The sequence below is a fragment of the Dreissena polymorpha genome, chromosome 9, assembly GCF_020536995.1.
Source record: "Dreissena polymorpha isolate Duluth1 chromosome 9, UMN_Dpol_1.0, whole genome shotgun sequence".
NCBI classification, from domain to species: Eukaryota; Metazoa; Mollusca; class Bivalvia; order Myida; family Dreissenidae; genus Dreissena; species Dreissena polymorpha.
The window spans coordinates 824,265-1,097,595 of record NC_068363.1 but is presented as its reverse complement, the minus strand read 5'-3'; the positions used below and the strand labels follow the sequence as shown (position 1 = coordinate 1,097,595).

At 36.5% G+C, this 273,331-nt stretch overlaps 4 protein-coding genes, 3 long non-coding RNA genes and 1 pseudogene across 15 annotated transcripts; 3 read left to right on the top strand and 5 right to left on the bottom strand.

The window, feature by feature from the left end:
• The first annotated feature begins 3,929 nt into the window (after window positions 1–3,929).
• LOC127844606 (transmembrane protein 70, mitochondrial-like) lies at window positions 3,930–8,134 on the top strand. 2 transcript variants are annotated; one of them, XM_052375004.1, is made up of 2 exons: window positions 3,930–4,062; window positions 6,836–8,134. In XM_052375004.1, exon 2 carries the CDS (start codon window positions 6,839–6,841, stop codon window positions 7,826–7,828), a length of 990 nt encoding a protein of 329 aa, XP_052230964.1. In that variant the 5' UTR covers window positions 3,930–4,062; window positions 6,836–6,838; the 3' UTR covers window positions 7,829–8,134. The 2 variants fall into 2 exon arrangements, with proteins under 2 accessions (XP_052230964.1, XP_052230965.1); XM_052375005.1 differs by having other exon boundaries at window positions 3,939–4,062; window positions 6,839–8,134.
• Window positions 8,135–25,941: 17,807 nt separating this feature from the next.
• On the bottom strand, window positions 25,942–39,753 carry LOC127844635 (uncharacterized; annotated as a pseudogene).
• A 3,610-nt stretch (window positions 39,754–43,363) lies between these two features.
• LOC127844613 (uncharacterized) lies at window positions 43,364–44,517 on the bottom strand. Its single transcript, XR_008032837.1, has 3 exons — window positions 44,373–44,517; window positions 43,758–43,862; window positions 43,364–43,378 (listed from the first exon to the last, which is right to left on the bottom strand). It is a non-coding gene; the product is annotated as an uncharacterized LOC127844613 (long non-coding RNA).
• Window positions 44,518–61,960: 17,443 nt separating this feature from the next.
• Window positions 61,961–257,225, bottom strand: LOC127844602 (neural-cadherin-like). 3 transcript variants are annotated; one of them, XR_008032834.1, is made up of 38 exons: window positions 257,081–257,225; window positions 254,031–255,156; window positions 199,902–200,087; window positions 198,088–198,361; window positions 197,045–197,285; window positions 195,531–195,648; window positions 194,317–194,440; window positions 193,403–193,659; window positions 189,363–189,634; window positions 188,108–188,569; window positions 187,182–187,556; window positions 186,355–186,558; window positions 185,369–185,561; window positions 184,663–184,809; window positions 181,903–182,018; window positions 180,741–180,914; window positions 178,867–179,188; window positions 176,953–177,254; window positions 176,331–176,510; window positions 175,641–175,876; window positions 174,485–174,648; window positions 173,814–174,071; window positions 163,852–164,079; window positions 161,386–161,500; window positions 152,245–152,429; window positions 148,517–148,749; window positions 145,674–145,945; window positions 144,937–145,303; window positions 144,439–144,672; window positions 141,962–142,172; window positions 140,433–140,611; window positions 139,589–139,883; window positions 138,769–138,970; window positions 137,329–137,573; window positions 136,736–136,864; window positions 134,081–134,176; window positions 131,681–133,529; window positions 61,961–61,989 (listed from the first exon to the last, which is right to left on the bottom strand). XR_008032834.1 is itself a non-coding variant. In XM_052374993.1 (38 exons), the coding sequence occupies exons 2-38, from the start codon at window positions 255,154–255,156 to the stop codon at window positions 63,584–63,586; spliced, it is 8,976 nt and encodes a 2,991-aa protein (XP_052230953.1). In that variant the 5' UTR covers window positions 257,081–257,225; the 3' UTR covers window positions 61,961–63,583. The 3 variants fall into 3 exon arrangements, 2 of the variants coding, with proteins under 2 accessions (XP_052230953.1, XP_052230952.1); XM_052374993.1 differs by lacking the exons at window positions 131,681–133,529; window positions 134,081–134,176; window positions 136,736–136,864; ... (7 more) ...; window positions 145,674–145,945; window positions 148,517–148,749 and adding exons at window positions 64,412–64,507; window positions 66,283–66,411; window positions 66,791–67,035; ... (7 more) ...; window positions 78,373–78,605; window positions 82,395–82,506 and having other exon boundaries at window positions 61,961–63,837; window positions 152,357–152,429; XM_052374992.1 differs by lacking the exon at window positions 131,681–133,529 and having other exon boundaries at window positions 61,961–63,837.
• On the top strand, window positions 92,657–160,468 carry LOC127844604 (uncharacterized). Of its 5 annotated transcripts, none has more exons than XM_052374998.1 (4): window positions 92,657–93,226; window positions 94,178–95,166; window positions 95,999–96,117; window positions 159,624–160,468. In XM_052374998.1, the coding sequence occupies exons 1-4, from the start codon at window positions 92,892–92,894 to the stop codon at window positions 159,855–159,857; spliced, it is 1,677 nt and encodes a 558-aa protein (XP_052230958.1). In that variant the 5' UTR covers window positions 92,657–92,891; the 3' UTR covers window positions 159,858–160,468. The 5 variants fall into 5 exon arrangements, with proteins under 5 accessions (XP_052230958.1, XP_052230959.1, XP_052230961.1 ...); XM_052375000.1 differs by lacking the exons at window positions 92,657–93,226; window positions 94,178–95,166; window positions 95,999–96,117 and adding exons at window positions 152,715–152,942; window positions 155,163–155,445; window positions 157,694–158,682 and having other exon boundaries at window positions 159,505–160,468; XM_052374999.1 differs by lacking the exons at window positions 94,178–95,166; window positions 95,999–96,117 and adding an exon at window positions 157,694–158,682 and having other exon boundaries at window positions 92,661–93,226; window positions 159,505–160,468.
• Window positions 142,316–143,987, bottom strand: LOC127844617 (uncharacterized). Its single transcript, XR_008032841.1, has 3 exons — window positions 143,501–143,987; window positions 143,108–143,164; window positions 142,316–142,438 (listed from the first exon to the last, which is right to left on the bottom strand). It is a non-coding gene; the product is annotated as an uncharacterized LOC127844617 (long non-coding RNA).
• Window positions 168,222–172,457, bottom strand: LOC127844615 (uncharacterized). The gene is made up of 3 exons (XR_008032839.1): window positions 172,306–172,457; window positions 171,851–172,160; window positions 168,222–168,481 (listed from the first exon to the last, which is right to left on the bottom strand). It is a non-coding gene; the product is annotated as an uncharacterized LOC127844615 (long non-coding RNA).
• Window positions 257,226–259,693: 2,468 nt separating the features above from the next.
• LOC127844612 (retinitis pigmentosa 9 protein homolog) lies at window positions 259,694–267,253 on the top strand. Of its 2 annotated transcripts, none has more exons than XM_052375014.1 (4): window positions 259,694–259,744; window positions 263,593–263,672; window positions 264,230–264,291; window positions 266,251–267,253. In XM_052375014.1, the coding sequence occupies exons 1-4, from the start codon at window positions 259,729–259,731 to the stop codon at window positions 266,549–266,551; spliced, it is 459 nt and encodes a 152-aa protein (XP_052230974.1). In that variant the 5' UTR covers window positions 259,694–259,728; the 3' UTR covers window positions 266,552–267,253. The 2 variants fall into 2 exon arrangements, with proteins under 2 accessions (XP_052230974.1, XP_052230975.1); XM_052375015.1 differs by having other exon boundaries at window positions 264,230–264,382.
• The last annotated feature ends 6,078 nt before the right edge of the window (window positions 267,254–273,331 follow it).

Sequence of the window (273,331 nt, the reverse complement as noted above, 5' to 3'; positions counted from 1 at the left end):
ACTGTGCAATTATAAAAAATGTGTTCCACGGGGCTCGATACTTGGCCTCATTTTGTTTAATGTTTTTTATCAATGATATTTTTTATTTTATTGAACAAGTCACTCTGTACAACTATGACAATACACTGTCTGTTAATACACCAGACTTTGATTTATTGATAAGTACTCTACAAAGTGAAAGCAAAATTCTTATTGACTAGTTTTCTTTTAATTGTATGAAAGCAAATCCTCACAAATTTCAGGCAATAGCCGTTGGAAAGAAAACGCATGATAAAAATCCTAAGTTTGAAATAGATAATAATATTATTTCTTGTGATAATGTTGTTAAATTGTTAGGTGTTTATATTGATTTCAATCTATCTTTCAATACTCACATCCAGATTATTTGTAAAAAAGCTGATCAACATTGTTACTTAATGTTCTAAAGAGAATAGGTCGTAATCTAAATAGACCTAGTAGACTTACAATATTTCATACTTTCATCTTGTCAAATTTTAATTGTTTTCCTCTGTCATTGCACTTCTGTACAAAGAGTAACACTCAGAAAATAAAGAAAATTCAAGCGAGAGCTTTGAGATTTGTTTGTGATGATTATGCTTGTAACTATGAAGATCTGTTAAAAAGAGCAATTTACCATCTCTACACATTCGAAGATTGAGAAACATGGCAAATGAAACTATCAAAATTGTTAATAAAATGTCCACCTGTTTTGCATGACTTAGTTGAAAAAAGAAATAATACTTATAACTTAAGATATTCAAATATATTGCAGATTCCATCCGTAAAGACAGAACATTATGCTAAGAGAAGTTTCAGGTATGCAGCCCCAGTCCTGTGGAACTGGCTACGTGATGAGTTTAGAAAAGCAGGCTCCTTCAGCCAATTTAAAACCTTGATCTCAAGTTGGAATGGAAAGATATGTAATTGTTCAGTGTGCAATCAGACATATCTGCCCATATCTGGCTTTGCTTATATATATATATATATATATATATATATATATATATATATATATATATATATATGTGTATGTATATATATATATATATATATATATATATATATATATATATATATATATATATATATATATATATATATATATATATATATATATATATGCTTATTTTATTTCTTAAATTGTCTTCATTTATCTGTAGACCTATGGTCTAGATTAGCACAAATCTCTGTTTTTATTTATTACTATTAGTTGTTGCTTATTATTTTGCTTTATCTTTTGTTTTGTGTTGCTTATTTGGCTAGACTAGTCTTGGTTACTGCTCTATCTCATAAATATATATATATATATACCACTATGTGCATATAAGCCTATTTGCCATGCTTATTTTATTATTTTAAATTGTCTTAATTTACTTGTAGTCCTATGGTATAGATTAGCACAAATCTCTCGGTTTTTATGTTTTATTCCTAGTTACTTCCTTTATTGTGACAAATGCTTTGATATTTATACCAAAATGTACTTTAGTATTATGTTTGTCTTAACCATGTTTAAATTACTTTACTGTCTCTCTTAACAGCTGCTTTTAATATGTTATTATTGTACAATTGTAAATAATGTCGGTCCAAAAGCTAATTATAGCTTATGTTTATATGTTATGCACTCTTGCCGACTTTAAATAAAATTTATTTGACTTGACTTGAAGAACATTGGACTGAAAAATTGGATTCGTTTCCCGACCCATACACATAAAATATGGAATGGTCATAGTCGTGACGCTGCGGTGCGATGGTGCGCGCGCATGTTCTTTTTTCTCTCACATCATACAGCATTATTAATTTCAATTACACCTAGTTTAGTTTGCTTGTCTCCACAGTTAATCACAAAAAGTATGGTACGCAATCACCATCAAAATCTGGTCAGAAAATTTGTAAAATCAAACAGTCAAACGAAACGTAAACTTTTTGAACGCCCCTTATACTCAAACCGCGTTCTGAAAATATCATTTGTATTAACGATTACGAATTTTGAAGGCATATTCCATGATGGCCGACCCCGGAATTACCATTTTATTGCTGGAATCAGTAGTAATCATGACCAGACTATATACAGAGATGCCATAGCACGGCTAGTCGGATAGTGGTATGATACACACAGTTCTAGGTCAATGCCCTCAAGATCGGGTTCTGCAACCTTGTCGCTTTTGTGCCACCTTATTATTGCAGAACTGTAGGTTAAAAAGAATACTGGATTCAAAGCTGGGCGGAGCAAAGTGGAACAGATCTTCAACTGCAGAATCATCATTGAGAAACAACTGCCACACCAACGCGAGCTCTTCCACAACTTCATTGACTTTAAGAAAACTTTCGACCGCATGTGGCATGATGACCTATCGCATATTATGAGAGAATTCAAAATTGACGAATGGCTGATGAAATCATTCAAGAACCCTACGGAAACGACAGCAGCGCAGTACTTCTCAACTGACAGCAGGGGGACTTCTTCTGGACATCAGCGGGCGTCCGTCAGGCATGTCAGCTCTCCCGTCCTGTTAAACCTTTTCCTTGAGAAGATAATGCAGGAGACTCTCCATGACCACCACACTGTTTGTCTTACGTTTTGTGTTTAGACCTGTTTAGAATCATATCCACGTCGAGTTAGTTTATATTTAAAGGTTGTTTTTGGCAGGATGATTTTTGTCTTTAAAATTAGCAACGGTATTTGTATATTATGTTAGCGTATAATGAAAAGTACATGTTTAAAAAGCATTCCTTATTTAAACTTTTGGAGCGAGTGAAAAACATAACAACCATATTATTTTAGTCAGTTATTTGCTATGTACACTTCATTTGAAAAAATCATATTATAATGGAAGTATATATGAATTTTACCACTGCATTCATTTTGTGTTGGTTCCTTTCCATAAAATAAGATCGCATTGTATAATAAGGTCTTTCTCCTGTTGATGCAGCTGAAGTTTCCCTTTATGTGTAAGCAATTAAGTAATAAATTACTCAAATGTATTCAAATTAAAGCACCATTTAAAACTCACATGTTACCCAGTTTTTGAAAAAGAGGACGGGTATCTTAACTACTTTGAAATTCTGATTTGTTAGTTGGGCTTGATTGGTCATTGTCGGCTCGGGTACTACTTACATCTACCCCGGGTACTCTTAAGTATAATAACATGTTATACACGCAACTGAATACTTAAAACCAGCAAGGGTTTAAAGACATATTAAGGCAAAACAATATAGTCACTGTGTAGCATCAAATATAATAGACAAACACGTGATAAATAACGATAGAGGCTTTGTGATCAAAAACACTAACAGTATACAAATGAAAAACTCGTTCTTCGTGAAAACAATCATAGAGTGGAACCACCTGGATGATAGAGTGGTTCACGCAGAGACAGTTGATGGATTTAGGTCTGCCCTCCATTTTGACTAAGCGCACTCTCCGGTGTACCACGCCGTAACTGGCCCTTCACCGTACCAAGCGGAAGCAGAATGTACACCGGGCAAGGTAAATATACTAAAACTTACCCGGAATATGTTCACATTTATGTCAAATTTTCTGTAAAATGGCCTCTATATTATCTTAACTCATACTCAAAAAGCATGTTGATGAACTTTTTTTTTACAAGAAGTTTGTTTAAGATGAATAATATCGGTATACGGTAATCAGTAGCGCGTTTTACGACATCGGATTTTGGGCGTAAATTCAACTCTGTTTGCAGCAGGTACATTTGCTGTAATATGTGCCGGCTCATTTATTTTTAAAATAAAAAAAATACGTAGGACAAAATTCCATCCGCAATATAATATTTGTACTAAGTCTTTTGAAGTATAATGCCTTATCATTTTAATTGCATTTATTCTTTTTTTTTCAGCTTCACTGCGAATTAAACAATTAATATATATAAAATCTGCGCCTATGATTCTATAAATGTTTGTCTGCCGGGTCACAGTCAACAACGAGACCGTATTGACGGTCGTAAACGGTGCTCGGTCGATATATGCCCTTTTGATTTATCCATAGAATGTCAAACAATGTTGTCGAATAAATATTTTCCGCATTGATAAATATTGGGCTAACAGGTATACAAGTATTACAGCGAAATATATATTCTGTGTTTTAGGGATTTTAATTTATACAATAATTTCTAGTATGATGTTTATTAGCTATTACACTTTTAACACTTCAAAACAACTCGCCCCTGAGCAAATTCGAACCAATGACATTATCCCTTTTAAAAACGTTACCAGGTGCTAGAGTTTTAAACAGCATTTTGTATTACACACATTCAAAACAAAATCTTTGTTATATTACACTTCAGTGATACATACTTATTTTGGTCAATATTTGTTATATAAAGTAAAGTTACAGTAATCCAACTCCCAGCTATTGACCCTGCTGGTTGCTGGAAGTTGCAACTGATTACACGTTTAATCATGTTAAGATGACACCCAGAATCTGGATGGCACTTTTATCGAAACCATTAGCCAAATGAAGTATTTTCTGGCATAGATAAACATAGATTGTAAATATATCCATAATGTGCAAATTAAAACAAATTACATGATGGGGTACGCTTGCATAATATTGATATTAATCCAAATTTTCAAACATGTCAACTGTTCATTTAAATTTTGCAATGGACAATGCCAAGTATTCCGAATTCTAATTTCCACTATTGACTATCTCTGGAATCCTCAGCCAGATAGGTCTTGTGTAATCTACTTATCACAATATACCGACTATCTCCTGAACATCTGTTAGATAGATCCAATTGTCAATTCAAAACTTTGGCTCACGGTTTGATGACGGTTTTTGTATAAAGTTTTTGTTTTGAGTATTTCTCCACAAATCACTCCCAAATTGATGTCAGTGATAACAGGTGTTTGTTACGATGTATTAGGTTGATTGAACTCAATTTTATTGACATGCGTGAGACATAATTTTTTGACATTTAAAAATCAGTTAACACGAAGAACTCGGAGCTGTACGATACATACTTATAAAAGCTCCGTGCATTCAAGAAGAACTAATATTAAGTTTTATTTTGTTGACAGTTTTATAGTTACAAATAATTTTATCAACAATGCTGTTGAAAACAAAGAATAGATTAACAATTCTTAAAAAATTTACTTAATTTTATTACCTGTGAATCACATATGAATTAAATGGAAATCTCAAACTGACTGCAGCCTTCTTAACAAGTTCATCTAAGTGACGGAATAAGATTGATATTTTAAAAAATATGGGCTTATGTGATCAGTTTTATTGTGTTTTGGAAATTCCTGGTTGAAGTGAAATACTAGCATCAATGTTTTATCCTTCCCCCCTTTGACTCCCAACACGCCCTTGTTGATCTAATCACAATCTTATGGATGCAACCTTGAAGTAAGCGACCTTTGTCTTATGCTTCCACTTTCAATCCCCCCAAGTGTTTTTCACTCTATTTTGATATGATATTGTATTAGGCAATTTTTGTCTTATGCGAAGAGCGACCGCTGATATTGTTGAGTAATTTTATGTCCCAATCTTGGATTAAGTGACCACTTACGGGTACCATTGGAAAATCTGTTGATTGTTAAGGGACAAACTTGATCACCATTTTATTGTAAGTTTGACGTAATCACAGGAAAGCCACATCCTGTCAAGAAACCATAAAAGAACGCTTTCTCGCTAAAATTGGTTTCCTTTGTCTAGCAATCAATATGCAAAACCAATCTTGTAATAGCACGCACAAAGCTCCGTCCATTGAATCTTTTACAGAGAACTCAGGGGGAGTTAACAGTTAAGAGCTCTACCTGATGTGCTAATATTGAACACCTGATTCTGTCATTCAATAATCTGCAATCATAATTACTTGGCATTACTTTGCAAACAAAGAATACATTTTTCTCCTTTCCACGAAAGGCAGAGTAGTTCTGATATACCAACTTCCTGTACATTTCCTAAAAATGGCAAACACGTGTGTTAACGAAATGCTTAAAAAAACATAAATTTTTGTGGTCTAAAAACAGCAACAGTGTTTTGTTGGACTATTACTAGTTATACAAATTCTATTTGTAACTACACAAATATCTGGATTATTTTATATAATTTAAATGTTAAACAAGACAGTTATGTCACAGAATCGGTCTATGAATTTAATACTGACGATGATTTTACTCTTTTTTTTTTCAGAATGGTCTTTATTTTAAAGACAATTTTATTAACAGACCACGTTTGGTTACTCTCTTATGTGGTCTCTTAATACAAGATTGACTGTAGTTTTATTAATAATTATTTTATACATGTAGCAGCGTTTAAATCAAAATACATGAAATATGAAATATTGACCTGTATAACTAATGTTATGTTGAAAATATGCCACAGGGATAGTATGTCTTACTCTATGATGTGCGTGCATGAAAGTGCCATTTTGACAAATTAGCACCCTGCCTTTTTTAAATCTAAGCTGATGCACTGAAAGATTTATTGAGTATATATTATGATTGACAACTGACCTTAAATGTTACCTTAATGTTTCACCATTAACAATTTGATATCAAACAAAATAGTTAATGAAAAATACCCACTCTGCAAAAAGAAAAATAATTTCTTTTGTAAAGATTTCAAATGATTTTCCATATGCCAAACAATTGAACTGTATAAACTTTATCAACAAAAATATATTATGCAATAGGAACTCGTGTGTCATTTAAGACTCCCTGAGTCTTGACATCTCATTCTTGGGGCATGATCAAAGTACAGGAAAAATGTGTGGACCTCGGCTGGTAAATCTCAGCTGGTAAATGTCCCATAATTGCAATTATTTTATTCTGTAAAAAAATAATACTACTTCAAATTATCTTGTTTCAGAAGATGACTGCTGTCAGCAAGCTAGGGCGTCCTCTGTGCCATGGCGTCAGAGTGGTTCTGTCAGGGCCCCGTACCCTGACCCAGCATCTCCCCATGCAACAACTTGAGACTTGGTCACCTCTCCCATCCAGTTCAGGACTCTCATTGAACCTTCAGGCAGTCGACAGATGTCCCACATTTGTTCAGAAACGTTACCTTCACAAAGATGATATCAGGACAAAAGACCCGGAATCTGGCCTACCTATTATTCATCCCAAAAAGGGCTTACTGGTCTACACGGGATCATTAAGCAGTAATCTGACCAGGGTGAAAATGGTGTCTATGAGTACGAGCATGATTTCTGTGTTTGTGCAGCCTTTTGTCATCTCAGCTGCCAAGGATGACATGATGATGAAGGCTGGTATACTTGGCACTATCAGCACTCTGGTGTTCTGTACCCCTGCTCTGCTTCACTTCGTGGCAAAGAAGTATATCACCGACATCTATTACAATGAGGACACTAAGGTGTTCACGTTGGCCAGAAAAACGTTTTTCTTACGGAGAAAAGAGGTTGAATACAAAGCTGAAGACGTCAAGATTCCATTCCATGGTGGATTCTTGGTTAATCATGTCATCAAAGGTACAAATTATTTCATCGATGTTGCAAGTTTTCGCAGCAAAGACATTTACAAGCACATGGTCGGGTATGACTCTCCCATGACAGAGGAAATAAAGATTTTATCAAGCGATGTAACAGCCCCTAAGAAAGAAATGAGCAAGAAGAAGTTTGGTCTGTTTGAAGACGAAGATGAAACTGTGAAAAACCAACATTTAGAGCCAGATGCCAATAAAAAGATTGCACTCATGCGAGATGAGCCCCAGAAAACTCGCGTTCAAACAGCCATGCCCCCAAAGCCATCCATGCTTGGGAACCCAGTCCTGTTAGATGATGACGATGACGACTGTGGAACAACTAAAGCAGCTGAAAAACAGAAGACAAAAATTAAACAATGAAATGATTGATCTTTGATCATTTAATTTTTCGATAACACATTTTTTTTGGCACTACAGTTTTGTATATTGGATTTGCCTCATTAATGAGTTTAAAGTTGAAATACAGTAAGACGTTCACAAAAATTATGTTGAAATGACATTATGATTTACACTTTTAATTTTTTAGGATGATAGTCTTTCTAAAGAGATTGCTGATGTTGTGTAAAGACAAAATTTGTTGCTTTGTTGGAAATATTTTATTTGAAACAAGTTTATGATTTCAGTTGACAAATCATTGTTTCTAGAAAATAAATAAAATATATTTGATATGTATCTTTATTTTAGTGGAATGACGTTACGAAAACGATTACATTCAACATCCATTAAGAACAAAGTTACCAAAAATCGCAGTAAATGTGACGAGTTTTCATTTCAAATATTTAATTAAAAGTCAGTAATATAACTTTTAAGGCAATATATTTCTATCAATAACAAATAGATTAACACTAAAAGCAACATATTTTTATGCCCCCTTTCAAAGAAGAGGGGGTATATTGTTTTGCACATGTCGGTCGGTCCGTCCACCAGATGGTTTCCAGATGATAACTCAAGAACGCTTAGGCCTAGGATCATGAAACTTCATAGGTACATTGATCATGACTGGCAGATGACCCCTATTGATTTTCAGGTCACTAGGTCAAAGGTCAAGGTCACAGTGACTCGAAATAGTAAAATGGTTTCCGGATGATAACTCAAGAATGCTTAGGCCTAGGATCATGAAACTTCATAGGTACATTGATCATGACTGGCAGATGACCCCTATTGATTTTCAGGTCACTAGGTCAAAGGTCAAGTTCACAGTGACTCGAAATAGTAAAATGGTTTCCGGATGATAACTCAAGAATGCTTACGCCTAGGATCATGAAACTTCATAGGAACATTGATCATGACTGGCAGATGACCCTTATTGATTTTCAGGTCACTAGGTCAAAGGTCAAGGTCACAGTGACTCGAAATAGTAAAATGGTTTCCGGAAAATAACTAAAGAATGCTTACACCTAGGATCATGAAACTACATAGGAACATTGATCATGACTGGCAGATGACCCCTATTGATTTTCAGGTTACTAGGTCAAAGGTCAAGGTCACAGTGACTCGAAACAGTAAAATGGTTTCTGGATGATAACTCAAGAATGCTTACGCCTTTGATCATGAAACTTCATAGGAACATTGATCATGACTGGCAGATGACCCCTATTGATTTTCAGGTCACTAGGTCAAAGGTCAAGGTCACAGAGACTCGAAACAGTAAAATGGTTTCAGGATGATAACTCAAGAATGCTTACGCCTAAGATCATGAAACTTCATAGGTACATTGATCGTGACTGGCAGATGACCCCTATTAATTTTCAGGTCACTCGGTCAAAGGTCAAGGTCACAGTGACTCGAACCAGTAAAATGGTTTCCTGATGATAACTCAAGAATAATTAGGCCTAGGATCATGAAACTTCATAGGTACATTGATCATGATTTTCAGGTCACTAGGTCAAGGTCACAAAAAACGTATTCAAACAATGGATGCCACTACAACTGACAGCCCATATGGGGTCATGCATGTTATACAAACAGCCCTTGTTTTTTTTAAACAAGTTAATAAATGTCTCTGTGGATTATCTGAATCATCTGAAAAGTGGGTCATATAGGGCCAAAAACTTAGGTAATAAGTAAAACTGACAACCAGTCTGTGAGTGCTAGAATACTTCTTTCGACAATGGTTCTATTCCTTTCATACTGTTTCCTTATATGGGTGGGAAAAGAAAGCATGTGAACACTGTAAATTCACATTTTTGCGATATCAATTTGAAACAGTTTTCTCAATATTTTGAAAACGGCTTTGCTTTCTTGGAAAACATGGGAGCTTGTGCATGGATTAACTTTCTTTATGTCACGGTGTAGATGTAGATGCATATCGGTGGCCTTTCTGTCAAAATGCTGCCTCTCTGTTCATTCTTGGCTGCCTATCTGTCAAAAACAAGAAAATGGATGATGGACATTCACAAAACTGGTAAGAAAATCTAAAATTAAAACCCGTCAACACATTTGTGCATAAAAAGAGGTGGTCCATGAGTTGAAGCATATATCCAGCTACAGGTTCACAGTATTCTGCAGGTCCAAACACTTATCACAAACTCTATCGAAGATGGAATGATGACGAGGGTGGTGAAACAATCGTGCATACATGCCACTTTGATGACTTTTTAACATAGCTTTTCTATAATATGTCAAATATCTAGTGTCATTGATATCATCTTTATGATCAAAACTTTATGTTCATTGTACGCTATATAGTAATTTTCATCAATTTTACCTAAAAAATGCCTTCTTTCGCTTTCGTTGTGTCACAGAAAGCCTCTCGATCGGCTCACTTTTCTGGCACGGGAAGCCTAGTCGTCGCACTAAACCGCTTGATATATCAAATTTGGTCAATTTGAAACATTTTGCCTAATCATCTCTTGTCTGAGTTTGAAACTGAGTTAATCAAGTCATATGTCACTAGGTCAAGATGAGAAATCAACAACAACATGGTGAACACTTTGAAAATCTCAAATTGGCCAAGAAGACATTTCAACATTTGTTTCAATGATATCTCAAACGAGTTTTAAATGGTTCTGCTTTATAAACTCCATTAGGAGGTGGGGCATTTCAGTCCTATTGCTAAAGAAAAAAGCTAACAAACATTCTAAACAAATTATAATTTTGCCCAATATACTTGAAAATTGGTTGAAATATTTTTCTCAGTGATATATCAACTGAGTGTGAAAACGTGTCTGCTAGGGGGAGTTGTGTGTACAATTTTTAGCTCAATGAGCTCATGGTGAGCTTTTGTGATCGCCTTTTGTCCTTCGAGTGTTGTGGGGCGTAAACATTTGCCTTATTAAAACTCTAGTTTTTGTATGGCTTTATTGAATACTTGACAAGCTATAGCTAGAGCCAATATTTATTATTCAATATTGATGGAACTTTGCAGAACATTTGTCCCAATGATATCTTTGCATAGTAGGTCAAGTGAAGTATAATTTAATTAGGTCACTGGGTCAAGATGAAGAACAGGACGCTTGTTTAAATTTTTTGCTCTATCTTGGACTATTGAGTTTTCACATGCAAGTTACATACATAAGCAGAGTCGCAGTGGTGTAGCGGATATGGTGTCCGCCTAGCAATCGGGAGGTCACGGGTTCGATCCCCTCTGTGGGAGCATTATTTCCCCCATAGACACCAAGTACTAGTTCTAGTCTCAATTCAGCTCAAATGAATAGATTTAAACTAAGTAACAATAACACATATGAGAAACTTCAAGGTCAATATTATTTTGAACTTTTTATGAAACTAACTCAACCTTAAGTAGAGGTGCCATTAACTTAATATAGCTAGATGCCTGTAGACCAGATGTTTAGCCCCTTTGGTAATAATGCTTTTGATTGTTAACAAGTCGTGCAACGCAAATATTTAACCTTTTACCTTTATTGTGATCTTTACTCAGGTGTGATACAACCACTCCACATGGATAACATTTTGGTAAATTATTATTATCATAAGTTGACACAAAAGGTAATTTGCCAAAGTTGGACATTCAATTTCAACAGTTATTTACAGTTTGACTTTTTACCTTTAAATGTGACTTACCTTTGAGACAGCGAGAATCAGATGGTCATTACACATGACTCTCAGTAATCACAAAGTGAACATTTGTGGTAAATAAATATAAAATTTTATGATGAATGAGTTACAATCTAGACAAGCTGTTGAATGACTAAGTTTAAATTTAGTATTGCTTTAAGTGTTACCTTGACATTTTAGGCAGCACGACTGGTGGTACATTATGCTACACACCATCTTCTCACTGTGAACATTTGTGATAAATTATTTTAGAATCAAATGAAGAATGATGATGTTACAGTCTGGCGAAGCTTTTTTAAAGGCAAATTTAACATATGACCTCTACATGTTACCTTAACATTCAAGGTAAGGAGATGAATGTTGAACGCTAAATGCTTTTCTCACGGTGGTCATTATGGCAAGTTATTTCAAAATTGCATGATAAATGACAAAGATTCAGTCCGGAAAAGATGTTTCATAGTTTAATTTGACTTTTGACCTGCATTCTTGACCTTTGAGGTATTGAGATGGATGTTACATGCAACATTCCTTCTCAATATGGTGGTCATTTGTGGTAAGCTTTAAAGAAATTTTACGAAGGTTACAGTTTTATTTTACCATGTTTACCTCTTAAGTGTGGCTTTTACTGTAGAGCGAGACAATTGTTACACTCCTCAAGTCATCATATGACGGTGAACTTTTTATGCCCCCCTTCGAAGAAGAGGGGGTATATTGCTTTGCTCATGTCGGTCGGTCCGTCCGTCCGTCCACCAGGTGGTTGTCAGACAATAACTCAAGAACGCTTGGGCCTAGGATCATGAAACTTCATAGGTACATTGATCATGACTTGCAGATGACCCCTATTGATTTTGAGGTCACTAGGTCAAAGGTCGAGGTCACGGTGACCCGAAATAGTAAAATGGTTTCCGGGTGGTAACTCAAGAACGCATACGCCTAGGATCATGAAACTTGATGGGTAGATTGATCATGACTCGCAGATGATCCCTATTGATTTTGAGGTCACTAGGTCAAAGGTCACGGTGACCCGAAATAGTAAAATGGTTTCCGGATGATAACTCAAGAACGCATACGCCTAGGATCATGAAACTTGATGGGTAGATTGATCATGACTCGCAGATGATCCCTATTGATTTTGAGGTCACTAGGTCAAAGGTCACGGTGACCCGAAATAGTAAAATGATTTTCGGATGATAAATCAAGAACGCATATGCCTAGGATCATGAAACTTTGTAGGTAGATTGATCATGACTTGCAGATGACCCCTATTGATTTTCAGGTCACTAGGTCAAAGGTCAAGGTCACGGTGACCCGAAATAATAAAATGATTTTCGGATGATAACTCAAGAACGCATATGCCTAGGATCATGAAACTTCATAGGTAGATTGATCATGACTCGCAGATGACCCCTATTGATTTTGAGGTCACAAGGTCAAAGGTCAAGGTCACGGTGACCCGAAATAGTAAAATGATTTTCGGATGATAACTCAAGAACGCTTTTGCCTAGGATCATGACACTTCATAGGTACATTGATCGTGACTTGCAGATGACCCCTATTGATTTTCAGGTCACTAGGTCAAAGGTCAAGGTCACAGTGACAAAAGTCGCATTCACACAATGGCTGCCAGTACAACGGACAGCCCATATGGGGGGCATGCATGTTTTACAAACAGCCCTTGTTTGAATTGTGGTTATATATTTTGGACTTATATTTTCAATGACAAAATTACAGCCACGACAAGCTTGGACCCACAACCAAAATGCAATACAATCCCCCATCACATGTAGCTATATGGGGCTTTTTGTAAGCTGGCTCAACAAAATACGTCCTTTAAATCGAATGTGTTCTCTAACCGAAAAACAACACCCCTTGTACTTGGGTATAATAGGCCTACTTTTATTTTGCTTTCTAGACTTCGGTGGTTACTGTTCGATGTTTGCTTTTGTCATTATACGTTTCTTACATTACTAATCTTTGAAGGCATATTCAGTCAATAAATGTTAATTGTTAAAGAGTCAAAAGGCCCTGGTGTTCTTACCTGATCCCTTAAAAAATTAGAAGATCTGAATCTGCTTTGGTATTATTTTTGTAATAAATTTGTCTTCGACCAAGCTCTCCTACCGTTGATTCATACTCTATGTGGACAGTAACAGTATTGAATCAAATGTTATGCCATAGTTTGAAAATTTGCCTAATATGAAGGCTGGTTGGCTCTATTGAAATAAAAAAAAAATTAAGTATGAAACACATAATTACGATTATCATTTCATACCAGGAAAACTGCACGACCTCGTGGCAGGCAGGTATTGAATAGTACAATTTTCAAAATCTCCTAACAAATTGTCTGATATTGGGTAAAACATGATTCATTGCTTGTCCACTACATTTGTATGTTTCAATAAAGTTACATACGAAAAACTAATCCACCCTCTAGAAGTTATGATTCAATGGACTGGAACCAATTTTGAACTTGACATAGACATCAGCAAAATAAAATAATCTCTTTAGGAGGTTTCATAGTGATTGAGCATAGAAATCTCCCAAAGCATTCTCGAGCTATTTCAGGTACCAACCTAGTTTACGACCACACACTACAGTGTATAGAATTCAGCAAGGATATCATAAAATAGACCACATTTAATATGAATATTCTGGCCAAAGTTACCAGAAAATTGACCAATAATGTGGCCTTAAGAGACTTCACAATGTTAAATATTCACGACTGACATGCCACGGCATACTATAGACAATCTTAACAGCTTGCTTTAACTATTTTTATTTATTGAGTAATAACATGACTCAGACAAAATACAGACATTCAAGCGGATTTTGTTAATTCTGTCATCTGAGAATAAAAGTTATGAGAATAAAAATTCAAATGAAAATACTTATTAAAACATGAATATGACATTTCTAGGCACATTGTTACGTCAAACTTTTGGTTATTGAAATATTTTCTACACAGAACCATTTATATGAACATATTTAAACCTTAGATTACTGGATGGGGACAATTTACTTTAAGGTATGTTGTCTCTCCAGCAAAAATAGGCCGTCTAGTCAAAGTCGTATTTGAATTGCATATGGCGATCACAAACAGCTGCTAACATGTAAAATGTTATGGGATACAGGTCAAATGTGATTCAAATGAAAAAGTTCTGTCTGTTGTAAACTGGGTTTATCAACTTATTTATTACTATGCTTTCATTATCAGTATCATTATTTAAACATAATACTATCATAGATATCACTTCTATACTTTTAATTTTCTTCAAAAAGAAACAACATCAACTTATGTTAAAAAGTTGCTCTTTAGCAAAAATTATAAGCTAACCGCTAATTTGCATTGCAGCCATATTATTTATTAAGTCCAAAAGGAAACATTATTGTTTTGAGTAAGTAGTGTTGACAATGGAAATAAAAAGAACACTACCCAAATACCCGACTGTACGGTACCGTTTTTAAACAAACATCTTTTTTTTTTAACTCAGCCCAGAAATATGATTTTTTTAATTGTTCGCTCGCTTGTGGTTAAAGGGGCCGTCCAACAAATTTTGGCATGTATTGAAGCATGTCATTAAATGCTTTATATTGATAAATTTAAACATTTGACCTAAAACTCTCCAGTAAAAAACAAGAATACATTTTTTTAAAGGAAAAAAGTAACCCTCAATAGGACTCGAACAACTGACTCCTGGAGTAAAAAGTCTCCCGCCTAGACCACTCGACAATCCATGCTCATGCTTAGAGCGGATTACCTATATAAGCAATCCTCGTAGTTTCCCAAAATATAACTACAACAACAAAACTTTCCAAATTATTCAATCGTTTCGCGTCGCACAACGCTTTATAATTTTCATGTTTACAAATCGTCAGAAGATGCATGATAATAATGGATATTTAAGAGCATGGTAAATGGTCAGTATTACTTTTTCCTCAAAAATATCATAAAATATCATAACAAAAACAAAAATTTGCGAATTTGAAACAACTTTTTATAATTTGGTCAATTTACCAATCTGTTGGACGGCCCCTTTAATATTACAATTATGTCAAACTTTTCCAATATAACGGAAAGATTACGAAACTCTGTGAACAAGACTCTTTAAGAGACGTGTGTTTGAAATGGCTGAACTATTGAGTACTGCCATTAAATAAGAAAGTAAGGATAATTATGCATCGGAAAAAGAACATTAAATTATAACACAACTCGCACACAAAAAACTTAAAACACTATTGGTGCGCTTCACGAAATTCAAATCGAAAGATTATAAGCTGGCAAAGGCAATCTTTTTTACTTTCTGTAATTTCTCATTTTGCTTTCTATAAGTATCAGTGACTTTAAAGTGAGTTTATACTAGAACTTGAGCTGCATTATGAATTTATGACCCTGCTCACCCCAAGGGGTAATTTTCAAGGTTATGTTTACCTTAACCCTCTAGGTAGTTGGCATTTCCTGGCAACAGTTTGCAAAATTCTGTTGGGGCTTTACAGTGGTATGGGACTTTGAAACGCATACCCCTTATTTTGCAGTTTTTCTCTTTTCAATTTGCAATACTGCTGCTATTTTTTTTCTTTTAAAGCAATATTGTTGCTAAATAACTGGTGCCCCAGCCAATTCTTTCGAATTTAGACTTTGTGAATGACAAATCTACCTACATTATAACATAGTGTATCTTTGATACACACACATTGGAAATATAAACTATTTTTACAAAAAGTTACGTCCCTTTGTTTGGTTCCGTTCATTTTAATTAATTTCTACAGACGAGACCAACGTTTTGACTTTCAATATGTCATGATAAGGTAAGTGGATTTTATTTCTTAATTATTTGATCAGTTTTGGTAAATCAGAAATACATCTTAATGTATTTTTCAATAAGTTATAATTTAGCCGAAATATGATGTTTTATCAACTGTAATGTTTTCATACTGCATGGTTTGTACTGCTGGGAATGCAAGTTATTTAATCACACCTCAGGCACAGGTGGTTAGCGTGTGGCTATGATATTAAATACATGTAGTGAAAACATCATTTTGAATGATAAATAATCATATTATAACGAAAAATATACTTTCTGAATAAAAATCACTATCAAATATATATACATAAGGTATTCAACTCGAAATCACCCGAAAACAGTGTGCATCGATTTGAATAGCCCTTTCTTCATCAATTTTGCAGCGATTTTCACGATCTCGGTCTTATTCAACGCAGAAATAAATTTCCTTTCTGGAACTGTACATGTCTTGCATTATTTTTACAAATACTGGGTCAACTTTTAAGAAATAACACGATAAACAACTCAGGTAACCCACTTAACATCGATCAGACAGGATTCATGAATGAAATCTCCAGGTGTAAAGATACACCTTCGCATTTGACCAAATCACTGGTGTGTTTAAAATGTCAGTTAGTTGAAATGTATGTTTTATTGAATTATGGTGTCGAGGTCCGTGAACTTTGCAGGGAAAATGCCCTTTACTCCGTGAAGATTTCAGTCTTAGATCCTGTCTAATCGATGTTAAGTGGGTCACGCGAGTTGTGTATCGTGTCATTTCTTAAAAATTTGCGAACCTGAAACATTTTTTTAATTTTGTCAATGTACAAAAACGTGAAATGGCCCCTTCAATGTATACGACTAACTGTTGTGGATAAATTGAAATACTTGTTTAGATAGAAGTTGAACTAAAGATAAATCATGTTATCACATACATTGAAGAATTGATCATATTTATGAACAATTTTAATGATGTCTGTTATAACCGGAATGACATATTCATCCACAGAAACAAATTATTAGTTTATTTAGCCTTCAAAAAGCGAAACACGATTATAGTAATTTTAATGCTGTAATTCGAGGGTTGAAAAGTAGGTTAATTTTTTGTTTCCGAGCTTTGCTCCATGTCAACGGAGCTAAATGCATTTGCGTAAAGCGAAGTTCGTACAGTCTAATCAGGGGCAACATTTTCCACCATAACTATATGTTCGTTTAGACGAAACTTCCTTCAATCGAATAATATCATAAACGCGGAAAATGACGAGACTAAACTCAAATGCAGGAAGTGAAGCTTTCCCTGAAAGAGGATCATACCACTGTATGATGAATAATATAAGCGAGTTATAAACGCCGCTATCATCGTTATATGAACACGTCCGACTTTTTGGAAATAATTTTGATTAACCTTTGGCGTAATATTTATATAAATGGAGACCATATTTTTGAAGAACACGATTTTAGTATTCTCTTGTTTTGTAAAGGTATGTTGGGGATTAACGAACTGTGTAAGCAGTTACTATCAATGCAGATATTAAGAATGTGTGTATTTCCGCGCCTGAGACTGCATTTTGTGTTATCCGGAGTGTGTACTAACACTCCTACGTAATTGAATTACTAGATTCACGATTTTTTTACAATTATGTCGGCAATATCAAGCTATTGATTTGTAAATAAAATATTGTCAAATTTGATGTTGTCTTGTTGTGTTGTGAGGTAAAAAGCCGGAGTACCGGAGAGAACCACATCTGTCTGGTATGGTAACCACCAAACAAAACTCACATGCTTCCGGACACGGGAATGACCCCGGGTCGTTTAGGTGAGAAGCGCGTGTACCAACCACTGTGATAACCGAACAACATACCGATGTTAAGGTATTCCCGAAGATAATTTTGTATACGTGCACGTATATGACCGTTTACTGCAATAACACTCGACAGTTTCATGTGACCCTGAAGACATATATTTCTTTTTTGTTGTTCATAGGCCAATGAATAATTTTTGCTAAGTGGCAAAGTTTGGACAAAACAACAGGACATTTGACGGATTAGCAATCGCTTTAAACATCAAAATTGTAGAGTTGTACGTACTTTACATTCACCAATCAACGTGGACTAAATGTAATGGTGGTGTTTCAGTGGCGAATGTCCACTTAAGTAAACAAACATAGGTCTACGTCCTTGTTCAATCTATATCAAGTTAATCAGGAAGTTTGAATGACTTTAAACGTGCATGTATAGGTCTTAGTTTTCGTAATATCAATATCAACTATTTGCAGTCCGTATACCAGAAATTATATGGGTTATTCGGGTGCCAGACTGGCAATATAACTGCGTTTGCAAAATTGAGTCCTTCTCGTCCTAAACTATTCTTGGTTGTAGATCGTTCCAACTTTGGAGAGCGAGTTATTAATCGCCAAACCCATCGTTTTTGTTTCGATTTGCAACTTTATCAGGAGGTAAAAGAAATTCATATATTAGGAAAGTTGTTGACTAGAATGTATATTAAAAACTTACAAATACGTATTTAGATTTCACCCGCTCTGTTCGCGTTCGCCTTTATAATATATAATATATACTAGTATATATGTACAGCCTTTATATCTTATAAACGCGTTTTGTTGACTGATTAAGACGATGATTTTGCTTGACACCTATTAATATGCTATTTATTATAGTTTAGAAAATTGTTTTGCACTATATATTACATGTATAAGTTTGTGTTTTCCTTTTGGGCTGGAAATGACTTTAGTGTTTCGGTTTAATAAATTTTCCAAACATGCTCGTAGTTGAACATGTCGGAACACTCTGCCAAAAATCACGATTTTTTTCTCTCTAAAAAATAAACTTTTTAAATAGGATTGTTTATACAATGTATAATCTATTTTTTTTTCCGATCCCATTCGTGTATTATGAATCAATGCAACAAACCCCTATACTTGTTCATGTATTGTTTCGTAAAAAAAAATCCACAAAATATTTTGATGAAATATGTCGTTTGGTGGTTTTGATATCGCTGTATCAATAAACCTAGCAGAGTTTTAGTACTTCGCAATATCTAATTTACATACACGAAACTAAATTGAGATGTCTCATTTGCAAGTTTCTACTTCTGTGACCCATTCTGATTCAAACCACTTCATTTGCGTTCAATTTAATTGTAACGTAAATCTGGAAGTTTATAATATGAACAATGGACTTCGGCGTTGTAAGAGCTCCATCGCATGAAGATGTGGTGAATGAAAACAGTTACGTTTATATCAAATTAACATGTTAGATGGTATGCGTGTTCTAATTAGAAGATACTAACCACTAATTTTCATAATTATAGTATGCTATTTGCAAATAAGGACTTAGCGTTCAAAATAATATGGCGGGATATGTTTTTATTTGCACTTAACATTGACTAATTATGTATAAAAAATGCAATCAAATCTACCAAAAAGTATACTTACATTTACAAGAAAGTCTACCGTCAATTGTAAGGCCGTTCAAAATGCAAGTGTAGGTCTCGGTTGGGTAAGAGCTATATCACATTATGTGCATGCCGTAAACAAGAAATATAGACGGGTTATTCGGTGGCCAGATGGGCATTTTAAGCGCGTTTGTAAAAAGTGCGTAACTTTCTTAGCTAAACATTTTCTTGGTTGTTGATGGCATGCAGAATGCACTCGTTTGAATTTCTGAGAGTGGGTTATTAATCGTTAAATCCACTGAATTAGGTTTGATAAAGTTACTTTTTCTGGAGGTTACTGTGATTAATCCATATACATGTGTATTAGGCGTGTCGTTGGAAAGACCGTGTTTTAAGCAACTCTATCAATTATTGATAAGGGACGGCACATGCCCGCTGCAGTTTATTTTTTGTGATTCAACGGAGACTTAATTAAAACAGAGAATACAGAACAGTACTGAACAGTTTAGTTTATTTTGCCTTAAGCATATATACAGCTGATCGTCATAAACATACATATGCAATAACAGCAGGCGTTTCAATTAAATACACAACATACATCATTTCGAAGAAACATCGATTTGAAAAGGAATTAAATACAACATGTTTTAGTGAGAATGTCACAGTAAAGTCGGCACATGATTAACCAGACCAGCATATGCTTCCGGTAATACGGGAAAACCGGAAATGCTTGAACCATGTGCTATTTAAGTTATCACGTGCTGTTGACATAAACAAAACAACATTTAGTATAAATTTCACAATGTGTTCAACACGCCTGTTATAAGGACTTTGCATGCTTTAAACGTAGATGACTGCATAAATGAGGGACTGATTACAAGGAAACACGTAAACTTGTTAAGTGTTTATTTTTGTGCGCAAAAAAAATGGTAAACTTGTTTTATTTTTTCAGCAGATAATACGTATGTAAAAGCTTCCATGTTTTTTGTTTTCTACAATATAACATGACTTTTAAATAATTCAGTTGTAGGATCATGTCTATTTAAATTGTTTTGATCACCTTAATTTTGCGGTTCTGATTGTTGGACATGTAATAACTATAAACAAATACAATAGCATCTATAGTACATGCAGTGTTATATTATTCACACAAGGGCTTATTTTATTTCAGCGTTTTTGTTTGAAAGAAACAATTATAAATATTCCTTTATGTAATGATATAAAGTTTAAGACAATAAGTTTTAAAAATTTTCAGTGTGTTGTTTACTGTCTGAATTAAGTATTGATTTCAAAAACCGGATGGGAAACCAAAGCATTACGATTATGCATACATGTTTTATTTCACGTTGTTAAACGCATGGGGGAATTAATTGTTGAAAACTATATTCAAACAATATATCCGTCACACGAGGAGTCAATTGTTGACTCGCTATGTTTAGTAGTGGTATATTATTTCATTGCATTTATAATTTAAAAGAAGTCGTTTTGTATATTTACTTTTAATGAAAGTTCACGCGAGTGCAAATAGGTAATGTATAAAAACGCATAATGTATATTGCAAAACGTAATGCTTTCATGATGTACACCGTCAAAATGAGACTCCTTAATCTAATTATGCGGAATAGTCTTAGTAGGTAACATTAAAATAGAGAACAATAATAAAGTTTGAACTTTGTTTCGCAATATTAAATTTCCGCATTTTGCGCAAAAAAGATTTGAGTTGCTAGGGTAATCTCTAAGCGCATCTTTTTCTAAACTTGATTTGTTTTCTGCAATTGTTATTGGTATTCATACGCAAACCACTGGTGCTTGACATATATTTTACAATTTTACCTCCCACAAAGTTTTGTTCTTTCTCTATATGAACGGTCCAGGTAATCAGAATACAATACAGAGTTTCCTGACTGGTCACTAGTTTCCTGCTAAATAAGGACCGCACGCGCTAAATATTGACCGAATAACGTCACCAACGAGCGGTACATGCAGATTATTCCCTTCCGTTCATTGACATTTTGGGGCTTCCTAGATGGTCACTATTAAGTCCTAACTCCATTTTAATGTGTGTTTTTTTTATTTCTTAAGGAACACGCACTTTTTTACTAAGTGAATGTACAATGGCAAAACAAAGATTGAAACACAGATACCGTTTCCATTGAACAAGTTATTTAGTTGTAGAGGCATTAGGAGCAATGCGACGCGAATCACCCGAGCGTTGTTTTACGTGTGTTGCTGGATTTGCAATACTAGTATTTAATATTTGATTATGATCCAAGCGAAATTTAATATTTCCTGACAGTCCTAGCAATATTTGTATTTTTTATGGTGCATACGGCATGTTATAAGACATATTTATCCTTAGAACTATCGTTAACTTATATTTAATCACTGTGTAAGATCATTGCGAAATTTAATTTAGTATTTCATTTTAGTGCATACAAATTTAGCAAGAAAGCTTTATACCAACAACTGCCTCAAACTGATATTTAATATTTGCTTATGGTCCTGGCGGTGTTTTCCGATGTCTTTGCAAAAACTTCATCATCGTCCATTCTTATTAAATGACTGTGAACTTTCCATTAGATTCTAACAAAAAAGGGAAATACTAAGGCGCGTGTAAATAAATACACAATATCTGTCCATTTCCTTTGCTCCAGACGCACACCATATATGTGTCTTGTTCTGTAAAAGCTGGTCATAATGCATGTGCGTAAAGTGTCGTCCCAGATAAGCCTGTGCAGTCCGCACAGGCTAATCAGGGACGACACTTTCCGCTTTTATGGTATTTTCAGTTTCAAGGAAGTCCCTTCTTACCGAAAATCAAGTTTAGGCGGAAAGTGTTGTCCCTGATTAGCCTGTGCGGACTGCACCTAATGGGGACGGACTGTGCGTCCACCAAAGCCGTCGCTTTCCAGAAATATGTCTGGGTCTTTAACGGAACCCACTTTGTTCTGTTTGTCGGGTAATCGGTGGTTTTGATAGTGCTGTACAGCATGCTCGGACACACAATTTTCAGCCACAAGAAAAGATTAATGATGTACAACCCGAGAAAAAACAGAGCCCCGTCGTCGACTGAAGTTGACACGTCTTTTACTGACTGAAGTTATACGGTGGACGACACAATGCAAGGGAATGACAAAAGAGTAATCAAAACGCTAATCGCAACAAAATCTCTTTTTCCAAACAATAATCGGCATTTAACAGTATCTAAGAAATCGACGAACGCACAGAAAGAGTCAGGCATTGACAGCGAGGCAGTAAAAATTACCGTCGTCATGGTTATCGTTAACATAGTTTTCATCGTCAGTTGTTTACCGTACTTCTTATTGGTTGTTTGGCGCGTTTTTAAGCGCCAACACGAGGCAGAGTTTCTGTCCGATGCCGGCCTCGTTTGGTTTAAAATTGGGTCACGGTCAGGTCTTCTCTCAACAGTGGTCTCAATCCGTGGATTTACGGAATTTTCAACAGCAATTTTAGACATTTTTTCTTTGGTTGGATGTGTAGGAAGCGATGAATATATTGAAACGCATAATTATTATACAAATATTTGGTTCCCTTCATTATCGTGAATGACACAAGAATGGATTTCTTCCCTGTAATAGAGCGACTATTTGTCGCCAATAGCTTACGTTGTGCGTTTGATTGACTGATAATTAAATCTCACCTGTATGTGTATGTACCATTTAAAACGATGCGTTTGCATGCAACCTATTTATGCTAGTAATTAGGGATAAGAATAGTGTTTTGCCCTATATATGGCATTTAAATGTTTTTGTATTCTTTTTTGTTTAAATGCCGACTGGAAATGATATAGTTCAGCACTTTATTTTAAAATACGCAAGGCTTTTAGTACATATATAACACATATATTAACCAACATATTTCATGTTTTTGACCTTTTGGCAAATTAACAGTAAGTAAGTAAATCAAGCTCACGCCATTTGCCTAACTTGTTTTCTCCAAAAATAATATTTTAAATCAATATTTTCAAAAATTATCTGTCAATTTTTACAAATTTAATCGTTAATTTTAAATCAAGGCAACAAGCATTAATACTTGTTTGTATTGGGTTCGTTTACAAAATCACACTAGCAATTTACTGAAAATGAGACGTTTGGCAGTTTCGAAATCGCTTTGATAAAACTAGCTGAGTTTAAGAACTAAACAACATCTAATCAACACATACTGAATTTAATCGTGGTGTGTCATTTGCAAATTTCAACTTCACCAACCCCTTTCAAAGTACTTCATCTGCGTTTAATTGATATGTATTGTACCCTAAATGAGGATTTGGGAAAGCGGTTTATTTATCGTTCTTGGCTTTTATTGGATTTTGTTACTGTCTCAGGGGTTTTTTGTTATTGAAACTATATCAAGCTGATGAAGATGTTTTGTTTTATCAGGCCCGGTACTGGGGAATTAAATATAATTTTTAGTGAGTTAAATGTAGCATTTACTGATCCAGAAATTATAAGTGCTTGTAAGCAAATACATAATGGTAAATCAGGTGGCCCTGATTATCAGCTAAATGAGTTGTTTTTTTTTATTTGTAAATAGTAGTTAAAGTTTCTTAAAAGTTGTACTTTGTTTAATAAATTATTTGAATATGGACGTTTTCCTGATGGGTGGTGTGTGGGTTTTATTGTTCCGTTACATAAAAAAGGTGATAAACAGGTTGTGAATATTTACAGACGGATAACATTATTGAGTACTTTTGCGAAAGTATTCACTACGGTCATTAACAATAGGCTGAACAATTGGGCTGCATACTATCATGTCTAGATTGAGGCACAGGCAGGATTCAGGCAACATATGGGAACTGTTGATAACAAATTTGTATTACACGGTGTCATTAATTATTTACTAAGTGAAAAAAAAAGATTGTATGCCATATTTGTTGATTATACCAAAGCGTTCGATTATTTGGTGAGGGATATCATCTGTTATAAACTGTTGAAGCTAGGCGTTACATAAAAATGTTTGATATCATAAAATCTATGTAAATATACAAGTGTGAAATCAAGAATAAAACTAGGTAACTTAATAAGTAATGAAGATTTTGTCTGTTTTTTAGGAGTAAGACAAGGAGAATCATCTTTCTTACTTTCTAGTTATTTGAATGACTTAGATGAACATTATATGTTAAACGGCTATAAAGGAATATATATTGGTATGCTAAAATTATTTTTGTTGTTATATGCAGATGACACTGTAATTATGGCAGAAACTGAGGAAGAATTAATTAAAGGTTTGTCTTTGTTAGAGGAATATTGCGATAGGTGGAAAGTATGTGTTAACACAAATAAAACATGTTATGGTATTCAAAAAAGGGGGACACATTAGGAGGGATATTCTATTTTTGTACAAAAACACAAGCACTAGAAATTGTGAAATCATTTACATACTTAGGGATTGTATTCACTACATGATAATCTTTTGCACATACTTTTGAAACACTTGCAGAACAAGCCTCAAAGGCTGTTTTAAAGCTTAACTCATATTTAATAAATTATCCAACAATTTCAATACTTACCAAATTAGAGTTGTTTGATCAGCTTGTTTTTCCCATTTTAAATTATGGGTCAGAAATCTGGGGCTTAACTGATTCAATGGCAATTGAAAGAGTTCACTTAAATTTTTGCAAAAAAACTACTAGGCGATAAAATTAAAACACAGAATAATTGTGTATATGAGGAACTTGGAAGAAAACCCTTGATAACTATAAGAGCAATTAATGTTATACGGTATTTGTTGACAATTATTAAGTTAGACGATCATAAGTATGTAAAGTGTTTTATAGAAACATATGTGAGAATTTAATAAATAAACCAAATAAACATTCTTGGGCAAAATATGTTTGTAATCTGTTGCTTAGGTTTTCAATATGCATGGCTAAACCAAGGTGTAGGTGATGAAAAGTGTTTTTTATCATTGGTTAAGTCTAGATTAAATGATACATTTATTAAAATTGGATGTCAGAGCTTAATGAATCTTCAAGAGCAATAAGTTACAGTCAGTTTAGTAATTTGATTTGCAACCTTATTTTAAAATGTTAGTGTAAATAAGTTTAGATCTGATCTCTACAGATTAAGAGTATCATTAGAAATCGAATAAGGCAGATGGCATAAACCTGAAGCTTTACCTTTCCAAGATAGAAAATGTAAACATTGCAATGTCCTTGAGGATGAATATCATTTCTTTTTTAAATGCTCCGTATATAATGATATTAGGAAATTGTAAACAAATAAATATTATTGGCAAAGAACAAACATGATAACATTTATTGAATTAATGCAATCGAATAATACAAATAACAACAGAAACTAAGCTATGTATGTGCACAAAGCATTTAGTCAAAGAAACATGTTTACATATTATTATGATTAATTGTATATAATTCATTACTCAAACTTGACTTTTCGCTCTTTTGTAGATTCGTTTTTGTTGTTTTGATGTCCTCTTTATAGCATTAATTGTTAACTAGATTCTAAATGCTTTAATAAAAAACACACTATTTTTTGTCCAGGACCTTTTCATGTATTGATACTTTATAAAACAACTTATGAAATTCAATACCGATCACATGTCATGCCTTTATAAATGATAATATGTTTTGATCATGTATACTCAGGGGCTGTATGTCTAAATAACATATTCGGATATATAATTAACGAATTAACATAAACATTCATATTAAATGGGAAAAAACATACTGCTCAATAGTCGTATTAAAACATTTAAACCTTTTTAAAGAGAATTAGTTTAGTATCAATGCCATTGTCACATACATATACATATATTTAAGGATTAGGAAATGTGTTTTGGTGGTAATTATTAGTAATAACCTTGTGCAAGAACCCAAATTATGTTAATATTAAATATTAACATTATTTGGGTTATTGCACAAGGTTTTTAGAAACGTGTGCTTTGGTATGGTTAAATATTGTATTAGAACTTGTATTACTGCTTTTAAATGGTAGATCAACCGATAGTTCAATTCTCAAGTTTGTGTGCATAATTGTGCGAAAAAAACAAAAAGAAAAAAACAACAGTGTTTTCCAGAAATAATAAAAATTTAAAAATGCAAGCCAATTTCAAAATGACATACCCTACCAAACATTTTGTTTTATAATTATTATTGTTAAACAACGGTCAGTCGTTAATAGAAATATGGAAGATTGCTGAATGTTTTATTCAGGGGGCTGGATTCACCAGCTGCAACGAATGCACGTGTCGCAAGTTGGTCACTTCAGAGAAGCGCACTTCACATGTGTTGGGGTTAATGCCCACTATAAAGTCCGCCTAACTGTACATCACTCGCATCACGTGGTAGAGAAACCCGTCCGGATTACTGGAGCCCTGAAACACCGAGCCGCCGTAGTAGCGCTGGAATATGCCTGGAAACAGATACGCGCATGCGTAGATATTTTTCACTGCACACAAACCTTGTACGTGTGTCACTTTTAAAAACGTTTAAAATTAATTGTACACAAATAGTTTTAGTGTTGGTATCAATACAAACTTGCAAGTGTTTGTATACAAGAACGTGATAAACAATTACAGATGGCTAAATAATTCAATTAAAATGCCTCAAATGTTTACACAAACAATATTAGACATACAGAAATAAATAGCCTTTTACGATGATTTCATTTATCATTTTTAAAGTGTAACAACAACATTTTTTTCAACTGTCAACAACATGTTTGCCACCTACACTTGATGATTGATGAAGCAACACTAATATTGCCCATAACATGTAGGTAAGAGCGTAATATAACACAATTCCGCGTCCTACCCTTCGGTGCGATGTCACACTGCTTTGCAACTGCCCCATACATGGTGTCCACGGCAACCAATGACCACGCCCACTCGTTACCGGAGTCCGCCCACAGGCCAGGGGAGAAGGCGTACATGGCCTCTGAAAGGATGTGAAAACCTTATAGTGAAAGTATATCAGTCGTGTTCTTAGAAAACTGGGCATAATACTTGTGCGTAAAGTGTCGTCCCAGATTAGCCTGTGCAGTCCGCACAGGCTAATCAGGGACGACAATTTCCGCTTTTATGGTATTTTTAGTTTCAAAAAAGTCCCTCATACCGCAAATCAAGTTTAGGCGGAAAGCGTCGTCCCTGATTAGCCTGTGCGGACTGTGCAATGCATTATGCCCAGTTTTATCAGAACACGACTCATATAACGCCATCGCGGATAGTATTGAAACAAGAATTGTTATTAAACTAAACTTGTTACTACCCTCCCTCCTTTTACTTGGTCATGATATAAATAGTGTTGAAATGATAAAGGATACACATTTTGTTATAAATGACCGTATTAGCATTAAATTATTACTATTGCAATCAACTTGGACTATTACATTATGTATTGCAATTTCTACTGTGTTCTTTTCTTTGTTGATTTGGACAGACTTAAAATAGTCATTAAAGAACATGTAATAAATATACGAGACCTTATATCTAAGAAATGCAATCATTTTGTGTTCATCTTACCGCCGCTATTTCGGTAAGAATGCATTGACATGAACGTGAATTCACGGACATCGACCTCAGCTGCCTGAACAAACCATCTGCACATTAACAGAAAAAAGAATTTAAATAATGTATTAAGAACTGTGTTCCAAAAGGTACCGTATTACTTATGCAGTTTACTCAAACCTCGCGTAAAAATGAGTTTGCACCACCGGGTATGTTATAATAAAACATGTTAAAAAATATATTATAAATCTTTGCAATAGGATATTTACGCATCCTTTAATGAACTTAATATAATGTACCTGGTATGTGTACCAACATTTCAAAATCACTTAATAAAGCATACTTTCGAATTTGTTACCAATTGATATTACTTATATATATCAACAAATGCGTTTAGCAATTTATGTATGTTGTCCGTAAATCGCCGCTTAAATGATCAATTATGTAACTCATTTTGAGGCTGTCGTTAAGTTAATGTCAGAGCCTTAACCCTTTGCATGCTGGGAAATTTGTCGTCTGCTAAAATGTCGTCTGCTGAATTTCTAAAATTAGCATTTTCTTCGATTTTTTTTCAAAGAATACTATCAGAAAAGCAAACAGTTTGGATCCTGATGAGACGCCACGTTTTGTGGCGTCTCATCTGGATCCAAACTGTTTGCAAAGGCCTTCAAAATTCGGTTCCAGCACTGAAAGAGTTAACAACCTCTTGCAATGCGTTAGTGTAGCTTACTAACTAACTAATCTTGCCCCTTAGTTATATCAAACATGTAGCCGCGCTAACACATTACGTTCTCATCACCAGCTCAATATACAAACATATTTAAGTTTAGATGCCATGCGTACCATCCATATTGCTCAACAATTAAACAGAAAAGACATGTAAACCCGTGTGAAAGGCTTATGTCGCCACATTAACCGCAGACAATCCCAAACCTTACAATTTTTGTTTGAAATCGAAGTCCTCCACTACCCCGTTGACGATATTGAACCTTTGCAAGCAGTTCGTTTCTTTAACTCGCATCCAATTGCAATTATTCAATATCCTTAACTAGCTCCGACGGCGTTTAACACATTATGTTAGCGAATCCTGGTGACGGGTTGAATTTTCTTAAATAGATCTATAACCAAAGTTAAGGTTGGTATATTTGTTGACGTCCTGGACTCACCCGTTAATCAGGTCAAACTCGTAGATACGGGCTCTTAGCTCATTGGGCTCATTCTCGTTACCCATGAGCGCGAATACGTGCTGAAAGCTGTTCACGTCTGTCTCAAGCCACTGAAAGTTCACGTACAGGTCCTCGGCGGTCGGCATGCTGGCGCGTTTCGTGTACAAGCCGCCGGTGTCCAGCGTCCCGATCTCGTAGAAAAAGTCTGAAACAAATATTAGCCTTGTTGTGGGAAAACTGGGCTACATGCATGTGCGTCAAGTGTCGTCCCGGATAAGTCTGTGCAGTCCGCACGGGCTTATCAGGTACGAAAATTTCCGCTTTTATTTAATTTTTCGTCTCAACGAAAATCCAATGTAGGCGGAAAGTGTCGTCCCTGTACCTACTGCACAGGCTTATCTAGGATGACACTTTACGCACATGCATTCAGTCTAGATTTCCCACAGCAATCCTCATATGAACACAGTAAAGCTTGAGTTGCAACCGCCGGAGATCATTCTTATCATTCCTATAAGGTCCCTTGTTTAAGGCAAGTGACCATAGGTAAGAAGACGAAATCATACGTGTCTTGTTCTGAGAAAATTGGGCTTAATGCATGTGCGTAAAGCGACGCCCCATATAAGCCTGTGCAGTTCGCACAGGCTAATCAAGGACGACACTTTCCGCTTATATGGTATTTTTAGTTTCAAGGAAGTCCCTCTTTACCGAAAATCAAGTTTAGGCGGAAAGTGTCGTCCCTGATTAGCCTGTGCGGACTGCACATGCTAATCTGGGACCACACTTTACGCACATGCATTATGCCCAGTTTTCTCAGAACGCGACTCATACTATACAAAGAAAACAGTCACGATCCGTATGTTGTTGTTCTGTGTTTGTTTTTTGCAGATAAGCAGATTTTTGTAAGAGGAAAAATCGTTTGAATGCCATCGCAAGCTGTAAATACTACATCCATGATAAATCGCGATGGAGTGACTTTAATGTAAATTTTACCTGTTATAAACCTGGCAGTTTTTCATTTAAAACTACACAGTCAGCTTAGGTAACTAATAGTGTAAGAATCTAGAGGGCCACATGCTTATAGTAAAATTGTTTTACAAAATTAGCATGTTTTAATAATTAAAAGTATTTTGTTATTGAAAGGATTATATTACCATTATTATTAGGCACAATTCTGAATGCAGCATACAATTTGTCGTGGTACCACGACAGCCCGTTAATGGGGACCCCATCGTACTGAAAGATGTCTGACGTCTGTACAAGGGATCCGTTCTGGGAGCCAATGCTATAGACGACCTTTGCAGCCACCTCGCGTGACGAAGCAGCGTCGTGGAGCAGAATCGTCGTCGTGTTTCTTCCGTTGTCAATGGCAACTACTTCGTCAACCATGAATATACTGTCTCTACCACCAGATGGGTCATCAATACCGAAGGCAAAGCTGTTCAACATCTGAGTTGCTCCGGTTACCACGGAGACCGAGATATAATGGCTGCTATGGGGCTGGAAGGGATTGTAGGCAAACCCGTACAATTTTGTGTCCTCCATTTTTAGATTGGATTTGTACCTTTGTTCGTAATATTTCTTCAGTTTCAACGCTCTTTTAAGAGGTACAAGCTTCTGCTGGTCTGTCTTGCTCTCGGCGGACAAAAGTTTCAGAGTGTCTGATTTCTTCGCCCCTTTGGAGATTTTAATGTCCGCGCACTGTAGGAATGGGGACTCCCCCGGTTTGTGGGCGTCGTAACGAGCCCGTATGACGCAGTGGTCGCATTCCATATCAGGCAGTTTCTACAATTAACATTATTTGTTTATTTCTTAGCTGACGAGCTTGACCAAAATCGTGAAGTTATGTAACAAGCCATTTCAAAATTAAAAACTTCTGGTTCGCAATGTAATTGCAAAAATTATTTTAAGGTCCATTCGCAATTTTACGAATTTTCGGTTTATTGCTGTTTATTTGCAGAAGACACTACCAGACAATAATACAGCATGCTTTCTTAATCAAAAACTGATTATCAGTAATTATAAGAAGTTTAACAATGATAATAATTCGACTGAAATGCACGATTATAAGCTAAAGGATTCACAAGGCCACTCACTCACAAAGACAGTCGTGTAATTGTGTTAACCCTTTGCATGCTGGGATATTTGTCGTCTACTAAATTGGTGTCTGCTGAATTTCTAAAATCATCATTTTCTTCACCTTTTTTCAAAGACCACTATCAGAATAGCAAACAATTTGGATCAAGATCAGACGCCACGTTTTGTGGCGCCTGATCTTGATCCAAACTGTTTGCAAAGGCCTTTAAAATTCAGTTCCAGCGCTAAAAGGGTTAAAACTCAAAAAAAACAGCCGTGTAGTTGTGATCATACTCAAATTTACAGTTTAGATCGTACTCACAAAGAAAGTTTGCTGAAATTCACAAGGACGGTCGGATATTTTTACTCATACTCACAACGTCAGCGGTGCAGTTGTGTCCATTTTAACAAAAACAGTCATGCAGTTTTGCGCATGCTCACAAAGACAGCCATGTAGGTTTGCTACATTTGCGGTGTACTTTTGCTAACCTCACGCTCACACAGACAGTCGGTTGTTGTGCTCATACTCAAACATACAGTCGTGCAGGTTTTGACATATTCACAAAGACAGCCCTGGAAGTGTGCTCATACTCACAAAGACAATATTGCATTTTGCTCATATTCACTATGTCAACTGCGCAGTTAAGTATGGCGTACCCTTTATGTCAAAAGTACATATACGCCAACTGCCAAAAATAGATATCACCGCGGTGACAAAATTGTTACCGCAGTGAAAAAATGTCACCGTGATATCTATTTTTAGCTGTTGGCGTATTTGTTCTTTTGACCCAAATGGTACGGTTACCGCGGAATTGTTCTCATTCTCACAAGCACAGCGGTGGAATTGAGCTTTATAATCATAAAAGTCATACCTGTTGTTTTGCTTATACATGTACTCACGAAGACAGCCCTGCAGTTATGCTCATACTAAAAAAAAGCCTTGCAATTTTTATCATAATCACACAGGCAGTCTTGCATTGTTTGCTCACATTCGCGAAGGAACCCTTGCATGTGTGCTCATACTTAAAAAGACAGTCGTGTAGTTTTGCTCATACCCACAAACCAAGTCTTACATTTGGGCTTATTTTCACAATGACAGTCGTTTAAGTATTTTTATACTCACAATAACAGCCGTGAAGTTTTGCTTAAACTCAAAATAACAGCCGTGAAAATTTGCTTATACTCACAATAACAGTCGTGAAGTTTTGCTTATACTCACAATAACAGTCGTGAAGTTTTGCATATACTCACAATAACAGCCGTGAAGTTTTGCAATAACAGTCGTGAAGTTTTGCATATACTCACAATAACAGCCGTGAAGTTTTGCATATACTCACAATGACAGTCTTGACGTTTTGCTTATACTCACAATAACAGCCGTGACGTTTTGCATATACTCACAATGAAAGTCTTGAAGTTTTGCTTTTACTCACAATGACAGCGGTGACGTTTTGCTTATACTCACAATAACATTAAGTTAGTTATGCGTATACTCACATTGACAGTCTTGTAGTTTTGCGTATACTCACCAGGAAGCCGTGTTCATGTGCTTATGCTCACAATGACAGTCGTGTATTTTTGCTTATGCTCACAATGAAAGTCGTGTATTTTTGCTTATACACACAATGACGGCCGCGTAGTTTTACTTATACTCTTTATGGCAGTAGCGTAGTTTTACGTTTACTCACAATCGCAACAGTGTTCTTTGGCATATACTCAAAATTACAGCCGTGTACTTTTGCTTGCACTCACAATGACAGTCGTGTAGTTTACCAATGACAGCCGTGTGTGTTTACGTTTACTCGCAATGACAGACTTGAAGCTTTGCTTAAACTCACAATAACAGCCGCCTAGTTCAACGTTGACTCACAATGACAGCCGTGTACGTTTCCTCTGACAGTCGTGTAGTTTACAATGACAGCCGGGTACTTTGCGTATAAAGTACTCAAAATGACAGCCGTGTACTTTTCCAATGACAGTCGTGTAGTTTACGTTTACTCACAATGGCAGTCGTGTAATTTTGCTTATACTTACAATGACAGCCATGAAGGTTTACGTTTTGCTCACAATTATAGCAGAGTAATTTTGCTTATACTCACAATGACAGTCGTCTAGTTAAGCAAGTACTCACTGTGAAGGCCGTCTTGTTTACGCACAATGACGGTCGTGTCGTTTTGCTTATACTCAAAATGAAACAAAATGACTGTTGTGTTTATAGTATACTCACAATGACAGCCGTGCATTTTTGCATATACTTACAAAGACGGCAGTGTAGTTATGCGTATATTCACAATGACGGCCGTGTCGTTTTGCTTATACTCACAATGACAGCTATGCGTACACTCACAAAGACAGCCGTGTAGTCTTGCATATACTCACAATGGCAGTTGTGTAGTTTTGTGTGAACTCACAATGACAGCCGTGTAGTTGTGTATACAAACAATGACAGTCGTGTAGTTATGTATACTCACAATGACAGCCGTGTAGTTTTGTTGGTAGTCCTGTGCGTGTACATACGGGTCCGTGACCACAGTCAGTGTGGCGAAATCCATGCTTTCTGGGCTGGAGGCGATTGACAGATCCATGTAGCCTGCAGCAGAAATGGTGGCTTTAAAAGTTTAGAAGTTGAAGTTTTTGCCATTTTGTCAGCTCGATTTCATGGCAGGCCTTTTGACTGAGACAATGTCAAGTACGATTGATGGTTAGAATCAGTACATGGTGTCTGTGGAGAAGATAATGAGAACGCTTCCAGAGTGGTGATTGAACCCAAACCTCCAAATCGTTAGGCGGACATCAAATCTACTACTCCACCACGGCCTTTTTAATTTTAGTTTCGTTAAATGTCAAACATATAAGAAAAGAACGCACTGATAGGAATTTAAAAATACTGGTTAAATGATGACGTAGTCGATCGACGAAGCGGTTACAAGATGATCGATAACATGCTTGCGATCAAAACAATTTTCAGTCAAATTATATTAACGTCTTTTGTTTAACTATAATTCATGTCATTAAAAAATGGATTGTATTGTCTTCGATGGATTGTGACTGTAAAGGGGCCTTTTAATGTTTTGGTAAATTGACAAAATTGATAAAAAATGTTTAAGATTCGCAAATTTTCGTTGTAGTTATGATATTTGTAAGGACACAGTCATACTGCTCAGGCCTGTACCCAGGCACTGGGCCCAGCTGTCGAGTTATGATTGTTTAATAACGGGCCTACTGCAAATTTTTCTCACATGAAATGGCCCACACTACCCTTCCCCGCAAATGCGCAGATGTGTTTTATTGCCCCTGATACACAAGGGTATTAGCGCTAATTTACTCGCCAGTGGAGATAAGCCCCTAGGCTATGTTTTCTTATCACCTTGTACACACATCCCCGATCTGTCAATTGACATGACGCCTTATCTAATATCGCTCCGCCCACTAGAATTGATCCACCAATCAGCGATCGATTAATCGGGCGCACTCGTTAGCAACGACCTGTCCGCCATTTTCTAGACAAGCTACATGTTTAGGTTCACTTTTATTCCAACGAGTTTCTTTTGTTTTCCTCTTTAAAAAAAACGATTAAAAATGGTTAAACGGTGTCAATGGGGATTATGTAACTCGGACAATCGATATCCTGAAAGATTAGTTGGTGACATTGAATTTATATCGTTTCCAAAGCCGAAAAGATATCTTGAGAAGTGTAAGAGATGTATAAATGCATGCGGTTGTCACATCGAACAACTGAACGTCAACACTGTCAAAGACAATTATAATATATTTTTATCGGATATACTAGCAGGTTTAAATAGTTTATGTTATCGATCTGATTATCACATAATGTTTCACGTTTAAAAAAAATAGTTTGATCAGTTACTAGGTCATTAATATACAGAAGCGAGGTTCATCTGCATTTAATTACTTAAAGAGAAATAAAACCCAGCATGAAGCCTAATTTGTGCTGTGTTTTATTACTCTGATAGTAATGCACTTAATTGACATCATACATGTTATTTGAAGGTGACATGTGATATATTATCTTATTAACGGTATCTACACATTTGCAGTCATGTGGTGTCACCAATAAACGCTTTTAATCCACGCTAGGAGCTCGAATGCCTAGATCTCATTTTTTAAACGAGTTTCGTTTATTTTGTTCGGATTAAAAAACGGAAATGAAATATGGCAAAAACGGTGTAAAAAGGTTAATGCAACTCTGACATTTGGTATCCAGAATGATAAGTTAGATGAATTAAATTTATACCATTTCCAACGCGGCAATGCGGTCTTGACAACAGCGAGTGGAAGCTTCAAGAATTACCGAGATCCCCTTTATAGAACATTAATTTATTTCACAAACTTGAAATGTCATATAAGCAATAACTTAGCATTATTAAGTATGTATTATGTCACGTGTGCATGTAAAATAATTGAGAATTTTGGTACCCAATTCGTGTAACTTTACGAATTCCCCGTTAAAAATCGCGTTTCTGTGTGTGTCAGAAACAAGTGAAAACCATTTTGTTATTATTTTAATAAAGACGTATCGATAAATGCTATTGTAAAAGAGTTATTATTACTGATATTAGTTAACCAATAAATGCGGTAACTTCGGGGAAGTCGGTACCTGCGCGAGCGTCTGATATTGGTAGCCTTATTAATTTATAATAGCCTGACCGTATTCCATTTCGTACAACGCTAATTTACATCAGACAATGTCAGAAGAAACAAGTGAAAACCATTTTGTTATTATTTTAATAAAGACGTATCGATAAATGCTATTGTAAAAGAGTTATTATTACTGATATTAGTTAACCAATAAATGCGGTAACTTCGGGGAAGTCGGTACCTGCGCGGGCGTCTGATATTGGTAGCCTTATTAATTTATAATAGCCTGACCGTATTCCATTTCGTACAACGCTAATTTACATCAGACAATGTCCAAACTTACTATGTTGTTTTTGCGCTTTAAATTATAGTGATTGATAAATGTCCCATAAGCAATGTTTAATATGATTAATATCACTTTTATACGCAATAACATGTGGGATTGAGGTACCCATCCGGCGTCAGAAAGCGCGTAAAACTTCACCGAATTCCCAGTTATAAAGCGCTATTTCGTGTCAAATACACGGGTAGGGGGGAATGTTGCGGTAATAATTTTGTTAATAACACGGGTAAATACCGGTGAAGTGTTAATTTAGTGCAAATACCACCATAACACGTAATAACGGGTTCGATTTCGGTTAGCGCGCAAGCGTTTGAGAGCGTGTTTAATGTACCGATTTACCCGTTATAAATAGCTGATGTTCTCTTTAATCGTATATTGTTTCCATTTGCAGAATAACTAAATGGCATCAACCCCTTTACAAGTGTAATATGGTGTTAAACAAGTCCATAAAATCATCCGGAATATCGCGTAAATCTATATGCAGTCTATAGGCAAAGAAGCCATTTGGGTGTTAGCTTGTCTAGGTTTTCTTCCCGCTGAGCCACGTGATTAAGTGGGCGGAGCGATCACTGATAAGGCGTCATGTCAATTACCCATTGTGCTCAATGCTTCATCTTTCGATGGTTGGTGTAACACGTCTTTTGATTGGGCAAGGAAAGAGAAACAGCGAATGGATGGAACTGATACAGAAGGTCGTAGGTCTGAACGATAATAGTGTTTTCTCTTTTGAATTCAAACCTCCTCTAGAGTCATACCTTATTATACATTTCTGTGAAAACTGTGTTGTAGATAATCAACATTTTATTATGAATTTAGTTTGAAACTTTAGAGGAGGTTTGATTTCAAAATCAATATACTTGTATTATTACATAATAGTATTTTCTCTTTGAAATCAAACCTCCTCTACAGTCATACTTTATGTTACATTTCATAATAAAGGTTTTTAAGTTTCAAAGGTTGCTTTTCCTTCTTCATAAAATGTCATACATTTTTGAAATCTAAAGCTTTAAACATGTTTTTTAGAATATCACACCAAGGGGCCGTCGATACAGCGTGTCACGCTTTCTTGACCATTTTTACCCCCCCCCCCCCCCTTCCCCCATGTCACAAACTGTTACAAAATGTTGGACCCCCCAATAAAGTACGTCACAAACTCACACTTTGGAACATTTTTAAAATAAATACCTAATTCAAATTTAATCTAAAACACAAATCACTATTAAACCGTATTAAAATTTCACTTACTGGTAAAAGAACTTTCATATTACAGGCTTTTATGACCGTATGGTTGTTACGATGCGCAGTGTGAATATTTATCCACGTGTTAACCTCTAATAAAAACGAAATTATTATTAAGATTCTCTTTTAACCCTTTACTAACTAAAAATTGAACAGGCCAATAAATTATTTCGTCATTGAAATCTGCGTGGAGGTTGTGCCTATTAAATAAGCCACCCAGCCAAGTTGCCTATTAAACATTCGAACAACACATTCAGGAGATACGCAATTCGTCTTGTTTTGACATAAAACTTATTCAAATGTTTCACAAATTTTTGAAAATTATTAATAAATTCTTCTTAAGAAATAATAAACAAATTATACATAATTTTTTTTAAATAAATGTGTGACATCACACATGGCCTGACCCACCTCCCCCATGTCACAAACTATCACACGTTCTTACTCACCCTCCCCCCACCTGGAGCGTGACATTCTTTACGGACGGCCCCTAATGGTTAAAGCTTTTGACTTCAGAAAGGTGCTGATTTACTTGTTATATATCCATAAATTTTTAGCACAAAATAATGTTTCTATGCGCATTAAAATTCACCTTGAACAGTGCCTAATAAAAAAAAAAAAATCTATTCGGGAGGGGCAACCCCTCCCGCACTCTACCCGTTTGGGCCCCCCCCCCCCCCAGTCACAATTTCCTGGGTACGGCCCTGCTGCTCTAAAATATCCGTTATATGCATCTTTTGACGATTTAACATCCGGAAAATAAAGCGTTGCAACGCGAAACGATTGAATAATTTGGAGAGTTCAGTTGCTGTCGTTATATTATGTGACACTACGAGGATTGCTTTTATGAGCACGGATGGCCGAGTGGTCTAAGTGCCAATATCTGTTAAAGTTTGAATTAAACAAACCAACAAACAGACAGGACAAAAACAATATGTCCCCCAGTATAGATTGGGGGAAATAAAAAGGAAATTCTAAACTGTAAGATATGGACTAATATATAAATTATATGTTTTTTTTTTTTAATTTCAATATATTATTAATATTTGCATCCAATGCGCATGCCTGAAGCCACGTGCCTGGAAACCTAGGCTCATAGTGGTTGAAGTTTTGCTGCCACCGGAAGAACACGTTCTGGCCGGGCGCGTACACCTCTATCGGGTCCTGAATAGGCTGGCCTCCGCACGGCAGCGCGTGCCGGAAACACGTCGGATTACCCGACTAAAATGTAATTTAAAAATGTTGTGTTTTACTCTAGCAACTCAAAAAGTAAGGAAGATGGTCGGCATTTCTTTTTTTCGTTTACCATATTGTTTACGATATATTAAAAAACAAAAATCTTTCAACGTTAATTTACCAAATATATTCGAATACAGCAAAATGATAATACTGGAATACAACAAAGTAAACATAACGAAGTAGGGTCACTTGCGTTATTGAAAAACAACCATGTGTACGCCTTACTTAAGAAATTATAATCCATGTATTTTTCTCTATCGGCTAATCAAATACGGTATCGAGTTTGAAGGGTTAACATTTAATTTCTACGACGTACGCATAAAATTTATTAAGCAACATAGCATCGAAAGTGTTACATGCGTGTCATTTTAAAATAACAAAAATGCCGTGTACAATGTGAATGAAGTAGAACCATTAATCGAAAAGTCAATAATTGACACATGGATTGATAGTGGAAGGAATGGTATGATAAAGACAAAAACAGGAACAATGCGTTTTTCTCTTCCGTTCAATAGTACCCGAGCTATATTCTATACAAAATCACGCTTCTTGTTCTAAAGACGTTTTTGCCTCTTGTATTGCAGAATCAAATTTAATTGTATTCTTGATGTTTAAAAAATAAAATCGGAGATATTTCAGACGTTGAAACTTACCGAAAATACATCTAAATCCCCTCTTTGCCTTGGAGATATAAGGCACAAGTGACCAGAAGTCTGCGCCACACACAAGGCTACAATCCAGGCTTGCACCCAAGACATGCTGAGAGAATTAAGTAAACATATATTAGGAAACACTTCAGTCTTTCGACGAGATATTTATACTTAGGCCATGCTTGTTAAAATGTTCGATGTTCTGAAAATTTAAATTTATCAGTTATATTTAACCGTTTTCATGTTTGCCTTCATCTATTAAAGGGACATACGAATAACGTATGAATAAATGTTCATGGGAATGTTATGTTAGGATTATGGTAACATAATATGTAGAATATATATTCAAAAAGTCTTGTTAAGCAATTAAAGCGATCGTTTTGACATATGTAATGTATAAATTAGAATAGCGTATGGAAATGTGAATTGACATAAAACCAAATTAAGATGTAATAGTGTTGTGGGAGACCAATAGTTTACTTTCTAGAATTATTATTTATTATTTCCGATAAATCCGGTTATCCGCTGCTGATTTTATATAGCGAAATTTTCTCTACTTTAATGTATGCATAATTGGAGAGAGCGTGTCGCGCAAAATATCGAGTATCGCATCGTGTGTCTAGTTCCGCAATCTGAAATGAGACCGCAATACACGAGATTCTGATAATATGGGCGATATTTGAATAATAAAATATCGTGCATCGCCGCGACTGTCGCGCAAAATATCGTGTATCGCTTCGTGTGTCTAGTGTCGCCCTTTGAACACGAGACACGACACACGAAGCGATACACGATATTTCACGCGACAGTCGCGGCGACGCACGATATTTTCGCGACGGTCGCGGCGACGTACGACAGTTTGCGCGACAGTCGCGGCGACACACGATATATTTAACACAATATATCGCCTTTTGGGCTACCTACACAATGGCGATATATCGTGTTAAATATATCGTACGTCGCCGCGACTGTCGCGAAAAATATCGTGCGTCGAGGCGACTGTCGCGAAAAATATCGTGTATCGCTTCGTGTGTCTAGTGTCGCCCTTGATGAAAGAAGGGCGAGATTATAGATGGCTCTATCCGTATTCCGTACAAATCCCTTAATCATTACATACTGATGTATCAAACAGTTATCAATGAAATCTTGATCATTCGAACTGAGGCAAGATTGCATGACCCCACTGTCACAAGATCATTGCGGAAACAAAAGTAAGAACACTGTGAGGTACAGAGATGTCCTATTATCAGTTAAGATCTTAAGGCCCAGTCTCACTATCACATTTTGCGATGCCGGTGGAGCCCCATCGGGAACGTCCGAAATAAACCGGGGACAACACGGGACAGCCGGGGCTCCATCTGCAAATATTAAAATGTTTAATACCTCCGGGATGAACCGGGAGTCACCGGGACATACCGGGAACAACCGGCGCGGCACCGGGAACAACCGGGGCAGCACCGTAGCTCCACCGGCATGAACCGGGACTCATCCGGGATGCAATTGACCCCGGTAGAGCTACGGCAACTCCCTGGTGTGACGCCGGTATAGCCCCGGTGAATGCCGGCAGAGTCCCGGTGTAGCTACGGTTCACCAATTAATGCCGGTAGAGCTACGGTTCGTGCCGGTGGAGCCCCGATGGAGTCCCGGTTGTAGCCGGTTCATCACGGCAGAGCTATGGTTATTGCCGGTGGTGTTACTGCATATGTCATGTCAATAGTACTTCACAAATGTTAAACACGCGAAAATCATTTATACATGTAGTTTTATCTGAAAGGTTGAGGTAGTGTTTACGATATCTAAGAGTAAAATGAATTATTTTAGAAATCGGAATTGAAATCATTTATTATTAATAACTATCAGCTACAATTAAGTTATCAACAAACAAAGTGCAACCTTGCCATGAAAAGGGCGCGACAACAGGCACCTAGAAGGAGAAAAGACAAAACCGTGTGGGTTAGACCTTGGTTGCGTCGAAGATTAGAATTTGGACAATATACTACGCTTTTAGAAGAATTAAGGGTAGAAGATGAACCAGCCTGTCGAAACTTCGTGAGAATGGATCCACGAATGTTCCATGAATTACTCCCGAGAATTGAGCCTCATATTACTAAAGAGGACACCTGTTTCAGAAAGGCTCTTGAACCTGGTCTTAAGTTGGCAATGACGTTACGCCACCTAGCCAGTGGAAACCATTACCACTTGTGGATGTACGGCTTTAGGGTAGCTCACAACACTATCTCAAATTTTATTCCTAAGGTGAGTTAATAGCACCATGCAAAGCCATGTTTTTGTTGTAATATTTTATATTATATTGACGACAGTTAACAACAATAGGCGTGTTATTGTAATATTATGCTTTTCGCGTCTTCGTTCTGTTTTTCTACAACAATACGTATTACCAAAGGCAGTAAGTAAGTTCTTGCATCATCTAATCTTTTTTATTGCAGCTAGAAATCATAAACTAATTTAAGGAAACACAATCTGAAAATTACAAACATTCAGATACAGGTATTGCACCAAAATGAGCTGAGATCCTATGATTATATTGAATGAATAAATGTGATTTGAGGTGAATCTCACAAATACTGACACTAAAATAACACAAAATTGAATACTTTCAAATATAATTTAGATTATTTCAATACTCTTTATTTCTGATTACCGGTTTTTCATGGAGCGGAAACACTTGCATCTAACAATTGTTGAACTGTTACGTTCAGATGTCCATGTGAGGAATACATAACCGTCATGAAAAAACACATAGCCTCGTTGAATAGGCTTTTCAACACCCAGTTTTGAACCTTTACCAGAACTTTTGGTCCATTCCAGAATGTTCATGTACGAAAAGTCTTTGAAGATCGGTCTGGTGCTTTGGGTCCATGTGCATTCTTCCAAATTAAGATGTTCTTCCGCTGTTGACACTGTTGATTGTCCTTGACAGTTCATACAGGACGACTTCTGCTTAGCTGCAAATGGCTGGTCTGGATAAGGATCCACAATTAGGATGTTATCCTGGTTGTCACTGAATTTCTTTACCCTGGAAAATATATAAAAGTAAAGATTTAAACTTTGTAACAGAACATTAAGATTTAAGGTGTTACAAAAAAAGCACTACTCCAGAGTCTGTTTCAGATACTTGTTTTCCACCTTATAAACGCCACCCCTACCTTCTTTGTGACCAAAAAATGTATAAAGACAATTTAACTAGTGGCAACCAATTTCTAATGCAGACTTAAGAGAGTAATGTAACTTATTATGTCAGGGATTTTAATTGAAGCAGAAAGCTGTGTGCCACTATGCATGTTATATACATTGTAAAGTACTATATGCTGTGTGGTCGAGTCAGGCTGACTAAACAGATAAAACTTATTTTTAACAGACTGGTTGACAGAAACATAGAAAAAAATTCACAACATGAATGTGCGTTTTTAATATAAAAAGCAGGCTTTTTCTGGCCATTTTGGGAAAAAAGCAATTGCAGGATTGTGAATTTTTCGTGCCAAAAATCAACTGATTTGGGAAAAACTAATATAAAATAACCCTTCACAATCATTCAAATTAGATGAAAAATCATATTATTCATGGTAATGTACTTTGTTAGATGTCATTTACATATAATTGAGTTAAAATAATCATAACCTCTTCTTTCTTTTTTTATTGGGAATTATTTTTTTCAAATTACAATTTAGGTTAGGGAATGGGTCCGTTTAACTGACCCGTAGATACACCAGGAAAAGGCCTGAAAAGGCGATATAAAATAAGTACCTCAAGCAAAGTTCGGCTTTTGTCTCATTCGATTTCACAGCTTGTCCCCGGCATTTCAACCATATTCGCAACTCTGTAACTTTGCATCTTTCTGGTTGAAGTTGCCGTAAAACAGCGCCAGGGAAATCCTTGGCATACAGCTACAAAAAATAAAAAGGCAGGTTTTAAGCATTATTGCTTCTTTAGAAAAAAAAATCATGTTACTTATACAACATACAAAATTCATCATATTATTTTTTTAGAAAATAGTTTGAAATAAATATGATCGATACTGAATGTAGTGTAAGTTACATGTTTTTTTTTAAAGTGGCAATAATGCTTAAAACCTGACAGCTGAACTTGTATGCTTTCATGTTGGGTCTCTGTACCGAGTCAATATTTATTAGAGTGTATTTATGGTACATGACTATGTCCGGATATATTCATGCCACCAATGTGTATGTATTTGCATAATTATATTAATAATAAACTTAGGAGTATTTATTATAGTGAATTCACATTTTAAACAAAAAAACAAACCTTATGACAATCACAGTCGTGTACTGTTGTACTTTCTTTTCTGTTACAGGATCTGGTTCAGCCATGGTACTTCACTGTTTCTGAACATAGCATTTGGGATGATTCCTGAAAAAAACCCACATGTAATGCTTTTTTTGCAGCTGATTTTTATATTATTTCAACACTTCAGTCAACCACTCAAAGAAACAAAGGATAGTTTCGGTTTTGAAAGTTTATAAATATAGAGATTTTGGTGTAAAAAACATGAAAGTTAAATGACCCGTTCTCCAGATTGGTTTTCATTCACATTCTTCTACTTTCTAGTTCTATTTAAGAATAAAAAAAGCCCCGAAATCATATAATTCCTATGATAAAATCATGATAACAAATATAAACTTTCTGAAAATAACTCGTAATACGCTTTGCTTTCAAAATTTGGCATTTTTATACAATATTTACTTTTAGGTTCCAATCCAGGTGTAATGGTATATGTACGAACATGAAATGTGTCTTGACAAAACGGAATGTTTAATGCATTTTTTCTCACTTCATCGTACTTAAAAGTAAATATACAACAAGCGATAGCTTTAATATGCGTCAATAAAATAATAAAAATAAAACATGTGTGCAACTTACGCATATATTGTGCTAAAGACGTTGATTTCTTCAGCGACACAGTAAAATTTTATTTTCTCTGGCGAATTTCTATCCCCCGTTGACGTCACATCCGGCTAAGGGACACAACTCTAACACTAGTAAAAGCGAATAACTGAAAGGGTGTATAACGTAAACTCTGACCTTTTGTTGCAAATGGACGTATCTTAATTTTTCTATATATGCTAATACGTGTTTATTTTATTTACATGTTTTCTTCTTTTATTGGTTATTCGTGTATGGTTTTGTTTAGCTGTGTACTTGACCTTATCTTGTCATCGCTTGAAACATGTTAATAATGTAAACACATAAAGACCACAATAATGTTGGGAGAACTCTAAATCCTACATTTTTTTCAGTTGAGTGGATTCTATATATAGACCGTTCCATAATCGATAAATTGACCGCCGCCATATTGTCAGTCACGTGACTGTCCGCCATTACACTGCTGCTAACTGGTGCGAGTCTGCGATTCCAAAAGCCAAAGACGTAGAGAATACCCGCTTAACCGTTGTCGGATAAATAAATTACTTAATGAATTAATGTGAGGCGATCATCACATTTTTGTTGTTTAAATGATTGTTTGAAGTTGAGATGGATTGTTACAAATAAAATGTTTAAAATGCTTTCGTGTATTTGCTTTTTTTATATCTGTAATCAAGTGGTAATCATCGGCGAAAATTTGCCGGTTCAGTCGCTCATACTATGTCTTTGATTAGACTTGTTACTTTTAACGTTTCACAAACAATTCACGCATGTATTGTTGTGTTGATGTTAATAGCCGCAACATCAAGCAATTTATATTTTAATTAATACTTATTAAAGTTTCTCGCGCAATTAATTACCGCTAATTGTTTGTAATTGGTCTCATTTGGTAAAAATCTACATTCCAAAATCATAACATATTATATTAAGTACGGTATGATATTTTTGATACGCCTTCCATTATTTTTCTTGTTCTAACTGATATCAAAGATAAAAAATTGTGGTTTGGATTTATATTTAATTTTTTTTTATATAAAATTTTGTCACGTTAAAAAACGAGCTTTTTATCATGAGAGAGTGATATTGATCTTGACGATATTTTATGTGATTATTCGGAAGATGAAGAGAATGTGATCTATGTGATATATCTATATTTGCATCTGTGAATCATTTAACAGCTATAAAGCTAAAAAATACAAAAAAATGTATTTTATAGGTCTTTGAAATAACGCAAAACATATGGATAACGACACCAAATGTTTAGTCAATTAATCCACACACAAAAACACCTAAATAATATTTCAAAAATATATTATTAAGCGCCAAACGAATTTATTAAAACATTTATTTGCAACTTTAAAAACGCGGCATAAGCATCAAAGTAAAGATTATCTGAAGACTGAAAGGCCAACAATTTGGCACAACAAAGAGCTCTATGCATAAGCCGTAATATTTTTTGCAGAAAAGCTTCAATAAATTACAATAGTAATACATCTAATTATAAAAATATAATTATGAATGGCATGAGTACGTTAGTGTGATAAACACGTGAGTAATAGAAAGTGTAAGGGGTGCATTGATAATAAACGTACTACAAAGCCCTATTAAAAGCGAAGTGCATGACAGTATTTACATGTAATTTTAATTTGATGGGTTTTGTACAGAGAATGACGCTATTGAGGAATATTAACATACAACTGAAAAACACAACTTTACATGATGCAATTTGAACTGTGTATTCATGTATATTGAAAACTCGTTACTAGTGAGTATGAGTGGCAAATATCTAACATTTTAACACATATATATCTATATTAATATATTTTTTTAAACATTATTTACCCCCGTTCGTGTCAAATGTAATTTCTTGTTTTTATGATGTCGTTCGTGCATTGCCGTAACATTAAATCTTCATACGAAATGACGTAGTTTTAATTAACCGATACCCGCTAAATACGTTAAATGTTATGTTTTTAGGTAAATTTTATAATTATCAAATACTTTTTTTCATAAATTAAACCAGGGATTAAACGGGCTAGTATCTTTGCGGTGTACAATTTCTGATATTCTATATTGGACATAACTTTTAATTTGTACAATATGTAACATATCTAATGAACGCAACTGTTAAGTATGTCGGGGGTAAAATATTAAACCAAATGACTGCTTAATACTACCAGAAAGAGAAGACATGGTGGCATCATCAATTGTGTTTAATGACCAGACTGTCATCTGCCACCCAGTGTGGTTTATGACACCCCGGGATGACGCCATGTTGTTAGTTAAGTCTGGATAATATCTGATCAAAACGAGATAATCGGATTATGCAGAACAAACGGGCAATTCAACACTGGAATGCAAAGGATTACGCGATTTTAAGATTGATGCATATAATCAAATGATAAATATTGCATTTAGTTTAATTAAATGTTTTTTTTTTAATGTGTCAACGTGTTTACTTTCCTAGACAAATACCTAAAAAATGCACGTTTTTCAAACATTTTTCTGTTATAACACTAGCTTAACATCTCCTCTAGCAGAAAAACTTTATTTCATACAATTTGCATGACAAACAAAAACGTTTTACAAAAAGAAAGAAATTCACCCGTTGAATAATCGGTGCTCTCTTATATATGTTACCGGTTGTTTGGCAGTAGTGTAATGGCGGACGCGGAGAGTATTCAGGGGAGATAATTGGGTAATTACTAAATTATGGAACGGTCTATAGCTGTGACATGTATATATGTCATTTGTACATGCACATCAGTACAAAACAATGTGTTTAAAGTAATACATTTATCCTAATATTGCATAAATAAAATTTTAAAAAATCTTAACAAGTCTTCAAATGCGTAAGGAAATACAGGACCTTATGCTTTGAAGGGCATATTCAATAATTGACAGCAAATGCAGCATCGTGTTTTCAAATGATCTTTTAGTTGGCATTTATCTTAAGTAATTGATTAAATCATATATCTCGTTTTATATTAATGAGAAAACATATTTACTTTCATAATAGTTAGACTTCGTTCACCCTGACACTTTGTGGGAATGGGAAATATATTGTTTGTATTGTTCATGTATTAAGAAGAGAAAGGACTGTAATGGTTTTGCGCGTAAAATGCGCGCGTTTCTAGTTTTTGCATTTATATGTGGTGTTAATACATTGATCTGCTTTTCAATGTGTGTATTCGGCGGGGGTCACTTAATGTGGAGAAGGAGAAAAAGCGCTAATTGTTGATTTTCAATAAATAATCTTTTAATTTATTTTTAGGTCAGTTTCCATTTCGTCAATGGTACCCTGACATGATCCGGTTCCACTTCTGGAGAAGTGGAGGCAGAACTTCGCTGTATATTAAAGAAATTGGAGCAACTGAATAATATTTAGTTTATTTATGTGTAAGAATCCCAGTTAAATGCAAACGAAAATGCATAAATTGTCCATGTACAATTACTATTTATAAGGTACGTTTTGTTAGATTAACAAGGAACATAATGATGATTTGCAAGGTGATGGTGAAGGTGGATGTGGAAATGGTGATGGTGCTGGTGATTGTGGTTATTGTGGTTGTGGTGGTGATGGTTGTGTTGAATGTGTTGGTGATGATTGCGGTGGTGATGGTGGTGAATGTGATGGTGGTGGTGTTGATGGTGTTAATTGTGTTTGTGATTATGATAGTGAGTTTTGTGGTCATAGTTGTGACGGTGGTGGTGATGGTTGTGATGGTGGTGGTGATAGTGGTTACAGTGGTGGTAATGGTGCTGTTGGTGATTGTGTGTTTGTGATGGTGTTGATGATGGTGGTTATGATGATGGTGATGATGTTGGTAATTGTGAAGGTGATGGTTGAGGTGTGATAGTGGTGATGGTTATGATGGTGTTTGTGATGATGATGGTGGTGGTGATGGTGGTAGTGAGTGTGATGGAGGTGGTGATGTTGTCGGTGAAGGTGATGGTGGTGGTGATGATGGGGAAGATGGTGATGGTGGTGGTTATGGTGGTGGTGGTGATGATGATGGTGTTGGTGATGGTTATGGTGGTGATGGTGATGGAAGTGGTGAGGGATGATAGTGGTGGTGATGGCGGTAGTGATGGCTAAAGTGATTGTGGTCGTGATAATGCTGGTTATGGTGGTGATTGCGGTGAATGAGGCGATGGTGGTGGTGATGGTGGTGATGGTGGTGATGGTGGTGATGGTGGTGATGGTGGTGATGGTGATGGAAGTGGTGAGGGATGATAGTGGTGGTGATGGTGGTAATGGTGGTGTTGGTGGTGGTGCTTGTGATGGTGGTGGTGTTGGTGGTGGTGGAAATGGTATTGGTGGTGATGGTGGAGGTTATTTCTTATGCTGTTGCTGATTGTTGCGGTAGCTCTGGTGGTGGTGATGGTGATGGAATTGGTGGTGGTGATGGTGGTGTTGATGGAGATATAGTTGGTGATGGTGGTGATTGTGATGGTGATGGTGTTGGTGATGATGGAAATTTTGGGGTGATGGTGGTTGTGATGGTGGTGATGGTGATTAAAATGATTGTAATGTTGGTGGTGATGGTCGTGGAGATGGTGATGAAAGTGTTGCTGGTGGTGATGGTTTTGTCGGTGATTGTGGAGGTGATGGTGGTGGTGATGGAGCTTGTTGCGATCGTGATGTTGGAGTTGAAGGTGGTGGTGGTGGGGATACGGTGGTGATGGTCATTGAAGTGGTGGTATTGGTGATGGTGGTGGTAGTGGTGGTAGTTTGGTTGGTGGTTATGGTGGTGACAATTGTAATGATGTTGTTGGTGGTGCTGGTGGTGATGGTGCTTGTGGTGATGATGCTTGTGATAATAGTGGTGGTGGTGGCGATGGCGATGGTGGTGGTGGTAATGGTGGTGGTATTGATTATGTTGATGATGGTTGGGTGGTGGTAGTGATTGTGATTGAAATCGTAGTGGTGCTGATGATGGTGTTAATGGAGGTGCTGATGGTAATGGCAAAAGTGGTGATGATGGTGTTGGTGATAGTGAGTTTGTTGATGGTGGTGATGATGGCTATGGTGATGGTATTATTAGTGATGGTGGTGTTAGTATTGCTGGAGATGATCCTTGTGATGATGGTGATTTTGGTGGTGGTGGTGATGATGGTGGCGATGATGGTGGTGATGGTGATATTGGTGGTGATTGTGGTGGTCGTTATAGCGGTTAATTGGTGACGGTGGTGGTGATTGTAATGTTTTAGCAACGGTTGTGATGATTGTGATGCTGATGGTGAAGGTGTTAGCTAAAGTGATGTTGATAATCGTTTTTGTGGTAGTGATGGTGGCGGTGATGTTGGTGGGGATGGTAGTGGTGATGTTGGAGATGGTTGTTGTGATGGTGGTGCTGATGGTGATGGTGAAATTATGGTCGTTTTGATGGTAGTGGTGCTCATGGTTGCTTTGGTGGTGATGATGGTGATGGTTATGGTGGTTGTTGTAGTGATGGTGGTGGTGATGGTAATGGTGACATATATGGTGGTAATGGTGGTGATGATTGTGGTCGTTTTGGTGGTAGCGGTGTTGGTGATAGTGGTTGTGATGGTGGCTGTGGAGGTGGTGATGATGGTGAAGGTAATGTTGGTGGTGATGGTGTTGATGATGTTGATATTGGTGGGGATGGTGATGGGTTAGTGACAGTGTCGGTGATTATGATGGTGGAGGTGATGGTGTTGGTGATATTGATAGTGATAAGGTTGATGGTGGTGATTTGGTGACGGTGGTGATGATAGTGATGGTAATGGTTGTAGTGTTAGTTATAGTGATGTTGATAATGGTAATTGTGGTGGTGATGGTGGTGGTAATGGTGGTGGTGATGGTGGTGATGATCCTTATCGTTTTGATGGTAGTGGTGATATTGGTTGTGGTGGCGATGATTGTTGTAGAAATGGTGATGGAAATGGTGGTGATGGTGGTGTTGGCGGTGAATGCGGCGGTGGTGGTGGTAATGGTGATAGAAGTGGTGTTGGTTGTGATGGTTGTGTTGGTGATGATGGTTGTGTTGGTGATGGTGGTGGTGATGTAGATTGTTGTGATGGTGATGGTGTTGAAGGTGATGGTGGTGGTGGTTATGGTGATGGAAGTGGTGGTGTTGGTGATGGTGGTGGTTATTGTAATGATGGTGATGGTGGTAATGGTGATGTAAGTGGTGTTGGTGGGGATTTTTGGTGACGGTTGTGATGGTGTTGTTAATGGTGATAGTGGAACTTGTGATGGTGGTGGCGATGTTGATGGTGGCGTTGGAAATGTTGGCGGTGATTATTTTGATGATATTTGGTTGATGGTGATGGTGGTGGTAAAGGTGATGGAAGTCGTGGAGGTGGTGATGATGGTTTTGTGGGAGATGGTGGTGGTGGGAATGGTGGTGTTGATAGTTGTGGTGATGATGATGGTGATAGTAGTGGTGGTGATGGTGTTGGAGATGATGGTGGTGGTGATGGTGGTGGTGATGGTGATAGTGGTGGTATTGGTGATGTTGGTGATGTTGTTTGTTGTATTGGTTGTGATGGGCCTTGTGATGGTGGTGGTGATGATGATGATGGTGGTGGTTGTGATGGTGGTAAGGATGGTAATGATGATGATGGCGGTGATGGTGGTGGTGGTCGTGATGGAGGTTGTTTGATGACGTTGATGGTGATTGTGATAGTGGCAATTTGGTGACGGTTATGATTATTGTGATACTGTTGGTAGTGGTGTTAGTTGTAGTGATGTTCTCAGGTTACTTTCTGGTCGCCAAACTGTTATTGTCGCCGTCCAATCGGTTCCGAGAATGCTTATGAGGGCGGGGTTATCCGGCAACTATTATTTTTGATTGAAGTTGGTCAATAAAGGCAGCGTTTGCAGCAGATTATTTAACAAATAATACAAGTTTTACCAATTACGTAATATAAAACGGTTATTAATACAGTACATTCAAGGCAATGTCAGGCATCATCCTCACACCTTTAAACTGTAGTTACTTATGAACATGGTGAGCAATGTAATCCTTATGGCGAGTAAGTTTTGAAAACAACAACCTTTAAATAATCTACGCGGTAGCAATTTATTTCAGTACATGTTTATTTGGATTTTCTATAGCCATTTGTAAATATTTGCTGATTAAAGTCCGTTCGTACGCATCTAAAAAATCCCGTGTTTTTAGTTGTTCGCTTGCGATCAACAAAAGTTAGTACTACGCGTGGTAAGTCGGTCTGCTCTTAACTAAGCCTAAAACGATAACCACCGCATCTGCCGCATCTGAGGCTATTAATAGATGCGGGAAAATAACACTTTTGCTGATAAACACGTATAGTGGGATGTTTTGTACACTCGTTTATAGTGCATGCTACATGTACTACAACAGGGTTAAATTTGATATTTTTGGAAAATGTTCATTTGTTCTCAAAGGATAGCGGCGATCTTTTGTATTTACGGATGCTAACAACGCAATAGTAGAAGGTTAAGCTTGTTTACATTCACAGTTCTCAATTGATAAAACGTTAAAGATGAGTTCACCAATTACTGCAGGTATACTATAGACAACCACAAAAATGCTTTATATTCGCTAAAACCGAATGTAAAAAACACCTTAATATCAAGAAATATCTTGCAAAAAGGTAGTCGGCGTAAATTGTTACTTTGAAATAAAGTTTGCAATTTACGTTTCTAAATAATTAAATTGAAGACAAAAGTTTAACTATTGTGTGTGTTTTTTTCACTTGTAAGTCGCATATTCACCGCATGAAATGTGTGTTATCATTGTCAAACCACACACAGTGTAAGTAGATAAATGTGTCCTCACATGCCTTATGATGAGAACATTTCTTAACCATCGAAATATATCGTATGTTAATATTTGATTTACACGCAGTTATCTTTCGACACATTATATAACACTTTCGCCGCCGCGTCATGCGAAAAATGGGTCTTATGTGTTTCGGCCAGCGTATCTTAAACCCAACATGTGCATTTGCGCAGTCGGGTCAGAGGCGATGCTGTTCGCTATAAAATAACTCAATGTGTTATGGTCTCATTATGAATCTCCTGACCGGACTGAGAGATGCGCAGGCTGAGTGAGCTATATATATGATGGGCGCATATTGAATAAAACCCATTTTCGCATGACGAGGGTCATTAAAATCTCAATGCGAATTGTAAACAGCACATTTTAGCACAATGCTTTTCGATACAAAATTGAATTCAAAATAGCAAATTTGTTTATAAGGGCAGCCTATCCAGGCGTTCAGGAATTCAAGACTTGCTGACCGAGTACGGCAAACATTTGTGGTTGGATAATTAAACGATTTTTTCTCTTATCGTGATACTATACTATTTCGGTAATGTTTGTTTTCTCATCTTGAAAGCAAAACTGTGTTTATCGATAGTCAATTATATATTTCCCGGACAATTTAGTGAACGAGTACTGACCTTGAAATTCTGCGAGATGGATTTGAACGCGTAATTGTAACTGGGCCACAATTTGTGTCGTGTGAACATACGGAGAGTATTCCGGAATTCCTTACACTGAACAGTGCTACTTCTTTTGCGCTGAGCACAGACACAGTGATGTTGCCAAAGTTCAGAGGTTTTATCTCGAATCAGCATATGAACTATTCGAAAATATTAATGCGTGTCTGCTGGCGTTATGTAAAAGTCATTTAAGGTGAAAAGCTTGGTAAAACAGCTATGCCGAAAAAGCGCATTAGTGCTCTATACCTATGTTTAGGTTAGAGTGTTGACACCGTGTGAACTGCAAGGGTAACAAGTTATGCATAAACAACAAAGTACGGGTCAACAGGGCTGTCTGTATGACTACCTAATTCGTGAGTAAAAAGTACTAGTATTGCTTTTTTATTTATTTTCATAAATTATCTTATTGCATATTTTGAATGTGTGTATGGTGTCAATAATCAAAATTGTGTACATGGAATTTCCTTCATGAAATTATAGTCTTAGTGAGATAGATATTCGATATTCCAACAAAATTAATTTAATATGATGGTGATTGCAAATTGTCTTTATATTCAGTTCTCATTACCATTTTCAACATACTTTCTGTGCATTCATTATGTAAAAAAAGGGCCAAGTTCCACGCATGAAAAGAGTGCGTGTTGCAACAGACCAGGTGCTATAATTAAATATAGAAGTGTAATGCAGTTCAGTAGTATTTTATGATAAAAAATGTAAATCGGAATATATGCACACGATGAAAAAGCACTGGCCCATTTAAACAAAAGAAAAAATGTTAATTTACGACTTAAACATTGCATTAGATGGTACGTTCATAGCAATATTTGTAACTGGTGGGAGAGTAGAGGAGTTACACGTTTAATAATGTTGGTACATGAAAATGAATAAACTATTAAATGGAAATACATTAACTGAAGCATTTAATTTAAGGCGAAAAATATTAAAGATTTGTTAATGTGGTTTGATTGGGAAATTAATACAATGCTCGTTGATACCAATACATTTATTATTGTACATCTATTTTTAAGAATTATGGTGTAGTTCATTCTTTGTTAGACTCACTGACTTTTCTGTAGCGCAAACTTAGATAAACGTTGATTTTTTTCATCTTTTTAATCATAAATGGAGTTCGTATGAATCATGTAAATCAATGGCATTTTCCTCCTTGATGTTTTGTTTTCAAAATCTCACCACCTGTAGACAATTACATGTAAATTACATGGGTGTTTGCAGTTTTCGTGGCCGGTCGATTGGCTTACGTTAAAAAGTCGAACTTAATGTCCTGTGGCTGTAAGTAATATTTAATAAGTTCAAAGAGCCAACAACTGAAGTGCCTTCAGCGCTTTGATTGTAAAATATTTTGAGCAAGATTAACTGAGGCCTAAGACCCTATGGTGCTGAATCCAATAAACTTAACTATATGAGCAGATAGTGTTCACTAGGTTTCACAAAAAAATGCCCTTACTTCTGGAAGCCATGTTTTTAAACAAACCACGATCAATTTCGGTTCACAACTCATTAAAAAATAATTTTAAATATTGTTAGCAAGTTTATAATTTTCTTTTTTCCAAAGACCTATAGAATATTCTGTATTCTATCGGTCTTCGTTTTTTCTCTTGATATAGAAAAAACAGCCCGACACCCCGACGGACATGCGTTCCAACAGATTGGAACCATTTTGATAAATCTGCAGAGATAAGAGCTATTGTTCCAAGAAAGGAGATTTGGCCTCGCGAGTGTTCAAAAGCCTTTTTTATTTTATGTAGTGACCTTGTTTTTGATCCCAAATGACCCAATTTCAATCTCAGCCAATAATTGGGAAAAATGATTTAAACAGGTTTCAATGTGGCTTCTAGAGACTTCACAAGGCGAATGTTGACAAATGACGACGCACAACCAACAATCAGCTCGGTGTTCTCAGGCAAACTATAAACATGCCTTCTTTAGTGTTTTAATGTTTGTCAGTGGACCTTTAGTGTTTAAATGGTTCCCAATGGACCTTTAGTGTTTTAATGGTTCTCATTGAACCTTTTGAGTTTAAATGATTTTAAATGAACCTTTAGTATTTAAATGGTTCTCAATGAACCTCAAGTGTTAAAATGGTTCTCAATGGACCTTTAGTGTTTAAACGGTTCTCAATGGACCTTTAGTGTTTAAATGGTTCTCAATGGACCTTTAGTGTTTAAATGGTTTTCAATGGACCTTTAGTGTTTAAATGGTTATCAATGGACCTTTAGTGTTTAAATGGACCTTTAGTGTTTAAATGGTTCTCAATGGACCTTTAGTGTTTAAATGGTTTTCAATGGACCTTTAGTGTTTAAATGGTTCTCAATGGACCTTTAGTGTTTAAATGGACCTTTTGTTTAAATGGTTCTCAATGGACCTTTAGTGTTTAACGTGTTCTTAATGGATCTTAGTGTTTAAATGCTTCCCAATGGACCTTTAGTGTTTAACTGATTCTTAATGGACCTTTAGTGTTTAAATGGTTCTCAATGGACCTTTAGTGTTTAAATGGTTCTTAATGGACCTTTAGTGTTTAAATGGTTCTTAATGAACCCTTAGTGTTTAAATGGTTCTTAATGGACCTTAAGTGTTTAAATGGTTCTCAATGGACCCTTAGTGTTTAAATGGTTCTTAATGGACCTTTAGTGTTTAAATGGTTTTCAATGGACCTTTAGTGTTTAAATGGTTCTTAATGCACCTTAAGTGTTGAAATGGTTCTTAATAGACCTTTATTGTTTAAATGGTTCTCAACGGACCTTTAGTGTTTAACTGGTTATCAATGGATCTTAGTGTTTGAATGGTTCTCAAGCTCACCATGAGCAAAATGTGCTCTGACGAGTTAAAAAGAAAAAAATACAGCACAAAGAACAAAAGAGTTTATTAAACCTTTTATTTTTCAAAATTTATATAAAAATGATACAAATGATGAAACACAAATGGAAAATATTTTTTAATGACAAGAAATTATGCAATCTAAATTAAATTATATCTATAATGAACTGGAACATGCATTATACAACAATGGAATGATTCTGCACCATGTGTTTGTGATCAACTGGGATACAATTCTAGAATAGTAAGGACGTGAATAGGTAATCTTAAACAATAGAACTTGTGTCAATATCAACTGAGCATACATTTTCTTAGTAAACAAATTAAAAAGTGCTGTTGCTCTAAAGTAAAGTCTATTGATGTGGTGGCCATGCCACACATGGAAAACTGCTAAGCTCTTCCATTTTCTATGATAAAGGATTCAAATAACAAACATATTCTAAACACATAATCTAACAGTTAACATCAAACTTTCCATGGATCAAACAGTCAAACATCAATCTTAGACATGATGCTTTATTAATTACAACTCTAAATGAAACTTCAGATATATATATACACAAATATCTACCGCTATTTAGTTTATTAAGCTGGGAATACACAAGTAGAAGTTCTGCTCTTCGAAATGATGAATACAGCAAATGTTTTTAATATTGATGCACCAGTGGACTGAAGATCGGACATATCTGTGGTTACTTTGTATGCACAGAAGTGTCATTAAAACTCTACTTACAAATGCAACTATATATGAGCCCCTCCCTGCAAAAACAGTGCTTAATGTATGTGCAAAAAGTGTCTTCCCAGATTAACCCTTTCCCCCATAAGAATCAAAGTGAAAATGACAATGTGCAAACAGCATAAAACCAGAACAGCCTGCAAGTAACTCGCAGTCTGTTCAGGTTTTATGCTGTTTGCTGCTCATCAGTATCTAATGGTTGGAAATGAAGCCTTGAAAACTTGAATCTAGCAAGAAAGTTGTATAATTAAATGTTACTACCTAAGGGACTACAGATGTGTCAAAGTACATATCTAAGTGGTAAAGGGTTAATGTATGTGCATAAAGTGTCTTCCCAAATTAATAGTCCACTACTCTGGGACCTCACTTTCCACTTGTACAGAATTGTTAAGCATGTCTGTTCTGTGAGGGCTACAGAAGCTAATCTGGGAGGACACTTTCAAAACATCCATAAATCTGGGAGGACACTTACAAAACATCCATAAATCTGGGAGGACACTTTGAAAACATCCATAAATCTGGGAGGACACTTACAAAACATCCAAAAATCTGGGAGGACACTTTGAAAACATCCATAAATCTGGGAGGACACTTTGAAAACATCCATAAAGCTGGGAGGACACTTTCAAAACATCCACACAGCGGGTTGTCCCAGAGCAAGGCTCATATATTAATTTATAAAGGATTCAGCCTAAAACATTATCTTTTATAGAGATGCTATCTAGATATATATAAAGGATTCAGCCTAAAACATTATCTTTTACAGAGATGCTATCTAGATATATCAGCTTCACAGTTAACACGCATATTATGTCTTACTCTACACAGTACATATCTAATGTATTATGATACACAAGTATTTTGATTATTTTTAAGAATCAGGTATGAAAGGTAATTACAACATAAACAAACAACCGTGAGACAGACATGTATATTTCGGCAAATATATCTACCCATGATATGGTAGCAGGGACAACATGTATATTTACCACAATAAAAACTTGTGAGTTTTTTTTTAAACACTACAGAAAGTTTAGTTGAGCTGGTATTACAACTAAGTGTTTTCATACCTGTGAATTTCCTGAGGGTATTCACAAAAGGTGACTCACTTTTTTAATATAGACAAAACTATGAACTCTTGAATGTCATCACATTATAAACAAAATTAAATAAAAAATAGGGGCACAACCTTTTAGTGAAATGGTTCAAATAAACATGTATAATTTTACTGATAATTCAAAAATGTTGTAAAAAAACAATTCGTATTTGAAAGTTATCTTGAACAAGTTAACACAAAAAACATTTCGCATTGATTAAAAAATCAAATAAATTAAACTACAATGTAACACAAAAGTTTAAATTAACAAAAGGGCCTGAAAGGCCCAAAGTCGCTCACCTGAGATAACAAGATATTATTGGGACAAATCTTCTGACCAAGTTTCATAATCGAAGATCAAAAAATAAATGTAACCTCTAGAGTGTTAACAAGGTTTTACTATAGCCATATAAGGAAAAATGCCGCGCCCCCTGGCAGCCATGTTTTTCAACCAACCAGCATCATTTTTGAACACTTCCAAGATATTATCGCGATGAATCTTATGACCAAGTTTCATGAAGATCGGACCGTAAATGTGGCCTCTAGAGTGTTAACAAGATTTTACTATAGCCGTATAAGGAAAAATGCCCCGCCCCTTGGAAGCCATGTTTTTCAAGCAAACAATTATTTTCGAACTCATCCAAGATATCATTGAGACCAATCTTCTGACCAAATTTCATGAAGATTGGAAATAAATGTTGCCTCTAGAGTGTTAACAAGGTTTTACTAAAGCCATATATAGCCATATAAGGAAAAATGCCCCATCCCTGGTGGCCATGTTTTTAAAGCAACAAAAACCATTTTCGAACTCATCAAAAAATATCATTGGGACAAATCTTCAGACCAAGTTTCATGATGATCGGAAAATAAATGTGACCTCTAGAGTGTTAACAAGGTCATACATTTCAATATAAATTAAAATAAAAGTTAAGAACAACATCTGTCGGGAAATAAGCCAGATATTTAATTCTGAAATCGAAAATGTCTGTACAGTCAAAGTCACCAGAATGCATATCATGCATGTACGATGTGAATCTTAATTTAGTTGAATGGTTGTTTTTAAATTCCTGCAGCGATGTCTATTCATACGACACACGAACACTAACTCTGATCCTAATCAAAAGACGAATTCTTCAGTTATTGTAGGAAAATATGTACGAAATATCTTCGTCACCATCAGCTCCGGGCTCTAATTTGTCTCTGCTGCATTTTATGAAATTTGTCTTCAATGTCTTGCCAATTTTGTGTTATTGTAACATGTATTTATCAATATATTACAATTTAACACATATAAAAATCGTATTGTCTCGCTTTAATCGTTTGACAAAAGAATGCCATATTGTACAGAATAATCAAACAATAAAAAACATATTCAAAAGTTTGCTATCTTCCAGAATGTAAAACTATCATTTATAATTAATTCCGCTTAATCTTCTTGTGCTTAAAAAAAAACATTTTCGAACTCAACCGTCATATCCAGAAAACACATGTTCTGACCAAATTTCATGAAGATTGGACCAAAAATGTGACTTCTAGAGTGTTCTCATGTTTTCACTATAAATATAGAGAGAGAAAACTGCCCCGCCCCCTGGCGGCCATGTTTTTTCACCGATCTGGCCCATTTTTGAACTCGTCCGAGATATCAATAAAACCAATGTTTTGAACAAGTTTCATGATAATTGGGCAAAAATTGTGACTTCTAGAGTGTTCACAAGGTTTCTCTATAGCTATAAAAAGAATACTGCCCCGCCCCTCGTGGCCATGTTTTTCAACTGACGGGAACCATTTTTGAACTCAACCAACATATCATTCAGACAAACATTTTGACAAAGTTACATGAAGATTGGGCATCAAATGTGACTTCTACAGTGTTCACAAGGTTTTTCTTTTTTTGACCTAGTTTTTGATTCAGCATGACCCAGTTTCGAACTCAGGCGAGGTATCAATCAGACAAATGTTTTGACCAAGTTTCATGAAGATTGGATAATAAATGTGGCCTCTAGAGTGTTCACAAGGCAAAATGTTGACGACGGACGACTGACGACAGACGACGCATGACGGACAAAAGGCGATCACAAAAGCTCACCATGAGCACATTGTGCTCAGGTGAGCTAAAAATGTAAAGTAACTAATGTAAGTTAAACAAGAAAACGAAATTTGAACAACAAATGCAAGATCAGATACATACATATCACCATGTAACAAAATAGGGACGTTTGTCTTCAATATTGGGTAACTTAATTTTACTTTTTTTAATTAGTTAATATAATAAATGTGTATAATTTAATTGTTTAATTATCTCTGTTGTTGCATATCTCAGATGGAATCGTGTATTAACAACAAATTAATTTAATTGACATTAAGTACCACTTCCATAATTGTGTTATTTTTCATTTTTGTTTCAACAAAGTTAACACAAACTTCGATAACTATTTTAAATATTAAACTCATGATTTAAAAATTACAACAAAAAAATGTATCCTCCTTTGTCCAATTAAGTATATACACCTATCATTAACTCTTAACCAGATAGAAGTAAATTGAAAATTGCTATGTGCAAACAGCATAAAACTAAAACAGCCTGCGAGTAACTCGCAGTCAGTTCAGGTTTTATGATGTTTGCAGCTCATCAGTATTTAAGGTTTGGACATGTAGCCTTAAAAACTTGAATCAAGTAAGAATGGCCTTAAACTAAATATAACTTTGTAAGGGACTAAAATCTAAGTCGGAAAGGGTTAAATGTCTGAAGCATTATACAGGAAAAGCTGAGTACACAAATAAATATGTAATACTGAATAAAGAGACACAACCATCGAGAACAAACAGCATGTCACTAGAAGCCATGACATTGAATTGCACAAACTAAAACTGAATAAACACTAAACTGGACAACAAATACATATATTTAAATAATCTAAAGCTTAGAGCAATCCAAAATGCACAAATCTTTGGAGAGTACACAACAAAATATTACATGAATCGTTTTGTAAATCTACATGTTATATAAATATTAACAAATTTAATATTCAGTGGAACAAGTAGCAGAGAAATTGTTAAGATCTTAAATACATTTTTGGTCAACTTAAAAATATGAACACATTAATATTGTATACAAAATTAATGGCTTGAATAAACCTTACGGAAAAACAAGACTAGATCGGTTACTAATATGCCTGAAATATCCAAAGCATAACAGTGTCAAAGGGAATAGAAAGGGTAGTTTAAGAAACTAGATTTGAAACAATTGAAGATTCATACCTATGAATTTTGCCCTGACATCTTATGTTGTGGTTGAGTTATGCTCTTGACAAAATCTGTACAAAAAGTCACAAGGGCGATTGGTGTGACATTATTGAGCAAGAGTAATGGTTCAGGTGCAGCGAACTTCTGATTATAAAGAAATATCTACTTATTAAATAATAAATGTCAAGATGATATCTCCAATTATTTGCCATATATGCCAAATTCAAAGCTTACATGTCACAAAATCACAGGTCTCCTTATTATGATCTACTTGCCCGTTACGTTTCAAGTCGATACCTCTGATAGAAGTACAAAATTATGAGAATATTAACAAAGGGCAATAACTTCTTTATCACTGAACACCCCAATTAAAGCTACTTGCCTATAATGTTCCAAGAACAAAAATTTATACAGCAATAACTCTAACAAATAATTTGATATAGGACGAACAACAGACGCATGGCTACTGGTTCTCACATGCTTTCTAACAAAGGCTGAATTGAATTTTTCCTTATTGCATGACTAATAATTAATTACAATAAAGGTATCTGCTTGAAAAGGCAAATTGCAAAGCTCCAGATTAAAACTCCACCACCATTCTTTCAGCACAATCTACCTGTGAATGCACACTACAACTAAAGGCAATGGAATTTATTCCTAAACAGGTTTATCAGATTTAACACAAGTGCTTTGCGGCCCTTTGGGTTGTCTATGGATGTACTATGTGAGACATGAATGTTAAGAGTACAATCTGATGTTTTGAAATGTGATAAATGTCATTTTTTCATACACAATCATATCTAAGATATGCAAGGATAATTTTAAACTTAAATGGTTGCCTCCATTGAATCGACTTCAATAAAATTACTATATATTTATCCTGTGTTGTATTAAAGTGCTTCTTACGGAATATATAATGACAATATGAGTTGTATATGATTTTTATGAAAAAAAGATTTCTGCTCAGACCTTGTTTTAAGATAATTGACTAGAACAGGTAGTGCAAACATTGGATAAACACACATTTGGATTCAAGAAACATCGTGCAAAAATGGGTCTTAGAAAATATGCAGGCAAGCCTCTGCATTTTGTATTGTCCGCTATTAAGTCACACAAGCTTACGTGGTCTGAATAGCCTACATTATGACTCTTCATCACAGTATAGCAGTGTTTTTTTTCTCATTAAAAATCGGGTATTGGGCCCCATTCCCAATGGAAACAAGTATATATTTTTCCCAAATGGGACCTAAAAATTACCAATTAAAGAATTTTTTGCCAACAATTTTATTTTTTTTTTAGATTTCAACATTTTGTTTATCTCCCATCCATCCATATAAGTTTCACCTTAGTGAATAAAATAAGACTAAAAACACTTCTATTTGCAATTTTAAGCATTTTTTAAGCAACAAGCAACAACACTAATTTCCCAATTTTAGTCCAAACGCTGCAAAATATCCCAAAATGTTGAAAAATAACACAGTATAGGATGCAGCGTCATATCTGGAGATACATTGCTCAAATATATCATAAGAACCATTTTTGCAATAGATGCTGCTAATTAATTTACATGCTTGTAACAGAAGAATAATTAAGATAGAAATGCAAAGAGGATTTAAAAAAAAGATTTACTACACAATAAATAGTTTTTCTTAAACACATATAAACATCCATAATTTTAAAGTAGACCATTCACTAACAATAGATATTCTTTCTTCTGCAAACACATGTTGCAAAAATGTTTTTACAAAAATAAATAGTAATGATACCTTTTTAAACACAACCTTCGATGTTATGAAGTTACAAATACATGAAAAACAAACACTTGTGATTATCTTCAATACATTTGAAATTTTATAATAATTGACTGTAAATGGAAAATATAACACAAATGGTTTGCCGAATACAGGTATTCAAACTTGAACTTGTACTCATGGCATAGTAATTCTCTAGAAGCAAAATTCCACTAAAACTTAAAATAACTGTAAAATGTTCATTACCAATATTAGAAAACTATTTTCAATTATAAAACTGAACGATATTTTTTTCGTTAGTTGTTTTTATACAAGACACTGAAATAACAGCTGTCATAAATATAGCAACATTATTGCTTCAAATTATGCCAAGTTCTCACTGGATGGTAACTTAAAGCTCACAACCTCATTGCAAACACTAAACATAAGCTTGATTTGAAAACAATTATGAACACATTATTACTGTAATTACTCTAAGTTTTCGGACACTAAAATATTTTTAATTCACGTCTTGAAAATAAGAATTTTAGCTCAAAAGGAAGGTGTCCAAAATTAAGAGTAACTATGGTTTATGCATGTTCATAGGACTGACCAGTGCAAACACTGATACCATCTTTTAACTACTAGTTCAACTTCAGTAAATATAAAATATTGATTTATATTTCACAATAAAAATCTCAATACAATAATCACCACTATCTAAACATGAATTCACATTTCACATTGAACGGTGGGTTGGTCTTTTAATGAGCAACAACAGCGTGATTATAAAAACACACATTCATAATCTCAATTGTTCACATTGTTTCCGACTCAGCAACACATGAATAATTCGTAAGTTTGGAGGTCATACATTTTCTTATACTGAGCCCATAATACACACTTGGTCACACTTAACTCTCGTGTTTTATAGAGATCCACCATACAAAGTCATGAAAACACCACCAATTTAGATCAGAATTTTTATCCTGCACATCACTTTCACTAGTAAAAACATAAAAATGCCTTATAAAAGATAAAAATGCTGGACCCGTTAAAAAACTATTTAGCACTCGATAATGAAACACAAACCAAAACAATGCACAATCATCATTGTTGGTCTTCGTCGCCCCCATACATATTTGCCAGTTTAGAAAACTTTGGTCCCCAGTCATTGAGATAGTCATAATCCTGGTCATCAGACCCGGAGGAGGTCTGTAGGGAGCTCAGTGACCCTGCGTCGCTTCCCCCGCCCTCATACACAAACTCACGCACGCTGTCGTGAGGCGGCGCACCGGGGTCGTTGTCGACGTCGTCGAGACGTTGTTCAATGAAGTCACCGACGTCTGGTCTCTCACCAGAGCCTGGAATGTACATGAGATGTATTGTTTCATACTTTTTAGTTTAACTTTATTATGACACGGTTTGAGTACGTTCCATTGTTGGAATAAGGGAATTTAAGTCTTTTGGTTTGGAATAAGGGAATTTAAGTCTTTTGGTTTGGACCATGTGAGCCTTGCTCTGGTAAAACAGGGCTAAATTCATGTGGGTAAAGATTCTTCCCAGATTAGCCTGTGCAGTCTGCACAAGCTTATCAGAAAAAGAACTTCCTCTTAACCAAAAATACCATAAATATGTCATACCTTACACCATTTGGATACATTTCCTTGGCAGAATAAGTAATTAGAAGTATTTTGATACAAAATCGTATTTAAACATTCACTTTAGCATTTCAGAATGCCTGAATCCTATTTATTGACACAGATATCTTATAAAAAACATTATAATTCACTGCCCAAAGCATTTGTTCTGGCTTGACCCATGCATGCATGGTTATGAATCCATAATAATTTTGTATATTTTGGAGATAATTTGTGCACATTTTATACCATCCCATAGATAATATCGGTATATTAATATTACACTACAACCACCCACCTTTCTTCAAGAAAAGAGGGTTATAAGCGTGGAATGTGTCCATGTGCCCTGGTTTCCGTAGACGGCTGATGTCATACCCGTCCTCATCCTCCTCACCTGTAACACAACAAGAGCATATAGGCCTCAGACAATGGGAACATGTGATGATATTGTTTAAGCTAGGAACATGTGATGATATTGTTAAAGCTGGCAACATGTGATGATATTGTTAAAGCTGGGAACATGTGATGATATTGTTGAAGCTGGGAACATGTGATGGTATTGTTAAAGCTGGGAACATGTGATGATATTGTTAAAACTGGGAACATGTGATGATATTGTTAAAGCTGGGAACATGTGATGATATTGTTAAAGCTGGGAACATGTGATGATATTGTTAAAGCTGGGAACATGTGATGATATTGTTGAAGCTGGGAACATGTGATGGTATTGTTAAAGCTGGGAACATGTGATGATATTGTTAAAGCTGGGAACATGTGATGGTATTGTTAAAGCTGGGAACATGTGATGATATTGTTAAAGCTGGGAACATGTGATGGTATTGTTAAAGCTGGGAACATGTGATGATATTGTTAAAGCCGGGAACATGTGATGATATTGTTAAAGCTGGGAACATGTGATGATATTGTTGAAGCTGGGAACATGTGATGGTATTGTTAAAGCTGGGAACATGTGATGATATTGTTAAAGCTGGGAACATGTGATGGTATTGTTAAAGCTGGGAACATGTGATGATATTGTTAAAGCCGGGAACATGTGATGATATTGTTAAAGCTGGGAACATGTGATGATATTGTTAAAGCTGGGAACATGTGATGATATTGTTAAAGTTTGGAACATGTGATGATATCGTTAAAGCCTGGAACATGTGATGATATTGTTAAAACTGGAACATGGGATGATATTGTTAAAGCTGGGAACGTGTGATGATATTGTTAAAGCTGGGAACATGTGATGATATTGTTAAAGCTGGGAACATGTGATGATATTGTTAAAGCTGGGAACATGTGATGATATTGTTAAAGCTAGGAACATGTGATAATATTGTTAAAGCTGGGAACATGTGATGATATTGTTAAAGCCTGGAACATGTGATGATATCGTTAAAGCTGGGAACATGTGATGATATTGTTAAAGCTGGGAACATGTGATAATATTGTTAAAGCCTGGAACATGTGATGATATTGTTAAAGCCTGGAACATGTGATGATATCGTTAAAGCTGGGAACATGTGATGATATTGTTAAGCCTGGAACATGTGATGATATCGTTAAAGCTGGGAACATGTGATGATATTGTTAAAGCTGGGAACATGTGATGATATTGTTAAAGCTGGGGACATGTGATGATATTGTTAAAGCTGGGAACATGTGATGGTATCGTTAAAGCTGGGAACATGTGATGATATTGTTAAAGCCACGCTCTGAGAATATGCGGTTGAATGCATGAGCGTAAAATGTTCTCCCAGATTAGCCTATGCAGTCATCACACTCAGGCTAATCAGGGATGATACTTTTTGCCTAAACTAGATTTTGTTTTGAGAATAGATTTCCTTTAAAGGAAAACATTCAGGAAAAGTAGAAAATGTCCCTGATTAGCCTGCGCACCCTGCAAACACTATTCTAGGACAACGCTTTCCACACATGCATTTTACCCCTTTCAATGCGGGGATAAGGTTTAATACTTAAATATGGGTTGGAGAATGCAGACAATGAAAATTTGGATGTTACAGAACAGAAAAAGTATTCTTCTGATACAAACAAGCCATGTTTGTAAAATATGTATGCCCTACACGCATTACAGTGAAACATGAGCAAGACAATACAGAACAAGTACGGGTAAGAAATCTCACCCTCATATTGGAGTCTTACCTGCCCCTTCCTCATTGTAGTTCATCACATTCTCTCGAATGTCATCCTCAGGGTCCACATCAAGGATGTATTTCTCCGGGTCCGTCCTCTTCTTGTAGCGAATCAGCAGGAACACCATCAGCGCAACCACTGTAAGGACGCCGTGCAGTGAATTGATGATTTACCAACTTTAAAATATAATAAATTAATTGTAAATTTGCAATGGTTGTGATTTGACACGGGAATGATAATACCCCACCTCCCTTAAATGTCACTCAAACAAAGTTGTCATCATCCTGTACATTTGAGCATTTCTTGCGAGTCAGCATTCAAAAGGTTAAAACCTACTGATGCAACTATTAGTCAACCACTCTGAACAGTGAAACCTACTGATGCAACTGTTAGTCAACCACTCTGAACAGGGAAACCTACTGATGCAACTGTAAGTAAACCATCTGAACATTGAAATCTACTGATGCAACTGTTAGTCCACCACTCTGAACAACACCCGCTTGTGCACTTAACTCACCAAGCACAACAAAAATGCTGACAATGATGATGATGATGAAGCTAGTAGTTAGTCCAGCCATCACCACAGGGCCAGGTCCCTGGACATCGCACAGTCGCCCGGTCCAGCGCGGGGGGCAGACACATGTGAAGTTCTCAGGGTGAGGTTTGGTGATGCATGTGGCTCCGTCAAAACAGGGCGTGTCTCGGGCGCAGTAGTCGATAGGGAGGCAGTTGTAGCCATTTGGGTAGGTGCCAGCAGGGCATCTGGAGGAGTAGAGAAAGACTTTTTGATTTACATGTTTACGGAACATGGAAATCTCAACATGTGATAAACTATTAACTTCATTACATTCAGTTCAAGGTCTTACAGTGTCCTGACAAGGTAACAAAAGAGGTGGACATTTTCCATACTTGAACTTATGAACTTTAAACTAATATATTTCATCTTAAATAACTGATACTCTTGTGTTATTAAACAAAGAAGAAACAGAAAACAACTCTACAATATAAAACATAATATTCGAGCCAACTTAATTCTCCTGGCTTATAATTTAATATGGGAAAATTCTTGTTCAGTTCTTTTTATGGGTGCAATTTGGGACTATTTTCTGTCAAGGAACTTCCTTAATCATCACCGATTTATTTTAAGTTTAAATATGGAATACAGCTAACTAATTTTTATAATAAACCAATATCTTTTTTAAGTTTTGATCTTTAATGAGGAGATACAAGTATCATGGATGACTGTAAATTGGCAAACCACACTATTCCATGAAGAATACAACGCCATCTTGAAAAACAAATAAAAAAAACTCTTCAATGGGAAAATATAACTCTAGCATTATTTCATCAATTGGCTAATATATAAGCATCAAATTGGATTCAACCAATCGGAAAGAAGATCTAAAACTGAAGTTTGATTTGTCCCTGATTATTTTTCACATTATTGACAATTTGTGTCACGCAATGTGTGTGCAACATCTTATTAAAACATGACCAGTTTTATTGTGACATTTGTGAAAATTATGTGATGAATTGCAATTTTACAGACCAGGCACAAGACTGAGATCTTGTATGTGTAAACAAACCTTTGTAAGCTCTCCCAATAGACACTATTTAGTGCTCACAATGTAAACAAACCTTTGTAAGCTCTCCCAATAGACACTATTTAGTGCTCACAAACCTTTGTAAGCTCTCCCAATAGACACTATTTAGTGCTCACAAACCTTTGTAAGCTCTCCCAATAGACACTATTAAGTGCTCACAAACCTTTGTAAGCTCTCCCAATAGACACTATTTAGTGCTCACAAACCTTTGTAAGCTCTCCCAATAGACAATATTTAGTGCTCACAAACCTTTGTAAGCTCTCCCAATAGACACTATTTAGTGCTTACAAACCTTTGTAAGCTCTCCCAATAGACACTATTTAGTGCTCACAAACCTTTGTAAGCTCTCCCAATAGACACTATTTAGTGCTCACAAACCTTTGTAAGCTCTCCCAATAGACACTATTTAGTGCTCACAAACCTTCGTAAGCTCTCCCAATAGACACTATTTAGTGCTCACAAACCTTTGTAAGCTCTCCCAATAGACACTATTTAGTGCTCACAAACCTTTGTAAGCTCTCCCAATAGACACTATTTAGTTCTCACAAACCTTTGAAAGCTCTCCCAATAGACACTATTTAGTGCTCACAAACCTTTGTAAGCTCTCCCAATAGACACTATTTAGTGCTCACAAACCTTTGTAAGCTCTCCCAATAGACACTATTTAGTGCTCACAAACCTTTGTAAGCTCTCCCAATAGACACTATTTAGTGCTCACAAACCTTTGTAAGCTCTCCCAATAGACACTATTTAGTGCTCACAAACCTTTGTAAGCTCTCCCAATAGACACTATTTGGTGCTCACAAACCTTTGTAAGCTCTCCCAATAGACACTATTTAGTGCTCACAAACCTTTGTAAGCTCTCCCAATAGACACTATTTAGTGCTCACATACCTTTGTAAGCTCTCCCAATAGACACTACTTAGTGCTCACAAACCTTTGTAAGCTCTCCCAATAGACACTATTTAGTGCTCACAAACCTTTGTAAGCTCTCCCAATAGACACTATTTAGTGCTCACAAACCTTTGTAAGCTCTCCCAATAGACACTATTTAGTGCTCACAAACCTTTGTAAGCTCTCCCAATAGACACTATTTAGTGCTCACAATATTTTGTTTGCAAAGTGGAGGATCATTAACCCTTTGCATGCTGGGAATTTTGTCGTCTGCTAAAATGTCGTCTGCAGAATTTCTAAAATTAGCATTTTCTTCTATTTTTTTCAAAGAATACTATCAGAATAGCAAACAGTTTGGATCCTGATGAGACGCCACGTTCTGTGGCATCTCATCTGGATCCAAACTGTTTGCAAAGGCCTTTAAAATTCGGTTCCCACACTGAAAGGGTTAAAAACACAAAGCTTAATCATTCTAACAATCGATAATGCCTTTCCCGCAAAAGTGAAAATGGCTAAATGCAACCATCATAAAACCAGAACAGCCTGCGATTAACATGCAGGCTGTTGAGGTTTAATGCTGTAAGCTTTTTACCAGTATCTTATATGAGTGGTAAAGGGTTAGAAGCGACTAGGATTAAAGCCTTAAGGGTTAGAAGCGACTAGGATTAATGGTAAAGTGAACCCAGCACACCCACCTGCACTCATGTTTCCCCCAAAGAGGCACACAGACAGGGGCGTACGGGACACCAGTGGGGCAGACAACCCCCACACAGTCCTCCCGTACACAGTCCATCTCCACGCGGTGATCATACTCCAGGGTTGCTGCCTCGCTCTGAGTGTTCTCAGACTGAACCATCGGCAGCCATTTACCGTTCAGACGAATGTCAGTGATACACGCTGAAAATGACGTCAGCACAAGTTGTTTATTGGGAAAATTATATTGAAAAAAATTGCTCATTTTTTATTATAGTGTAAGGAACAAAATTGGGAAAAGGTAAAAATTAAGAAACATATATTATTTTTTAAATAATTCACGTATTTATAATTTAAATGATATTTTTCTTGAACGGAATAGCTCTTTTCCCCATTTTTAGGTCATGAATGCTTCATTCTTTAATTTGTTAAGATGGAAATATACAATTATTTATGCAATAAATTAGAAAATCATTAAGGCAATTTATTTAACACATACGATAATTTTGTTAAGTTCCACCCTAGCTAACATACATACAATATTTTTGAATAATTAAGACTTCAGTTGCAACCAATGGCATAAGTCTATTGGAGATCCACACAACTAAGACAGAGGATTGACAAACAGCTGGCCAAAATGAATATCAGAAAGAAAGTTTCTAATTTTCAGATTCAGTTTTGTTAACTTTTACATTTTCATTTATATGTGTTTACAAATATATAGTATAAAACCTTAAATCAACTGTACTGACATGGGTACAAGAAATGCGTCACTCAAGGAGCAGGCAACATCTGAAAGAAGAAAGAAACCCTTCAGAAATAAAAGCAAACTCACTCTGATTGAGATCCAAGCTGTCCACGATTGGGTTGTTACTGAACACCACATGTGCCCCGCTCACAATGCCGTACATATCGATAGTGATCAGCTCCCGCCCACCAATGGGTCCCCAGGTCGTGTTCCTGTACCGGCCCTCCCCGTCGTCCATCTTCAGCTCAAACCAGCGACCAATGCGGCGCAGGCTGACCGTGTGCCACTGACCGTTGCTGGCTGGGGCTCGTGCCAGGGTCAGCGCTGACTCACCGTCCTGACCCCCCAGGTTGTACAGAACCTGCACTCGTCCCTTCACCAGCTGTGAACACAGAGACAGGTTAAACATGAATGAATCTTGCTATGACAAAAAGGGGTTTCATGCACGAGTGAAGTGTCGTCAAGCATTTTTTTAAAACATTAGCAGAGATTTACATTTTGCAAAAACTTAATACTAAAATTACTTATTGCTTAATATGTGGTCTTTGCCATTTTTATGTTTTTCAGTACGCTAAAAGAGTATTTGTCAACTTCCATCTACTTTTTGGAAACAAAAATCCTATCAAAGATAATGCAAACACACTGTAGACACAAGATGACCACCACCCTGCCACAACAGGCCTTACCTCAAGGGTTATAAACTCCTGCATGTTGGACGGCAGGTGCAGGAGTATGCCCTCTGGGTCCCGGGTTCTAAACCGCACCTGAAGCTCTGTAGTGCGGGACTGAAGGTCAATGTTCACGAAGCTGTACTTCAGGGTCCAACCCAGGAAGCTGTTGAGTTTGAGGTCACGAATTGTGGTTGCTAGAAATGAAATGCCATTGATAAAATTTTGTGTAATCTGTTTACTTACACATTAGAAGACAACCCATAATTTTGGAATTACATTGCCAATTCCAAGTGTGTCCCAAAAGTTGATGTGTCAAAAATATTTAGTTTGAGCATGGTCCATATTTCTTATGTCTTTTGAATTACTTTTGCAGTTTATTGGCATTTGTTGATTTTACATCTATTATAACCTAGTTATTTTTACAGAAAAAACAACAAATTATGTTTAAAACTATGCATTTTGATTGGTTTGGAACTCTTTCAAAGAAATGAAAGTTAAAAAAAACGTTTAGTATGGCATGCACACAATTATCTCGCCTACCTGTTCTGCAGGGTTTCCTCCCCAACCTGTGCTACAGGTTTGGCTCCCCTAACTGTACTGCTTGGGTTCACTCCTCTACCTGTACTACAAGGTTTTCTCCACTACCTGTACTACAGGATTTGCCAAACCTGTACTACAGGAATTGCCCTAACCTGTCCTGCAGGGTTTGAACCCCATACCTGTAATGCAGTTTTCTCCCCTAACTTACCTACAGGGTTTACTATCCTACCTGTGCTGCAGGGTTTCCTCCCCTACCTCATGGTTTGCTCCCCTACCTGTGATACAGGGTTAGCTCCCCTACCTTTAGTGCAGTGTTTGATCCCCTACCTGTACTACATGGTTTACTCCCCTACCTGTACTACAGGCTTTGCTCCCCTACCTGTACTACAGGATTTGCTCCCCTACCTGTACTACGGGGTTTGCTTCCCTACCTGTACTACAGGGTTTGCTCCCCTTCCTGTACTACAGGGTTTGCTCCCCTACCTGTACTGCAGGGTTCGCTCCCCTACCTGTACTACAGGGTTTGCTTCTCTACCTGTACTACGTGGTTTGATCCCCTACCTGTGCTACATGGTTTGCTCCCCTACCTGTACTACGTGATTTGTTCCCCTACATGTACTACGTGGTTTCTTTCCCTACCTGTACTACATGGTTTGCTCCCCTACCTGTACTACAGGGTTTGCTCCCCTACCTGTACTAGAAGGTTTGCTCCCGTACATGTACTAGAAGGTTTGCCCTCCTACCTGTACTACGTGGTTTGTCATTTTGATCCCCTACCTGTACTACAGGGTTTGCCCCCCTACCTGTACTACAGGGTTTACTCCCCTACCTGTACTACAGGGTTTGCTCCCCTACCTGTACTTCATGGTTCGCTCCCTTACCTATACTGCAGGGTTTGCTCCCCTACCTGTATTACAGGGTGTGCTTCCCTACCTGTACTACAGGATTTGCTCCCCTACCTGTACTACAGGGTTTGCTCACCTACCTGTACTACAGGGTTTGCTTCCCTGGTCCCTGTAGCCAGGCCTGCAGGTACATTTGTACTGGGAGTTGGTGAGGTCAGTCAGTGCACAGGAGCCATAGGGGCCACATTTGGGGCTGTCAAGGGAGTTCACTCCACACACCTCCTCCTCCTCAGCACAGCCATTGGCATGGTTCTCTCCCTTAGAGTATGGGCCAGTGTAGAGATCATAGAGCTGGAGGAATGTAAGCAATTCGTTAAAAAAAACAATATTATAAAAAACAAGATGTGTTTGTGAAACACAATGTCCCCCTATATGACGTTTGACCTTGAAAGATGACCTTGACCTTGACCCTTCACTACTCAAAATGTGCAGCTCCTTGAGATACACACGCATTTCAAATTTAAAATTGCTAGCTTCAATATTGCAGAAGTGACATTACATGAGCAATTTTGACCCATATATTTGACCTTGAAGGATGACCTTGACCTTTCACCACTCAAAATGTGCAGCTCCATGAGATACACATGCATGCCAAATATCAAGTTGCTATCTTCAATATTGCAAAAGAATTCATAAAATAAGCGATTTGGGCTACATATATTTGACCTCTGACCTTGAAGGATGACCTTGACCTTTCACCACTCAAAATGTGCAGCTCCGTGAAATACACATGCATGCCAAATATCAAGTTGCTATCTTCAATATTGCAAAAGTATTCATAAAATAAGTGATTTGGGCCACATATATTTGACCTCTGACCTTGAAGAATGACCTTGACCTTTCACCACTCAAAATGTGCAGCTCCATGAGATACACATGCATGCCAAATATGAAGTTGCTATCTTCAATATTGCAAAAGTATTCATAAAATGAGCGATTTTGGCCACATATATTTGACCTCTGACCTTGAAGGATGACCTTGACCTTGACCTTTCACCACTAAAAATGTGCAATTTATGAGATACACATGCATGCCAAATATGAAGTTGCTATCTTCAATATAGCAAAAGTTATTGCAAAATGTTAAAGTTGGCGCAAACCAACCAACCAACAGACCAACAGACCAACCAACAGACAGGGCAAAAACAATATGTTCCCCACTACTATAGTGGGGGACATGAAAAAAACGATTTCCACCTTAAAAGTGTACAATGTTATAAAAGAGTACAATGTTCATTATCAATTTTTATTTCTTATTACAATGTGTCTTGATATCCAAAATGATTTTTCTTACTGAAACTGCTGATATATTTTGTATACTCTTATTTTGACCCATCAATATGGCTTATTATACAATTTCATTCTAAGAAAGCCAGACAAGGCCCTAGACATTTGTGTACACCCCCTAGCTTTCCCTTTGACTGATTGATTGTGTGTGCTCCTTACGATACATTACATGGTGACTGATTGATTGTGTGTCCTCCTTACGATACATTACATGGTGAAGACTTTCCCTTTGACTGATTGATAGTGTGTCTTCCTTACGATACATTACATGGTGAAGACTTTCCCTTTGACTGATTGATTGTGTGTCCTCCTTACGAGACATTACATGGTGAAGACTTTCCCTATGACTGATTGATAGTGTGTCCTCCATACGATACATTACATGGTGAAGACTTTCCCTTTGACTGATTGATTGTGTGTCCTCCTTACGATACATTTCATGGTGAAGACTTTCCATTTGACTGATTGATTGTGTGTCCTCCTTACGATACATAACATGGTGAAGACTTTCCCTTTGACTGATTGATTGTGTGTCCTCCTTACGATACATTACATGGTGAAGTAGCTTTCCCTTTGACTGATTGATTGTGTGTCCTCCTTACGATATATTACATGGTGAAGTAGCTTTCCCATTGACTGATTGATTGTGTGTCCTCCTTACAATACATTACATGGTGAAGACTTTTCCTTTGACTGATTGATTGTGTGTCCTCCTTATGATACATTACATGGTGACTGATTGATTGTGTGTCCTCCTTATGATACATTACATGGTGACTGATTGATTGTGTGTCCTCCTTACGATACATTACATGGTGAAGACATAATGTGTGTCCTCCTTACGATACATTACATGGTGAAGACATAATGTGTGTCCTCCTTACAATACATTACATGGTGAAGACATAATGTGTGTCCTCCTTACGATACATTACATGGTGAAGACATAATTATGTCAAGTTTCAATTTAACCCTTTACCACTTGAGATACATATTTTGAGCATTTGTAGTCCCATGAAAAAATAAATTTAATTAAAGACTTGTCTTACTAGATTCGAATTATAAAGGCTTCATTTCCAACCCTTAAATACTGATAAGCAGCAAACAGCATAAAACCTGAACAGACTGCGAGTTATTCACAGGCTGTTCTGGTTTAATGATGTTCGCACATGGCCATTTTTCACTTAGCTTCTGATGGGTTATGTGTAATGTGTAAATGCTTTTGAAATATGTAAAACGTTTGCACCACAAAGTCATGACATTTTATAAGGATTGTGTTTTCGTCAACAACTCAAGAAGGTGTGATAACAGGATGAACAAGCAAATTCCTTGAAATGATATCTTTGAGGGGGACATTTAAAAAAAAGCAATATCATTAACGATTTGTAATATAGGATAAATTTTGTTTGCTGATTCACATTTCCACTTCATTAAATTAGGTACAATTTATGCAAGTTTGATTGTCAGGTGTTGCAAAATGTAGGCGTACTAAATTGGACAAGTCAAATGGACAAAAGCTTATGGTGAATCCAGTTTACCGCACTCTACTTTGTTGTGGGGAGGTATAATACCCATGTCATACCAAGCATGCTCCTACCTTGCCATTGTGTATCAGGTTCCTCATACAGCCCTGAAAGCGGCTGGAGGTGACAGAGGTCGGGTACCGGGGCTCCACATATCGACCCCCCAGCTGCAGCAGGTTGTTCACATTGAGGTACATGTTGTCCCCGGGGGTCACACCCGTCACCTCGCAGGGAGTGCGGTCCATAGCCGTGTCCATCACCAGTTCAACATCAAGCATGTCACACCGATCAACAATCAGACTCACAGTCTGGAGTGAAATGTGTGGAAAATGTGTGTCAAATAAAGGTATTAATTTCAAAGACTGTTTGTAAAATACATGTCCAGAGTGGTACTTCAAAAGAACTTCAGTGAAGGGAACTAGCCGATCCTGCTAAATAGCATATAATGAAATATATGCTGTTTGATAAACAAGTAAATAAACAACAAATAAATTTACAAAAGTAAATCAACAATAAATAAATTAACAACAGGCAGAGTAAAACACTTTTCAACAACCCCATTCTCTGCCCACCTTTCCTTTCCTGACGATGTCAATCACGTGCCATTGTCCATCATCCAGCTTCTGCAGATAACGCTGACCTCTCTGGTCGCGCCCATCCAGGGTTAAGGTCATAACCCCTGACCCATGGTTGACCTGCAGCTCTGGGTACCCGTCCACCAGGGAAAGGGCGATGAAGTCTAGGGGCTCGTTAGGGCCCAGGTCAGCCACTGGGCCGTTGTAAAAGATCAGACCGTTAGGGGACTTGGAGATGAACTCTATGCTGGTGTGGCTCTCCTCACATCGTTCGAAGGCAGCGTAGAGCGCATAGCCCTTGAAGAAGCTGTGACTGGTCATCTGGCAGCGAGGCCCGTCAAAGCCTTTGGGGCAGTCTAAGCATCTGCAGTGAAACATAGTTTGGGTTAAAGGGTTGTAATGCCATCTTTGTAATACATATGAATATCAAATTCATCAGTGTAAATGATCACTTAATGCCAATTAAATTTATTGTTGAAATAGATCGCCAATTGCCAATCAAATTCATCGTTGAAATAAATAAACATATACCAATCAAATTCATCTTTGTAAAAAATCACCAAAAGCCAATCAAATTCATAATTTAAAATTGTTTGAAAATCTTTTGCTGACTTGGGTTTTTGTATAGAAAATTTTAAATTGAAATAAATAATAACATAAAATTCATGCTTGATCTTTGGCATTCACATTGAATCAAGACATTCTAAGAGTTATATCACAACAAATAGACGTACCTTACATCCCCCCATTCATCCTTAACACATCGTCCCCCGTTCAGACAGTGAGTAGGTGAGCAATCAACTGGCTTAGAGAATTCCGTGGCAGCACACACACACTCAGCCACCACAGACGTCCCCACACCAACAAATGACGTGCCGTTGGCGTTGATGTAGTTCGGGAGGTCGGATACGTGTAGGATGTTGGAACATCCGCCCGACTCGCACGTCTCCAGCAGGCACATGTCCACAGTAACCATGGTGATCTCTATGCCAACAGCATCCTCAAACTGATGACAAAATGAAATATTAAGTTTGTAGTAAACTTGGTAACAGACATCCAATGTTTAATTATGTGTGCGCAGTGTTTGTTTTATGTGCTTAAGGAAAGATATTTTGCAACAAGATAGACTAAAAATCCAAGATTTTCTCATCTGAGATATACAGGAACTAAACTGAAGAATGTCAAAATAAAGTTTTCACTTTGAAGATATATGGGAAACAAGTAACTGCCAGATGTGGCCAATTTTAAGCCCACAATTTGAAAAAACTTGATAAAGAAATACCATGTTATTTCATGCCATGTTAAGTTTTAAATATAGACATATTAAAACAAGTAAAACCAAGGCACATGGTCCAAACAAACTTGGTTTTATAGAGCAACCATGCTTTGTTTAATGCTTAATATTTCACTATGGGCCTTGTCGTTTTATAGAAGAAGATTTTTTAAGTTATTTTGATAAACCAGTCCATATAAATCACACGAACCCTGGGGCAATCAATGATTTGAAGAAACTTAGTAAAGGGCCACTAGACCATGTTACAAATAATTGTTAAACTCTGGACTCTTCTTGTGTCAGAGAAGATGATTTTTCTAGTTTTCATATTTTATTTCTAGTTCTGGTGACATACATATGCAACAGTCTGGAATGAGTTTAACAAATTTTAAATTCCTGTGAAGCTTCATTAAAGTATGTCAAGAGTTCAGGAGGTGAAGTTGTTTGAAGAAAACAATAAACACACACATGCACCTCACATCCCATGTGCACAAAAACATCAAACCTAAGTCAATGAAAGCGATGTTAAAATAATATTCAGATAATACAAATAATTTTGCATTTCTAAATAGGAGTCCAATAACATTCATCATGGAATCACTTTTAATTTAAGCCAGCAAAAAAATCTTTGTTTGTTGTTCAAATTGAATTCGCACATACCTCTAGACAACAGATCACACCATTATAATCACAAAATTCTACAGCAGAGAAAACAACAACATCAAAGACTCACTGTAAGAAAATGGGGTGTAATGCATGTATGTTAAGTGTCTTGCCATATTAGCCTGTGAAGTCAGAAAATGGGATGTAATGCATGTATGTAAAGTGTCTTGCCATATTAGCCAGTGAAGTCAGAAAATGGGGTGTAATGCATGTATGTAAAGTGTCTTGCCATATTAGCCTGTGAAGTCAGCTCTTACCCTATTTTTTTGTTCAAAGGAAGTGTATTCTTCGCTGAACATCTTGTTTAAACAGAAAGTGTTTCTCTGATCAGCCTGCGCAGACACAGGCTTGTTGGGACGCACTTCATGCACAGGCATTTAGCTCCGTATTCCCAGAGCAAGGCTCATCAATATAAAAACAAGAAATGTGTTTGTCAGAAACACTATGTCCCCTTCTGCGCCGCTTTGAATTTTTGTTGTCCTTTGACCTTGAAGGATGACCTTGACCTTTCACCGCTCAAAATGTGCAGCTCCATGAGATACACATGCATGCCAAATATGAAGTTGCCATCTTTAATATCGCAAAAGTTATGGCAAAATGTTAAAGTTGGAGGAAACAAACCAACAGACAGACAGACCAACAGACAGACAGGGCAAAAACAATATGTCCCCCACTATAGTGGTGGGGGACATAAAAAGTTGATAACTAAGTACCAATGCTCACCTCTTGTTTATCCAAGGCCACGATGGCGTCCATCTTACTAGCCTGGTACCAGGGGGAGCCATGTGCTGCATACCGGATCTCCACATACCGGTTCCCTGGACCATTCATGACACTGAATATGGCCACATTCCTGCGAACCACACGCAGTTTGTCAGCAAGAAGGGTCTGGAATTTCTCGTAAGGACTCTTCCCTCCCCTGCTTGGCTGACTTACAAACTCCTCTGCTGTCATGCCTGCAAAAACGCATCAGTAGAACTTAAGGAGAACAGAACAGACTGGGCTAACATTAATAGGAGAACAGAACAGACTGGGCTTACATTAAAATAGGAGAACAGAACAGACTGGACTTACATTAAAATAGGAGAACAGAACAGACTGGGCTAACATCAGTAGAACTTAAGGAGAACAGAACAGACTGGGCTAACATAAGTAGAACTTTAAGAGAACAGAACAGACTGGGCTAACATTAAACATCAGTAGAACTTTAGGAGAACAGAACAGACTAGGCTAACATTAAACATCAGTAGAACTTTAGGAGAACAGAACAGACTGGTCTAACATCAGTAGAACTTTAGGAGAACAGAACAGACTGGGCTAACATTAAACATCAGTAGAACTTAAGGAGAACAGAACAGACTGGGCTAACATTAAACATCAGTAGAACTTTAGGAGATCAGAACAGACTGGGCTAACATCAGTAGAACTTTAGGAGAACAGAACAGACTGGGCTAACATTAAACATCAGTAGAACTTTAGGAGAACAGAACAGACTGGGCTAACATCAGTAGAACTTTAGGAGAACAGAACAGACTGGGCTAACATCAGTAGTACTTTAGGAGAATAGAACAGACTGGGCTAACATTAATAGGAGAACAGAACAGACTGGGCTAACATTAAAATAGGAGAACACAACAGACTGGGCTAACATTAGGAGAACAGAACAGACTGGGCTAACATTAGGAGAACAGAACAGACTGGGCTAACATTAGGAGAACAGAACAGACTGGGCTAACATTAGGAGAACAGAACAGACTGGGCTAACATAAGAAGAACAGAACAGACTGGGCTAACATTAGGAGAACAGAACAGACTGGGCTACAGAACAGACTGGGCTACAGAACAGACTGGGCTAACATTAAAATAAGATTTTAACCCTTTACTGCACAGATATGTATTTTTCCTGTTTGTAGTCCATTAGAAAATCAAATTAAATTACAGACTTTTCTTTATAGATTAAAGTTTGAAAGGCTTTATTTCCATCACTTTGATGAGCAGCAAACAGCATAAATGTTTGTTGCATATAGCCATTTTCACTTTGTTTCTGAGTGAGAAAGGTTTTAGATGCCCATTTTACACTGCAAAACAACATAATCCATTTCCTGAAACAAAGTGTCTTGTACTAAAAGCAACAAGAAATGTGTCAAACATATAATGATGCCCCCAACTAATTGCCAAAATACAAGTGTTGGTTGGACAGTTTTTATGTGTATTTACTTCATGTTTAATAACAGCAGTACAAATATTTACAAAGGCTAATAACTCAATAAAGGGGAGTGAGAGTATCAGTTCTTGTAATTCCCTATATGAGAACAACCTCCCTAAAAAATTTCACCTTGATTCCTTTTTAAGTTTTCCAGATATACTCCAGACAACATTAAAGAAGACAATTAACAAAGAGCAAGAATTAACAGATCATATTTAAAAAGTGCCATGTTAGATTTGGCTGTTTATTTAACATGGACTGGATTTTAAGATTATTAATACTTTCTGAAAGTTTGGTGACTATCAGATGAAAACCGGTTTAGTTATCAAGCAGAAATGCTAAAATGCAGACACACAGAATCAAGGAGTGACGGACAGTTTAGAAACAATATAAATCAAAACATTTGACAACATTTTCCATTAATCCTTTTGTATTGTAAACACAGTACACAATGTTTTTCCTTCACGTGTGAAATTACAAGTAACGTCCAGGAAATCGTACTCTCATTAGAGTACTTCTGTTCAAAATAAATAACAATCACAGTTAGTAAGAAACTATGAACCATTGAAGTTTTGTCAACAGTATACAACCAAACACTTCAGTCAAGCCCTAAAAAAAGGGGTCAACGAATGTGTTGTCCCAGATTAGCCTGTGCATGTGTTGTCCCAGATTAGCCTGTGCAGCCCAAACTTGTTTTTGTTAAGAAGAGACTATCTTTAAACGAAAACCAACATAAAAGCAGAAAGTGTTGTCCCTCATTATGTGTAGAGCATGGGCTATTCTAGGAAGACAATACGCACATGCATTAAAACCTGTCTTATGTGGAGAGCATGGGCTATTCTAGGAAGACAATTAGCACATGCATTAAAACCTGTCTTATGTGGAGAGCATTGGCTATTCTAGGAAGACAATAAGCACATGCATTAAAACCTGTCTTATGTGGAGAGCATGGGCTATTCTAGGAAGACAATTAGCACATGCATTAAAACCTGTCTTATGTGGAGAGCATTGGCTATTCTAGGAAGACAATAAGCACATGCATTAAAACCTGTCTTATGTGGAGAGCATGGGCTATTCTAGGAAGACAATTAGCACATGCATTAAAACCTGTCTTATGTGGAGAGCATGGGCTATTCTAGGAAGACAATTAGCACATGCATTAAAACCTGTCTTATGTGGAGAGCATGGGCTATTCTAGGAAGACAATTAGCACATGCATTAAAACCTGTCTTATGTGGAGAGCATGGGCTATTCTAGTAAGACAATTATCACATGCATTAAAACCTGTCTTATGTGGAGAGCATTGGCTATTCTAGGAAGACAATTAGCACATGCATTAAAACCTGTCTTATGTGGAGAGCATGGGCTATTCTAGGAAGACAATTAGCACATGCATTAAAACCTGTCTTATGTGGAGAGCATGGGCTATTCTAGGAAGACAATTAGCACATGCATTAAAACCTGTCTTATGTGGAGAGCATGGGCTATTCTAAGAAGACAATTAGCACATGCATTAAAACCTGTCTTATGTGGAAAGCATGGGCTATTCTAGGAAGACAATTAGCACATGCATTAAAACCTGTCTTATGTGGAGAGCATGGGCTATTCTAGGAAGACAATTAGCACATGCATTAAAACCTGTCTTATGTGGAGAGCATGGGCTATTATAGGAAGACAATTAGCACATGCATTAAAACCTGTCTTATGTGGAGAGCATGGGCTATTCTAGGAAGACAATTAGCACATGCATTAAAACCTGTCTTATGTGGAGAGCATGGGCTATTCTAGGAAGACAATTAGCACATGCATTAAAACCTGTCTTATGTGGAGAGCATGGGCTATTCTAGGAAGACAATTAGCACATGCATTAAAACCTGTCTTATGTGGAGAGCATGGGCTATTCTAGGAAGACAATTAGCACATGCATTAAAACCTGTCTTATGTGGAGAGCATGGGCTATTCAAGGAAGACAATTAGCACATGCATTAAAACCTGTCTTATGTGGAGAGCATGGGCTATTCTAGGAAGACAATTAGCACATGCATTGAAACCTGTCTTATGTGGAGAGCATGGGCTATTCTAGGAAGACAATTAGCACATGCATTAAAACCTGTCCTATGTGGAGAGCATGGGCTATTCTAAGAAGACAATTAGCACATGCATTAAAACCTGTCTTATGTGGAGAGCATGGGCTATTCTAGGAAGACAATTAGCACATGCATTAAAACCTGTTTTCCCAGAGCAAGGCTCAATTTATTGTACACTTTAAAAATTGAGTCATGTTCTGAGAAAACTGGGCATAATGCATGTGCGTAAAGTGTCGTCCTAGATTAGCCTGTGCAATCCGCACAGGCTAATCTGGGATGACATTTTCTGCTTTTATAACATTTTTAGTTAGTCTCTTCTTAGCAAAAATCCTATTCAGGCGGAAAGTGTCGTCCCTGATTAGCCTGTGCGGACTGCACAGGCTAATCTGGGACGACACTTTACGCAGGTACTTTATGCCCAGTTTTCTTAGAACGCAACTCAGTTGATTTACCCGTGAATCGAAGGGATCCCGAGCTATACACAGCCTCATCTGTGATCTCCTGGACTACCACTCTCACTGTAGCCGTGGCATTGATGTGCGTGAACACGACAAAGTCATGCACCTTGGACGAGAAATCAAAGATGCCAGCTGGGGTATCCTTGTTCATTCTGATCAGCCCGTTGTTGTAGTCAACACTGTCAAAAAGATATAAAATTGGATTATATAACATATCTTAAGTGTTTGTAAACATTTTTTTATAAGATTGCGACTTATCATCATTGGTACTTATCACACAGCGTGATAATTAAGAATAATCTTTGAACACATAAAGTGGATTTATTTACTTAAAAAAGAAGTATTAAAATAAATCAGTTATGTACTTTTTTTTTTACTGATATTTACATTAAAATGAATTTGATTCTTCAAGGAATGACCAATATATTTAACTGTCTTTCTCACTATTAATCGATTAGCTAAGAGCACTGACATCTAAGAAACAAGCGCAGCCGATTTTGAGCATTATTTTTACTGTGCCTGTGACGTCATTTACATTGTCAAAACAAAAGTGCAGTTTCTTTGTGTACTAAACCTATCTTTTGTTCGTTCGAAAAATAGTTTGCCATTTATATCGATGTGGCAGGAGTTCTGGAACTGAAATTATATTTCTCAACTGGAAAAACAGCACTTGCCCAGTCGGTCAAGTATTTAACAAACTTTACTCGCCCGACCGTCAACTTCACTCGCAAATTTGAGCGGTCCAGTGGATTTTTCAAGGCCTGTTAATTATTAAGTTTCTGGTGAGGTATCATAAAAGGTGGGATAAATATCTTATAGTTCTTGAAAACTTATGGAATTTTCTATCTATATTGATACACAAACTGATCCACTTAAAACAAAATTTCCACAAATAATGTTACTCTTTAGAGGGCCCTTCACATAAGAGATAGCACAAAATGTAGTACAATCAGCAAGCAAACTCTTTTAGTTCAAAAATGTTAACTAAGAATTTAATAAATTTTTATTCAGTTTTCATCGAATTTGTGGCACTGTAACTTTTTTTATTTGTATCAAAGAACTTTCTAAATTGTCACCAATAGTATAAATCAAAGTACTGAAAGTACTGGTTTGACGATGCTTTTGAAGAGGATGGATATATAGACGATATTTGTTGGATTCGGTGGAACATCGATTTTCCCAGAAAAACTGGGAAAAATATCGATATTTTCACTGTTATTTTTCACTGTTTAAAACAGTGAAATACCAGTTTACTTCACTGATATTTCTGTATAAATCACCGGAATGCAAAAAATAAATAAGCATCCATTTAAGTTATTCTACATCACCGCAATTGTGTAATTTTTATTGCTTGTCATTTATCCGCAGGTCAACAGTTAATGGTTGTGGTGCAATCGTTTTCGTTCTTGGACACTGCACTCCCTTCAATGAAATTTATTTACCTAAATATCTCATATTTGAACTTACAATTCTTTTGGGAGTAATGGTCCAGACAACTGGATAAAACAGCAACAATATGCTAACCCATTATTTTTCGAGGAACATAATTGAGAATTCCTGTGCTAGCCCCCAATCACAGTATGTTGGGGTATAATAATAGTCAAATTTTGTTTTTCTTCTCAAAAGATTGTAGTAGATTATAGGTTCAGGAATATATCATCCAAGACTACAACTTTTAGAAAGCCATTTTTTCATTTATTTTTATTGATAAACAAGGTTTTGTAACAATCTATACTATACATAGATAACTTTAACAGCACAATGTGGCTCAACTAAAACTGATTGTTTCCTAGTGGTGTTAACTAATTTTTCATGAAGATCCAGAAAATAAAGGCATTGTGAGTATGAACAAACTATTTGCGTCTATCCGATCTAGTTGAGCCTTGTTACCGAGTTCCTACTTTTATTTATTTGAACATTCTGATCAACTGCCATGAAAATCGGGTAAAAAATGTAAGTGTTAACATAGATTTTAATGATTTTAGTTATTGATTAAAGGCTGGGAAGCGCATCACCCACTTTGGAACGTGACCTGTTAATAACTGAGACTAGACCTTGTGACCTAAATGTTGAATATGCTACTTTCAAGCTTGACTTTGAAATCATTTAAAATAATGTTCTAACCAATTTACAAGTGGATCAGAGAGAGAATGTGACCACTAAAGTATTAACAGACCTTTTCTTATACCTATTTGACCTAGTGCCCTAATTTTGATAGAATATGAAACCCAAAATGACATAGAGGTGACTAGTTTCATAAGAATCTGGCAAAGAGGTGACACCCAAATTTAAACATTGTAAAAGGATATCTTATGTGTTCACAATAAACTTTGGATAAAATACAACAGATAAAGAGTGATAACAATAGCTCATCTTGTCACATCAAATCAAGTGAGCAAAAAAACCAAAACTATGACATCATATAATTGCTCAGTTACTTCCAATAACAATAAAATGTTACTTGTGAAACAAATACTGAATGTAATAAGTTATGTAACTGACATTTTTATACATTTTTACTTTTTTCCATTTTTGTGTTTATTAAGGTGACATACATCAACTGTTAAAATATTAAGTCAACCTTTTTGGTAAAAATAATGTTTTTATCAAATGTTCGAAATTGACATAACAAACACATTTCATTTTCTGAATGTAAAAAGAAGCGTAACTGACATTTTGTTAAATTTTCAGAAGAAGCTAAAAAATGTTTTATTAAAATAATAAACATTTTTCCTTATTCAAATTTTCTGATTAGTATTATAATAACACTTGAAAAACGAAACAAAACTCCAAATTGATATGTCTATTTTAAAACAATAAAAAATTAAGAAAGAAGCAGTCACCATAATTTCAACACTGAAATATTTTGAGCGCAAAAAATAACGTAAGTGCTCTTACTGTATTTTGGAAAATGTCTGAAAATATGCTGTCCTGAACAATTCACAAAAGTCAGTTACCCTAGTTATTACATTCAGTAGACGATTTTTACTGTCCTTCCCTTTCTTACTACAGGCTGTTTTAAAACAAGATAGCCCTGTATCTCTCACCAAAAACTCCTTCATTAGTGTCAAAAACTTGTGTATGATTTGACTAAGTTGTAACCTAGCTTTAACCTGCCAGGACCAACTTGCAAATTCGGCTTTTGATTTGATTAAGATGGACATTGTAAGCAATTTTCATGAAAATCAGGAAGATAATGTGACCTGTAGAAAGGTAAAGGAAGTTTTCTATATTTTGACCTAATGACCTAGTTTTTGACAAACTACAAACTTTCAAACTGAAACTTTATTTCATCGAGATAACATTCTGTCCAATTTTCATGAAGATCTGGAAGAAAATGTGACCTCTGGAGTGTTCACTAACCTTTTCTGTGATTTGGTTTGTTGATCTAGTTTGAACCACATATGACCTACTTTCAAACTTAACCTAGAATTGACCGAGATGAACATTTACCAAAATAAGACAAACAAGGGCTGTTTGTAAAACATGCATGCCCCCCATATGGGCTGTCAGTTGTAGTGGTAGCCATTGTGTGAATACATTTTTTGTCACTGTGATCTTGACCTTTGACCTAGTGACCTGAAAATCAATAGGGATCATCTGCCAGTCATGATCAATTTACCTATGAAGTTTCATGATCATAGGCCTTACTATTCTTGAGTTATCATCAGGAAACCTTTTTACTGTTATGAGTCACTGTGACCTTGACCTTTGACCAAGTGACCTGAAAATCAATAAGGGTTATATACCAGTCATGATCAATGTACCTATGAAGTTTAATGGTCCTAGGTGTAAGCATTTTTGAGTTATCATCCGGATTCTATTTTACTGTTTTGAGTCACTTAACCTTGACCTTTGACCTAGTGACCTAAACATCAATAGGGGTAATCTGCAAGTCATGATCAATGTACCTATGAAGTTTCATGATCCTAGACGAAACCGTTTTACTATTTTGCCATGACCTTGACCTTTGAACTAGTGACCTCAAAATCAATAGTGGTCATCTGCGAGTCAAGATCAATGTACACATGAAGTTTCATGATCCTAGGCATAAGCGTTCTTGAGTTATCATCAGGAAACCATTTTACTATTTCGGGTACCGGTGACCTTGCTCTTTGACCTAGTGACCTCAAAATCAATATGGATCGTCTGCGAGTCATGATCAATGTACCTATGAAGTTTCATGATCCTAAGCATAAGCATTCTTGAGTTATCATCTGGAAACCATCTGGTGGACGGACATACCGACAGACATGTGCAAAACAATAAACCCTCTCTTCTTCGAAGGGGGGCATAATAATACAGTAGCATGAACCAACAAAAGAAGGCAACATTTTATGTCACAATTTTGCAGTGTATAAAAAGTGGTACTTAATTATCTCGCTAAACATGGGTCTAAATTACGTTTAAAAGCTATTTTCTGATTGGATGAAACAGTCCGAAATCATCCAATAAATAAAGTCGAGATATTTATCTTGCGGAACATGCAATGCCATGCCGCATGCAAGCTATTTATAAAGTAAATATCGTAAATCAAAAAGTTTATTTTTTTTTCGCGGTCATAGACAGTGTTCCTGGCTGAAAACGATGCAATATTACTTTTAAATCATTCATGCATTAGTTTTTAGCAAGAGAGAGGTAGAATATTAGTGTAAAACATATTTTTTTTATTTAAACTTGTGTCTGGTACAATTTAACGAGTGGTTACGGAAATTACCGATTGTACAGATGTATCGACAGACATATGCAAAACGAAAGAATAGCTTGCATATTTCAAGTTTATCAGCCTTGAAATTACCTATTAATCAAATGAGAATCGAAATTATTAAATATATAAACCAGTAATGTTCATTAACACCAAAATCTTTGGGCACAACCATCATATTTTTGGAAACCGTGACGTATTGTTTTTTGGAAACTGACGATCGGTAATTTCCATAACCATATGGAAAATTTCATCACTGACAAGTTTCGTTTCTAATGTTTTTCTTAAATATTCTACCATAAAATTATTTTATACCATTACACAAATGAATGACAAGTAATAATTCCTTGATTTTGGGGAGGAACACTGTCTATAAATGCTTATAAAAACGCATTAATGCTAAACTTAAGTGCATTATATAATGAAAAATAAATCATAATTCAAGTGTAGACAAGTGTTCGTTTTATCCGATATATTCATTCATTGCTCAGACACTCAATTATATTGGAATTTATTACGAATATCTGATAAAACTTGCATTATTTATTTTTATTTTTAAACTTCCATTTCATAAATGTGTTTTTTATAATCTTCGTCAATTATTAATTGTATATAGATTTCTCTATAGTTTGAAAAACATTTAGGCAAATATTTCTCATGTAAGATAAAATGCAAATAATTAATAAAATATACCATTTTAATCAGTATGTTGGTTTATCGGTCAATAACAATATCACTTTGAACATTGAATTGTTTAAAAGTTATAACAAACATTAAATGTTCTCAGAACAAATGATTCATACCACATATAACAGATTGATAGGAAGATATGAACAAATCAAGGTTGCTAGGTTTCCCGCCTAGAATGGTCCTGTTAGTATGGAAGTACTTGATATATAAATTTATTAGCCTGTCGGTGTTGTAAAGACATAAAATATTTTATGAATGTCTCGAAGTGTAGAATTATTTTGCATTTAGTAAAAGAAAGGCAACATATAACCTTTAAGTGGCTGACAAGAACTTGTGACTAAATACAACTTAAAAGAGGCATTATGATTCTTCAAAATAAAAGTAAACATCATTATATATGAATTTTCTGATCAAAAGTGTTATTTTTAGTGAATAGGGGAAATACATTTTCAAGAATAAACAATATAATTATAAATGTTTTGGCGAAGTGCATCATAGTATTATCATAGTACAGTTTTGGTCTAAAAATCCAGTAACATTTTTTAAATTTCATAACCCCTTGTTGCAAAAAAAAAATCATGAAAAATAGAATTTTCAGAGTAACCTATTAAAATAAAATAAAAAATGCTTTATTAGACCCTAGATATTATTTTTGCAATCATTTTTCATCAATTACAAATGTTTAAAAATATTATTGTTTCATGCAAAAATCATTGGTTTATGCTAAATACTGTTTGATATACTGTAAATAATGTAACTACACATCCAAGTAGTGAGTCCATCAAACTATTGCAACCAAAACACCTGGTGTGCCAAGGCACCAGCCGAAGTCAAATGCCTTCTGACTTAGTGCATTTAACTATTTATATTTGTATGCATTTGTATGTGTTTGAAAAAATGTATAATCTTAAATGACATCTTCTGACCATGTATGTCCTAGATTTCAAAATCCAGGCCCTGGTCTGACACATTGTTAACATTATAAATGTAACTATTTATTCTGTTCTAAGAAATATTTAGTTACATAGAGTAACTCTTATGAATTGAACATATTTCTTCCATCATTGTTTTTTATGCCTCCAACAGGCGGCATATAGATTTCGCACTGTCCGTCAGTCGGTTGGTTTGTCTGTCCGTCACACTTTTTGTGTCAGCTCTTTTATTAGAGTAGTTTTCATCCATCCAATCTTCCGCAAACTTGGTCAGAAGTTGTATTTAGATAATGTCTTCTCCAAATTCGATCATGGGCCATTACCAAAAACTAGGTCACAGGGTCACTTAGTGCGTTTTAAAAATTAAGCATGGTGTCCGCTCTCTAATTCAAGTAGTTTTCATCCGATCTTCACCAATCTTGGTCACCAGTTTTATCTAGATGATCTCTAGGCCAAGTTCAAACATGGGCCATGCCGGGCCAAAAACTAGGTCACTGGGTCACTTAGTGCATTTTAAACATATATACATGTAATCACATAACAATACACCAGTGTCCACTTGCTTAAATGTGCTATGTGTCATAAAATGACTGCCATCGAAACAAGTACCATGTATTCAACACTTTGCTTCAGTAAGTATAAGAAAAATGTTTTTTTTTTCTACAGTTGACAACAAGATATGTGCATTCCTGTTATTTGCATGCAAACAATTGGCAGAAAGAATCATTTACAAACTGCAGCAGATGACATGTGTAACAAACAACAAAATTTAAATATTGAACACCTGTTATGCAGCAAACTAATAGTTTAATAAAATAAAGGCGATGTTTATCTCAAAAACATTTACACAGTTATGCTTTTATGTAGTGACAAAGTTACAGTTGGGGGCATCCGTGTCGTGTGGACACATTTCTTGTTTAGATTTTATTTTTGCTAATGATATGAAAACCTGTATTAATTTAAGTCATATGTGTTATTTGCCTACTATTTCACTATGTTTTTCTCAATATATTAATTTATAATTTCCAACAATGTATGATATGTTTGTGCATTTAAAATTACTGCTTTCTTAATATTAAATCACCATGTAATAAACCAGCTGTTGAAGTCTACAAAACATTCAAGAATAACTGATATTATGTTAATTTTTTGGGTGAGGATGAGCATCTTTATATGTGGAAAACGTTACTACGGTGTTAACTAAACAGACTAAAAAGCCCGGGAATTGTCGCACAGGTCCGTTGTTTATAATGTAGGTCCATTTAACTCTCCAAAAGATATTGACTTTCTATCTATTTCACATATTTTTAGATGCTGAAGATCAAATCTACACATTTGATTTGAAACAGATTCACAAGACCCATTGGAATCAAAATGCCTTAACCCTTTACCAAGCGACACATTTTGGACTGTCCCAATTTTAAAGAGGTTGCAGACGACAATTAAATTGTAATGGAATATGAAGGAAATGATCAGAAATAATTGAGCAATTTCTCCTTTTATCACAATTATTTATAAAGTCGTCAGCTACAAACCTATAAAATCCTGTTAGTGTTTCGTAAAGGGTTAATAATCTCTGGTTCCTTCTTAGAGCCTTTCACACATTTATAACAAATACAATAGTAGCATCTTTCTTTGTAAACAATCATCTAAACATAAAATTAACAACCCACACATCCCTGAGACCAACAGGCCTGAGAATATTATGATAATCTTAAGATTATTTCTTTATATTTATAAATGTATTTAATTAAGTTATATATTTGACTTATATGATCAATTCATAACTTATATTAAGAAAATTATAAAATGGTTAGAAATATATAATATATGGAACGTTTAGCAATGGACAATCATATCCACAATTCATGAGTCACGATTCACAAATGGAACAAAAAATCATTAGTAATCAAAAAGCAGCATATACAATAGTTAAGAACATTGCACTTAATTAATTCCAACACCTTCTCTTGGATACAAAGTTTGAGTTTACCATGCAGTATCATATATTGACTTTTCTTGAAATAATTATGTTCATGGAAGTTGTGTTTTTAAAATCAATAAGATATTATTAAACTGGTTTAAACACTACAAAAAAGACATGAAATTAACATGTCATCCGAAATATTTGTATCCGGATATATGGTCACTTTCAACATATTTAAATAAAACCCGTGTTTTTTCAGTTAATAAGAAAAACATGCATAACACATGTTCTTACTTCAATTCCTTTGTAAGCAGTCACCATCTGATCTAAAATGGCACTAAAGGACAGGTTTTTATCTCATGTTTACAAGATGTTGTTGTTGTTGTTGGTCACAGCCACACGGCCGCAGTAATCTCCCCTGGTAAACGTCATCTGTTCAGTTTTGTGAACCCCGGGGCAGGGTCAAATTTGAGCCCAGGGCAATAATTTGAACAAATTTGGTAGAGGACTATTAGATGTCAAATTTAGTAGCCCTAGGCTCTATAATTATGAACAAGAAGATTTGTAAAGTTTGCACAAAATAGGCCTTATTTAAGCATATGTTTATTTTTGTGACCACCGGGGCAAGGTCAAATTTAACCCAAGGGGCATAATTTGAAGAAACTAAGTAGAGAAGTATTAGATGTCACTACATACTAAATTTGGTAGAAATAGGCCCAATGGTTATGGACAAGAAGATTTTTAAAGTTTGCACAAAATAGGCCCAATATAAGCATATGTTCAATTTTGTGACCCCTGGGGAATGGTCAAATTTGATCCCAGGGGCTTAATTTGAACAAACTTAGTAAAGGACTATTAGATGTCACTACATACCAAATTTGGTAGCTCTATGCCATATGGTTATGGACAAGTAGATATTTAAAGTTTGCACAAAATAGGTCTTATTTAAGCATATGTTCATTTTTGTGACCCCCGGGGCAGGGTCAAATTTGACCCCAGGCGCATAATTTGAAGAAAATAAGTAGAGAACTATTAGATGTCACTACATACCGAATTTGGTAGCCCTAGGCCCTACGGTTATGGACAAGAAGATTTTTTAAGTTTGCACAAAATAGGCTTTATATAAGCATATGTTTATTTTTGGGAGATCCGGGGCAAATTTGACACCAGGGGCATAATTTGAACAAATTTGGTAGAGGACTATTAGATGTCTCAACATACCAAATTTGATAGCCCTAGGCCCAATGGTTACAAACGAGAAGATTTTGAAGGTTTTAACAAAATAGGCCTTATATAAGCAATTTTTCAATTTTGTGACCCCCGGGGCAGGGTCAAATTTGACCCCAGGTGCATAATTTGAACAAATTTGAAAGAGGTTCACCCTAGGAACATTCCTGAGAAATTTCATGAGAATTGGACCAGTAGTTTAGGAGAAGAAGATGTTTAAAGGAAAAGTTAACGCACGCACGGACGCACAAACGACGGACACAGGACCATGACATAAGCCCCGCCGGCCTTTGGCCAGTGGAGCTAACAATATACCACCTCTTCTTCAAAGGGGGGCATAATAAAAAGCATTTAATGAAAAACTTCAATACATGCCAAAATCTGTGAAAAGGTCCCTTTAATACATAAAGATAACACAATGTTAGGTGTATAGTTTAACAATTGTAACAAACATACTGTTCTTTACTTGTATGACATTTCAAACAGAAACATGTACATTCAAATTACTGTGTTATCTGTTATAAGGCAACTTTATCAGCTTAATGATTGTAGATATATTTTTAAGAAGCATAAACCTCTCATTTACAAATGCAACGTTTCAAGTTTCCTTTATTTGAATGGTACCGTTCTTAAACTTTTCACAAAATACATGTAGTCTGTTTTCTGAGGATCGATAAGTTATGACATGGAGTATTTCATAGCATTTGTCTACCTCTTAAACCGAAATACAAACTTGCTGTATGATTATTGATTTGGTGAAACCTTATACTCACATGACAGATTGGCTTAGTTACTTCTGTTTGCAGGTTTGATCAGAATAACTGAAACTGCGGAAGTTATCTAAAGTTTATCTTGTTAGGGTTAAACAATTTTTTAGTAGCTTGAAATCTGACATAAGTATTTAATGTGTTTTTGACAATATTTCTGTGGTACTGGAAAATATAAAATAGTGAAGTTATAATTAAATTGAGGTCTAACAGTATTCTTTTTTCTTATACTAAATATTCAAGATGGCGACCTTTTCTCAGTCAACTGTGGATAAAGGCTCTGATTCATTTACAGACTTTTGTTGTTCGCCATGTTTAGAACAAAACATTGACCAGTGGGCAGAATTCTACTGCAATAACTGTCTAAAATTTTATTGTGCAAAATGTATAAACCTGCATGGTCAGTTGTTTGGAAAACATGTGACATATGGAAGGGGAGACACAAGTAAGTGGCCAGTGTTAAAGGAAGTGGAGGATTTCCTTCAGAAATGTGACCTTCATGAAGACAAACGTCTAGAAATGTTCTGCAATGACCACAGTCAGCTGTGCTGCACTAATTGTGCTTTCCTCAATCACAGGTAATTGAGTCTTGTATTTGCTTTCAATTATGTTATAAATAGACCATTTATTGTTCAGAACAATCATATAGAGGATATTTGTTGGACTATCGATTTTAATTCAGGAGTGATAATAGATAATGATATTTTAAACAAGAGAGCAGCCACGAGTAAATTAAAATCGATATTCCACCAAATCCAACCAATTTTCTTTTAATTTTTTGCTTTCAAATATTTATTTTTGTATTTTTTCCATTCCATTCAATATAAATCCCCGTTGGGTGCCCCAAAATGTTCTTACATGTATGTTCAAGGGAAGCTTATGCATATGTTTTTATAAACATTCAATGCAGAGTAAATATCCGTATGTTTTTATAAACATTAAATGCAGAGTAAATATACGTATGTTTTTATAATTTTTTAATTATTTTTGATAATTTTCACTGTTATTTTTCACAGTTTTAAACAGTGAAATATCAGTTTTAATTCACTGATATTTCTCTATAAACCATCTGAAAGCATAAAATAATAACAAATAATTATTAACTTTGTGTGTGAATGTGAATAATTCGAATAAAAGTACAAATTCAACTTGCCAGGTTCAGTATCCTCATAATAGTAAAAAAGTATTTACCTAAACACAAAACTTAACCAAATTTTTTCTGTTTTTAAGTATAAAAGGGCACATAATTCTGTCAAAATGACAGCCAGAGTTATCTAACTTTGCCTGCCCAGTCCCCTTATGATAGTAAGTAAATGTGCCATGTTTGAATGCAATAGCTTTGATACTTTATGAGAAAACACAAAACTTAACCAGACGCCGACGCAGACGCTCAGGTGATGACAATATCTTTTTTTTTCCAAAAAATAGATGAGCTAAAAACAAAAGACACCTGATAAACCAAAGCTCATATTTTTGCATTATGGCTGTATAAACTACTTACAACTATTTAAGTATTTTTTTCCTTTCAGACAATGTACCAACGTAACCCTGATATCAGAGTCAGTCAAAGGACCACCACCTGACTTGCAGAAAGTATCAAAAAGGATTCAAATTATTCTGGAAACACTAAAGAAACTTGAAAACGATTGGAACACCAACATGCAGTCTTTGCAGGTCTCATACAACACACAATTACATGAAATACGTCAAACACGCCAGAAAATAAATACAATTTTAGACAAGATTGAAAAGAACACCATAAAAGAGCTAGAAGATAAGATGACCACTCTGAAAGCTTCTCTCAAGACTGACTTGGACAATTGCAGCAAGCTTAAAAATGAACTGAAACATCTCAGTGACGCAATTCATGATATTGTTGATAAGGGCAAAGCAGAACTTTCATTTATTGCAAGTAAGAAATGTCTGGAAAAAAATAGGCAGTCTGAAACCTATCTGAAGGTGAATTCAGTTCAGACAGAAAGGTTAGTGACATTCCAGGCTGACATTGATATTGAACAGTTTGTCTCTACACTGTCAGGCCTGGGGAAGATTGTAATCAGTTACCCAGATCAGGTATTCACTGTGCAAGGAAAGTCAGAGTATAATGTGAGAATACCAAGTGATTCATGGAACTGTAATAGCAATGCCATCTGTGTTCTCTCCAGTGATCAGATCCTTTTAGCAGATAATTATAATAAATGTGTTAAGCTACTAGATCAGCAATACAAGGTGGTGGCACACTGTGATTTAAATGCTCATCCAAGTGACATTTGTCAAATCACACCAAGTGAAGTAGCTGTTGCTGTATATGACGTGGAGACACATGAGGTCCAGTTTGTCTCAGTGAATGGTGGGCACCTGGTTATGGGCAGGGAGTTACAATTTAAACATTCATGCTGGGGTATCGCTCATGATCAGAAGGACCTGTATCTCACCTCTGGCACTGCACTTTACAAGTATTCTATGAGAGGAGACTTAATGAAAAAACTGTATGAGGATACATCAGGCAGGAGTACAGGTAATGCAATGGTGGATATATCCAGATATTTTTTGAAAGTTATTAACTATTTCCCAAATGTATAGTTAACATGACAATTTCATTTCATTAAATTAAGTATTCCTGATATAATTTTGTTTGCAAATCATGAACTTTATTACTTGATTTTGGCACTATATGTAAATGAAAACTGCCATACATTTAAGTCTTTCTGTCGCTAAGTATCATTACATGTATAAGGACTTGTTTCTTTATTGTATAAAAGTTGAGGCTATAAAAAATACAATTTAAAATAATGCCATGATCATAATTATTTCAGCACGCTGCATATCTCAGTAACCTCATGTATTATTGTGAAAATGTTATACATTTTTACATCATGGGGTTTCAGCATAATTATGCATTCATACATGTTTAATTGTAGCTGAATAGTTAAACAATAGCACTGCATAACGGGTGCCAACGCTTGGCTGCGGGTGCATCTTTTAATAAATGAAAGCTTGTCAGAATATGTTTTTTTTTTAGAGGTCACAGTGACCTTGACCTTCGACCTGGTGACCCAAAAATGGGTGTGGCGTGTAGAACTCATCAAGGTGCATCTACATATGAAGTTTCAAAGTTGTAGGACTGGTAGAAGCACTTTGATTTTAGAGCAAAATGTCAAAATTTTAGCACGATGCCGGTGGACGGCGAGCTGGCTATGACAATACCTCGGGCTTTCTCTGAAAACAGCCGAGCTTAAAAAAATCATACTCTATAAATTTGAAATAAAATGTGAATAAAACGTATGTGTCTTTATGAACATAATTGTTATGAAATGAATTAACTACATTGATACTATTCTTCTTTGCAGTATGGAAGTGTGCACTGAATCCAACAGGTGACAAGATATTTGTCACCAACGGTGACCATCACAAGGTCCTCACCCTGGCCAGAGATGGTAGTGTACTCTGCACCTTCACAGACCCAGACCTAAAATGGCCACGTGGTATCCATGTGACGGCTCAGGGACAGGTGCTGGTGTGTGGATGGGAATCTAACAATATCCTACAGCTTGATTGTGAAGGCAGGAAGAAGCTGGCAACTCTCGCTACCAGCAGAGATGAACTTAATTACCCAACGTCAGTCTGCTACAACAGGAGCACAGCCTCAATCATTGTGGGAATATATTTCAACATAATCCTGGTGTTTAAAGTACAATAGCTTAATTTGTCTCACAAGTTTCATTACATATTTTTGGAACATGTACTTTGAACATGAATTCATGGCAACACCAAACTCATATTCAGTGTAAGGTGTCATCACATAACTCATATAGATGATTTATCTTGTTGCTACAGAATCTTTCATCATGAATTTGTTTATAAAAGTAGTTTCACAATAAAAATTTTGGCAACATGGATTTATTTTAATTGTTTTATTGCATTGTTCTCACAGGATGTAATGTTTTGCCACACAATTTAAAAACATGTTATCATCAGTTTTAAGTAATCAACTCTTATTGATTGTATGATTATTTTTTATTTGAATTGCATATAAAAGGTGTATTATTTTAAACATGATCTTTATCTTGAAATTTTCTGGCATGTACATACATGATTTACTTGCAGTGATTTGTTATACTCTCTGATATTTTTAGCGTAGTTCTTTTGCAAAGTAAAACGAACTGCAGAGTGCAGTTTAGGAGAGATTTTATATTTTCATTTCATGTTTTAACTGTAACTGTTCTGTTCTGAGAAATATTTAGTTACATAGAGTAACTATTATGTATTGAACATATTTTTTCCATCATTGACTTTTATGCCCCCAACGGGCGGCATATAATTTTCGCACTGTCTGTCGGTCGGATGGTCGGTTGGTCAGTCTGTCTGTCCGCTCTCTAATTCAAGTAGTTTTCCTCCAATCTTCTCCAAACTGGTTCACAAGTTTTATCTAGATGATCTCTAGGCCAAGTTCGAACATGGGCCATGGCGGGCAAAAAACTAGGTCACGGGGTCACTTAGTGTGTTTTAAATATATATAAACACATAACAATACACCAGTATCCACCTGCTCACATGTGCTACATGTGATGTAAAAGACTGCCATAGAAACAAATACAATGTATTCAAGGCTTTGCTTTAGCAAGTATAAGAAAATGTGTTTTTTTCTACAGTTGACAAGAAGATGCGTGCATTCCTGTTATTTGCATGCAAATACTTGGCAGAAAAAAACATCTACAAACTGCAGCAGATAACATATGTAACAAACAACACAATTTCAATATTGAACACCTGTTATGCAAGCAACTTATAGTTTAACAACGTCTGTTTGTAAAACATGCATGCCCCCCATATGGGCTGTCATTTGTAGTGGCAGCCATTGTGTGAATACATTTTTTTCACTGTGACCTTGACCTTTGACCTAGTGACCTGAAAATCAATAGGAGTCATCTGCCAGTAATGATCAATGTACCTATAAAGTTTCATGAACCTAGGCCTAATTATTCTTGAGTTATCATCAGGAAACCATTTAGCTGTTTTGAGTCACTGTGACCTTGACCTTTGACCTAGTGACCTGAAAATCAACAGGGGTCATCTGCCAGTCATGATCAATGTACCTATGAAGTTTCATGATCCTAGGCCTAAGCATTCTTGAGTTATCATCCGGAAACCATTTAACTGTTTCTAGTCACTGTGACCTTGACCTTTGACCTAGTGACCTGATAATCAATAGGGGTCATCTGCCAGTCATGATCAATGTACCTATGAAGTTTTATGATCTTAGGCGTAAGCATTCTTGAGTTATCATCCGAAAACCATTTTACTGTTTCGAGTCACTGTGACCTTGACCTTTGGCCTAGTGACTTGAAAATCAATAGGGGTCATCTGCCAGTCATGATCAATGTACCTATAAAGTTTCATGATCATAGGTGTAAGCACTCTTGAGTTATCATCCGGAAACCATTTTACTGTTTCGAGTCACTGTGACCTTGACCTTTGACCTAGTGACCTGAAAATCAATAGGGGTCATTTGCCAGTCATGATCAATGTACCTTTGAAGTTTCATGATCCTAGGCATAAACATTCTTGAGTTATCATCCGGAAACCATTTTACTATTTCGAGTCACTGTGACCTTGACCTTTGATCTAGTGACCTGAAAATCAATAGGGGTCATCTGCCAGTCATGATCAATGTACCTATGAAGTTTCATGATCCTAGGCATAAGCATTCTTGAGTTATCATCCGGAAACCATTTTACTGTTTCGAGTCACTGTGACCTTGACCTTTGATCTAGTGACCTGAAAATCAATAGGGGTCATCTGCCAGTCATGATCAATGTACCTATGAAGTTTCATAATCCTAGGCCTATGCGTTCTTGAGTTATCATCCGGAAACCATCTGGTGGACGGACTGACAGACGGACTGACATGTACAAAACAATAAACCCCCTCTTCTTCCAATGGGGGCATAATAAAATAAAGGCGATGTATAACTCAAAAACATTTACACAGTTATGCTTTTATGTAGTGACAAAGTTACAGTTGGGGGCATCCGTGTCGTGTGGACACATTTCTTGTTTAGATTTTATTTTTGCTTATGATAGGAATACCTGTATTTATTCAAGTCATATGTGTTATTTGCCTTAACATTTCACTATGTTTTTCTTAATAAATTAACTGTTAATTTCCAACAATGTTGTATGATATGTTTATGCATTTAAAAATTGTGCTTTTTATTAATAAATCACCAGCTGTTGAGGTCTACAAAACATTCAAGAATAACTGATATTATGTTTAATTTAACAAGGGCTGTTTGTAAAACATGCATGCCCCCCAAATGGGCTGTCAGTTGTAGTAGCAACCATTGTGTGAATACATTATCATCCGGAAACCATTTTACTGTTTTGAGTCACTGTGACCTTGAACTTTGACCTAGTGACCTGAAAGTCAATAGGGGTCATCTGCCGGTAATTACCAATGTCCCTATGAACTTTCCTGATACCAGGCCTAAGCGTTCTTGAGTTATAATCTGGAAACCATTTTACTGTTTCGAGTCACTGTGCCCTTGACCTTTGACCAAGTAACCTTAAAATCAATAGGGGTCATGACCACTGTCCCTATTAACTTTTCTGATCCCAGGCTTAAGCTTTCTTGAGTTATCATCCTGAAATCATTATAATGCTTAGAGTCACTGTGACCTTGAACTTTGACCTAGTGACCCGAAAATCAAAAGGGGTCATCTGCCGGTAATTACCAATGTCCCTATGGACTTTCCTGATACCAGGCCTATGCGTTCTTGAGTTATAATCTGGAAACCATTTTACTGTTTCGAGTCACTGTGCCCTTGACCTTTGACCAAGTAACCTTAAAATCAATAGGGTTCATCTGTCAGTCATGACCAATGTCCCCATGAACTTTCCTGATCCCAGGCTTAAGCGTTCTTGAGTAATCATCCGGCAACCATTTTACTGTTTCAAGTCACTGTGACCTTGACCTTTGACCTACTGACCTGAAAATCAATAGGGGTCATCTGCCAGCCATGATCAATGTACATATGAACTTTCCTGATCCCAGGCTTAAGCGTTTTTGAGTTATCATCGAAGGAGGGGGGGGGGGGGCATAATAAAAGTTGAGCAGCTCAATCCATTTTTATGTATTTGATGATATAAGCTGTTCATTCAACCTTCACAAACATTTACAGACGCCAACCTGAAATATTTGGCCATGTCTGGTGGCCCCTTGAAGAAATAGTGTTTGTCCACCACGTCCCAATCATCCAGGTCTGGTGCGTACACGATGCCAATCACGATGTCATCCTTCACACCTGAATAGCAAACATAAATGTCAAGACAAGCACTGAACTAGTTCACAAATATTTATATAAAAGTGGCGTTTGCTCTGGGAAAAAGGGTTTAATAAGGTCTATAGTTGGACGACAATTTTTGCCTGGAATGTTCAATTACAAAAACAATATTCTAGGCAGCACTCCTGTTTAGGAAGAAGTGCTGTCCCAGTTTAGCCTATGTAGACTCCACAGGCTCATCTGGCTAGACACTTTCAGCACAGGCATTTAGCCCCTTTTTTCCCACAGCAAGGTTCTCTGGCAAGACACTTTCAGCACAGGCATTTAGCCCCTTTTTCCCACAGCAAGGCTCTCTGGTAAGACACTTTCAGCACAGGCATTTAGCCCCTTTTTCCCACAGCAAGGCTCTCTGGCAAGACACTTTCAGCACAGGCATTTAGCCCCTTTTTCCCACAGCAAGGCTCTCTGGTAAGACACTTTCAGCACAGGCATTTAGCCCCTTTTTCCCACAGCAAGGCTCTCTGGCAAGACACTTTCAGCACAGGCATTTAGCCCCTTTATCCCACAGCAAGGCTCTCTGGCAAGACACTTTCAGCACAGGCATTTAGCCCCTTTTTCCCACAGCAAGGCCCTCTGGCAAGACACTTTCAGCACAGGCATTTAGCCCCTTTTTCCCACAGCAAGGCTCTCTGGCAAGACACTTTCAGCACAGGCATTTAGCCCCTTTATCCCACAGCAAGGCTCAGACACTTTCAGCACAGGCATTTAGCCCATTTTTCCCACAGCAAGGCTCAAGACACTTTCAGCACAGGCATTTAGCCCCTTTTTCCCACAGCATGGCTCATATATTTGAGCAAAACAAGTATTCTTGTAGTAGGAAAGATACACATTCAACTTTTTATTCCTGACATGAAAACTTAAGTGAGCTTGTCATAGCACCTTAAGTTTCACAATTGCATTGTATATACTTTATTTAATATAGATATAAAGAGTATTTAATTAAAAAAATATATATTCCTTTTTTGTTATAAATACATGTTTTGTCCTGGAATGACTAAAGACACATGTCCTAGAAAAAAAATCTCATTTCATGTCCTAGGCAGCACTACGATTCCTATCTTTTTTTCCTGAATGACAGAAAATCATTTCTGAACAGGGTTTGAACTTTTTTATGGAAGCATTCTCAAGATCTTCTCTTTACACAAGCAGTACTGGGTCAAACCAAGAAATCACAATATGGGTCATAATAAACTGCTAAATTTCATGACTGCCATTATCTAATAGACAGGTCGTCTTTAAAGTCATATTTATAAAATAGACATAAACATCTCCTTCATCTAAACTGCTAATTTTCCTTACTGACATAATATAGACGCCTACCTTTGAAGTCGTATTTATATATGAAGATGTCCTTGTGCCCGTCAGCGTGTGGATGGTTGTTCATGTCTCCAATCTCGATGGTCAGGGTGCTGGTTCCCGTTTTACTCAGGGGACTGTTGGTTCCCCGCATGTCAGACGTGATAATGGGCAGGTAGTGGTACTTTTGCTGGTCTCTGTGGAACTTCTTCATGGCCGTCACCATGCCAACGCCACGCCCATGGTCACCGTCTGCAACCAGTGAGTTTAACAGTTTTGCTGTTTTTTTACCCGTGCTATGAGAAATAACATGGACGACACTTTCCACTTTTATTGATTTTTTTCTTTTAATTTAACCCATTACCACTTAGATACTTATTTTGACGCATTTGTAGTCCCATAGAAAGGAAAATTTAATTAAAGACTTTTCATACAAGATTCAAGTTTAAAAGGCTTCATTTCCAACATTTGGATGAAAACTGTGACCTCTACTGTCTACAAAGGCTTTTCTATTATTTGACCTAGTTTTTGACCTAGTGACCAAGTTTTTGACCCCAGATGACCCAAGTACAATCCAAACCCAGATTTAATCAAGATAAACATTCTGACCCAATTTCATAAAGATTGAATAAAAACTGCAACCTCTATTGTCTACACAAGGTTTTTCTATTATATGACCTAAATTTTGATCGAGTGACCTAGTTTTTGACCCCAGATGACCCAAATACAATCCCAACCCAGATTTCATCAAGATAAACATTCTGGCCAAATTTCATAAAGATTGGATGAAAACTGTGACCTCTGCTGTCTACAAAGGTTTTTCTATTATTTGACCTAGTTTTGACCTAGTGACCAAGTTTTTGACCCCAGATGACCCAAATACAATCCAAACCCAGATTTAATCAAGATAAACATTCTGATCCAATTTCATAAAGATTGGATAAAAACTGCAACCTCTATTGTCTACTTAAGGTTTTTCTATTATTTGACCTAAATTTTGATAGAGTGACCTAGTTTTTGACCCCAGATGACCCAAATACAATCCCAACCCAGATTTCATCCTGATAAACATTCTGACCCAATTTCATAAAAATTGGATGAAAACTGTGACCTCTACTGTCTACACAAGGTTTTTCTATTATTTGACCTAATTTTTGACATAGTGACCTAGTTTTTGACCCCAGTTGACCCAAATACAATCGCAACCCAGATTGTATCAAGATAAACATTCTGACCCAATTTCATAAAGATTGGATGAAAACTGTGACCTCTACTGTCTACACAAACAAATTGTTGACGGACGCACGCACACACGCATGTACGCACCCACGCACAACGGACGCCGGACATCACACGGTTACATAAGCTCACCATGTCACTTCGTGACAGGTGAGCTAATAAAATGTAGGCTGAGAATGTGGTGCCAGATTAACCTATCTGCACATGCAAGTATGGATGACACCTTAGGCACATGCATTAAGCCCAGTTTTCCTAGAACAAGGCTAAAACCGTTATACAGTTTATTTTAATGTTGCTAAAAACAAATGACAGCACACTATGATATAAAGGACCTATTTAGATCACTCTGAATGAAATTGTTACCTGATTTGATTTGTTTGAGACAATTTCATCAAACAATTATATGTAAGACTGAACACTTTGTCAGCCACATTTGAAAACAGTATATGGCAAATGAACATTTAACATAATGTAATTAGTCTTGTTAAAATCTGTTGATGAGAATTAAATAGATTGTTTAATAGGAAATAGCCCTAAGCAGACAGAACATATACAAGTTTCTTGTATATACAGGGTAAAAGAGTATTATTTTTATATACATTAGTATAATTTCCATTCTTGACGCATTTTCAAAATATTTAACTTTACAATTAAAGGCATTTATTATTAATAATAATAATTATATATTACATATGTATACCACTTAACATAAAAATAAATATACTTCAACAAATGATAAGGAAGTAGTATTGGTAATTTCTTTTTTTGCAGCCTTCCAGAATATTACAAATGCAAACACCACCAGATGCCTACCCTCGTCAAACTGCATGGTGAAGTCTAGAACACCGCCATGACACGTTGGATTCTCCTCACAAGGGGGCAGTGCAAACCTGAAGGGGGCGCCAAATTGTGGTGTGTCCCGGTCGATAGCGCTGAACAAGATCACAAACTTAGGCGGGTCTTCCAGCTCCATCACCATGGGTACACCTTTGTACACGAGCTCGGGGGCATTGTCGTTAACGTCGTCAACAAAAATGATAAGAGTAGCTGTGCCTGTCTAAGGGGGGTAGCCTGCACAAGGGTGGAAGAAGGGAATCTTGGCATAATGTTATTTGGAATCTTAGCATAAGGCTTTTGGCTGAATGAAGGTGTAACATAACAAGAAATCTACCAATTTATGCAAATTAAATTCTTAAACTTAGTACAAGATGATTACTTGCAATTCCATTATTTTTTTCCCCAGTTTTAACTAAGAAAACTGAGTATTGACTTTAAAGGCATTTCCTAACTCTAACAGCAAGCCATTTGGACTATTCTTTAAAGTGTGTCATTCTCATGAAATTCTGAGATCAAATACAGCATTCCTTCAAAAACATATTTGTTCTTAATATTCAGTTTTTCATTTCAACTACCGACAAAGCATATAACAAAATATTCAAATTGATCAAATCATAATTTCTACAAAATATTTAAAATCAAAACCTTTATCTGTAGCCAGCACATGTACTTCATATTTTTGGTCTGGTTTCCCGGCAAGGGCTTCTCGATCAAGAGTCTCCCCGTCCAAGCCTCGTTTGACCTTGACCTCACACTCAGAGGACACTGTGAACCTCTGACCAGGATCTGTCTTACGGTCTATCTTGTACCTGAAACAGTGAACATATCACTCTTGCAACATGTTGAACAATATTTATAAAAAAAATCTTTTCACAAGTAGAACATTTTGCAATAACTTATGTGACACATATTTTAATTTGTGGATTTTTTTAAATTTTAAATTAGAATATCAACAAGAGATGTGTTTGTCAGAAACACAATGCCCCCTACTGCGCCGCTTTGATACATGTTTTTTTACCTTTGACCTTGAAGGATGACCTCGACCTTTCACCACTCAAAATGTGCAGCTTCATGAGATACACATGCATGCCAAATATCAAGTTGCTATGTGAAAGGACATAAAAGTTATGAGCATTTTTTGAAACCTAAATGTGAAACCTAAATGCAAAGTGTGACGGAAGGACGGACAGTCCGATCACTATATGCCCTCCTTTGGGGGCATAAAAAAATCTTTTCACAAGTAGAACATTTTGCAATAACTTATGTGACACATATTTTAATTTGTGGATTTTTTTAAATTTTAAATTAGAATATCAACAAGAGATGTGTTTGTCAGAAACACAATGCCCCCTACTGCGCCGCTTTGATACATGTTTTTTTACCTTTGACCTTGAAGGATGACCTCGACCTTTCACCACTCAAAATGTGCAGCTTCATGAGATACACATGCATGCCAAATATCAAGTTGCTATGTGAAGGGACATAAAAGTTATGAGCATTTTTTGAAACCTAAATGTGAAACCTAAATGCAAAGTGTGACGGAAGGACGGACAGTCCGATCACTATATGCCCTCCTTTGGGGGCATAAAAAAAATACATGTGTCGAGTTATAAAAATGCATTGACATGATTATACATAATTTATATTCCAAAACCTGGCAATCAAATGCAACTCAATCTAGTTTTCCATCAAATAGATGTACCGGTATTAACCCTTTCCCACTCAGAGGCAAAGTGAAAATGGCTATGTTCAAATAACATAAAACCAGAACAGCCAGCAAGTAATTTGCAGTCTGTTTAGGTTTTATGCTGTGTGCTTTATTCAGTATCTAAGAGTTGGAAATTACGACTTTAAAATTTGAATCTAGCAAGAAAGGTCTTTAATAAAAGTTAACTTTCTGAGGGACTACAAATGTGTGAAAATACGTATCTTAGTGGTAAAGGGTTTACCCTTTCAGCGCTGGAACCAAATTTTTAAGTCTTTTGCAAACAGTTTGGATCCAGATGAGATGCCACAGAATGTGGCGTCTCATCAGGATCCAAACTGTTTGATATTCTGATAGCATTCTTTGATAAAAAAAATCAAAGAATATTTTAGAAATTCAGCAGACTGCATTTTAGCAGAAAACAAATTTCCCAGCATGCAAAGGGTTAAACCTCACTCACTCAAACAGTTTGTTGATCCCATCATCCTTGTCGGTGGCCGAGCAGTTCCACAGACTGGTCCCAGCTGGTATGTTCTCTGGGTGGCGAATGTTGTGCACCTTGGGGCTGAATTGTGGGGCGTTGTCGTTGTAATCCTCCACAGTGACCTCGATGTAGGCCTCGTCCCTGTGGGCCGGATTGTTGTCCTGTACATACACTGTCAGGTTGAACCTGCGCACACGTTCGTAGTCCACTTCCTGGCAGCGAGGAATAGAGCACCATTAGTGAATTACAGGGTGTAAATATACTTAAACATCTTATATTCTTGTTAGAATTTAGAAAGGATATACAGTTAAAACTGACCTGGCGGTCAACTGAGAACAGCAGTCAACAGCAGACAACAGTCAGTTTGGTTTCCCCAAATGACAATTATTTTATATTAAAATTGAGAGCGGTCAAAGGTCTATAATGGTAAATGGCCAGTATATTTCAATCCGAAAGTTATTTTTGAACTGAAAACATCCGTCCTAAGTCAGACATTTGCAGTTCCAACAAGATGTGTTTGTGAAACACAATGTCCTCCTAAATGACGTTTGACTTTGAAGGATGACCTTGACCTTGTGAAGGATGACCTTGACCTTGACCTTTCACCACTCAAAATTTCCAGCTCCATGAGATACACATGCATGCCAAATATCAAGTTGCTATCTTCAATATTGCAAAAGTATTCATAAAATAAGCGATTTGGGCCACATATATTTGACCTCTGACCTTGAAGGATGACCTTGACCTTTCACCACTCAAAATGTGCAGCTCCATGAGATGCACATGCATGCCTAATATCAAGTTGCTATCTTCAATATAACAAAAGTATTTATAAAATTAGCGATTTGGGCCACATATATTTGACCTTTGACCTTGAAGGATGACCTTGACCTTTCACCACTCAAAATGTGCAGCTTCATGAGATGCACATGCATGCCAAATATGAAGTTGCTATCTTCAATATAGCAAAAGTTATTGCAAAATGTTAAAGTTGGCGCAAACAGACCAACAGACCAACAGACAGACAGGGCAAAAACAATATGTCCCCCACTACTATAGTGGGGGACATAAAAAGTAAAGGCACAAATCAATCTGCGTTGTTGTCTTTTACCTCTGACAACATAACGTCATTGAGTTAACTTATCCGATAATTTGCACCTTCAAACCAGGACTGCATATACTTTTGGAACATTAAATCACTTTAAAAAAACAACACTTAAATCCACCTACATTGAACACTTTCAGCACGCCAGCATTTGGTGGGATGGTCTCAATGGAGAAGTATGTTCGGTCACTGTCCTTCAGAGTGTAAGTCAGGCGCGCATTCTCGTCAATATCCTTGTCAATGGCTGTCACTGTGATCACTGGCCCGGCCTTCTGGTTCTCTGACATCGTCACACGGTAGATTTTCTACAGGATAACGTTTTCAGAGATTTTTTTTATTTTTATTAATATAACATGTCTTTGTATTGAATAAGAATATTTTCATAGGCTGTTTAATATAAAAACATGTTTGTATTATGGAATATTTCATAATACAATGTCATGTCTAATATCAAGATTGGTAAATAATGCAAAACAATTTTTCTACATAAAAAAAAATCAGTTGATAGGATAAAAAAGTTTGTTGATCTTTAATTTTGAACACAAAACAATATGGCAAAAATCATTTCAAGCACCGTTAAACACTTCCTCAATTCCGCTTTAGCTCTTGTTAGAGCAATACTGTTCACTCATCAATCAGGACGAACATAACTCACCTTTGCATAAAATTATTTAACCACAGCTTTCTGATTTCAAACCAAATAATTGCATCATTTTGACAAGGTTGTCATTTACACTACTTACATCAATGAACTGTGGTCGCTGGTCGTTTATGTCTGAGATGCTGATGGTGGCCGTTGTTGTGGTTTTCCGCTGCTCATCCCCACGGTCCTTAGCAACAATCGGCAGGAAATACTGAGACGTCTTTTCACGGTCCAGTGAATTCCTCAAGCTGGTTTGAATCAGTCCCGTGTTCACGTTGATCTTGAACAACAGCTTCCCGTTAGCAGACGCAGGTGGGTTGCCGTAGCTGTCTATCTCGTAGAACACTGTGCCGTTGAGTCCAGCGTCATAGTCAGTAGCACGCACGGTCATCACTGAGTGATCTGTACAACAGCATGTCAGAAAAATGAAGGCATTTGTATAGGTGAGTGTGCATGTTTCATTGGTTTGCATATTTTTTCAACAATATTTTAGTAAAGTCAATCTTGTGGAGGCGATCACTTAAAAAAAGCAACCTTTGTCTTATGCAACTCCTTTGAATAGTTCTATAAATTAGATATTGACGATAATTTTACTTTTATTCCAGAGAAGTCATTTTTAAGAAGACCATTTTAATAAGAGACCACTTTTGGTTACTCCCTTTTGTGGTCTCTTAAAACAAGATTGACTGTATTATTAGGTCCGCCAATAGTGGTCTCTTATTACAAGATTGACTGTAATATCAAGACGCTCTCACTTTTCCTTAGATAGCTGTTGCATGTATACCAGCACTTTGTGCACACACTTGTCAGTAACTGACAACTTCCGTACTTAACCCTTTCCCTCTCAGAAGCAAAGTGAAAATGGCTTTTGCAACCAGCATAAAACCAGAACAGCCTGCGAGTAACTCGCAGTCTGTTCAGGTTTTATGCTGTTTGCTCTTATCAGTAACTCATGGTTGGAAATGAAGCCTTGAAAACTTGAATCTAGTAAGAAAAGTATTTAAGAAAATGTAACTTTCTAAGGGAAACAAATGTGTCAAAATAAGCATCTAAGTGTTATAAGGGTTAACTCTTTCAGTGCTGGAACCGAATTTCGAAGGCCTTTGCAAACAGTTTGGATCCAGATGAGACGCCTCATCAGAATCCAAACTGTTTGCTATTCTGATGGTATTCTTTGAAAAAGAAATGAAGAAAATGCTTATTTTAGAAATTCAGCAGACAACATTTTGGCAGACGACAAATTTCCCAGCATGCAAAGGGTTAATCATAGTTATGGTTAGAGTGGCCATATAAAGGATTGCATGACCAATCACCACACAAGATATATGCAGCCAAAGATGGAACCCTGTTCAGATTTGAAGTCCAGCTGAGCTAGCCTGACTGACTGTCAAGGTGAGTGCAATGAAAGCTTAGTAAGTAGCCTAAAAACTATATTTTGCAAGAATATGTGTTACTTATAATATTTGATAGAAACATGTTAAAAACTACCAGTGGTATCATTGTCAGCTCTTCTGAGAAACTTAAGATTGCAAAATTGGTTATTAAGCATCCACTTTCTATTTTGATTCTGATTACACCAGCTTTTAGATGATCTTAGATTTCAATAATGCTCCAAAACTATTATTTTAGCAATTAACAAGCATTTATTTATCTATGTATTACGTACTCCTTTAATAAAATTAATGGAAGAATTTACAATTTGTTAGTTGATTTTATCTGATAAAATTACCACACTTCACAAGAAATACAGTCCTTAAGTCATTCTGAGTAAACATTCATATCATAACCTTTACATTCCAGCCTACCTTCATTGCAGTGTTCCGCAACAGATCCATGGAGATCACTCGTCACAAACACGGGAGCGTTGTCGTTAATATCGAGGGGTTTCACCTTCACATATGAGAATCCAGTCAGCGAGTGAGGTGTATCAGGCTCATCCTCGGCCTCTACGTTGAACTGGTACACTTCCCGACCATGCGGCAGGTCACGGTCCAATGGTTTCCGCAGAAATATCCGGCCTGTGGTACGCTCGATGGTGAATGTTGGGTCATTTGGGTCAGTGCCGTCGCCAGATATTGAGTATCGGAAGTAACTGCGCCGGCTGATGTCTTTGTCTGTGGCAGACACCTGGAACATGAATTGATTTATAGATAGCGTATACATAACACTTTACATTTAACTTTAAAAAAGAAAAGAGCTGTGTTTGTCAGAAACACAACGCCCTACTGCGCCGCTTTAAAGCGATATATTAGACATTTGCTTTGAAGGATGACCGTGACCTTTCACCACTCAAAATGTGCAGCTCCATGAGATACACATGCATGCCAAATATCAAGTTGCTATCTTCAATATTGCAAAAGTTATGGGCAATGTTAAAGTTTACGGACAAACGGACAGACTGACTCAACGGACAGACAGACTGACGGACAGTTCAACTGCTATATGCCACCATACCGGGAGCATAAAAAGAGCCAAGCTATGAGAAAGTGGGGCTAAATGCTTGTATGTAAAGTGTCGTCCCAGACTAGCCTGTGCCGTCTACACAAGCTATAGATCAGGGACAAAACTTTCTGTGTTTATTAGATTTTAATTAAGAAGCGACTTCATTTAAACAAAAAATTCCATAAAAGCAAAAATGGTCCATGATTATCCTATGCAGACTGCATACCGTAATTACTCTATGTTTTCAGACACTTAAAAATAATAATTTTTGTTCGTGTCCAAAAAATATTCACAAAATACAGGTGTCCGAAAACTTAAAGAGTCGAAAATTGACATGTCTGAAAATAGCGTCAATTGTATCAACAACTACCGGTAATAGCATGCACTGGTAAATTACCATGCCGTATAGTATAAATTACAGTTATATATGTTTGCACTGCATTTTAAATAATTTTAAATGCTTAATTTATCTGACAAAAATTACTACAAGGTTGTACTTTGACCAACGAGTTCAAAGATGAGCATGTGATGTACCAATACTCACTAGTATGAACCTGTAATTAACGCAATTAAAAAAAACAAACTATGAACTATTTGTTTGTTCATTTCCGATAGTTATTGTCTAACACTTTCCATTGTTCGTAAAACTTGCAATAGGGTGCATCACACTTTGAAGCATTTAATATTTGTCACAGTAATTTTACTGAGAAGGGGTAGTACTATTGCGGTAGATAATTGAACTGTTAATTGGCACTACCCCTGGTAATTGTAATAACGCTTATGCTATCTGGAAAAATCATTGTTTAATACCGGTTTACAAGGTTATTTACCCATTAACGCAAATGTAATGATCCGTTGCCCTCAAGCATGCACCTGCCATGTTTTATGATGTTAAACTGGTTGTAAAACCCCATGATCGAAGTGTCATTAGATATCGGAAACATGACGGAAATTCGGTAAAATAGCGCCGTAAAATATACCGTTCAAAAACTTAGAGACATTAATTATGGACGAAAACTTGTGTGTCCCAAAATTAAGAGTCACGAAAAATAATTATTTGTGCTAAAAAAGGGGGTGTCCGAAAACATAGAGTAATTACGGTAGGTCAATCTGAGATGACATTTTAGACACATGCATTAAGCCCAGGTTTCTGAAGAGTAACTCGCAGACTGTTCATGTTTTTTGCTGTTATCTGCTCATCAGTGTCTTAAGGTTGGAAATGAAGCCTTTAAAAAGTAGAATCCATTAAGAAAAGTCTTTAATTTATTTAGATTTTCTAAAGGGCCACACACAGGTCAAACTGCATATCTGAGAAATAAAATTCTAAATAAGTCACAGGTTGCTCACCTGTACAAGGAACTGCCCGCCAGCAGGGGGGTTGGTCTCCTCCACCACTGTGTCAACCTCGTAGACCTTCTGCGAGAACTCTGGGGGATTGTCGTTAACATCTGTTACCGTGACTACCACCTCTGTCGAGTTCTCATAGCGGCCATCTTGGACGATCACGCGCAGCCTGTATTCCTAAAGTTATACAAGTACTGTAACAAAATCTTATTACAACAATGACCATTGAAATAACATTTAAACAAGAGATGTGTTTGTCAGAAACACAATGCCTCCTATTGCACCGCTTTGAAGCCATATAATAGACCTTTGACCTTGAAGGATGACCTTGATCTTTCACCACTCAAAATGTGCAGTTCCATGAGAAACACATGCATGCAAAATATCAAGTTGTTATCTTCAATATTGCAAAAGTAATGGGAAATGTTAAAGTTTTCAGACGGACACACAGACTGATAGACGGACAATTCAACTGCTATATGCCACCCTACCAGGGGCATAAAAATCTTAATGCGAAATTGCCCTGGATAAAGAACCTTGACCGAATCTGAAAAGAAATTGTCCAGGATGACGAGGCCATTGCAGTAAAATAAATTATTTTGAGGATTTTTTCTCCTTAGTCTCATTATTATGGTCATTTAACATGAACATTCCATTATTCAACTGTTGGACTTAAGAAAGCAGAAAAGCATAAGTAGTGACTGACAAAAACTGTGAATATTTAATAGGCGTTTATGTTCAAAACAAGAAATCATTAGCCAATGTATTCAACATTGATTTTTTGTCTAGTATTAAAAAGCCGATATCATCAGTTTGGGTATTTTTGACAATTGCGCCTTATGCAATATCAAAACTCTTGTTGTGCATGCTTGATGGAAGTCATACATTTATTTAATTTGCATACACATATTTCATTAACCCTTTCCCACTCAGAAGCAAAGTAAAAATGGCTTTTGCAACCAGCATAAAACAAAAACAGCCTGCGAGTAACTCGTAGTCTGTTCAGGTTTTATGCTGTTTGCTGCTCATCAGAATATAAAGGTAGAAATGAAGCCTTTAAAACTTGAATTTAGTAAGAAGGGCTTTAAATTAAATGAAACTTTCTATGGGACCACACAAGTGTCAAAATACGTATCTAAGGGGTAAAGAGTTCACTAAATGTCAGTCTTACAGTGGGTGGAGTCTCATAGTCAAGCATCTTGGCCACATAGATGTCTCCAGTCTTTTGCTTGATGCCAAACACGTTGTTGATGTTGCCCTCTGTGATCCTGTACATGAGCTGATCAGCTGAAAACATCAACAAACATGTCTTAGTAAGCTAGGAATACACGAGCTGATCAGCTGAAAACATCAACAAACATGTCTTAGTAAGCTAGGAATACATGAGCTGATCAGCTGAAAACATCATCAAACATGTCTTAGTATGCTAGGAATACATGAGCTGATCAGCTGGAAACATCATCAAACATGTCTTAGTAAGCTAGGAATACATGAGCTGATCAGCTGAAAACATCAACAAACATGTCTTAGTAAGCTAGGAATACATGAGCTGATCAGCTGGAAACATCATCAAACATGTCTTAGTAAGCTAGGAATACATGAGCTGATCAGCTGGAAACATCATCAAACATGTCTTAGTAAGCTAGGAATACATGAGCTGATCAGCTGAAAACATCAACAAACATGACTTAGTAAGCTAGGAATACATGAGCTGATCAGCTGAAAACAACAACAAACATGTCTTAGTAAGCTAGGAATACATGAGCTGATCAGCTGAAAACATCATCAAACATGTCTTAGTAAGCTAGGAATACATGAGCTGATCAGCTGAAAACATCAACAAACATGTCTTAGTAAGCTAGGAATACATGAGCTGATCAGCTGAAAACATCAACAAACATGACTTAGTAAGCTAGGAATACATGAGCTGATCAGCTGAAAACATCAACAAACATGTCTCAGTAAGCTAGGAATGCTTTTAAAATGATTAAGAAGCAAAAAGGGTGATACCATTAACAATTTTGACGATAATTCATAAATTAAGGTGCATTTAAAAAGGTATTGGAAAGATCATTTTAATATCATTCTAGTCATTGACAATTATTAAATAATTCATCATAATTAAGCTGAGAAGAGAATTACAGAAACATTTTATGACCACATGGACAACGGCAGTGCATGTTGTAATCGAGACTGTGACTTTAAATACACAAAAACAAGGGCAACAAAAAAGACTGCATTTAAGCTTAGCTCTAGACCACCGTCACAAATGTCAGGTTTTACCCTTGCCACTTTAAAGCCATGCAAATGCGCAGGCTGTTCTGGAGCTAAACTGACCACATATGGCATAAGGCGGATTTGGCAATATAATCAGGAAACCATCATATTAAAGTCAAGTCCATTATATTTCTGAAGAAGCAAAGAAATCTGAACATTCATGTTAAATATTAAAAACAGAATATTTAGCCATCTCCTGTGCAATACATTAAACATTAATACCAAAGAATGTTAAATAAAATATATTAAAGCTTTTAAATCAAGCACTATCAAATGAGGAAAATTTAAACGTAAACATGTATTTTCAAATCAAATATTTATTTTCAAATCAAATATTAACTTAATAAACTTTCAATCTAGAAAAGTCTTACAACATTTTGTATGTCATTTAAAACAATAAAAATGGTATATAAAATTAATAACATGTATGAAAGGGTTTCAAACAAAAGGTCCATTCAATTACTGAAGTCTAACTTTAACCCATTTATGCCTAGCGTCTAGAAAAAAGGCCTTGGCAAACAGCGTAAACCCAGATGAGACGATGCATGATGCGGCGTCTCATCAGGATCTGCGCTGTTTGCTTAAAGGAATTTCTGTAAGAAATATTCTAAATATAAAAACAAATATACTAGACATCCCTAATTTTGGAAATAAATTGATCCAATTTAGAAGGATAGGAGAGTCCACTAGGCATAAATGGGTTAAGCATGCAAGCAGAAGAGAATCATGTACAAGCAATGAAACATATCCAGTATGATATGAACGGAAATGTGAACATAAAACAAGCACTGGCCAGCACACTTACCGGAGCCTGATGCAGACAATGAATGCAAGAGAAATGATCACATGATGAAGGGAAAACAAGCAGAACAAAACACACAATCATTGGCAATGCGCTAAGAGGTGGAACATGTTTATGCATTCAGAAGTGAAAAATATAACAATGCCTTTGTTATAATCAATGATTCCACAAAACAGCAATGACCCTAATGCAACCATTCAGACAGAAAAAGTCCTGAGAAGAGCACCTGCAGCTATCCGACAAGAAAAATGTCACTGTTGTCAACCCTCAATATTTAAGCTCAATGATGTGTAAAGCCTACAGCTTATAAAGACACTATTAAGTCTGCTTCATGGGTAAAAACAGTGCTTCTTGTCTTTTATGTTAGAATACTGCTAAGTTCCTCTCTTGTTCAACTCGCAATTTGCTGCTCACATGGTGGATTCCATGTCCATTTCAAAAATGAATGTTAATGAAATTTAAAATTACTGTTAAATATTATCAATTCATGATTTAAATGCACTTTGTAGCCTGATAAATATTTATATTTAAGTTCAAATAAGGTATAAATGCTAGGCCATAACATACAGAATCATATTGTTATTACAAATGTTAACCTTAGACGGGGCATAACTGTAACCCGATGCAAACTTCTGGGATTTTTTTTTACATTGTTGACGGAGGGACAGCGCCAATTCTTTATCCCACCGCCTTTGGCGTGGAATAACTAGGAGGAAACATTTGTTGACACCACTGGAGACGTACCATCATCCTTATCCCGAGCAACCACTGTCAGTATGGGGCTGTTGCTGTCCGGCTGTCGCTCAGGCACAGTCACCTTGTAGGAGCTCTCCAGGAAGAACGGGGCATTGTCGTTCTTGTCAGATATCATGATCTGCACCGAGGCAGTGGCTGAAATGATGGGATACTGACAAGATATGTTGTGCTTTTTTTACGGAGTCTTAATCTTGGCAGATTTTTTAGACAACATAGATTTTTGGTGACAAGTCAGTTTGTATTATTAAACAAGCCTATAAAGCCTTAAAAGGTTTAAGTTTGATGATATGTCAATGATAATTAAAAACTAAATCTTGCCCCCCCCCCCCCTCTCCTTAATATGGGACAGCTGTAACTGTAACAATTGTAAACTCAGAATAATAAAAAGTGTGTGTGTACAAATTCATATCACAATGAAAAATTTAAGGAAGTTTCATGTGCTACACTGAAAACTGTGAGTGTATATTGTCAGTAGAGTTTGTGTTTATGGAAAGACAGACAAACACAAGTTCATGCAATAAACCCCTCTCTACATTTTAGAACAGGGATAGTAATAAAACGAGTACATAAATTATTCACTTAAATTAATACGCATTTGCTGAAAGGATGTAAATAAAAAAACGAAAAAAAAACAGCAAATCAACCTATAATTGTGTCTCAGAGGTGGCAACCAAACAGACAGACATACCACTGTTGGGCGTGTTCTCTGGGAAATGTCCCGGGGCATCAGAAGCCTTGCCGTCCTCGGCCTTGACCTTGATGTAGTAGACAGCCTGCTGCTCTCGGTCAAACTGACTACGGGTCGTGATGACCCCCGTGACCTCGTCAATGTTGAAGTGCATGTAGGCGTCGTTTGAGTCTGGCATCAGGCTGTACCGCACCTGCAGGCATGTCGGTACGACGTAAGAAACAAACATATTTGTTTAAATCCATTGTTTTCCAATTTTGTTTGTTTAATACTTCTTGTAAACAGGACATAATGAGCCTTGTTATGATTGTTTTTTGTTATTAACCGTTTAAAGGAATGCCAGAGTAGGCAAAAAGTGTTGTCCCTGATTAGCCTGCATGGACTGATCTGGTACACTTTATGAACATAAATTAAGCCCAGTTTTCCTGTAATAAGCTTTCTCAGAAAATCTATGGGTCCACTACTAACTAAAGGTGTCATTATATATTCTTCTTATTTGTCAATTTGTCTGAGCAACCATTGGTAATATACAATGATGCAGTTTTGTATATTTGCTCAATCATGTTTTTAAATACAGAGAATGAAAAAAAACACATACTTATCAACAAAACACATTTATCTCATATGCTAACAATAAATAAACAATAGACAAGGGACAAAATTGTCACAAAACCATGTTTTCATTGTGAAAGAAAATCTGATAAAGGGAGAAAACTGAACTGAACTTTTGAAATGAACAAACAAAATTAACCCCCTTTGTAAGTTTGTTTTTAAAAAAAATCTATTTTTAGTCGTGGCGACCTTGACATTTGAGATATTGACGTGATTCTTTCGTGCGACACACCGTCCCATGATGGTGAATAAATGTGCCAAATGATTTTAAAATCTCACAATGAATGACATAGTTATGGCCAGGACAAGCTCATTTAAGGCCATTTTTGACCTTTGAACTCAAAGTGTGACCTTGACCTTGGAGATATCGACGTAATTATTTCGCGCGACACACCGTCCAATGATGGTGAACAAATGTGCCAAATGATTTTAAAATCTGACAATGAACGACATAGATATGGCCCGGACAAGCTTGTTCCGCCCGCCCGCCAGCCCGCCAGCCAGCCCGCCCGCATTCGCCAATCTAATAACCAGTTTTTTCCTTCGGAAAACCTGGTTAAAAACTGCATACCTAATTAAACAACCTGGCCCTTGCTAAATCCAATTCTTGCCTTACCTAATTAAACAACCTAGGCCTTGCTAAATCCAATTCTTGCCTTACCGTTGTTGAAACTTCAATGCGTATTAACAAGCTACTAATTTCAATGACTGTCAAGAACAATTTTGATGATAATACTGGCCGGTAAATGTTGGAAAGTCGAAATTCAAAACAAACTTAAACACAATATGCATATAATTATTTGACTCATATAAACACTGCTTATGTAAAGTTTTGGCTCTTTTTTAAAACACAGAAATTGCAACCCACCACATTATTTGGGGGATCATGATCGGGATCCACAGCCTTGATCTGTATGACCGTCTGCCCCGGGAGCTCGTTCTCTGGCACAGTGCCCTTGTACGAGTTACTCTGGGTCATATCAAGGCCCTCAAACTGTGGTGGCTCATTGTTCATGTCCTTCACTACGATCACCGGGCGGTCTTCTGCAGACAGCGGGTTCTGACCTTGGTTCTGAAATAATGATTGATTTTAAATATTTAGTTACTTTGAAACTAACATTATTTAATATATATCTGTCACTCATATTTGCGTATTTGTGTGGGTCCACTCAACCACAAAATCAGATGTTCAACAAATGTTTGTATCAAAAGTCTGAAATAATCCACAACTTCAAGTTCCGATGTAATTTAAGAAAAACAAATATCCATGAAAGTTCATGTCAACAAAATAAAATGATTCCATGGTATTGAGCACCATATATTTTGGTTAAAAATATGCTTGAAAATGTGCATGCATGAGCTAACAACATAAATATAGGCATTAATACAAATGACCAAATAAAAATTGATATATTTTTTGTATCCATTATTTTTATTGTTAAGTTGTGAAAAGAAGAGAGATAATAAAAACAGCTCCCAACATCATAGGCAAACACAACAAGTTTCAGCTCACATGAGTCTCCACAACCCCCAACAATAACAACAAGAGACAAGGGACAAAATTGTCACAAAACCAGGTTTTCATTGTGAAAAAAAATCTGATAAAGGGAGAAAACTCAAACTGAACTTTTGAAATGAACAAACAAAATTAACCCCCTTTGTAAGTTTGTTTTTTAAAAAAATCTATTTTTAGTCGTGGCGACCTTGACATTGGAGATATTGACGTGATTCTCTCGTGCGACACACCGTCCCATGATGGTGAACAAATGTGCCAAATGATTTTAAAATCTCACAATGAATGACATAGTTATGGCCAGGACAAGCTCATTTATGGCCATTTTTGACCTTTGAACTCAAAGTGTGACCTTGACCTTGGAGATATCGAAGTAATTATTTCGCGCCACACACCGTCCAATGATGGTGAACAAATGTGCCAAATGATTTTAAAATCTGACAATGAACGACATAGTTATGGCCCGGACAAGCTTGTTCTGCCCGCCCGCCAGCCCGCCAGCCAGCCAGCCCGCCCGCCCGCATTCGCCAATCTAATAACCAGTTTTTTCCTTCGGAAAACCTGGTTAAAAACCTGGTTAAAAAGTCCTACTGTGAGCTTAAAAAAAGATAGGTGGGCATTGTCATTTTGAATAATTTTTCTTAACATCCTCATAATGTAAATGGTCAGCCTGAAGTTTCTAAGACTTGTTTATGCGCGTCAGGTAAGTTAACACACATCATACCGTAACTCTGAGTCTCAGCTCGTATCTGTTCTTCACGTTGAAGTCAAGCACGCCCCTGAGCATCAAGGTCACCCTGTTGCCCTGCTGCTGAATCCTAAATGGGCCCAACTGCTGCTCTGTGTTCTCAAACTCGTCTATCAAACCAAACGACACTCCGTCTAACGTCGCAGGGGTGTTTGACTGAGCCGTCATCGAGGTGATCACATGAGCTATCGGCGCAGTTTCTTTCACTTCATATTCCCGCTCATACGTGTTGCTGTCCCAGGTGGGTGGGTTGCTGTTGCGGTCAGTGATGCTGATAGTCACAGTCACAAAGGCACTGAGTTTAGGAGTTCCCTGGTCCTCTGCCTTTACTCTCAGGACAACTGTGTCTTTCTACAATCACAGATTGTTTTTAATTATATTTAACAGCCTGTTGCTTTTGGATTGGGGAAAAGGATTTTGATAAAACATGAAAGGCGGAAGCCAAATATAATAAATTTCACCTAAAATCGCATTAAAAAATTTAAAACTCCTCATACGGAAACCCCCCTTTTTCATCGTTATTCTAAGCAGAAAAATTACTGGAAATTTAAATATGACTGGAGCTTTCTTACAAACATGATTAACAGACTAAAACCCCTGCTTTGAAAACTATGCTAATAGCCCTGCTTTGTAAGCTATGTTCAACCGTAAATAACTCAGGAATGTGTTGATCAATGGGTACAACAAGTTTCTTGCACATCTACACTTTGTGGTGATGAGACATTTCAAGTTTCTTTCTAATTGCCTAAGCCATTTGAAAGAAATTTGCATAACTTAATTATAACATTTTAAGCTGCATGACAGACTGACTTACCAACCCCCTCCTGATGCACGGTGTCTCCATGAGCTTTTTTAATTCAATGTCTTTTCATTTTACAGCCTAAGAATTAGCATAACTCACCCCGGAGATCATCTTCTGAACGTAAATAATGCCTGTGTCCAGTTCAATATTGCAGAAAATTCCCGGGTTGTCAACCAGCGAATACACAATGTTAGCGTTCTGTTCATGATCTGCATCAGACGCACGCACCGCAATCACCCGTCGACCCACCGTCGCTGAAGACTCACTAAGTGAAGTAGAATACGATGGTGAATCAAATTTTGGCAAGTTGTTGTTCATGTCTCCAATGGTAACCCAGAAAGTGCAGTGAGATTCCAGGCTCTGAGGAAGGCCTTGATCTGCAGCTTTCACTGTGACCGGCACTATACCGTTGCCTGGTATGGACTTTCGATCAAACTGTACCGCTGTTACTACCCGCCCATTGACAGAGTCCACTGCAAACTGTTCCTGTTGTCTTGGGGTCCTCACTATGGAGTAGGTGATGTTGCCATTGGAGCCAAGGTCGTTATCAACGGCATTTACCTATAGAAATGTAAAATACATTATGTTCTGAACATTCATTTTAACTGAAAAGTTCGGCTGTAAAACATAATGATAGTAATAACAAGAGATGTGTTTGTCAGAAACACAATGCCCCCCTTCTGCACTGCTTTGAAGCCATATAATTGACCTTTGACCTTGAAGGATGACCTTGACCTTTCACCACTCAAAATGTGCAGCTCCATGAGATACACATGCATGCCAAATATCAAGTTGCTATCTTCAATATTGCAAAAGTTATGAGCAATGTTAAAGTTTTCTGAAGGAAAAACGCACAGACTGACAAACAGACGGACTGACGGACAGTTCAACTGCTATATGCCGCCCCACCTGGGGCATAAAAATATGTTTGATTTAAAAAAAGTGACTGGCCAATATTTAAAACAACTTAAATCTGTGCTTGACAAACACACATAACTTTTGCAGAATAGAAAAATATTACAGTGGTCAACATTAGGAAATGCCTGTAACCATGCCCAAGCAGATGTAACATTTTAAATTGTATTTAGAACTGTCCGGCTTGAAAGTGTTTCTTGCCTGTAGAAATAATATAAGAATTAGTGCTTTCTTAGCAAAACTGCAAAAATCCCATGATTAGTTTAACCCTTTCAGCGCTGGAATCAAATTTTAAAGGCCTTTGCAAACAGTTTGGATCCAGATGATTCGCCACAGAACGTAACGTCTCATCAGGATCCAAACTGTTTGCTATTCTGATAGTATTCTTTGAAAAAAAATCAAAGAAAATGCTAATTTTAGAAATTCAGCGACGACATTTTAGCAGACGACAAATATCCCAGCATGCAAAGGGTTAAAATTGTCAACATCTGCGCCCTCACCTGCACAACCGCTGTGCCAATATCCTGGTTCTCCAGCACATGAGGTGCGTACGTACAGCTGGGGAACTGAGGCTGGTTGTTGTTGGTGTCCTTGACCTCCACCACGATGTACGAGTCACTGGACAGGACCGGGGACCCGCCGCAGCAGGAGCCGTCATCATAGGCCGTGATGTTCAGAGTGTAGTACGGGATTGAGTCTGGCAGCGAGCCAATGAGCTTGATGAGGCCGGACGTCGGGTCAACGGGTAGCTGTCCGTCTTCCGAGCTGAAAAGGATTATTGGGTGACGTGATTATCATTGTAAGGATGGGTTTATACTTTAAGAGCTCATTGTAATCAGCGTATCTTACACTCAAATGTTTAACAAAAAATATAATGTCATGCTCCACCTTTGTCAACAGTTTTTTTTTATTTAGCACAGATTACAATTTTTTGTTTTTATGTTTGGCCTGTTATAAATTATTGAATTTACTACATTCATAACAAATACAAAACCTTTTTTGCTGTCATTTTTGGTAATGTTACGTTGTTTTAAATATTTTTCCTACAATAATTTGCATATAAATTCCACATTATTAAATTGTTTTCACTTTAAATTTATTGTTTAAGGTCTCACATTTGTTGCTTGTATTACTTCAACAGTCCCTAAATGCTAGAGAACTTCCTGTCTGGAGTATTTCAAGGTGATAAAGCAGTGACATTTAATATACTGATAAAATAGACAGCTAATAAAAGTTAACCATGGGAAGCAAATTAAAAGAGCCACTAAGCAAAGTTTATCAAAACAGCAACATTAACAGTCCTACATTACTGCATTTGGAGACATTCACTTAGGAAATTTAGCATGGAAATAAGTTCACAACAATTGCACACAGGTTGGTACACAGAGACTACATTACATCAGATTTGTTTTAATAACATCTTGAGCTGAATTCGTTCAGTCAGCTAAACTCACAACAAATTATTAAAAGATTAATACACTGACTGTCTAACATCCAAATTCAAACAAATATCGGAACTCCATCAAACTGTTGTCATTATTACACTACCACTAAGCAAGAGGGCCAAGATGGCCCAAGTTCCCTCACCTGAGAGGAGTCGGTTCATTCAATCTTTACCAAATGTAAAACTTGACCTAGATATTGTCCAGACAAACATCCTGGTCAAGTTTCATCATTATTTCAACTGTGAGTCATGATCAATATACCTATGAAGTTTCATGATCCTAGGCGTAAGCATTCTTGAGTCATCATCCAGAAACCATTTTTCTAAGTTGAGTCACCGTGACCTTAACAGCAATTGTGTGAATACGTTATTTGGCACTGTGACCTTGACCTTTGACCTAGTGACCTGAAAATCAATAGGGGTCATCTACGAGTCTTGATCAATGTACCTATGAAGTTTCATGATCCTAGGCATAAGCGTTCTTGAGTTATCATCCGGAAACCATTTTACTGCTTTGGGTCACTGTGACCTTGACCTTTGCCTTGAAAATCAATAGGGGTCATCTGCGAGTCATGATCAATGTATCTATGAAGTTTCCGGATCCTAGGCATTAGTGTTCTTGAGTTATCATCCAGAAACCATTTTACTATTTCGGGTCATCGTGACCTTGACCTTTGACCTAGTGAATTAAAAATAAATAGGAGTCATCTGCGAGTCATGATCAATGTACCTATGACGTTTCATGATCCTTGGCATAAGCGCTCTTGAGTTATCATCCGGAAACCATCTGGTGGAAGGACAGGACTGACATGAGCAAAACAATATACCCCCTCTTCTTCGAAAGGGGGGGGGGGGGCATAATGAGAAAACTGCCGCTCTCCCAGCAGCCATGTTATTCAACTGACCGGAACCATTTTTGAACTCAACTCTCGTATCAAGGAAACAAATGTTCTGAGCAAATTTCATGAAAATTGGGCCAAAAATGTGACTTCTATTGTGTTCACAGTTTTCACTATATACATATAGAGAAAAATTCCCCGCCCACTGGCGGTCATGTTTCTTCACCAATCCCGACCTTTTCAAACTCGTCCGAGATATCAATAAAACCAATGTTTTGACCAACTTTCATGATGATTGGGCAAAAATTGTGACTTCTAGAGTGTTTAAGAGGTTTCTCTATAGCCAAATAGGGAAAACTGCCACTATATACATATAGCAGGCTTTCCACTGCCTCTCCACAAAAAACTAGGGCAAAAGTAGGGGAAGATTTTAGCAAAAAGAAGGGCAAAGTAAGGATTTTTACTGTTAAAAAGTAGGGCTAAAAAAGAAAATAATTACCATTTTTCAGCTGGAATTACCGTTAAATTGATACATATCCTAGTCCATCTGATGCTGTGAGAATGCCTTGTTCTGCCCATCCTTGAAATACAGGCACCTGAAATTTTTATTTCTCATTTAGCATCAATTTACACAATGGAATAGAATAATGAACATAACATTCAAAACATACACTGTTAGTCGTATAAAGCAAAGTACAAAAGCCCTTAGTATTAACCCTTTCCTCCATGAATATGTACCAAACTTCACCCACTATGAATATATAAGTATTCTTGCACTAGTACTAAAACAAGAATTTTCTAACCAGAGACAATATTGAAGAATTATATATTATTATAATTGTATAAGCAGACAGAGACTAAGGTCTTTTCTGTTTGCAAAGGTGTTAAAATGAGAATAGTAAAATGTAAGATGTCAACATATACTGTACTGCTTAAGTGCAACATAATTATATGAAGGTATGATTGTCAAAATTTACAATCACAAGAAAAATTGCAGCAAGTTCATAAGTACATGGGTGAAAGTTGAAAATTCCCAAAGTACTGAAAATAAAATCTGGTGGCCTGGGGGTCGATAGGGGCCCCGGTGGGTCCAGGCCAAGTGCCCTGGCCAGGGGTCCAGAGGCCCCCGGAAGCTCCTGCAATTGAGCTTATTTGAAACAAACTACAAATGCCATGGTGTTAATCAAATTCTTATAAATTTATTAATTTTAAAGTAGATGTGTGTCCATAGGTCACAGATGCCCCCACAATTTGGCTCTGTCACAAAGATTCCTATCGTTTGCTAAATTAGGGGCCATAACTCCATATTTAGATATCTAATGCACTTGCATCAAAATACTCAGGTATACAAGTTCTCATGCCGACAACTATTCACAGAAAGATGGCTCTTGCAAGTTATGCTTTTGAGTTATGTGCGACACAAACTTTGGGCTATGGACAGCCAGATGGACGGACAGACAATGGCAAATCACCCACTCCCATTTTGTGGGTTCATACAAAACTTATTTACGATTAATATGATAGTTAGGAAAAGCAAGCGTTACATATAAACTTAAATGTATTGTGTAAGAAAGGAAAGCAGCATCTGCAATTAGGAATTTAACCCATAAGGTTTAAAACACAGCATGGCATTTGTGGGTTCCCTCAGCTAGTAGCATCATTGGGAAAAAAAGAAACTTGACAGAGTAAAGTCTAGATGAAGCGTGCATATCTGTCACCTCTATTTCAAGAAGCACATATGTCATGATTAAATATAACATACTTTATTTTCACAGTGTAAAAAGATATTATCTTACCTAAAGACCAGTATGTCTGTACTGACTAGCCAAGGAACCATGGTGCTTTCAAGGATTGACATCACAAGGTGATCCCCCAAACACATCTGAACTGTACTCATTACAAAAGATTCATAATGAATGGAAAATCCTGCAAAATATCTAAAAAAGAATCATGTAAGCCTTCATTTTACATTTTATTTATTTTACTTGCAAAATGAAAAAGTAGGGATAATAGGGCTATTTTTGAAAAAAGTAGGGAAAAGTAGGGTTAAGAAAAAAAAGTAGGGAAAAGTAGGGGCCAGTAGAAAGCCTGCTTAGTGTTTAAATGGTTCTCAATGTGAATTATAGTTTCAAAACCTTATATTTTATTTGACCTAATGAATTAATTTTGGATGCCACATGACCCAGAATGAGAGCATCTGAGATAAATTTTTGACAATTGTTCTGACCAAGTTTCTTCAAATTGGGCAGCAAATGTGGCTTCTTTTTAAATTTAGCTAATGAACTAGCGTTTGACCCCCACATTACGTAGAATCGAACTCAGCTAGTACACCATAAGGAAATAAGTTTAAGGAGATTTGACTATAAATGTGTCCTCAAGAGCGTTCACAAGCTTTTTAATTTTTTTACCATGTGTTCTTTACTACTCATGAAAACTCGGCTGAGATTTCGTTGAGACAAATTTTCTGAAAAAAATTGCATGAAGATTACGCAGTAAATGTGTACTATAGTATTCGCAAGCTTTGTCTTTAATTTGACCTAATGACCTTTTTAATACCCACTTAACCCAATTTGAAACTCTGTGGAGATATCATTAGGACACATTTTCTGACCATGTTTCGTGAAGACATTGCAAAACATATGGCCTCTAAGAGTGTTCACAAGGTGAATGTTGAAAAAAGGACAACAACGTACAGACAAAAGATGATCACAAAGCTCACCATGAGCAAAATGTGCTCTGATGAGTTAAAAAGACAAAAAAATACAGCACAAAGAACAAAAGAGTTTATTAAACCTTTTATTTTTCAAAATTTATATAAAAATGATACAAATGATGAAACACAAATGGAAAATATTTTTAAATGACAAGAAATTATGCAATCTAAATTAAATTATATCTATAATGAACTGGAACATGCATTATACAACAATGGAATGATTCTGCACCATGTGATCAACTGGGATACAATTCTAGAATAGTAAGGACGTGAATAGGTTATCTTAAACAATAGAACTTGTGTCAATATCAACTGAGCATACATTTTCTTAGTAAACAAATTAAAAAGTGCTGTTGCTCTAAAGTAAAGTCTATTGATGTGGTGGCCATGCCACACATGGAAAACTGCTAAGCTCTTTCATTTTCTATGATAAAGGCTTCAAATAACAAACATATTCTAAACACATATTCTAACAAACAGTTAACATCAAACTTTTCATGGATCAAACAGTCAAACATCAATCTTAGACATGATGCTTTATTTATTACAACTCTAAATGAAACTTCAGATATATATATACAAATATCTACCGCTATTTAGTTTATTAAGCTGGGAATACACAAGTAGAAAATCTGCTCTTCGAAATGCTGAATACAGCAAATGTCTAGAATATTGATGCACCAGTGGACTGAAGATCGGACAAATATGTGGTTACTTTGTATTCACAGAAGTGTCATTAAAACTCTACTTACAAATGCAACTATATATGAGCCCCTCCCTGCAAAAACAGTGCTTAATGTATGTGCAAAAAGTGTCTACCCAGATTAACCCTTTCCCCCATAAGAAGCAAAGTGAAAATGACAATGTGCAAACAGCATAAAACCAGAACAGCCTGCAAGTAACTCGCAGTCTGTTCAGGTTTTATGCTGTTTGCTGCTCATCAGTATCTAATGGTTGGAAATGAAGCCTTGAAAACTTGAATCTAGCAAGAAAGTTGTATAATTAAATGTTACTACCTAAGGGACTACAGATGTGTCAAAGTACATATCTAAGTGTTAAAGGGTTAATATATGTGCATAAAGTAAAGTGTCTTCCCAAATTGATAGTCCACTACTCAAGGACCACACTTTCCACTTGTACAGAATTGTTAAGCATGTCTGTTCTGTGAGGGCTACAGAAGCTAATCTGGGAGGACACTTTCAAAACATCCATAAATCTGGGAGGACACTTACAAAACATCCATAAATCTGGGAGGACACTTTGAAAACATCCATAAATCTGGGAGGACACTTTGAAAACATCCATAAAGCTGGGAGGACACTTTCAAAACATCCATACAGCGGGTTGTCCCAGAGCAAGGCTCATATATTAATTTATAAAGGATTCAGCCTAAAACATTATCTTTTATAGAGATGCTATCTAGATATATATAAAGGATTCAGCCTAAAACATTATCTTTTACAGAGATGCTATCTAGATATATCAGCTTCACAGTTAACACGCATATTATGTCTTACTCTACACAGTACATATCTAATGTATTATGATACACAAGTATTTTGATTATTTTTAAGAATCAGGTATGAAAGGTAATTACAACATAAACAAACAACCGTGAGACAGACATGTATATTTCGGCAAATATATCTACCCATGATATGGTAGCAGGGACAACATGTATATTTACCACAATAAAAACTTGTGAGTTTTTTTTTAAACACTACAGAAAGTTTAGTTGAGCTGGTATTACAACTAAGTGTTTTCATACCTGTGAATTTCCTGAGGGTATTCACAAAAGGTGACTCACTTTTTTAATATAGACAAAACTATGAACTCTTGAATGTCATCACATTATAAACAAAATTAAATAAAAAATAGGGGCACAACCTTTTAGTGAAATGGTTCAAATAAACATGTATAATTTTACTGATAATTCAAAAATGTTGTAAAAAAACAATTCGTATTTGAAAGTTATCTTGAACAAGTTAACACAAAAAACATTTCGCATTGATTAAAAAATCAAATAAATTAAACTACAATGTAACACAAAAGTTTAAATTAACAAAAGGGCCTGAAAGGCCCAAAGTCGCTCACCTGAGATAACAAGATATTATTGGGACAAATCTTCTGACCAAGTTTCATAATCGAAGATCAAAAAATAAATGTAACCTCTAGAGTGTTAACAAGGTTTTACTATAGCCATATAAGGAAAAATGCCGCGCCCCCTGGCAGCCATGTTTTTCAACCAACCAGCATCATTTTTGAACACTTCCAAGATATTATCGCGATGAATCTTATGACCAAGTTTCATGAAGATCGGACCGTAAATGTGGCCTCTAGAGTGTTAACAAGATTTTACTATAGCCGTATAAGGAAAAATGCCCCGCCCCTTGGAAGCCATGTTTTTCAAGCAAACAATTATTTTCGAACTCATCCAAGATATCATTGAGACCAATCTTCTGACCAAATTTCATGAAGATTGGAAATAAATGTTGCCTCTAGAGTGTTAACAAGGTTTTACTAAAGCCATATATAGCCATATAAGGAAAAATGCCCCATCCCTGGTGGCCATGTTTTTAAAGCAACAAAAACCATTTTCGAACTCATCAAAAAATATCATTGGGACAAATCTTCAGACCAAGTTTCATGATGATCGGAAAATAAATGTGACCTCTAGAGTGTTAACAAGGTCATACATTTCAATATAAATTAAAATAAAAGTTAAGAACAACATCTGTCGGGAAATAAGCCAGATATTTAATTCTGAAATCGAAAATGTCTGTACAGTCAAAGTCACCAGAATGCATATCATGCATGTACGATGTGAATCTTAATTTAGTTGAATGGTTGTTTTTAAATTCCTGCAGCGATGTCTATTCATACGACACACGAACACTAACTCTGATCCTAATCAAAAGACGAATTCTTCAGTTATTGTAGGAAAATATGTACGAAATATCTTCGTCACCATCAGCTCCGGGCTCTAATTTGTCTCTGCTGCATTTTATGAAATTTGTCTTCAATGTCTTGCCAATTTTGTGTTATTGTAACATGTATTTATCAATATATTACAATTTAACACATATAAAAATCGTATTGTCTCGCTTTAATCGTTTGACAAAAGAATGCCATATTGTACAGAATAATCAAACAATAAAAAACATATTCAAAAGTTTGCTATCTTCCAGAATGTAAAACTATCATTTATAATTAATTCCGCTTAATCTTCTTGTGCTTAAAAAAAAACATTTTCGAACTCAACCGTCATATCCAGAAAACACATGTTCTGACCAAATTTCATGAAGATTGGACCAAAAATGTGACTTCTAGAGTGTTCTCATGTTTTCACTATAAATATAGAGAGAGAAAACTGCCCCGCCCCCTGGCGGCCATGTTTTTTCACCGATCTGGCCCATTTTTGAACTCGTCCGAGATATCAATAAAACCAATGTTTTGAACAAGTTTCATGATAATTGGGCAAAAATTGTGACTTCTAGAGTGTTCACAAGGTTTCTCTATAGCTATAAAAAGAATACTGCCCCGCCCCTCGTGGCCATGTTTTTCAACTGACGGGAACCATTTTTGAACTCAACCAACATATCATTCAGACAAACATTTTGACAAAGTTACATGAAGATTGGGCATCAAATGTGACTTCTACAGTGTTCACAAGGTTTTTCTTTTTTTTGACCTAGTGACCTAGTTTTTGATTCAGCATGACCCAGTTTCGAACTCAGGCGAGGTATCAATCAGACAAATGTTTTGACCAAGTTTCATGAAGATTGGATAATAAATGTGGCCTCTAGAGTGTTCACAAGGCAAAATGTTGACGACGGACGACTGACGACAGACGACGCATGACGGACAAAAGGCGATCACAAAAGCTCACCATGAGCACATTGTGCTCAGGTGAGCTAAAAATGTAAAGTAACTAATGTAAGTTAAACAAGAAAACGAAATTTGAACAACAAATGCAAGATCAGATACATACATATCACCATGTAACAAAATAGGGACGTTTGTCTTCAATATTGGGTAACTTAATTTTACTTTTTTTAATTAGTTAATATAATAAATGTGTATAATTTAATTGTTTAATTATCTCTGTTGTTGCATATCTCAGATGGAATCGTGTATTAACAACAAATTAATTTAATTGACATTAAGTACCACTTCCATAATTGTGTTATTTTTCATTTTTGTTTCAACAAAGTTAACACAAACTTCGATAACTATTTTAAATATTAAACTCATGATTTAAAAATTACAACAAAAAAATGTATCCTCCTTTGTCCAATTAAGTATATACACCTATCATTAACCCTTAACCAGATAGAAGTAAATTGAAAATTGCTATGTGCAAACAGCATAAAACTAAAACAGCCTGCGAGTAACTCGCAGTCAGTTCAGGTTTTATGATGTTTGCAGCTCATCAGTATTTAAGGTTTGGACATGTAGCCTTAAAAACTTGAATCAAGTAAGAATGGCCTTAAACTAAAAATAACTTTGTAAGGGACTAAAATCTAAGTCGGAAAGGGTTAAATGTCTGAAGCATTATACAGGAAAAGCTGAGTACACAAATAAATATGTAATACTGAATAAAGAGACACAACCATCGAGAACAAACAGCATGTCACTAGAAGCCATGACATTGAATTGCACAAACTAAAACTGAATAAACACTAAACTGGACAACAAATACATATATTTAAATAATCTAAAGCTTAGAGCAATCCAAAATGCACAAATCTTTGGAGAGTACACAACAAAATATTACATGAATCGTTTTGTAAATCTACATGTTATATAAATATTAACAAATTTAATATTCAGTGGAACAAGTAGCAGAGAAATTGTTAAGATCTTAAATACATTTTTGGTCAACTTAAAAATATGAACACATTAATATTGTATACAAAATTAATGGCTTGAATAAACCTTACGGAAAAACAAGACTAGATCGGTTACTAATATGCCTGAAATATCCTAAGCATAACAGTGTCAAAGGGAATAGAAAGGGTAGTTTAAGAAACTAGATTTGAAACAATTGAAGATTCATACCTATGAATTTTGCCCTGACATCTTATGTTGTGGTTGAGTTATGCTCTTGACAAAATCTGTACAAAAAGTCACAAGGGCGATTGGTGTGACATTATTGAGCAAGAGTAATGGTTCAGGTGCAGCGAACTTCTGATTATAAAGAAATATCTACTTATTAAATAATAAATGTCAAGATGATATCTCCAATTATTTGCCATATATGCCAAATTCAGAGCTTACATGTCACAAAATCACAGGTCTCCTTATTATGATCTACTTGCCCGTTACGTTTCAAGTCGATACCTCTGATAGAAGTACAAAATTATGAGAATATTAACAAAGGGCAATAACTTCTTTATCACTGAACACCCCAATTAAAGCTACTTGCCTATAATGTTCCAAGAACAAAAATTTATACAGCAATAACTCTAACAAATAATTTGATATAGGACGAACAACAGACGCATGGCTACTGGTTCTCACATGCTTTCTAACAAAGGCTGAATTGAATTTTTCCTTATTGCATGACTAATAATTAATTACAATAAAGGTATCTGCTTGAAAAGGCAAATTGCAAAGCTCCAGATTAAAACTCCACCACCATTCTTTCAGCACAATCTACCTGTGAATGCACACTACAACTAAAGGCAATGGAATTTATTCCTAAACAGGTTTATCAGATTTAACACAAGTGCTTTGCGGCCCTTTGGGTTGTCTATGGATGTACTATGTGAGACATGAATGTTAAGAGTACAATCTGATGTTTTGAAATGTGATAAATGTCATTTTTTCATACACAATCATATCTAAGATATGCAAGGATAATTTTAAACTTAAATGGTTGCCTCCATTGAATCGACTTCAATAAAATTACTATATATTTATCCTGTGTTGTCTTAAAGTGCTTCTTACGGAATATATAATGACAATATGAGTTGTATATGATTTTTATGAAAAAAAGATTTCTGCTCAGACCTTGTTTTAAGATAATTGACTAGAACAGGTAGTGCAAACATTGGATAAACACACATTTGGATAAGAGAAACATCGTGCAAAAATGGGTCTTAGAAAATATGCACCAAGCTTAGCTCCAGGCAAGCCTCTGCATTTTGTACTGTCCGCAATAACGTCACACAAGCTTACGTGGTCTGAATAGCCTACATTATGACTCTTCATCACAGTATAGCATTAGCCTACATTATGACTCTTCATCACAGTATAGCATTAGCCTACATTATGACTCTTCATCACAGTATAGCATTAGCCTACATTATGACTCTTCATCAGAGTATAGCATTAGCCTACATTATGACTCTTCATCACAGTATAGCATTAGCCTACATTATGACTCTTCATCACAGTATAGCAGTGTTTATTTTCTCATTAAAAATCGGGTATTGGGCCCCATTCCCAATGGAAACAAGTATTTTTCCCAAATGGGACCTAAAAATTACCAATTGAAGAATTTTTTGCCAACAATTTTTTTTTTTTTTTTTTAGATTTCAACATTTTGTTTATCTCCCATCCATCCATATAAGTTTCACCTTAGTGAATAAAATAAGACTAAAAACACTTCTATTTTCAATTTTAAGCATTTTTGAAGCAACAAGCAACAACACTAATTTCCCAATTTTAGTCCAAACGCTGCAAAATATCCCAAAATGTTGAAAAAGAACACAGTATAGGATGCAGCGTCATATCTGGAGATACATTGCTCAAATATATCATAAGAACCATTTTTGCAATAGATGCTGCTAATTAATTTACATGCTTGTAACAGAAGAATAATTAAGATAGAAATGCAAAGAGGATTTAAAAAAAGATTTACTACACAATAAATAGTTTTTCTTAAACACATATAATCATCCATAATTTTAAAGCAGACCATTCATAAACAATAGATATTCTTTCTTCTGCAAACACATGTTGCAAAAATGTTTTTACAAAAATAAATAGTAATGATACCTTTTTAAACACAACCTTCGATGTTATGAAGTTACAAATACATGAAAAACAAACACTTGTGATTATCTTCAATACATTTGAAATTTTATAATAATTGACTGTAAATGGAAAATAGAACACAAATGGTTTGCCGAATACAGGTATTCAAACTTGAACTTGTACTAATGGCATAGTAATTCTCTAGAAGCAAAATTCCACTAAAACTTAAAATAACTGTAAAATGTTCATTACCAATATTAGAAAACTATTTCCAATTATAAAACTGAACGATATTTTTTTCGTTAGTTGTTTTTATACAAGACAGTGAAATAACAGCTGTCATAAATATAGCAACATTATTGCTTCAAATTATGCCAAGTTCTCACTGGATGGTAACTTAAAGCTCACAACCTCATTGTAAACACTAAACATAAGCTTGATTTGAAAACAATTATAACACATTATTACTGTAATTACTCTAAGTTTTCGGACACTAAAATATTTTTAATTCACGTCTTGAAAATAAGAATTTTAGCTCAAAAGGAAGGTGTCCAAAATTAAGAGTAACTATGGTTTATGCATGTTCATAGGACTGACCAGTGCAAACACTGATACCATCTTTTAACTACTAGTTCAACTTCAGTAAATATAAAATATTGATTTATATTTCACAATAAAAATCTCAATACAATAATCACCACTATCTAAACATGAATTCACATTTCACATTGAACGGTGGGTTGGTCTTTTAATGAGCAACAACAGCGTGATTATAAAAACACACATTCATAATCTCAATTGTTCACATTGTTTCCGACTCAGCAACACATGAAAAATTCGTAAGTTTATAGGTCATACATTTTCTTATACTGAGCCCATAATACACACTTGGTCACACTTAACTTTCGTGTTTTATAGAGATCCACCATACAAAGTCATGAAAACACCACCAATTTAGATCAGAATTTTTATCCTGCACATCACTTTCACTTGTAAAAACATAAAAATGCCTTATAAAAGATAAAAATGCTGGACCCGTTAAAAAACTATTTAGCACTCGATAATGAAACACAAACCAAAACAATGCACAATCATCATTGTTGGTCTTCGTCGCCCCCATACATATTTGCCAGTTTAGAAAACTTTGGTCCCCAGTCATTGAGATAGTCATAATCCTGGTCATCAGACCCGGAGGAGGTCTGTAGGGAGCTAAGTGAGCCTGCGTCGCTCCCCCCGCCCTCGTACACGAACTCCCGCACGCTGTCGTGAGGCGGCGCACCGGGGTCATTGTCGACGTCGTCAAGACGTTGTTCAATGAAGTCACCGACGTCTGGTCTCTCACCAGAGCCTGGAATGTACATGAGATGTATTGTTTCATACTTTTTACTTTAACTTTATTATGACACGGTTTGAGTACGTTCTATTGTTGGAATAAGGGAATTTAAGTCTTTTGGTTTAGACCATGTGAGCCTTCCTCTGGTAAAACAGGGCTAAATTCATGTGCGTAAAGATTCTTCCCAGATCAGCCTGTGCAGTCTGCGCAAGCTTATCAGAAAAAGAACTTCCTATTAACCAAAAATACCATAAATATGTCATACCTAACACCATTTGGATACATTTCCTTGGCAGAATAAGTTATAAGAAGTATTTTGATACAAAATCGTATTTAAACATTCACTTTAGCATTTAAGAATGCCTGAATCCTATTAATTGACACAGATGTCTTATAAAAAACATTATAATTCACTGCCCAAAGCATTTGTTCTGGCTTGACCCATGCATGCATGGTTATGAATCCATAATAATTTTGTATATTTTGGAGATAATTTGTGCACATATAAATTTTATACCATCCTATAGATAATATTGGTATATTAATATTACACTACAACCACCCACCTTTCTTCAAGAAGAGAGGGTTATAAGCGTGGAATGTGTCCATGTGCCCTGGTTTCCGTAGACGGCTCATGTCATACCCGTCCTCATCCTCCTCACCTGTAACACAACAAGAGCATATGGGCCTCACACAATGAGAACATGTGATGATATTGTTAAAGCTGGGAACATGTGATGATATTGTTAAAGCTGAGAACAAGTGATGATATTGTTAAAGCTGGGAACATGTGATGATATTGTTAAAGCTGGGAACATGTGATGATATTGTTAAAGCTGGGAACATGTGATGATATTGTTAAAGCTGGGAACATGTGATGATATTGTTAAAGCTAACAACAAGTGATGATATTGTTAAAGCTGGGAACATGTGATGATATTGTTAAAGCTGGGAACATGTGATGATATTGTTAAAGCTGGGAACATGTGATGATATTGTTAAAGATGGGAACATGTGGTGATATTGTTAAAGCTGGGAACATGTGGTGATATTGTTAAAGCTGGGAACATGTGATGATATTGTTAAAGCTGGAACATGTGATGATATTGTTAAAGCTGGGAACATGTGGTGATATTGTTAAAGCTGGGAACATGTGATGATTTTCTTAAAGCTGGGAACATGTGATGATATTGTTAAAGCTGGGAACATGTGATGATATTGTTAAAGCTGGAACATGTGGTGATATTGTTAAAGCTGGGAACATGTAATGGTATTGTTAAAGCTGGGAACATGTGATGATATTGTTAAAGCTGGGAACATGTGATGATATTGTTAAAGCTGGGAACATGTGGTGATATTGTTAAAGCTGGGAACATGTGATGATATTGTTAAAGCTGGGAACATGTGGTGATATTGTTAAAGATGGGAACATGTGATGATATTGTTAAAGCTGGAACATGTGATGATATTGTTAAAGCCACGCTCTGAGAATATGGGGTTGAATGCATGAGCGTAAAATGTCCTCCCAGATTAGCCTATGCAGTCATCACACTCAGGCTAATCAGGGATGATACATTCAGGAAAAGTAGAAAATGTCCCTGATTAGCCTGCACACACTGCAAACACTATTCTGGGACAACGCTTTCCACACATGCATTTTACCCTTTTCAATGCGGGGTTAAGGTTAAATACTAAAATATGGGTTGGAGAATGCAGACAATGAAAATGTGGATGTTATAGAACACTAAAAGTATTCTTCTGATACAAACAAGCCATGTTTGTAAAATATGTATGTCCTACACGCATTACAGTAAAACATTAGCAAGACTAGTGTTTTTCCCAGGAGGGCAAAGGGGCATGGCGCATTACTTTCAAAAAGGGCATTTTAGCGCGCAGTTTAGGCAAAAAAAGGGCGAAAACGTTCCCTGAATACCTGAATTACGGGGAAACATGTAATCGCATCTGAAGCAGTTGTGGAAAAAATAACATATAAACAAGCACATTTTATGGTAATTGATTTATTTAACTTACTATGATTTATGTTAATATATTTACCTTGCAATGTACATTTAATTTCCATGCTGTTTCAATAAACTGTACAGCACGACAAACATAATAAAGCAATATATGCATATGAATCTGATTATACACAGATCCACTAACATATAAATGAAACCATGTTTGTCTTATCCCATTTTCTAACAATAATCTAGCCAGATGTTTAAAATAACATTGCGAGTAAATTGATCGCTAACAATATGCAAACACTCGTTTCCGTGACATACAATGATACATCCACCGAGTAGATTACAAATAAATAAATAATGTTGTTGCTATCTAAAACATTTTCATGCATCTTTGATTATCACAGACATTTCATTAATTCCATTTTAATGTATAATCTCCATCGTTAATTCGATCGTTTACGACGTTATTTGCCATTTTTGCCGAGTCAAAATTTAACTCTGTATAGTCCGCCATGTTGTTAAAATGTCAAATGATGTACGCGACAGGTGCGCATAGCAACGTTAAATCGTATACGCGATTCGCATTTTGTTAAATTAGTATACGTCTCAGTAATTATTTCAATAATTAGATCTAATTATCCTAAAAACAAAAACGATAAAGAATAAATTTGTTTGTGTTTTTAAATGTAATTATTCGTAAAAATATATGTTTCTATATAACTGAATAATGCATGCAATACACAATTGCCGCTAGAATAACATCGAGTTTTTCATCAAAAGTCTCCGAAGTAACGATTTTATCGTGGAGGAGTACACATTGCCGACCGAAAAGTGCGCTTGGTATAACAAAGTCTCTGGCATTATCCATTGATACTGCCACGGGGTTATTCACGCATGACTAATTCACAGCTTTGGAGCAGTCAGTAAGACCTACCTATAAATCGAGCACTGTAATAGATTAAATCTGCTCAATTAATATAGTCGATTAGACGTTGACGTCTCTCGAGTAAATCAAGCACAGTCGGAGCGTCACAGACAATCAAGGCCGCTGATTTTGCGGACCAAGTTAGGTCATAAGGCAATAAAGATGTTATAGATAAGGGCGCGTGGCGAAATTTGCCTTTGAAAAGGGCAGAGTGGCTATCCGTGAGGGCGGCATGGCTTTTTGCCACGCTAAAATGGCCTGGGAAAAACACTAAAGACAATACAGAACAAGTACGGGTAAGAAATCTCAACCTCATATTGAAGTCTTACCTGCCCCTTCCTCATTGTAGTTCATCACATTCTCTCGAATGTCATCCTCAGGGTCCACATCAAGGATGTATTTCTCTGGGTCTGTCCTCTTCTTGTAGCGAATCAGCAGGAACACCATCAGCGCAACCACTGTAAGGATGCCGTTCAGTGAATTGATGATTTAACGACTTTAAAATATGATAAATTAATTGTATATTTGCAACGGTTGTGATCTGACAAGGGAATGATAATAACCCACCTCCCTTATATGTCACTCAAACAAAGTTGTCATCATCCTGTACATTTGAATATTTCTTGCTAGTCAGCATTCAAAAGGCTAAAACCTACTGATGCAACTGTTAGTCAACCACTCTGAACAGTGAAACCTACTGATGCAACTGTTAGTCAACCACTCTGAACAGGGAAACCTACTGATGCAACTGTTAGTCAACCACTCTGAACAGTGAAACCTACTGATGCAACTGTTAGTCAACCACTCTGAACAGGGAAACCTACTGATGCAACTGTTAGTCAACCACTCTGAACATTGAAATCTACTGATGTAACTGTTAGTCCACCACTCTGAACAACACCCACTTGTGCACTTAACTCACCAAGCACTACAAAAATGCTGACAATGATGATGATGATGAAGCTAGTAGTTAGTCCAGCCATCACTACAGGGCCAGGTCCCTGGATATCGCACAGTCGCCCGGTCCAGCGCGGGGGACAGACACATGTGAAGTTCTCAGGGTGAGGTTTGGTGATGCATGTGGCTCCGTCAAAACAGGGCGTGTCTCGGGCGCAGTAGTCGATAGGGAGGCAGTTGTAGCCGTTTGGGTAGGTGCCAGCAGGGCATCTGGAGGAGTAGAGAAAGACTTTTTGCTTTACATGTTTACGGAACATGGAAATCTCAACATGTGATAAATTATTAACTTCATTACATTCAGTTCAAGATTCATTTTCCATACTTAAACTTATGAACTTCAAACTAATATATTTCATCTTAAATAACTGCTACTCTTGTGTTATTAAACAAATAAGAAACAGAAAACAACTCTACAATATAAAACATTATATTCGAGCCAACTTAATTCTCCTGGCTTATAATTTAATATGGGAAAATTCTTGTTCAGTTCTTTTTATGGGTGCAATTTGGGACTATTTTCTGTCAAGGAACTTCCTTAATCATCACCGATTTATTTTAAGTTTAAATATGGAATACAGCTAACTAATTTTTATAATAAACCAATAGCTTTTTAAAGTTTTGATCTTTAATGAGGAGATACATGTATCATGGATGACTGTAAATTGGCAAACCACACTATTCCATGAAGAAGACAACGCCATCTTAAAAAACAAATAAAAAAACTCTTCAATGGGAAAATATAACTCTAGCATTATTTCATCAATTGGCTATTATATAAGCACCAAATTTGATTCAACCAATCGGAAAGAAGATCTAAAACTGAAGTTTGATTTGTCCCTGATTATTTTTTACATATTGACAATTTGTGTCACGCAATGTGTGTGCAACATCTCATTAAAACAAGACCAGTTTTATTGTGACATTTGTGAAAATTATGTGATGAATTGCAATTTTACAGACCAGGCACAAGACTGAGATCTTGTATCTGTAAACAAACCTTTGTAAGCTCTCCCAATAGACACTATTTAGTGCGTGTAAACAAACCTTTGTAAGCTCTCCCAATAGACACTATTTAGTGCGTGTAAACAAACCTTTGTAAGCTCTCCCAATAGACACTATTTAGTGCTCAAAATATTTTGTTTGCCAAGCGGAGGATCATTAAAAACACAAAGCTTAATCATTCTAACAATCGATAATGCCTTTCCCGCAAAAGTGAAAATGGCTAAATGCAACCATCATAAAACCAGAACAGCCTGCGATTAACATGCAGGCTGTTGAGGTTTAATGCTGTTAGCTTTTTACCAGTATCTTATATGAGTGGTAAAGGGTTAGAAGCCACTAGGATTAAAGCCTTAAGGGTTAGAAGCGACTAGGATTAATGGTAAACTAAACCCAGCACACCCACCTGCACTCATGTTTCCCCCAAAGAGGCACACAGACAGGGGCGTACGGGACACCAGTGGGGCAGACAACTCCCATACAGTCCTCCCTTACACAGTCCATCTCCACGCGGTGATCATACTCCAGGGTTGCTGCCTCGCTCTGAGTGTTCTCAGACTGAACCATCGGCAGCCATTTACCGTTCAGCCGAATGTCAGTGATACACGCTGAAAATGACGTCAGCACAAGTTGTTTATTGGGAAAATTATATTGAAAAAATTTGCTCATTTTTTATAATAGTGTAAAGAACAAAATTGGGAAAAGGTAAAAATTAAGAAAGATATATTATTTTGAAATAATTCACTTATTTAAAATTTAAATGATATTTTTCTTGAAAGGAATAGCTCTTTGCCCCATTTTTAGGTCATGAATGCTTCATTCTTTAATTTGTTAAGATGGAAATATACAATTAATTAGAAAATCATAAGAGCAATTTATTTATCACATTCAATAATTTTGTTTAGTTCCACCCCTGCTAACATACATACAATATTTTTGAATAATTAAGACTTCAGTTGCAACCAATGGCATAAGTCTATTGGAGATCCACACAACTAAGACAGAGGATTGACAAAAAGCCCCCCAAAATGAATATCAGAGAGAAAGTTTCTAATTTTCAGAATCAGTTTTGTTAACTTTGACATTATCATTTATATGTGTTTACAAATATATAGTTTAAAACCTAAAATCAACTGTACTGACATAGGTACAAGAAATGCGTCACTCAAGGAGCAGGCAACATCTGAAAGAAGAAAGAAACCCTTCAGAAATAAAAGCAAACTCACTCTGATTGAGATCCAAGCTGTCCACGATTGGGTTGTTACTGAACACCACATGTGCCCCGCTCACAATGCCGTACATATCGACAGTGATCAGCTCCCGCCCACCGATGGGTCCCCAGGTCGTGTTCCTGTACCGGCCCTCCCCGTCGTCCATCTTCAGCTCAAACCAGCGACCAATGCGGCGCAGGCTGACCGTGTGCCACTGACCGTTACTGGCTGGGGCTCGTGCCAGGGTCAGCGCTGACTCACCGTCCTGACCCCCCAGGTTGTACAGAACCTGCACTCGTCCCTTCACCAGCTGTGAACACAGAGACAGGTTAAACATGAATGAATCTTGCTATGACAAAAAGGGGTTTCATGCACGAGTGAAGTGTCGTCCCGTATCACGAGTGAAGTGTCATCCCCTATAAGCCTGTGCAGCCTGCCTGGTTTTCTAAGAGGGAGACTCATTTTGAAGATCAATTATCTTTTAGAGCTTTATATTTTTGAAAACCTATTTAATAGAACCTAAAAACAGCTCCACAAGCTGTATAATACTGATATACATTTTAAGACAAAAGCTGGATTAAATTTATTGCAAATACCATTTCAATATAAGAATAGGTTTGGCTATAGTGTGAAAAAGCATTTTTTTTAAACATGAGCAGAGATTTACATTTTGCAAAAACTTAATACTAAAATTACTTATTGCTTAATATGTGGTCTTTGTCATTTTTATGTTTTTCAGTAAGCTAAAAACAGTATTTGTCAACTTCAATCTACTTTTTGGAAACAAAAATCCTATCAAATATAATGCAAACACACTGTAGACACAAGATGACCACCACCCTGCCACAACAGGCCTTACCTCCAGGGTTATAAACTCCTGCATGTTGGACGGCAGGTGCAGGAGTATGCCCTCTGCGTCCCGGGTTCTAAACCGCACCTGAAGCTCTGTAGTGCGGGACTGAAGGTCAAAGTTCACGAAGCTGTACTTAAGGGTCCAACCCAGGAAGCTGTTGAGTTTGAGGTCACGAATTGTGGTTGCTGGAAATGAAATGTCATTGATAAAATTTTGTGTAATCTGTTAACTCACACATTAGAGGACAGCCCATTATTTAGGAATTAAATTGCCAATTCCAAGTGTGCCCCAAAAGTTGATGTGTCTAGAAATGTTCAGTTTGAGCAGTGTATTGGCATTTGTTGATTTTACATCTATTATAACTAGTTATTTTTACAGAAAAAACAACAAATTATGTTTAAAACTAAATAATTAAAAACAAACAAATTATGTTTAAAACTATGAAAAACTATGCATATTGATTGGTTTGGAACTCTTTCAAAGAAATGAAAGTTAAAAAAAAAACGTTTACTATGGCATGCACACAATTATCTCGCCTACCTGTTCTGCAGGGTTTCCTCCCCAACCTGTGCTGCATCCCTAACTGTACTGCTGGGTTCCCTCCTCTACCTGCACTACACGGTTTTCTCCACTACCTGTACTACAGGATTTGCCCAACCTGTACTACAGGGCTTTGCCCCTAACCTGTCCTGCAGGGTTTGAACCCCATACCTGTAATGCAGTTTTCTCCCCTAACTTACCTACAGGGTTTCCTATCCTACCTGTGCTGCAGGGTTTCCTCCCCTACCTCAGGATTTGCTCCCCTAACTGTTATACAGGGTTAGCTCTCCTACCTGTACTACAGGGTTTGCTTCCCTACCTGTACTACAGGGTTTGCTCCCCTACCTGTACTACAGGGTTTGCTCCTCTACCTGTACTGCAGGGTTTGCTCCCCTACCTGTACTACAGGGTTTGCTCCCCTACCTGTACTACAGGGTTTGCTCCTCTACCTGTACTGCAGGGTTTGCTCCCCTACCTGTACTACAGGGTTTGTTCCCCTACCTGTACTACGTGGTTTGATCCCCTTCCTGTACTACATGGTTTGATCCCCTACCTGTACTACATGGTTTGCTCCCCTACCTGTACTACAGGGTTTGCTCCCCTACCTGTACTACGTGGTTTGTTCCCCTACATGTACTACGTGGTTTCCTCCCCTACCTGTACTACAGGGTTTGCTCCCCTACCTGTACTACAGGGTTTGCTCCCCTATCTGTACTACAGGGTTTGCTCCACTACCTGTACTACGTGGTTTGATCCCCTACCTGTACTACAGGGTTTGCCCCCCTACCTGTTCTACAGGGTTTGCTCCCCTACCTGTACTACAGGGTTTGCTCCCATATCTGTACTTCATGGTTCGCTCCCTTACCTATACTGCAGGGTTTGCTCCCCTACCTGTATTACAGGGTGTGCTTCCCTACCTGTACTACAGGGTTTGCTCCCCTACCTGTACTACAGGGTTTGCTCCCCTACCTGTACTACAGGGTTTGCTCACCTACCTGTACTACAGGGTTTGCTTCCCTGGTCCCTGTAGCCAGGCCTGCAGGTACATTTGTACTGGGAGTTGGTGAGGTCAGTCAGTGCACAGGAGCCATAAGGGCCGCATTTGGGGCTGTCAAGGGAGTTCACTCCACACACCTCCTCCTCCTCAGCACAGCCATTGGCATGGTTCTCTCCCTTAGAGTACGGGCCAGTGTAGAGATCATAGAGCTGGAGGAATGTAAGCAATTCGTTTAAAAAAAATATTAAAAAAAACAACAATTTCCACCTTACAAGCGTACAATGTTCTAAAAGTGTACAATGTTCTTTATCAATTTTACAATGTGTCTTGATATCCAAACTCAGTTTTTTTTACTGAAACTGCTGATATATTTTGTATACTCTTATTTTGACCCATCAATATGGCTTATTATACAATTTCATTCTTAGAAAGCCAGACAAGGCCCTAGCCATTTGTGTACATCTCCTAGCTTTTCCTTTGACTGATTGATTGCGTGTCCTCCTTACGATACATTACATGGTGAAGACTTTCCCTTTGACTGATTGATTGTGTGTCCAACTTACGATACATTACATGGTGAAGACTTTCCCTTTGACTGATTGATTGTGTGTCCTTACGATACATTACATGGTGAAGACTTTCCCTTCGACTGATTGATTGCGTGTCCTCCTTGCGATACATTACATGGTGAAGACTTTCCCTTTGACTGATTGATTGTGTGTCCTTACGAAACATTACATGGTGAAGACTTTCCCTTTGACTGATTGATTGCGTGTCCTCCTTACGATACATTACATGGTGAAGACTTTCCCTTTGACTGATTGATTGTGTGTCCATACGATACATTACATGGTGAAGACTTTCCCTTTGACTGATTGATTGCGTGTCCTCCTTGCGATACATTACATGGTGAAGACTTTCCCTTTGACTGATTGATTGTGTGTCCTTACGATACATTACATGGTGAAGACTTTCCCTTTGACTGATTGATTGCGTGTCCTCCTTACGATACATTACATGGTGAAGACTTTCCCTTTGACTGATTGATTGTGTGTCCATACGATACATTACATGGTGAAGACTTTCCCTTTGACTGATTGATTGCGTGTCCTCCTTTCGATACATTACATGGTGAAGACTTAACCTTTGACTTATTGATTGTGTGTCCTCCTTACGATACATTACATGGTGAAGACTTTCCCTTTGACTGATTGATTGTGTGTCCTCCTTATGATACATTACATGGTGAAGACTTTCCCTTTGACTGATTGATTGCGTGTCCTCCTTGCGATACATTACATGGTGAAGACTTTCCCTTTGACTGATTGATTGTGTGTCCTTACGATACATTACATGGTGAAGACTTTCCCTTTGACTGATTGATTGCGTGTCCTCCTTACGATACATTACATGGTGAAGACTTTCCCTTCGACTGATTGATTGTGTGTCCTTACGATACATTACATGGTGAAGACTTTCCCTTTGACTGATTGATTGCGTGTCCTCCTTTCGATACATTACATGGTGAAGACTTAACCTTTGACTTATTGATTGTGTGTCCTCCTTACGATACATTACATGGTGAAGACTTTCCCTTTGACTGATTGATTGTGTGTCCTCCTTACGATACATTACATGGTGAAGACTTTCCCTTTGACTGATTGTGTGTCCTCCTTACGATACATTACATGGTGACTGATTGATTGTGTGTCCTCCTTATGATACATTACATGGTGACTGATTGATTGTGTGTCCTCCTTACGATACATTACATAGTGAAGACATAATGTGTGTCCTTCTTACGATACATTACATGGTGAAGACATAATTATGTCAAGTTTCAATTTAACCCTTTACCACTTGAGATACATATTTTGAACATTTGTAGTCCCATGCAAAAATAAATTTAATTAAAGACTTGTCTTACTAGATTCGAGTTTTAAAGGCTTCATTTCCAACCCTTAAATACTGATAAGCAGCAAACAGCATAAAACCTGAACAGAATGCGAGTTATTCACAGGCTGTTCTGGTTTTATGATGTTTGCACATGGCCATTTTTCACTAAGCTTCTGATGGGTAAAGTGTAAAGTGTAAATGCTTTCGAAATATGTAAAACGTTTGCACCACAAAGTCATGACATTTTATAAGGATGGTGTTTTCGTCAACAACTCAAGAAGGTGTGATAACAGGATGAACAAGCAAATTCCTTAAATTGATATCTTTGAGGGGGACATTTTTAAAAAAGCAATATCATTAATGATTTGTAATATAGAATAAATTTTGTTTGCTGATTCACATTTTCACTTCATTAAATTAGGTACAATTTATGCAAGTTTGATTGTCGGGTGTTGCAAAATGTAGGCGTACTAAATTGGACAAGTCAAATGGACAAAAGCTTATGGTGAATCCAGGTTACCGCACTCTACTTTGTTGTGGGGAGGTATAATACCCATGTCGTACCAAGCATGCTCCTACCTTGCCATTGTGTACCAGGTTCCTCATACAGCCCTGAAAGCGGCTGGAAGTGACAGAGGTCGGGTACCGGGGCTCCACATATCGACCCCCCAGCTGCAGCAGAGTGTTCACATTGAGGTACATGTTGTCCCCGGGGGTCACACCCGTCACCTCGCAGGGAGTGCGGTCCATAGCCGTGTCCATCACCAGTCCAACATCAAGCATGTCACACCGATCAACAATCAGACTCACAGTCTGGAGTGAAATGTGTGGAAAATGTGTGTCAAATAAAGGTATTAGTTTCAAAGACTGTTTGTAAAATACATGTCCAGAGTGATACTTCAAAAGCGCTTCAGTGAAGGGAACTACCTGATCCTGCTAAATAGCATATAATGAAATATATGCTGTTTGATAAACAAGTAAATAAACAACAAATAAATTTACAAAAGTAAATCAACAATAAATAAATTAACAACACGCAGAGTAAAACACTTTTCAACAACCCCATTCTCTGCCCACCTTTCCTTTCCTGACAATGTCAATCACGTGCCACTGTCCATCATCCAGCTTCTGCAGATAACGCTGACCTCTCTGGTCCCTCCCATCCAGGGTTAAGGTCATAACCCCTGACCCATGGTTGACCTGCAGCTCTGGGTACCCGTCCACCAGGGAAAGGGCGATGAAGTCTAGGGGCTCGTTAGGGCCCAGGTCAGCCACTGGGCCGTTGTAAAAGATCAGACCGTTAGGGGACTTGGAGATGAACTCTATGCTGGTGTGGCTCTCCTCACATTGTTCGAAGGCAGCGTAGAGCGCATAGCCCTTGAAGAAGCTGTGACTGGTCATCTGGCAGCGAGGCCCGTCAAAGCCTTTGGGACAGTCTAAGCATCTGCAGTGAAACATAGTTTGGGTTAAAGGGTTGTAATGCCATCTTTGTAATACATATGAATATCAAATTCATCAGTGTAAATGATCACTTAATGCCAATTAAATTTATTGTTGAAATAGATCGCCAATTGCAAATCAAATTCATCATTGAAAAAAATAAACAAATACCAATCAAATTCATCTTTGTAAAAAATCACCAAAAGCCAATCAAATTCATAATTTAAAATTGTTTGAAAATCTTTTGCTGACTTGGGTTTTTGTATAGAAAATTTAAAATCGAAATAAATAATAACATAAAATTCATGCTAGATTTTTGGCATTCACATTGAATCAAGACCTTCTAAGAGTTATATCACAACAAATAGACGTACCTTACATCCCCCCATTCATCCTTTACACATCGTCCCCCGTTCAGACAGTGAGTAGGTGAGCAATCAACTGGCTTAGAGAATTCCGTGGCAGCACACACACACTCAGCCACCACAGATGTCCCCACACCAACAAATGACGTGCCGTTGGCATTGATGTAGTTTGGGAGGTCTGATACGATGAGGACATTGGAACATCCGCCCGACTCACACGTCTCCAGCAGGCACATGTCCACAGTCACCATGGTGATCTCTATGCCAACAGCATCCTCAAACTGATGACAGAATGAAATATTGAGTTTGTAGTAAACTTGGTAACAGACATCAAATATTTAATTATGTGTGCCCAGTGTTTGTTTTATGTGCTTAAGGAAAGATATTTTGCAACAAGATAGACTAAAGATCCAAGATTTTCTCATCTGAGATATACAGGAACTAAACTGAAGAATGTCAAAATAAAGTTTTCACTTTGAAGATATATAGGAAACAAGTTATTGCCAGATGTGGCCAATCTTAAGACCACAATTTGAAAAAACTTGATAAAGAAATACCATGTTATTTCATGCCATGTTAAGTTTTAAATAAAGACATATTAAAACAAGTAAAACCAAGGCACATGGTCCAAACAAACTTGGTTTTATAGAGCAACCATGCTTTGTTTAATGCTTAATATTTCACTATGGGCCTTGTCGTTTTATAGAAGAAGATTTTTTAAGTTATTTTGATAAACCAGTCCATATAAATCACACGAACCCTGGGGCAATCAATGATTTGAAGAAACTTAGTAAAGGGCCACTAGACCATGTTACAAACAATTGTTAAACTCTGGACTCTTCTTGTGTCAGAGAGGATGATTTTTCTAGTTTTCATATTTTATTTCTAGTTCTGGTGACATACATATGCAACAGTCTGGAATGAGTTTAACAAATTTTAAATTCCTGTGAAGCTTCATTAAAGTATGTCAAGAGTTCAGGAGGTGAAGTTGTTTGAAAAAAACAATAAACACACACATGCACCTCACATCCCATGTGCACAAAAACATCAAACCTAAGTCAATGAAAGCGATGTTAAAATAATATTCAGATAATACAAATAATTTTGCATTTCTAAATAGGAGTCCAATAACATTCATAATGGAATCACTTTTAATTTAAGCCAGCAAAAAAAATCTTTGTTTGTTGTTCAAATTGAATTCGCACATACCTCTAGACAACAGATCACACCATAATAATCACAAAATTCTACAGCAGAGAAAACAACAACATCAAAGCCTCACTGTAAGAAAATGGGGAGTAATGCATGTATGTAAAGTGTCTTGCCATATTAGCCTGTGAAGTCAGAAAATGGGGAGTAATGCATGTATGTAAAGTGTCTTGCCATATTAGCCTGTGAAGTCAGAAAATGGGGAGTAATGCATGTATGTAAAGTGTCTTGCCATATTAGCCTGTGATGTCAGAAAATGGGGAGTAATGCATGTATGTAAAGTGTCTTGCCATATTAGCCTGTGAAGTCAGAAAATGGGGAGTAATGCATGTATGTAAAGTGTCTTGCCATATTAGCCTGTGATGTCAGAAAATGGTAAGTAATGCATGTATGTAAAGTGTCTTGCCATATTAGCCTGTGATGTCAGAAAATGGGGAGTAATGCATGTATGTAAAGTGTCTTGCCATATTAGCCTGTGATGTCAGAAAATGGGGTGTAATGCATGTATGTAAAGTGTCTTGCCATATTAGCCTGTGATGTCAGAAAATGGGGAGTAATGCATGTATGTAAAGTGTCTTGCCATATTAGCCTGTGATGTCAGAAAATGGGGTGTAATGCATGTATGTAAAGTGTCTTGCCATATTAGCCTGTGATGTCAGAAAATGGGGAGTAATGCATGTATGTAAAGTGTCTTGCCATATTAGCCTGTGATGTCAGAAAATGGGATGTAATGCATGTATGTAAAGTGTCTTGCCATATTAGCCTGTGATGTCAGAAAATGGGGAGTAATGCATGTATGTAAAGTGTCTTGCCATATTAGCCTGTGATGTCAGAAAATGGGGAGTAATGCATGTATGTAAAGTGTCTTGCCATATTAGCCTGTGATGTCAGAAAATGGGGTGTAATGCATGTATGTAAAGTGTCTTGCCATATTAGCCTGTGATGTCAGAAAATGGGGTGTAATGCATGTATGTAAAGTGTCTTGCCATATTAGCCTGTGAAGTCAGAAAATGGGGAGTAATGCATGTATGTAAAGTGTCTTGCCATATTAGCCTGTGAAGTCAGAAAATGGGGTGTAATGCATGTATGTAAAGTGTCTTGCCATATTAGCCTGTGAAGTCAGAAAATGGGGTGTAATGCATGTATGTAAAGTGTCTTGCCATATTAGCCTGTGAAGTCAGCTCTTACCCTATTTTTTGTTCAAAGGAAGTGTATTCTTCGCTGAACATCTTGTTTAAACAGAAAGTGTTTCTCTGATCAGCCTGCGCAGACAGCACAGGCTTGTTGGGACGCACTTCATGCACAGGCATTTAGCTCCGTATTCCCAGAGCAAGGCTCATCAATATAAAAACAAGAAATGTGTTTTTTTTAGAAACTCTATGTCCCCTTCTGCGCCGCTTTGAATTTTTTGTTGACCTTTGACCTTGAAGGATGACCTTGACCTTTCACCACTCAAAATGTGCAGCTCCATGAGATACACATGCATGCCAAATATGAAGTTGCTATCTTTAATATTGCAAAAGTTATGGCAAAATGTTAAAATTGGAGGAAACAAACCAACAGACAGACAGGGCAAAAACAATATGTACCCCACTATAGTGGTGGGGGACATAAAAAGTTGATAACTAAGTACCAATGCTCACCTCATGTTTATCCAAGGCCACGATGGCGTCCATCTTACTAGCCGGGTACCAGGGGGAGCCATGTGCTGCATACCGTATCTCCACATACCGGTTCCCTGGACCGTTCATGACACTGAATATGGCCACATTCCTGCGAACCACACGCAGTTTGTCAGCAAGAAGGGTCTGGAATTTCTCGTAAGGACTCTTCCCTCCCCTGCTTGGCTGACTTACAAACTCCTCTGCTGTCATGCCTGCAAAAACGCATCAGTAGAACTTAAGGAGAACAGAACAGACTGGGCTAACATTAATAGGAGAACAGAACAGACTGGGCTTACATTAAAATAGGAGAACAGAACAGACTAGACTTACATTAAAATAGGAGAACAGAACAGACTGGGCTAACATCAGTAGAACTTAAGGAGAACAGAACAGACTGGGCTAACATCAGTAGAACTTTAAGAGAACAGAACAGACTGGGCTAACATTAAACATCAGTAGAACTTTAGGAGAACAGAACAGACTGGGCTAACATTAAACATCAGTAGAACTTTAGGAGAACAGAACAGACTGGGCTAACATCAGTAGAACTTTAGGAGAACAGAACAGACTGGGCTAACATCAGTAGAACTTTAGGAGAACAGAACAGACTAGGCAAACATTAAACATCAGTAGAACTTTAGGAGAACAGAACAGACTGGGCTAACATTAAACATCAGTAGAACTTTAGGAGAACAGAACAGACTGGGCTAACATTAAACATCAGTAGAACTTTAGGAGAACAGAACAGACTGGGCTAACATCAGTAGAACTTTAGGAGAACAGAACAGACTGGGCTAACATCAGTAGAACTTTAGGAGAACAGAACAGACTGTGCTAACATAAATAGGAGAACAGAACAGACTGGGCTAACATTAAAATAGGAGAACAGAACAGACTGGGCTAACATTAGGAGAACAGAACAGACTGGGCTAACATTAGGAGAACAGAACAGATTGGGCTAACATTAGAACAGAACAGACTGGGCTAACATTAGGAGAACAGAACAGACTGGGCTAACATTAGGAGAACAGAACAGACTGGGCTAACATTAGGAGAACAGAACAGACTGGGCTACAGAACAGACTGGGCAAACATTAAAATAAGATTTTAACCCTTTACTGCACAGATATGTATTTTGACCTGTTTGTAGTCCATTAGAAAATCAAATTAAATTACAGACTTTTCTTTCTAGATTAAAGTTTGAAAGGCTTTATTTCCATCACTTTGATGAGCAGCAAACAGCATAAAACCTGAACAGACTGAGGATTTTATGTTTGTTGCATATAGCCATTTTCACTTTGTTTCTGAGTGAGAAAGGTTTTAGATGCCCATTTTACACTGCAAAACAACATAATCCATTTCCTGAAACAAAGCGTCTTGTACTAAAAGCAACAAGAAATGTGCCAAACATATAATGATGCCCCCAACTTATTGCCAAAATACAAGTGTTGGTTGGACAGTTTTTATGTGTATTTACTACATGTATAATAACAGCAGTACAAATATTTACAAAGGCTAATAACTCAATAAAGGGGAGTGAGAGTATCAGTTCTTGTAATTCCCTAAATGAGAACAACCTCCCTAAAAATTTTCACCTTGATCCTTTTTAAGTTTTCTAGATATACTCCAGACAACATTAAAGAAGACAATTAACAAAGAGCAAGAATTAACAGATCATATTTCAAAAGTGCCATGTTAGATTTGGCTGTTTATTTAACATAGACTGGATTTATGGTTATTAATACTTTCTGAAAGTTAATTGAAAGTATCAGATGAAAACCAGCTGAGTTATCAAGCAGAAATGCTAAAATGCAGACATACAGAATCAAGGAGTGATGGACAGTTTAGAAATAATATAAATCAAAACATTTGACAACATTTTCCATTACATCATTGTATTGTAAACACAGTACACAAAGTTTTTCCTTCACATGTGAAATTACGAGTAACGTCCAGGAAATCGTACTTTGATTAGAGCACTTCTGTTCAAAATAAATAACAATCACAGTTAGTAAGAAACTATGAACCATTGAAGTTTTGTCAACAGTATACAACCAAACACTTCAGTCAAGCCCTAGAAAAAGGGGTCAAAAATGTGTTGTCCCAGATTAGCCTGTGCGGCCCAAACTTGTGTTGTCCAAGATTAACCTGTGCAGCCCAAGTTGTCCCAGATTAGCCTGTGCAGCCCAAACTTGTGTTGTCCCAGATTAACCTGTGCAGCCCAAGTTGTTCCAGATTAGCCTGTGCAGCCCAAACTTGTGTTGTCCCAGATTAACCTGTGCAGCCCAAGTTGTCCCAGATTAGCCTGTGCAGCCCAAGTTGTCCCAGATTAGCCTGTGCAGCCCAAACTTGTGTTGTCCCAGATTAGCCTGTGCAGCCCAAGTTGTCCCAGATTAGCCTGTGCAGCCCAAGTTGTCCCAGATTAGCCTGTGCAGCCCAAGTTGTCCCAGATTAGCCTGTGCAGCCCAAACTTGTGTTGTCCCAGATTAGCCTGGGCAGCCCAAACTTGTGTTGTCCCAGATTAGCCTGTGCAGCCCAAACTTGTGTTGTCCCAGATTAGCCTGTGCAGTCCAAACGTGTTGTCCCAGATTAGCCTGGGCAGCCCAAACTTGATTTTTGTTAAGAAGAGACTTCCTTTAAACCAAAACCAACATAAAAGCAGAAAGTGTTGTCCCTCATTAGCCTATGTGGAGAGCATGGGCTATTCTAGGAAGACAATTAGCCCATGCATCAAAACCTGTCTTATGTGGAGAGCATGGGCTATTCAAGGAAGACAATTAGCACATGCATTTAAACCTGTCTTATTTGGAGAGCATGGGCTATTCTAGGAAGACAATTAGCACATGCATTAAAACCTGTCTTATTTGGAGAGCATGGGCTATTCTGGGAAGACAATTAGCACATGCATTAAAACCTGTCTTATGTGGAGAGCATGGGCTATTCTAGGAAGACAATTAGCACATGCATTTAAACCTGGAGAGCATGGGCTATTCTGGGAAGACAATTAGCACATGCATTAAAACCTGTCTTATGTGGAGAGCATGGGCTATTCTGGGAAGACAATTAGCACATGCATTAAAACCTGTCTTATGTGGAGAGCATGGGCTATTCTAGGAAGACAATTAGCACATGCATTAAAACCTGTCTTATTTGGAGAGCATGGGCTATTCTGGGAAGACAATTAGCACATGCATTCAAACCTGTCTTATGTGGAGAGCATGGGCTATTCTAGGAAGATAATTAGCACATGCATTTAAACCTGGAGAGCATGGGCTATTCTGGGAAGACAATTAGCACATGCATTAAAACCTGTCTTATGTGGAGAGCATGGGCTATTCTTGGAAGACAATCAGCACATGCATTAAAACCTGTCTTATGTGGAGAGCATGGGCTATTCTAGGAAGACAATTAGCACATGCATTAAAACCTGTCTTATTTGGAGAGCATGGGCTATTCTGGGAAGACAATTAGCACATGCATTAAAACCTGTCTTATGTGGAGAGCATGGGCTATTCTAGGAAGACAATTAGCACATGCATTTAAACCTGGAGAGCATGGGCTATTCTAGGAAGACAATTAGCACATGCATTAAAACCTGTCTTATGTGGAGAGCATGGGCTATTCTAGGAAGACAATTAGCACATGCATTAAAACCTCTTTTCACAGAGCAAGGCTCACTTTATTGTACGCTTTCTTAAGTAATTTACCCGTGAATCTAAGGGATCCCGAGCTATACACAGCCTCATCTGTGATCTCCTGAACTACCACCCTCACTGTAGCCGTGGCATTGATGTGCGTGAACACGACAAAGTCATGCACCTTGGCCGAGAAATCAAAGATGCCAGCTGGGGTATCCTTGTTCATTCTGATCAGCCCGTTGTTGTAGTCAACACTGTCAAAAAGATAGAAAATTGGATTATATAACATATCTTAAGTGTTTGTAAACATTTGTTTATAAGATTGCGACGTATCATCATTTGTACTTATAACACAGCGTGATAGACAAGAATAATCTTTGAAAACATAAAGTGAATTTATTTACTTATTGATTCTTCACGGAATGACCAATATATTTAACAATCTTTCTCACTATTAATCGATTAGCTAAGAGCACTGACATCTACAAAACAAGCGCAGTCCATTTTGAGAATTATTTTTACTGTGCCTGTGACGTCATTTACATTGTCAAAACAAAAGTGCAGTTTCTTTGTGTACTAAACCTATTTTTTGTTCGTTCGAAAAATAGTTTGCCATTTATATCGACGTGGCAGGAGTTCTGGAACTGATATTATATTTCTCAACTGGAAAAATAGCACTTGCCCAGTCGGTCAAGTATTTAACAAACTTTACTCGCCCGACCGTCAACTTCACTCGCAAATTTGAGCGGTCAAGTGGATTTTTCAAGGTCTGTTAATTATTAAGTTTCTGGTGAGGTATCATAAAAGGTGGGATAAATATCTTATGGTTCATGAAAACTTGTGAAACTTGTGGAGTTTTCTATCTATTTTGATACACAAACTGATCCACTTAAAACAAAATTTCCACAAATAATGTTACTCTTTAGAGGGTCATTCACATGAGAGATAGCACACAATGTAGTACAATCAGCAAGCAAACACTTTTAGTTCAAAAATTTTAACTAAGAATTTTATAAATTTTTATTCAGTTTTCATTGAATTTGTGGCACTGTAACTTTTTTATTTGTATCAAAGAACTTTCTAAATTGTCACCAATAGTATAAAAAAGGCTGCACACAGCATGCAACTTAATTTTACCAATACGTAATGGATTTTTGCTCATTTCCCAATAACTGTATATTTGCAATCGTATTGTTTTCATGCAGCAGACAACACCGTATAAGCAAATCCTCTTCAATATGGAGAAAACATTGACTGCATTATGATACCGATTGGTTAAGATAGTGGCTGTATTTTATTAAACCTATCACAAAGCACACATATATTGGAAGTTTGATTCGAGAAATTTTATTCTGGAATTCATGTCCAATTGTTTTTGCATTTTGAACAATTATTCAACAGGTTTTTGTTTGAAACATAAATCGCTTCTAGACCCATTTTTATGCAACTTTTATGTCGCATCTAGACCCATTTTTATGCAACATCTATTAAAATTAAGCAATACAATTGCAAATTTTCTGCCTTTATGAAACAGTGAAAAGTGATTCATAACAAATGTATTTAGGTTAATATACACAAAAATCATTAAGATCAAACAGATAATTATTATTGATTAGTGTTGATTAGACAAAAACAAAAAGTGTGTAGTACGGATGGATATGTACAATATCTGCACCTAATTCCCTATACTTTGTTTATTCATATGAAACATGAACACTAAAATTTTTCTAAACACATGGTAGCTTGCTGAGAAAACATAGATAGTGAAACGTTTTGCTGTGTCAACAATATACAATTAAATGGTACATTCCCAATTAAGCAAAAATGCTAAAATTTCAAACACTTAATTTAATGTTAAAGGCTTAAACTCTTAATGCTTTGCATTGAGTGAGGCAGTGACTGCAGCTTTAATCATCATTTACCATGCTCTAAAATATCCAATACATGCCTCTTTTGACGAAAACCTGTACATTAAACAGTGTTGCAATGCGTAACAATCAAATAATTTGGAGTTCTGTTGTTGTCTTTATATTTTGTGATACTAAGAGGATTGGTTATATATACATTGTAGTACAAAATACATCACTCATTGTATGAGCACGGATGGCCGAGTGGTCTAAGCGATAGACCTTTACTCAAGGGGTAAGTGATTCGAGCCCAGTTGAGTGTTACTTTTTTTTCTTTAATTTATTCTTATTTTTTTGCTGGAGCTTTTTAGAACCAATGTTTACATTTATCAATATAAAGCATTTAATGAAAAACTTCAATACATGCCAAAATCTGTGAAAAGGTCCCTTTAATACATAAAGATCACACAATGTTATGTGTATAGTTGAACAATTGTAACAAACATTCCGTTCTTTACTTGTATGACATTTCAAACAGAAATATGCACATTCAATTTACTGTGTTATCTGTAATAAGGCCACTATATCAGCTAGATATATTTTTTAAGGAGCATAAACCTCTCATTTATAAATGCAACGTTTCAAGTTTCCTTTATGAATGGCATCTTTTTAAAACTTTTCACAAAAATAGTGTGCTTTATGTTAACCTAAGTAGAGGATGATAAGTTATGACAAAGAGCTTTTCATAGTGTCTGTACACCTTTCAAACCAACGTACAAACTTGCTGAACGATTATTGATTTGTGATTGAGTAGATTATTGGATTATTGACTTGGTGAAACGTTATATTCATGGGGAAGATTTGCTTAGTTACTTCTGTTTGCAGTTTGATTAGAATAACTGAAACTGCGGAAGTTATCTAAAGTTTATCTTGTTAGGGTTAAACAATATTTTAGTAGCTTGAAATCTGACATAAGTATTTAATGTGTTTTTGACAATATTTCTGTGGTACTGGAAAATATAAAATATTGAAGTTATAATTAAATTGAGGTCTAACAGGATTCTTTTTTCTTTTACTAAATATTAAAGATGGCGACCTTTTCTCAGTCAACTGTGGATAAAGGCTCTGATTCATTTACAGACTTTTGTTGTTCCCCATGTTTAGAACAAAACATTGACCAGTGGGCAGAATTCTACTGCAATAACTGTCATAAATTTTATTGTGCAAAATGTATAAACCTGCATCGTCAGTTGTTTGGGAAACATGTGACATATGGAAGGGGAGACACAAGTAAGTGGCCAGTGTCAAAGGAAGTGGAGGATTTCCTTCGGAAATGTGACCTCCATGGGGACGAAGATCTAAAAATGTTTTGTTATGACCACAGTCAGCTGTGCTGCACTAATTGTGCTTTCCTCAATCACAGGTAATTGAGTCTTGTATTTGCTTTCAAATATGTTATAAATAGACCATTTATTGTTCAGAACAATCATATACAGGATTTTTTGTTGGACTTGGTGGAATATCGATTCTAATTCAGGAATGATAATAGAAAATGATATTTTCAACAAGGGAGCAGCCACGAGTGAATAAAAATCGATATTCCACCAAATCCAACCAATTTTCTTTTAATTTGTTGCTTTCAAATATTTATTTTTGTATTTTTTCCATTCCATACAATATAAATCCCGGTTGGGTGCCCCAAAATGTTCTTACATGTATGTTCAAGGGAAGCTTAATCATATGTTTTATAAACATTCAATGCAGAGTAAACTGTAATCGCCCTTGGTAACATTAGGGGTCACAATGGGGAAACCAAAGATATCTATAAATAGTTCCAGTCAAACAATGAAAATTATTGATAATTTTCACTGTTATTTTTCACAGTTTTAAACAGTGAAATACACTGCAACGCCGATATATCGCGGTTGTTGGGATCCAAAGATCGCGAGCGCGATATATCCGGCGCGCGATATAATTCGAGAAATGTCTAACTAAATTGTATTGCGGTTAATTTGTCAAATTTCCCCAATGTTTTCATTTTATATACGGCGATGCTACATATTTTTATAGTAATAATTGCAAACCAATTCTACAATAAACATTTTTAATAACTACATACGTATCTGTATTTATCATAAAAACCAAAATGTAAATTATTGTTTTCATTTTCTTGAACGATCGCTCGCGAAACAGTTAAAAAAAAATTCTTGCCTTAAAAAAAAGTCTAAAATATAATTGTGCATAGATTCGAATTTACCCTTATAAATAGTCCTAATGAAGGAACTGAAACAGCGTAACGGTAACGATACAGCGTGTTTGAATGATATTTTATTAAGAGGAAATGTCAATGCCACATAATTCGCGAGATACCGCGGTAGTTTAGTTGAAATTTACAACGAAACTTTTTATGGAAATTAAATTATCTCAATGTTGTACCCGTAACGAAACTTTTATTTACAAATAAATACATCCACGCCAATTTTCGCGCGCTTTTTATTAGAACAAAGAAATTCATGACCAGTACCGAAATTAAACGATTTATATACCAGTAAACTGCCATAATTACCTTTGAAATGACACTTATTGGTTATTTGTTAAGTGTTAAAAACAACCCCAGCCGTGTGTACACAACACTGTCACTTATCGACTGTTTTTCACGCTTCACTGCGTGCCATAGTAAGCCGTGACATATAGGGTGTTAATACTTGCAAGAACCGGTTTTTTTGCTCCAGTTAGCGAATTCTCAGATTAAAACATGACATTTAGTGATTATGCTTGTCGGATTTTTGGGAGCCATAGCCAAAGCGCGATATATTGGACAGCGCGATATAACGGTCCGCGATACATCGGCGTTGCAGTGTATCAGTTTTAATTCACTGATATTTCCCTATAAACCATCTGAAAGCATAAAATAATAACAAAAAATTATTAACTTTGTGTGTGAATGTGAATAATTTGAATAAAAGTACAAAAGTAACTAATACTAATTATGTGTCTTTCTGTATCTATATAAAAATGAATACATACCTAAAAAGAGCATTTTAACAAGAGCACCCTAGCGGGTGCAGACCGCTCATCTATTTTTCTTTTTAAAGATAAAGGGACCTATCTGAATACTTCAATCAAAAAGGGGGAGGGGTGGGGGTGGCGAGGGGTGTATAGTGTGGGGATGTGGTCATTTATTACATTATCTTTCAATAAAGAAAAAAAAGAAAAAAAACTTCTTTTTTCGGGGGGGGGGGGATTCTTGGATGGGATGGTTGGACAGTCTTTCAAAAATAAAATTAATATTTGTGTTGTTTTTTAACCATGTTTAAAAAAATAATTTTTTTTTTTTGGGGGGGGGGGTCAGGGTGAGAGGGGGGTATAGTGTGGTCATTTATTAAATGATTTTTCAAAAATAAAAAAACAATGGAAACAAATTTTATTTTTTTTTTGGGGGGGGGGGATTCTGGGGTGGGGCGTGGGGGATGGCTTGGGTGGAGTCTATTGTGGTATGTCAGGTAAGTGTTGTTTTGTCAAAGTATGAATCAAATCTGATCATAAATAAAGAATTTTTCAAAAAATAGATGAGCTAAAAACAAAAGACACCTGATAAACCAAAGCTCATATTTTTGCATTATGGCTGTATAAACCACTTACAACTATTTAAGTATTTTTTTTCCTTTCAGACAATGTACCAAAGTAACCCTGATATCAGAGTCAGTCAAAGGACCAACACCTGACTTGCAGCAAGTATCAAAAAGGATTCAAATTATTCTGGAAACACTAAAGAAACTGGAAAACGATTGGAACACCAACATGCAGTCTTTGCAGGTCTCATACAACACACATTTACATGAAATACGTCAAACACGCCAGAAAATAAATACAATTTTCGACAAGATTGAAAAGAACACCATAAAAGAGCTAGATGATAAGATGACCAGTCTGAAGGCTTCTCTCAAGACTGATTTGGACAATTGCAGCAAGCTAAAAAATGAACTAAAACAACTTAGTGACGCAATTCATGATATTGTTGATAAGGGCAAAGCAGACCTTTCATTTATTGCAAGTAAGAAATGTCTGGAAAAAAGTATGCAGTCTGAAACTTATCTGAAGGACAATGCTGTTCAGGCAGAAAGGTTACTTACATTCCAGGCTGACATTGATATTGAACAGTTCGTCTCTAAACTGTCAGGCCTGGGGAGGATTGTGCTCAGTTACCCAGATCAGGTATTCACTGTGCAAGGAAAGTCAGAGTATAATGTGGAAATACCAAGTGATTCATGGAACTGTAGTATCATTGCCATCTGTGTTCTCTCCAGTGATCAGATCCTTGTAGCAGATAATAATAATAAATGTGTTAAGCTACTAGATCAGCAATACAAGGTGGTGGCACACTGTGATTTAAATGCTATACCAAGTGACATGTGTCAAATCACACCAAGTGAAGTAGCTGTTGCTGTAAATGATGTGGAGACACATGAGGTCCAGTTTGTCTCAGTGAATGGTGGGCACCTGGTTATGGGCAGGGAGTTACAATTTAAACATTCATGCTTGGGTATCGCTCATGATCAGAAGGACCTGTATCTCACCTCTGGCACTGCACTTTACAAGTATTCTATGAGAGGAGACTTAATGAAAAAACTGTATGAGGATACATCAGGCAAGAGTACAGGTAATGCAATGGTGGATATATCCAGATATTTTTTTAAAGTTATTAACTATTTCCCAAATTTATAGTTAACATGACAATTTCATTTCATTCAATTAAGTATTCCTGATATAATTTTGTTTGCAAATCATGAACTTTATTACTTGATTTTGGCACTATATGTAAATAAAAACTGCCATACATTTATGTCCTTTCGTCGCCAAGTATCATTATATGTATAAGGACTTGTTTCTTTATTGTATAAAAGTTGAGGCTATAAAAAATACAATTTAAAATAATGCCATGATCATAATTATTTCAGCACACTGCATATCTCAGTAACCTCATGTATTATTGTGAAAATGTTATACATTTTTACATCATGGGGTTTCAGCATAATTATGCATTCATACATGTTTAAATTGTAGCTGAATAGTTCAACAAGAGCGCCGCATAACGGGTGCCAACGCTTGGCTACGGGTGCATCTTTTAATAAACGAAAGCTTGTCAGAATATATTTTTTTTAGAGGTCACAGTGACCTTGACCTTTGACCTAGTGACCCAAAATGGGTGTGGCATGTAGAACTCATCAAGGTGCATCTACATATGAAGTTTCAAAGTTGTAGGTGGAAGCACTTTGATTTTAGAGCAAAATGTCAACATTTTAGCACGATGCCGGCGGACGGCGAGCTGGCTATGACAATACCTCGGGTTTTCTCCGAAAACAGCTGAGCTAAAAATTATACTCTATAAATTTGAAATAAAATGTGGATAGGACGTATGTGTCTTTATGAACATAATTGTTATGTAATGAATTAACTACATTGATTCTATTCTTCTTTGCAGTATGTAAGTGTGCAGTGAATCCAACGGGTGACAAGATATTTGTCACTAACAATGACCATCGCAAGGTCCTTACCCTGGCCAGAGATGGTAGTGTACTCTGCACCTTCACAGACCCAGACCTACAAAGGCCACTTGGTATACATGTAACAGCTCAGGGACAGATGCTGATGTGTGGAGGGCTATCCAACACTTTCCTACAGCTTCATGGGGAAGGCAGGAAGAAGCTGTCCACCCTTGCTACCAAGAGAGATGGACTTTTTGTACCACAGTCAGTCTGCTACAACAGGAGCACAGCCTCAATCATTGTGGGACAACGTGGTAACAACATAATCCTGGTGTTTAATGTACAATAGTTGTGTTTCACAAGTTTCATCACAAATTTTTGGAACGTGTACTTTGAACATGAATTCATGGCAACACCAAACTCATATTCAGTGTAAGGTGTCATCACATAACTCATATAGATGATTTATCTTGTTGCTACAGAATGTTTCATCATGAATTAATTTGTTTGAAAAAGTAGTTTCACAATAAAAAAATTTGGCAACATAGATTTATTTTAATTGTTTTATTGCATTGTTCTCACACGTGTAATGTATTGCCACACAATTAAAAAACATGTTATCATCAGTTTTAAGTAATCAACTCTTTTTGATTGTATGATTTTTTTTTTGAATTGCATATAATAGTTGTATTGTTTTAAACATGATCTTTATCTTGAAATTTTCCAAATTTTGACAAAGTTCCAGTTGGGGGCATCTGTGTCGTGTGGACACATTTCTTGTTTAGATTTTATTTTTGCTAAAGATATGAATACCTGTATTTATTTAAGTCATATGTGTTATTTGCCTTAACATTTCACTATGTTTTTGATTAATTAACTGTTAATTTCCAACAATGTTGTATGAAATGTTTATGCATTTAAAATTTGTGCCTTCTTATTATTAAATCACCATGTAATGAACCAGCTTTTGAGGTCTACAAAACATTCAAGAATAACTGATATTACATTGTATGTTTAATTTAACAAGGGCTGTTTATAAAACATGCATGCCCCCCAAATGGGCTGTCAGTTGTAGTGGCAACTATTGTGTGAATACATTATCATCCGGAAACCATTTTACTGTTTTGAGTCACTTTGACCTTGAACTTTGACCTACTGACCTCAAAAGCAATAGGGATCATCTGCGGTCATGACCACTGTCCCTATCAACTTTTCTGATCCCAGGCTTAAGCTTTCTTGAGTTATCATTCGGAAACCATTATCATGCTTTGAGTCACTGTGACCTTGAACTTTGACCTAGTGACCCGAAAATCAAAAGGGGTCATCTGCCTGTCATTACCAATGTCCCTATGGACTTTCCTGATACCAGGCCTAAGCGTTCTTGAGTTATAATCTGGAAACCATTTTACTGTTTCGAGTCACTGTGCCCTTGACCTTTGACCAAGTAACCTGAAAATCAATAGGGGTCATCTGTCGGTCATGACCAATGTCCCCATGAACTTTCCTGATCCCAGGCTTAAGCGTTTTTGAGTTATCATCCGGAAACCATTTTACTGTTTCGAGTCACTGTGACCTTGACCTTTGACCTAGTGACCTGAAAATCAATAGGGGTTATCTGCCAGCCATGATCAATGTACATATGAACTTTCCTATCCCAGGCGTAAGTGTTTTTGAGTTACCATCCGGAATTTATTTGGTGGGCGGACCGCCAGACGGACCAACCAACATGTGCAAAACAATATATCCCCTCTTCTTTGAAGGAGGGGGGAGGGGCGGAGGGGGGGGGCATAATAAAAGTTGAGCAGCTCAATCCATTTTGATGTATTTGATGATATACGCTGTTCATTCAACCTTCACAAACATTTACAGACGCCAACCTGAAATATTTGGCCATGTCTGGCGGCCCCTTGAAGAAATAGTGTTTGTCCACCACGTCCCAATCATCTAGGTCTGGTGCGTACACGTTGCCAATCACAATGTCATCCTTCACACCTGAATAGCAAACATAAATGTCTAGACAAGCACTAAACTAGTTCACAAATATTTATATAAAAGTGACGTTTCCTCTGGAAAAAAGAGTCAATACTTGGACGACAATTTTTGCCTGGAATGTTCGCTTACAAAAACAATATTCTAGGCCAAACTCCCGTTTAGGAAGAAGTGCTGTCCCAGTTGAGCCTATGTAGTCTCCATGGGCTTATCTGACAAGACACTTTCAGCACAGGCATTTAGCCCCTTTTTTCCACAGCAAGGCTCTCTGGCAAGACACTTTCAGCACAGGCATTTAGCCACTTTTTCCAACAGCAAGACACTTTCAGCACAGGCATTTAGCCCCTTTTTCCCACAGCAAGGCTCAAGACACTTTTAGCACAGGCATTTAGCCCCTTTTTCCCACAGCACGGCTCAGACACTTTCAGCACAGGCATTTAGCCCCTTTATTCCACAGCAAGGCTCAGACTTTTTCAGCACAGGCATTTAGCCCCTTTTTCCCACAGCAAGGCTCTCTGGCAAGACACTTTCAGCACAGGCATTTAACACCTTTTTCCCACAGCAAGGCTCTCTGGCAAGACACTTTTAGCACGGGCATTTAGCCCCTTTATCCCACAGCAAGGGTCTCTGGCATGATACTTTCAGCACAGGCATTTAGCCCCTTTTTCCCACAGCAAGGCTCAGACACTTTCAGCACAGGCATTTAGCCCCTTTTTCCCACAGCAAGGCTCAAGACACTTTCAGTACAGGCATTTAGCCCCTTTTTCCCACAGCAAGGCTCTCTGGCCAGACACTTTCAGCACAGGAATTTAGCCCCTTTTTCCAACAGCAAGGCTCTCTGGCCAGACACTTTCAGCACAGGCATTTAGCCCCCTTTTCCCACAACAAGGCTCTCTGGCCAGACACTTTCAGCACAGGCATTTAGCCCCTTTTTCCCACAGCAAGGCTCTCTGTCCAGACACTTTCAGCACAGGCATTTAGCCCCTTTTTCCCACAGCAAGGCTCTCTGGCAAGACACTTTCAGCACAGGCATTTAGCCCCTTTTTCCCACAGCAAGGCTCTCTGGCTAGACACTTTCAGCACAGGCATTTAGCCCCTTTTTCCGACAGCAAGGCTCTCTGGCCAGACACTTTCAGCACAGGCATTTAGCCCCTTTTTCCCACAGCACAGCTCAGACACTTTCAGCACAGGCATTAAGCCCCTTTTTCCCACACATAGACACTTTCAGCACAGGCATTTAGCCCCTTTATCCCACAGCAAGGCTCAGACACTTTCAGCACAGGCATTTAGCCCCTTTTTCCCACAGCAAGGCTCAGACACTTTCAGCACAGGCATTTAGCCCCTTTTTCCCATAGCAAGCTCTCTGGCCAGACACTTTCAGCACAGGCATTTAGCCCCTTTTTCCCACAGCACGGCTCAGACACTTTCAGCACAGGCATTTAGCCCCTTTTTCCCACAGCAAGGCTCAGACACTTTCAGCACAGGCATTTAGCCCCTTTTTCCCACAGCAAGGCTCAGACACTTTCAGCACAGGCATTTAGCCCCTTTTTCCCACAGCAAGGCTCAGACACTTTCAGCACAGGCATTTAGCCTCTTTTTGCCACAGCAAGGCTCTGACACTTTCAGCACAGGCATTTAGCCCTTTTTTCCCACAACAAGGCTCAAGACACTTTCAGCACAGGCATTTAGCCCCTTTTTCCCAAATCAAGGCTCAGACACTTTCAGCACAGGCATTTAGCCCCTTTTTCCCAAAACAAGGCTCAAGACACTTTCAGCACAGGCATTTAGCCCCTTTTTCCCACAGCAAGGCTCATATATTTGAGCAAAACAAGTATTCTTGTAGTAGGAAAGATACACATTCAACTTTATATTCCTGACATGAAAACTTAAGTGAGCTTGTCATAGCACCTTAAGTTTCACAATTGCATTGTATATACTTTATTTAATATAGATATAAAGAGTATTTAATTAAAAACAAAAATTCCTCTTTTTGTAATAAATACATGTTTTGTCCTGGAATGACTAAAGACACATGTCCTAGAAAAAAAATCTAATTTCATGTCCTAGGCAGCACTACGATTCAAATCTTTTTTTCCTGAATGACAGAAAATCAGTTCTGACCAGGGTTTGAACTTTTTTATGGAAGCATTCTCAAGATCTTCTCTTCACACAAGCAGTACTGGTTCAACCCAAGAAATCAACTAAAGGGTCACAATATGGGTCATAATAAACTGCTAAATTTCATGACTGCCATTATCTAATAGACAGGTCACCTTTAAGGTCATATCTATAAAATAAACATCTCCTTCATCTAAACTGCTAATTTTCCTTACTGACATAATATAGACGCCAACCTTTGAAGTCGTATTTATATATGAAGATGTCCTTGTGCCCGTCAGCGTGTGGATGGTTGTTCATGTCTCCAATCTCGATGGTCAGGGTGCTGGTTCCCGTTTTACTCAAGGGACTGTTAGTTCCCCGCATGTCAGACGTGATGATGGGCAGGTAGTGGTACTTTTGCTGGTCTCTGTGGAACTTCCTCATGGCCGTCACCATGCCAACGCCACGCCCATGGTCACCGTCTGCAACCAGTGAGTTTAACAGTTTTACCGTATTTTTACCCGTGCTATGGGAAATAACATGGACGACACTTTCCACTTTTATTGATTTTTTTCTTTTAATTTAAACCATTACCACTTAGATACTTATTTTGACGCTTTTGTGGTCCTTAGAAAGTAAAATTTAATTAAAGACATTTCCAACCCTTAGATACTGATGAGCAGCAAACAGCATAAAACCTGAACAGACTGCAGGCTGTTCTGGTTTTATGCTGTTTGCACATAGCCATTTTTGCTTTGCCTATGAGTGGGAATGGGCTAAAGGAAGTCCCTCCTAAACAAAAACAAGAGGGCCATGAGGGCCCTGAATCGCTCACCTGACTTACCAAATACAATCCCAACCCAGATTTGTTAAAGATAAACATTCTGACCAAATTTCATAAAGATTGGATGAAAACTGTGACCTCTATTGTCTACACAATGTTTTTCTATTATTACAGAATTGGACCAGTACTTTAGGAGATGTTTAAAGGAAAAGTTAACGCACGCAAAGAGCACAAACGACGGACACAGGACCATGACATAAGCCCCTCCGGCCTTTGGCCAGTGGAGCTAACAATATACCACCTCTTCTTCAAAGGGGGGCATAATAAAAGCATTTAATGAAAAACTTCAATACATGCCAAAATCTGTGAAAAGGTCCCTTTAATACATAAAGATCACACAATGTTAGGTGTATAGTTTAACAATTGTAACAAACATCAACCCATGCAAAAGACGTCGGACATCGGATATTTCCGATAAAATTTGCTGAGGTCTGCGATAATTCTCGAAACTGTCGGACCTCGTGTCAGAAAAAATATATTAGGAAATTAATATGCTAAAAAATGCATACTAGTTCATGTTTGTTTTACTTTTACAGATTATTTAAATTTAAAATTTAAACTAATTTTACCAACCAGTCAAACTTGCTATCTTTGCTGGTGATGCAGGGTTTTCAATGACACCCAAAAAAGTTGTCGCCACTTTTTTGCGATGAGAAACCTTCGGTTAATCTGACTTTATCTTTAATGACAATCATTTAAAAAAACAACTTACAACTTAATACTGTCACTGACTATATTATTACTTTAATAACTATAATATCCTATAATTACCCAAATTACAAGAAGTAACTTTAATAAGTCTTAATTCGCTTTATTTGTATATCAATAAGATAAACATCACAGGTGACCAAAATAATCAAATAATGTTTAATTGACTTCAAACCAAGAGTTAACATGGATAAGAAAGGAGTCCTTGGACACCATGGATGGTCTGCTGCAACAGCAATGGTCTTTTTTTTCTCCAGACATGTGATGAGCATGAACTTCTGATCACAAACACTCTCTTGCCCCTTCACACCCATTACCGAACGTCATGGATGCATCCTCGCTCAACCCACCAGTATCTTATTGACTATGTTATCTTGAGAAAGAGTTACAGGCGGGATGAACATTGCAAAGTTAAAGACTGCCAGCTGCAAGCTTTCCTTTGTAAATGCTCTGGAAGCGCGTTGGATTGGGCATTACTCAGAAAACTGATTTATGCTACAACCACAGACACCTTCGGGGCAAGAAACACAAGGACTGGTTTGATGAGAGGACATTAAACAGTTATTGGATGAGAAACACCACCTCCACAAAGCCTACCTCAGAAACCCAAAGTCCGTAGCCAGGAATGATGCCTTCAACAAAATAAGCATAAACTTTGTCAGATACAAGATGCTTTGATCAGAAACAAGATGCGTTTGTGAAACACAATGTCCCCCTATATGATGTTTGACCTTGAAGGATGACCTTGACCTTGTGAAGGATGACCTTGACCTTTCACCACTCAAAATGTGCAGCTCCATGAGATACACATGCATGCCAAATATCAAGTTGCTATCTTCAAAATTGCAAAAGAATTCATAAAATAAGCGATTTGGGCCACATATATTTGACCTCTGACCTTGAAGGATGACCTTGACCTTGACCTTTCACCACTCAAAATAAGCAGCTCCATGAGATACACATGCATGCCAAATATCAAGTTGCTATCTTCAATATTGCAAAAGTATTCATAAAATGAGCGATTTTGGCCACATATATTTGACCTCTGACCTTGAAGGATGACCTTGACCTTTCACCACTCAAAATGTGCAGCTTCATAAGATACATATGCATGCCAAATATGAAGTTGCTAACTTCAAAATAGCAAAAGTTATTGCAAAATGTTAAAGTTGGCGCAAACAGACAGACAGACCAACGGACCAACAGACCAACAGACAGACAGGGCAAAAACAATATGTCCCCCACTACTATAGTGGGGACATAAAAAAGCCATTGAAAGCTATGCCGATAGGAACAATTATAAGAAATGTTACGACGCGTTAAAAGATGTGTACAGACCCACTATGTTTTCTATCAAACTTGCAAAGACATGCGCATGGGATAAACACTTAATGACTTTTGTTATTGAATGAAGGGCCTTTTTCGCCCTATGCCACGGGTCCGAAATTCGGCCCCATTCCCAATGCAAATCTGGTTGTTTTTTTCCCAAATGAAAAAAAATCCCAATTCCAAATAAAAATTTTTAACCTTTAAATATATAAGTTAACCTGATCCAGTGTAGAAAATAGAACAAGGGCTGTTTGTAAAACATGCATTCCCCCATATGGGCTGTCAGTTGTAGATGCAGCCATTGTGTGAATACGTTTTTTATCACTGTGACCTTGAACTTTGACCTAGTGACCTGAAGATCAATAGGGATCATCTGCCAGTCATGATAAATGTACCTATGAAGTTTCATGATCCTAGGCCTAAGTATTCTTGAGTTATAACCCGGAAACTATTTTACTGTTTCGAGTCACTGTGACCTTGACCTTTGACCTAGTGACATGAAATTCAATAGGGTTCATCTGCCAGTCATGATCAATGTACCTATGAAGTTTCATGACCTAAGGCCTTAGCATTCTTGAGTTATCATCTGGAAACCATTTTACTATTTCGAGTCACTGTGACCTTGACCTTGTGACCTGAAAATCAATAGGGACCATCTGCCAGTCATGACCAATGTACCTATGAAGTTTCATGATCCTAGGCCTTAGCGTTCTGGAGTTATCATCCGGAAACCATTTTACTGTTTTGAGTCACTGTGACCTTGACCATTGAACTAGTGACCTGAAAATCAATAGGGCTCATCTGCCAGTCATGATCAATGTTCCTATGAAGTTTCATGATCCTAGGCTGAGCATTCTTGAGTTATCATCCGGAAACCATTTTACTGTTTTGAGTCATTGTGACCTTGACCTTTGACCTAGTGACCTGAAAATCAATAGGGCTCATCTGCCAGTCATGATCAATGTACCTATGAAGTTTCATAATCGTAGGCGTAAGCATTCTTGAGTTATCATCTGGAAACTATTTTACTGTTTCGAGTCACTGTGACCTTAACTTTTGACCTAGTGACCTGAAAATCAAAACGGGTCATCTGTCAGTCATGATCAATGTACCTATAAAGTTTCATGATCCTAGGCCTAATTATTCTTAAGTTATCATCCAGAAACCATTTTACTGTTTTGAGTCACTGAGACCTTGACCCTTGACCTTTGACCTAGTGACCTGAAAATCAACAAGGCTCATCTGCCAGTCATGATCAATGAACCTATGAAGTTTCATGATCCTAGGCCTAAGCGTTCTTGAGTTATCATCCAGAAACCATCTGGTGGACGGACCGACCGACTGACTGACCGACCGACATGTGCAAAACAATATACCCCCTCTTCTTCGAAGGGGGGCATTCTGGACACTATCTGTTGGACGGACCAACTGACCGACATGTGCAAAAACAATATACCCCCTCTTCTTCGAAGGGGGGCATACAAATATTGCATAATTAAATTATCTGTTGCCTTGAATTTGTTTTAAAAACAGTAAAATATGTATAATTGATTATTTAAGACTTTCCTCCTTTTCTCCAAAACCGGTGTTTCGCGCGATTTTTTTTCACCTCAAAAAAGGCCAGGCACTTTCCCCGAAATCAGATAAAAAAACCTGCACTTATCACACATGTTCATAATATTTTGTAAAATTTTAATAATATGTTATCAAAATAGTGGTTATTTACCAGTTAACGGCTTTTTTGAACAAGGGCTGTTTGTAAAACATGCATGCCCCCCATATGGGCTGTCCGTTGTACTGGCAGCCATTGTGTGAATACGACTTTTGTCACTGTGACCTTGACCTTTGACCTAGTGACCTGAAAATCAATAGGGGTCATCTGCAAGTCACGATCAATGTACCTATGAAGTGTCATGATCCTAGGCAAAAGCGTTCTTGAGTTATCATCCAAAAATCATTTTACTATTTCGGGTCACCGTGACCTTGACCTTTGACCTTGTGACCTCAAAATCAATAGGGGTCATCTGTGAGTCATGATCAATCTACCTATGAAGTTTCATGATCCTAGGCATATGCGTTCTTGAGTTATCATCCGAAAATCATTTTACTATTTGGGGTCACCGTGACCTTGACCTTTGACCTAGTGACCTCAAAATCAATAGGGGTCATCTGCGTGTCATGATCAATCTACCTGTGAAGTTTCATGATCTTAGGCGTATGCGTTCTTGAGTTATCATCCGGAAACCATTTTACTATTTCAGGTCACCGTGACCTTGACCTTTGACCTAGTGACCTCAAAATCAATAGGGGTCATCTGCGAGTCATGATCAATCTACCCATGAAGTTTCATGATCCTAGGCGTATGCGTTCTTGAGTTATAATCCGGAAACCATTTTACTATTTCAGGTCACCGTGACCTTGACCTTTGACCTAGTTACCTCAAAATCAATAGGGGTCATCTGCCAATCATGATCAATCTACCCATGAAGTTTCATGATCCTAGGCGTATGCGTTCTTGAGTTATCATCCGGAAACCATTTTACTATTTCGGGTCACCGTGACCTTGACCTTTGACCTAGTAACCTCAAAATCTATAGGGGTCATCTGCAAGTCATGATCAATGTACCTATGAAGTTTCATGATCCTAGGCCCAAGCGTTCTTGAGTTATCATCCAACAACCACCTGGTGGACAGACGGACCGACCGACCTACCGACCGACCGACCGACATGAGCAAAGCAATATACCCCCTCTTCTTCGAAGGGGGGCATAAATATAAGAAACACTATTCACATGCGATAATTTTCCCCAATTATGTGCGATTAATTTTTTTCCCAAAATGGGGTTTTTCACGACGCGAAATTCCCAAATTTCCAGTGTGGCGTTTTCCCAAAATGGAGCGGAAAAGGCCTGGATATATAACAGAAACTCGTGTATTTGGAACAGTATGGGTTAAAAGAAATGTTTTCTGGAAATGTAAAGTATTACAGACCAACAAAAGACACATTGACTAAGTGATTTTAGTTTCACCACATACACACCTATTCCAAGTGTGTATATATGAATTGCCTTTTGAGGAAAACTATGTACAAAAAGCAAATTCGCTGAATTGATATCCCCCGCCAATATGCTTCTGGACACAAAAGTGTTATATTTGACACTCAAAAAAGCATTTTTTTCAAAATACAAAGGGCCATAACTCCGTTATTAACAGATGGTGTACAATGACATATGGGGTGCCTCATTCTCTTATTGATATACAATATATATATATACTCCTACCAAGTTTCAATGAAATCCGCCAAAGCATTTCCAAGATATGGCTCCGGACACACAACAAAAGCATTTTTTCAATATACAAAGGGCCATTACTCCGCTATTAAGAGATGGTTTACAATGCGAGTTGGCGTGCATCATTCTCTTATCCATATATATATACTCATACCAAGTTTCAATGAAATCCGCCAAAGCACATCCAAGATATGGCTCCGGACGGACGGAAAGACGGAAGGACGGACAACGCCAAAACATTATCCCTCCGCCTATGGCGAGGGATAATTATCCGAGTTAATACATTGCTATCAGGTGTTTTAATTTTCTTCTACTACAATTTTGCATTCTATTTAAATTAGGTAATTGCACAACATTATAGAAATCAATTATAAAAACCTGTTAAATTGATATTGATAAACAAAAAAAATATCCATAAAACTTTAATAATTTGCCTTCAGTGATTTTGGCATGAATTTTCAAGCTTTAAATATTCCTGAAGTACACTATAATCAAATTCAATAGCATTGGTTATGTTTCAAGCCATCAGTTACCTGCATGTATGTTGAGTATTGGCTCCTTAGCAAGTATTAAACAATGTGTTATCTCTGTTTCATCTTATATACCGGTCACTACAAAGTTTCTTAACAACAGTTATCAAACAGGTATATAAAAATGATCAATTATGAACAATGACAATTTGGGTGAATAAATCACTTGAATAGGCTTTTGTTGTCCAAATTATAGTGATCTTATTTTTAAATATACATAATTAAAGGGGTAGAATGATGGTTAATACCTTTTTATATTTTGAAAAATAATATAAAATTTAAACAAGACTGGATTAAATGGTTGCTGGACACATTTGTTTGTATAATGTCTCCATTTTATAAACGCTCATTAAAACATTTGGATATCTAAATAAGAAATTGTCGCTACGGAGACTTTTAGTATGCATGGGACAATTGGTAGTAGTAATACTATATAATGAAATGTACATAAATAGCCACGATACACATGCACAGTATTACTAAGAGGACTTAAGTGAAGTTAAAATTTCATGGAAGTAGATTTTGTGTAGGCATAAGTTTGACTCCCACTAAGGGCATCTATGTAAAACAAAACATAAAACATCTTTTTTAGATAAATACCGTTTTGAAAACAAAGAATATGCATTGTCATGGGGAAATACTTTTCATTTGCCCCTTTAAACAGTTTGGATTTTCTGATAAGATCATTCACTCAATTAACAAACTTTGATTCAAAGAGGTGAGGTTTTTTGGAGCCTAAAATCTTCTTGTGCCCACTGATGTCTAAAGATTCTGTTCAAACCTTTTGAATCGTTTTATTTTATCATAGATCAATATAACATTTATAAAGACATATGTGTCACTGCTTAAATTGTTTTCAACAGAAAGGGTAAAAGAGGCTAAAGATAAATCACAGACCAGAATGATAATAGACCAGTATTGGTAGTGCTTTTGTTATTTAATTATGGCTAGTTAATTCAGACAGTTAAACGAGATATGATCCATTGTTTAAATATGCTTTGTAACTGAATGATCCCAGAGCCCAAATTACAGCAATCATGGCAGAGGCCCATTTGTTATTATGTTGCAAAAAAGTATCACCGCTCCAGGGGATTTTTTTTTAAGTTTTAACATAAGGCATTTTTTTAAATACAAAGATATTGAGTTATTCTTTATAAATCGTAAGGGCTGGAAGGAGGACGTTCTTTTTAGAATATTTATCCAATACTAAAGCTGCAGTGTCGTTTTCGTTTAAAATCGGGTCCGGTATTCGGCCCAAAATCGGGTCCGGTATTCGGCCCCATTCCAAATGGAAACAAGGGCTGTTTGTAAAACAAGCATGCCCCCCATATGGGCTGTCTGTTGTAGTGGCAGCCATTGTGTGCATACGTTTTTTGTCACTGTGACCTTGACCTTTGACCTAGCGCCCTGAAAATCAATAGGGGTCATCTGCGAGTCACGATCAATGTACCTATGAAGTGTCATGATCCTAGGCCAAAGCGTTCTTGAGTTATCATCCGAAAATCATTTTACTATTTCGGGTCACCGTGACCTTGACCTTTGACCTTGTGACCTCAAAATCAATAGGGGTCATCTGCGAGTCATGATCAATCTACCTGTGAAGTTTCATGATCCTAGGTATATGGGTTCTTGAGTTATCATCCGAAAACCATTTTAATATTTCGGGTCACCGTGACCTTGACCTTTGACCTAGTGACCTCAAAATCAATAGGGGTCATCTGCGAGTCATGATCAATCTACCCATAAGTTTCATGATCCTAGGCGTATGCATTCTTGAGTTATCATCCGGAAACCATTTTACTATTTCGGGTCACCGTGACCTTGACCTTTGACCTAGTGACCTCAAAATCAACAGGGGTCATCTGCACGTCATGATCAATCTACCCATGAAGTTTCATGATCCTAGGCGTATAGGTTCTTGAGTTATCATTCAGAAACCATTTTACTATTTCGGGTCAACATGACCTTGACCTTTGACCTAGTGACCTGAAAATCAATAGGGGTCACCTGCGAGTCATGATCAATGTACCTATGAAGTTTCATGATCCTAGGCCCAAGCGTTCTTGAGTTATCGTCTGACAACCACCTGGTGGACGGACCGACAGACCGACCGACAGACCGACCGACAGACCGACATGAGCAAAGCAATATACCCCCTCTTCTTCAAAGGGGGGCATAAAAAAGTGACGTAGCAAGCTCCAAGTGCCATTCTAAGAACCAGTCAAATATATTGCACAGTGCTTCGTGACGCATTTTTTGTGGTTTAATTGCATTTAACTGGCTTCAATCCTTCTGGTCATTGTAAATCCAAAGCGGGGAACCACATGACCGTTGCTTGTTCCTTGTCAAGATTGTATGCAAAAAGCAGTGTTTTTTTCAGTTTTGGGGGAAGGGGGTCAGGTCGTGTAAATGGGAAAAGGGGGAAATTTCTATGCTTAGCTAGTATAAGTACAAAATCAAGTTTTAACACTATAATTCACCATACAGAGGGAGAAAAAAAATAATTCAAACTCTTTTATGTTATGTTCATCTTCAAAGTTCAACATTTCTGGGCTTTTCAGCGAATTTATCATTTATTCTGGTGACCTCCTCTTCACCAATTCTCTCCGTGTGCAGACAAAGTCTGATCAGGGACTTCAGTGTAGCTTCCCCAAGCCTGTTTCTCTGTGGCGTGCAAAGCAGGTTGAGCAAACTAAACAGTCTTTCAACAGTCTCTTGACCGGACGTTTCTGGCGTTTCACTGCCGGCATTTGAAGAAGACTGAAGACTGAAGACGCCGGACATCACACGGTTACATAAGCTCACCATGTCACTTCGTGACAGGTGAGCTAATAAAATGTAGGCTGAGAATGTGGTGCCAGATTAGCCTATCTGCACATGCAAGTATGGATGACACCTTAGGCACATGCATTAAGCCCAGTTTTCCTAGAACAAGGCTAAAACCGTTATACAGTTTATTTTAATGTTGCTAAAAACAAATAACAGCACACTATGATATAAAGGACCTATTTAGATCACTCTGAATGAAATTGTTACCTGATTTGATTTGTTCGAGACAATTTCATCAAACAATTATATGTAAGACTGAACACTTTGTCAGCCACATTTTAAAACAGTATATGGCAAATGAAAATTTATCATAATGTAATTAGTCTTGTTAAAATCTGTTGATGAGAATTAAATAAATTGTTTAATAGGAAATAGCCCTCAGTAGACAGAACATATACAAGTTTCTTGTATATACAGGGTAAAAGAGTATTATTTTTATATACATTAGTATAATTTTCAGGTCTTGAAGCATTTTCAAAATATTTAACTTTACAATTAAAGGCATTTATTATTATTAATAATAATTATATATTACATATGTATACCACTTTTTAATTCGTGTAGCATTTTCAATAACTAACATAAAAATAAATATACTTCAACAAATGATAAAGAAGTAGTATTGGTAATTTCTTTTTTTGCAGCCTTCGAGAATATTACAAATGCAAACACTACCAGATGCCTACCCTCGTCAAACTGCATGGTGAAGTCTAGAACACCGCCATGACACGTTGGATTCTCCTCACAAGGGGGCAGTGCAAACCTGAAGGGGGCGCCAAATTGTGGCGTGTCCCGGTCGATAGCGCTGAACAAGATCACAAACTTGGGCGGGTCTTCCAGCTCCATCACCATGGGTACACCTTTGTACACAAGCTCGGGGGCATTGTCGTTAACGTCGTCAACAAAAATGATGAGAGTAGCTGTGCCTGTCTGAGGGGGGTAGCCTGCACAAGGGTGGAAGAAGGGAATCTTGGCATAATGTTATTTGGAATCTTAATATAAGGCTATTGGCTGAATGAAGGTGTAACATAACAAGACATCCACCAATTTATGCAAATTAAATTCTGAAACTTAGTACAAGATGATTACTTGCAATTCCATAATTTTTTCCCCCAGATTTTACTAAGAAAACTGAGAATTGACTTTAAAGGCATTTCCTAACTCTAACAGCAAGCCATTTGGACTATTCTTTAAAGTGTGTCATTTTCTCATGATATTCTGAGATCAAATACAGCATTCCTTCAAAAACATATTTGTTCTTAATATTCAGTTTTTCATTTCAACTACCGACAAAGCATATAACAAGATATTCAAATTGATCAAATCATAATTTCTACAAAATATTTAAAATCAAAACCTTTATCTGTAGCCAGCACATGTACTTCATATTTTTGGTCTGGTTTCCCGGCAAGGGCTTCTCGATCAAGAGTCTCCCCGTCCAAGCCTCGTTTGACCTTGACCTCACACTCAGAGGACACTGTGAACCTCTGACCAGGATCTGTCTTACGGTCTATCTTGTACCTGAAACAGTGAACATATCACTCTTGCAACATGTTGAACAATATTTATAAAAAAATATTCTCACAAGTAGAACATTTTATCAATAAATTATGTGACACTTATTTTAATTTGTGGATTTTTTTTAAATTTTTAATTAGAATATCAACAAGAGATGTGTTTGTCAGAAACACAATGCCCCCTACTGCGCCACTTTGTACATGTTTTTTTACCTTTGACCTTGAAGGCTGACCTCGACCTTTCATCGCTGAAAATGTGCAGCTTCATGAGATACACATGCATGCCAAATATCAAGTTGCTATGTGAAGGGACATAGAAGTTATGAGCATTTTTTGAAACCTAAATGCGAAACCTAAATGCAAAGTGTGACGGAAGGACAGACAGTCCGATCACTATATGCCCTCCTTCGGGGGCATAAAAAAGTATGTGTCGAGTTATAAAAAGCAATTGACATGATTATACATAATTTATATTCCAAAACCTGGCGACCAAATGCAACTCAATCTAGTCTTCCATCAAATAGATGTACCGGTATAAACCCTTTCCCAATCAGAGGCAAAGTGAAAATGGCTATGTTCAAACAACATAAAACCAGAACAGCCAGCAAGTAATTTGCAGTCTGTTCAGGTTTTATGCTGTTTGCTGCTATTCAGTATCTAAGTGTTGGAAATTAGGACTTTAAAATTTGAATCTAGCAAGAAAGGTCTTTAATAAAAGTTAACTTTCTGAGGGACTACAAATGTGTGAAAATACGTATCTTAGTGGTAAAGGGTTTACCCTTTCAGAGCTGGAACCGGATTTTTAAGTCTTTCACAAACAGTTTGGATCCAGATGAGATGCCACAGAATGTGGCCTCTCATCAGGATCCAAACTGTTTGAAATTCTGATAGCATTCTTTGAAAAAAAAATAATAAAAGAACATTTTAGAAATTCAGCAGACGACATTTTAGCAGATAACAAATTTCCCAGCATGCAAAGGGTTAAACTTCACTCACTCAAACTGTTTGTTGATCCCATCGTCCTTGTCGGTGGCCGAGCAGTTCCACAGACTGGTCCCAGCTGGTATGTTCTCTGGGTGGCGAATGTTGTGCACCTTGGGGCTGAATTGTGGGGCGTTGTCGTTGTAATCCTCCACAGTGACCTCGATGTAGGCCTCGTCCCTGTGGGCCGGATTGTTGTCCTGTACATACACTGTCAGGTTGAACCTGCGCACACGTTCGTAGTCCACTTCCTGGCAGCGAGGAATAGAGCACCATTAGTGAATTACAGGGTGAAAATATACTTAAACATCTTATATTCTTGATAGAATTTAGAAAGGATATACAGTTAAAACTGACCTGGCGGTCAACTGAGAACAGCGGTCAACTGCAGACAACGGTCAGTTTGGATTCCCCCAATGACAATTATTTTATATTAAACTTGAGAGCGGTCAAAGGTCTATAATGGTTAATGGCCAGTATATTTCAATCCGAAAGTCATTTTAGAACTGAGAACATTCATCCCAAGTCAGACATTTGCAGTTCCAAAAAGTAAAGGCACAAATCAATCTGCGCTGTTGTCTTTTACCTCTGACAACATAACGTCCATGAGTTAACTGATCTTATAATTTGCACCTTCAAACCAGGACTGCATATACTTTTGGAACATTAAATCACTTTAAAAAAACAACACTTAAATCCACCTACATTGAACACTTTCAGCACGCCCGCATTTGGTGGGATAGTCTCAATGGAGAAGTATGTTCGGTCACTGTCCTTCAGAGTGTAAGTCAGGCGTGCATTCTCGTCAATATCCTTGTCAATGGCTGTCACTGTGATCACTGGTCCGGCCTTCTGGTTCTCTGACATCGTCACACGGTAGATTTTCTACAGGATAACGTTTTCAGATGTTTATTTTTTTTAAATTAATATAACATGTCTTTGTATTGCATAAGGATATTTTCATAGGCTGTTTAATATAAAAAAATGTTTGTATTATGGAATATTTCATAATACAATGTCATGTCTAAAATCAAGATTGGTAAATAATGCAAAACAATTTTTCTACATAAAAAAAAAAAATTCAGTGGATAGGATAAAAAAGTTTGTTGATCTTTAATTTTGAACACAAAACAATATGGCAAAAATAATTTCAAGCACCGTTAAGTACTTCCTCAATTCCGCTTTAGCTCATGTTTGAGCAATACTGTTCACTCACCAATCATGACAAACATAACTCACCTTTGCATAAAATTATTTAACCACAGCTTTCTGATTTCAAACCAAATCATTGCATCATTTTGACAAGGTTGTCATTTGCACTACTTACATCAATGAACTGTGGTCGCTGGTCGTTAATGTCTGAGATGCTGATGGTGGCCGTTGCTGTGGTTTTCCGCTGCTCATCCCCACGGTCCTTAGCAACAATCGGCAGGAAATACTGAGACGTCTTTTCACGGTCCAGTGAATTCCTCAAGCTGGTTTGAATCAGTCCCGTGTTCCCGTTGATCTTGAACAACAGCTCCCCGTTAGCAGACGCAGGTGGGTTGCCGTAGCTGTCTATCTCGTAGAACACTGTGCCGTTGAGTCCAGCGTCATAGTCAGTAGCACGCACGGTCATCACTGAGTGATCTGTACAACAGTATGTCAGATAAATAAAGGCATTTGTATAGGTGAGTGTGCATGTTTCATTGGTTTGCATATTTTTTTCAACAATATTTTAGTACAGTCAATCATGTGGAGGCGACCACTTAAAAAAAGCAACCTTTGTCTTATGCAACCCCTTTAAATAGTTCTATAAATTTGATATTGACGATGATTTTACCTTTTTCCAGAGAGGTCTTTTTTAACCCTTTGCATGCTGGGAAATTTGTCGTCTGCTAAAATGTCATCTGCTGAATTTCTAAAATTAGCATTTTCTTCGATTTTTTTCAAAGAATACTATCATAATAGCAAACAGTTTGGATCCAGATGAGACGCCACGTTCTGTGGCGTCTCATCTGGATCCAAACTGTTTGCAAAGGCCTTCACAACTCGGTTCCCGCACTGTAAGGGTTAAGAAGACCATTTTAATAAGAGACCACTTTTGGTTACTCCCTTTTGTGGTCTCTTGAAACAAGATTGACTGTATTATTAAGTCGGTCAATAGTGGTCTCTTATAACAAGATTGACTGTAATATCAAGACGCTCTCACTTTTTGCTTGTATACAAGCACTTTGTGCACACACTTGTCAGTAACTGACAACTTCCATACTTAACCCTTTCCCTCTCAGAAGCAAAGTGAAAATGGCTTTTGCAACCAGCATGAAACCAGAACAGCCTGCGAGTAACTCGCAATCTGTTCAGGTTTTACGTTTTTTGCTGCTCATCAGTAACTAATGGTTGGAAATGAAGCCTTTAAAACTTGAATCTAGTAAGAAAAGTATTTAATAAAATGTAACTTTCTAAGGGAAACAAATGTGTCAAAATAAGCATCTAAGTGTTATTAGGGTTAACTCTTTCAGTGCTGGAACCGAATTTTAAAGGCATTTGTAAACAGTTTGGATCCAGATGAGACGCCACAGAATGTGGAGTCTCATCAGAATCCAAACTGTTTGCTATTCTGATAGTATTCTTTGAAAAAAATGGAAGAAAATGCTAATTTTAGAAATTCAGTAGACAACATTTAGCAGACGACAAATTTTCCAGCATGCAAAGGGTTAATCATAGGTAGGGTTAGAGTGGCCATATAAAAAATTGCATGACCAATCACCATACATGATATATGCAGCCAAAGATGGAACCCTGTTCAGATTTGTGGTCCAGCTGAGCTAGCCAGTCCAACTGTCAAGGTGAGTGCAATGAAAGCTTAGTAAGTAGCCTAAAAACTATATTTTGCAAGAATATAGGTTACTTATAATATTTGATAGAAACATGTTAAAAACTACCAGTGGTATCATTGTCAGCTCTTTGGAGAAACTTAAGATTGCAAAATCGGTTATTAAGCATCCACTTTCTATTTTGATTCTGATTACACCAGCTTTTAGATGATCTTAAATTTCAATAATGCTCCAAAACTATTATTTTAACAATTAACAAGCATTTGTTTATGTATGTATTACGTACTTCTTTAATAAAATTAATGGAAGAATTTACAATTTGTAAGTTTATTTTATCTGATAAAATTACCACACTTCACAAGAAATACAGTCGTTAAGTCATTCTGAGTAAACATTCATATCATAACCTTTACATTCCAGCCTACCTTCATTGCAGTGTTCTGCAACAGATCCATGGAGATCACTCGTCACAAACACGGGAGCGTTGTCGTTAATATCGAGGGGTTTCACCTTCACATATGAGAATCCAGTCAGCGAGTGAGGTGTATCAGGCTCATCCTCGGCCTCCACGTTGAACTGGTACACCTCCCGACCATGCGGCAGGTCACGGTCCAATGGTTTCCGCAGAAATATCCGGCCTGTGGTACGCTCGATGGTGAATGTCGGGTCATTTGGGTCAGTGCCGTCGCCAGATATTGAGTATCGGAAGTTACTGCGCCGGCTGATGTCTTTGTCTGTGGCAGACACCTGGAACATGAATTGATTTATAGATAGCGTATACATAACAATTTACATTTAACTTTAAAAAAGAAAAGAGCTGTGTTTGTCAGAAACACAACGCCCTACTGCGCCGCTTTAAAGCGATATATTAGACATTTGCTTTGAAGGATGACCTTGACCTTTCACCACTCAAAATGTGCAGCTCCATGAGATACACATGCATGCCAAATATCAAGTTGCTATCTTCAATATTGCAAAAGTTATGGGCAATGTTAAAGTTTACGGACAAACGGACAGACTGACTCAACGGACAGACAGACTGACGGACAGTTCAACTGCTATATGCCACCATACCGGGGGCATAAAAACAGCCAAGCTATTAGAAAGTGGGGCTAAATGCTTGTATGTAAAGTGTCGTCCCAGACTAGCCTGTGCCGTCTACACAAGCTATAGATCAGGGACAAAACTTTCTGTGTTTATTAGATTTTAATTAAGAAGCGACTTCATTTAAACAATATTCACAAAATACAGGTGTCCGAAAACTTAAAGAGTCGAAAATTGACATGTCTGAAAATAGCGTCAATTGTATCAACAACTACGGGTAATAGCATGCGCATGTAAAATACCATGCCGTATAGTATAAATTACAGTTATATGTGTTTGCACTGCATTTTAAATAATTTTAAATGCTTAATTTATCTGACAAAAATTACTACAAGGTTGTACTTTGACCAACGAGTTCAAAGATGAGCATGTGATGTACCAATACTCACTAGTATGAACCTGTAATTAACGCAATTAAAAAAAACAAACTATGAACTCTTTGTTTGTTCATTTCCGATAGTTATTGTCTAACACTTTCCATTGTTCGTAAAACTTGCAATAGGGTGCATCACACTTTGAAGCATTTAATATTTGTCACAGTAATTTTACTGAGAAGGGGTAGTACTATTGCGGTAGATAATTGAACTGTTAATTGGCACTACCCCTGGTAATTGTAATAACGCTTATGCTATCTGGCAAAATCATTATTTAATACCGGTTTACAAGGTTATTTACCCATTAACGCAAATGTAATGATCCGTTGCCCTCAAGCATGCACCTGCCATGTTTTATGATGTTAAACTGGTTGTAAAACCCCATGATCGAAGTGTCATTAGATATCGGCAACATGACGGAAATTCGGTAAAATAGCGCTGTAAAATATACCGTTCGAAAACTTAGAGACATTAATTATGGACGAAAACTTGTGTGTCCCAAAATTAAGAGTCACGAAAAATAATTATTTGTGCTAAAAAAGGGGGTGTCCGAAAACATAGAGTAATTACGGTAGGTCAATCTGAGATGACATTTTAGACACAAGCATTAAGCCCAGGTTTCTGAAGAGTAACTCGCAGACTGTTCAGGTTTTTTGCTGTTATCTGCTCATCAGTGTCTTAAGGTTGGAAATGAAGCTTTTAAAAAGTAGAATCCATTAAGAAAGGTCTTTAATTTTTATTTAGATTTTCTAAAGGGCCACACACAGGTCAAACTGCATATCTGAGAAATAAAAATTCTAAATAAGTCACAGGTTGCTCACCTGTACAAGGAACTGCCCGCCGGCAGGGGGGTTGGTCTCCTCCACCACTGTGTCAACCTCGTAGACCTTCTGAGAGAACTCTGGGGGATTGTCGTTAACATCTGTTACCGTGACTACCACCTCTGTCGAGTTCTCATAGCGGCCATCTTGGACGATCACGCGCAGCCTGTATTCCTAAAGTTATACAAGTACTGTAACAAAATCTTATTACAACAATGACCATTGAAATAACATTTGAACAATAGATGTTTTTGTCAGAAACACAATGCCTCCTATTGCGCTGCTTTGAAGCCATATATTAGACCTTTGACCTTGAAGGATGACCTTGATCTTTCACCACTCAAAATGTGCAGCTCCATGAGAAACACATGCATGCCAAATATCAAGTTGCTATCTTCAATATTGCAAAAGTAATCGGAAATGTTTAAGTTTTCGGACGGACACACAGACTGATAGACGGACTGACGGACAGTTCAACTGCTATATGCCACCCTACCAGGGGCATAAAAATCTTAATACAAAATTGCCCTGGATAAAGAACATTGACCTAATCTGAAACGAAATTGTCCAGGATGACGAGGCCATTGCAGTAAGATAAATTATTTTGAGGATTTTTTTTCCTTAGCCTCATTATTATGGTCATTTAACTCCATAAACATTTCAATATTCAACTGTTGGACTTAAGAAAGCAGAAAAGCATAAGTAGTGACTGACAAAAACTGTGAATATTTAATAGGCTATTATGTACAAAACAAGAAATCATTAGCCAATGTATTCAACATTGATTTTTTGTCTAGTTTTAAAAAGCCGATATCATCAGTTTGGGTATTTTTGACAATTGTACATAATGCAATATCAAAACGCTTGTTGTGCATGCTTGATGGAAGTCATACATTTATTTAATTCGCATACACATATTTCATTAACCCTTTCCCACTCGGAAGCAAAGTGAAAATGGCTTTTGCAACCAGCATAAAAGTAACTCGCAGTCTGTTCAGGTTTTATGCTGTTTGCTGCTCATCAAAATCTAAGGGTAGAAATGAAGCCTTTAAAACTTGAATTTAGTAAGAAGGGCATTAAATTAAATTAACTTTCTATGGGACTACAAAAATGTCAAAATACGTATCTAAGGGGTAAAGGAATCACTAAATGGCAGTCTTACAGTGGGTGGAGTCTCATAGTCAAGCATCTTGGCCACATAGATGTCTCCAGTCTTCTGCTTGATGCCAAACACGTTGTTGATGTTGCCCTCTGTGATCCTGTACATGAGCTGATCAGCTGAAAACATCAACAAACATGTCTTAGTAAGCTAGGAATACATGAGCTGATCAGCTGAAAACATCATCAAACATGTCTTAGTAAGCTAGGAATACATGAGCTGATCAGCTGAAAACATCAACAAACATGTCTAAGTAAGCTAGGAATACATGAGCTGATCAGCTGGAAACATCATCAAACATGTCTTAGTAAGCTAGGAATACATGAGCTGATCAGCTGGAAACATCATCAAACATGTCTTAGTAAGCTAGGAATACATGAGCTGATCAGCTGAAAACATCAACAAACATGACTTAGTAAGCTAGGAATACATGAGCTGATCAGCTGAAAACATCAACAAACATGTCTTAGTAAGCTAGGAATACATGAGCTGATCAGCTGAAAACATCATCAAACATGTCTTAGTAAGCTAGGAATACATGAGCTGATCAGCTGGAAACATCATCAAACATGTCTTAGTAAGCTAGGAATACATGAGCTTATCAGCTGAAAACATCAACAAACATGTCTTAGTAAGCTAGAGTTACATGAGCTGATCAGCTGAAAACATCAACAAACATGACTTAGTAAGCTAGGAATACATGAGCTGATCAGCTGAAAACATCAACAAACATGTCTTAGTAAGCTAGGAATACATTAGCTGATCAGCTGGAAACATCATCAAACATGTCTTAGTAAGCTAGAAATACATGAGCTGATCAGCTGAAAACATCAACAAACATGACTTAGTAAGCTAGGAATACATGAGCTGATCAGCTGAAAACATCAACAAACATGTCTCAGTAAGCTAGGAATGCTTTTAAAATGATTAAGAAGCAAAAAGGGTGATACCATTAATAATTTTGACGATAATTCATAAATTAAGGTGCATTTAAAAAGGTATTGGAAAGATCATTTTAATATCATTCTAGTCATTGACAATTATTAAATAATTCATCATAATTAAGCTGAGAAGAGAATTACAGAAACATTTTATGACCACATGGACAACGGCAGTGAATGTTGTAATCGAGACTGTGACTTTAAATACACAAAAACAAGGGCAACAAAAAAGACAGCATTTAAGCTTAGCTCTAGACCACCGTCACAAATGTCAGGTTTTACCCTTGCCACTTTAAAGCCATGCAAATGCGCAGGCTGTTCTGGAGCTAAACTGACCGCATATGGCATAAGGCGGATTTGGCAATATAATCAGGAAACCATCATATTAAAGTCAAGTCCATTATATTTCTGAAGAAGCAAAGAAATCTGAACATTCATGGTAAATATTAAAAACAGAATATTTAGCCATCTCCTGTGCAATACATTAAACATTAATACCAAAGAATGTTAAATAAAATATATTAAAGCTTTTAAATCAAGCACTATCAAATGAGGAAAATTTAAACGTAAACATGTATTTTCAAATCAAATATTTATTTTCAAATCAAATATTAACTTAATAAACTTTCAATCTAGAAAAGTCTTACAACATTTTGTATGTCATTTAAAACAATAAAAATGGTATATAAAATTAATAACATGTATGAAAGGGTTTCAAACAAAAAGTCCATTCAATTACTGAAGTCTAACTTTAACCCATTTATGCCTAGCGTCTAGAAAAAAGGCCTTGGCAAACAGCGTAAACCCAGATGAGACGATGCATGATGCGGCGTCTCATCAGGATCTGCGCTGTTTGCTTAAAGGAATTTCTGTAAGAAATATTCTAAATATAAAAACAAATATACTAGACATCCCTAATTTTGGAAATAAATTGATCCAATTTAGAAGGATAGGAGAGTCCACTAGGCATAAATGGGTTAAGCATGCAAGCAGAAGAGAATCATGTACAAGCAATGAAACATATCCAGTATGATATGAACGGAAATGTGAACATAAAACAAGCACTGGCCAGCACACTTACCGGAGCCTGATGCAGACAATGAATGCAAGAGAAATGATCACATGATGAAGGGAAAACAAGCAGAACAAAACACACAATCATTGGCAATGCGCTAAGAGGTGGAACATGTTTATGCATTCAGAAGTGAAAAATATAACAATGCCTTTGTTATAATCAATGATTCCACAAAACAGCAATGACCCTAATGCAACCATTCAGATAGAAAAAGCCCTGAGAAGAGCACCTGCAGCTATCCGACAAGAAAAATGTCACTGGTGTCAACCCTCAATATTTAAGCTCAATGATGTGTAAAGCCTACAGCTTATAAAGACACTATTAAGTCTGCTTCATGGGTAAAAACAGTGCTTCTTGTCTTTTATGTTAGAATACTGCTAAGTTCCTCTCTTGTTCAACTCGCAATTTGCTGCTCACATGGTGGATTCCATGTCCATTTCAAAAATGAATGTTAATGAAATTTAAAATTACTGTTAAATATTATCAATTCATGATTTAAATGCACTTTGTAGCCTGATAAATATTTATATTTAAGTTGAAATAAGGTATAAATGCTAGGCCATAACATACAGAATCATATTGTTATTACAAATGTTAACCTTAGACGGGGCATAACTGTAACCCGATGCAAACTTCTGGGATATTTTTTTACATTGTTGACGGAGGGACAGCGCCAATTCTTTATCCCACCGCCTCTGGCGTGGAATAACTAGGAGGAAACATTTGTTGACACCACTGGAGACGTACCATCATCCTTATCCCGAGCAACCACTGTCAGTATGGGGCTGTTGCTGTCCGGCTGTCGCTCAGGCACAGTCACCTTGTAGGAGCTCTCCAGGAAGAACGGGGCATTGTCGTTCTTGTCAGATATCATGATCTGCACCGAGGCAGTGGCTGAAATGATGGGATACTGACAAGATATGTTGTGCTTTTTTTACGGAGTCTTAATCTTGGCAGATTCTTTTAGACAACATAGATTTTTGGTGACAAGTCAGTTTGTATTATTAAACAAGCCTATAAAGCCTTAAAAGGTTTAAGTTTGATGATATGTCAATGATAATTAAAAACTAAATCTTGCCCCCCCCCCCCCCCCCCCTCTCCTTAATATGGGACAGCTGTAACTGTAACAATTGTAAACTCAGAATAATAAAAAGTGTGTGTGTACAAATTCATATCACAATGAAAAATTCAAGGAAGTTTCATGTGCTACACTGAAAACAGTGAGTGTATATTGTCAGTAGAGTTTGTGTTTATGGAAAGACAGACAAACACAAGTTCATGCAATAAACCCCTCTCTACTTTTTAGAACAGGGATAGTAATAAAACGAGTACATAAATTATTCACTTAAATTAATACGCATTTGCTCAAAGGATGTAAATAAAAAAACGAAAAAAAACAGCAAATCAACCTATAATTGTGTCTCAGAGGTGGCAACCAAACAGACAGACATACCACTGTTGGGCGTGTTCTCTGGGAAATGTCCCGGGGCATCAGAAGCCTTGCCGTCCTCGGCCTTGACCTTGATGTAGTAGACAGCCTGCTGCTCTCGGTCAAACTGACTACGGGTCGTGATGACCCCCGTGACCTCGTCAATGTTGAAGTGCATGTAGGCGTCGTTTGAGTCTGGCATCAGGCTGTACCGCACCTGCAGGCATGTCGGTACGACGTAAGAAACTAACATATTTGTTTAAATCCATTGTTTTCCAATTTTGTTTGTTTAATACTCCTTGTAAACAGGACATAATGAGCCTCGTTATGATTTTTTTTGTTATTAACTGTTTAAAGGAATTAGTTTCCTTCATAGGAAATGCCAGAGTAGGCAAAAAGTGTCGTCCCTGATTAGCCAGCATGGACTGATCTGGGGTGACACTTTATGCACATGAATTAAGCCCAGTTTTCCTCTAATAAGCTTTCTCAGAAAATCTATGGGTCCACTACTAACTAAAGGTGTCATTAGATATTCTTCTTATTTGTCAATTTGGTATCATGTCTGAGCAACCATTGGTAATATACAATGACGCAGTTTTGTATATTTGCTCAATCATGTTTTTAAATACAGAGAATGAAATAAAACACATACGTATCCACAAAACACATTTATCTCATATGCTAACAATAAATAAACAATAGAAAACTGCATACCTAATTAAACAACCTAGACCTTGCTAAATCCAATTCTTGCCTTACCTAATTAAACAACCTATGCCTTGCTAAATCCAATTCTTGCCTTATCATTGTTCAAACTTCAATGTGTATTTACAAGCTACTAATTTCAATGACTGTCAAGCCCAATTTTGCTGATAATACTGGCCGGTAAATGTTGGAAAGTCGAAATTCAAAACAAACTTAAACATAATATGCATATAATTATTTGACTCATATAAACACTGCTGATGTAAAGTTTTGGCTCTTTTTAATACACAGAAATTGCAACCCACCACATTATTTGGGGGATCATGATCGGGATCCACAGCCTTGATCTGTATGACCGTCTGCCCCGGGAGCTCGTTCTCTGGCACAGTGCCCTTGTACGAGTTACTCTGGGTCATATCGAGGCCCTCAAACTGCGGCGGCTCATTGTTCATGTCCTTCACTACGATCACCGGGCGGATTTCTGCTGACAGCGGGTTCTGACCTTGGTTCTGCAATAATGATTGATTTTAAATATTTAGTTACTTTGAAACTAACATTATTTAATATATATCTGTCACTCTTTTTTGCGGATTTGTGTAGGTCCACTCAACCACAAAATCAGATGTTCAACAAATGTTTGTATCAAAAGTCTGAAAAATCCACAACTTCAAGTTCCGATGTAATTTAAGAAAAACAAATATCCATGAAAGTTCATGTCAAAAAAAATAAAATGATTCCATGGTATTGAGCACCATATATTTTGGTTAAAATATGCTTCAAAATGTGCATGCATGAGCTAACAACATAAATATAGGCATTAATACAAATGACCAAGTAAAAATTAATATTTTTTTTTTAATCCATTATTTTTCATTGTTAAGTTGTGAAAAGAAAAGAGATAATAAAAAACAGCTCCCAACATCTTAGGCAAACACAACAAGTTTCAGCTCACATGAGTCTCCACAACCCCCAACAATAACAACAACAGAAAAGTCCTACTGTGAGCTTAAACAAAGGTAGGTGGGCATTGTCATTTTGAATAATTTTTCTTAATATTCTAATAATGTAAATGGTCAGCCTGAAGATTCTAAGACTTGTTTATGCACGTCAGGTAAGTTAACACACATCATACCGTAACTCTGAGTCTCAGCTCGTATCTGTTCTTCACGTTGAAGTCTAGCACGCCCCTGAGCATCAAGGTCACCCTGTTGCCCTGCTGCTGAATCCTAAATGGGCCCAACTGCTGCACTGTGTTCTCAAACTCGTCTATCAAACCAAACGACACTCCGTCTAACGGCGCAGGGGTGTTTGACTGAGCCGTCATTGAGGTGATCACATAAGCTATCGGCGCAGTTTCCTTCACTTCGTATTCCCGCTCATATGTGTTGCTGTCCCAGGTGGGTGGGTTGCTGTTGCGGTCAGTGATGCTGATAGTCACAGTCACAAAGGCACTCAGTTTGGGTGTACCCTGGTCCTCTGCCTTTACTCTCAGCACAACTGTGTCTTTCTACAATCACAGATTGTTTTTAATTATATTTAACAGCCTGTTGCTTTTGGATTGGGGAAAAGGATTTTGATAAAACATGAAAGGCGGAAGCCAAATATAATAAATTTCACCTAAAATGGGATTTAAAACAAAAAAAAATCCTCATACGGAAACCCCCGTTTTTCATCGTTATTCTAAACAGAAAAATGCATGGAAATTTAAATATGACTGGAGCTTTCTCACAAACATGATTAACAGACTAAAACCCCTGCTTTGAAAACTATACTAATAGCCCTGCTTTGTAAGCTATGTTCAACCGTAAATAACTCAGGAATGTGTTGATCAATGGGTACAACAAGTTTCTTGCACATCTACACTTTGTGGTGATGAGACATTTCAAGTTTCTTTTTAATTGCCTAAGCCATTTGAAAGAAATTTGCATAACTTAATTATAACATTTTAAGCCACATGACATACTGACTGACCAACCCCCTCCTGATGCAGGGTGTCTCCATGAGCTTTTAAAATTAAATGTCTTTTCATTTTACAGCGTAAGAATTAGCATAACTCACCCCGGAGATCATCTTCTGAACGTAAATAATGCCTGTGTCCGGTTCAATCCTGCAGAAATTTCCCGGGTTGTCCACCAGCGAATACACAATGTTAGCGTTCTGTTCATGATCCGCATCAGACGCACGCACCGCAAACACCCGTCGACCCACAGTCGCTGAAGACTCACTGAGTGAAGTAGAATACGATGGGGAATCAAATTTTGGCGAGTTGTCGTTCATGTCTCCAATGGTTACCCAGAATGTGCAGTGAGATTCCAGGCTCTGAGGTAGGCCTTGATCTGCAGCTTTCACTGTGACCGGCACTATACCATTGCCTGGTATGGACTCTCGATCAAACTGTACCGCTGTTACTACGCGCCCATTGACTGGGTCCACTGCAAACTGTTCCTGTTGTCTTGGGGTCCTCACTATGGAGTAGGTGATGTTGCCATTGGAGCCACGGTCGTTATCAACGGCACTTACCTAAAGAAATGTAAAATACATTATGTTCTGAACATTCATTTTAACTGAAAAGTTCGGCTGTAAAACATAATGATAGTAGTAACAAGAGATGTGTTTGTCAGAAACACAATGCCCCCCTTCTGCGTTGCTTTGAAGCCATATAATTGACCTTTGACCTTGAAGGAAGACCTTGACCTTTCACCACTCAAAATGTGCAGCTCCATGAGATACACATGCATGCCAAATATCAAGTTGCTATCTTCAATATTGCAAAAGTTATGAGCAATGTTAAAGTTTTCTGAAGGACAAATGCACAGACTGACAGACAGACGGACTGACGGACAGTTCAACTGCTATAAGCTGCCCCACCTGGGGCATAAAAATATGTTTGATTTAAACAAAGTGATTGGCCAATATTTAAAACAACTTACCCGTAAATCTGTGCTTGACAAACACACATAACTTTTGCAGAATAGAAAAATAGTACAGTGGTCAACATTAGGAAATGCCTGTAACCTTGCCCTAGCAAATGTAACATTTTAAATTGTATTTAGAACTGTCTGGCTTGAAAGTGTTTCTTGCCTGTAGAAAGCTGGAATCAAATTTTAAAGACCTTTTGAAACAGTTTGGATCCAGATGAGAAGCCACAGAACGTGGCGTCTCATCAGGATCCAAACTGTTTGCTTTTCTGATAGTATTCTTTGAAAAAAAAATCAAGAAAATGCTAATTTTAGAAATTCAGCGACGACATTTTAGCAGACGACAAATATCCCAGCATGCAAAGGGTTAAAATTGTCAACATCTGCGCCCTCACCTGCACAACGGCTGTGCCAATATCCTGGTTCTCCAGCACTTGAGGTGCGTACGTACAGCTGGGGAACTGAGGCTGGTTGTTGTTGGTGTCCTTGACCTCCACAACGATGTACGAGTCACTGGACAGGACCGGGGACCCGCCGCAGCAGGAGCCGTCATCATAGGCCGTTATGTTCAGAGTGTAGTACGGAATTGAGTCTGGCAGCGAGCCAATGAGCTTGATGAGGCCGGATGTCGGGTCAATTTGGAACGGGTAGCTGTCCGTCTTCCGAGCTGAAAAGGATTATTGGGCGACGTGATTATCATTGTAAGGATGGGTTTATACTTTAAGTGCTCATTGTAATCAGCGTATCTTACACTCAAATGTTTAACAGAAAATATAATGTCATGCTCCACCTTTGTCAACAGTTTTTTATTTTATTTAGCACAGATTAGAATTTTTTGTTTTTATGTTTGGCCTGTTATAAATTCTTGAATTTACTACATTCATAACAAATACAAAACCTTTTTTTGCTGTCATTCTTCGTAATGTTACCTTGTTTTAAATATTTTTCCTATAATAATTCGCATATAAATTCCACATTATTAAATTGTTTTCACTTTAAATTTATTGTTTAAGGTCTCAATTTGTTGCTTGTATTACTTCAACAGTCCCTAAATCAGGGGTCTCGCGAGTGGGCGAAGCGGGCGATTTCTTCACCCAATTAATCTTCACTTCGCACATTAATTTCATGAAGGCGAAGTGATTTCTCCTCCTTTTAATGATTTACTTTGTGCCAGACATTGACCGATTAAAATCAATTTGATGTGGAGACTTGGACACAGGAGGATTCTCAGCCATAAGTTGCCCCAATTACAGGTCATGCAGAACAGTCTGGAGCTATTACACTTCTTGAAATTGTTAATAGATGATGCCTTGATTAATTGCCTTCTGCTGGCTACCAATAACTATGATTTAGCAATGTTAAATGGCCCATTAAAACAGTACTTAGGAATGATCAAGGAAGATGTTACCTAGCACTGGCAATAGATATGGGGCTCATTTACAGGTCAGATTTGGAATCTCTGCTGTAAAATGAGATTTTAAATGAATTTTAAATTTAAAACAAATATTTGTAACAAAATATGAATGTGATTGTATGTTGAATTGCTTAAAATTAACAAGGAAGTAAAAAGATTCTGAACATTACTGGCTTGTTACTATTGAAGTTTATTTGATACACCTGTTCAGGAAAAAAATAATTAAAAGTACAATCATAATCAACAATCAATGAGAAATAAGGAAAATGTCGGTTTTATACACTTAACATGTCTTATTGTATAAAACAAGTGAAGAGTTGATTGAAAGCTGAACAGAAACCACTTATCCATTAAGTTGCTGCAAAATATACGTAAAACTAAGATTTATGACACAAATATACCATTTCTCCCAAAAATGTTACCAATTCTCCCTATTTTGGCTTTAGGGAGAAGTGACATCTCCCAAAATTTTGAGCCTAGCTAGACCCCTGCTAAATGCTAGAAAACTTCCTGTCTGGAGTATTTCAAGGTGATACAGCAGTGACATTTAATATACTGATAAAATAGACAGCTAATAAAAAGTTAACCATGGGAAGCAAATTAAAAGAGCCACTAAGCAGTTTATCAAAACAGCAGCATTAACAGTCCTACATTTACTGCATTTGGAGACAGTCACTTAGGAAATTTCGCATATAAATAAGTTCACAACAATTGCACACAGGTTGGTACACAGAGACTACATTACATCAGATTTTTTTTTTAATAACATCTTGAGCTGCATTCGTTCAGTCAGCTAAACTCACAACAAATTATTAACAGATTAATACACTGACTGTCTAACATCCAAATTCAAACAAATATCGGAATTCCATCAAACTGTTGTCATTATTACACTACCACTAAACAAGAGGGCCACGATGGCCCTAGTTCCCTCATCTGAGAGGAGTCGGTTCATTCAATCTTTACCAAATGTCAAACTTGACCTAGATATTGTCCAGACAAACATCCTGGTCAAGTATCATCATTATTTCATCTGCGCGTCATGATCAATATACCTATGAAATTTCATTATCCTAGGCGTAAGCATTCTTGAGTCATCATCCAGAAACCATTTTTCTAAGTTGAGTCACCGTGACCTTGACAGCCATTGTGTGAAAACGTTATTTGGCACTGTGACCTTGACCTTTGACCTAGTGACCTGATTATCATTAGGGGTCATCTGCGAGTCATGATCAATATACCTATAAAGTTTCATGAACCTAGGCGTAAGCGTTCTTGAGTAATCATCCAGAAACCATTTTACTTTTTCAGGTCACCGTGACCTTGACCTTTGACCTAGTGACCTGAAAATCAATAGGGGTCATCTGCGAGTCATGATCACTGTACCTATGAAGTTTCATGATCCTAGGCATAAGCGTTCTCGAGTTATCATCCAGAAACCATTTTACTATTTCAGGTCACCGTGACCTTTGACATAGTGACCTGAAAATCAATAGGGGTCATCTTAGAGTCATGATCAATGTACCTATGAAGTTTCATGATCCTAGGCATAAGCTTTCTTGAGTTATCATCTGGAAACCATTTTACTATTTCGGGTCACCGTGACCTTGACCTTTGACCTAGTGACCTGAAAATCAATAGGGGTCATCTACGAGTCATGATCAATGTAAATATGAAGTTTCATGATCCCAGGCATAAGCGTTCTTGAGTTATCATCCGGAAACCATTTTACTGCTTTGGGTCACCATGACCTTGACCTTTGACATAGTGACCTGAAAACCAATAGGGGTCATCTGCGAGTCATGATCAATGTATCTATGAAGTTTCATCATCCTAGGCATAAGTGTTCTTGAGTTATCATCCGGAAACCATTTTACTATTTTGGGTCATCGTGACCTTGACCTTTGACCTAGTGGCCTAAAAATCAATAAGAGTCATCTGCGAGTCATGATCAATGTACCTATGAAGTTTCATGATCATTGACATAAGTGCTCTTGAGTTATCATCCGGAAACCATCTGGTGGACGGACGGACCGACATGAGCAAAGCAATATACCCCCTCTTCTTCGAAAGGGGGGGTGGGGGGCATAATGAGAAAACTGCCCCTTTCCCAGCAGCCATGTTATTCAACTGACCGGAACCATTTCTGAACTCAACTCTCGTATCAAAAACACAAATGTTCTGAGCAAATTTCATGAAAATTGGGCCAAAAATGTGACTTCTATTGTGTTCACATCTTTTCACTATATACATATAGAGAAAAATGCCCCGCCCACTGGCGGCCATGTTTCTTCACCAATCCCGACCATTTTCAAACTCGTCTGAGATATCAATAAAACCAATGTTTTGACCAACTTTCATGATGATTGGGCAAAAATTGTGACTTCTAGAGTGTTTACAAGGTTTCTCTATAGCCAAATAGGGAAAACTGCCACTATATACATATAGAGAAAAAAGCCCCGCCCACTGGCGGCCATGTTTTTTCACCGATCTCGACCATTTTCGAACTCGTCCGAGACATCAACTGAACCAATGTTTTGACTAACTTTCATGATGATTGGGCAAAAATTGTGACTTCTAGGGTGTTTACAAGGTTTCTCTATAGCCAAATAAGGAAAACTGCCCCGCCCACTGGCGGCCATGTTTTTCAACGGATAGAAACCACTTTTGAACTCAACCAAGATATCATTAAGACAAACATTTTGAGTAAGTTACATGAAGATTAGGCATGAAATGTGACTTCTACAGTGTTTACAAGGTTTTTCTTTTTTTGACCTAGTGACCTAGTTTTTAACCCGGCACAACCCAGTTTCAACCCGGCCGATATTTTATTGGGACAAAGCTTATGACCAAGTTTCATGAAGATGGGACAAGAAATGTGGCCTCTAGAGTGTTTAAGAGCAAATGTTAACAGACAGACGGACGGACATACACAGGACAAAGACCGGTCACAAAAGCTCAACTGAGCAATCAGGTGAGCTAAAAATCAACCATTAAATGCCAAAATTTGTGTTCACTTACGTTTGAAATAATACTGTATATTGTCCCCATCTGGGTCTGTAGCCTGCACGATGGTGACCACAGTCCCAATGGTTTGCTCCTCGCTGATGCTGGTGTACCGGTGCTCAGACCCGGTACCAAATACCGGAGCCTCGTCATTGACGTTGGTGACGTAGACAATGACAGTGGCCACACCTGACTGCCTTATCTCCCCCTTGTCCCGGGCAGTCACCTTGAAGGTGTACTGGTGGGACGTGTCGTTGTCGTAGTCCAGCGGTCTGATTGGGCGAAACAGAGCAGTCAATGGGATTTTAGGGGTGTTGTTCTGTGAAAACTGGTCTTGATGGATGTGCTTATAGTGTTGTCCCAGATGAGACTGTGTAGTTCGCACATACTTATCAGGGACAACAATGTCTACTTTTATGGCAATTTCCGTTTAATCGTCGTCCTTGATAAGCCAGTGCAGACTCCACAGGCTAATCTTGGACGACACTCAAAGCCCATGCATTTAGACCAGTTTTCCCAGAACGAGATGTATTAAATAATATAAACAATATATATGTATAGAACAACATAGGAATACGGTCATGCTTTTATTTCATTCAAATAAAAAAATAAAGAAATGTAAGTTAAACTTGGATATTCACAATCATGACTCATAATCCTCTACAATGCTCAGTAGGTTACTGTTATCACTGCTACTGATAAGTTTCTGAACGCTCAACATTTTCAGACAGCCTCATTTTAAGCCAAAATTATTATTTAATTAATTCTTCAACAGTGTCTATATTTTTTCAGACATCCAGACTTTCACCCATCATTAAATTATATTTAAGTCGTCTAAAATCGAATACATAAACAAAACTTGTATAGCATTTTGTTACCTCTATACTGAATTAAGCATAAATCGAAAATTTCAGAGTATGTACATGTACCTTGCTACACTGATGCGTCCCACATAGCGATTGTTGACAAACATGGTTTTGATGGAGAAATGTGGGTCACTGACAAAGTACTCAATCTCTCCATTCAGACCAGAATCCCTGTCCGTGGCAATCACTGAAAAATCAACACACAACTGCAGGAATTGAGAGTACCTGGCTGTGTATGGAAGTGCTAACAACACAACATTTTCAAGTTGCAACTTTTTTTATATACAAAAAATAAATACTGTATAAGTGAGCAAAATAGATATTATTTAACTCTTTCAGTGCTGGAACCGAATTTTGAAGGCCTTTGCAAACAGTTTAGATCTAGATGAGACGCCACAGAACGTGACGTCTCATTAGGATCCAAACTGTTTGCTATTCTGATAGTATTCTTTGAATAAAATCGAAGAATATGCTAATTTTAGAAATTCAGCAGATGACATTTTAGCAGACGACAAATTTCCAAGCATGCAAAGGGTTAAAGAAATTACTATACCAAATTGTTACACTGAACATGAAATATTGTTTTTGTAGTAGTCCTCATAACCATCCCCTTGCTAGTCTTTATGAGCCCTGGGGCCGTATTCCAGTAGCTTCTTAAGTTTTCACTTAAGTTAAGAAATTTCTTAAATAAATTTCTTAAGTTAAATTTGAAATGTCAAACACAAAACATGAGACGCTTAGTATTTCTCTTTAAGAAATTCCTTTAAGAGTTAAAGAAAGTTAACTAAATTTTGAATATATGAGAAAAAATACACAGAGTAAAGATATTTATTAAGTTTATGAAGCTACCAGAATTTAACTTAAGTGAAATCTTATTTTTAAAGAAAAAATGGTGGAGATAAGAAAAAATATTGCGCAATATTTCAACGTAAGTTATTCTTTAACTTAAGAAGCTACTGGAATACGGCCCCTATTCTCAACAAAAATGTGCTCGATGCACTTGCGTAGTGTCGTACCAGATAAGCCTGTGCAGTCAGCAAAGACTAATCAGGGACAACACTTTTGGCCTAAACTGGATTCTTTAAGTAGACACTTCTAATATACTAAAAATAAAACAAAAGCGGAAAGTGTCATCCCTAATTAGCCTGTGCTAACTGCACAGCCTAATCTGAGACGACACTTTACGTACATGCCATATGCCCTGTTTTCTCAGAATGAGGCTCATATTCTTTGAACGGAGATAATGCTGTTCCCAAATGAGCTGCCTCAGACCATACCTTCCTCTCGCATGGTAATGGCTGCTCCAACAGCAATGTCTTCTTGGACTGACGCTGTGTATGTGGAGAGTTCAAACTTGGGGCTGTTGTCGTTACTGTCCACAACGTTAACAACCAGCTGTAAGAAGAAGACATTTTATACCTGATTGTTGCGCACAGACTAACAGGAAAACAAAATGACACACATGTGTTCGATATAATAAGTTTGATGCAAACAAATACTTGCAAATTTCCAACTGTTTTCAGCAACTGTAAAGACCACTGGTTAAAAACTATGACTTAAAAGTGTTTATAATCTAAACTTTTCTTTAACTTTGTGACCTAGTTTTGACACTTTAATGACATAGTTTCAATATTGTCCAAAATTGCAAAATGTATAATTGTGACAAATCCATTTTTCAGAGGGGGTTATCACGTGATAGTCAAGATGGCGACGTCAACGAAGAAACAATGATTTTTCACCGTTTCATACCCTTTATTACTTGTGTTTAATTTTAAATAACGCTCACTTTCCAGTCATATCAGTAAAAAGGTGATTACCTTTTATTTTGTATAAAAATCTCGACTTTACTCCCCGAGAATGTTCTTAGTGGAGCTGTAATTAGGTCATAGAGCTAAGAAATTTTAAAGCGAATATTTATACAAATAAACGCTAGTAAATTTCTTACTGATATGGCAAGATATGAGCAGCTTTACCAAAATAAATACAAGTATTTAAGGGTATAAAACAGCAAAAAATACCTGTCACCCCTATGTTATTGAGTGAGATTTAAAAAAATAATTGAGAAAGCATTTATGAGGTAAATGTTCATAACATAATTATGACAAAAAAAAAAAAAACACAAATCCTTACATGAGACTTTTATGCAATCTTAACAGTGATATGTAACTTTTCCTATACTTTGGTATAAACACATGCATGTATAACTTAAATTTCAGTATGTAACATTTGAAGAGAAAATTTTCATAAATAAAGAAAATACCACTATTTCCATTAAGTACATGATGTAATAATAGTGCATGATAATTTCAATTTAGTGCATGATAAATTTTTTTGGTGCTTTATCATTTTCTACATTGTGCATCATCATTTTCTATTAGGTGCATTATAATCTTCTATTCGATGAATTATTATTTGCTATTCCATGCATTATTATTTTCTGCTCAGTGCATCATAATTTCTATTTGGTGCCTCATCATCTTCTATTTGGTGAAATATCATTTACTATTTGGTGCATTGTCATTTTCTATTCGGTGCATTATCATTTTCTATACAGTGCATCATCATTTTCTATTAAGTGCATTATCATTTTTCATTCAGTGCATTATCATTTTTCATTTAGTGCATTATCATTTTCTATTTGGTGCATTATCATTTTCAATTAGATGCATTATCATTTCCATACAGTGCATTATCATTTTCTTTTCTGTGCATTATCATTTTCTATTAAATGCATTAATATAGTTTCCTTTAAGTGCATTATCCTTATAACTGGTTGCATGTATGCCCCTACCTGTGCTGTGGAGGAGAGTTTGGTCTCAAGCTCTGTAACAGTGACATTCAGTCGATACTGGTTGGGCAGTTCTTCGTAGTCCAGGTTCTGAAGGGTCTCGATGTTGCCCTGGCGATTGATGCTGAACAGACTCGAGAGTTTGCCCTGCTCGTCTGTGAGGCTGAATTCTGTCAGGTTGGAGACAGTGTCTTGGAAGAGTTTGGCGCGAATTTGCAGGATTCTGTTATCAGGACCCAAAATTCTAGAAAATATAAGTAAAAACTTAAAAGATCAGACAAGAGAGAACTTGTCCTTTTGATAGCCATTAAAAATAAATTTAAAGATCAGTGGTATTCTTATGTGAAAACTATTGTTCAATTTTGTTTAAATGCATATCTTATTAATAAAAGAGAGCTACAAATTGGGAAAATTTACTGTCAACATACAATTTAAAGAGTAAAACCCTAAAGTGTAAGGGAGGGACATACGTTAATGTCTTACACAGGGGAAAATAAATTTTTCTGCACTCTGGAAAAACAGGGTTTAACGCATGTGCCTAAAGTGTCGTCCCAGATTAGACTGAGCAGTCCGCATAGGCTAATCAGGAATGACACTTTTTGCTTAGCTTGATTTTAACATCAAAGAGACTTCTTTTAAATGATTAATACAATAAAAGCCGAGAATGCTATTCCTTATTAGCCTGTGCACTGCACTAATCCACATTACACACATGCATTAACCCTTTGCATGCTGGGAATTTTGTCTTCTGCTAAAATGTAGTCTGCTGAATTTCTAAAATTAGCATTTTCTTCGATTTTTTTCAAAGAATACTATCAGAATAGCAAACAGTTTGGATCCTGATGAGACGCCACGTTCTGTGGCGTCTTATCTGGATCCAAACTGTTTGCAAAGGCCTTCAAAATTCGGTTCCAGCACTGAAAGAGTTAAGCCCTGTTTTACCAGAACATGGTTCAATTTTTTTAAAAGGGTGGGTAGGTTTTTAATGGTATGTATATGTGGTTATTACCCCTACATATGGTATGCTGGGTACCCCTATGTCTCACCTGTAGCCAGTGCCGCTGTTCTCGTCCACCTTGGCAACAAAAGGATTCTCAAAGAGCTGGGGCGGCCGTAACCCGACCAGCACCTTGACGACCGCAAACTCAGACTTCTGTGCGGGAGACAGCCCGGCGGCCATGTCCTGTGCCGAGACCACCAGTGTATACTCGGCCCCTGACACAAACTGGCCCGGACCACTCACGGTGGTGACGATCTTACCAACCATCTCCCCCGAGCTATAGTCTTCTTCTGTGAGGATTTCAAACTTGCCCTCACCACCTGCAAGATATAGCAGTGTTGTTTTTTTTCTCACCATTTTGAGATTGGGGCTGAGGCCCTTTGAATTATTTAAAATCAATAAATTACTAAAATTGGAAAATAAGGGTGTTTTTTTTGGCTAACAAATATTTTAAAATTGAGAATGTTAGTGTTTTAAATATTATATTTACAAAGGTTTTAAAGCTGGAAATGGATATAAACTTGATGCTGCAGTTGATTTGAACAAAACTTGGGGGCCTTTAAGTGGGAATATTTGGCATTCATTTAGGACACATATATACTTTTTGAGAATGAGAATGGGACTGAATTCAACCCCAACTTTGACCAAAAAACACTGTATATCCAAATAACACCACATCTGAAGACAATACCTGTGTATTTAAACATTTAACTGTTATTTTAAATCAATTATTAATTTTAAAAATAATTATCATTTAATATATTCAAAACACATAAGCAGTTGAAACATTTGTTTGCCATTTAGAGAACTTGAAACTTTACCCACTGCAAGTATTAAAGAGTGAAGGTAGAAGTATAAAAACATCAGATAAGTATATATGAATATCTTTACAACACTGTGCAAGTAGTTCACCATGTTTCACAAGTATGTGCAGGCTATATTGCAGGTAGGGTACACAGGTAGGGTACACATGTTAATACTTGACATCTGGTATGATGCAGTCTCAGGTTTATGAATGTACATCATTTCCTTTAGACCCCCAAGAGAAAATCATCATTTAATTAGTAGCAGCTTAAATTAATAATCACTGTTTTAGCTGACAATTACAAGAATACACCCTGAAACTTCAGGACACATGTACCAGCAGGAAATGATAGCCAATCAAGATATAAGAACTGAAAATGGGCTACAACAATATAATTTAGAATTGGATCAACTTGATCACACATTTTCAACCGTTTCCAAATTAAAATTATTCAGGCATGACACCAAATCTTTGTTATCTCAGACTGAAATAATATTATCAATTTAGTATACATTGAAAGCATAAACCGAAATCAAGTTCAAAACAAATATGATGTTAATGTTGGTAATGTTTTCATTTGTCAACATTTTACATATGCTTTAACAGGTTTAGAAATGAACATTGCTCAGGGAAAACATGGCATTATGCATGCGCGCAAGGTGCCATCCCAGATTAGCCTGTGCAGTCTGCATGCGCGCAAGGTGCCATCCCAGACTAGCCTGTGCAGTCTGCACAAGCTCATCAGGGATGACACTTTCCACCTAGACTGAATTTTCATTTAGAAAAGACTTTATGTAAACCAGTCCTGTCCCTTATTAGCCTGTGCAGACTTCAGAGGCTAATTTGGGACAATAAGTAACGCACATGAGATAAGTCCAGTTTTTTTCAAAGTGTGGCTCTAATTGATTGAAAAAAGTCAAGAATCCTTAGTTTTATTGCATACTAGACTCAGATGAAAAGTATCCAGTTGTTGTTGCCCATAACACATTACCTACAAAACTCAAGATTGTGGAGTACATGTATCTGGTTGTTGTTACCCTTATCACATTACCTACCTGACTCAAGATTGTAGAGGATCCGGTTGTTGTTGTCCGGGTCATGTGCATACAGTGTGTAGACATTCTCCCCAAAGCCTGGACTGCTTGATACAGTCGCAAGAAACGGGAACGGGACATTCTTGAACACGGGTCTCTCATCATTCTTGTCCTGAACCTCAATTGTAACGTTGCACAAGGTGAAATCTGAAAATATAGTAGATCACTTACATTATGGAAGTTGTATGTTGAAAGACCTGTTATATATAAAAGACAAGGTTAATTTAAAGTGGTATGAATGTTGATATTTCATGTTTAATATGATTAAATAAGTACTGACCAACTTGAACTTTGTCACAAACATGGCCAATACCCCCAGCAATGCTTTGCCAGTTTTGTTCAAGAACAAATAACTAAGGAATTGCAGATAATTGGACATACAAAATGTCTTACACATTTACACTTCATTGTGATGACATATACAAAGATTTGAATAATTCGCTAAAGAAATATGGAAGTGATCCGTTCCACAAACTTATAACCCATTTTATGTGCACCCAAAACCAACTGGAAAAGTGACTCCAATATACCCTTTTCCAAGCATTGTTTAATTTACACGAGCAAAGAACACAGCCGCCAAAACACCAGCACAAGAAAAATAAAGAAACTGCAAAGGCAGTCTGTTAAGACCCTTTAAACAGCCCCTAATCACACTCCTGTCTGATCACATTCCCTTTAATATCTCTCTCACCAGGGGCCCTGTCCAAACAGTGTGGACCGATTTCACAGTCTGATGGTTTGCAATGGTATAATTGGAAATTAGCTGGACCACTACACTTCAAGCCAAGGTTTGCTAAACAGGGGATTCAGCATATCAAACAATTCCCTGGGAATAATTAGGTGCAAGAGACAGCTCATGAACTTAAGGGCCTTTTCTGGATTCAAATAAGCTGCTTTTTTTGGAAAATTAGGCTCAATGCATATACATAAAGTGTCACCTAAGATTAGCCTGTGCAGTCCACATAGGCTTTCAGACACAACACTTTCAGCTTTTACGGATTTTTTGTTTAAAGGAAGTCTCATCTATGAAAAAGTCAGGTTTAGGAAGAAAGCTTTCAGACACAACACTTTCAGCTTTTACAGATTTTTTGTTTAAAGGAAGTCTCTTCTATGAAAAAATCAGGTTAAGGAAGAAAGTGTCATCCCTGATAAGCCTGCGCACATTGCAAAGGCTTATCAGGGACAACACTTAACCCACATGCATGAATACCCGTTTCACTCGAGGGCAACTCAAATACATTGTAAGATTACTCAGTATGACAAGAAGATACTTAAATCTACGCTTGGTAAATTTTATATTTATTTCAAATGTTATTACCGGTATTTGCAAAACATCTAAATTTGATCACAATATATTTTAAAGGGAGAGCATTTTATAATAAGCTGTTTTATAAAACAACATGGGCAATTAAAAATGCTCAATATGACCAAAGCAGAAAAGCAGCTAAAATTTATTTGACCAATCCAGCATAATGGAAATCGTGTTAAAACCCAATTAACAAACAAGGTAAGGCTAAATGACAATTAAGTTCTTCCCTCCCACATGCTGCGCTTCTTAAAAGCTGACATTCCAACACAAAATTTAATAATTCATAAATTTAATACAAATTGGGCCAAGATAACTTTTTCAAAATATCAAAGAAATTCTACAAGTTTAATCATCCCTAATCATGATCAAGTGGGGTTCTATACATCACAGGGCTGGAATCTTTGAATTTCATGGCTCAACAAAATTTATTAGCTTTTATCACAAGCATAAACTTTTTTCCTTAGCATTCATACAGTTGATGTTAAATCAAATGAATGTTGACACATGGCTGGTGTTGATAACTGGTTTAAAATAAATTTGTTCTGATCATTTTTTTTACACTATACAAGATTTATCTACAATCTTAAATCCTGCAAACACAGATAGTATTTACATAACTCAAGAGCTTTTTTTCCCTGTTTTTGTGAAGCAGCCTTGGTCCTCCCATTTGTGAAAAAATGAGTAGCGAACATTCTAATAATTTGAAAATTTGAGTCATGAACTTCTATACTTGTGAAAAGTTGAGTCGCAAACTTCTCGACATTGTGAAAATTTTAGTGGCAAATTTCCCAAATTTGTGAAAAACAGCCCATACTCACAGAAGGAAACAAGATGCGTTTGTGAAACACAATGTCCCCCTATATGACGTTTGACTTTGAAGGATGACCGTGACCTTGTGAAGGATGACCTTGACCTTTCACCACTCAAAATGTGCAGCTCAATGAGATACACATGCATGCCAAATATCAAGTTGCTATATTCAATATTGCAAAAGTATTCATAAAATAAGCGATTTGGGCCACATATATTTGACCTCTGACCTTGAAGGATGACCTTGACCTTTCACCACTCAAAATGTGCAGCTCCATGAGATGCACATGCATGCCAAATATCAAGTTGCTATCTTCAATATTGCAAAAGTATTCATTAAATGAGCGATTTTGGCCATATATATTTGACCTCTGACCTTGAAGGATGACCTTGACGTTGACCTTTCACCACTCAAAATGTGCAGCTCCATAAGATACACATGCATGCCAAATATCAAGTTGCTATCTTCAATATTGCAAAAGTATTCATTAAATGAGCGATTTTGGCCATATATATTTGACCTCTGACCTTGAAGGATGACCTTGACGTTGACCTTTCACCACTCAAAATGTGCAGCTTCATGAGATACACATGCATGCCAAATATGAAGTTGCTATCTTCAATATAGCAAAAGTTATTGCACAATGTTAAAGTTGGCGCAAACAGACAGACAAACAGACAGACCAACAGACAGACCAACAGACCAACAGACAGGGCAAAAACAATATGTCCCCCACTACTATAGTGGGGGACATAAAAACAAGGGACAAAATTGTCACAAAATCAGATTTTCAAAAATATATATTAATAACTAGAGCTTTGTCACAGACATGACTTATACCCCCACATGCTGCATTGACACAGAATATTTTGCATACTGTCTTCACAAAACAACAGAAGCTAATTTATGGCGATTTTTAAGAATTATTATGCTCATATCATTTATGGCCATTTTGACCTTTGAACTGTTGAATTCTTTGTATGACACGCCGTCCAATAACTGTGAACAAAATTAATGTGAACAAAATTAATGTACAGAGTCATTTTAAAATCTCACTATGAACGACTTGGTAATGGCCTGGACAAGATCATTTATGGCCATTTTTGACCTTTGAACTGACAGTGTAACCTTGACGTTGCAGGTATTGACGTAATTATTTCGTGCAACACACCGTCTTATTATGGTGAACAAATGTGCCAAATGATTTTAAAATCACACAATGAACAACATAGTGATGGCCAGGACAAGCTCATTTATGGCCTTTTTTGACATTTGAACTCAAAGCGTGTCCTCTACCTTGGAGATATTGACGTAATTCTTTTGCGCCACACACCGTCCAATGATGATGAACAAATGTGCCAAAAGATTTTAAAATCTCACAATGAATGACATAGTTATGGCCCGGACAAGCTCATTTATGGCCATTTTTGACCTTTGAACTCAAAGTGTGACTTTGACCTTGGAGATATGTTACTAATTCTTTCCCTCAACACACCGTCCAATGATGGTGAACAAATGTGCCAAATGATTTTAAAATCTCACAATGAACGACATAGTTATGGCCTGGACAAGCTCATTTATGGCCATTTTTTACCTTTCAATTTAAAGTGCAACCTTGACCTTGGAGATATTGACGTAATTCTTTTGCGCAACACACCGTCCAATGATGGTGAACAAATGTGCCAAATGATTTTAAAATCACACCATGAACGACATAAGTTATTGCCCAGACAAGCTCATTTATGGCCATTTTTTATCTTTGAACTCAAAGTATGACCTTGACCTTGGAGATGTCAACATAATTTTATCGCGTGACACACCGTCCAATGATGGTGAACAAATTTGCCAAATGATTTTAAAATCTCACAATAAATGATAAAGTTATGGCCCGAACAAGCATTTGACCTTTGAACTCCAAGTGTGACCTTGACCTTGGAGATATTGACGTGCTTTTTTCACACAACACACCGTCCCATGATGGTGAACAAATGTACCAAGTCATTTTAAAATATAACGATAAATGACAAAGTTTTGTTCCGGACAAACTTTCGGTTTAAAACACACTAAGTGACCCTGTGACCTAGTTTTTGACCCGGCATGACCCATATTCAAACTTGACCTAGACATCAGATACAATTTGTGACCAACTTTGGTGAAGATCGGATGAAATTTTGGGACAGACAGACCGACAAAGTGACTCCTATATAGCCCCCATTACCAATGGTAATTGGGGTATAATTATGTATATAAGTGGTAAAGGGTTATTGCAAGTTTTATTAAAGAATTATTGTGAAGACTGCATACCAGCAAAATAACCTATTTTGGTGCATTAGATCCAAAAGGAAAATGTCTGCTTGACAGAGGAGAACACATGCTCTCCCACCCAACCAGCACTGATAACATTCTGTAATCTGTGATTGATGACAGAAGACAAGCCCATGATTCAGCAAAACATCAGTTTTCAATGGGGTTCTGTTCCAAGCAGAGAACAAATAGGTGGTGCTCTTCAATATAAATCTTATATTACACCACTACAGTGTAGTCCTAAGCCATGTTTTTCAATGGACAGGATTAATACATGTATCTTATTTATAAGAGTAATCATAAGAACAAATGTTAAGAACAAGTTCAATGAAGATTGCACTAACACATGGGACTTCTAGAGTGTTCACAATTTTTATCTTAGATCTGGCCAATCTACCTAGTTTTTGACCCATCCATTCCCAGTTTCAAACTCATGTGATATATGATTGGGCAAAATGTTCTCATTAAGTTTCACGAAGAATGTGTAATAAATGCAGCCTCTAAAGTGTTAAGAGCTTTTTATTTCATTTGACCCAGTGATCTAATTTTTAAATCAAAGTGATAAAGTGTTAAATTTCACCGTTATCTTGTGACTTGTGTTCTAACTCAATTTTATGAAAATTTCAAAATAAATGTGACCTTAATGAGTAAAAACTTTTATTTTATTGGACCAAGTGACCTAGATTTTAATCCTAAACAAGATATGTGTTTGTCAGAAACACTTATAATGTCCCCTTTTGCGGCGCTTTGAAGCTATATATTTGACCTTTGATCTTGATGGATGACCTTGACCTTTCACCACTCAAAATGTGCAGCTCCATGAGATACACATGCATGCCAAATATCAAGTTGCTATCTTGAATATTGCAAAAGTTATTGCAAATGTTAAAGTTGGGGCAAACAAACAAACAAACAAACAAACAAACAAACACACAAACCAACAGACAGGGTAAAAACAATATGTCCTCCACTATAGTGGTGGGGGACATAAATACTGAGTTTCAAACTTGGACGAAATATAATTGCAGTTATAACAAATGTTCTGATCAAGTGTCATAAAGAATAGGCAATAAATGTGATTTTTTTTCAATTTGATCTGGTGACCTAGTTTTTTAAACTTAGTCATGATATAATTGGGACAAATGTTCTCACTAAGTTTCATGAAGATTCAGGACAATATATTTGGCCTCTAGGGTATTCAAAAGCTTATCCTTTAGTTTGACCTAGTGACCTAGTTTAGACCTCACACGTAAAGCAATTTCAAACTGGGCAAGAAATTGAGTTTTACCATGGCTCATCTAAATGATTTACATATAGTATACCGTAACCTTGAAGCTCTGAAAAAAGATTATAAAATATGACTCTCTTCACACAGTTATGTTGTCTTTTCTCTGTGTGAAAAAGCAGGCTGAACCAGAAAAAAAATCTAGTGCCGCAACAATATACCTTTATACCTTTATATTGATAAGTATCAAGGTATGTGTTCTCTGTTTTAAACAGCAATATGCTGTGTGCAATACCAGTATGGCAATGTTCATCAAAATCCTAATGGAAAACCTGCAGCAGAAACAGTTATATGGAGATGTTGCATGTTTACCTCAACCAAATCATTATGCTAACGCCAACGCTAAGATTTTATTATTATAGCTAAAACTACTTTTGCTGAATAGTCGGGCTAAAAATGCATTGTCAATAGACAAGTTCCGATAATTATCGCACAAAAATTAATTTTGTTATAAATTTCAATGTGGGTTTGCGGCTGGGAAATATATTGCATTCCTTGTTGTGGACTATTCATGTAGCCCTTCTAAAAAACACTACCCTACATTGCTGCATTCCTTATCACATGTAAAACACTACACCCTACCTTGTTCTTTCTGACTGACAACAACATTACAACTGGGGTGTTGTATTTCTTGCCTGGAGGAAAAGGCTTCCTTCAAGTGAAAGATATATATAGTTTTATCTATTTTCAGTTCACCCTTACCATCATAGACAGAAAACTAAACATTAAAAATGCTTAGAATTGCTATCAAAAACGCCCAAGAATTCTTTTTTATGAAACCTGCAAATAATATTTATAAAACATTTAGATTGTTTAAGGAGCAATGCCACAGTCTCAAATTTGAGCCATTTCCAGGTTCTATACCTGTCAAGCAGACATAATGACTGCAAAATGCTTACTCTCACTGCATTTCTTGCTCCAGACTCTGACAGAGAAAAGAGATGGAAGGCTTTGATTAATTATTCCTCCAGCATGCTACATGATAACATGGAGTAATTTAAGAGTCCCACCTGATAAAAGGGATTACTTCCCCATATAAACCTAGCACACCTGATGGTTGACACTCTGAGAACTGCATTCTATCATTTTATGTTCAGTAATTATTGCACATTAAGCATGCAAATGGAATGCATTATATAGATATCTACCTTATAAAGCAAGCCAGATTGTATGGACATTCTGCACAAAAGCCCCCCAAAAAATCAAAGCAAAGAAATAAGAGCGTAAGAGCAAATCTAAAGACATACTCTTTACAGCCAGGCATGTCTGTTTACATCATGAAAAAGATTATTTAAGAAGACATATTCTACAGATGATACTATATGGTGTGATTTTCTCTTACAAAAGTATTGGCACAAATCTTTGTCACATAACAACAGTTACTATCTCTTTCTCTCTCTCAATAAAAAGCTTAATTATCATAAAGCAACCATTTCGGACAAAACTCACCCTTCCTAATAAACTATGGGAATGTCATGCATGTATTACTGTCAGAAAATATGAGCTTTGTTAGAAACTAATATCTCAGCAAACAATGGAACCAAAAAACTGCATTCCCCTGGAGGGATAATGAAGACCCCAAGTAGATCTGTCAGGGGTTGCCTGATAAAATTAATGTTCCTTATCACCAGCATCTTAATTAATAGGCCTTGTTTGTGGGAGGGGTACATGAAAAGATCCCCTGAAACTTCTCAGTATCATGCTCTTGCTTTTTTCCAGTCCATGAACAAGTTGACTATCAATGGTGAATCACAAACTTAAAATTGGTATTAACGAGCCTCAGTCTGGGAAAACCGGGCTTAATGCATAAACATAGTGTATTGTCCCAGATTTGCCTGTGCATTCCACACAGGCTAATCAGGGACCACACTTTCAACTTGTATGGTATGGTATCAGGGACCACAATTTCAACTTGTATGGTATGGTATCAGGGACCACACTTTCAACTTTTAAGGTATGGTATCAGGGACGACACTTTCAACTTTTATGGTATTTTTTGTTCAAAGGGAGTCTCTTCATAACAAAAATCCATTATAGGTCGTAAGTGAGGTGCCTGATTAGCCTGTGCAGACTGCACAGGCTAATTGTGGATGACTTTTTATATTAATTAAAATCCAAATTTCCCAAACAAGCTATTATTAATCAGGGGTTCCAGTTAACACAATTTCAATCTAAAACTAGAGCTTTGTCACAGACGTGACGTATACCCCCACATGCCGCATTGACACAGACTATTTTGCATGCTGTCTTCACAAAACAAGAGAATCAAATTTAAGGTGATTTTTAAGAATTATAATGCCATTATGATTTATGGCCATTTTGACCTTTGAACTCTTGAATTCTTTCGCATTACATGCCGTCCAAATTTATGGCCATTTTTCACTTTTGAACTCCAAGTGTGACCTAGACCTTGGACTTATCGAGATAATTCTTTCACATGACACATGGTCCAATGATTGTGAACAAATGTACCATGTATTTTTTAAATCTCAAAATAAATGACATAGTTTGGCCCGGACAAGATCATTTATGGCCATTTTTGACCTTTGAACTCACATTGTGACCTTGATGTTGCAGATATCGATGTAATTCTTTCACGCGACACACCGTCCAATAATGGTGAACAAATGTGCCAAATGATTTTAAAATCTCACAATGAACAACATAGTTATGGCCCGGACAAGCTCATTTATGGCCATTTTTGACCTTTGAACTCAAAGTGTGACCTTGACCTTGGAGTTTTCGACGTAAGGAGTTATCGACGTACTTCTTTTGCGCGACACACTATCCAATGATGATGAACAAATATGCAAAATGATTTTAAAATCTCACAATGAATGACATAGTTATGGCCCGGACAAGCTCATTAATTTCCATTTTTGACCTTTGAACTCAAAGTGTGACCTTGACCTTGGAGATATCAACGTAATTCTTTCGCACGACACACCGTCCCATGATGGTGAACAAATTTGCCAAATGATTTTAAAATCTCAAAATAAATGATAAAGTTATGGCCTGGACAAGCATTTGACCCTTGAACTCCAAGTGTGACCTTGACCTTGGAGATATCGCCGTACTGTTTTCACGCGACACACCGTCCCATGATGGTGAACAAATGTAGCAAGTTATTTTAAAATCTAACGATAAATGACATAGTTATGGCCCGGACAAACTTTCGGTTTAAAACACACTAAGTGACCCCGTGACCTTGTTTTTGACCTATACATCATCAAGATACAACTTGTGACCAAGTTTGGTGAAGATCGGATGAAATTTTGGGACAGACCGACAGACCGACCGACAAAGTGACTCCTATATAGCCCCCATTACCAATGGTAATGTTCAAATTCCAGACTAATGATCACTTTTCTTTCCTGATATATGCTTTCTGTTAGCAATAACCATCCCAGTAAGGTTATTAATACTGCACACAATTACAATGTACCCAGTGTAGAGAAATCCTGGTCAAGTATGTGTACATTCATGATCTACGTCAGCCCTGCATTGACTGATAAGCCTCTGTCAACATGTATGATTATAGATATTTATATATTCTAACTACATCATTTTAAAATTAAGAAAAAAAAAATTAGTAAGTGACTAATGCTTGTAAATGTTCACATAGTAATTCAATTCCTGGGGATGAAACTATAGTAATTCAATTCCTGATCATGAAACTATAGTAATCAATTCCTGGACATGAAACTAGCCCCCACATTTAACCATTTCATTTCATTTATGAAGAAACTATACTTGCTCATGGTTCCTCTTGGCACAATCTTCAATAAAAGTGAGTTTCTTTTAAGGCCAAATTGCTGGTCAATTTTCTGTCTTATAAGCAAAGGGCCAAGGGTGCAGTCTACTTGGACCCCAAGGAACGAAACTGTTTTGAGCAGTTAGTGTACAAAAGGTAACACAATTGACCTATCAGAAAAGCTGCCCCAACACCTGGCAGCTATGTTGTAGAACAAAACACAATCATTTTGGAACTCAGCCCAGATATCATTAAAACACAACATTTTAAAGTTGTGAGCAATGTCGACACTATAAGCGTCAAAAATGTGAATTCTATAGTGTTCAAAAGGTTTTACTGTAGCCTTATAAGGAAAACTTTCTCACCTCATGACAGCCATGTTTTTTGATAAACCAGAAGCATTCCTCACATTTAGGAGAAATCATAAGAACAAAATGTCCTCAGAAATTTTATGAAAATTGCGCACACAAAATAATGTGACCTCTCGAGTGGTCAAAAGTTTTTTTTCTACAATTTGACCTGGTGACCTTGTTTTGAACCCACATGGCTCAGTTTTGTATTCAATTGAGCAATCACTCCAGGAAAAATGTTCTCACCAAGTTTCAAGAAGATTGGGCAATAAGTGTGGCCCTTTATAGTGTTCACAAGTGTTTTTTCTTTATATTGACCTAGTGACCTTGTTATTGATCCCACAAGACCCACTTTTACACTTATACCAGTTACAGTAGGGAAAAACATTCTCACACAATTTTTGGAAAATTGTGCAATGAATGTGGCATCTAGAGTGTTAACACGTTTTTTTATTTGACCTAGTGACCTAGTTTTATACCATACATAACATAGTTTAAAACTTGACCTATATTTCATTGGGACAAAAATGTTCTGACAAAGTTTTATGAAGATTGGGCAATACATGTGTCCCCTACATTGTTCACAAGAAAAATGTTGACAATGGTCCAGGCACAACCAACAAAGTTCAATTATAAAAGCTCACCGAAAGCCTGATGTGCTCAGGCAAGGTAAAAATCACAGACCAAAATAGGCAAGACCTTTCATGAAAACATGAAACTGAACAGTGAAATAAATCTTTATTTGATCACAATAAAAGGACCACATAAATATCAGCCAGTGAAGATATCCAGGGTGAGTGCTGACAACATCACTGCAGACCTCTCTTTGATATAAGCCACCCCCTCATATTCTGCAGTTACTCCAGTAATTGATAGACAATTGATGGCCTTAGTGGACCCACAGGCAAACTGGGCAGGTGATCTCAACTCTACACCCATATTTATAACAGAAGAAAATAACATTTATGAGAGCACTAAAGTACTTTTCCATTCCATAATGATTGGGAACAGGCCGTAGTGATTAAGACTGGACTCCCTACTGCGCCATAAGCTCCTGAAGTAAGCAAGGGTTTTAATACTGTAAACACTGCACCTTAGTCATAGATGCGAGACATTTTCAGGTTCAAATTCAGGAATTACGTTAATAGTCGGGATATTTGACCTAAAATCTGGACACCTAAAAGGATCAATTATGCCACCGTAACTGAAGTCAGTAATCAGTACCGTATTTTTCGATACTGTAGTATCGCTCTTCATATCCTATTCTTCACAAAATAGAAAGTCAATTGAATTACTTATTAATATGCATTTGAAAACTGTTTGTACATGTAGATTGCACGTTTTCTATCTTAAACAAGAAATGTGTTTGTCAGAAACACTATGTCCCCTACTGGGCCTCTTTGATTTATTATATTTTTTATCATTTGGCAGGTTCAGATAATTATTTCCCTTTAAAGCTTATTACTTCCCTTGGATTTATTTTTTTTACCTTTGACCTTGAAGGGTGACCATGACCTTTCACCACTCAAAATGTGCAGCTGCATGAGATACACATGCATGCCAAATATGTAGTTGTGTCCTGCAATATTGCAAAAGTTATGGCAAAATGTGAAAGTTGGGTCAAACAAACAAACAAACAAACCAAATAAAGGACAGGACAAAAACAATATGACCCCCACTTTAGTAGTGGGGGACATAAAAATGGCTGGCCTACAGGCCGGAAATTTTATTCAAATTTAATTGGACGCTTACAAAGCCTTCAGTTAAGCTAAGGTGAAAAGCTGGATAAAAAGCTTTGCTGAAAAACATTTTATAATATATTTCTTCTTCTTTTTTTTCTATACATGATATGCACATTGACTTTACTAGAATATATTACTTATTGCTTTTGATTTCATAAAAGTAATATTACCACCATCTTCTAAGGTACACCTCACAGAATAAATCAGGTCTATTCTCTTTGAAGTTTACAGTAGCAATTTCTTATGTCAAGAAAGATGACTAACAGACATTTACAAAAGAGCAAGTTATCTGGCATCAAAAAGAAGGATGTAACCCTGGAATCTTGAAAATGAATGTTGTATATAACTGTAGTCATTAACGTATAACATACAAATCATACCAGTTACTTGATCTTATTTTGTTTCCACAAAATAAATAAATATTGAATAAAACACTAATTACATTGCCTATTCATTGCTCATTTACTCTGATTGAGTTGTTTTCAAAAGTTGCCCTTGTGTACACGATGTTTTAATTTTTTATTGTAGTTTAAGTCAATTAACAAGATTATGTTTGTATTGTACTGATGCACTTTGACTTAATTTCATTTACTTGTATGTAGATGGTCAAACTCGGTTTGTTTATGTTGCAATAAAAAAATCAAAACAATCTTCATACAAAATATAAATATTTTCAAAGACTAGCCCTTGTATCCAACAAAAACACATTACAATAATACTTCTAGAGCAATATTAACAGACTAAAGAAATATATCACCCGTTCATGCCACCTCAGCTATCTTACATTCATTATCAGTAGACAAAGAAACACCTCAATACATACTTTCACAATACAAAATTAATGGGCTAACAAAAAGGCAACCTATTTGTCATCAGGTGGATTCCAAGAAGCTAATGAGCCACTAATTGGGGTCTTAATTGCTCCATTCTTTCTGATTCCTTTACCCCCCCCCCCTTCCCTCTGAGGAAACTTTGCTTCATGCATGTGCGTTTAGCAAGGCTTTATCAGGGCAAATACTTTCAACCTAAACTTGTTGTTTCTTTAGAAGCTTCTTCAGCAAGTAATCGTCCCAGATTAGCCTGTGCATTTAGCAAGGCTTTATCAGGGCAAATACTTTCAACCTAAACTTGTTGTTTCTTTAGAAGCTACTTCAGCAAGTAATCGTCCCAGATTAGCCTGTGCATTTAGCAAGGCTTTATCAGGGCAAATACTTTCAACCTAAACTTGTTGTTTCTTTAGAAGCTACTTCAGCAAGTAATCGTCCCAGATTAGCCTGTGCATTTAGCAAGGCTTTATCAGGGCAAATACTTTCAACCTAAACTTGTTGTTTCTTTAGAAGCTACTTCAGCAAGTAATCGTCCCAGATTAGCCTGTGCATTTAGCAAGGCTTTATCAGGGCAAATACTTTCAACCTAAACTTGTTGTTTCTTTAGAAGCTACTTCAGCAAGTAATCGTCCCAGATTAGCCTGTGCATTTAGCAAGGCTTTATCAGGGCAAATACTTTCAACCTAAACTTGTTGTTTCTTTAGAAGCTACTTCAGCAAGTAATCGTCCCAGATTAGCCTGTGCATTTAGCAAGGCTTTATCAGGGCAAATACTTTCAACCTAAACTTGTTGTTTCTTTAGAAGCTACTTCAGCAAGTAATCGTCCCAGATTAGCCTGTGCATTTAGCAAGGCTTTATCAGGGCAAATACTTTCAACCTAAACTTGTTGTTTCTTTAGAAGCGACTTTCATTAGAAGAACAATTCAGTGTCGTCAGTGATTCACCCTGAAGGATGCACAGGCTAATCTGAGACAACACTTTACTTACATGAATTTAGACCATTTTTCCAATAGACAGGCTCAATTGAAGATCAACAGTTTATGCCCACTTCTACAGGTGTGTACAACTTACATAATAAATAAACAGAATGTATGTAGAAGAATTTCAAAGAAGATAAATATGTTTAAAAAAAATATGTCCTATTTTTAAATCCATTCAAAATTCTTTCAAAAGAACAAGTACATGCAAGTACATTCAATGAAAATTCTATTCTTCACGTGGTTTCATTTAATACAATGACAGGAATTATAGTGCATTTGTTAAATCAGTTGAGCATTCAGCCATATACATCACATCTCCAATGAATCAATTTTTTTAGAGTAAAACATATTACATGACAATTAAACATTTTATTTTGTGGTTTAGCCGACCCACAAAAATCCCCCAAAATTAATGTCCAGTGAATAATATTCGTTCAACAGTAATCCTAACTGCAAGCCAGGCACTGATATTTGTTGACCATTTGCTCAGACACTGTAGAGCAAAACATGGAGTTGTACTGAGCATTTTCATAAGTCAAGGAAAACAGCTTAGGCTTGCTGACAAAAATTACAATTCTATTCCAGAGACTGTTGTTGCAGCCCTTAACAAATTACAATCTTAAGAAAATATCTGATCAATTATTCAAGCTGACATTTAAATTTAACATTATAAGTTACGGCTTCTTTTTGCTATGGAAGACACAAACTGATAAGTGCTGTTCTTGGAATGCTGGTCCTAGCCAGCAAGGCTGAGTCACTGGTTCTGACTCTGGAGAGAGGTCAGGTCAAGACTTGAGTGAGACAGACATCTAGAAGACATTTGTGCACCTGCGCATCATTACAGCTATCAGTTTTCACTCTGATATGAGAATTGGCAAAGCTTTCTATGTGGAAACAAGATGTGTTTGTGAAACACAATGTCCCCCTATATGATGTTTGACCTTGAAGGATGACCTTGACCTTGTGAAGGATGACCTTGACCTTGACCTTTCACCACTCAAAATGTGCAGCTCCATGAGATACACATGCATGCCAAATATCAAGTTGCTATCTTCAATATTGCAAATGTATTCATAAAATAAGCGATTTGGGCCACATATATTTGACCTCTGACCTTGAAGGATGACCTTGACCTTAGCCTTTCACCACTCAAAATGTGCAGCTCCATGAGATGCACATGCATGCCAAATATCAAGTTGCTATCTTCAATATTGCAAAAGTATTTATAAAATAAGCGATTTGGGCCACATATATTTAACCTCTGACTTTGAAGGATGACCTTGACCTTGACCTTTCACCACTCAAAATGTGCAGCTCCATGAGATACACATGCATGCCAAATATCAAGTTGCTATCTTCAATATTGCAAAAGTATTCATAAAATTAGCGATTTTGGCCACATATATTTGACCTCTGACCTTGAAGGATGACCTTGACCTTTCACCACTAAAATGTGCAGCTTCATGAGATACACATGCATGCCAAATATAAAGTTGCTATCTTCAATATAGCAAAAGTTATTGCAAAATGTTAAAGTTGGCGCAAACAGACAGACAGACCAACGGACCAACAGACCAACAGACAGACAGGGCAAAAACAATATGTCCCCCACTATTATAGTGGGGGACATAAAAAAATGCATCTAATTATATGCTTAGTTTTCATACTGCAACTAGAACCCTTCTTCCTTTATACTTTACTGCATGCCTTAGACCCTGCAGGATCTCAACAGGCACAAAAGTATTAAAATATTTATTTATTATAGTGTCACCCCTTGGAGTCTCTTTTTACGACCTTAGCCAGAAAGCTTCGACTTAATAGATACCTTTACTAATGAACAACTTACTCTGGATTCCTAAGGCAAACTGATATTGTAATTTTTCTTATGATGTAAACAGGAACAATCATTTTTAATGACAACAAGAGATGTGTTCGTCAGAAACACAATGCCCCCTATTGCGCCGCTTTGAAATGAAAAATATTTTTTTTGACCTTTGACCTTGAAGGATGACCTTGACCTTGAACTTCCACCACTCAAAATGTGCAGCTTCATGAGATACACATGCATGCCAAATATCAAGTTTCTATCTTCAATAATGCAAAAGTAATGGCCAACGTTAAAGTGTTTTTTTCGGACGGACGGACAGACTGACATACACACTGACATACTGACTGACGGACAGTTTAACTGCTATATACCACCTTACCAGGGGCATAAAAAATAACAAATCTTTAGTCAAAACAATAATGGTGATCATCACTGAAGTTCTTTCAAACATTGGTTCAAAGTATAAACAATGAATGCTTCAATGGAGATGAATTCTGTGAAGTATATGGGCTGTTTACATAGTGCCTGCAAATCTGGACAACAAATCTGACCACTGGTCACTTAGCAATGGACTGCTCATGCTAATGGACACCTTCAACAGCACCACTGAAAGCTGTATCAACAACTGATCTCTTTGATATGTCATTCTCCCACATCTGAACAATCCATTAAACCATTTATGCCTAGTGGACTCTCCCATCCTTCTAAATTGGATCAATTTATTTCCAAAATTAGGGATGTCTAGTATACTATATTTAGAATATTTCTTACAGAAAATCCTTTAAGCAAACAGCGCAGACCCAGATGAGACGCCGCATCATGCGGCGTCTCATCTGGGTCTACGCTGTTTGCAAAGGCTTTTTATTCGACACTAGGCATAAATGGGTTAAAATATCAGACACAAGGCCAAGGATGAAACAAAGGAAGGCTTACTTTACAAGAAATGTACACCCAAACTCTCATAAAATGTGTTCTAATGTATTGTACATCAGTGCATACACATCATTTTATGTGTTAAACAAGACCAGTTTTTGGTTGTTCTTTGTACTGTACATGTATTTCACACTGAGAAAATGATCGGTAATTTTGTTAAACTAATAATCTTACATAAATTTACAGCTTTTAATTGCTCCTCTCTGTAAGAAATATTGATATTACCACACAAATTTACCACACAAATTTCCTGTAAAATTGAACATGTATGTCTAATATTTGAACATACTTTTCAGCTGTGGTTTAAAACAGGAATATACATGCTATGAACAACTGTCAGTATAATGTTTGCATCGGTAGAATATTTCAGATTATCATTCCATCTATGTTATTAATCATGCCAATAAATTTTCTCTGCATAATGAGCTATGAAAACATGCTTGTTTTTCTTCTATAAACCTTCAGACGGAAATAACACTAACAATACCTTTTCTATTTACCACTGGCAAGGACTGTCTACCAAAATGTCTACTTCTATTTATTTGTTAAATGAAATAAAACAAGCAAATTCGTTGAATTGATATCCGCCTGCCAATATGCTTCTGGACACAAAAGTGTTATATTTGACACTCAAAAAAGAAGTTTTTCAAGATACAATTGGCCATAACTCCGTTATTAACAGATGGTGTACAATGCTATTCTGCGTGCATCATCCTCTTATCCATATATATACTCATACCAAGTTTCAATGAAATCGGCCAAAGCACTTCCAAGATATGGCTCCAGACACACAAAAAAGGCATTTTTTCAAGATAAAAAGGGCCATAACTCTGTTATTAATAGATGGTGTACAATGCCATTTGGCATGCATCATCCTCTTATCCATATATATACTCATACCAAGTTTAAATGAAATCCGCCAGAGCACTTCCAAGATATGGCTCTGGATGGACGGAAAGACGGACGGAAGTACGGAAAGACAGAAGGACGGACAACACCAAAACAATATCCCTCTGCCTATGGCGGGGGATAAAAATATATAAAATCGTAACTGCCACCATGCATTGGCAATTCAACGCAAGTGAAATTGCCAAATTTTAGAAGCCTGCTCTTGGAAATCTGGTCTTAATGCATGTATGGTGTAAAGTGACCTCCCAGATTAGCCTGTGCATTTAACACAAGAGACTTTCTTTAAACAATAAAAACAATACAAGCCTCAAGTGTCGTCCGTGATAAGCATGTGCAGACTGCACACGCTAATCTGGAATTAAACTTTTCACAAATGCACTATAAGCCCTATTTTCATAGAGCAAGGCACAGATATAATGGTCTTGATTCCAATGTTCCCAACAATGCTCAAAGGTTTAAATTAAGAGACCTGAGCAAATACAATTTTTGCCAATTTAAGTGGACAGGTGTTGTGGTGCATTTAAACCTGCATTTTATGCGCACCAATAATTGTTGAAATTGCCAAAACTCCATGGAGACCTGTTGAAGAAATATCTGGCCAATTATAACAGACTTAGCCCTAAGCATAGGGTCAAAGGTGAGATAAATAGGGAAAATAAAACAGTGATTTATAGCCCCCAATTTATTTTTTATCACTCATGCAAAGTGTAAATTAGCTGTAGTTATACAAATGTTTTGTTATAAAATTGTGACTAGTTTTAACAAATAATATTAAGGATTTCCAACAAAATGCTTTATATGGACATTTATATAACCGTTGCAGTTGTTTTAGAATATTCAAATGCAAAATTAAAACAGTATCCAACCATTTCTCTGAATTGACAACAATGTTTAGGCCTCAACAATTCATCAGCAATTATTTTTATGTCAATTATCTTTAATATTAGAGTATTACATATGACTATTGATAGTGCTATATTTTGCTAGACCTGGACATGCATGTGTTTGTTTAATGTCCGTTTTGGTAGGTTTGTTATTTATTTTTTTCATCATAAATTAGATTTTGAATTCAAATTATTTTAACATTTAACAAATGAATTGCCTTCCTAACTTTGCATTCAAATTAGATATCAAAATGAACACAAATTTGATTAATGGTAAAATTGATTAATGGATTTCCTACACATCACATTCTGGATTTTGTTCCATGTAGAAGACATTCCTTCCCTGATCAGCAATTTGAAATGCATTACAGGGCAATGTTTTCCTGTACTGAAATATTGGATACTTTATGTAACTGTCAGAAAACATGCAAGACCTTGCTGTCTTCTTGCTGTCTACTAGATAATACATTATATTTGCTTCAAAAAAGCACAAGTTATGTTTTCTCTTTTGATGAAGAAAACTGAGAAACAGAATGACGGCTAATGAGAAATAAAAAAAAAATCATTTGAAATGGCACATATGTCTTTATGATCGACCAATGTCATTCATAGTTACATAAAGTGTTTGTGTTGAACATTTCATGTATAAACTTTCATGAACCGCATCTAAAAACAAATTAGGAGCTTTTCATGAACCATTTCTAATTGCCTTGTAATGCTCATTAAATCATAAACTGCATTTTGCAGAGATGGATGCATGCTAAATACTGGGTAATTACAAATCAAGAGGTATCTAAGCAAATGCAAATTAAATAAAAATGAAATTTAATCATTAAAACATTAAAAAAAAATAAAAAATAAATTAAGTTTCTTCAAAATTATGCATGCAAACAATGAAAGATATTGGATGAAGATTAAAATTCAAAGATAATGTAAACAAAATAATGTTGTTCCGTTCCTCAAAAGGCTCCTCCAAACAAAGAAATTTGAACACGACACATTCCACTATAAGATGTGCTACAGGAAACCCATCGCTGGTGAGCTGACATCTTTTTCTCTAGGCCTAAGACAATGCCATATTGATTTTTGTCGCCTTCTTGCAAATCCCCAGGAAATGCGACAAAACATTGCTTGATTGCGAATATGGAAACAAATCGCTAACCAATAGCTGTAACTAACTGTAAGTATTAATGTTCAAGCCACCATCAGCCTCTCAGAGGGCTTCTGTTCAATCATGCCACATGGTGGCCACATGTCACAACTGTTAGTATAAATGGTCTTCCGTAGTCAAAAAATGGCCAAGAAAAGAGGGACAAAAAAAAGAATTTGCAAGTAAATTATTGTCACATATTTAAACAGATCTTTGCTCAAAATTTTGTGAAAAGGACACATCAATTTGCCTCTTCTTTTTTCTTTCACATACTATTTTTGTTACCCAAATAGCAAAAAAAATGAAAGGACTGTTTTGTTTTGCAATTTCATTATGTTTTTATTCTACTGACATAAGTCTATATTGTTTTATAAATTACTGATGACAAATGTGACATTTCTATAATTATATGTCGTTCTCTTGACATGAAATTATTGGTTTGTTTTTGTAGGATTTTTTGCCACTTGCTTGTTATTTCTGTCATATGATGGCAATCCGTTTACCAACACACAACTTTCCTTCCAGTAACTGACAACTGCCCTTCTTAATTAACTCTGTACCACATAGATACGTATTTTGACGTGTTTGTAGTCCCTTAGCAAGTTCAATTTTATTAAAAACCTTTCTTACTAGATTCAAATTTTAAGGGTTCATTTCCAACCCTTAGAAACTGATGAGCAGAAAACAACATAAAACCTGAACAGACTGCACGTTTCTCGCAGGCTGTTCTGTTTTTATGCTGTTTGCACAGAGCCATTTTCACTTTGCTACTTATGGGGGAAAAGGCTAGATCAGATGTAGGGGAAAATGGCAATAGAAACAATTTAACCACCAATGCCCACACAAGATATGTTGCAAGGCTGGGGATCAAATCTGTAGTCCAGCGCTCAACCAACTAAGCAGGCCAGCCCAGACAGCGCTCAATCAACTAAGCAGGCCGGCCCAGACAGCACTCAATCACCTAAGCAGGCTTGCCCAGACAGCGCTCAATCAACTAAGCAGGCCAGCCCAGACAGCGCTCAATCAACTAAGCAGGCCGGCACAGACAGCGCTCAATCAACTAAGCAGGCCAGCCCAGACAGCGCTCAATCAACTAAGCAGGCCAGCCCAGACAGCGCTCAATCAAGTAAGCAGGCCGGCCCAGACAGCGCTCAATCAACTAAGCAGGCCAGCCCAGCCAGTACTCAACCAACTAAGCAGGCTGGCCCAGACAGCGCTCAACCAACTAAGCAGGCCAGCTCAGCCAGCGCTCCACCAACTAAGCAGGCCGGCCCAGACATGAAGTAAACCTCATTTCAACACAAGTCTAAGGACAGGCACCATCCAGCAAAAAAATATCAATGTTCAGCAGACAAGCAACCCACAGAAAATCACTAATTACTGTAAAATCTTCTGCTTATTAAAATTTGGCTGTTCCTGACAGACATGTCTTCAGGGTTGGACTGTCATCTTGATCCACAAGGAGTCAGGCTAACATTCTGGCTGTAACCATGTGACTTCTACTGGCTTTAACAGATTATAGGGTCCCCTGGCGATACAATGGAATCTGAGTTAGGCCAATGCAATTCAGGACTCGTCAAAGCTCTTTGATAGTTTTTTATAGTAATGATATGAGCGTTGCTCTGATAACATGAGGTTTAATGCCTGTGCCCAAAAGTGTCCTCTGCTAGCCTGTGCAGTCTGCACAGGCTTATCGTGGACAACACTCTCCGCCTAGACTGGATTTTTGCTAAGATAGGATTAGCCGTTGCATATTCATTAAGCCCGGTTTTGCAAAGGCGATCTTCAGATGCTTGTGTCAAAGAAATTAAAGCTTTTAAGCAGTTTTGCATCTACATGTATGCTGCAAATCATTTATTTCAAATCTAATGCATGCTGTTATTTTGTTTCACCTAAAATGTTTGAACTGAATATTTGCCAAATTTATTTAAGTATTTCACAGAAGTAGAGTGAAAAAAGACAGCATATATTTTAAGTATTATGAACATCTACAATTATTATAATTCAGCAATGTGTTCTCCCTTCATCCCAGATTGTAAGCAAAACAATAATCAAGTATTCTATACATACAATTATCAAAATAATAGCATAAAACTCCAATCTTCTAAATTTGCATTCACAAAAAACCCACAAACATCAACAAACTAAAACTTGACTATTTCTCAGATGCAGTAACCAAACATAATTCTTATTTTAGCACAATAACCAAATATGTTTTGATTGCCCTCAGCTGGTTTAATTGGAGAAGAAGGATCTGCAAACAGATAATAATTCCTCCCTGCTTTCACCAATAATTCAACTTTATGGCCAGAATTCTTTTCTTTTAAATCATATAACAGTCTTTGTATCTCTCTATGAAACCAGAGAATCAATCTTTTTCTGGAACTTGAATCCAATTATAATTCATCCATATGTCATTAAACTTATAACAAACTCATAAAAGCTGTTCCCAATCAAATTTAATAAACATTTGAAGTCTATTACATGTACTGGAATGAGTGCACTCATCAAAATTTGATGTTTGCGAAAGGAAGCCTCAGACTCTTTTCATATTTTCATATTCTTATGTAAGAAAACGTTTTCAGTGAAATCAATAATACCACCATCACAAACATAGCCCTTAAATTCTTTAGTGTAATAATGATAATAAAAATAATAATAATCATCATCATAATAATCATCATCATCCCATTCATTGAAAACTGTTAAATAATGCTCTTTGTGTGAGCTTAGAAACATTTCATTAATGTCTTCCAAATTTCCATTATCATTAATTCCACATTTCATCTTCACTTCTAGTTCTAGTCATCAGCCATTCATAATGCCAGCTTTCCTGTGCAAACAAAATTCAATCAAGTGAGAAAAACTTGAGAGGAAGTAAAAATACTTGGAAATGTCATTAAACTGCAAGCTGATTAAATGTCTTCCATTTCCCAGCTTGTTTGGTGTGCATCTCCTTAGAGATGAGTTTAGAAGGAATGCCAATGATGTTAACAGCATGGCAATGAACAATTTGCTCAAAATAGTTGGAACTAATCAGGCACTCACAACTGATGCCTCTCTTGAGTAGAAATGCTTGCAACATGCACAGTGCATACATCACCTAGCAAACTCTAACTGTTAGTGTATCTTCAATGTGTGCAGAAAGCACAATAAACTTCAACATTAACCCATTTATGCCTAGCGTCTAGAAAAAAGGCCTTGGCAAACAGCATAGACCCAGATGAGACGCCGCATGATGTGGCGTCTTATCTGGGTCTACGCTGTTTGCTTAAAGGAATTTCTGTAAGAAATATTCTAAATATAGAAATAAATATACCAGACATCCCAAATTTTGGAAATAAATTGATCCAATTTAGGAGGATGGGAGAGTCAACTAGGCATAAATGGGTTAATGAAACCAGTATGAATGATTCTCATTATAACATTCTTGTTATGTCTTGCAAGTTCATATTACCTGTAGAGATTTTTTTTGGTACTAGCAATTATGTAAAAACTCCCCCCCTGGAGGGGCGAGGACCCATTCCCCTAGGAGAGAGAAAATGCCTTGTTATCACATGAATGAAATGCTATATATCAATACCATAAAAGGCATTACACTCTGACTAATGACTCTTTTAAGACATCTAACACATTTGCCAAGACTTCCAATAATTATAAAAGAGTAAAATCCTTGTTGAAAAATCAATTCAAAAGTCTGAAAACTAACTGCAGACCAATGTAACTTCTTCAATTTAAGACATTTTCATTAACAGTCCTTACCAGTGGTAACCACGTTAGTGGCTTGATAATTCACGGCAATTATGCTTATTATTATTCACTAAATATTACAGAAAAGTGCCTTAAAGACACCCAGCATGGCCATCGGCATGTCAGAGTTTAGCGTAAATGGATGTAACTTGGCATAGAAATACCTTGGAGCCTACAACATTTACACACTCAATTCCTGTTTAAAGTTGTGTGCTTGTTGAATACAGATTGCATGTGGTGTCAACATTAAATACGCACAAGACACAAGAACAGTCAGGAGGTGCTGGTGTCTCACATCCAGACTTGGCCGCTGTAATTGTCTTCTAGTCATGTCAATTATTGACAGTATTTTGGTTCATAAATCAGACAGACTGGTTGAGACAAACCCTCTGTAAAATGAGCAATTCTCATTTTTAAATGGTGTCTGGCTTAAACAGTCAGCTTTTTTATCAGCTACAACTATCAACTTAAACATGTTTAATTGTGAAGTGCTTTTTTGAAGTGCAGGTTACTTTATTAAGATTTAAATTGTCTTTAAGGTTTACTCATTTACTCCTTTTTTTAAGAAATGAACATTCTCAAAGTACATAATATTTAAATGATGTTTTTAAATAATGATATTAGAGTAAATGTGGGTTGCTTTAATTTTGCTTCCGTTTAAAATTTCCTGGTTTCATACAATAAGGAAAATTTGTTGGATTTTAAATGTGAGGAATTTTTTGTTACATTGTAAATAAGACTTCTACTGTGTTCAGCAGACTCATGACATGTCTGACCACCCAACAACATCATAAGTAATCCAAATACATGACATTTTATGTGATTATCAATGGACGGAGAATTAAGCTTGACTGGAATTACTTTTACAATTTCAAAAGGGTTGTAAATGGCAAATAAACTAGGGGTTTCACTCCTTCAAAAAAGTCCCAACTATTTTTCAAAAATGTACTAAAAAATTTATATGTCAGTTAATCCCCTAATTATTTGAATAATAATAAACTGCATGACATTATTGTCATTAATGACTCCATGGTTGCTTGTATAAATAGCACAGTTATATAAAGTACAAGTAGAAATGTCATAATAAAGTACCAGTAGAAATGTCATAATAAAGTACAAGTAGAAATGTCATAATAAAGTACATGTAGAAACTTCAAAAGTCATAATAAGCTTCATTTATATATTATAAATATCATTGTTTGCACATGACAAGCAACACAAAATTTGTATAACTTAAACAATCAAATAAGAAAATTAATGCAAACATTATTGAAACAAAATGCTGCATAAAAATTAAATGTTTCATTATTATGTGTAGTACCTAAACATTGTAGCACACAAAAGTTCATCTGAAAACAGTTTGTTTTTCAGGGAAAATTTTTTCCTGTTTAATATGTCAAAGCCATAAACCATTTTAAAAGCTTTTAAAATGGGTGGACGGGAGGGAGAGATAGCCAGATTGCAACTGCTAAACTTAGAATAACTCTGCAAACAAGGGGAAAAATAACAAACTAAAGGCAAACACGAGTTACGGGCATGTACTTTACACCAGCCATGCCTTACTGGTTTAACCCTTTACCAATTGATTAGATATCTATTTTGACACATTTGTAGTCCCTAAGAAAATTTAATATCATAAAATACCTTTCGTACTAAATTCAAGTTTTAAAGGTTTCATTTCAAACCCTACAATGTTAGTTTCCGATGAGCAGCAAACTGCATAAAACCTGAACAGACTGCGAGTTACTCGCAGGCTGTTCTGGTTATATGCTGTTTGCACATAACGATTTTCACTTTTCTTCTGAGTGGGAAAGGGTTTAATCTAAATAAGAACTTAAAAGAAATCACAGAAACCAATGTAATGAATCCCTGTTGTATGCATTTGGGACATGTGAACAGATGGTCAGCTCTGGACCTTAAGACCAGATCAATATATTCAGTTCAGCTGTGTGCAGCACTGCTCTCTTTCTCTCTGTCCTCCTTGAAGGTCAATTATTGATTTCTGGTCAAGACATTTCAGGCCTGTATCAGATGGGAGGGTACAGATCCCTAGGGCAGAAATAATCAAGGAATTTAAACAAAGGACAGATAACTTCTCTGAATAAATTAATTGCATTTAATTATACAAAATTACGTATATTTCAGTATAATAAATTATACTGTTTACCAACTATAGGCCTGTTTAAGTTATGAATTGGTGGTTTTGTTTGATTATAATTTATTTGCACTGCTGACATATCAAAAGCAGTACAATATGCACCCCACTCTGCCAAAACTGGGCTTAAAGCATCTGTATAAAGTATTGTTCCAGATAAGCCTCTGCAGTCAGCTAGCACAGGTAAATCAGGGACAATACTGAAGTCAGCTAGCACAGGTAAATCAGGCACAATACTTTACACACTGCAGTCAGCTAGCACAGGTAAATCAGGGACAATACTTTACACACAGCAGTCAGCTAGCACAGGTAAATCAGGCACAATACTTTACACACAGCAGTCAGCTAGCACAGGTAAATCAGGGACAATACTTTACACACTGCAGTCAGCTAGCAGAGGTAAATCAGGGACAATACTTTACACACTGCAGTCAGCTAGCACAGGTTAATCAGGGACAATACTGAAGTCAGCTAGCACAGGTAAATCAGGCACAATACTTTACACACTGCAGTCAGCTAGCACAGGTAAATCAGGGACAATACTGAAGTCAGCTAGCACAGGTAAATCAGGCACAATACTTTACACACAGCAGTCAGCTAGCAGAGGTAAATCAGGGACAATACTTTACACACTGCAGTCAGCTAGCACAGGTAAATCAGGCACAATACTTTACACACTGCAGTCAGCTAGCAGAGGTAAATCAGGGACAATACTTTACACACTGCAGTCAGCTAGCACACGTAAATCAGGGACAATACTTTACACACTGCAGTCAGCTAGCACACGTAAATCAGGGACAATACTTTACACACTGCAGTCAGTTAGCACAGGTAAATCAGGGACAATACTTTACACACTGCAGTCAGCTAGCACAGGTAAATCAGGGACAATACACACTGCAGTCAGCTAGCACACGTAAATCAGGGGCAATACTTTACACATTGTAGTCAGCTAGCACAGGTAAATCAGGGACAATACTTTACACACTGCAGTCAGCTAGCACAGGTAAATCAGGGACAATACTTTACACTCTGCAGTCAGCTAGCACAGGTAAATCAGGGACAATACTTTACACACATGCATTAAACCTGGTTTTTCCAGAACGTGGCACATATAAATTTCAAGTTGCGTTATTATTTGGTGTGCATTTTGTAATAAAAGATGCATTTCAAAGCTTCAACAACCTTAAAGAGAATAACGCTGAGATGTGAAGGCAGCAGATCCATCTAAGGCAATATTTAAGGTTATTTTATGGAACCATGATACGGCTCAAGAGCATGGATGTTTCTACCAGTCAATGGTCAGTTTAAGAAATTGTCTTCAGAAACATTTCCAGGAAGGAAATTACCTGTCATTTCTAGAGTGAATTTCCAATTCCAAAAACGAGTCTATCAAATATGAACGCTTTTGTAATATTCAACAATTTGGCAAGGACAGAAGGAACTTAGCTGCATTTAGATTTCTGGTGACCATCATTTGTTTTGGACAACTGTGATATGTCTTCTATTGTTCAATCAAAATAAAGTTAGTCTATAATCACAAAAAGTTATTTACATGGATATGTATTTCTATTTATTGTAATGAACTTTTTCTCTTGTCATTTTCACTAGGGTGACAATTATGTTTAAATGAAGATTGAAATTTCTATTTGCATGGTTTCTACATAATTATATTACAGAGAAAAGCAAACATTAGCCAAACCCTGATGTTTGCTTTTTTGTAAGCCCATTATCCCTACAAAGATCAAAGAAAATTACAATCAAGTGATATGTGACCTTACAATACCTATCTTGGAGGTTACACACAGGGGTTCATTTACACTATGTTACAATAACAATTAATACCCATGTGTTATTTACATTGGGATTTGGCGCCATTGCATGGCACAGCCTATAAATGAATTATTATTTAACAACAGCCATCAAATAAAAGTAACAAGAAATGTGCTATTTAATCATTGAACTCAATTGTTTTCTGTATAAGATTTGTAATTGTCTTGATAGGAAACAAAATAATGATTTTTTTTGTGCAAAATAGTATGCTAAATAGTAATGAAATAATAAAAAGTTTGCATGTGTCACCTGAATACAATGCAGCTGTTTCAGGAATAAGAAAATTGATGTATTTAAACTCCAGATTAAAACTGTTTTGCCAATGAAGAAGGAACATAAATATTACCATTAATTGATGTAAGCTTGCTGTATAATAGACTGTGGACTGAAATGACAAGTATATGTGCAGTTATCCATCAAAAACACACAATTCCGAATCTTTTCAACCATATCAGCTAGACATTTATTTACTCTTCTATTTTTTAATAATAATTGAAATTTTACAACAGGAACTGTGTGTGACCAACGTGCTCAGAAATTCAGAATATGTCTATTGTTGCACACAAATGTTTCCAAAAATATACTCAAGAGCGCTGAATAAATCAAAATTTGTATGATTAGATTTTTGTAACATTAATCACTACTGGAATAACCAGATTTTGTCTTTTATGCATAACATGAGCTGAATATCAAGCCAATGCATTATCTTTCTTGCTAATAAATCAATCCAAACAATAATGTCATAAGTTATAAATAATGCTGTTAAGGGACGTGTTCACATATTAAAGAAATGACAATTTTCCAAATTTTTACAAAGATTAAAAAATAAAAGAACATGGTCATCAGGGAGGAAATTAACACAAATGACAGAGTCGTTACTAAGATTAATACTGCAAATACATTTTTTCTTTATGAGTAATCATATTTGATATTGATATAATTATAAAGAGTTACAAACAAGAAACAATTTAATAATTTGGAATGTTTCTGTAGTTGTGGTCACAGTTTGTGATAATATGTGGATTACTTATAATTAAAATATATTATAAATAAACAAAAAAATATGTAATAGTTCTTATGGCCAAGTGTTTTAGGCAATAAGTGTCCAATCAAAAGGTAACTGCAGGGCCCTCAATATATTAAATCTGCTGCCGAAATTCGGCGGCAGTCCCCCACCTGAAAAGTATACTTTTTTCCCCTTTTTGGGGGAAAAATTCCCCCTAAAAAAAAATAAAAAAAAATATTTTTTTTTTTTTTTTAATAGAAAGATGTGTCTCATGATAATTATATCTCAATTCTTTTTCAATTTAATCTTTGCAAACATACTAAATTATGAAAAATGCAATGAATATAGTGCAAACATGTACAAATGTAATAATGAGAGAGTAAGTAAAAAATCCCCCAAAAAGGGAAACGCCGCGAAAATTCCCCCTCCTAAGGGCTGCGGACCCCTCAGGGCTTAACACTAACTTTTTTTTCAACTAGCCCGTTCGGGCTAGTAAATGCAGAACCTACTAGCCCTGACCAATCTTTCATGTGCCCTGACCCAAGTATTATAAAAACCTTTATATTTATCATTCAACTTGTATTTTCTTGTGCTTGGAGATGCGCAATTATGATTAAATCATTCTTATTAGCTTGCCTTACTAATGCTTTTGAACTCAATATTTATCTATTTAAGACATCTATTTGTAATCTTCACGCCATTTCTGGAGAAATTTTCTTGTTTTTTTTATTTCCTCATACTTTCTCTTACTTTCCTCCTTCCCTTTTCTTTTCGTATCCGAGGAACCCCCATCCCCACCCGTAAAGCCAAACTTAAACAACGACATGAACGTTAAAACTTTTTTTACATAGATTGCCGGGTTACCGTCTTACAAGAAATGGTAAGTGAATCTTAGCAAAATAACGTGTTACGGTAGTTGTAACAATTGTACAGGGTTAACTCTCTAATAAAAGCCGGGATCGACCATTAATATTAGTTTTGCTAATTGAATTGCGTAAAAAATATTGTCAAAACACTTCTAATCTAAATAAAGTCTCTATCTTCCTCTAAATGGATTTATTAATTGTCTAAAGGATGGAATAACTTTTCCATAATGACAACAAATTAAAATTATTTAAAATTGATAAATAACTATTAATTTTATACTTACTTTGTGTTAATGTCGAGTTTTACACCTTCATCATTCCGGACGATCCTGGGCGATCCCGGCTTTTAGTTTTAAACGTATTTTCATTAAGAAAACACGTCACTTCGAGGAAACCAATCAAAAACTGTGTCTAGCGGCATTCCATTTAAAAATAGGTACTGACGTGTTTTACCAGGAAAACCGCCGGGGATTTTCTGAATTGTCGGCCTCTTTTTGATTGCAATCAGGGGGTTCCGAATCTATTTTGAGATACGATCCGTTTGTTGTCTCCCAACTCACTCTGGGATTTAATTGTCATCTGATCGTACTGTATTAAGATTTTTGCATCTTTGAAAAGCTTATTTAAAACGCAATTTATTGATATAGAACATATAATCCCGCCCAAAATACACACGACCGGTCGGGCATGTTCCTGGGACATTGGCTAGCCCGGACCAAGGTACAGGCAGTGAATGTCGTTCGGACGTGCCTTAGTGTTTAGCCCTGCCCCTTCCCCCAAAGTAGTGTGAGGGCCCTGAACTGGTTTGAATCCAAGTGTGGTAAATGTTTTAGTCTTTTTATAACTTGATTTTTTTTTACTGATGCTTTTTAGTTCAGATGTTTACATTAATCACTTTAAAGGGTTTAACAAAAAACTTAAAAAAATGCCGAAAACTGTAAACAAGTCCCTTTAAGGGTTTATTATTGATCGATTCATTAACATTAAGGGTATCTAACTATATAAGTATATTGTCAATTTTACTTTTTTTGTGTATAAATTAATAGTTTTCCAAATGTCAAAGAACAAACAGCAGTTATGTAAATTTGGCAATGTAAACATAAGAGTATATAATCCTTAATTACATGTAAATTTGAACAAGTCTTAGAAACATTCAAATACCAATCACATTGCATATAAATAAGGAAGCACAGGTCCACTAACCAGGCCAATTAGCCCTGCTTAGGGCAGTCACAGGACAAAAATGTAAGGAAGATAAGAAGGCCATGGAACAGCATCAAGACTAGCTTGTAACTTGCTATTAAACAAATATACCTCTAAAACTCACAGATGCATGTCAGTGTCACTTGCAGGGGTTTTTTTTAGAGAAAGGGGAAGACGCTGGACGCTGGGTGAAAGGGGAAAAAAAGAGTGCGAAAGAGACATATTAGGGGAAAAAATAAAAACTGTTCATTTCAATGTCTATAACTCATCAAAAGAGACTTGTCTCTGTCCTTTTTGTTCTTAAACACATTTAACAGGTATTAAAGTCAAAGTCCTTAATAAAGTTGCAGGTGTAGATCTAATAATGGGAAATGTTTTCAACTATATTTTTGTACTGGGGCCGGGGGACGATGTCAATTTTGTGATTTCAATTTCATGATGAATGGGTTGACGATCTTGATTTGCTACAGTATTGGAAGGGAAAGGAGCGGCAGCTGCCAATTGTCTACTTTCACTTTCACAATGTTCGATGTTGATTACCTCGGAATCCTGCTGGGTTATAACGGTTTTCGATGATTCTTTCTTAAGAAATGCCTCGATGCGTTCAGTATCTTCCAAGTTCGAATGTTTTATTTTGTTTGTGTAAGAACGCTAATTGTGAGACATTTTTTTGTGTTTTCACGTTTATACCTCGGCTTGCACATAGCCCGGATGAAAATTCGACTGGTTTCCGGTAATTACATGTTATTGACGAAACACCCTTCTCGCGCAAGACCGGTATCCAGTAAAATAGTCACATGATTATTACGATTAGTTGCCCAGTTTACATGACGTTATTTAAGAGCTATATTTAGAATAACTGGGATTCCCAGATGTTGTGTGTTCGTCTGGAGAGAGAGAGCGCGAATTCGTTGTACATGGTGCAAATTGGATAATTGTCGAATGCCCCAAGGAAAAATAAACATTTCTTTGAGAGAAAATATTATATTTTGGTGAAAAATGATATTTTTGGTGGGGAAATTGTATTTTAAGGGGAAAAATTCTGGTAGGGGAAGACGCCGAATATCGGCGTCACTTTCTTAGTAAAAAAAAACCCTGACTTGATAGTTATGGATACATGCCAGCTGCATGCATCCGTTTATTGTAAAAGTAATGGTCAGCAAGGAAGACCTTCATGTTGGGAAACCTTGCAAAAAAAGTTCCTTAATTGTGTGAAGTCCATAATTAGTGAAAAGATATGTCATCCTTAATGGCTGCCATTGCAGAAATTTGAGAAACCATTAATATTACTCACTACAGCCATCCAGAGATCTTTTATAGTAACAGGATAGTCTAGTATACGGTTATCATTTTGCAGCGTCAGTGCTTTAAAAACTACAATTGTGGAAAACATTAAATATTTTCAATGATGGCCAATGCCAGGAACACATTAAGTATACCTTGAAATCAGTTAATTTAAAAAAATGTATAAAAGAATTTGTCCTAAATAAGCGCCACAAATAAAACATATCAATATATGTGAGTCAAAAAGGACATAAATATAACAATAAGCATCAGTATTCCCTAAAAAGCAAGTACAACAAAAGACATTTCATTTCCATGGCTGTCAAGTCCTGCTAATGGTCCCATACAGCCAAATGAAGCCTGCCGATATTCATTTGTCACCTTTAATTGACAATTGTATGATTGAGATTGGAAAAGCCACAACTCTTACAATACATCAAGTTTGCCAACTTTCTCAGTGAAACTGGACACCTTTTGTGGCAATTTTATCTTAAATTGAATCCCACCCCAGGCTTAACATTGCCTAACAATAGCTTTTGACTTTTCAATTTTCCTTTTTCATCAATAAAATGCACCTTAATAGAAAATACAATCACACTGTGGTCATGCAGAAACGACAGGTAAAGTTACTGAACTAGAGAAAATGTTTGACTGATCTAAAAGGTTTTCAATCAGTTAGACACACAGTTTATGAGTTTTTTTTGAGTGGGGAAAGCTTTATTGATATTTTTTACAGATTAAATTCCAAACAAATTGCTTCAAATTTTACCACACTGAGAGAAATAAAAACCTGACATTTGAATGATATAAACTTGAATAAAAATGATCAATATAACAAGCTCTGAACTAGATTACATTTTGTACAAGTGATTTTACTTTGACACATTTTTTGTGGTGTCCAATTTAAGTATGCTTACTTATTTCTCAAGGGGGCTTAAACTCCTGTAATAGAATTAACGATAGAAGTATTGAATTCTGCTTATTAAAAAAAATAAACATGACTATAATGGTGTACCGTATTTTACCATGTATAGCGCGCTCCCATGTATAACGCGCATGCGATTTTTTTAAAGCCAAAATGGAGGAAAAAAATATTTCAAGACCAAAAACCTGAAAATTTGGCCGAAAATGGCCGCCATTCTTATATTGCGCAATCATTTAATCTGAGTTTTTCGGGCGCTGAATTTTTTGTTTTAAAGTAGGGAGCGTTTATACGATCAGGAGCATGGGTTGCATAGCACTATATTTTTGACAATTTTAAGATTATTCTCTCGAGAACACCGTATATGTCCTTATTGCCTGGGCGTGTTTATTCAAGACCCCTGTGCGTTAAATTCGAACCACTATTACCTATTCCTCACATTTGAACAGTGTAACATTTTTATTACCTGCCGCTCACAACATCGTATGACATAGTCTTCTGCAGACCCGCAACATCGCAATGTCCAATTTTACGCAAATCGTCCGTGGATCCTTCCCCATTAAGAGATGCTCCCCATTAAATCCAGTTTGACCCGGTATTTCGCGCCGTCACTGCGTCTAGTTGATCAGTATTTATAGTGAGACAAACAATACACCCGAACGCTCAATTCCATTCAGTTGGTGTTATCGGCGTAAAGCCATTAGACAAATATCATTTGTTTGTCTCTATTGAAAGAAAATAAAACAAGTCTATATCTCTACTGTTGGTTTGTAACCTACGTAGTATACTCGCACGGTAGCATATTAATGCAGAGATCGGAAAATCATTGATGAATGTATTCGTCGTTTCAATGCTTAGGGTCGAGAAATTTCGGCAAATCGGAACTCAACTTACGTATAACACTTGCTCAATTAACCGTTTAACTCCACCTCCGTTCTCTGCAAAAGGTTAGAAGGCGGAGCTTTGCACTTTCTATTATTTAATTGGACGATTGCCATTGAGGAACAAACACACGATTGGTTCGGCATGTTGATTGCTAGACAAAGGAAGCCAATTTTGTTGGCGAGAAACTTGTCGCTTTATTGCTTCAGACAGGAAGCGGCTTTCCTTTGATGTCGTCAAACTGTCAATTCACATAGAGTGCAAATTTTCGGAATTGCTAACATTAAACTTTGGAATAAAATTATCAAAACAAAGCAAAAGCGAAGTTGAGAAATATGATTGAAATAATTAGCGTCAGTTCAAATAAGACGTTTTGCGTTGTAAATCAACGAGTTTTTATGACAACAAAAACTTTAACAAATAATACTGCGACGACGCGGGAATCGATATACCTCGATTTTTTTAATGAACAATCAATGAAGAAGTGTGAAAACATCAACAAAGACATTTTTTCATCTTTTAATTTTTGTCAAAACTGTTACTACCCCGTTCATTCCTACCCTTTCCCGCTTTTTGTTGTTTCGACAACGGCCCCTTCAGTCTATAACATTATAGGGTGTAGTTTTCTGCAATAAAAAAAATGGCGGCAATTGTGAAGATTTACGATTACGAAATGGATTTTTGCAATTTAGCAACCAGGAAAGCGTTGTGTCAATGTATTACGCGCACTGAATTTTTATTTTGGAATTTAAAGGTAAAAAACTGCGCGCTATGCATGGTAAAATACGGTACTTAAAGGCTTACAAAGTTCAGTTGAGTACTTGAATACCACTGTAAAATTTGCACATTTTCATTCCAAATCAAACAGTTTTATCATAATATGGTCTTTATAACACACCAGAAAACACTGAAAAAGGATAACTTAACACATTCTTAAGTGGAAGTTAAATTAAGTCCTCTAAAATTATTTATAAATAAAACACATTCATTTTAAGTTACAAAATTTTCATTTACAAGGAACTTCATGCAAATATGAAGATTGTAGACACGTTTATTTTTGTAATTAAGTCATTATCTTCTTTCAAATAATAAAAACATGATTTTGTGAACAGACATTGTGACATAACATTCAATTTAACAAATGATGCTAAAAATCTACGTTTAAAATCCAAAACTGGTAACAGGAATTAGAACAAAAGAGTGCAGTCATTAATTAGTGAAGGATTTAAAGAATGTGCTATTGTATAAACATTAGAAGTGTTATCAGGCCCTATAATGAATGGCGGGCTAAGTTATCAGACAAGGGAATTACCAGCCTGATAAGCACAGCCACACTGTTTTGCTCACCTCACAAGGACTCAGCAATCCCACATTAATTGTCATGTCAAAGTACAACTGAACATACATGTTTATATGAGTCATGTTCTGGGAACACTGGGCTCTCCGCACAGGTTAACCCATTTATGCCTAGTGGACTCTCCCATCCTTCTAAATTGGATCCATTTATTTCCAAAATTAGGGATTTCTAGTATGTTTATTTCTATATTTATAATATTTCTTACAGAATTCTTTTAAGCAAACAGCGTAGACCCCGATGAGACGCCGCATCATGCGGCGTCTCATCTGGGTCTACGCTGTTTGCAATGTCCTTTTTTCAGGACGCTAGGCATAAATGGGTTAATCAGGGACAACACTTTCTGTAAAAACTAGATTTTTGCTTTGAAAAGACTTTCTTGAAACAAAAAAGACCATACAAGCAGAACGTATCTTAAATCATCCCTGTATTTTTAATAAAGCAAAAAGGCAAAGACCAGACTGTATCAAATAATCATTTCAGAATAGAAATGTGAACCATTCGTAAACATGAATGCTTTTAAGCTGAATTTCTCTCCTATGCTTTCAAACATAATAAACCTTGTCACACAGTCACATGACAATCAATACAAAAACATTTTTGCCATTGATAATAATAAAAACTTTCATCAACCTTGGATACAAAAGGACTGACATTTCCTTTTCAGGGCAACAGATGAGATAAGGATCGTTTCAATGTTTTTACCATTTGTATTTTACAGAAAACGAAATAAAAAATCGATCGTACAGTAAACGATTACAAAATTGGAAAACAAATTGCAATCAATTCTTTGTCGTTTTATTTTACCGATTCCCTCCGTACTGTGTTTGATTTGAATTAGTATATTGTAACCTTTAGTGCGGTCTTAATATTAGTGAAACATTTATATGAACACCGGATCAGAAAAACTTCTCGATTTTCGATAGCTGGGGTATTTCAATACTTTTACTCTTGTAAAAATCGGCACTGAACCTTCAGTCAGATCGAAGCCGACCTAGCATTTCTACGAGTTCGAGAAGTTTTTCTTGTAGTTTATGTTGGCAAGTAGCCATTCGTGGTCATTTTTCGTCATGAAGCATCCTTTTCCAACAAAATGGTACATAGTTTACGAAAATCGACCGCCATTTAGGCACTTAATGGCTTAAAAATGTTGATGTAGGTGATTTTCCTGTGTCAAGAGATACCTACCTTGTTTATATATAATATTATATCAAAATTTATTTTTTTGATGAAAAAAGTTGTTTTATGACATATTGATAGTGTTAAAGTGACTGCCACGCGCCCAATACCTGTGGTGAAAACTAATTGACATGAAATCTTATCTGTTGCCCTGCCTTTTGAAAATAGATACATGTATGCAAGCCTTGACCTTTGTGGAGCCATGTTTAGAATGATCAGGAGGCTACCACTGACCACAGCACATGCAGCTAGCATAAACTGTCTCAAGGAAAATATTAACCCATTCATGCCTAGTAAACTCTCCCATCCTTCTAAATTGGATCAATTTATTTCCAAAATTAGGGATGTGGCGGCGTCTCATCTGGGTCTACGCTGTTTGCAATGTCCTTTTTTCAGGACGCTAGACATAAATGGGTTAATAAATACCAATACAGTGATGTCTGAAGTATAAGCAATAAATTCCTCTATTAACATTTGTAACTGAGTTATTGGATCACAATTCAATGATAACCCTGACATTAATCAATTTAAGCAGGCATTTAGTCTGGATCAAACAGTAGGAGATGTCAAATACATTAAAAGTGCTGTTGCCTGTTCATAAACTTAGGATTACACATTGTTTTTGTGAGTTGGTGAGAATATTTGAATACCATTTAAAAAGAAATTTACAATGATATCTCCTTCTAACCTAAATATACCCAAAACTTGCAAATGTGTATGCCCATTTAGAGCTTGAGTAACTTTTGCTTGGAAGTTGTCAATTCCCTAATAAAATTTATTCGGGAATTGCCAACTTCCAAGAAAAAGTTAAATATTGTAAAGGTAGAATGGGTACTGACATAACATGAAAACAAGGGCTGTTTGTAAAACATGCATGCCCCCCATATGGGCTGTCAATTGTAGTGGCAGCCATTGTGTGAATACGCTTTTTGGCACTGTGACCTTGACCTTTGACCTAGTGACCTGAAAATCAATAGGGGTCATCTGCGAGTCATGATCAATGTACCTATGAAGTTTCATGATCCTAGGCGAAAGCTTTCTTGAGTTATCATCCGGAAACCATTTAACTGTGTCAAGTCACCGTGACCTTGACCTTGTGACCTGAAAATCAATAGGAGTCATCTGCGAGTCATGATCAATGTACCTATGAAGTTTCATGATCCTAGGTGTAAGCGTTCTTGAGTAATCATCCGGAAACCATTTTTCTAAGTTGAGTCACCGTGACCTTGACCTTTGACCTATTGACCTGAAAATCCATAAGGGTCATCTGCAAGTCATGATCAATGTTCCTTTGAAGTTTCATGATCCTAGGCATAACGTTCTTGAGTTATCATCCAGAAACCATTTAACTATTTCGGGTCACCGTGACCATGACCTTTGCCCTAGTGACCTGAAATCAATAGGGGTCATCTGCGAGTCATGATCAATGTACCTATGAAGTTTCATGATCCTAGGCATAAGCGTTCTTGAGTTATAATTCGGAAACATTTTACTATTTCGGGTCACCTTGACCTTGACCTTTGACCTAGTGACCTCAAAATCTTGAGTTATCATCCGGAAACCATTTTTCTATTTCGGGTCACTGTGACCTTCACCTTTGACCTAGTGATCTGAAAATCAATAGGGGTCATCTTCTAATCATGATCAATGTACCTATGAAGCTTCATGATCCTAGGCATAAGCGTTCTTGAGTTTTTATTCGGAAACCATTTTACTATTTCGGGTCACCATGACCTTGACCTTTGACCTAGTGACCTCAAAATCAATAAGGGTCATCTGCAAGTCATGATCAATGTACCTATGAAGTTTCATGATCCTAGGCCTAAGCGTTCTTGAGTTATCATCTGGAAACCATCTGGTGGACGGATGGACGGACATACAGACCGACCGACATGTGCAAAACAATATACCCCCTCTTCTTCGAAGGGGGGCATAATAATTATATTTGTGTAAATAAATAGATTTTTTCAAATATACTTTCACTTGTTCATTCTTAAATCAATGCGCTCTCCTTAATCCATTTATGCCTAGCGTCTAGAATGATGCAGTGTCGCATCAGGGTCTGCGCTTTTTGCTAAAAGGAATTTCTGTAAGTAATATTCTAAATATAGAAAAAAGTATACTAGAAATCCCTAATTTTGGAAATAAATTGATCCAATTTAGAAGGATGGAAGAGTCCACTAGGCATAAATGGGTTAACTAGCACACTCCCCACCCATCCCACACCTTTTTCTCCCTACCCATCCCACACCTTTTTCTCCCTACCCATCCCACACCTTTTTCTCCCTACCCATCCCACATCTTTTTCTCCCTACCCATCCCACACCTTTTTCTCCCTACCCATCCCACACTTTTTTCTCCCTACCCATGTATGATCTTTACCCATCTATTTCAGAATTTAACAAATGGACCATACAATGTATTTGTTTTACATATTTCAATGACAAGCATTTATTGCATAACTAACACCAAAAAGGCTCATAAAATAATAATTAGAACAACAGCACCGCCTTGCGGGTGCAGACCGCTCATCTATTTTCTTTTTAAAGGTGAAGGGACTCTCAATTTAAATCACAAAGGAGGGAGAGGTGGAGTGAAGAGGGGTGTATAGTGTGGGGGTGTGGACATTTATTACATTATCTTCCAAAAATGCGAAACAAAAATGCCAAAAAAATTTCGGGGCGATGGTTGGACGGTATTTCAAAAATAAAATAATAAAAATAAATTTTTGTGTTTTTTAACAGTTTCAAAAAAAAATAATTTGGGTGGGCGGGGGTGGGGTGTGGGGAAGTATAGTGTGAGGGTGTGGTGGTCATTTTTGAGATGATCTTAAAAAAAAAAAAAAATAAAAAAAATTAGGGGGCTGGGGGATTCGGAAAGGAGGGCACGGGGGTTGGTTTGGGTGGAGTCTATTGTGGTATGTCAGGTAAGAGTAGTTTTGTCAAAGTATCAATCAAATCTAATCATAAATAAAGAAGTTATGGCAATTTTAGCAAAATTTAATAATTTTACCTTGAGAGTCAAGGTCATTCAAAGGTCAAGGTAAAATTCAACTTGCCAGGTACAGTAACCTTATGATAGCATGAAAGTTTTTGAAGTTTGAAAGCAATAGCCTTGATACTTTAGAAGTAAAGTGGATCGAAACACAAAATTTAACCATATATTCAAAGTTACTTAGTCAAAAAAGGGCCATAATTCCGTAAAAACGACAACCAGAGTTATGCAACTTGTCCTTTTACTGTCCCCTTATGATAGTTTGCGAGTGTTCCAAGTATGAAAGCAATATCTATAATACTTTAGGGGTAAAGTGGACCAAAACACAAAACGTAACCAAATTTTCAATTTTCTAAGTATAAAGGGCCCATAATTCCGTCCAAATGCCAGTCAGAGTTACATAACTTTGCCTGCACAGTACCCTTATCATAGTTAATAAGTGTTGCAAGTATGAAAGCAATAGCTTTGATACTGTAGGAATAACGTGGACCTAAACACAAAACTTAACCAAATTTTTTATTTTCTAAGTATAAAAAGGGCACATAAATCTGTCAAAATGCCAGTCAGAGTTACATAACTTTGCCTGCAAAGTCCCCTTATGATAGTAAGTAAGTGTTGCAAGTATGAAAGCAATAGCTTTGATACTTAAGGAATAAAATGGACCTAAACACAAAACTTAACCAAAATTTTCAATTTTCTAAGTATAAAAAGGGCACATAATTCTGTCAAAATGCACGCCAGAGTTATCTAACTTTGCCTGCCCAGTCCCCTCATGATAGTAAGTAAGTGTACCAAGTTTGAATGCAATAGCATTGATACTTTCTGAGAAAAGTGGACCTAAACGCAAAACTTAACCGGACGCCGACGCCAAAAAATGTAAGCTAAAAATTGTATGAATTAAAATAAAAAAATCACTTTTGGTAACAAAGCTTAATCTATCTGCTAACATTTCCTCCAACTTTCCCACAAGCAACATGAGCCGCCCCAGACCACTCTGGAGGCAACCCGGAGCTGATAAGCCCTGCCTATTTCTACTTCCATAACTGATCATGTTCTGGGTGTGAACAAAGGCAATCTGTCCCAGACACAATGAAGCATGTAACAGGTATGCAATAAAATATTATGAGGCAGGTATATTGAGTCTGTTTAAGATGATTATGATTATCCTACACCCATATGAGGAATATATGGCCCCATTAGTGCAAAAACGTACCACAAGCTTTTTCCGCTCAATTTTGGGAAAACGCCACACTGAAATTTTGGGAATTTCACGTCGTGAAAACCCCCATTTTGGGAAAAAAATTAATCGCAAAATTGGCTCAATTGGGAAAAATTATCGCATGTAAATAGTGTTTCTTATATTTCAAAGAAGCAGTTAACTGGTAAATAACGACTATTTTGATAACTTATGATTAAAATTTTACAAAATATTATGAACATGTGTGATAACAGGGCCCTCAATCTATCAAATCTGCCGCCGAAATTCGGCGGCAGTCCCCCACCTGAAAAGTATACTTTTTTCCCCTTTTGGGGGGAAAAATTCCCCCTAAAAAAAAAAAAAAAATATAATATATATATTTTTTTTTTAATAGAAAGATGTGTCTCATGATTATTATATCTCCAGGGCTTTCCTTAGACCTCAAATCTCAAGAGTCAAGGACTCTTGGGACCATATTTTCAAGAGTCAAAATCAAACTTCTGAGAGTCCTAATAATAACGCAGGAGAGTCAATGATTTTTTGCAATTTAAGCAAATTACTGAGATATAATATATAAAAAGCAACAAATAAAAAGATACATGTATGTTAACATTTATTTCTTACATTTTACTGTCACTACAACACTATGCATTTAAACACAATATTTCAATGATTAATAAATACAAAACATGTATTCTAATACAACATTAACTTCATGTATACAGCAGAGTAATATGTCATATGTTCTTCTTTCGCACGTTTGGGGGTGTTAGGAGCACTGTCATTTAGAGCTAAAGTACGCTTTGTCGTTGGCGTCTTACACACACTTTCAGAGTTACTACCGATTCCGATTTCGAAAAGGTTTCTCTGCAACATTTTCCGAATGCACTAGCACAATTACACTTTGCACAATTACACTTTATCCAATAACTTTGTTTGACCGTTTCGCGTGGCTGTTAAATTAAGAATGAAATACAAAATGTGAAAAAAAAACATTTCCGCTGGCTATCACAAAAAAAACAACAACATACGGGTGGTACCTAAACACAATAGCCTATATAAATCGGTAAACTATAAAAGGAAATTATTTCTACTCGCCGATAAAGGTGCCTCCGTATTTAATCCAATCGAAAGTTCCGACGCCCTTTAATTATTTCATGTGCCATCTTCACGGAAGACGTGCGACAAACACGCCGTTTTCTATGCCTTATCAAACGGTCAATTATTACGCCTACATGTATTTTGTAATCAATTAGCTCATGCAAAAATTGTCACTTTGCCACAAGGCCAGTTGTATCGGTTCTATAGTTATTTTTAGCAACTTTGATGCAAAGCGTGTAATTTGACGTTGTAGACAGTACATATGCCAGCATATCTTTCGCGCGTCTTTGAACTGAGCAATCATGAAGCAAAACAGTGATGGGTGCATTCAGCTTTGGAAATACATTCTGCCATACTCTGGAAATATCTCAAAATATGCTTTACGGTGTTATGTGGATATGGATGTTATTATTTTATATTGAATATTATTAAAACTGACGCGGATGAGTCCATTCTGTTTTGGTGGGTTTATAGTTCTTCTTAAATGCTCTGAGCTTTTATGAGTACATACGTACAGCTCAGAGGGTCAATAGCTGGGAGTTGGATTATTGCAACAAGGTGGGTTTAATACACGTCTTTTCCGCAAACAGCTGATAACAAACGTTATGATAAATAATGGAAAGTTAATACACGCGTCATCGAACCAGCAGTGTTTTAATTGGTCAATACTAGATTTCTTAATTAACCAAATTCCGCCTACTGGGTGGACTTGTGCTTCGATGATTGGAAACGGGCGTTAACGATTAGCGTGTACTAAATGAGATACTCCGCCCCGAGCCAATTATCGCTTAGTCTTAACAACTTTTGATCTCGTTGACGCAAGTCGGTATATTCCCCCGGGTCAAATGTGACGCATGACGTAATTTTCTCAAGAGTCAAAAAGGGGTCTTCTGTAATTTTCAAGCGTCAAAACCCGGGAGCTCGGGTCAAAGGAAAGCCCTGATCTCAATTCTATTTCAATTTAATCTTTTCAAACATACTCAATTATGAAAAATGCAATGAATATAGTGCAAACATGTACAAATGAAATAATGAGAGAGTAAGTAAAAAAATCCCCCAAAAAGGGAAACGCCGCGAAAATTCCCCCTCCTAAGGGCTGCGGACCCCTTCCCCCAAAGTAGTGTGAGGGCCCTGGATAAGTGCAGGGTTTTTAATCTGAATTTGTGGAAAAGGCCTGGCCTTTTTTTAAGTGAAAAAAATCGCGCAAAGCGCCGGATTTTGAGGAAAATAAGGAAAGTCTTAAATAATCATTAACATATTTTACAGTTTTTAAAACAAATTCAAGGCAGCAGATAATTTAATTATGCAATACTTTCTATTTTCTACACCGGATCAGGTAAACTTATATATTTTAAAGTTAAAAAAAAAAAAAAAATTTTTTTTTTTTTTTTGGAATTGGGAATTGTTGTTTTTCAATTGGGAAAAAAACAACCAGATTTGCATTGGGAATGGGGCCGAATTTCGGACCCGTGGCATAGGGCGGAAAAAGCCTGTACCATGTTACATGTACATTGAAATTAGAAGGCAAATGGAACCTTTTTGCACCAATGAGGCGAATTATATCAACCTGCAATAATATCAGAAATAAATTACTCCATGGTATACATGTACAGTCAATCTTGTATTCTGAGACCACTAAAGGGAGTAACCAAAAGTGGTCTCTTAATAAAATGGTCTTTAAATAAAAAAGGTCATTTGGAATGAATGCAGACCTTTGATTTTAAATCCAGACATAGGATTATCTCCTTTTGACACAGCGATTTCAGCTTTTGTAATCAAATGAATCTAAATATAAATAAAATGAATAAAACAATTTTTTACTTAAAATAAGTTGTATTTGTTCTCTCTAATTCTAAATACAATGTAAATGGTTTGCACGGAGAATGGGTTTTTCCGACTCCAAACTCATTCGCGATTAAATTTACGTGCACTTTTACTCTTCGACACTTCCAATACCCGAATTTTCTCATTTAACGTTAATACTTTCCGTTTTGAAATTTTAATTTCTGCATGTAAGCTTATATATATCTGACTCGATTAGGCCACGACTTTTTTTTTTATTGGTTTACAAAAATTATTTTGAAAATGGTCCATCGGGCGGTCGAAAAAAAAAAAAAAAAAAAACATCATTGGAAAAAAAAGTTAATACTAATAACATCAGAACAAAGACAACATATCTTTTATAATCTTAACACAGAGACAAAAAATCAAATTATGCAATGAAACACATCTATATCTTCAAATGAAATGAGTCCTAAAAGCACCTTTTGTAACATCAGGCAATTTTAAACACTCCATTACATGACATGCGTTCTTCTCCCATTAAAACGAAAAACTGCGCTTCATTTCCATAATTCGATGCGCACCATTACGCAACAATGCGATGCCCGTTGCATAAATCTTATATAAGATAAACTACTCATACACAAATTACCCGGTATGTGTTTGCTCTTACTCGACTTATGAGATCGTACATGAAAAAAAATCGAGGTAGATCGATCCATGCGTCATCGCGGTAATGTTTGTCAAAGTTGTTGTTGTCACGAAAACTCGTTGATTTACGACGCAAAACGTCTTATTTGAACTGACGCGAATTAATTTAATCATATTTGTCAACTTCGCTTTTGCTTTATTTTGATAATTTAATCCAAAGTTTAATGTTAGCAAGTGTTTTTTTTAATGGAATTGTAAACAAGGAGTCAGTTAAAGTCTTCCGAAAATGTGCAGTCTGTGTGAATTGACAGTTTGACGTCATCAAAGGAAAGCCGCTTTCTGTCGGAAGCAATAAAGCGACAAATTTCGCGCCGAAAAAATTGGCTTCCTTTGTCTAGCAATCAACATGCCGAACCAATCGTGTGTTTGTTTCTCAATTGCAATCCTCCAATTTAATAAAAGCACGTGCATAGCTCCGCCTTCGAATCTTTTGCAGAGAACGGAGGCGGAGTTTAATTGAGCTAGTGTTTTACCCAAGTTGAGTTCCGATTTGCCGAAATTACTCGGCCCTAAGCATTGAAAAGACAAATACATTTATCAATGATTTTCCGAGATATACCGATTTGTTCCGATTTCCAAACTTTCTGTACAGTTCCTATAAACTATGGCGGACGTGTTTACAAAATTCCTAAACACATATATCGTAAATAATGGCAGTGTTTTATTGGATTATTTATACTAATTATCAAATACTTTTTTATCTACTATAATATTGGTTTTTTTTATTATAATTAACACGTTAAACAATATAGTTGCGTCACAGACTCGGAAATAAATTTTGATGGGGTCGACATTTTACTGACGCTGATTTTCTTATTGTCTGTAATTTTTACCCGAAATAAATTTTGAGAAGTGCCCATAAAAGGACTGGTACATAATGTGTCACATTGAAAAATATCCCGATCTCTGCAATATATGTGAACCAATTGTTGATTGTACTTACCCGATTTTATTCGCAACCGTACTCAAACCGGATCGTTTTTTTCTCGTTTCGCTCGTTTTGCAGTGCGGTCGGGAATAAAATATTTAAAAAAAAGACGATTTTCCGATTTTTTTTTTCCCATTTTCCAAAAATTAGGGTCGGCGGTTTTGTAAACCAAGAAATATAAAAGTCGTGGCCTTATGGTACATTGGGAAATAAATAAGGCCAAAAAAAATAATAGTCTTGGTTCAGGGAACCCGACCGACCCTATTTTTTGCCCCCGACCCTAACGATTTTTTTGGTCCATGGAAAAAAATCTGATGGCGAAAATGCTAAAATCTCGTAAAATTTCATTGAAAACAGCCACCATTTAAATCTGGATTGGGTTTCTATATTTTTCTCTTTGTTTCAATGAAAGTGTTCGCAATTTGAACAGTGAACAAAAACCGGTCTGCACCTGTATAAGAGACATCGCTTGACCTTATTGTTATTGAAGTGCGCATGCTAGCTGGCCAATCAACATTGAGCTCTCTTACACATCAAATGACGTTGTTGAATGAAATGTAAAAATGGGTGGAGCTATGGAGTAATATTCGGTCATTCATGCGCAGATACTGTGCACTTTGAATACACAGTTAATATTGTCGTCTGCAAACAAAATAGCGGCCGGTCGCAAATGTCGTATTATTAAAGATTAAAAATTAAAAGAAGCGTGACAATAATTTAATTATTTCCAAGCTGTCTATTGATCTGAATTTAAAAGTGATAATTGAATAATTAGTTCTATGTCGATGATGTTACAACTTTCTGCCAATTTCCGATCGAAATGAAAAGATGATAATTAATTAATTTGTTTGTTTTACTCGCACACTATGCTAACTGACAGCAGCGTATTTTAATCAAATGAAAATGTGAAAAACACGCGCGGTTTAATTGTAATTAAAGTTTTGAATTTTTAACACATAGGAAGAGTCATTCATCTAGTCTACTATAAAAATGGAAGTAACCACTTTGTCTCTACAGTCGCTAACATGGCGTCTTTAACCTTAAAGAGTCATAACAAAAAAACAAAAAAATTAAAACACAAAACACTAGAGCATTCCAAGAGTCATGGAAACTTGACAACAATTGGCTTCGCTTTGATAATGAATCAAAATCAATGTACTGTGAGGCCCTTAGCCTGTACAAACCAATAGCAACATTCAAATTTATGTACACTGCTCACTTCCTGTGTGATGCGCTCAAACCCATTGCCATTTTATCAAAAAATGTACCAGAAGGAAGACTTGTGCTATTCTGAGGTTACCCTTCTTTTGACAGCCACTATTCAGACTCTTGAGCACCTGTTGGAGACTAGGTCAGGTCCCATGATGAAAAAAATTATGAAGGTCACACCCCAAACACCAGAGACTGATAAAGATGGCGTGTTCACTTTTGAATATGAAGGTCACACTATCACAGACAGACAAACAAAAAATGGTTGGCTCAAAGAAATTTTGGGCCAGCGCTAGCCCTGAAGAAGTGCATAAAGAGCTAGGAATATTGAATAATATACAACGACTAAATACCACATGTGCAATGTTAATCATTTGGGCAGTGTTTAAACAATCATGGGTGCATTAACTGACCCTTTTTCACCCTGAAATCAGTCGACTGGTAAAAAAAAAAAAAAAAAAAAAGAAAAAACCTACCTACCCTCCTACATTTTTCTGGCCATGTTCCCTGAACCAAGACTATTTTTTTTTTGGCCTAAAACACCTTGATTGAAAACTAAATAAACACGCCTGATTGGAAAATTTGCTAACACAAACTAATAAGCATAATAACAATTACATTTTTTAATGAACAGATTTCGCTACATGTTACCGATTAATAGTTTATTTTTTACACCTCTCGAGAACACTGTGAAAATGTTTGACACGTCGGCGCATTATTTCTGCAATAAAATCGGCGATCAAATTTGTCACTTAACGTCCCAGATAGTAGACTCTTTAACCCGTAGACTGTTGGCAATACCTCACTGTTTTATTCAAAACGGGGTAATCACGTGACAAACAAGATGGCGACTTCCATGCAGAGGCAGATATTTTTCGTCGTTTTATACCCTTTATTACCTGTATTATTTTTTTTATTCCGCTCACTTTCCAGCCATATTAGGGAGAAAGTTACTGGCTTTTATTTCATATTAATATTCACTTTATATCCCGACTTTACTCGGTGCGAAGTTTCTTAGCGGGATGACCTAATTAGGGCTCCACTAAGAAAATTTGCGGGGAGTAAAGTCGTGATATAAAACGAATTTAAATACTAAATAAACGCTAATCACCTTTTTACTGATATGGCTGGAAAGTGAGCGTCATTTAAAAAATAAACAGAAAGAATAAAGGGTATAAAACTGCGAAAAATTACTGTCTCGGTATGGACGTCGCCATCTTAACTATCACGTGATTACCCCCTCTGATTATTCGACACCAAAAATTGATGCGCAGTCAGCATAAACACCGGTCAGAACCAGTCATCGAGACAAAGGAAAATGGCTGGTGTGAAATCAAAACAAAGTTGTAATCGTTCATGTTATCGGCTTAGATAAACAATCAACACTGATTTGTCCCTGAACGGTCAACAGATTTACCACTTTTACCTTAAAGCGGTCGCTTAATTCAAGACTTGGGCATCAAAATACACTAAAATCAGCGGTTGCTGGTCGCGTAAGACAAAAGTCGCTTAATAGAATATCAGTGTCCGACAAATCCATTGCCCGGAGCCCGGGGGCTACCGAATTTTTACATCCGGCTACTGAAATTTTCCAGCTCACGCCCGCTGGGCTACTATAAATCTATAAGAGCGGTAGCCCGGTTTATTTACAGACATACGTAGAATAAACACGTTGACCTTGTAATTGTACACTGTGTATTGATTATAATCCGATATAAAGTGCAATCAATTATCTTATCAGTCACCAATCACTTGCGGTAATGTCGATTGTAAACAGTAACAGTGTATTTTAATCATTCAGAATCAACATTTGTCGCCTGCTAATAATATAATGAGAGCCGATTGGATAGTTTGCGCACGTGATGCAACGTCATTTCGCAATTTGGAAATCTTTGTTAACTGCAACAATGAGTTTGACAACGTTTTTCATTTCGTTAATTATCCAAGGACGCCGAAAATTAAACAAATCAAAACAACGGATTCTTCAAAACGGAAACGAAACCGAAAATGAATATTAATTACAATGGTGTGAACGCGGTTAACACCTGCTAATTAGTTTGCATGGGCAATTAATGATAAGGTTCGTCAAATGACGAAAAAAGAAAAGTTCTAGAATGCAGTATTTTTTTGCAATTATTAGTTGATATTGATTAAAATATCAGGACTTGTATATTACATTACTTGAAAAACGTTCATATTTTCAGTATATTCGGTAATAAAATTTCGGGATGTGAAATCGAAGTACATCGCGAAAATAGGTGACATAACGATATACACACTATAAATAACGCAAGTAGATTGATCATTTTGAATATAAAATATATACAAATCACTACGCATAATACAATTTGCATTTATGGGTTTACTACGTGACGATGATGATCAATCTACTGGCGTTTTTTTATAGTAAACTAGTAGCTACCCACCTGTACCCAGTAACATTTATTACCGAATATACTGAAAATATGAAACCTTAACAACTTTTTTCAAGTAATGCAATATACCAGTCGTGATATTTTAATCAATAAAAACTAATTATTGTTAAAAAAAAACGGTATTTTAGAATTAGAATTTGTTTCGTCATTCCTGGTTGACGGTCTCTTTTAAGGAGCGACTGTTAATAATTAAGTTAAGTTTGATTTCAATTGAGACAAACAGTGCTTTAATAATTTGAGCGAGTTGTATATAAGATGCACCGATTTTGTATCTTTTATTATAATGTATTAAATAAGTTTAGGTCACAATATATCGTCAGCTACTGACTAGAAATGATATTGACTGTGTACTATAACTATAACTGTGTACTGAGTGCAGTTTAACAAGACTATTTGATATTGGACTGAATGAACTCATTGCGTCACTGTGTAATACTGTTGATAAGTGATTTGTTATGTCTACTGCATGTCACACCAGACTACTTGTTGTAGTATGTGTATGTAAATGAATAAATAAAATAGAGATGAAAACTTGTCTCTAACCATTTTGTAGGTAAATTTTATGGGCTACCAAATATTTTTATTGGTAGCCCAGTGGGCTACCTGAAAAATAAGAAATTTGTCGGACACTGGAATATGAAAATAAAGTTAAAACTCTCGGGCGGGATTTAAAGTGGTCGCATAAGACAAAAGTCGCTTAATTCAAGTGGTCGCATGCACAAGATTGACTGTATATAATATGATAAAATAAGCATTATTTTATAAAATCATTATGGGATTTTTTGTACAATAACTGTTTCATACATTCATACAGACACACATATCAAATGGAAAACATTTAGAGATGGCTAGAAAGAAAATATAATTGAAAACATGCGACTGTCCCACCATAAATCTCTACTGGGCGTACCTGTGAAATACCTCAATGTGGAACAGTGTACTAGTAATAAGCTCAGCCACACAAGATTTACATGAGCCATCAATTTGAATCAAAAATAGCATAATAAAGCATGATAATGTACAATATTTAGATTCAAATGAGCAACTTTGCTTTGATGTAGCTGTTTCCAATTTATTTCCCTTGAAACTCGTTAATCAACAGAAGCAGAGCCTTACTTTTAAAAATTGCATGATTTTTATTTTGAGAAAAACAATAATGAATATTTGCAAAAAAACAGCAAATGAAGAATCTACAAATAAACCATTGTTTGTTTATCCTGTAACAAGATTAACAAGAAATAATTAATGGCTCGATTGTATACGACCAAGATGTATAAATAAATCTACATGTATGTAACAATGTCATGTTAAACCAGGGTTTTTTTTTAGAAAAAGGGGAAGACGCTGGACGCTGGGTAAAAGGGGAAAATTCAGCGCGAAAGGGACATATTTGGGGAAAAAATAAAAACTGTTCGTTTCAATGTCTATAACTCGCCTACAGACTTCAGGTGTTTTTTTAGAAAAAGAGGCATGTCTCTGACCTTTTTGTTTTTAAACACATGAACAAGTATGATATTAAAGTCAAAGTCCTAAATAAAGTTGCAGGGGTAGATCTAATAATGGGAAATGTTTTCAACTGGGGCCGGGGAACGATGTCAATTTGTGATTTCAATTTCATGATGAATGGGTTGACGATCTAGATCTGCTACAGTATTAAAAAGGAAAGGTGCGGCAGCTGCCGATTGTCTACTTTCACTTTCACAATAATCCGACAGTATTAATCGATGTTGATTACATGTACCTCCGAATCCTGCTGGGTTTCAACGGTTTTTTGATGATTCATTCTTAAAAAATGCGTCAACGCAATTAATATTTTCCGAGTCCGAACGTTTTATTTTGTTCGTGTATGAACGCTAATTGTGAGACTTTTTTCTGTTTTAACGTTTATATCTTGGCTTTCACATAACCCGGATGAACATTCGACTGGTTTCTCGGGCAAGACCAGAATCCAGTAAAATAGTCACATGATTAATACGATTAGTTGCCCGGTTTCCATGACGTAATTTAAGAGCTATATATAGAATCACTGGGTTTCCCAGAAATGAGTGTTCGTCAGGAGAGAGAGAGAGCGAGATCGTTGTACATGGTACAAATTGGATAAGTGTCGACTTCCCAAAAGAAAAAAAAACATTTCTTTGAGGGTAAAATATTATATTTTGGTGAAAAATTATATTTTTGGAGGGGAAATGGTAGTTTTAGGGGAAAAATTCTGGTAGGGGAAGACGCCGAATATCGGCGTCACTTTCTTAGTAAAAAAACCCCTGGTTAAACAAATAATTAATACTTCTCAGTCACAAAGATATGAATTTATAAACAAAATAAACATCTCCACTCTGCAATTCATAAGTCAAATCATGTACACACAATGACCAAGGAATATTATAATTATCAACTTTAATCTTAACAGTTAAATTACAACTGGAATTTTCTGCAAAGAAAAATAAATGCATGGCCAATCTGTAAGCACTGTGCAAGAATATCAAACATTACGATTCTGTAACATTGAGAACAAACTTAGGTAAAAAACTGCTTTTGGTAAAAATGCAACTGTCTGCAACTGTCTTTTATTTATCAAACATTAGATACATGTAGTCTGACAGCTAATAATGCTCATTTATCTGACTCTATGCTGCAAGTATAAGGACATGTTCATGTAAAAATATGACTCATGTAGGGATTGTCTTTTTTTGTTTATTTAAGTGTCAACCTTGGAAGAAATGATTCACTTGAAAAACTGACATAAAATTATCAGCGCCTAGTGTGTTTTGCAATAAATTTACGTCTTAAGCATAAGTTTGGGTTGCTAATCTTACCTTTTAGATTTATTTTTAAAAGTTTCAAATCATAAACATGCATTTATATTAACATATTATATTAATTGAAGTATAAATATAGGGTTTTTTTCTCACCACTTTGGAAGTGGTGCCAGTAAAATTGAGAATTTGAGTGTAACTGCATTATTTGGGAATTTTTATATCAGGTTGTTTATTGCAGCTATGTTTACAGGATGTGACATCCCAAATATATAATTATATCATACATATAATTATTGTTAGATTTCAGATATATCAGTAAGTCATGTCTACAAGAGTACTAGAAATGTCTTGGACTCACTTGGACTCCCCCAATAAAACCTTTTTTTTAAATAAATTACAAATTGTAACAAATCATTTTCCGCTTTTAGAGGTTAAAAAAGCACAAGACATCTTGCTACACATGTATTTGACTCTGACAGTCTCAGCCCAGCAGATATAATGGCAGACTCTTCCAACTCAGTGCTGGTATGCTCAATGTTGCTTGATCAATACCCCAGGATTTACTGCAGCTTGCAGTGGAATTCTCAGAATCACAGCTCTGTTTTCATTTTAACACAAAAAAAACATCAGTTTTTAAGCTTACAGGTCACCGAAATTAAATACACACTTTTGAAGAGACATCTACAAATCTGTGTTTGCTGGTTTTCTGATTGATGATAAATAAGAGCATCTTTAATGTACCGGTATTTTTCTCAATATATAAAGGACAATCTAGAACGCTATGCAATCGACATAAGTTTACAAATAAAAAAATATTGGGTAGACATACGTAAATTTTTCTGGTTCGTTCAAAAACATATTTACCTTTTTAATGATTTCACACCAGATTTAGCAAATGTTACCATGAAATAAATATCAATTTGCCACACTAAAGGTAATGCAAATTATGTTTAAATACAAAATCAACGTTCTAAACATGTTTACATTCATTTATTTTATCTAAGAGCTTACAATTTACATGTATTCATCGCACAAAAACATGTTTTAAAACTTTCAAGCAATTATGGCTAATAACTTCAGTTAAAATTGTCACCTTATTTAAATATAATGTAAATGAGCATTTATTTGAGTGCCTTGAATAATTTAATGTATACAAAGTACTTTCAAAAGAGTAACTAAATAATTAAGCATACAGGTACCTGTAAAACCATTCATTTTGTACATTACAATCTGTCAATAAGTATCACTGCATGTACTATCACTGCGGCTCTTTTCAAACCCAGGGGTTTTTTTTAGAAAAAGGGGAAGACGCTGGACGCTGGGTAAAAGGGGAAAATCAAGCGCGAAAGAGACATATTTGGGGAAAAAATAAAAACTGTTCATTTCAATGTCTATAACTCACCTACAGACTTCAGGTTTTTTTTTAGAAAAAGAGGCATGTCCCTGACCTTTTTGTTCTTAAACACATAAATAAGTATGATATTAAAGTCAAAGTCCTAAATAAAGTTGCAGGTGTAGATCTTATAATGGGAAATGTTTTCAACTGGGGCCGGGGAACGATGTCAATATTATGATTTCAATTTCATGATGAATGGGTTGACGATCTAGATCTGCTACAGTATTGGAAGGGAAAGGTGCGGCAGCTGCCGATTGTCTTCTTTCACTTTCACAATAATCCGACAGTATTAATCGATGTTGATTACATGTACCTCCGAATCCTGCTGGGTTTCAACGGTTTTTGATGATTCATTCTTAAAAAATGCGTCAACGCAATTAATATTTTCCGAGTCCGAACGTTTTATTTTGTTCGTGTATGAACGCAAATTGTGAGACTTTTTTCTGTTTTAACGTTTATATTATGGCTTTCACATAACCCGGATGAAAATTCGACTGGTTTCCGGTAATTAATTGACGAAACAGCCTTCTCACGGAAGATCAGAATCCAGTAAAATAGTCACATGATTAATACGATTAGTTGCCCGGTTTCCATGACGTAATTTAAGAGCTATATATAGAATCACTGGGATTCCCAGATTTGAGTGTTCGTCGGGAGAGAGAGAGCGAGATCGTTGTACATGGTACAAATTGGATAAGTGTCGACTTCCCAAAAAAAAAAAAAAAACATTTCTTTGAGGGTAAAATATTATATTTTGGTGAAAAATTTTATTTTTGGAGGGGAAATGGTATTTTTAGGGGAAAAATTCTGGTAGGGGAAGACGCCGAATATCGGCGTCACTTTCTTAGTAAAAAAAAACCCTGAAACCAGTGTTGTTTTGTCACCATTTTCATTTGGGACTGGATTAAGAATGACTAAAATTGGTACATTTGTGTTTAACTTTTGCTAACAAATACTTCAAAATTTAGAAAAAAGTGTTTTCACTATTTTGTTTACTTGGGTTCAACTTATAGAATTGGGTCCCATATTTGGGATTTTTTTTCCCATTGGGAATGAGGTCATATACTGAGCGCTGAATTTGAACGCAAACAACACTAAAATGTTCATTTTAGTGTGGGTCAATACTTCTTTTTAGGTACAAATCAGTCAACAGAGACACTGGTTGAATACCACCAACCTGACCAACATTATACATGTGTGTTCCTCTGATGTAATATTCTAGACTACTTAGCCATATTGACCTTTGTTGACTTTTCTGAATTGAATCAGATTGATTCCAAATTCCTTGACTGATATGATCAATATAATGTTAAGTTGTATGTAAGTTGTAAATTTTAGGGCCAACAATTGACATTACAAATACATCAAGTGAGATAGGACTGCATAATGCAAACACTGATAGCTTGATGCACCACAAAAGATTTATTTCCTATCATAAATGGACCACATGTTGCTGTTAATTGTGATGGCCCATTATCAAGTCTGATGTTTAGTGGATGTTATTATCTATATTAGTTATGTAACCACATGTATGATGCAATTTGCATACATTTATACAAATTTCAGATAGATACAGGTATTCAACAAAACTGAAGAAACCCCAAATAAAAAGAAATCACTGATAGTGATTGGTGATAGTGTTTCACTTTCAAAAGGTTTGTTGTCCTTTAAAAATCATAATACAGATGGCTTAATTGATATGTTATCATTAATAAATTGGTAGATTGGTTGAAGTTATTATCATAGTGAAATCAGCCTGTTTTTTATTAAAATTATTATATTTATACGTTGCAATTAATTGAGGGCAATGCAATATTGTAGGCTAAGAACCAGGCCCAGTCCAGCTCAAATTATACAACAGCATCTCCGGCTTTTAATTAATTCAACCCTAATGTACAGTCTCAAAAAAAGTCTGTCAGCCCTCCGACAATGCTAGAAAAAGTTTAAACTGAATGATGTGCAGAAAAAATACCTTAATACATTATTACAAGTCCTCATGGAGACATGGACGGTGAAAAGTTTTTCAGAAACTGAGTAACACATTGTCAACATGGAAAATAAACATTGGCTTTTTGCTCACCTTCCGGTGTATTCTGGTTGGTTATGTTAAACACCATGTTGATCACTCTATGGGTGACATTCTCATAGTCCAGGCGCCTTCCTGGTACCAGATATACATTGCCTTCTTTATCCGGAGGAAGAATAATATCCACACTTGAAGACACAAGGGAATATCGCTCAGCAAAGGACCTGGGTTGGGATGTGGCGACAGAGAACAGAAATAAGGATTGGGTGTTATTTTCCAGGATTGGATATTTCTTGGATATGGTTGTAATCGCACGTTTTGACACATGATGATTGTGGACTGGTTCAAATTTGAGCACCTTACTCGGAACTTCTATTCGAACATTTAAGGGTTTACTCCTGTGGCCTGCAGAATCAACAGCAGTGACAGACACACTGTAGCTTCCAGGGTAAAGATAGTCAGATTCTGCTAACAGTTCGCCACTATTTTGATCGATGTAAAAGTCTGGATTGTCTTCAATGCTATATGCAATAATCTCATTCTCATCTTCATCAGAAGCTTGCACAGATGCTATTGCATTCCATGACTGATCAGATGCTGTTTGAACTGATATGAAAGAATTGTGAAATGCTGGAACATTATCGTTTATATCCAAAATATAAATGTCCACTAATGCTGTTACAGTATGACTCACCCCATCTTGTTCTGCACATTCTGCTTGCACAATTAAATGATATCTACTCTTATCTTCTCTGTCAAATGATTTTCTTGACAATAATATATTATTATGAGTGGAAATGAAATTCCTAGTGTCAAGTTCAAAATTTGTGGCATCATTTCCTAGCAATTTATATTTTACATGAACACAGTTAGCCACACTAAGCTGCCCAATGACACTGACCCTTGAGCCAATGGGTTCATTTTCACTTATTAATCCAACATAGTGAGTTTGTTGAAAGAAAACAGGACTAGATTCATACCAATTTTCTGGGCTGATTTGCGATGACAATGATGACGTTTCTTGATAATGGCCACTGTGATTCTTTGCAAGTAATTCATCTTTGGTGTGAACTGTACCATACTTTTTCAAGTTTGATTGCAGAGTCTTTGATTCTATTATGAACACTGAGCAGACAAGAAGCATGGGCACCAACTTCTCCATATTGCCTCTTTTGTTCATCTAAAAATATAGTTACAATTTAATATTCAATGTCAAGTATAAATTACTGCATATGCAATTGATGGCATGTAACTTAGATACTCCTATAGATGTAAGGTTCAAATGCATGCCATGTACATGTTTGTACATCAACTTCATACTGGTAAGCGCCCTTTTCCAGCATCATTGTAATGTCATGAATTCACTACATTTACCAATGGAGTATTAATATTTACCACTAATTGCTGAATTAAAAACAATACAACATGATGTATGAACACTAAAGTCTTCATAATTATTTACTCAATGAAGACCTGAAAACAACATTAAACTTACTCTGGTAATTTAATACTTATTTTTAAACCTACATGTATGCATGGTTCAACTTTTCTGAACAGTCTGTCAAAAATATGAAAACTGTGACATTTGCATAATGTTCTTAATTTCATGATTAATTAGCTGTTTTCTTCTTAGTTATAGATTAATAATGTAAATTGTAAATGTATGCATATTGCTAGTGATATTTTGGTATATGACCAAACAAATTTGCATTTGTGTGAAAATACTTTGCTACAGGAAATTGGCATCAACTGTCAAGACCACAGGCATTCGGCATTAGCTACTACCCCCCATGACAAAAATAGTTCGTCGAAAAATTTTTTTTACTTATATATATAACAAGGGTATGTGACTTAGACACTTGAATTGCTGATTTCGGTATACCAGCCAATTTCCGAAGCTCATTACTCCATCAATTTTCAACCGATTTGCACAATTCTGGTATCAAACAACGCTGAAGACTTCATTCTAAATGAATAAATCGATGCATGTTCGAATAAGTCTACCGAAAAGCGGTCATCAAAAAACAAACTTAAAACAACATATCCAAGAATCGATCTGATTACCACGAAAATACATTACATATGTACATAATTTGGTTGGACAGTCATTCGCATTGTAATCTCACATCGCATACAGTCAAATACAATGAAAATAAAACAAAATTAACACGTACTAATGTATAAATCAATTTAACTCCAATATGTTGCGAGAATCAGCTTTTCAACTATTCAACCAATGCCTTTCACAAATGCTACGCCAATGTCGAGTTCAAAATAGTTTTCAACAAAGCTGTGCTTTCATTGGTCAATAACGGAGGTGTGACTATTCTTGTGAAATAGCAGCTGATTTTCGCCACATGTTGGATATAGAGAGATATATATGTTAGTAAGTAATACATTTGTTTAATTTTGATTGTATTTGTTTGTATGAAATGTATAAGTACAATGCGAATGACTGTTCAACCGAAGTGTGTACGTTTGTAATGTATTTTCGTGGTAATCAGATCGATTCTAGGATATGTTGTTGCAAGTTTGTTTTTTGATGACTTCTTTACGGTAGACTTATGCGAACATGCATCGATTTATTCATTTAGAATGAAGTCTTCTGCGTTGTTTTATACCAGAATTGTGCAAATCGGTTGAAAATTGATGTAGTAGTGAGCTTCGTAAATTGGCTGGTATGCCGAAATCAGCAATTCAAGTGTCTAAGTCACATACCTTGTTATATATATAAGTAAAAAAAAAATTTTTTCAACGAACTTTTTTTGTCATGGGGGGTAGTAGCTAATGCCGAATGCCTGTGGTCAAGACATGGTGTGGATTCTGTCGCATATTACAAAAATAATAATATTGCAATTAATTGCCATTAAATTAAATCATAATTTATTTAATCACCATGACACCTTTTTATTTCGTCATCGATTTTTTTTAATTAGTTCAATTCCACAAAAACATCGAAAGTAATTTTCTTCTTACGTTTGAAATTTCAATAGTGTTGGCACTTTGACATTTGCATCAATAAACAAGCATCCATTGAGGCGGATCAAAATCAAACCGTTTAATTCGATAGATGAATCTTAAAAACCCATTACAAAATACACTACCAGGGCAGATCTTTTATAAAATAATCCAGTCTGAACGTATCATCTCCAGAATGTTTCCATTATTAAACCGATTCCATTAGTAATAAACTGTTTCACAGAATAGTAACAACACACATAAATTCCTCTGCATCTTCTCAGCTCGAAGCGCTCGCTCACACTGAGCAAATTGGCTGTTCCTTCTGCCCCCAGCGGTTTAAAGTGACACAAATAACCACAATCTCCACGCAGAGTTGTCGTTCCTTGCTCTCACATACATGTAACCGTCGTGCTATGAGATTGAAATAACCATTGGCATATATAAGTCTGTATATAAAGATAACACATTACCCTACATTAAATCGATTGGCTCGGAATTTTATACATTTTGCCACTTACCTACTTGAAAGCATTTAAGCGTTTTATATTAATTATATTAAATAAATCGTATGTTACAATATAATGCTTCACGTATACAAAAATAATTATCCAAAAATAATTAACCGTACGTGTTGTAACAACAAATTGACAACACGTTTGTAAGCAATTGTGCACTGATTATTTATCAGCAGACGAACACCTGTCCGAGATATAAAAAAATAGAGTAAATAAAACGGTATCGCTTTCAAGTCTCTTATTACACGAATCATTTCACTTTACCGTTTTCTATAATAGCGAATCACCATCATACACAATATATTTAGGGTATTATCTTTATTGCGATATATTACTCATTGTTTCGGAATGTATAAACATGAATAGTTCATAAGCGGATTACCCTGATCGAAGTAGTTGAAAACTTATCATTTAAAGGGGCCGTCTAACATTGGTATGTATTAAAGGGGCCTTTTCACAGATTTTGGCATTTTTTAACTTATTCATTAAATTCTTTATATTGATAAATGTAAACATTGGATCGTAAAAGCTCCAGTAAAAAATCAATAATAAAATTAAAAAAAGGAAAAGAACATAGCCCGGAGCAGGTTTCGAACCAGTGACCCCTGGAGTCCTGCCAGAGTTCTGAAGTAAAAACGCTTTAGCCTACTGAGCTATTCCGCCGAGTATACATACTTAACGTATTTTATACCTTATAAAAGCAATCTTCGTAGTTTCACAAAATTTAACGACAAAAACAGAACTCTCCAAATTATTCAATCATTTCGCGTTGCAACGCTTTATAATTTTTAGGTTTTAAAATCGTCAAAAGATGCATATAATGGCTATAATAGACCATCGTAAATGTTCAGTATTACTGTTTCCTCACAAATATCATAACTTAAACGAAAATTTGCGAATCTGAAACAATTTTTTTCAATTTTGTCAATTTACCAAAGCGTGAAAAGATCCCTTTAAAGATTGTCATTAACTGCTTTAAATGCATTATATTGACAAATTTAAACATTTGAACTAAAAATCTTTAGTAAAAAATAAGAATACAATTTAAAAAAAAAGAAGAAAAAACGTTAACCTCCACAGGGCTCGAACCACTGACCCCTAGAGTCACGGAAGCTTGGAGAAAAATGTCACTCGACTTTACCACTCGACCATCCACACTCACGTCAATTACGGAGGTATTTTTTAGCTATATAAGTAATCCTCGTAGTTTCCCAAAATATCGATTCGCGTCGAACGACGATTTTATCTGTTGGACAGTCTCTTTAAGTTTGCATTATTGCGATTTACGTCAAAGAACTATTGAATTATATAGGTCTTTGTTAACGTGAAGGCCAACGTGCAACTATTCAAAGTTTTGAAGTATTCGGAAAACACAAGCACATTTTCATAGGTTTAATTCATGGTTTACACCTCGATCATTTGAATGGAACTCGTGGTAAGAGGAGTGACAATTCAAGTACTCGTCATCCTCTGCACACATCAATTAAATAATGTGCCAAGATAAAGTCAGAACTATCTATCTATATCTCTGTTTACTGCCAACCGCTCTTTCGAATATTATAGGCAGATATGGACACTGTCGAGTCCGTTTCCTGGGAAGAACCAGTACTTGGTGTCTATGGAGGAGATCATGAGAACGCTCCCCGAGTAGGGAGCGAACCCATGAACTCCCGATCGCTAGGCGGACACCTCATCCACTGCACCACCGCGTGTCTCATTCGTCCATCTTTTATCTTATGCGTCCAGGAAATCTCGCTGTCCTCAGAAGATGCGGTTGTTGCTCAACTCAGGACGGTATATTAAACGATCTTACAGACGATCCTGTGCAAAATGTGCAAAATGCACGGGATCGATTATTAAGGCGCACAAATCAGGTTTTAAACTTATTTTCATCCGGGTTATATCTGGTGTTTTGAATATGCACACTTTAAGTAGATGATTTAATATGTCTATGACTGAGTGGAAAGTTATGTCTGAAGTTTGTAGATCTACATTCTGCATCAGGATTTGAACTATTGAATATAACGTTTGCAATAGATTAGTTCAAAGATCTTTAGATAAGCATTTCTACAAATGTATTGATAGATTTTTAATACGCTTTACTTTCTGATAACAATACACTTATTAAATATATAGATTTCGATAAACAATTTAAACAAATAACATGCATTATGAAGCTGTTATCAATAATTTGTCTGAAGATTTTTAGTGTAGTGTGGCCGCTTAAAGCTCAGTTGCTTCCCTTACTTGTAAATTCTTCAAACTTCCCTCATCGTATGGAGTCAGATGTTGGTTAGCATTTTGTCACAATATGTACCATATACTTTGGATACGATCATTATATTACTGTATATAAACCAGCCTGTTCTTTAATGTGGAAATGGAACATACGTTTAATATGATTTCTAGTATTTGGACATCAGCTTTTAAATGTATTACGAATTTACGTAGCAACATGCTCAGGGCTTTACACTACTCCTATAAATATGAGGTCGATTTACATCGGGGTAGCTTACGTCTAATTATTTGGACTAGGCTTGAAACTATTCACGATTTCGACATTGTTAAATCACGCGTAACGAGACTGCCGAGATAACGCGAGATTAAGGGTTCGGGGGGGTTCTGACAGTATTCGCTCTACAGTAGACACCTTACCTATCCGTTATATTTACTTTATAAATAGAATAAAAGCGATAAATTGACGATTTATTACTAATAAAAACAATCATAATTTTTATTATAACGTTCAACGACCATCTGCTCGATAATAGTGCAGTATCATTGTAATTAACGGCTCCGTAATTAACTACCGGTATTGACAAAAATAACAAGATCATACCTTTCTCATGTTTCTGTACTGTGTGCTGAAGTGTCAATAATTAAAACAACCCCAGACTTATAATTTTTGAGTGCAAGTTAATTTAAACCCACCCACTAATTAAAAATAACTTTTTTTTAAATTATATTAGCTCATTTTTCTAAATTTTCAGAAATAAAAACCAATTGGTACATGTATTTGCACATTTTAGTAAACATAAGACTACTTTATTGTTAAATTTGTAAATTGTATAATAATCTATATATTTGTATTACTTCTGTTTCAAGCCTAACTTGTTGTGCTTTTAAAATACATAAAAATCTATTGCTGACAACTATAATATTATTTAATAAAGTAAGTCCCCAATTCCAAGCTTACCCCGGCCAGTTAAACTGGTAGAGTGCTGATCTCTGACTCACTCATGTGTTGGTAAGTTTAAGTCTCAACTGGGATTCATCTCTAAGAAATAATTACACCTTAGGCTACCCTGTCTGTTACCAAAATTGCAGTTGAGGGTCACCGGCATACATGTATCAAATACATTGCAACTATGTGCTGATGTTAACATTTCCTGAAGATTCAACCACTGAGCAGGATTACTAAGTTAACCCCATTTTATTAGTGAAAAAAAAATATAGTATTAGTTGTATCCAAAAAGACAAACCAACTAGTACCTACTAGTACCATCATAAGGAACATCACCCATTAACCATCTATACTTCTAGGTCTTTAGGCTCTGCTACATCAACAGGAATAAGCTTTCGGTTAATGTTTTCTCTGTTAATCATAGGGATTACAGTTTATGATATTTAATCCCAACAACAAAATCTTGACAATGATAGTATTCATTTTACAGTCAGGTTTTACTTCTTTTAGGTTAAAAACTAAATAGTGAATCAGTTTTTGAGATGAGATTGTACCAAACACACACACAAGCTCCTGCAAATACACACACTTTAATGAGAAAGTATTTGGACTGTCACAGTGATTGCTTGTTGGTTGGAATGTCTCGGACTAACCAGCATATACAAGCAGTCTTCACTTTAGCATTTTTGAACAACTAACGGCAGCCTGAATCTTTATAGAACAGATTAAAATACCCACTAGCCCCACTATATGAATCAGGAAATTTTAATAGCCCAAATTTAATACATATCACTAGCCCCGGGCTGTCGGGCTAGGGGTTAGCGTCAAGACTGTAAGAGCAATAACAATTCTTCAAACATTGATACTTGTCTTGTTTTGAACAAATCTGCCATGACGGGTAGTTAATTGGGACAGCCCAACACACAACCAATTAAGGATGACTGTGATGCAGGTGAAAGTTTCACCCATATGGATATTAAGCCAATGGACATTTGACCAGGGCCACTTATTTTAATTCAAAGTAAATGTTTTCTTGGCAGTGTTAATAGTCATGTCAACACATCACATGTTATGTTAAATGATTACATGACAACATTGGATGTGTAGCAACTTAAACCACCATCCATTTTATTATATTTCTGAATGTGTAGGATATTTTTTAATGTAAGGGTATGAAGTAGACACACATCTGAAGTATCTTTATTTTATTTATTTCAAAGAACATAGTTATCAAAGATACTAAACTAATAAAAATTACCAAAAAAAATATCATACCATATAAGTAATATCTGCAAATTATTGGGAAATTATAATTGCTTCAACACAGAACTGTATGCAGACGCACTGCAGTAGGTGATCGAGTACCCCCCCCCCCCCCCCCCACGACCTCACTAAATCCACTCAGAGTTGTCTCCCTTAAAATAATGTCGAAAAGGTGAATAAACGTCTACAGATTGGTGCCCACAGGAAATCCTGCCTATTAAAATTAGAGCAAAATTCTGGGAAAAACTGGTGTCTCTCACCAAAATTTGGGGATCTCGGGTTCCAGGGACACTGTTAGTGTCGAGGCCTGCATTGCTTATTTTTTACACATAGCATTTAGTGTTTTTCCCAGTAGGTCAAAGGGGCATGGTGCATTACTTTCAATAAGGGCATTTTAGCTCGCAGTTTAGGCAAACAAAGAGCAAAAACGTTCCGTGAATACCTGAATTAGGGAGAAACATGTAATCGCATCAGAGGCAGTTGTGGAAAAAAATTAATAAACAAGCACATTTAATGGTAATTGATGTATTTAACTTACTTTGATTTATATTAATATATTTACCTTGCAATGTACATGTAAGTTCCATGCTATTTCAATACACTGTACATCACAACAAACATAATAAAGCAATATATGCCTATGAATCTGATTATACACAGATGCACTAACATATAAATGAAACCATGTTTGTCTTATCCCATTTTCTAACGATAATCTTGTCAGATGTTTAACATTGCGAGTAAACTGATCGCTAACAATATGCAAATGCTCGTTTCCGTGACATACATCCAATGAGTAGATTACAAATAAATATGTTGTTGCTATCTAAAACATTTTTATGCATCGTTGATTATCACAGACATTTCATTAATTCCTTCTAAATGTATGATCTCCATCGTTAATTCGATCGTTTACGACGTTATTTGCAATTTTTGCCGGGTTACAATTTAATTCTGTATGTCTGCCATATTGTTAAAATCATGATCATCAAAGTAAAATTGTACAATACGTCCGCCTAATACGCGATTCGCATTTTGTTTAATTAGTATTCGTCTCAGGTATTTTTCAATAATTAATTATCGTAAAGACGATAACAATAAAGAATTAATTTGTTTGTGTTTTTAAATGTAAATATGCATTAAAATATATGTTTTGATATAACTGAATTATGCATGAAATGCACAATACCCATGAGGATAACATCGAGTTTTTCATCAAAAGTCTCCGAAGTAACAGTCCACGATTTTATCGTGGATGAGTACACATGACCGACCGATAAGTGCGCTTGGTATAACATGGCCTCTTACATTATTGCTATTGACGCGGGGTTATTCACGCTTGACTAATTCACAACGGTGCGAACTTTGCTGCCTTGGGGCCATAATCGGATGCTATCCGGCTTAGAAGTTTGGTCATGGGGCAATTAAGATGTTATCAATAAGGGCTGAAAACATCGGGTGCTCATGAAAGGGCAAGGTGGCGGCCTTTGGAAATGTCTTTGAAAAGGGGCAGCGTGGCCCTACAAAAAAAGGGCATGGCGCCGCGCCACGCTAAAACGGCCTGGGAAAAACACTAAGCATTGACGGATTATCATAAATCATCTAAGTGCACGTTTAGCTCGTTTTTTTTCATTCAGATTCTGCGTTTGCAAACCTGCTTTTTATATTGAAATGTTTGTTGTGGTAATTTCAGTTCCTGGATCAGCCAAAAATGATGATAATAAACGGGGCAAAACTCCAAGGATGGATCTGTCATCGGAAAGGTTTAGATGGGTCAGTGTGCATGATGTAAAATAGTGATACAGAAAATTTGAATTTCTCTATAAAAACATTTGAATTCCTTTTCAGAAAGCTTGTTGCTGATATAATTATGTTTTGAATAAAAAGTGAATCATTGTCTCTTGATAAGATGATTGGAACATACCATGTGTAGGGTTCAATCAGAGGGTAGATTCTTCGCCATTGTTTTCTTCAATTGTCAATGTGACATGTAAATAGAGTTTCAGTCTTAACACTATTTATTTTAGCACTTTCCTGAATTATCATTGTTGTAAGTCAACTTATAAAATGTTCCACTTGCCTAACTATATAAATTAAACATATATGCTTGCCCAATTTTCATTTTAATTACATTGTGCCTTGGGCAAGTGGGTTAGTATGTAGACTGGATTTTATTACTGCTTATCATGACCTGTTAACAGCTTGCAAAATATTTTGTCAACAAAAAATTGTATTTGATAATTTCCTGTTTTGAACTAGATATTTGTATGCTTTAATTGCAAATAAGTTTTTGATAATAATTATGTTATATAAGACATTGTTTTTCACAGAGTTTTGAAGATCCAATGTACAGTTATTTGCAAAACCAGAAGATGAAAGACAAGTCTGACAGGCGAGTGTCATTGAACAGATACCTGAATATATTAGTTTCTTTACTGGAATCAAGTAAAACTGATATGAATAGTCCCACAAATAGAAAAAAAGTATGAATACAGGACATAATTAAAGTATGTAGGTCATGGGATTCAAAAAAATATCTGGTTAATATTGCCAAAATATACATATAAAATATACCAGTAATGAATGGCTATATTTGCATCCTTCACATCAACATTTGTTGATGAGTTTAGCTAAGCTTAAGACTTGTCTGATACCTGATAGCTTACGTGTATCTGGTCAATTTTGTTGTAAAGCACACATTACAAACTAAGTCTTAGGATTATGCCGTGGACAAAAACTTGTTGTGAAAATTAACAAAGGGCAAGATATGCAACTCAATCATGATGAGGACACAAATGAAACTTTTATGCAGCCTCGTCGATCAACACAAATAATAGACATTTATCAACAAAGCACTTAGCTGGTCTTTTTAGAGCCTTTTTTGAAGACATATCTTGCATAACATATATTTATTAAAAGCAAAGTTCATGATAACTATATCTCATGGTCATTGCAACAGTACCAGATTATCATTTTGATTAAAATATGTACATCTTGTTATACATTCTTTATACAGCATTATGGCACATTTTTGTAACATAGACATCGGTTTCAGTTCAGCCATGCTCTTTTAAGCTGACCTGAGCACAACGTGCTCATGGTGAGCTTTTGTGATCGCCTTTTGTCAGTCGTGCGTTGTCCATCGTGCATCGTCCCTCGTGCGCCGTCAACATTTGCCTTGTTAACTCTCTAGAGGCCACATTTATTGTCCAATCTTCACGAAACTTGCTCAGATGATTTGTCCCAATGATACCGTGGATGAGTTCAAAAATGGTAACCTTTGCTAGAAAAACATGGCTGCCAAGGGGCGGGGCATTTTTCCTTATATGTCTATATATGGCTATATAGTAAAATCTTGTAAACACTCTAGAGGCCACATTTATTGTCTGATCTTCATGAAACTTGGTCAGAAGTTTTGTCCCAATAATATCTTGGATGAGTTTGAAAATGGTAACCTTTGCTTGAAAAACATTGCTGCCAAGGGGCGGGGCATTTTTCCTTATATGGCTATGGAAAAATCTTGTTAACACTCTAGAGGCCACATTTATAGTCCAATCTTCATGAAACTGGGTCAGAAGATTCATCCCAATAATATCTTGGACAAGTATGAAAATGATGCCGGTTGGTTGAAAAATATGGCCACCACGGGGGCGGGGCATTTTTCCTTATATGGCTTTAGTAAAACCTTGTTAACACTCTAGAGGTCACATTTATTTTCCGATCATCATGAAACTTGGTCAGAATATTTGTCCCAATGATATCGAGTTCGAAGATGGTTTTGGTTGCTTTAAAAACATGGCCACCAGGGGCGGGGCATTTTTCCTTATATGGCTATATATGGCTATAGTAAAACCTTGTTAACACTCTAGAGGCCTCATTTATTGTCCAATCTTCATTAAATTTGGTCAAAAGATTGGTCTCAATGATATTTTGGATGAGTTCGAAAATAATTATGTTTGCTTGAAAAACATGGCTTTCAAGGGGCAGGACATTTCACTGATATGGCTTTATTAAAATTTTGTTATCACTCTAGATGCCACATATACTGTCCGATCTTCATAAAACTTGGTCAGAAGATTCATCTCGATAATATCTTGGATGAGTTAAAAAAATGATGCTGCTTGGTTGAAAAACATGGCTGCCAGGGGGCGGGTCAGTTTTCCTTATATGGCTATAGTAAAACCTTGTTAACACTCTAGAGGCCACATTTATTTTCCGATCTTCATAAAACTTGGTCAGAAGATTTGTTCCAATAATATCTCAGGTAAGCGACTTTGGACCTTTCAGGCCCTCTTGTTTAAAAGCAATTCCAGTTGAAACGCAGATAATTATTGTCAGCATTGGTTTTCAGAATAGCTCAATTGAAGGCCATTCTTGCATCGTCCAGTACCAGTTCATCATCTGACAGCGATAGTGAACACCATCGAAAGAAGAGGAAACGGAAACATAAACTAAAGAAACGGAAAAAGACACAACATTGTTATGATAATGACAGTGATAATGATAACACTTACAAACATTATAAACATAAAAAGATCAGAATTTCAACTTCAACTAGTGACTCTTGTTCAGATGAAAGACATCCAGATGTAGAAAATTACAAGCACAGAAAACATAAGAAGTCAAAAGAAAGAGAAAAAAATAATGAGTGAAAGAAAAGAGGATGTTTATACTAGTGATACTGATGTTGGCTTGTGTTGTTTCATATATATTTGATATATTGTTTGTTGTTATAGAACATGACAAATTGATGATTGAGAGATAAATTTTGCATCTTAAATATACATAATATGAAGTTACAACAGTTAAAGTGTAACATTCAAAATGCCTCAGTTTCTTGTTTTTATGAGATGTTGTGATACTCTCTGAACTCCATATATGGGTAATAAACAAAAGAATTGGGTTTAAAGTTCTTTAAATGTTGTAAACAATATTATGATTCTACACAGCCAAGCACCAATATGCTCCAAATTAAACAAATTAAATTGATTTAAACACACCGGTAAGTGGTGCTTTGTCTTCAATAACTTTTTAAAACAATTTTTCTTAAGAATTTTAACTAATGCATAAGACAGTTTTTCATTCTGCGTATGGCAATGTGAAATACATCAGAATTGCTTTATTTAATAAGCCTGTGTTCTTGGACAAAAATTTGATGTCTACTGTATTTATGTACATTGTTATGCTTCACAAAACGTAGAATTTTGTCACCGATTTCAACGTATTCAAGAAATTATTCTTAAATCTTAAGATATCTACATAAACTGCAAGAAAAACTGTCCTATGCACTAAAAACTTTGGCAAATGTATTTCAATTCCTTGAGGTATTTGCAAAAATAAAGTTCTCAACGGTGTGTTTACAGCACATGTGTAAAATCCGGGAAACCCCAATAAATTTGCACCCTGATATACGAGCCATGTAGTGCAAAAATGGGTCTTATGCAATATGAGGCCAGGGTAGCTCCAGATGAACAGCACAAATGAAAAATCAACAATCCTAATGTTCTTCAAAAACACAGTCTTTTAACAGTTGACATGATTGTAGTAGTCTTGAAGAAAATTACATTTTATGCTTTCATAGTACCTTTATATAACAACATTTTAGTTTTAAGTTTAATAAACTCCCTTTTGGTAATCCATAGCTCTGCTCTAAGTCTAGTTAGTCGTCTTGGTTACCTGTACTTGATTAAGGTAACTTACATGCACAGGTGAAAAGTCAAGCTGTCGGAAGATGGAAATCTGTTTGTTTGATTTGGTGTATGTTTAAGCTATTCAAAATATATAATAATACTGACCATGCCTCGGGTCTCTGACTTTTTTGTATGATGTTTTTGATAATTAAAAACCTACCAATAAATAAATTGCTTCATTTCATACCTATTGTAAATAGTAACAAAATTACTTTGATATTTTTCTTGTTAGGATTTGTACAGGCAGGGCATACACAAAAGGTGTGCAGTTTATATGGCTTTTCTTATTACTGCTGTGCCAACTATTGGTTGATATCCGGTACACTTTATATTTCAGTGCCTTCAACAACTGAGGTCAATCAACATTAGCAATGCAAAATGGCTGCTGCATATTTTATGCATGAAGTTTAAGCTGATTGTTTTTATTTTTTAGCTCACCTGAGCACAACGTGCTCATGGTGAGCTTTTGTGATCGCTTTTTGTCCTTCGTGCGTCGTCCGTCGGCAACATTTTGCCTTGTGAACAGTTTAGAGGCCACATTTATTGTCTGATCTTCATGAAATTTGGTCAGAATATTTGTCCCATTGATACCTCGACTGAGTTCGAAACTGGGTCATGCTGGGTCAAAAACTAGGTCACTAGGTCAAAAAAGGAAAAACCTTTTGAACACTGTAGAAGTCACATTTGATGCCAAATTTTCATGTTACTTTGTCAAAATGTTTGTCTAAATGATTTGTTGGTTGAGTTAAAACATGGTTCCGGTCCGTTGAAAAACATGGCCGCCCAGAGGCGGGGCAGTATTCCTTATATGGCTATAGAGAAACCTTGTGAACACTCTAGAAGTCACAATTTTTGCCCAATTATCATGAAACATTGGTTTCGTTGATATCTCGGACCAGTTTGAAAATGGTCCAGATTGGTGAAAAAACATGGCCGCCAGGGGGCGGGGCAGTTTTCCTTATATGGCTATAGTAAAACCTTGTTAACACTCTAGAGGCCACATGTATTGTCCTATCTTTATGAAATTTGGTCGGAAGATTGGTCTCAATGATATCTTGGATGAGTTCGAAAATGGTTACGTTTGCTTGAAAAACATGGCTGCCAAGGGGCGGGGCATTTTCCCTTTTATGGTAATAAATGGCTATAGTAAAACCTTGTGAACACTCTAGAGGCCACATTTATTGTCCAATCTTCATGAAATTTGGTCAGAAGATTGGTCTCAATGATATCTTGGATGAGTTTGAAAATGGTTACGTTTGCTTCAAAAACATGGTTGCCAAGGGGCGGGGCATTTTCCATATAATCTTGTTAACACTCTAGAGGCCACATTTATTGTCCGATCTTCATGAAACTTGGTCAGAAGATTCACCTCAATAATATCTTGGACGAGTTCAAAAATAATGCTGGTTGGTTGAAAAACATGGCTGCCAGGGGGCATTTTTCCTTATATGGCTATAGAAAAACCTTGTTAACACTCTAGAGGCCACATTTATTTTCCAATTTTCATGAAACTTGGTCAGAAGATTTGTCCTAATGATATCTTGGATGAGTTCGAAAGTGGTTTCAGTTGCTTAAAAAACATGGCAACCAGGGGGCGGGGCATTTTTCCTAATATGGCTATATATCATGCTTTAGTAAAACCTTGTTAACACTCTAGAGGCCACATTTATTGTCTGATCATCATGAAACTTGGTCAGATGATTTTTTGTCCCAATGATATCTTGGATGAGTTTGAAAATGGTTCCGGTTGGTGGAAAAACATGGCCACAGGGGGCGTGGCATTTTTCCTTATATAGCTATAGTTTAAACCTTGTTTACACTCTAGAAGCCATATTTATTGTACGATCATCATGAAACTTTGTCAGAAGTTGTGTCCCAATGATATTTTGGACAAGGTCAAAAGTGGTTCCAGTTGCTTGAAAACCATGGCCACCAGTGGGCGGGGCATTTTTCCTTATATGGACTTATTAATCTTCATGAAACTTTGTCATTATATTTGTTTAAATGATATCTTGGATGTGTATGAAAATGGTTTTGGTCTGTTGAAAAACGTGGCTGCCAGGGTGTTCACTAGTCATGAAAGTGTAAGAACATATTGTTCTAATGACATCTTGGGCTGCACCGAACAGGTCAGTTCCTTTGAATCTCAGGTGAGCGACTTTGGGCCTTTTAGGCCCTCTTGTTTAATTAGATGGCAAATAATTATCCTCGAGTGCCCAATTTCGACGCATACAAGCAGTTTGTTGAGGTTTTGTTGCTCAATATAGGGATTTATGTAATTAATTTTGTTATTTCATAACACATTTACCTTTTATTTAAACATTTTAAATTCAATTGATTGTGTTATCAACAACAACAAAATTGAAAAGCGAAATGACCCAAGTCTATGTAACGGCGGCCATATTTGTTGAAAGAGCCCTAAAACGACGCATCTGATTGGTTACCTGATTTCAATGTAAATATCACTCCTGTGGAGACAGAATGCATACAATATTAACTTATGATTGTTGTACTTAAATTTGTATCACTGTAAAAGCAATATGGAACTGAAATTAATGAAATCAATTTAGGTTTTTATGCTCCCCCCCAAAAAAAAATTGGGGGGAGCATATAGTTGCCGCTTCGTCTGTCTGTCTGTCCGTGTGTCCGTCCGTTCACAATTTTTGCCCTCTCAGCAACTTATGACCGGAATTCAATTAAACTTTATGGGAAGCTTCACTACCAAGAGGAGATGTGCATATTATCAGCCGGTTCTTGTCGGATGATTTTTCACAGAGTTATGGCCCTTTTAAATTTTCCATTAACTGTACATATAGTGCAGTTCTTGTCCGGGCTATTTCTCAGCAACTTATGACCGGAATTCAATTAAACTTTATGGGAAGCTTCACTACCAAGAGGAGATGTGTATATTATCAGCCGGTTCTGGTCGGATGATTTTTCACAGAGTTATGGCCCTTTGAAATGTTCCATTGTACATATAGTGCAATTTTTGTCCGAGCTATTTCTCAGCAATTTAATACGGGAATTCAATGAAACTTAATGGGAAGCTTCACTACCAAGAGGAGATGTGCATATTATCAGCCGGTTATGGTCGGATGATTTTTCACAGAGTTATGGCCCTTTGAAATGTTCCATTGTACATATAGTGCAATTCTTGTCCGAGCTATTTCTCAGCAACTTATCACGGGAATTCAATGAAACTTTATGGGAAGCTTCACTACCAACAGGAGATGTGCATATAATTAGCCGGTTATGGTCGGATGATTTTTCACAGAGTTATGGCCCTTTGAAATTTTCTATAAACTGTACATATAGTGCAATTCTTGTCCGTGCTATTTCTCCCCAACTTCTGACTGGACTTCAATAAAGCTTTATGAGAAGCTTAATTACCTTGAGGAGATGCGCATGTTATTAGTGGGTTAGTTAGATGATTTATTTAGAGAGTTATGGCTCTTTGAAATTTTCAAGTTGCTAAACCATCCATCGTATTATTTTGTCCAAAGTTAAGGCTCTAAAGACGTTTCCTTTTATCTGAATATATAGTGCAATATTGTGACAAAAAAAACCTTTGGGGAGCATCACCCGTCTCCGACGGTTTCTTGTTAATTTTGAGTAGCCATAGTTTCTGGCAGTGGTTTTAATAGGGGCCCCTGTCAGCAACCCCTTGTCATAAGCTGTGTTTACGGAAGTAGGTGAATATAACCTGTACTTCTTTTGTGGAACCTACAATTATAATTCAGTAAATGAAAATACGTAATAAACATTATATGCAATTACCAACATAAACACTTGCTAAATGTAGTTTAAATTGTATTACAGCATAACTAAAAACATATCCGGACTTCAAATCAAAGTTTACGCGTACACCTTTTTCATAGTGCAAATTAATCTATTTATACGATGTTTTGTCAAATGGCAGTCACGTGACTTAGGAGTGAAATAGTGAACTTTTGCAGATGAAACCGATGCATATTCCCACGGTCTTATTTACAAAGACAATTGGGTGTAAAGTGTTCAAAAGTTTTGCATTAAGTAAAATACATAAAAATCCATCAATTGCAAACCAATCAACCATACCTTACCTTTTAACACGCTATTTTCCACATAACAAACAACAACTATAGTAAATCACCGGTGGAAGTAATGAACCCTGGATAGTATATTTAAATAAATATATAAAATCATGTTAAATGAGAGAAAAAATGAAAAAAAAAAGCGAAAAGAAAATCCCAACCCTCTGATATTAAAATCATAACAAGGTCATTAACTAGAATTTTCGTAGGCCTGTCTTCGCGGGCCGCAAAAATGTCAAAAATTATAATAATCCAAAGCATCCCTTGGTCCTCTTATGGGAAATTGGACAACCTTTCAAAAAAAGTTTACTTCAAAAAAAATCCGTCAAGCCGTTTACTCACAGTCGGTCGACAACCACGCAATATTTCGAGCCAAACGGTCTACAAGAATAAATGTGGGACAGACGTTCACACAATATTTTTGAGTTTTAATCGATAGCTCGTGTCGTATTCCTTTCAAACAACGAGGCATGTCACATAATGCATGCATATGCAACCACGGACACCAAAAACTTGATTCAAATCGACTTACTTGCGAGCAAATTACGCGTTTTTTTATGTTTCTCTCTCCGAGAAATGTCAACTGGCGCCATATGTTTTACATTCGGAAGTACTACGGATTTGACCCCAATGCAGCTGACAACAACAACATTAGCCAGTTGACATTTATCGGAAAGAGAAACATAAAAACGCGTAATTTGCTCGCAAGTAAGTCGATTTGAATCAAGTTTTTGGTGTCCGTGGTTGCATATGCATGCATTATGTGACATGCCTCGTTGTTTGAAAGGAATAGGACGCGAGCTATCGATTAAAACTCAAAAATATTGTGTGAACGTCTGTCCCACATTTATTCTTGTAGACCGTTTGGCTCGAAATATTGCGTGGTTATCGACCGACTGTGAGTAAACGGCTGGACGGATTTCTTTGAAGTAAACTTTTTTGAAAGGTTGTCCAACTGCCCATAAGAGGACCAAGGGATGCTTTGGATTATTATTATTTTTGACATTTCTGCGGCCCGCGAAGAAAGGCCTATGAAAATTCTAGTTAATGACCTTGTTATGATTTTAATATCAGAGGGTTGGGATTTTTTTTCCGCTTTTTTTTTCATTTTTTCTCTCATTAAACATGATTTTATGTATTTATTTGAATAAACTATCCAGGGTACGTTACTTCCACCTGTGTAGTAAATTGTGCGTAGTGTACCATGTGCTTTTGTATGACGTCAACGGATGTCGCTTATGTATCAAACAGAGGCAAAACAAAAATGGCGTCGAATTAGGGCAGCGTCGATTCAGGTCACTCAAGGATATGTTAGTTACTTAGTTTTATCAATAACTTAATCGTCAATAAATATTTAAAGGATATTAAATGTTCCCCATATCGGCTGTGTGGGCAAAAGGCATCCAATCCATTATCAAGAATAGCGTTTAACAGACGCGTTAGGAAGAAGCTGGATACGGGATTCAATAGATTACCTGAAACTATGAGAGGCCTCGCTGATTTATAAAGAGACGCTCTAGGAAACACATGGGTAGAGAGAGATTCGGAAACGAAAACCTGAATACATGATGGCCTTTATGGGTTTATAAAGAGACGCGATAGAATTACCTGCATACACGAGGAGCCCTTCTTAATTTATAAAGAGACAAGTTTGACAATTCCTATATAC

Excerpts from the sequence above, each read along its gene's own strand:
- LOC127844612 (XM_052375014.1), top strand. Across the intron at positions 263,673-264,229 it reads CATCGGAAAGGTTTAGATGG|AGTTTTGAAGATCCAATGTA; the intron begins GTCAGTGTGCAT and ends TGTTTTTCACAG. Across the intron at positions 264,292-266,250 it reads ATGAAAGACAAGTCTGACAG|AATAGCTCAATTGAAGGCCA; the intron begins GCGAGTGTCATT and ends ATTGGTTTTCAG.
- LOC127844604 (XM_052374998.1), top strand. The coding sequence starts at position 92,892 with ATGGCGACCTTTTCTCAGTCAACTGTGGATAAAGGCTCTGATTCATTT. Across the intron at positions 95,167-95,998 it reads TACATCAGGCAGGAGTACAG|TATGGAAGTGTGCACTGAAT; the intron begins GTAATGCAATGG and ends TCTTCTTTGCAG. Across the intron at positions 96,118-159,623 it reads GCACCTTCACAGACCCAGAC|CTACAAAGGCCACTTGGTAT; the intron begins CTAAAATGGCCA and ends ACAGACCCAGAC.
- LOC127844606 (XM_052375004.1), top strand. The coding sequence starts at position 6,839 with ATGACTGCTGTCAGCAAGCTAGGGCGTCCTCTGTGCCATGGCGTCAGA.
- LOC127844602 (XM_052374992.1), bottom strand. The coding sequence starts at position 255,156 with ATGAACAAAAGAGGCAATATGGAGAAGTTGGTGCCCATGCTTCTTGTC. Across the intron at positions 194,441-195,530 it reads CATTACCATGCGAGAGGAAG|TGATTGCCACGGACAGGGAT; the intron begins GTATGGTCTGAG and ends TTGATTTTTCAG. Across the intron at positions 145,946-148,516 it reads TGGCCTTGGATAAACATGAG|TTTGAGGATGCTGTTGGCAT; the intron begins GTGAGCATTGGT and ends TTCTGTCATCAG.